The sequence below is a fragment of the Argiope bruennichi genome, chromosome X2 (genome assembly GCF_947563725.1).
Source record: "Argiope bruennichi chromosome X2, qqArgBrue1.1, whole genome shotgun sequence".
Taxonomy (NCBI): Eukaryota; Metazoa; Arthropoda; class Arachnida; order Araneae; family Araneidae; genus Argiope; species Argiope bruennichi.
In genome coordinates, this window is record NC_079163.1 from 35,330,191 (window position 1) to 35,607,529 (window position 277,339).

At 28.5% G+C, this 277,339-nt stretch overlaps 2 protein-coding genes across 3 annotated transcripts; one reads left to right on the forward strand and one right to left on the reverse strand.

Annotated features, from left to right (window-relative positions):
* Window positions 1-5,812: 5,812 nt before the first annotated feature.
* Window positions 5,813-13,596, forward strand: LOC129959632 (UPF0488 protein CG14286-like). Its single transcript, XM_056072505.1, has 4 exons — window positions 5,813-5,957; window positions 11,209-11,311; window positions 11,406-11,540; window positions 11,799-13,596. Exons 1-4 carry the CDS (start codon window positions 5,943-5,945, stop codon window positions 11,951-11,953), a joined length of 408 nt encoding a protein of 135 aa, XP_055928480.1. The 5' UTR covers window positions 5,813-5,942; the 3' UTR covers window positions 11,954-13,596.
* A 1,651-nt stretch (window positions 13,597-15,247) lies between these two features.
* LOC129960917 (diacylglycerol lipase-alpha-like) lies at window positions 15,248-206,141 on the reverse strand. Of its 2 annotated transcripts, XM_056074648.1 has the most exons (18): window positions 205,946-206,141; window positions 135,899-136,110; window positions 131,942-132,043; window positions 116,841-117,042; window positions 111,201-111,285; window positions 96,716-96,850; window positions 94,750-94,827; window positions 93,923-94,047; window positions 72,943-73,090; window positions 70,598-70,681; window positions 69,536-69,613; window positions 61,522-61,602; window positions 29,917-30,059; window positions 26,799-26,940; window positions 19,966-20,168; window positions 19,409-19,432; window positions 17,719-17,851; window positions 15,248-16,697 (listed from the first exon to the last, which is right to left on the reverse strand). In XM_056074648.1, the coding sequence occupies exons 1-18, from the start codon at window positions 206,038-206,040 to the stop codon at window positions 15,501-15,503; spliced, it is 3,267 nt and encodes a 1,088-aa protein (XP_055930623.1). In that variant the 5' UTR covers window positions 206,041-206,141; the 3' UTR covers window positions 15,248-15,500. The 2 variants fall into 2 exon arrangements, with proteins under 2 accessions (XP_055930623.1, XP_055930624.1); XM_056074649.1 differs by lacking the exon at window positions 19,409-19,432.
* Window positions 206,142-277,339: the final 71,198 nt, after the last annotated feature.

Consider the following 277,339-nt stretch of genomic DNA (forward strand, 5'->3'; position numbering starts at 1 on the left):
CAATCCAGTTTCTAACTTCAGAATTCCAGACAGAAAAGAAAAGAGAAAGAAGATGGACAGGTATAAAAAGTTAATGCCTCGCGATGAAAGATAATCTGGAAATATTGCCGAAATCAAGCAAGACCCATGTTTCAAGACAAATAATTTTCAACTGCAAAAAAAAGTCCAACAAATTCCTTTTCAGAAACCGGTAGCATTATTCAAGGTGGAATTAAACAACATATAGATAATTGTTTATCCTAGATTAAGGAATACACGTCATGAACTATAGAATGGATTTTTATGATTCAACATGGACGGTTATCAATACTTCTGCCCTTGTCTAATGGATAAAGAATTTTATTCAACTCGATAAATGGTGGAAAGAAGTTTAATGGTCTGGTTAGCAGGTAGATATGGAGGGATAACACGTCTGGTCTTTGTTAATAGTACACAGAAGCATAAAAACTATACTCAAAAGCTAAATTCTTGGATTTTTCCTTATGGCTCTGAATTAGAAGGCGAATAGTAGCTCTTTCAACAAGATGAAGCCGCAATTTACACCGCCATTGGAGATGAAATGATTCATTGCAAATAATGTACGGTGTTACCATGACCAGCTAAAAGCTTCTATTTTATCATAATAGAAAATATCTGGACAATTCTTGTTCGTCAAGTATATGCTGGCTTGTTCGTCAAGTAAAACATTTGAATTCACCAATGAATTTCGAGAAGTATTAGAAAGCTCATGAAATAATTTTCCCATACAGAAATTCAGTATTTGTACAATTCACTACCAAATAGAATATTTGAAGTCCTAAAAGCTAATAGGAAGAGGATGGTGATTAGCTTGAACCCCAACAGATGGCTCATTGAAAGGACTTAAAGCTAAACTCTTGTTTTTTCCTTAGAGACTTTATTATTCTTCGGTGTTTTGATGTAAGAAATTGCATGCGGTATACGCGCTTGATAATGTGAAATATCAGGGCCGTATGACCAAAATCTAGTCTGTATATTTTATATCTCTTGTAACTAATCTTTCGTATGTCCAAGTCAACGAATCGTAGTCCTAAATAAATACTGAGATTTGAAGAGGTGAGTCAAACATTTATAATATTCATTGATTTTCATTTGATTGACTCGTCATAGCTTTATTCAGGATTTTGCTTCTACTTCGTTTATATATTTAATTCCTATTATTATTTTTTAAAGAATTCCAAATGGTCAAAACTGTTTTTGTTGCTATTAATATTTTATTTTTGAATATCAGTTATTTGATATTTTCTTGTTAAATAATCTGTAAAATGTTGTCCTTAAAAATTATATCAGCAAATATATGATTTCTAATTTTCCTTTAAAAAATCTAGCGTCCTTATACTTCTTTTAGCAGTATACGTTTTGAGGATTGTGATTAATGTTACATCGTTAATAAACTGCTACTATCAAATACTTTAATTCAAGGAGTAACATGAATACTGCCCTTCACGTGACCGCCTTTTTTATAGTGCTTGACATAGATCTCATTAAAATGCATAAAACAAAAAGTATTTTTAGAATGATATTGTTTTAAAGGGCGATAAAAATAGATCTGATAAATTTCATTCATCACATTTTATTTATTTCTTTTAAACAGAATGTAAAATATCAAATTTTGAAAGTTTCAAAGAGCAAATTAAAAAATTACATCGAAAAAAATCAAATTTCAAAAAAATTGCCCAATCTTTTCGGTTGTATTAAAAAAATCTGCATGAATAGAATACCAATATACACAAAATTTTTACCAAATACTTTGTCGATAGGATCTGGGAATCTGGTTTTTATCTGGTACTCAGAACGTTCACCACCAAAAAGATTTTTGGCTTAACAAAGTTGATGCTCTTTAAATATATCACTTATAGTTTCTTGCCATTATCTCCGTCAATCCCGCACGATGGATTTTCCTCTTGCATATCCGGCATTATCGATAAACATACATGGTCCAGTCACATTAATGTGACCACCTGTCAAAATCCAGAATAACCACCTTTCGCAGAGCTGACAGCTGCGAGACAATGCTGGATAAGAGTCAATTAGGTTCCTGAAGGTGTTCACTAGGATATTGAGCCATGCCAACTCCAGTGCTGTGACCAGTTGCGCTAGGTTACGCAGGTGAGGATCCATGGTGCGAACAGCCCTATGGAGGTCGTCCCACAGATTCTCGATTGGGTTCAAGTCCGGGGAGTCATGGCCAAGCGAGTACGGTAAACTCATCCTGGTGTTCTTCGAACCATTCACGTAGACTGCGATCTTTATGACACGTCGCATTGTCCTGGCGATAGATGCCATAATCTTGAGAAAAAATAATTCGCATATAGGAGTGAACATGGTCCGCAAGGATAGATGCATACTTTTGTTGATCCATCGTGCCTTTCACAATGAGGAGTGCACCCAGAGAATACAACGAAAACATTCTCCAGACAATAATGCGGCCTCCTCCAGCTTGGACCCTTCCGGCAATTGTTACTTTCAACTGTATAAACTGTATAAGCCAACGTACATCTGTCCGATGGAGCATGAAACATGATTCATCGGAAAAAGCCACTGTCTCCATTCAGTGGAAATCCAGTCTTGGTACTGGCGTGCAAATTCCAGCCTTCGTCGCCGATGAACAGCAGTCAGCGTAGGTTCATTAACCAGGCGTCTGCTGCTGAAGTGTCTTTGTGTAAACACTCTTGATAGTCCCTTGGTTCATCTGGGCTGTCAGTTATTCAACAGTTGCATGTCTATTCACCCGAACGCATCTCCGCAGCCTTCGTTCACCTCTGCCATCTATGGCCCGTGGTGCACCACATTTGCCAGGTCGCTGAATCTGGATAGTGTCATTTTATAATGCACGGTATACTTTTACCACGGCGGCCCGCGAACAGTTCACAAAATTAGCCATTTCGGAAGTCCTTCCACCCTTCTCCCGAAAGCCAAAGATCATGCCCTTTGGGATTTTGGATAAATCTCACCGTGTTTGCATGACTGCAAGAACAGAAATGTTTTCCGAATGCCTACAACACATTTATATATCCACGAAATTTGATGACAGTATGTGTCTTCTGCGATTTGTTATTTAACGTTGACGTAAGAAGAAGGTGGTGGTCACATTAACATGACTGTATGACTGGACTGTGTATAAGGAGATAATGGAAGCTAAAGGCATGAAATGACTTATCTTACGGTTACGATATCTTCGCGATTTTGCACGGTATTCAGAATATCGATCAACATTATGGACATATCGTAGCAATATCTTGTGCTTATAGGATCGTCATCAGTTTTCTTGTTTCTTCCATACATAGAGCCAAACGAATTCCGTGGTGGCCTGGTGTTAAGGTCTCAGTTTATGAGCCAGAGGTGATATGAATACATAAATTCATTTCTCGTCTTAGAATAAAGTAATTAACTATTAACCCGTTTGAGTATCCTAAACCACTGAAAACGCAGTAACTTAATGACAGAAAAATTGCTTCTGCTTTAAAAGAAACAAAAAGGGTTTTGTCCCTGATGACAATAATTTGAAACATTTTCCTTTTAACTGATACTTCATAATATACGTAAAAGCATTCAAATTTTAGCAAACAAATATTTTAACAGAATACAGATCTCATTAAATTAAGTTAAAAGAAATGCATTTCCTTTTAAAAATAAACTTCCATTAGCAAATTTGTTTCCAAAAAAGAAGAGAATTTAGTTAACGTAATATTTATTGTTTACGATTTATCTACATTTCCATATCACAAATGTACTGATGTCGTGTTATCAAAATCCTATGTCTGATGTTTCACATTTTGCTAAGCAATTGTAACAAACAATTAATTCCTCTTCGATAAACCAAACTTAATATCTCCTCAATCATATGTTTCTATAAAAATTTATAAAATTAAATTGAATTTGAAATGTTGAAATTCTGTGGTAGAAATAAAATTCATTCGATCATTTTCAGAGAAACTTATAATAATAAAGGAAGGTACGTATTCCTTTTGATACGGCATAGGAGTAGCCTTTGGGCATAGAACTATTAAAATGATTATATTTTGCAGAATTACAAAATAAACTCCGAAGAGGTTTTTTTTTTTAGATTAAACAAATAATTAAAATTGTGATATCTCTCAGCGAACAAACTATTGAGCCACAGCAACTTTTACATTATCTTAAAACTAATAATAAAGAATCTTCTTTCAGGTATATAGCTTTTTTTTTTTATGCAGGACTTTCCTTTCAGGTTGGTACATGCTTCAAATATAGTTTTGAAATAAAATTATTTTTTTAAGGCTTTTTATTGTGGAACAGAAACGTACCTGCGTTTTATTGCTACATAAAAGTATTTATCTTTCTTTGCTTATAATAATGTATTTTCCATTGTTAAAAATATAGAAAAATGCAAACTGCTTTCTCCAAATCAGATTTTTAATTCTGATTCAAATTTGTTTTATTCATATGTTGTAAATGATAAGCATTTGAACTGTCTATTTCTATAAAAAATAATATATATAATAAGTTAATTATAGCATCAAAATATTTTTGCATATTGAAAGAAAACCATTATAAAAGAATAATTCTATACAGAAAAAGGAAATATTTCGAATAGTACAACGGAACTACCATTTTTAGCATAATTTCATCTGATTATTTTTCTTTGAATGAATATTAATTCCTTTGATAATATGAGTACGAAATTTCAGTTAAACTTGTTGAGAATATTTTAGCAATGATTCTTATCGATTATATCACAATTATTTAAAAAAATAAGGAAAATTATCATTCACGAATATTCACAATCATATAAATGAATTTTTCAGTTATTTCTTATTTTAAATAAAATCAAAACATTAACCAACTGTTCTTAACTGCTTTATATAAAATTCGATAGTATCTTAAACTGCAAATTTGTTTTAATCATATTCAAACTATAAAGGTTTTTCTTGATTTTTTTTTAAGCTCACATAAACTAGATGTTCAATTAAAGGAACCAAATCCATTTAGAAACTATTTCGAGAGGAAGTTCAAAAGCAATCTAACTCTTGCTCAAAGAACTTTAAAAGAAAGCTAAAACTTAAAAGAAAAGTTTCTTAAGAGAAAGTTAAAACAAAGCAAATATATCAACCGTGGTTTTCTTTTAAATTTTTCTAATAAGCTCTTTTCTCTCTCTCTTTTTCTCTCTTTCTTCTAATAAGCACGAAAAGCTACGGAAATAAAAACATTAAAATTATTGTTTTCAAAGCAAATTTGTGTCATAACGATTGAAAAAAAGGTCAAATGCCTTCTTCAAACAAAGTACTGAATATCTGGATATCACCGTTTATAAAACATTATTCTCAAATTCACTTTATACGCCGAAAATCGAAAACGCTCAAAATAAACAAAATCGAAAATTTGTCCTTTTTGTCGAGTAAAAGCAAAGAATGTATATTAAAAACCTTTAACGAAAATTAATCCTTTCCTTGCTATATTAAAATCCCGAACATCGACCCGACATGGCATTTCATTGTGGAAGAAACTATCGAAAATGAGTACGTTGAACAAAATGTTCAGCAGATAAATAAATTCACCTTCCAACCTGGAAATAATGGTGGCAATGAGTTTTTTTTTTTTTAACTTTAGGTAAATAGCATATTTTGCATTAGAAAATAACTTAAAAGACATCCAAAAATACTCATTTTTAAATAGTTTATTTTCGAAAGAAGAATAACCATTCGTTAGAGCTTTTGTCATTAATTAGAATTAATATACAGAAGGCTCGGCGATCAACATTTCCGGCATGTTTTACACTGTAACTCTCGCCGGCAGCATGCTTTGTCAAGAAATAAACAAACGTGCATGTTAGTAAGTGTTAATTGTAAGTAAAAAAACAAAACAAAAAAGATCTTATTCTACCTCTGTATTTGTTTGTAATCATAGTAAGTCTGTCAAAAAAGCCTTTTGTGGAATCGAGGATAATGGAACAAAATACTGTGAGTAAAATGTCATAATTTGTATTTGTTTTAAAAACTTTTCATAAATATTGTTTCACATTTTAAGTTATCAACAAATATGGAGAAATTATATAATTTTTTTTTAAATATGTATAATGTTTTACTAAATTAATGCTACAATTTTAGAATAAATATAAATTAAATTAATGACCGATAAACATGAAACTCCATGGAAAATTATGCGTAAACCGAGCATTGGCAAATGCTGTCTTAAAATTGTTTGATTGATATAATTATAGATTATAGCATTATTTGCATCATTTCAATTCTTGGTTGTATGTTCTTCAGTAAAAGTGAGGGGTGCTTAACTGTAATTGAAATTTCAAATTATATTTGACGTAAATAATTTGAAGGAATAAAATTAGAAATACTCGAATATTTTTATCGTAAAGTATTAGTTCTTTACCAAGTATTTTGGTTAATCTGTAGATCTGAATTGATCACCTACTTAAAATTGAAATGGTATCTGTATTGACATTTTATTATTACTATTTTTTCTGAATAAAAATTTTTATTAAATTTTGCACCTTTTTTTTTCAAGATATAGTTTATTTCGAGTGGTATTTAAAAATAAAATTTAAAATAATAGTAATAATAAAAAACCTCACTTTGTGTGAAATTTGAGAATTATTGTGATTGGAAGGAAAAAAAATCCATGTCATGTTCACAATTTTTCTTTCTAATAAGAAATCTGACTACTACTGGACATTATCTACTCTACATTACTGGAAAGAATGTTTCAAGCTTTCTAGATGAATTAAAAATTTCCTTTAAATTAACTAATTGAAATATTTTGCTTTTTATTGTAGTAGGCAGATGCTATGCTTTTTAGAAAAACTTTTATTAAAGTAAACATTTGTAACTTTTTAAAAATCTTAGCTTTAAAGCACACTTTATCATATTTCAGTTTTTTTCCCCTTTAATTTAATAACTTCATGTTTTAATATGTAATCATTGTATGGTTTTCTTGTTTTTAAATTACATATTCACTGAAATTGGCAATAGAAGTATTTAAATGTGTGTTGTATTTTGGATTTGAAATCTGGTTGAAAAATATTGGATATTCTTATTTAATAAAAAAAAAATAACTGTTAAGTTTAGATGCATTGCTTTTGCACACAGCTTATTCCTTTTACTGTTGTTAAATAAATTTCGTAATTTTGGTTCTTTTAAAAAACTTTTATGTCAATTTAATTTTTTAATGTAATTATTTTAAAATTGAATTGACAGTTTTGAAGTTTGATTTGAAAATCCTAAATAGTTAAAAAGGTGTATTTTTGTTGTAAAGTGATAAGTACCTTGATATATTTGTAAATATATTTAATTGCTATAAATTTTTATATCAGTCCCTATTTGATGAATTTTGTAAACAAAAGGGGGAAAATGAAAATTTTTTAAAACATGTCAATTAAAAATGCTTTAAATAGCTCAAAACCTATTAATTAATTCAAGGAACTTGTTCTGAAGATTTTATGTTCATGCCTGTTTTTATCTTTGTTATCAAGGCAAATCTCTTAATTAATCAACATTTTCAGTGTTTTTTTTATCTTGTTTATTTATCTTGAGTTCTTAATCTTTTGGAAGAAGTAAATAAATCAATATGATATGTAATTTAACAAATTTGCTGGCTATATTATCTAACAATTTAAATTAATGATATATTGAGATTTTAATTTTTTTGTTTTTACTGTAGCATAGATTAAAATAATACTTTCCTCTGTTTTACTATGGTTCTTATTAAAAACAAATATGTACAGAGAAATTTTGAGCTCCAAAACTGTTAAAATTCAGCTTTACTAGATTTTATAACGTGTGATACTGTGATATCTAGTCAATGCGTCGGAAATATTTCTTCTTGCGGAAAATTCAAGACCAAAAGAAAGTGGAAATAGAAGATTTTTAACAATATTGAAAAAATAAATGAATACAAAAAGCAGTTTGTTTGTTTCAAGTTGGATTCTTTTACACTTTTAATTGGGAATTTTTAATAATCATATTTTCAGAGATAGTATCCAGTATAATAAAGGCAATTATTCTTGCTATTCATTCAGTACAGCTTTACAGTTTAATATTCATTAATTTTAATATGTTTTATTGATATACCTTTAAAATTGACCAAGACAAAATCTAAAATGGATTAATGTGTTCTTGTTGTTTTAGAATATCATCTCTGTAATAGAATCACATATATCAATATATATACTGTGCATATATTGATATACAGAGATAATATTTAAAGTAACAAGGAGATGCTGACTCACTTTTTTGTTTCTTTCCACCTGGTCTCTTTTAGCAACATACCAATGATTTAATTGTATAGGAAGTGTTCTTATGATTGCTAAAATTTCAAATAGCTATTTCTCCCAAATAAATCAAATTTCATGTTGTGGTAATAGTTGGGTGTCAATTTAACCCATTAAGATAATGTAGGATCATTTGGGAAATACCTTATTGACATATTTCTGCATACCACATATGCTATACTTTTGTTAAGTTTGTTATTTTATTTATCATGTGGCAGTCTTTTTTTCAATTTTCTGGTGCTGACTTTTACATTTTTTTTAAAACCATTTTTAGGCTCATAGGAGTTTAAAAGGTGTTGAACCTATGTCTAAAGTTCAAAGCCATTTCTATAATATATATAAAATTAGTTATTGTACTATGTAAAAAATGTAATCAATTTAAGGATAAAATGTGTCATTCCATGTAAGTTTAATGGATATTTCATACTGTTGGAATGTCACAAGCAAATTATTTTTCTGGAATATCTTTGTATGGATGAACATCTGTGGGATTATGTTACCCACTTTGTCATTCCAATCACTCTTTCTTCGTTTTGCGAGTCCTTTTAGCTATGTGCTTATGATACTGCATGGAAAATGCTAAGTGGTCTTATATTCATTTTTTCTATAAATTTATCTATACATATCCTATTCCTATATAAATCTATCTATAGGTATCCTATATATATATATATAATGATATTTTAAAATCTAATTTAAACTTAATTAATTTCCAAAGTTTTGTCTTAAATTAGCCCATCTTTTTATTCTAAAATATTCTCTTATTTCCTGATCCCGTTCCACTTTTTCTATTTAATTAATGCAACAAAAGCTCTGTGAAAATGCTTTAGTCAGCGGTTCCCACTCTCCGAGTGAAATATACTGTTAAGCTAAGCACATTTTTTTAAAAATATCCCTATGATTCCTTTACTTATGATTGACAGGTTATGGAAATCGTTATTAAAATCTCACAGTATATATTCACAGGGATAAAACTTTCATCAGCTTTTCCTCATTTTGTTTTGTTCAGTGTTGTGCTCGTCGCTTCTGCTTGTTCATAATTTGTGCCTCCCGGGATGAAATAAAGTGAACTTAAAAAATTCAAAGTCTCTTCACTGTCTTCAAAACTGCCTTCTGCTTCAAAATTATGTTTATATATATAATAATAATAATAATAGTATGTTCGTAATAAATATACATTCTAAAAGATCTATGATCAAGATCTTGTTGAAGAACAACTTCAAAGAAATATTCTCAGCAATAAGCACTATAGCATATGATAATTAAATTGAAAGGAGAATCTAGTTAGAAGTTTGTTGATATATTTTTTAATTATTGTAAAATTTAGACATGCATTTAGTAGATGCCAGTTAGTTAAGCCAGTAGAATAAAATGTAATAGATTTTTAAAAAATATTCAAAATTAATTCCTTTTAAGCCTGAGATATTTGTTTTCTTATGCAGTTCTGTGAATAAAATCATATATATGCTGTTTACAAAACTGTGAAACAGCAAAAAGGTTGAAAAAAAAAAAAATCAGTTCTAATAATACATTATTGTTACAGTGATCTAGCTTAGTCATGATGTATTTAATATATTTTTTTCTTTTTGCTTGTGTTTTTGTATATATAAGGAAATTGAATTCATAGTTGCACAATTTTTTAAGAATATTTCAAGAATCATTTATAGGAATTTATCATTTGAATGATTGAAATTTATACATTAGATGAAGGTGACTAATTATGAAAAAAGTTTTGACGTCAAAAGAAACAACCTAAATTTATATTATTTCTTCAATTTTTGCTATTTTGTCTATCAAGTAGCTAACCCTGAAAGGGTTGAATTTTCTTGGATAAACATTAAAAATGTTTTGAATCAATAAAGTAAAATTGAACATTCTCTGCAATACTGTTATGAATGAATATTTTGTATACCATTTTTAACAGCATTTTCATTTGTATGTATTTCACTTCTTTTTTTACTTTTAAAACCCAAACTCATAAATCAGTTCTACCATATGAGTTCTACTAGTTTGACTTGAATACCAAAAAAGTGATGTATTATGAAGATGACATTTGAAATGTTAGAATAAGAGATTATCAATGCATAAACCAATAATTATTATATTATATAGATTTCATATTCTCTACCAGACTTTTAAAGGGGGAAAAATAATTTCCTATAATCATTCTATTGATTAAATTGAAAAATTATTTACTTTGAATACATTTAAAGTTGATAATTATTAGTTAATAAATTGTTGGAATATTAATTGATTTTTAATTGCCATGGAGAAGTAAATCAACCAGGGCTCTTAATATATTATTGGCATCCAGTCATCTTAAATCCATGTTTGATTGTGAATTTTTTCTTCCTATTTTGAATTTTTTAATATTTATTTAAAAAAAATAGTTATGAAAATTACCTTCATTTCAAATGTTCATCTAGACTCTTTTTTTTTTTTTTTTAAATTATATTTAGTGCTTATTTATTTCTAGATTGGGATCATGAAAATTCTTTTTACCTGAAAAGAGATTGTAATCAATAAAAAGTTTTAAATAAATTATTCAGTTTTTATAATATTGGTCTAAAAAAAAGAAATATTGTATTTTTCTCCAGTAATTTATTAATTAATAACTAAAAATGAATCAAATAATTCCACAAAAAATGAAAAGATTACTGCTTTTCAAATAAATGAATCTGAATACCAATTTAAATTCTTTTTTATTTATAGGAAAATTCTTTTGAGGGCTAAGAGAAATTTAAAAAATATAAACATTAATTAATTTGAAGACTTTTTATTTACTGCAGTTATTTTCTATTATAATTCTGCAGAAATGGCAGAGGAATGATTTCTATCAAACACTTATATTAAGTTTTTATTGCACATAATTTCTCTTTTAAATGTTGATTGAAACTATGAAGTTTAACTATAGTTTATTTTTCCAGGAGGAAGCTACAGATAACAACTCTACATTTGAAGATGAACTTTATTGGTGCCAGAGACATCTAGAAGAAAAACTTATTGCTAAAAGAGTGAGTCCTAGAGAAGGTAAATTATTCAAATGCTTCTTCTTGTATAATGTTTGTATAATATCATTTTTATTGTGTAATAATTATCCTCCCCCCTTTTTTTCCCTTCTTAGCCCAGTCAATATTAAAGTCATTAAAGCTTTTAAGTAACCCCAAAACTCCCTTTATTAAAAAGAGACAAGTGATGCGTCTTACCTGTGGAGATTACAGACAAGCAATGCAGAAGCAAGTAAAGGAAATAGAAAATTGTAAGTTTTCAAAAATATAGTTGTTTATGTGGTAGATTTAGAATGCCTATATTAAAATTATGTAGAAATTGAAAATATAGAAATATGATTGGGAGGTGAAATTATATATATATAAATGTATATCTGAATAGATCAGAAGATGAAAGAATATATCTTATAGTAAGAGAAAAAAATGTGGTTTTAAAATTGATCTTAGTTTGCTCACAATGTAATGAAGTAGTATGATATTAAAAGATATGATTTTTTTTTTTATTACAGTAATACATGACTGTGAACTGGATCATGTAGAAAATAACTCTTCTGGTCGTGTTCTTAGAAAAGCAGCAGCTTCAAGTAATGAAACTGAATCTCGTGAACCAGCATTTTTGTTCAATTTTCCACAACCAGAAGGTGGACAAGATATATTTAAATAACTTTTATATGTAATGAATTAAAAGAAAAAATCAAGACCTTGTAGACTGTAATTTTTTGTGTTCATCTTGACTTTGGAATACAAAAATTTCGATTGTAATTATGTTTTCAACATTGACATTAAATCTGACGTTAAATTTTTAATTATTCTTTTTCTTTCTTTTTTCAATTCTCACTGTTCATTTTAATTTCTCAGTTTTTCTGTCTCCCTTTTGTACTTTATGATGATAGAAACAAAAGAAACTTCAATCTTTAATGCTATTTTAAATTTCATTTATTTCTAATCCTTTTATGCTTTATGCCACAACCAATTCCCTTTGTGTTTAATAAATTAAATCTGTACATAGAATATGACAACCTAAATATGATTCTGAGTTGGCTACAATATATTATTTACCACTAAAAAATGGTAAATATTTTAATTTGAATTTTTTCGAAAAATTTGTAATTGCATCTTTGCTTGCTGGAAAATTTTTTTTAATGATATTTTTCAGTTTATACTATCAATATTTGTGAAAAATGTGAACTAAAATGTAAACACTCTAGTTGTGTCTAAATATAGTCTTCTAAAATGTAAGAAAATTGAAAGAACATTAGATATTACATTCCTCTATTGTTCTTTCCCATCCTATACTTTAATGTACAATTAAGTCGTCTCTAATTATTCTGGCCTTTATTAATCTTCATGCAAATGTGCCTTAAACAGATATTTATAAAGATAAATATGAAAATTAATAGATGGATATAAAAGTTTTATATTCAGTTATTAATTTTTGATATAGATCCTTCTAGTTTTGGTACAATGTTATATATTAAACACCTATAACTTGAAACTGAATGCATTATTCTTTCTTCAATAATGGTGTCAAACTGCTTATTAGTGTGATGTATCTTCCAATATATGTTTGATTAATTCATGTTCATTTTATAAAAATTTTATAGTGCTCAGCAATTTTAACAATGTTATATAAGTTGAAATGTGTAAAAATTGCACTAACTAATGTTTATTACAATCTTTTTTACCAAGCAACTGGAGAATCATGTTTTGTTTGCTACTTGTAATAAAAGCGCTTTTCTTCTAGCAAATTGCAAGTATAATATTTCCATCAGTAAATCTACAAAGATCTAATTTTTTAAGATTGCAATTCAATATATAGGACAAGTAAAAAAACAGGATATCTGTCTGATATCAATAAATAAATTCTGAGATGCAAATGATTTGCATCTGAAATAATTAATGATTATCAAATGATGTAAATGATTTGCATCAATATACAAAAACGCCTATTTGTATATATAAAATTTGTGATTAAAAAAAAAGAAACTTTCACTCATTAAAAATATTTATATATGATGTTGTTAACAGCATAGATTTTCTAAAGGTCAATACCAGCTATGTTTTTAACTCACAATTTTCCAGTATTTTATGCTTCAGAGTTTGAAGCCTTCTTTAAAGTTTCCAAGAGCTTAGTTTATGGCATCAAATTAGACAGTTTTATTTAAAATCATATGTTATTACTCCTTTAATGTTGATGAAATAAAATTTCGTTATTGCATAACAAAAGCCTAAAAAATAAAATACACCCAGTAAGATACTTTAATTCTGTTTTTGAGATGAAGCACTTTAGCAATATCCCCCCCCCCCCCCCCCCGAAAAAAAAAACTTCCTAAACAGTAAATAATAATTTCTGAATTTCTGTTGATAATGTTTTTGAGTTGTTTATCAGTAAGAATTCGAATATACTCTTGTAATTAATAATTGCACTGATATTAATTATGGATTCCATTGATGTTAAATTATTATTACATTTATGTCTTGTAAGATTAACGTTACAGATTCTCCATCAGAAAATAAAAAAAAACCAAGAAAGAAAATTCCAAAATTTACCTTTTGAACGTTATAAGATTATCATAGAATACCTTTCGTACCATGCTAATGGTGGCAGTTTTTGAAATATGTTGGTATTTTCTTGTTCCGTTCCTAAGGTTGCATACTTCAATCCAGCAATTGTTTGGCATACTTCCTGTAATCTAAAGGCTGAGTAATACTCACTATTTCTAAAACTACTGGAATGTTTCATTTTTTTCCCATTGCAGTTGTTATATTCGGTATAATTAAAGGTCGGAAATTCGACAGAGAAATATTTGTTTAAATTCGTCGTTACAAAAATTATCTGTGTAATTGGAATCTACACCAATCACGGTAGCAAAAAGTGTATTATTTTATAAACCCAGGTATATATACATCTAAATTAGTAGTCTGCAACCTTCAAAATGATGCGATTTACTGGATAATGCATCCATTTTGAATTTGTTTTACTGTATTATATAAAAAATATAATTTTGTACTGCAACTAAATTTTTAAATGTAATATGTCACTGCTTTTGTATCATAATTCATGTGTGGGATCTTAGATGAAGCTGATTCTCAGATGCAATCATTTGAGGATGAAACTCTAACAATTAATCTTGGTAGTAGTAAGTGTGAATAAAATTTCTAAGATATCGTTATCTGCTTTCTTGAGACCATAGTATGCACTGTGAATTATTTTAATGCTGGTCATTTTTGTATTGCTTGTTTCATCTCAAAATACATTGTAGATTTTTTTTTTATGTATTATAGAAGATGGCAGGTGCTGTTTATGGTCAAAACAGCAGAAAAAAAATGTCTAATAATATTTAGAAATAAATTGTAACAAAATATAGAAAATCATATAGTTGTCTTTCTATTTTTTAACCTTTTAATGGGCCATTTTTTTCTAGTCATATTATTTTAAAATATTTTTAGTCTTGAAATTAGAATAAGGAAAGGGAATCATTTAGCTTATTAGATAAATTTAATTTGGTTAATTAATAATTAAGTAACAAATCAAGACACATCATTTTGTGTAAGATAAAGAACTGAAGCCTCTAAGTTTCTGTCTTTCTAAAAAAATTTGTCAGAACTGATGCCAACCTACATAAATTCATACAAAGATTGATAAATTTGATGGGAAGCATACTTCCCACGGCCCTAGGAAGGGTTAAATTTGATGAGGCCGCAGTATTTAGATATTGAGTGCATTATGTATTATGGATAATAGTAAAGTGAAATGAATTTTCCAAGTGTTTTCAGTATAAAAAAGACATACGAATTCATCACAGAAAAAAATAAGGGTAGTTCTTCATTAGAGAAAAGAATATTATGCAACAGGATTAAATACAATGATATATAAATATCTGTTAATAAGAATTCATTTTTTAATAATTTAACAGTTTTTAAAAACAAGTTTAATATAATGAAAATTGTACATGGAATAGATAATTTCGAAAACTTGGTTTCACAGAAATCAACTTCAAAACTCGTTTTGGAATGACTAGGAATTCAAAAGATTGCATGGCAGTTAGCCATACTAAAGTATATTACATTTGCACTTGAGTGCCAGTGAGGAAAAATTCTTAACTGACATAAATCCTGCACTTTGAATAGTATCACATGGTCGATTGACCTGTCACGTGGAAGAACAGGAAAAACTTGCAAGAAATATGTCATTGAGAAACAATCATTGACTATAAGCTGCTTTCAGTTGGTGGTTCCTTATAGTCACCGCAATTTGATGGTTTTGACACTTCTACATCAATGACAACATTTTTTTGGTGAGATTTTCTTGGTGACGATGTTATTATTGGTTCTTCATGGACAGGTGGCATTTCTTGTGCTTTGGGTGTATCTTTATCTTTGGAAGATTTGTGCACAGTTGGTTGTTCAGATATTTTGAAAAGCTGTACATCTGATATTGAGTGTTCCATTGTAGGTGATGATATGGGACTGTAACTGGCATAACCACATGGAGTATACATATATCCATGACTTCCATATTCCTGTTGGTTACTGTATTCTGGATATGTTGGAACAAAAGATTCACCGGAATTATACATGCTGTCTTCAGATACTTCTCTTGCCATCTTTTGAGTGTCATACAAGTCGAAAGTAACTCGTTTTGGCTCATGGGGAGTGAAAAGCCTTTCAATGGTTTGTTCTGTACTTGTACTTGCGTAAGTACTATCTGCTCCAAATATATTACGTCCTCCATTCATATATTGTACGTTTTCTTTTATACCTTCAATATCTAAACAGAGCCGAGATGGATCCATTAAATGCGAAGAGTGTAAATCTTCTCGCATAGTGTTTATTTCTACAGTTGCTTCAGTAACCACTTTGTAACACATTGGATCATTAATACTGCTGTCTTCAAAATCAGTTCCAGAATCCACTCTCAATGTGTGAGACGAACATGCGCTTAAATCAATGGCCAAAGAGTCTGAATTAGGTCTTTGTACTGCTGGTGACTGTGCAATAGGTTCCATGGTGGGAACACCTCCCCATGAAAGTCTGTTTCCGTTGTTTGCCTTTTGACTACTTCCCTTCGAAGAAATGCTGGAAACATCGGATAAAGTTTCAGGGGAAGCTAATGGAGCCATTCGCATCCAATCCTTCTTCTCCATATCAGATTCTTTGGAACCATTGGATGCTTCTGCGCCGCCTGCGTTGTTATAATCCCAGTTACTATTTGATTGAGGATGTTCATTATGTCCAGTAATCGTTCCCTCGCTTTCTGGCTGAAGATCAGTGAAACTTGTTTCTAAAACTAATCGATGTGGTGGTGTACGTGCTCCTAATTCGGTTGTTTCTATATTAGTAAATTGGCGTCGATCAGCTTCTGAGAATTGTCTCTGTGGCTTTGCCGGCCCAGTATTTATCAACAGCTGGAAATAAAGATGTTTAATGGAAACGTTTTTTTTTTAATAATCAAATCAATAGATGATTTAATTTTATTATCTTTTGGTTCTAGATAACACAAAAAATATTAACTTAGTTACTTTATCTGAAATCCTTGCTATCATTCTTAATTTTAGATTAATAAGCAGTTGTGACCCTGAAATATAACGCTATGCTTTTCAAAATATTTGTTAAATCATCTTGTGATGACATTAACTTGCATTTACAACGAAAAGACAAAACCATTTCTTTTGCACATTTAATGTCAAGTTTTAATAATTGCACTTGAGAAAACTCTTGCTTTATTCTCAATCCTACTGTGAAAGTTTTCATAAAAATAAAATGAACAACTCTATCTTAATCACGGACATTTTAATTAGAAAAATCTATTTATATTGGCTTTTTATTGCACTGATATTGCCAGTTGCATTTCTGCGGCAACTTTGGCTAATCTGGACTTCTCTTAGACAAATAGAACAAGTAACATTATGTATAGCGTCTAGTGAAAATGTAGATTTGAGTACTCTTAAATTGAAACCAATCGTAGTGATATAGAGTGGGCCTAGTACTGGATTGAAAATAAGTCAAACGTATCGTCTTCTTAATGAATATCATTTTATAAAAGAGATATTTCACTACTTTGCTTCAATGTTCAAAAAGCAACAAAATATGAAAATAATCATTTTTACAATGGGCCATTTTAAATTTTTATACGTTTTTATTTTTTATTAGTTGCTGATCTGTTTAATCATTCTTCAAAACGGGCTTTAATGAAAATTTAATTTTTAGACGTGTATTTTAAGAATGATATCAAATATTGGTGCTTGACTCATAAATCTTTGTCGCAATATTAACTAATTTGATACCTCTAAAATTTCAGTATTTCTATTAAGTATGTATATTTTTTTATTAATTTTGCTTTCCAAATGTGAAGCAGTTGCAGATAATATTAAATGTTTTTTTTATTATTATTTAAAAGCGCTAACTATAAATGGTAGATAAACTTACCTTTTCTAAAGCATCGAGAACTTTGTCTGGCATATGATCTTGAACCATTACGGGAGAAATCAAAACTTCATCAAAATCCACATTGTCTGCCCATAGTGCTTGATAAACAGGATCGTGTTTTTTCACGAATTTTCTAATGAGAGAATCAATTTAATTCATTTATATGAATAAAGATTGGAATAATTAGCATTTTAAGTGACGGTGATGTACAATTATACTTTTTTTACAGAAAATTATTGTATAGGTATATTGTATTTGAGGATGAGTAAATTATTTATCTTTTGTTTACTGAAGATAAATTTCTTTAAGTAACTTGAAATAATTTTGATATTACTTATTTGAGAAACATTCACTTTCTTTTAATGCGATTTTTTATGCTTGAAATCGAGATTTCATGAAAATAGACACGTGTTCGTGTATAATGTGCAGATTTTATTTAGATGCTAATTAGTGTGTACTAAACTTTCCAATTTGGTTGAACCTAAATTTCGAAATATAATTCCGGGACTTATAATCGTCTAAATTTTGAATAAAATGCACCTGAAAAGAAAAATAGTGGCTGTGCGTTTTTTTTTTTTTTAAGACTTACTATTTTTAATACCTTCACTGTGAAATGTTGTAAAAACTATTGATTCCTATGAAATGTTATTGCCCAATGATAATTAACTCTTAATTCTTCTGATAAATTTTGATCATGGCAATGGATTTCTTTATGTAAGAGTAGCCAAGGATGCTTGTGTGTTGCATTTTTCTTCAATTAAACTTGTATAGTTGTCTAGAGCCTTATTTTTGTAAAATTGACCTTCTGTAAAACTGACCCTACAAATTCGAGTTATGACTTAGATACTAATTAGATTGAGATACAGCCGAAACCTTTAAATATCGAACTTAAAAGTTCATGAGGAAGAAATTTACGATATATAAAAATACATATTGTGAATTTTTACTCGTTTTCTTATTAAAAACAAGTATGCACAGGTATTTAATTTTAAGACTCAAAAAATAAAATTATCAAATAAATTTGTTTTAAAAATATGTATAAATATTTATGTAATTTGATTATAATATGTTTTTAATTTTTCATTCTGCTCTCAACGTTTCGCACTTAAAACTTTTTCAGTTGGGGACCTTGTTCACTATAAGAAATGAAAACTAAATCGAATTTAAAGTTGAGAATCTCGTTGATAGATGAGAAAGCTATTCGTGAAACAGAATAACTTATGACTCATAGGCAAGTGCTTATTTCTTTTTTTGTAAAAAAATTCTGATTGTCTGAAAATTTCTCTTGCAGTAAGGACCGGCAAAACAGTTTTTTCCTTATAAACGAAATTCATAATCGCTTTCTGACTGTAAAAGGTATGCATGACTTTTATAGGGAATTTTTGTTCGATATATAGAAATTTTATTCGCTATACAGAAATTGCTTTTCACTAAAAATGCGATTCCTGGAGAAAAAAAAAAAAATTCAATATATAGAGATTTTCGAAATATCTGGATTCGATTATATCTCTATTCCAATGTAAACTGAATTTAAAGTGATTTTTTTTTCTTGATGGCTTGCTGTTTGATACCAGAGCCATGGAATATGATTATAGGTTTCGATTATAACATAAATGTATACAAAATATTAGCTAAGTAGAATATCAATTACAATTTATTGAATAATTACTCTTAAAAACTTTCGACTTACCTCCATTTAGTTTCATATTTTTGGCTAGCATTAAAAGAAGGAGAAAGAATAATTTATAGATTATATATTGTAAATTTTATTTGAAAAATATATTTAAAAATATTTTTTAAATATATATGCTTATAAGAGTTTGTTTATAAGAGTTCCATATATTTAAGAGTAATATTCGTGAAAATAAAATTCTATCCAATCTGTACGGATAATTACATATTATATATATATATATATATATATATATATATATATATATATATATATATATATATATAATATATATATAATTTATGTGAATTATCGTCATATTTAAAGTAGACAACCTTTATCAACAATTCACTGGGTTTTATTTAGGTTTAACTCATAAGACTTCCGAATTCGGCTTTGTAATTTTGAATCTGGGAATGCAATCTATTTATAGAATAAAAAAGTTTTAATTTAATTGCAGGTAGCTTTCTAATTTTAATATGCGGTTTTTTCAGGAACTTTCTAATTTCAATATGAATTTGAAAGAGGGTTTTCAATTTAAATTTGAAGAAAGGAGTGAATTCGCGAATACTCACTCTTCTTTCTTCGGGTGGTTTCGAACAATATGTATGATTCTTCCTGGTGGATATAAAGGCTGATGAACAGTCAGAGCTATTGATGAATCACTGGGATGCGTTGTCACGTCTCGAAAGTTGGATTTGTCCCCAAATCCTTCCATGGAATCGAATTTCAGGTCTTCGGGGCAGCAACAGAAAACGCCGCCCATTATAATTTTCCACTGGGATGAAAAAGATTTGATAAAAAATAAAATTACTGAAAAATAATCCTAAAAATTTATCTCTATTTCATGTTACTGTAATTATTTGACGTTCATAAACATATTATCTGTATTTTAAATTATCAAATCAAGGATTTGAAACAAGATATCTTGACACTTGCTTGGAATAAATTTAAAAAATATATTAATGATGCATAAATAATATTATATTAATGATGTAGAAATAATTTGTTAATGATTCAGAAATATTATTATACTAATGATGTAGAAACAATTGAAAAATGGAAGAGCTTTTTTAATTTAAATATGAAGACATAGTTAAAATAATACTATTTAATCCTTATTCTACATCATTAATACAAATGATGTAGAAATAATATTGTATTAATGATGTATATCGGCATTAGTTTTTTTGTAATTTTAGAAAAATAAGTTGAAAATTGATTGAATGGAATTTCATAGGAAATTCGTGCTGAAGTGCAAATGAAAATTATTTTTCGCAATATTAAGAGCATTCATCAAAAATTCCTGTTGCCGGAAATCCTCCCATCATATTGTTTAATCTTTAGCTTATACATTCATGGCTTATTTTACTAGGGAAATTCATATGTATAAAAAATCATAGATAAAAATTTTCTCTTGATAAAGAATTAGAAGGAAAAAAAAAATATTTTTCTTTGATTACAATATTAACTGAAAAAAAAAATCTTGCTTCTGAAATCAGTTTTTAAAAACTATTTAAATTAAATGAATTTAATTCTATTCGCACTTTTTTCAAGATACAATCTAAAGTTTTTGAGAAGTCATTTGTGACTTCTGTGACTCATGTAACTGTGATTTATTGCTTTATAGAAAATATGCAATTAAAATAAATGTTTGGTAACTATGCCATAATGCAATATTTAAAGACATTTGTACAAAAAAAAAAAAAAAAAAAAAAAATACTTACCTATTTTTGTTTAAAAAATACATTTAGCGACTGTACAATTATAATGGACAACTGTATGACTATTGAGTATGGAAGAGTTAGAACACGGTTCTAGTTGGAGCTGTTTGAAGAATTCGTAATTATAAACGCATATATAAAGATTTTTTAAATAAAATTAAAAGCTTTTGTGTTTGTGCTAAATATGTACGAACGGTGTACATTATTCTTCGTTAACTATTATGTAACTAATGTGCAGAAGTATTGACATGTAAAAAAAAAAAAAAAAAAAAAATGCTTTTCAGTGCTTTTTTTTTTTTTTTGATGGTCTCATATGAGATGAAAAATTTTCAAGTTATGTTCCTTATTTGTTGCCTGACCGTGAGGAATAAATTAATTACGAAAGAAACAAATATGATTAAAAAACATCTTCGACATAAATTTTCTCTTGTCCTTTTTTGACACTTGTTGAGCTTTCATGCAAGCACTGATACTAATTATATACTTAAGCATTATTTTTTAGTTGATCACATAAAGAGTCTCAGACAATTATATAAAATTTAATACAAAAAAAATTAAAATACAAAATTTAATGTTCAATAGCCGAGATTTCAAAAACTAACAATGGGAGAAAGCTAATTCAAAGACTATGTCAATATATCATATACAGAAGGACACTGCCAAACCACCAACGCCCTATATATCATCTTTTGGCTTGGAGCCAAACCGAAAAGTCCGAATTTTTTGCATACATTTTCCTTTTCTGACTTTGTATACGAAATCTAAAAAATTTGACATTTTTTTTTGTAAAATAAAGTTAAATAATATCTAAGTTAATTATCAACCCAGAAATATGCAATAGGCAAATAAGTAATTTGTTTTCTATACGTAGCGTAGATTATGTATATAAGCCAATATTTCTCAACCTCTGTAGGATGAAATAACAAAAGTGAAAAGTATATATTGAGAAAAAAATAAATTTTTGATTTTTAAAATAAGAATAATACATTCTGAAATATGATTAAAAAACATCTTCGACATAAATTTTCTCTTGTCCTTTTTTGACACTTGTTGAGCTTTCATGCAAGCACTGATACTAATTATATACTTAAGCATTATTTTTTAGTTGATCACATAAAGAGTCTCAGACAATTATATAAAATTTAATACAAAAAAAATTAAAATACAAAATTTAATGTTCAATAGCCGAGATTTCAAAAACTAACAATGGGAGAAAGCTAATTCAAAGACTATGTCAATATATCATATACAGAAGGACACTGCCAAACCGCCAACGCCCTATATATCATCTTTTGGCTTGGAGCCAAACCGAAAAGTCCGAATTTTTTGCATACATTTTCCTTTTCTGACTTTGTATACGAAATCTAAAAAATTTGACATTTTTTTTTGTAAAATAAAGTTAAATAATATCTAAGTTAATTATCAACCCAGAAATATGCAATAGGCAAATAAGTAATTTGTTTTCTATACGTAGCGTAGATTATGTATATAAGCCAATATTTCTCAACCTCTGTAGGATGAAATAACAAAAGTGAAAAGTATATATCGAGAAAAAAATAAATTTTTGATTTTTAAAATAAGAATAATACATTCTGAAATATGATTAAAAAACATCTTCGACATAAATTTTCTCTTGTCCTTTTTTGACACTTGTTGAGCTTTCATGCAAGCACTGATACTAATTATATACTTAAGCATTATTTTTTAGTTGATCACATAAAGAGTCTCAGACAATTATATAAAATTTAATACAAAAAAAATTAAAATACAAAATTTAATGTTCAATAGCCGAGATTTCAAAAACTAACAATGGGAGAAAGCTAATTCAAAGACTATGTCAATATATCATATACAGAAGGACACTGCCAAACCGCCAACGCCCTATATATCATCTTTTGGCTTGGAGCCAAACCGAAAAGTCCGAATTTTTTGCATACATTTTCCTTTTCTGACTTTGTATACGAAATCTAAAAAATTTGACATTTTTTTTTTGTAAAATAAAGTTAAATAATATCTAAGTTAATTATCAACCCAGAAATATGCAATAGGCAAATAAGTAATTTGTTTTCTATACGTAGCGTAGATTATGTATATAAGCCAATATTTCTCAACCTCTGTAGGATGAAATAACAAAAGTGAAAAGTATATATTGAGAAAAAAATAAATTTTTGATTTTTAAAATAAGAATAATACATTCTGAAATATGATTAAAAAACATCTTCGACATAAATTTTCTCTTGTCCTTTTTTGACACTTGTTGAGCTTTCATGCAAGCACTGATACTAATTATATACTTAAGCATTATTTTTTAGTTGATCACATAAAGAGTCTCAGACAATTATATAAAATTTAATACAAAAAAAATTAAAATACAAAATTTAATGTTCAATAGCCGAGATTTCAAAAACTAACAATGGGAGAAAGCTAATTCAAAGACTATGTCAATATATCATATACAGAAGGACACTGCCAAACCGCCAACGCCCTATATATCATCTTTTGGCTTGGAGCCAAACCGAAAAGTCCGAATTTTTTGCATACATTTTCCTTTTCTGACTTTGTATACGAAATCTAAAAAATTTGACATTTTTTTTTTGTAAAATAAAGTTAAATAATATCTAAGTTAATTATCAACCCAGAAATATGCAATAGGCAAATAAGTAATTTGTTTTCTATACGTAGCGTAGATTATGTATATAAGCCAATATTTCTCAACCTCTGTAGGATGAAATAACAAAAGTGAAAAGTATATATTGAGAAAAAAATAAATTTTTGATTTTTAAAATAAGAATAATACATTCTGTTAATGTAAAACCATTTCTTAAAAATAGTTAAATATTTATTAATAATCACAAAAATGATTGATATTAATTATTTAAAATTTCAAAATTTATTTGAAGGCTATCAATATAATATATAAATCGCTGAAAGGTGTAACATCTATATGAAAAATTGGTTTACTTTTAATTTTTATTTTTTCTTAGTTATTCTTAACATTTAGATATTACTGCTTATAGAAATATTTTTCATATTTTTGAATTTATCGAAACTTCTTAACTATTCATTTAAACTTTGAAAATTCTCAATTTCTAAAGATATTTAATAATTAGTTAATAAGGTATCAAGTCGCATTACAACAAGATGAAAGTAATAACCAGTGCTCAATTTTATAGACCTCTAATTTAAATTGCAATCCCAAATTTTCGATAAACATCAGTTTATACTTTTTAAAATGTCTTTTATAAAGCTTACCGCTTTCATGAATAGTATTTTTTTTTCTTTTATCCGATAACTGAATGAAAAAGAGAGATAGCCATTAGTTTGAATTATAGAAATCTGATTAATATACTAGGTGTTGCTCGGGGAAATACTGTCATGTATAGTACTTTTAACGGGGAAACTACTTTTGTATAAAATGCTGTCATATAAAAAACTCTCTTCAAGGCATATATCTTGAAATAAAAGATAAATTATAAAAATAGTAGTAAAATAAATAGTTTTAGTATTGCCTAGCAAAGAAATACTTGCGAATTTCCTTACTTCAAAATCATCCGTTTTAAATTTTCTAAATAAATATAAATTACATAAAAATGAAATTGGTATAGTTAAAAAGGTAAAAGTTTTAATTTTATAAGTGGTATACTTTTTCTTGGAATAATATCCTCCAAATTTCTGTGGGGAAAAGGCAAAATATTGATTAATTTCTCACAGCCTGAAGCAGCTGCTGTCGTCGAACATCTGTTTCATATGTTAACAAGGGCTTTACTTTTCTTGCCTCTGTTTGAGAGACTGATTTATGCTTGCTTTTATGTATTATTTAATTACTACTTTGAAACAAACGAAGAGCTGGTAAAAAGATATGTAACAGAATAAAACAGAAGTTAAAAAAGTGATAGAGTAATTCAAAATTAACAATTTTAATGCATTGCAGAAATGCATTAAAATGATATAAATGGTAACATTTGAAATTTTAAGATAGTATTAAAATATTTTTATTAAATTATTTGTTCCTAGATTACTACAGCAAAATCTCGGTTAATTAAATATTTAGAGACTGATATTTATCTACTTTAGCACTTAGAAACGTAGACAGTATTCTCTGTCTTTCTTAAAGAATAAGTGTGCAACATTTGGTTGCAAGCGGCCCATTCGTTTAGAGGAAATTTGGACATACATAGCCAAAATGACTGTTATTTATATTAAGACTGAAAATTTTTACCGTAATAGAATTAACATTTTATTAAGAGTATAACTTCCTTGTAGTAGAACGTTCATTTGTTTCGCAGGATCTGTTTGAAATAAGAGATTTTGTACTATGATTTCCCCTATAAGATCGTGCAAATACTTTAACTCTTACTCTACTACATTCTGTATATGTCGAGAGGAATTCTTGAAGATATACTAAAAATATTATTTTGCCGTTATAAGTGTACTTGTTGAGTGGAATTTCTGGAGGAATGTTTCATTTCTGTAGATTATGAGAAATATAATGAAATGCATAATAAAAAAGTTTACTAATCCTCTGCAATATAAAATTTCGCATGCGAGAGTTCAAATTTAGGATAAAAACGAGATAATATGATCAAAAGGAAACATCAGTTCAATCATCAAAAAGTTGTCTGCTGTCATTAATATTTTCAAAGTCGAGTCAGAACGAGATTTTCTTAAATTCCGTTAATGATGCAGAGATGAAATTTGAGAGAAAGGATTATCGAAGGGATGTTATATCAATTATTGATCTGTTCACACATTTCAGTTGTCAACTTTTATTTCTGTCATGCGATGTCTAATTTTAACAAAAATCATCCAGTGACTTCGCGTGCACTGTAACCGTGGCAATTGCTATAGCCTAGAATTTCATAACTCATCGATGCCTTTCAATATAACTTAAATTTTGCTTTTATCTAATTAGTTTGGAATAATTTAATTATTTATCAACGAAAATTATAATTAGATTTTCGACTTGTTGTAGGAAAGTTGTAACAAAGTCTAATCAAACAATTATTAATTAATTTTAATGGATAATTAAACTGTAAATTAATATTTTTTTGTTATTTTTCTTTCCTTGCTCTCATTTATCAAGATTTTCTCAACTAAAGCTGAATTATAAAATCTCTGCGAATTTAAGTTTAAAATAAACACACATGTAGGAATATTACTTTCGTACTGTATTTATGAAAAAAAAAATGCACAGTATATTTTAGTTTATTTTTATTTGTCCTTCATTTACAGTTTACATTCAGATTTGCAGAAAACAATTAAAATCCCGCTTTAATGTGTCTGGGAGGGAAGAAGGTGCTTTATTTTCGGTAGCACCTGCTTCCCTTCACAAACCATGCAGCTGAACGAACGAATGCGCTTTACTACTTACTGTCTGTGTGCAGCTGCTGAAATCGAGACTGAGTTAAAATGTAGCGCTGTTTAAAAAGTTTTCTTTGTCAACAATCATATTTCCTTGCCTTTTCTGAAAAGCTCTAAAAGGATAATTTAGGTAGATTGCTGGTTCAAAATTATTTATAGTAGTGATTACATGGTGGAGAAAATTGGGATGCTGCAGTTTCTCAATATTTTTTCACGAACAATCTCTGCATTTATCAAACATGAGTCCTTAAATTTTATAATTGATACTTTCTTCAATAGAACATAATGATAATGATTTAAATTGAGAGAAACTTCTTTCTTACTTTTGGATCCTGGCTCTTCTTAATAGCATTTATGAGATCTGAGCGCAAAGCTTCCATTTGATGCAATCCAATCCTAGGAACGACATCTTTACCCAACACCACGGATATTATGAATTCTTTTGTGTATTCAACAGCAGGAAGGCTGAAAAAATTGTATCATTCTAATGTAATTCATATATTATAAATTGCTTATGAAACTTTACTAAAAGTCTATATTTTTAAAATGTGAATAATCTGCTAAAATTTTTCGCCCACAATTATGTACGATTTTTTTCTTAATATAATATGCATCATACATTATATTAAAATGCATATTATTTCCATATTAAATATGGAAAGAAATGGACAACGCATATGGAATGAAAATGAACTTGTTGCCAAGAACGAATTTCTAGCAAACTTAGAATTTTGCCTTTCAGGGGAATGTCATCGTAAAAATTGCAAATAAATGATATAAGGTCAAACGAAATTCACTTAACACTTTTAGATCTGCAATGAAATGGTCGGTTGGTTAGTTTTAATGGAACAAGAGCCGAAATCGGTATTTTGTGCAAAAGATGTGGTATATAAAACGCTGCGGTTGAAATCAATTTTTTTTTTCGACATTATAATGTGGCAATGAAATCTAAGTTTTATGCATAAAACTAACAATTCGTCCTTAATAAACCAATTCAACTATTATTCCGTAAAGAACTAGTACACAACAAATATTTTAATTGTAAACGGATCATTTTTTCGTTCGCACTGGGATGGATTAATTCAACTTATTTAGAGAAAAAAAATTTATGAGAAAATTTTTGTGAAATAAAATTTTTAATCGATTTTTTTTTCATTTTTTTATTATCTGCCAATGTTGGAATTCCATACTAAAACTTACATATAAAGAAATTTTAAGAGCTAAGTCGTTCTGAATTTTAAAAAAATATTAAACCGCAAAATATTGGTTTAAAATTATTATTTTTTCTTTAAATAGTTGCCTACAGACATACATGATGAACTAGTTTTTATAGAAGATGAAGCTATATTGCCTTCATAGAAGATTGAACTAGATTTTACAGATATTGCAGAATGCTTCAGCAGTATCTATAATAGTAACAGTAAATCGAATAAAGACTCATTAAATGCTATTAATGCTGTATTGTATAAACACATAAAAATTGATTCACAAATTTAATATAGCTTTAATTTCCTTTATTCAGAAGTCCATCAAGTATATAAAACAATCGCAATGCATTTCCTTATTAATTTAAATATTTATATTTTTAAATTTTACCTGAGCTTTATTATGTGTTACAGAGTGATTTGACAACATCAAGTTTTTAAGTATTAGAAAGCAAACGTCTTAGTTTTGTTGAAGTTTCCAGGTTCTGGAACCTCATATCTGCTTTGAATTAAGAAAATTTTGGGCTTCGCGAATAAAACAATGTTAAAGATGATAATATTTTAGTACCAAATCACTCATCGCAAAAAATTCAGGGAAAAAGTACCCATAATGAAGTATGATTAAAGCTAATCGATAGTAGAATATGTTAAGTCAAAAAGAAATGAGTATAACATTTTAATGCCGTTTACCACTTCGTCCACTAAGGCCTTGACGCCGTCTAGACTAAAGAATGATCCAACGACCAATTTCGGCCACGCCTTATCTTTTTCTTTTTTCGAATTCATAACTGGCTCTTTACTTTTATCTTGTCCATAACTTCAGAGTGATTAGGATTTTTATTTGCCTAAATGGTATGCAGATTCTTTGCAGTGAAATAAATGCTTTCATTTGTGATTCTTGATAAAACTCAATTGATGTTTTATATCTGCTAAGGTAATCACTGTATAAAAATGGTAAATCTTTTAACAAAATTTCATGAATTGAATTTGAATTAAAACTCAAACTAAATTTGAAAATTTTCAGATTTAGCATTTTGAGTAAGATGGGATTTTATGATTCTTAGATGGTGGCTTGATGACTCCATAAAACTCATGTTATTCTTGAATCGTTAAATTTTTTTTCGTTTTGCTGTTTATGACTGTTATTAAAATGAAATTTAATTCCATCAAAAACGATGCAATTAATAACAGTGCTAGGCTTTTTTTTCTCACAATGAAGCATTTCACTCTTCCTAACTCGCGAAATCTTGCGTAAATTTGTTTTTTTTGTTTTTTTTCTCATTAATAATTTTAGTATGATTCTAGTCATATTAAAATTATTAATTTTTCTTTTCTTTCTTTTTTTAGATTGAATTTAAATCTGGAAAAAAAATCATTTACTTTTATTGATATTTAAGATTATTATTAACAAAACTATTAAGTCGTGGACAGATTTTGAGGAGTTTTTAAAGCTAGTTAATCGAATTACTAAAATTTGAAAGTTCATGTATAAGTAACAGTGAATTTAGAATGCAAAAGTCGTTATGCATCTCAAATATCGCAAGTATCGCATTCTTGCCTGAACTGAAAAAAATAAAGAGAATATTTCTAACCCAGAAAGTGCTAAATAAATGAATAGCAGAAAAAATAAATTATACATCAAAGAGTTAAATCAGTTTCATTATTTGAATTCTTCTTTTTTTATATATACGACAACAAAACAATAAAAATATTTCTAGCCGTTGGCGAAAGAAATTTGTTTCTTCTCAAGGTGCTCATAAGTATGCGATGCTTGCCCTCTATAGAGATATGAGATAAAAAAATCCCTTTTCTTTATTAGCCATTTGCATTATCGTATAGATTGTAAGCTGCATATAATAATTAAGTCAAATTCTTTTATAAGCTAATTATCTATTTGCTTTCAGAATTTTGTAAAATAAAATTCTAACATATTCAAAACATTTATTCTGTATCACATTCAAATTCAGTGATTTTAATTCCCCCCCCATCTCTTAGACTGTGCATACAGCTATTAACGTATTACTAAATAAATAATAATAATAAAAAAAACCGGTTCATGAATTTTGACAATATCACATTGTTAAACAAGAGCTGAACAAACGTTTTGCTGGCGAATACAACATTTGTTTAGTCTACTACGGCGCAGGAAGTTAAGGCAGACGAATGTGGCAGATGCTATAAATCGTTTGCTAATCAAGATTTACCAGGAAAGTGAAATTAACGAAAGAATACAAACCTGAGAAGACCACCAGGAGGAGAATAGGCGTAACAAATTAAGTTGGGGTAGTCACTGCGTAACAAAATGGCCAAAATGGACGCTGCTCCGGCCCCGAGGGAATGTCCAACAAGTACAAGGTCATAGTTATGTGTTCCTTTCTCCTGTAAAAGAAAATCAATTACTGTAAATGTAATAATTTGTTTTCTGTCCATTCAAAATTTAGGGTCCCCTTGCCGACGGATAATACGAAGACCTGAGTGCAATTTTTCAGTACAATCTTTGTCTTAGATAATCAAAAAATTATATACCGACCAAATTCCTTTGGATAGAGAGGGGGTGGGGGGGTTAGAAGAAACGAGAAAACATATATTCAACTACTTTTTTTTTTTCTATGGAAGTGGGTCTATGTCAGTCTAATTAATAATTATTTTAAACTTTTATTTGGGGAAAAAAAAGGAAGCCTAATTTGAAAAGATATTCCCAAACTCAAATGGCATTTTTATAGCAATTTCTTATTAGCTCAAGATAAATAGTTTTGATAGTTCTTTAATATCCTCCACATTAATTTTCCAAATAGAAACAAAAATATACATTAACATTAAAAAGCTCTTTTTCACTCTCACTTTTTTTTCAAATTCCAGTAAATGTATAGGTGTAGCTAATTTCTGAAAAATTCATTTATAAATAATATATAGCAGATTTGACTGAGTTTGTAAATTCAAATAATTCCTCAATATTTTACTTTAGGCATGGTAACTTTTAACTGAAAACAATCATAACTTCATACGCATTTATCTTAAATCAAAATATTTTGTTATTCTTTATTTTTGATTATTCTATTTTTTATGTGATTTAAGCGAACAAAACTTAATTTGAAAATCCTCTTTTCCTTTCACTTGCTTTCGAGTTGATACTTTTCATTTACTGATCTTCCTTTAGCTCCCGCAAGGCGAATTTATTATTTCGACAAAACTGCAAAATCAAATTATGAATGTTATTATGTATCTTAGATAAAATTCGTCATATTTTATTAACTGCGTTACGAATCTATTCCATTTAGAAAATGTATTTGATTAAAAAGTTGTTTCATATTATTCAAAGCAATAAATAATTTAATTTCTAGATCCTCATATTTTTCGGCGTGGGAGGATACATTTCCATTACTTTATGCTAATTATATTTATGATTATTATATTATTTGTTGCAAAGAGAGTAAATAGCATGGCGGAGAGAGAGTAAACAGCATGTTTTGAATTTCACTTCATTGATCTGGACTTGCATTTTATTATTACGATTATTTTTGTAGGATTTAATTAACATTTCTCTTTGATATTTTGATAAAATAATTTAGTCAAAATTATTTACTTGAAAAATTTAATGGAATATTTCAAACAAGTTTTTGAAATTATTTTTGATTATTAATATAGAAGAATTTGAAAAGAAAAAAAAAAAAATGTGCTTTATTAGCTAATTCCGCACCCCCAAATTTTATTTTTAGAGAATCGATTTTGCATTGGGACCAATGTTCTAAATAGCCGTATATTAGATTTTAACTGTTAAACATTCTTGAACGAAAGGTTAAAAATTGTGTTCTTTAAAAAAAAAAAAACGATTCATACAGCAAATCTATACGAAATGTAAGCCTTTTATTATTGTTTTTTATTTTCACTTTTATTATTTTGTTAAATCAAACATGGCATTCAACTAATTGGCTATAGCAAGTTTTGGGTTGCATGACTTTTTCCGTACAGTACACTTTCCGCACCGATCATAAAACTGTGAATCAATGGTCTTGTTTACAAGGCGTTTGTCTTACTGATAAGGATCAGTTCTAGAAGAAGTTACATTTTAAACGTTATATAAAAGCGTTAGATTTGGTGAAAGTTAACATGATATTTAACGCATTATCGAATACTTAATGATACGTTCATTAATACAATTTCATGCTGTTTAATACTATCTGAATAATTTCCACTTTGTTTTTTTTTTTTTATGAAAGATGAATTGCTTTTCAATGAATTTAATCAAAAATCTAGGATAAAAATCAATGACGATTTATATTTCTTCTCATATAAATGCTATATCCACTTCAAAATAATAATCATTTCTTCTAGATTTCAGATATAATTGCATTACTTTACATAAATATAACGATTTGCATTAAACGAAGGAGTTTGGGTTTCATTAGTTTTTGCTTTATTTCTTCTTGATTCGTTTAATTCAATAAGTGCGAGCATTGAAATATATGTTATTTAAATATAGGCACTTAAAAAAAGTTGTTTCTTAAGTTTAAAGTACAATTAAATGAGGTTAGTGGTATTGGAATGATTTGTAAAGAGGGGAAAGTTTCAAAAGCAATTCTTGAAATGCCTAAGTAGTAAGAAAAGCTTCCAATTGCGGATGTTAATTTTCCATGTTACATAAGTAAAAACAGTTTCCAGAGTAGAAGCGTCATTACAAATGTAAACTTTTCTGTTTATCATCGTAGATTTAATTTCAATGTTGTTGCATTTTTTAAAAACTCTGTACAGTGATAAAAATAAATTATTTGTTCATTATATAACTTTTCATTTTGTATATGAAATATTGTAAATACACAGTGCCTAAAATAAACAGCTTACTAAAATAGAAGTTTATTAATATTTTGCTAACTGATTATTTGTATCTGCGAAAATTTGTAGGAGATGTTAGCTGAATTCAAATTTAATTTTCTTCTAGATTCACTATTTATTAAACCATAACCCAAATCTAATGCTGAAAAATAAAGCAGAATTAAATAAAAAATCCACGATTTTTACATTAATGTATGTTGTATATATTCTTCAGAAACTTTAATTTTTTTAAAGATCGTTCTTATATGTAAAATAAGTCATTAACTATCGTGATGAATGAAGTTCTGGTAATACACTCTTCAACATCATACTTTTATACTCATCTTTTAATGTAAATTTTTACTGATTAACTATGCTTTTTTTCCATATTTCAAACAAAGTAATTTTCAAATAAAGGGAGTTTAACAAAGAAATTTTTTTCCATCTATTAATAAGAGACTATCATGCCATCATTTTAATACTAATTACAAAATAACCCAATTTCTAACTGGTCATGGTAACTTTAAAAGTTATTTGTACAAATTTAATTTGTTTCCGTCATCTTCCTGCGATTGTGATATTGGTGGGGAGGAAAATGTTGAACATGTGCTCCTACTATGTTCCAAGTTTGTCAAAGAAAGACAGATCCTAAGACTGGCTCTCAAGCATATGAATATAAATTGGCCTACAGAGTTTCACCAACTTATTTCCACTAGAAGTGCTTTTCAAAATTTCTGTAAATTTACTGTTGACATCTGTAATCCTTCATAACTGTTAAATTTTCTTCTTTTTCTTTTTGTTATGTGTTATATACTTACGTCTGTAAGCCCCGTGTGATACTTTGTGGTGCAAGGGGTTTTTATAAATGTTCAATAAAAAAAAAGTAATTATTTCTAATTTCAAAAGAATTCAGGGCCATTTAAAATCTTTTACGGTCACTCAGTTAATGCAAATCTCAAAGACCCTTTTTTCTTCCAAATTTTTTATCGATTTTGATTTAATTTTTACTCAGTAGTTTTAAGGAGCAAATTTTGAAAAACTACAGTTACAAGTCCCTTTCTAAAAAATCCATTTCAATATTCACGTATTAAAAAAGTGCACGGTTGAAATGTAAAATTAAATTTAAGCGAAATATTAAAAAACAAAAGACAATTTATTTTAATACACTCTAAATAATATTTTAAAAGGAGGGAACATGTCTTTTTAACTGAAAAGCTCCAATTTTTTTAGAATTTTAAAATAGCATAATGAATAACTTATAAATTGTGATTGGGAATATTACAATTCTAGAATAAAGTTTCGAAATTAATTTAATGAGTACTTGATTTTGACTTGAATAAATTTAATTGCATGGGCTCTGTCATTAAATGAAGTATAAAGCTAAACTTTCTAAAATTGCTAAGAATTTTCAAGAACTGAGGGGCTTCTTGGCAATTGCCAACTGTACCTATTTAATAATCCTGCCCTTCTCTCCCCCCCCCCTGATAAGAATTATTTAAATAATCTCTTTGGATTGTTGACACTACATCTCCCGTATTGTCGATTCAAATCTCTTGGGAATTAATTATATTTATTACAAATGGCTTTAAATGCACATTTGGATGTGTCCGTTAATTCTTAAGCAATATTTTTCCCGTGAAAACAATATGCATGTTGCAGACATTTTGCTATGGAAAAAATCTATTATCTCACAAACAGCCCATAGTTTGCAGAAGTCCAGCCGAGATCAATATAAGATTTCAAGAGCAATGGATTTAGGACATTCGTTTCTTTATTAAAAGAAATAATGTCAGACTTCTGTTATTGCATTGCAGGAGAAACTCTTGCTGTAGTATTAAAGAAGTTTTTAAAGATATGTTTTATTTTCTCATAATAATATGAGTGAACAATTGCTTTTATTTCTGTAATTTATTTTTAACCATAATACATGAAACCTTGATTAAATCATCAGTATATTTTAGCTATAGGAATTTATAATCGTGTTATTAAAATGAAATGAATAATTTTCTATTAATATATTGTTAAATAAAAAAAATTGCATTATAATACTTTTGTAATAGCTGTAATTTTTTTTTCTCAAAATAGGCTAAAAATTTGGTGATTTTGTATTAAATTTGAAGGTATATTTAACAGAACGTTAATTCTATAATCCACAAAAAATAATTTAAATTATTTCTTAGATCACATTTATTTTTTAAAATTACTGTCAAAGTAGCCTCTCACAAGGAATGTTCAAAATACTTAAAGTATAAAAATATTCCTACCATTGTTTAGCATTAATTTATTATGAAATTCATATATTACTAATATTAAATATCATTTACGCAAAGAATTGCTTCTCATTTTCTCCTAATGAAAAAAAAAAAAAAAAAAACAATTGAAGATAAGGGATACAAAATGAAGTAAAGTAAAATAAACCCATTTTGTAGCGCATGTTGTTACAATTATATGTATTACTTTTAAAATAGAATAATCTTTTATTTAATGTTAATAGTTCATGAAACAGATGGTATATCAGCGACTTTTAATTTACATAATATATACTTGAGAAATAGCCTTACACTGTTTATATTCATTCTGCTTTGCACTTGTCCAATTTTCTGTTTTTCTATCTATATTTTATACACATAATATTTATTTTTTTTTCAATTATATCACAGGTAAAAGCAGCAATATTTTAAAATGAAAGCATTAAAAATGTCCAACATTGCTTCATTCTGAAGTTAAGTATAGTTTAGTTTAGTTATATTAAAGTATCGTTGTAAAGCAACACTAGGGCCATTTCGGGACGGAGCAAGTAATTTTGAACCGCGGTCAGATGACGAGGACGACACCTGAGCTGGCACCACCCTCTCCACGTAACACCAGACCAGCGGGAGGACGTTTGGCATGACGGATTTAACGTGCAACAGACCCCCTTACACGACGGTTCTTCGGTGGAATCGGGTCTTGAACCTGAAACCCTACGGTTCACAAGCCGAGACCTTACCACCAGGATTCTGAAGTTAAATCTCATTCATAAATACAAATAATAATAATAAAAAATTATTACAATCATACCTAATATTGAAATCCATTACTACTAGTAGTAGTACTACTAGCCCACTAGTAGATTCTCCTACTACTTAGGCATACTTGATTACAGGCATACCTAATAAGGAGACTTTAGGAAAAATATACCTAATCTTCTTATTGTGGTCACAACAAGACAAAAGACAAGATGAAATATTCGTAATAACAAGATAAAAGACAAGACCTCTATACAAACCATACGGACGATCGGTTTTCAGTTTCTCTTCAACAGTGAAATATATTGTTGCAAAATACGGTTAAAATATTTCAATAAATTTGTTAAATATAGAAAGAAAAATTATACGGTAAAAAAATTTAGTATCATTAAAAAGATAATTTTTTGAAAATCGCCCCGAAAATCATTTTCCTACCCTCCAAAATATATATTTGCCAAATTTGATAGGCATAAGTCAGACGGTCTGGTTTGTATAGAGCCAGCACATACAAGCTGAAACATACATAAGCTTTTTCTTTTGTTTAAGCATTAAGTTAAAATACCAATATATTTTCCCGCCAAATACTCTTGCCAACAGATGACATGTTTTTAGCAAACCTACACTAATCACTCCCTACCCCCTTTTTTTCAAAGAGCTACGCATCATTTATTCTGGTCACAACAAGACAAGATGAAATATTCGTAATAACAAGATAAAAGACAAGATGAAATATTCGGGCGATCGGTTTTCAGTTTCTCTTCATCAATGAAAAATATTATTGCAAAATACGGTTTAAATATTTCAATAAATTTATTATATATAGAAAAAAAATTATGTGGTAAAAAATTTGGTATCATTAAAGAGATAATTTTTTGAAAATCGCTACGAAAATCACTTTCCTACTCTCCAAAATATATATTTGCCAAATTTGATAGCATAAATCATAAGTCATAAGCCAGCACATACAAGCTGAAACAGACATTAGCTTTTTCTTTTGTTTAAGCATTAACATTAAGTTAAAATACCAATATATTTTCCCACCGAATACTCTTTCCCAACAGATAACATGTTTTTAGCAAACTTAGACTAATCACTCCCTACCCCCTTGTTTTCAAAGAGCTACGCATGATTTATTGGACGTTTATGACTCGTATGGGAAATGTCAGTATGGATCTGTCCCACTACCCAAGTTTTGTTTATTCTGTTTTGGTTTCCTTTAAAGTTAAGTGTTGAATTTTTCTGTATCTAATGTATTGTTTCAACCCTGTTTCTATTTAAATTCTAAGAAACTGAAATATCAACTATTTAATGCAGAAGTGCGGAAAGATCTAAGCAAGAATTTTTGTTTTCATTCCATATGTGTTTAAAAATCCTGGATGTAGAAATATAATCAGTTATATGATTTCATTCAAAGGAGCTATATAAATTTCAAATTTACAAATTTTCATTAGAAATTTTCGTATAATCAACATTTTCGAATTTGAGCCTTAAAACTGGAAGTTTCATAAATCATACCGGCAGTAAGGAGAAGTATTTTTATATATATATATTTTTTTATTTAAGAAATGATAACCATAACAGTTCAGCTCAGTTATATTAACGTCGTTTTTTTAAAGCAACACTGGGGCTATTTTGGAACGGACCTCGTCATTTTGAACCGCTGTCAGATGACGATGACGACACCTGAGCTGGAGCCCTCTCTCCAAACTTCCACGCCACACCAGCAGGAGGACGTTTGGCCCTGACGGATTTAACGTGCACCAGACCCGCTTACACGATGTTTTTCGATGGAATCGGGCTTCGAGTCTGAAACCCTCCCATTCCGAAGCGGAGACCTTACCAACAGGCCACCGCGGCCCAACATAACCACAGCAATCTTTTAGTATGAGTATAAATTTGAATCCCTTATCATTTTAGAAAGCTCATTATGTAGTAAGAAAATTTATTCTTATGCAAAGAAAAAACATAATTATGCTTACATATAAATACGGTGCGCCGGCGACCTGACTTAGGGGTAGCGCGTCTTCCCCACTGATCTGGGAGTTCCGGGTTCGAGTCCTGGTTCGGGCATGGTTGTTCTCTACGCTGTATTCTATCTATGAGGTGTGTGAAAGAGCACCCCCCCCCTGTAAAAAGGGGTTGTGCAAGCGAATGTGTGTGTCATCTTCATATGAGATAGCAGTCAGACTTCTGCCCTAGGGTGCTCAAGGGCCTTTTTCCCTCAAAAGCTACTGCACACTTGGCTTAAATAGCAGACAGTTCGTCAGCGGGCATGTAAAATGTCATAAGTAACATGAATGAAAGTTTATTTTATGCATCTTTTCTCAGTTGTCAAAGAAAGGTGTGACTTTATTTATAGGGCAATAAAAAAACGAAAAGCTCTGTGCTAAAATAAGAGGATTATCGGAATTATTTTTTGAAATCTATGAAATTTTATTGGATGAATTGATTTGTTATCTTTATTTTATTGGAAAATGCTTATCGTATGTTAGAATTGTAAAATATTTTGTTTGACTGCCTAAATACGGATCGAATTTTCTCAATTTATTTGAAACAATTTTTTGAAAACGGTTAAGGCATTGGATTCTGTATTATATAGGATGGTCACTCTAATCGTGGCTCAATAGCCAATTTCGGAACTATTAAAATTAAATATCTAGTCCCAGTTAGAAAAAAATCCTTAAAATAAATAATTATTTTTATGTTGTTATGGTAAATGTACATTACTTATAAAAATAGGAATTCTAAATTTTTATACAGTCACCTGGTTCTGCTTATCATCTATATACTTATAATAAAGCTCAATGTGTGTGTGTGTGTGTGTGTGTGTGTGTGTGTGTGTGTGTATTGGCGCTCTACAGGCCAGACCGTTTGACCTACAGCTACCAAATTTGGTACATGTATACCTTGGAGGTTGGGAATGTGCACCTGGGGTTTCTTTTTTCGAATTTTTAATTAGAATTTTAATTATTAATTAAAAACTAACTTTCCCGCCAAAAAAATCTTCCATTTTCCCCACCGCCAACTTTTCCGCCAAAAAAATCTTCCATTATCCCCAGCGCCAAACGAGAAAGGCTTCAGTTTTTTTTTCTCCCAACAGTAATGAGGCTAGGGTTAAAATTTTTCGGCGGATTATTTCAATCGGTTCTGTTTATTTTCTTAATGTTTGATGCATTTAAAATTAAACATTGTTAATGAATCAATCTTTCAGATTCATTCTGAAGTACTTTTGAATTAAAATAAAACAGAATAAAGGAAATTAAAAATTTCTAATCCGCATAGCGTTACCCCAACTGGCGTAGAAAAAATCACGTATTTGCGTTTCGTAACCGGCGAAGAAAATTCACGCATGCGCATTCTGTTCTGATTGTTACCATGACAACGTTATCAATGGAAGATTTAAATTATTTTTGGGTTAGTTGCATGCTTTTGTAAGTAAATTGTATTTGTTAGTTATATATTTTTTGTATATGCTTATAGTTTTAAGTACATCGTTTTTTAAGTAGTGTTTTTAAAACCTGTTTTCAACCATTTATTTTAAACGATTCCTTTTATTTTCTTAGTGTTTGATGCATTTAAATTTAAACATTGTTAATTAATCGATCTGCTCATAATGAATCTAAGAAAATTTTGTTGACCAACTCTTGAGATATTACATAAATTTAAAAAGATATTCTTTAGTGCCCATAAAGTTTAAACGCTGAGTGACTCTATTTTCAGTAATCAGATTATAAAAAAATGCTTTGTTTCAGTAAAAAATATTATTATATTAATTGAAGATAAATTCTTTCCACTTTAATTTAAAGCATAAATTCTACCGTTTTCAACCGTTTATTTTAAACGATTCGTTTTATTTTCTTAGTGTTTGATGCATTTAAATTTAAACATTGTTAATTAATCGATCTGCTCATAATGAATCTAAGAAAATTTTGTTGACCAACTCTTGAGATATTACATAAATTTAAAAAGATATTCTTTAGTGCCCATAAAGTTTAAACGCTGAGTGACTCTATTTTCAGTAATCAGATTATAAAAAAAATGCTTTGTTTCAGTAAAAAATATTATTATATTAATTGAAGATAAATTCTTTCCACTTTAATTTAAAGCATAAATTCTACGGGTGCTAACAGAAAATGAGAGAGATACATATTACGTTATGACTGAAGGCCTTTATAATATTATGAATGAATTATATGATAATCAAAATTTGAAGTTTTAAAATATTTTGTTGAAGAAGCTATTAAAGTAGAAATTGCATAAAATATTTAATTATTAAAATTTTAACGAACATTAAGATTGGCGAACCGGCTGGTCGCCAAAGGCGGCTAGTATTTAGTAAAATAAACTTGATACACTAATTTTTTAAACAAAGACGTACGATGAATTTTTTCATTTTATGCCATTTTAGACCATTTTAAAGGCTGTCTCATTGAGGCGTTCTGAAGCTTAAAATCTCATTATTTTAGGTTGTTTAAGACCATTTCGAAGGCCACATGGAAGAACTGGCTGCCGTTGAATGGCGGAAGATGACTCATGAGAATAGACAAAATACTATTTCAGCTGCCTTCATTTGTATTAAACAAAAATAAAATAAATTTCATGTTTACAGATGCGGATGTTTTTTTTTAAAGCAAATACAGATGTGATGTTTTTCATTAGATAATGTGATATGGCAGCTAAAATAATCGGTTAACTAGGTTTAGATGATTAGTTTGGTGGCTTCAGAATTCAGTCAATCTCAAAATGGCATGTATCATGAAAGATATTACTTTTGATACATGTAACAAGTATTTTTAATAAAAAGAGCTCACCTGTTTTTTTCTTTCACTGTTATTCGGCATTGACAATTCTACTTTGTATCAGATAATTATATCTACTGCATTTCTAATTATGTTGTTTATGGAGTGGAGTGGAGTGGAGCGGAGCGTTTAGTAAAGTAGAAATGCAAGCTTTAATTACCAACATTACATTTGATTAGATTATTATACCAGAGCCGTTTTTTTTTTTCAAGCTCCAATGAGCCATAAAAAAAGAAAAGTAGAGAACAAATTGAATTTATTACCAGATGTTGTGTATATTCATGGTTACTTTTAGACGCAATCACTGTGAAAATTTAATTATTTGGATTATCGATGAATCAGGTTTTTTATTCTCTTTTCGAAAACCATTGTCACCTGTGATGCGAGATGGGCTTTAACTTTCTTTTTTCACTTGATACTAACATTATTGCTTGATTCTTATTCGTCCATTTCATATAATAATGAAAACTTTACTTTAAAATTTTACCAGTATATATATATATCTGTTATCACACAAAAGTAGGAAAGAAATACCTATTTAGGAATTAAAAAAAAATGAAATTTTGAGCTTAGATGTTATAACTGATTTTAATTTGAGTTTTAAAATTTTAATTTAAAAGCAATAAAGCAGTCAAAATGTTGTTTTAATTTAACCCTTTCTAGGGTTGTGGGAAGCTTCCCACCAAATTTATCAATCTTTGTATGAAATTATGTAGTTTGGCATCAGTTCTGACAAATTTTTTTAGAAAGACAGAAACTTAAATGCTTCAGTTCTTTATCTCACACAAAATGATGTGTCTTGATTTGTTACTTAATTATTAATTAACCAAATTAATTAATTAATGAAATTTAATTTATCTAATAAGCTAAATGAATCCCTTTTCTTATTCTAATTTCAAGCCTAAAAATATTTTAACATAATATGACTAGAAAAAAATGGCCCTTTAAAGGGTTAAGAGACAAAGAATAATCGGCAACGAAAAAGGCCAATCGAAAACTTTAAATGGATGTTGTCTTAAAAGATCTTTATTTTGCTGACGAAGGAAACGATTCTTAAGTTAATTAAGAAGCAATTTCCAACAATTTCATCAAAATTTTAGCTAAATGACCTTATCATGCTTTAAGTAGTGCAGTATTATGTACTAGAGTAATTTTCTTTGAAACACCTTCGATTGCGTGACATCCATTAGTTGACCTAGGTACTTCCGATTGCGTGATAATGGAAATGCATAGAATATAAGAACTAGTACATGTTTCTGAGAAAGTATTTTATATGATACAACATTTTCTTTAACCTTAGCCACATGAAAATTGGGGTAACAAAAGAAGGCCTTTCTACTTAACTCTAAGTAGAAAAGCCTTTTATCTCGATTCATGATTTTGTAATTCTTACCTGCGCATAGTAATGGTAATATTTTGACAATGATTCATAACAAAAATGAAAGTAATATTATGTACATTAATGAGAAAAAAAATAGTTTTTTAAAACATGCTTACAATGGTATATTAAAAAGCAGAATTTATTATTTATTAAATAAAATATTCTACATAAACAAAATCTGCAACACCGTAAGGAACTGATATACATTCCCTAAGAAAAGTGGAATTTCAATAAAATTTATAATATATTTTAAATTTTAATTAATATTTTGAATTTTTTCTTAATGATATTTGTTGTAGCTTAATTGCTTCGTCGTATTGTTTTCAATATTTTTTTTTTCTATATTTATTCTTTAACAACTGTCGTAATTTATTATTACAATAATTACGGAACTGTATGATAAATTGTTTTCAGATTGAATGCTGAAAGGCACATCTCTTGTACAATCAAGATCAAATTACAGCCAGTTTGGGCCTTAAAATAGTGTATTACTATCAAGAACATACACTTGTACGAATTTTCAGCTATGTAATATATCACAGGGTAAAAATTCAATTACAAAAGAAGTCAAGAGACAGAAAAAAAAGAGTGTAAAAATGAGAGGTCTTAACCATGATATGTACAAAATTTCTAATCACATTTGAAGAGAAAATTAAGATTTATAGATATATAAAAAGGTGAATAACCGAAAATATTTTATAAATGAAATTCCGTTTAAAATGTTTTTTCTAAATGTGATTGTATTCACTTTTGGCTTGTGAAACTTTACAAATAAAAACATGAGATTTATAAAAAAAATTCACAACAAAACTGAAGAGACAAAATTATATTCATACAATACTTATTTATATATGAAAAAGTCATTTTAATCAAATAACAGAGCTATAAGTGACTCACCGTCCTGGCTTTTAGTTTAAATCGTTTGTAGAAAATTTGCAATAAATTTTCGAATTTTTTTTTAAACGATCCTACATTAAGGTCCACATTTAGCAACATTTTCTACATCAATCTTATCTACATCTACATTTTCTACATCATCTTATCAATGTTCATATTTTCAAATCAAAATATTGTTAAAACTTAAATGATTCTATTTTTGGAGATGTGCAATATATTAAACGATTACGCATGCTTTTGTAGCATTTATTGTTTAAGATAATATTTTGTAGGTAATAATATTCTGAAATCACCAGACTTTTTATTCTTATAAAAATCAAATAATTTATTTAACAATGTACATTGAGAATTTCTTTAGCTTCTGATTTTCTAGGATTATCTATAATTGTGATATTTTGAATAATTGAATTCATATTTAGTATTTTTATTCCTTAAAATTCTAAAAATTAGTTAGTTAGTTTCAGAACAATTACCAAAACTCGAAGCATTTACTAAGTAAAATTTTAAAATTTCAAAATAAATTTTAGATTTTTTAAAGAGTATGAAATTGTATTTATATTTTAATTGTTTATTTATATTTAAAATAATTAACTCTAACCGCAATTTTGAAAATTATATAAGTTATGTGTGACGTAACGAGGCCTTAGGAACTGCGTGGAGCAGTTTTGCCTGTTAGATTATGTCCATAAATTTTGTAATTTTATAAATTATTCAAGTTATTTGTGATATTACAAAACCGTGACGCCGAACTGTCTTTTTGGATGCTTATAAGATCCAAGACCCTATCCAATCAAAATTAACCCTTTCTAGGGCCTTGGGAAATATGCTTCCCACCAAATTTATCAATCTTTGTATGAATTTATGTAGGTAGGCATAAGTTCTGGCAAAAGTTTTATGTAGGTAGGCATAAGTTTTTTTAGAAAGACTGAAACTTAGATGCTTTAGTTCTTTATTTTACACAAAATGATGCGTCTTGATTGGATACTTACAAATTAAATTAAATTTATCTAATAAGCTAAATGAATCCCTTTTCTTATTCTAATTTCAAGCCTAAAAATATTTTAACATAATATGATTAGAAAAAAATGGCCCTTTAAAGGGTTAAACTATACATGTTTGCTCAGTGCATGGAAGATTCACTAGTGAAGTTGAAACAACACCACGTTTGGAGGAGTGAAAATCTTGAAACTGGGATGTCGGCTCAAGTGACCACAGTTCAAAGTTACAATATCAGCACCAAAGCGATCCTCGTATGATCGTTCATAGGAGCGTTCATTTTTTAAAATAAATTGTGGCACAATTTCATTGATTGATTAATAATTCTAGATTAAGAATATATATTCTGTTTATTTTTTGAACAATCTAACAGATACAAAGTTTGATAAAAAAAAAAAAATGTAAGTTACTCAGTTTATTTTAGTCGGGAAAAAAGCCATTTCTTTTTATCCTCAATTTTTTTTATGAATGAGCGCGAATATACATTAAGATGGAAAACAAGATTACCGTAAAAGCATTGTTATGTCTTGGAAATATTAAATGCCAGTCAGAGATAAAAATCAATAATTTAAAGAATCGATTCAGCGCAATTTTTATTCCAACCTGTCTGAACAGAAAAGAACACGCTTGGTTTAAAATGGTGGAGTGACTGACTTAAAGCAAAAGATGATTAACTGTATTATAAGTTTTATGTTTTTAGATAGATTTTAAAACCAAATCCATCATGTATCATCAATTATGTAGGTTGCCGAAGTGCCATTTTGGATGATTATAAGCTTTGAATCATTACTTTCCAATAGAATCCTGTTTATTTCATCTTTGTGTTTTAAAGTTTAGTTTAGCTATATTAACGTCCTGTTTTAAAGCAACATTAGGGCTATTTTGGGATGAACCTTGTAAATTTGAACCGCGGTCAGATGACGAGGATGACACCTGAGCTGACAGCCCCCTCTACAAACTTCCACACCTCACCAGCGGGAGGACGTTTGGTCCAAACGGATTTAGCGTGAACCAGACCCGCTAACGACGGTTCTTCGGTGGGATTGGGCCTCTATCTTGAAACCCTCCGGTTCCGAAGCCGAGACCTTACTACCAGGCCACCACGGCCCTTATATTTTAAAGAATTCCTATTATGATTTATCGAGACAAAATTTGTCGCTTCTTCCTATACTTAAAAGAGAAAGTGATATACACGTTACAGAATTCATTTGGGAGATTCTAATGAATCTTCATTTTTTAAATATCCTTGAGTCTTATATATATATATATATATATATATATATATATATATATATATATTTTGGCATGCGAACACAATTCTTAAAAAAAGCAATTTAATATATATATGAAATTCGGTATATGGTTTCTTCAACGAAATCTTAGACCTAGATTTAGGATTAAGTCCATCAAAAGGCTGATGCTAGAATATATAATGTTGACACTCCAATTGAACATCTAATTCTGATTAGGTCAGAATTAGATGTTCAAATCGGTGAAGTCCAATCGGTGATGTCCAATTCGGCGGTTAGATTCTTAATCTAATTAGGTCCAATCTCAGACATAAAACTATGACACCACGTTCGTTTCATGCGAAAACTATCGGACAAATGCCGATGGCACACTTTGGTATCACTCGAATTTTTATTTATTTTATGATTTAATTTAATTTAATTTTAATTATTTACTGTTAATTATTATTTATATTATGAGAATGATAATTATAGCCCTCCGAAAACCTTGAAAAATTCCCAGCGATAAAAGTCTTGTCGGTGCCAAATAAAAGAATGGCAACACTATGCAAATGGCACAGTATTAACAGGTCAAACAGAAGAAGTATTATTCCAAAATCAATTTTCAGTCCTGTTCTCTATCAACGAAGTTAAATTTAAAGTGTACTTACTATACTGTTAACGTAGAAGAATGGTAATTGATTGATTTGCGAAAGCATTGATACAATCCCTAAATTTTGAAAATTGAATTGGCTCAAGATGCTTCCACCTCATACACATGGTGTTGTAATCTTTAAACTAGAATACATTTTTCAGTCAGCAGTTACTTTGCGAGCTGAGCAAACTTATAATCTTCTTATCAAAGTGATTTTTCTCCAAGCTTCTGTTATGGGATTCAATTAATTATGCTTTCAGAACTGGAAATCTACCCAAAAGAGAGGATAAACTTTTATTTTTCTGAACAGCTTTATGTCTTCTAGTGTTGTTGTTGCATGATAATATAAAATGATATCTTGGAGCAAAGTGGTATAGTTGACTCTGGAACATAGACACAGGTCTTTATTGCGCCCATTTCTAATTATGATTTTCTTCTTTTCCTTATAGGTTGTGTTTATATATAATAATTTTCTAATCAAATTTAAATATTAATTTATTTCCTAATTTTTATCTTAATTTAACCCATATTAAGTTCATTCTAAAATGTTCTCTTATTTCCTGATCCAATTCCACTTTTTATTTAATTACATTTAACACATGCTCTAGAAAACTGTAAATTCAGCAGGTTCTCACGCTCCGAATGAAGAGATAAAAATCCTTAATGTTTACCACATTCTTTTAACGATACCAAATTTTTCCTGTCCTAAAAGTACACGGGCCTATCAAAATCTCATTATAAAATTCCTATCAAATTATAAATATCCTCTCAAGAAATTCCTATCAAAATCTCATTATAAAAATCACTCAAGGGAAAATTTCGGTCTCTTTTGCTTTTCTGCTTTTGTCTCGCGATGTAGACTGACGTATTTCTTACCACTTATTCTTGTACATAAATTATGTCTCCTGGGATGGAATAAATCAAAGTTTTAAAATTTCAAAACTTTCTTCTATTTGGCCACGCATCTACCTAAATATGTTTTTCAGTTTGAAATATTTATAAATCACTAGCTTCAACTGCTGAGAATGTTTTAAAAACAGGAAAATCAGATATAACACCATTTACATGTTATATTGAGTTTTATTCTACTCCACACAGGTCTCGCAGAATAATGTTTGATATTTCATCTTTTGGAAACATATGGATTCAATAAATTCAACAATAGTATTGAACAGTACACCTGAACAATCAAGAGCTCTTCACAAATTTTGACTTCAGAGAAGAAAAGGAGATGGGAGCGGGAAATATCGAGTAAAAGAGCGGAAGAAACATTTGAAAAATAAGAAGCAGCGAGTTAAAAATATAAAAGCAGCAATAAATGTGTTAAAATATTTTGAACAGCTTCCGAAACGAACCAATAAAAAAGTGAGGGAAAAGGAGAACGTCACAAATAGACACAGATTCGAGATGATGTTCGAGCGAATTTGTGACTAAATATTAGTTGGAATTTTATTTTGTAAAAGAAAGGCCAATCATTTTAACGCAATCTAATCGCTTTTGTGCTTGAGGTTTTTGCTTATCCTACACTTGATTGTATGCCCTGAATATATAGTGCTCTGTTCTACATGGTAGTTTACTGCTATGAGGAAAGTCATCTACGGAACATTATTCTAGAAAATGTACAAGGTCTAAATAAGGTGTAATAATCATTTAGAGTATTGAATGATTTTCTTAAAACATCTTCCATACAGAGGCGTTCCTACATAAAATGGCACTCAAGGAATTAATAACCAGTGCACACTCTTTCGTTTTTATAAGCTGCAATGCACACTCTTTCGTTTTTATAAGCTGCAATGCACACTCTTTCGTTTTTATAAGCTGCAATGCACACTCTTTCGTTTTTATAAGCTGCAATGCACATAATCCTCCATTCTGTGAAGTTTTATGCGGATGATGCTAAGACTGAAATCGCAATGAAACTTAAATAATTTATAAAGCATTTTTGAATTAATATAATTTACATGTTGTAAACTAGCCGACTTCAACGACCAGCTGATCCAACTTTAATTTAGCTATTGAACTTATTTAATTTCTGGTAGACCGAAAGTATTTATTGCTAAAAACAATGAAGAAATAAATATGAAAAGTGTGAAAAATAAAGCATGCACAAAAATGTGTTACTATTGGAACTAATGTTTGACACACAAATAAAATGAAAATTTTCTGGATGTTTTCAAGTTCATGATTCAGGGTCTTACAGTTAACTGCTAAAAAGCTTAAGCAGAAGGACTGTTTAAAATATATACAATTTAAAATTATTTTTTGTTTTGATTTAACTTGTCTTTTATTTAAGCTGTAGTAACTCACATTATTTAACTCATTATAAAGTAGATATTTAAGCGAATTATACTAAATAATTGAATAGAAAATTAACAACTGTAGGTGCTTTTACCCTCAATCAAAACAATCATCTCATGAAATGTACTAAATGTATCTAATAAATAATTTTAAAAATATAACAATTATCTAAATAATTTTGCTACGTAATACATAAATTAAAACATGCTCATAATAATAATAATAAAAAAAAAACTGTAACAAGAGAAAAATAAAACAGTAGTATTCATAAAAAAGTGTTAAAATATCTAAAAAGATTAAATTTTTCGTGAAAAAAAGACATTTGAAACATGTAATTTCTCTAGCCGTTAAAGTTATACATGTGTCTAATGTTTACTGCAATAATTGCATATATTAGATGACTAGAAGTTGTATATGTAATCTAGTTATATTGCAAAAATAAATAATATAAAATTACATCTTCATGACCTTTAACTCTTAAAATAAGGAGAAATGCTAATTAAGTAATTAAATCTAGAGTTAAAAATATCTACAGCTTTTGAAAACGTGAAACTTTTCTGCATAATTTATGCCTATTTAATAAATATGACATGTCAAATCCAGTAGGGGAGTTTTAACTAAGCAGCTGCCTAAGGACTCTGGGTTGATGGAAGGGGCGCAGAAAAATATTTTTCAAAATGTTATTAGCTTGGTTGTCATATAAATTTATAAAAAATGCAAATTCCATGAATTTTACAATATTAGTTCTGAAACTGTGTTCACAATGAATTATCAAAATCTTAAATTGCCGTATATTAAATTACTTGTTTATAATTTGTTGGAATATTAATTAGTAATTGCGTCTATGTTAGTTATGTCACATGGCAGGTTCTACAAAATAATTTTTTATGTCATATTTGTTTAAATTTCATTATTTCTTTAGAATATATCATCATAATGAGATGCTTTTATTCGCGTGTAAGAAAATCTAATATTAAAATCATTTTCAATATTTCAAGAATGCCATTTTTTATATGATTTGCATCTTATAAAAATGTGTATTTCTACGAAATTTCTAAAATAAAAATAATAAATTTAATCATTAGCATATTGATCAAGTTAAAAATGTGAAGCTAAATTAATTAGTGATCAAAAAAGAAGCTTCATAATATGATCTGCCTAAGGCAGCAAAATACCGAAACCCAGTAATAATCGAATCTAATCCTGAAAAAATTTACTTAAAAAATTTACTTAATGTAGAGGAACAGAAATTCTAATATTGATAATCTATGAATTCATTTACTACATTTTTATAGCTAAAGTGTAAAGTGAAATTCTCGATTCAAGAATGTATCTGAAATGTAATGATATTTTTAAACAAAAGAAAAACAATCGATTTTAAGATATGATGAAACAATGAAGCATGTTTGACTTAAATTTCAACAATAAAAACTACTGCTGCAAATTTTCTTAATAAATGCTATTAAAATTATTAAACACTCTGAAATATTACAACAATTATATATTATTGCAATTGCAGCCGAATTTGTATCCTTAAAAAGATAATTTTAGGAATTTTATCATGATGTAATAAATATTTTTGAAAGTTATTAATAAAGCAAGCCGAAATTACGCTTACTTTTAATTAATTCATGCTTTAATTAATTACAGGGCTTTGAGGTGCATGTTTGCATTTTCAAAAGTATATTTGTAACAAATTCAGCAACTTATGAAAATCAAAAGGTCTGCCATGCAATTTACTAACGAAAAGAAAGACAATAGATTGCACACGTTCAGTTTTTGTATTCGTATATATAAATGCATTGAATGATTACTTTAAATACGAACTGCTAAAAAGTATCAAAGATATATCGCAAAAATGTTAAAAAAGAAAAACTAATCTCACGAAGTCGTTTTGACTCTTTATTAAATTTGACACATTATTTCTTTAAATTTTCTGGTTCAAGGATTTAAATAATAAATTTGAAGAGTTGTTTTTGTGTAAATTTTGATACATTGGAGAAACATAAAATAAATGATCATGCTATTAAGGCCGCACTTACAAATCTCAAGGTCAAATATTTAATATTTTTTTCCATTCTTCTCATTTTTACTTTCCCATTGTAGAAGAGCCCTGCGACAACCATAAGATCTTTACTGAAACTTCCTTTGAACCAGGTTTGTACAATTTTTCTCTCCGTTTTTGGCAGTAAATAGACCTATTTTTATTGCAGTCATTTAGGTTAACCCATCCTTCATCAAGTGTTAAATAATTTTCAGACAAACTGTGCTCAACATAGTACAAACTGTATTGCATTAAGCCACAAGCCTCGGCAAAAGCTAGTAAACCTCATGTTTTTCAGGGTTTTTTTAAAGTTTAATGTTAGTTTATCATTTTTCTCATTATTACTGCAGATAATTTTTCTAATTATTGCTGCAGATCGTTTTTTCCTTTTCGATTAATAACGCTGCTTATTTTGAACAGAAATTTAAATACCATGCGTTTCGCAATGTTTTTGAATTATGGAATTGGAATATTTCTCTTCTGAAAATGCAAAAACATTCTTCAATCCATATCATGGTTACATGACACGTGTTGAAAAACATTCTTCAATTCATAACATGTTTAATGACACGTGTTGAAAAACATTCTTCAATCCATTACATGTTTAATGACACGTGTTGAAAAACATTCTTCAATCCATAACATGTTTACATGTTACGACACGTGCTGAACTGCGACTTCACTCGTCATATTTTTTATTTGCTTTTGATCATCAAGTCTCTTTAACATAAAACTGTTTGTTATGTTATTTTAAGAAACCTATCCTGAAATGGGTTCTTATTTGTAAAAAAAGCTTCTACAGATATGTTTTCCCACACTTGTTTTCGATCATTCTTCAGGATTTTGGTAAGTAAGAGTAAGAGAGTAAAAAAAGAAAAAGACAATTTTTTCTGAAATGTAACTGAGCTCTCTCAAAATGAACCAAAGTGATCGACTATTTATACTGATAGAAAAGCGCCGAAAATTTGGATATTAGTTCATAAAAAAATCAATCCATAATTTTTTTACATGCCGTGTTGAAATTCTACTCAAATTGTCATGTTTTTACTTGTCTGCTACTAAATCTAAAAGTAGCAGCCGATATTTCTAATTTCAAATAATTAGCTATTCACAGAAATTTATGTTGCAAAACATTTGTTTAAAAAAATCTTTATGTGCAGTTTTCCTTAAAAGGAGTAATTACCCTCTATAACTTTCCTTTTCTAAAAACATCTGAAGGTGGTTAATATTTTCCTCAATCCCATTAAGAATCAAATCTTTGAAAGACCCTTAAGTAACTTTTCATTTCAAAGTTAGGGCTTTTGATCAACGAGTCTCTTAAACATAAAACTGTTTGTTATTTTATTTTGCGAAACTTCTCTTGAATTGGGCTCTAATGTTAATTTGTAAAAACAATTCTACCGATATGTTTTCTCACACTTAAATGGAATATCAGAATTCTGGTAAAGAAGAATTAAAAAGAAAAATGCATTTTTTCTCTGAAATGTAACTGAACTCTCTGAAATGTTTAGTTATATTAACGTCCCGTTCTGAAGCAACACTAGGGCTATTTCGGGACGGACCTCGTAATTTTGAACCCTCGGTCAGATGACGAGGACGACACCTGAGCTGGCACCCCCCTCTCCTCACCACACCACGCCACGCCAGCAGGAGGACGTTTGGTCAGGACGGATTTAACGTGCAACAGACCCCCTTACACGACGGTTCTTCGGGGGAATCGGGTCACGAACCTGAAACCCTCCGTTTCCGAAGCCGAGACCTTACCACCAGGCCACCGCGGCCTCGAACTCTCTGAAATGAGCCAAAATGATTGACTATTCATTCTGATAAAGAAGCTCCGCAAATTTTGAAATTAGCTCGTTATAAATCAATCCACAACTTGTTAACATGCCACTTGTTGAAATTCTACTTAACTCGCCATATATTTATGTCTCTACTAAATTTAAAATTACCCTCAATAATATCTTTCCCTTTCTAAAAACATCTGAAGACGGTTTAGTATTTTTCTCACTTCTGAAAATTTCTTCAACATAAAACTGTCAGTTCTTTTATTTTGAGAAACCTAATTTGAAATGGTTTCTAAATTTAAAAAAAAAAATGATTCTATTGATGTGTTTTCCCATATTTGATTATTATAATTCTTGAGGGTTCTGATAAACAAGAATTAAAAAGAAAAACGCACTTTTCTCTGAAATGTAATTGAATCTTAAAATGTACCAAAATGATTGACTATTCATAATGAAAGAAAAGCTCCTTAAATTTGGAAATAAATTCATAATAAATCCCCAAAATCGAAAAAGAAAGCAAAATATATTTGACTGTGGCGGAAGCTGTTGATCTTTTAAATTATCTTTAACCTTATTGACAAAAGTAACATGTTTTAAGAGGTCTTTGAATTTCGCAAATACGAGACGAAAATAATACTTGTATTTGAAACTTGAAATAGGACAAATAGAAATCAGAATGTTAAAACCAAAACTAAAGATTTAAAGGAAATGAATGGGAAAAATTTTAAAATTATACAATTTTTACGAAATAACATTTGTTTCAATTTGAACAATGAATTTAATATTTTAGTTATTGAAAATGTTATTTTCTATTTAAACCGACTTTATGAATCACTTTTCTATTGCTTATCCTGGACCACCGTTGAAATATGCAAGTCTTTATTGTCTGCATGATAATACAGTAAAACCTAAAATGCCTCTACGCTTATGTTCCTTGAAGGTGAAAAAGTGATGGATTGCTGTACTTCAGCTACGCTTTATCTCAAAAATAAGGCATTAATTAGCAATTTTTAATTTCTGTACTGTCTTTCAAATGCAATAATCTACGGTTGATGTTTCAAAGCAACATCATTTTGATTTCTTAGCAACAACTTAAGAGCATTTAAGTAGAATTTATTAAGAAATGCATAATTTTTTTAATGTATTACAGCGCAATATTTTATCGATAAGAAATAATTAATATTTAAACATGTTATTTTTGGAAGGTGAAAATAGATAGATTTTTTATAAATATTTTAAAATGGGAAATAGATTAAGAAACAGAAAAGCGTTCCTCATTCTCATTCAAGTAATTTGAAAATATCACTTATCTCCACTCATTGGTGTACTAAAGACTTTGTACACGGAAAGATAATTCGATGCGTAATTATTCACTTAATACATGGACTTGTTTATTACACCATAAAGTAAATACATGCAACTGTTTTAAGTTGATTTTACCTGAAGAATGAATCTACATCTTTTTAACATTCTGTAGGTATACTTAACAATTAAAATTAAAAAAAATTAATAAATAAAATGTCAAAATGATGCACCGTTTTGAATGGTGAGTGAGAGTACCATCTGAATGCAAAGGGTTAAGTTTAGTTTTCAAAAAATCTCTCAATTCTAGTTACTGACTAGTATGCAATATTTTAATAAATAGAAATCTAAAAATTTTTTGTCACAACTGACATAGGAATACGACTATTTACTAGCCCGTGAGAGCAGGAAAAATATCTGATGGTTCAGCATCTGTTCCACTAGTAAGTAAAAAGCTACAATATAACAATTAGAGATCTCAAAGATAAGCGCAGGAAAAAAATCTGCTGGTTCAGAATCTGTACCACTGGTAAGTGAAAAGCTACAATACAACGATTAGAGATCTCAACGATAATTGCAAGAAAATAATCTGCTGGTTCATCTTCTGTACCAGTAAGTGAAAAGCTACAATACAACGATTAGAGATCTCAAAGATAAGCACAGGAAAAAAATCTGCCGGTTCAGCATCTGTACCACTAGTAAGTGAAAAGCTACAATACAACGATTAGAGATCTCAAAGATAAGCACACGAAAAAAATTTGCTGGTTCAGCATCTGTACCACTGGTAAGTGAAAAGCTACAATACAACGATTAGAGATCTCAAAGATAAGCACAGGAAAAAAATCTGCCGGCTCAGCATCTGTACCACTAGTAAGTAAAAAGCTACAATATAACAATTAGAGATCTCAAAGATAAGCGCAGGAAAAAAATCTGCTGGTTCAGAATCTGTACCACTGGTAAGTGAAAAGCTACAATACAACGATTAGAGATCTCAACGATAATTGCAAGAAAATAATCTGCTGGTTCATCTTCTGTACCAGTAAGTGAAAAGCTACAATACAACGATTAGAGATCTCAAAGATAAGCACAGGAAAAAAATCTGCCGGTTCAGCATCTGTACCACTAGTAAGTGAAAAGCTACAATACAACGATTAGAGATCTCAAAGATAAGCACACGAAAAAAATTTGCTGGTTCAGCATCTGTACCACTGGTAAGTGAAAAGCTACAATACAACGATTAGAGATCTCAAAGATAAGCACAGGAAAAAAATCTGCCGGCTCAGCATCTGTACCACTAGTAAGTAAAAAGCTACAATATAACAATTAGAGATCTCAAAGATAAGCGCAGGAAAAAAATCTGCTGGTTCAGAATCTGTACCACTGGTAAGTGAAAAGCTACAATACAACGATTAGAGATCTCAACGATAATTGCAAGAAAATAATCTGCTGGTTCATCTTCTGTACCAGTAAGTGAAAAGCTACAATACAACGATTAGAGATCTCAAAGATAAGCACAGGAAAAAAATCTGCCGGTTCAGCATCTGTACCACTAGTAAGTGAAAAGCTACAATACAACGATTAGAGATCTCAAAGATAAGCACACGAAAAAAATTTGCTGGTTCAGCATCTGTACCACTGGTAAGTGAAAAGCTACAATACAACGATTAGAGATCTCAAAGATAAGCACAGGAAAAAAATCTGCCGGCTCAGCATCTGTACCACTAGTAAGTAAAAAGCTACAATATAACAATTAGAGATCTCAAAGATAAGCGCAGGAAAAAAATCTGCTGGTTCAGAATCTGTACCACTGGTAAGTGAAAAGCTACAATACAACGATTAGAGATCTCAAAGATAATTGCAAGAAAAAAATCTGCTGGTTCAGCTTCTGTACCACTAGTAAGTGAAAAGCTACAATACAACGATTTGAGATCTCAAAGATAAGCACAGGAAAAAAAATCTGCCGGTTCAGCATCTGTACCACTAGTAAGTGAAAAGCTACAATACAACGATTTGAGATCTCAAAGATAAGCACAGGAAAAAAAATCTGCCGGTTCAGCATCTGTACCACTAGTAAGTGAAAAGCTACAATACAACGATTAGAGATCTCAAAGATAAGCGATAATAATGAAGCTTTAAAGATTGAGTGAAACAACTATTATAATAGTCCATAAGCAGACGAAAAAAAAAAGATCAATAGGATTCAAGATCTAAAAGGAAAAGTGCTAAAATCTAGTCCTCAAAGGATTTATAATGCATTTATTTTCTATCATTTGGTGCTAAGAAACAAGGCCAACAAGAATGTGAACATACTTAAGGTTATAAAGAAACCACAGGGTCGAAATTTTTAAGGCAACAAGAAATGAATGATTTATCTATTAACATTCGTGCAAAAATACTGAATACAATAGAGCTTTGAGTAACGAGGTTTTCGGTTCATCAAACTCAACAACGAATAACAACATTTGACATATGCCTTTGATACACTTCTATAAATACCACAATGTAATTGCTTATGGAGCAGAATATGTTTTGCATGAAATTTACTGTGATATGTTATGGTTCATATTCGCCCGCACAGTTATAACTTATTTGAGTCAGTTATGAAATTGAAAGTAATACAAAGAATAGAAAAGACTTATTTGTGAAAAAAATGTACATAACATATTATGTTGTTGACCAAATAATTTTTTTTTGTTGACCATATACAACATTTAATTATAGTCTTACAAATTTTAAAGGTTAAAAACGCATGCCTCTTAAATTTAATACAAATAAATTAAAACTTTAATATTCCTTATAAACAGAGAAATGAGTTTCCTGCATCATTTATGAAGGAAATAAAGCTTCATATTTAAATATCAAATGGGAAGATTATAGATGATAATTTTATTTATTTCAAGAAATTAGAATGTAAATTCTTGTTGTCTCTATATTTCTTTATTACAATGATTGATATTTTCCACATACAAGGTCAGTGGATAAATTATACATACATTTATGCTTTATCAAGGCAATCATTATATATTCTCTGACATCACTAACATTATTATGTTGGTATTCACTCTTGATAAAAGTCGCATGTAAGAAAGTATATTAAGAATAATCTGGCTAGCATTTTGTTTTAACTTTTTCTAAGGCCAAAAATGGTATACTTGCTACCATATTAATACATTTTTAAATGTTAATCATAAATTAATTTACTAAATCTGATTAAAGAGGCTATTTATTTATAATTTTAAATATTGTAAACAATATTAATATGTACTTTGATTACATAATATGATTTTAAATTAATTAACAGTCAGTTATCATTATTTTGTAGTGATGTACCTACACTTCATACTGAAAAAAAAGTTCCGATTTATAAAAATATGTAATCTGATATATCAAATTCTTTGAATTTTGCCTTCAAATTGAACAGTGTCGGATTTTGCTGACCTCCACCTGCATAATATTTGCTACTTTTTATATCTATGGAGGGTAGCGGTGGTTTACTGGCAAAACCTCTGCAGAGTTGGAGTCCCCGATGTCCGAAACCCGATTCTACAAAAGACCCGTCGCATATGCGGTCTCGATACACACAAAATTCGACGTCACAAATAACCTCTCTCCCTGCAAATGTGGTGTGGAAGTTTGAAGAAGGGGCGTCAGCTCAGGCACTCTCTCCGTTTTCCGACCGAAGTTCAACACTACGAGTTCCATCTCACCATACCCTTAGTATTACTTCCAAACGCGACGTTTATATGACTAAACTTTTATACTTATGAAGAAAATTGTACAAAACAATAACAATTCTGCCAAAGATTTAAAATGTCAATTCTTCTTTCAAATTTAGTTCTAAGAATTAAAATTCTTTCGCATATTTTTGATACGATTCAGTTCCTCTTAAACTTGATTAGTTCTTTTACATGCCAAAAACTGCGCCAAAATTTCATTTTTAACTACTTTTTCCAAGAGAATATGTTTATATTTGAATATAAGAAATGTCGTTAATTTCGAAATGATAATTTTTATGAGGTTTTAGACATATTTTATTTAACTTTTGTGTATGATGCCTCTTAATGTCTAATACTTATTGCGTTTTAATGTTTAGTAGATGCATCTTCTAGTTCACTTTGTTTATTTCGCTATAATGTCACATTAAACCTTTGTTTTTTGAGCTTTGAAAGAGAACCATTTGTTGCTATGAAAGTCGATTTTGAAAATTGTACGGAATGTCTTTTCAAAAATTCTTAAACAAAATTAAATACATCACATTTTTAGAAATTTTTTTGTTAAAATAGTTCCCCACAATAAGTTAAAATCTGTACCGCAAGTAAGAAGAACAGCTTATTGAATTACGCCTCCATTATCCGTACTCTCGTCACAGGCAAAATAGAAAACGTATCGAATATATGTAGAAGATTTCCTTTTAATCTGATAAAAGGATAACAGCTTATTGATAAATAACCCCCCAGATCAATTATTTCATCTTTAAAGGTACTTCAGAACAAATATATTACTTTAAAAACTCTTCTCTTTAAAGTAACAAACAATATTGTGATTTTAATTAGTCATTTCTCGCTGAAATCGCCTTTGGCAAAAGATTTTGAGTGTATATTTAAATTCTGATAAAACGTAAGTATATACCGTCGCTTTACTTTCCTCAATCTCTCATTTTCTGTGATCTTATTATTACTTTGTATATATTTTGATTTATGATGCTCCTAAAGATGCTTTATGGCACACTAATAGGATTATTTCTTACTAAGAAGATTACTTTACTCTTTACTTAACCCCAAAAATATCTTCATCTTCCCTTTCTTTGGAAATATCAATGTTTTGTTACTTTTTTTGTTTAGCTTTACTACGAGCTGATTTCAGTTAATTTGTGCTGAATATAAGAGTCTAAAAAAAATAATTCATACCTAGCTTTTTATTCTACGTTCTTGTAAGAAAAATTAGGTGTTGTTGCGAGTATTTCGAAAAAAGTGGGACAGTGCGTCTTTAGACCTTTGACCAGAAGCTATTGAAAATAATTCCTTTAAGGTGTATGTACACACTTGAAACTTCGAAAATCGTTCAAAATATCGAATATTTTTTTATTGCTTAATAGTGTTGTCTGATCCTTTAGCTTTCAAACGATACCAAGAAGTTGTCAATATTCGAAATGTTTCTCGAGTTATAATTATTTTTCTTGGGGAGCTTTCATTAAAAACTCTAGTTACGGTGTTTTTAAAACTCATTTTATGAAGAATGTTATTTTTCCACTTTGTTGCTTCATTCAAACAATCATAACTCAACAAGAAGTGAACCAAATACAGTTATTTATATATCAAAATAATCTGTATGAAATAGCGGATGTTTTGTGTTTCAATCAAAGTTATATTTATAGAAATAAATTTTTTATAGCTATTTGAAAGTTAAAATTACAGAAAAAATCTCGTTTTTTCTATTCATTGTTGATGAAAAAATTGTTTAAAAAAAAACTATACATTTTTATAACTTGATTGAGGCAGACAACATGAAGACTAATATTAGGAATAATTTACAACTAGAATTATGTGTCTGTGCAAATTAGAATTTAAGATATCATGTTTCAAAAAATAGGCTAATTAGCTCATTAAATATTAATTAATTAATTAATAATTTGTGTAATATGGATTTTTCTCACTGAAATGAGTTTAAACATATATTAATGAACTACTATGAAAAAATTGGACTTTTAAAGTTAAAATTTAAAAAAAAATCTTCATGTGTGTACTTACACCTTAAATGAGTAAGCGCATGTAGGGAAAGATTGCAGTGAATCTGTAAAATCTGACAAGATTCTACAGATTCTACAGATCTGTAAAATCTGACAACTTCGCTTCATTTCTTTGCGATATTCTCATTTTCCATATATTTCATTTTCGGTAGACTATTAATACTCTACATTTAGTTATGTGTATTTTGATTTGTTGCTCCTAATGATGTTTTATGGTACACTATAATAAGATTATTAGCAGATTATTTTACATTTTGTTTCAAAGTAAAGAAATTTAATTACTCCTTTTCTCCGAAATACTGATGTTCGTAAACAATTTTTTTTTAACCTTACTATCAACTAATTTCCACAAAAACATACTGAATACAAGGGTCTTAAAAAAACACTTAAACTCCCATATTTATTAATATCTAAATTGAGAATGAATTGATATTGTTACGAATACCTTGAAAAATGTGGAGATTGTATGTTTTTTCAAACCCCTTGTTGAAAGCTACAGCAAAAAATTCCGTGAATTGGATGGATGCTGTTGATAGATGGAAATGGGGCGTAGATTTACTACAGCTAGTAAGTTGCCATTTACGAATGCTGTAGTTCATCATTAATATCCGAGCGTAATTAGAATTTTTAAGAAGTACTGAAATTGTTATTAAAAAATTTGTAACAAATTGGTTATGTTTACTGAGCTGCAAAAATCCTCATTACGGGATCCCTGTGAACGGTGGGCCGAGAATTTCATACCTTTGCTTCAAAGATTTTAAGTAGAAATTCTAAATGTTTGGCTTCATAATTTTCAATGTCTTTTATTTAATTTTTTCTGATCAAAGCTATTATTTTTGTTACCATTGTTATCTGTTTATTTTGATATCTAAAATTTAAGAAAATCAGTGATTTTGATAAATTTTAAATAATTCAAATTTTTCATAATTTTTTGCAACTTGAATTTGCTTATTTGAATAAAGAAGACTTCCATCCATTCTTATAAAAAAAAAAAGGATTATTTTCACAACGGTTAAAACACATAATTTAATGAAAGAGCTCTGATCTCTTCATTCTGGATGAATTTTTCTATTTCCTCTTACAGCCATTTCAATTAAATAGTTTAATACTTATTATCTCCTTAGGTCGCATTGAATTTCAAATGAAAGTGTCACATGCGTCGAGATCTCGGCTTCGAAGCAGCCGTGGTGTCCTGGTAGTAATGTCTCGGCTTCGGAACTGGCGTGTTTCAAGTTCGAGACCCGATTCCACCGAAAAACCATCGTGTAAGCAGGTCTGGTGCACGTTGGACCGTCCGGGGCAAACGTCCTCCCGCTAGTGTGGTGTGGTGTGGAAAGGGGGTGCCGGTTCAGGTGTCGTCCTCATCATCTGACCGAGGTTCAAGATGACGAGGTCCGTCCCAAAATAGCCCTAGTGTTGCTTTAAAACGGGACGTTAATATAACTAAACTAAACTCGGCTTCGAAAACGATTCCAATTAATTCCGATGAATAAGATACGATTCCAATGAAAGTCTACCATGTACATAGGCTTGGTGTACGTTCATTAAAATTAATAGGAGTCGATTGTTTTCCTTTGTGTGACGAAAATAATTAAAAAGGGGCATGACAAGTTTAAATCGCAAAATTCGTGTCAAAATTATCTTCGTGCCGCTTCAAAGCGGAACGTTATTCTAGAAAAGCTAAATAATCATTTTATATTTATCTACGTTTGAATTAAAAGCTCGTTCGTTAGTTTTAAAAACTAATGCATTCTTTTCTTATGTCAATCTTTGTGTAAAAATTCATTGCCTGACACTTTCATTTTTTTATTTAGTGAAAATTGTGTTGTTGTAAGTCTGCCTATAAGTCAATGCGTCTGAAATCAGTCATGCAAATAATCAAATATTTTAGGAAAAAAAAATCTTTTTTTTTACGTCCTGAGAAATTTACCAGTGGATCGAATAAATTAATGAATGAGCAAGCAATTAATTAACAATTAGTTACTGAAACATATTAAAGTCTTTATAACACCTGGGTGAACATTTTTTACTTCTTGTTTAACCTTTTAGTTATTTTCTCTACTGCTTAATTAAATGAGTTTCTGTTCGGGAAATGTATTGTCATTTCGATTCAACTAAGTCTCCACCGAATACTTGAGATGTTTATGGATTATCTTTCATTTTACTTCATATGCGTATGGATTATCTGTCATTTTTGTATCATATCATAACGTCTGTAAATGAATTAATGTTGGTTTATAAGTTTAAAATTACGATAATTCCATTCACGAACTACACTCGGGAATAACAGTTAAGGATTATTAATAATATATATTTTTAGGGTTAAAAAATGTAAATCTCGAATATTTTTGACATCATGTTTGAATCTTGATAAAAACATACATTCAAAACGTCAACGAAAAGCAAATTAAAACCATTATACTAATAAGTAATTTGAACTGTCATATTAAGCTAAAAAATTCAAAAATATGAACCTAAAAAACTGATTCTGTTAACCTATAAATTACTCTAAAATTTTTATATTTGTTATAATGACTGTAAGTTTTTTTTAATATATATTTTGAATAGTTGATCGAACTTCATCCAGTTTTGTATTTTGAATCCATCAACTCACCAGCAGTTTATTCAACTTCATCCAACTGATTCTTTCATCCATTTACTCTACCACAGCAAAGGTTATCGCAGAATAAATTAAATTTGAGCCAAAATCAGTCAATTTAAACATAAAAAAAATGTCTGGGTTGATAGACGTTGAAACAGAAATTGGTATTTCACTTCTCATAATCACGTCGGCCAAAAGGGCGGGGCTATTATTTATTCCTCCTAACGTTACAGACAGCAGTGGATGATTATATTAGAGATCATAATAGCATATTAGATATAAACTTACAGGGCTGTGGTTGAAGGCCTGAGTGAGGACTCCTTCCTCATTCAGTTTTTGGCGGATGTATTCAGCTGCTTGAATCATCCCCTAAAAGAAAAATTAAAAGCAATTTATTAAAAAAGTGCAAATATGTAAAATGGAATATTAAAACGATACTGTAGAATTATTTTCCTTAAATAAGTATTCAATAGAGAATTATTATGATAAAATGCTTGAAAACCTCTCTGTGGTTGCTGATATCTTATTTGTATTTTACTACCTGTTTTTAAGTATTGAAATAAAGAATATCCTCAAAATGTATTCAGACACCGAATAACTATTGCATAAAAATTAATAGCTTGCCCCAAACTTCTATAACTTAACTTCATTTAAGTAATTGTAAAAAATGTTTCAAGTATCGAAAATTCTTGAAATGTTGGTTATTATTGCCTTGGATTATGGAATTGCAGTCTTCATAAAGCACATCCATTGTCCTTTGGGTGCATTTATTTTCAATGTATGTTCCCAATTCTACTGAATGTTCCCAATTCTACTGAATGTCCCCAATTCTACAATAGTAGAATTGGGAACATACATTGGTATCGAACTGTAATTATTATGTTTATTCAGGATGATATTATGTGATAGCTAGGGAAGTTCACCCTCAGACATCAGAATTTTTTCTAGATGGGTAGTGATGACACAATATTTTTACGGAAAGTTCCATTCTGTTGAAAATATCATTTTTTATTCGCAAACATATCCTAAATTTTCAAAGTATAATGACCCAGTCAATCCATACACTGACAATCTGCTCTATACAGTTAATACCCGATATTTTCTAATGGCATTTCATTACCAAACATAAATTAGTAGTTACCGAGTAGCAGTTATTATAACAATCATCGTAGAGATTTTGTTACAATTGTAAATATTACAATTGTAAAAAATATGAGAAATCATCGTATTAATTAATATAAACTATGAAAAAACTCTATTTAAATTTATTAATTCGAATTACGAAACTCTGACGATTGTTATTAACTTTTTGTGTAAAAGTTTTCAAAACGTGAGAACATTTTTGAAACATCCTGTTTCTATTTACGTCTTCATACTTTTCTGTTTACGTAGAAAAATATCCGAATTCATTTCAAGGCTTTATCTTAATAACTCTTTTTCAGTTTCTCATTAGATATACTTTAGATGTATACATCGCTTTAAAAAAATTGATAGTTGATGGCAATTCCACCCTTTGGCATTCAATTGTTGACACTTTTATCCTTATGTATTAATATCTAATTCTGACGCCGTTTAAACACCACAATTAATTTAGTTTAACCACCAGAATGATTGAATATATGAGGGGAAGGCTTTTTGTAGACTTCCATGGGAAACTAGCCCACATACACGTTTCATTTGAAGGAAAATCAGGAATACTTCCAGTACTCAGTGCGATTTTTCTTAAATAATTTTCTTCAAAACCACACATGGGTCTATCGGTTTTCAAATAGTGTTACGGATACCCTACTTCTCTTACTTTCAAGATGTTTGATTTATCTATCCATTTTTCATACTTCGGGGAAGGCTAGAGCAAAATTCAGTGGTAAAATATTCTTTTTTGTAAGTAAATTTGGGATTTTGAAAAACTGGATTCGAAAGTTTTCTATTGAAATTAATGAACTTCAATGCATTATTAATATTATATTATTTTTCTTACAATCGCTTGTTTACCCAATATATGAAGTTTTATACATTTCATATTTTCTTTATTTTTAACAGGAATAGGCAACTACTGAATATTTTTGCCTCTAACGAAATTCTTAACTGAATTAGAAAATATTTCAAGTTTGGCTTGTCCATAGCATACACCGATTCCCTTGATTTCTGATTCATTCAGGCTTCCACATAACTGATCTAAATTGTCTCTTCCTCCCATCATTTAAATCAAAATAGATTAAAATAAAACAGAAAGAATTTTTTCCGAAATCACCTATTTTCTAATTATTGCTAGATTTGACTTAGATTATCTTTAGTTGAAAAATTACAGAATATTTGTCTTACTTGAATTTAATGTTAGGATTGTTACAACGGCTAGAAAGCCAATGTGACATTTTGAAATTTATGAAACAATTTCATATATTATTCAGTTTTTCTCAAGTAAAAGAAAGCCGAGACATATTAATCAATTTGTACAAAAATGTTTTTTAAATCGTACCATGTTATTTCTAGTTTATCTTTGAAAATTAAAGTGAAGACATATTAATCAGTCAACATTGAAAAAATTTTCATATCTGTCTTCGAAAATTAACGTAAGGTTTAAACATATTAATGAATAATATGCTTACTCGTTATTCTCACTTGTGGTAAATTTTATCACATTCTATTTATCTCTGATTACATCTAGATAAGAGATCTAGATGTAATCTTATCTGATTACATCTAGAGCTCTGTGAATTCTGTTGCTTCTCTATGAATTCATCAACTTTAGATTAAACCATCATTTAGAGAACTTCAATTAATTAATTAATTATTCATGATTATTTATTAAAGATTCTTATAGTATTAATTATTTTGTGTATATGTGTCATATTTAATGATTGATATATAATATTTGTACTTTACTTAAGAAAGAAAGAACATGCGTTTTAAATTGAAATAATTTTTTTAATTAGCAAATGGTAAAAAATTATATTAAAAATTTTTGGGTATGTACATCTATATATATAAAATGCTAATGTACGTGGAAACGAAATCGATTTTATTATTTATTGCCGAATAGGTAAATATAAATATATCACTATACAAATGTTTCAGATTACTTCTTTGAATTCTATTGCATTTAATTCAATGTTTCGCAAAATAATGGAGAGGTAAATTATTATAAGTAAATTATGGAGAAGTAATACCGTGTCCCCAAAACTCCATTCGGTCAAAGGAAACAAGATGTAAAAGAAATAATTGTCACACAGAAAGTTTAATTGACCGCAAAAAATAGGCTTACCCGTCGCCAGATAAAGAATGACGTATGGAAATTCTTGAACGAATACTTCAAAAACTATTATTTCACAAAAATGATGTTTGCATTATCTAAAAACTCAAAAAATTTACTTTTTAATGATATCAATTTCATTTTTGTACAATTCTTTTCTTTATTTTTAATAAATTTAAAAAAAATTAAGTTAATATAAAATCTAACAAAATTTTTAATGTCGGAATTAAATTCAAATTCATTCATCAAAATATTTAATCGAGTGTTTTTGCCAGTGTTAAAATTCGGATTAAAAAATTTCTTTCTTTGCATTAATTCTGAAATAGACTGTTTACTTTCGATTTTATTTCCTAGTACATGCATTTTTAATTTAATCCTTTAGACAATATATAACATACTGATTAAATTAAATTTGTTTTTCTATCGTACCAAATAACTCCATGCGCATCAAACTGTTAGAATAATTGTAATGATTAAAGATGCATAAACATGGAGTGGGATTTCGTTGTACCAAATAACAATGTGACATTTTTTTTAAAATAATGTACTTCATATTAATCATTAAAGAGTTTAAAAAGTAAATAATCTGGATGAACAATAGGGTCGCTAAAAGATTGCTTAAGAAGATACGTATAATATATTTACGTGTTCTTCGAATTTTTTAAATTTTTAGAAATTTATTTAAATTATTACGTATTAATCTGTGTACGAAATTATATTTACAATATCCATGTAAAGCATTTGGAGTTATAAACTTCTTAGAAGAGCCAATGAAAACACGTTGCTTATGAGCAACCGTGTCAAAGGGTTAAGCCAAGAGATTCTAAAATATTATGTTGGTATATAATTAACATTAAAGCATTAAAATGGAATGCAATTTGCATTAAAATATTACACTGAAGTGTATTTAGTATTAAAATATTGCATACGAAGGTAATTAGCATTAAAATATTAAATAAAAATATAATTAGCATTAAAAAAGAACTATAATATAATATATTGACATAGAAATTATATTTCCTGAATAAATATAATATAAGAACAGTTTTAAAAATCTTTCATAAATATACTAAATGGTATGATTTTTTATTTGAATTTCCTCATACATTTTGGGTTTTTATTTATAATTCTTCATTATAAATATCATGGAATCTATAAAGTAATTTTTTTTCTCAAACTCACCATAAAATCGTGCAATAAGTTTGAAATCAAACATTAATTAAATCAATCAATTAACTGATAACTAAGCCGTGAAAAATTGAAGTAGAACATTGTGGTCGAGAACACACAAGTGCGTATAATTTCAAAACTCTTCCACATCAGGAAAGGAAAAAGAATGCAAATTACCCTCTTTACAAGGAGCGAAGCAAGTCAAATTGAAAAAAAAAAATGTGGCCGATTAAAATATATGTTAAGTTCCTACTTTCAGGAAATTTTTAAAATAACTGAGTATTAATAAATTTGTTTGTTGAGTAATTCTTATTTATACAGACGAGATAAGTGTTTTTGAACAATCATACTGCACTAATAATCGCTTTTAGTGTAGAGCTTTCTGAACTGCATTCCTTGGAGCTTTGATAAACTGTTGGCTGAGTTTCGGCTTAAGAATAGGAGGGTAGCTCGAGACCCAATTCTATCAAAAAGCCATCATATACCCATAAAAGCTGTTGGAGTTAAAACAGTCTCTCTTTGGTTTTGAATGAAAGGACAGCACGATAAGTAGGAGCCAGTTGTAAAGTCGTCCACATCATCTGACAACAGCTCAAAATTTTGAGATCCGTTCTCAAGTAGTTTTCTTGCGATTTCAAAAGGTGATGTTAATTTAAATATACAAATGGTGCTATTAAATTCAGGGTTATGAGCAGAAATCGCAACAACAACAACAACAACAACAAAAAAAAAAAAAAAAAAAAAAACACGAGAAATATTTCGTCCTAAATTATTTTCGACGAATTATTCCAATAAATTTGTTTGAACTTGTCCAAATTAAAGCATTTCCTTCCTTTTGACCGTAGGACATGATTAATTTCTCATAAAGAAAGGTTGCTTTGTACTTAAATGATGTTTAAAATTCAATTTGTATTATCGATCATTTATTCTAAACAGGGGTTGCGGAGCAAGCAGTTTTTGGGGCCCCTGAGCATAAGATGATGTTTTGAACTTATAAATTTCGATTCTTAAGATATAAAGTTTTAAATTAATTTCGCAAATTTTAATTCATAATAACTATTTTTATTAACAATAATTTCGTTTTATGATTAATCTGATATTTTATTTTAATTGCCTAATTGTTTAGCTTATTAATCTTTATTAATATCTAATAAACTTTGAAATCGGTTGATGAATTTTTGAAATTTATATCTTTAATTCACATATGCAAATGTCTTTATTAAATAATACCGAAAAACTTATCATCCATTTTATAAAAGAAAGGCTTTTTACTTACAAAATTATTTTGATTATAATTTTAAAATAAATAAATATTATATTCATCGACTTAAGTAAGATATAGATAATAACTCATTTGAGTCTAAGTTCTGAAATAGGTAAAGTAATATTACTAAAAACAAGAACTGAAAGATTTAAATTTCTTGTATTTAAAGTGTATTTTCCTTTCCTTTTCTTTTTTTCATTGTTCTTCATAATATGACACAATCTATTATAAATTATATTATTTCTCCCTTTTTAACCGTTTAGAAATTTTAGGGACATTAAATTGCGCACACAAGCGTTTAGAAAAAGAAATCCATAAATTTCTTTAAAATAAACCCAAAATTGAAAGCAAATTCTGGTTATTTTGAAATATGCTTAGATTATTACTAAAAAGAAAGTGAAACTAAAAAGTTCAACCATTCATGTTAAACTAATACATTTTCAGATATCTAAAACATTGCTTTTAAAATGTATCCCAAAGAACCATTTGAAAGGTATATGATAAAAGTAATAGAATTTTATTATGTACAGATATAAATTTGAAACCTACGACTATTTCGGATAATAAATAGTATGATACTGTAATGCATATATAGAATAATTAGAATAATTTATTAGTTGTAATCAATACAAAAATTGCTTTTCTGTTTTTAAAACACTCTGTCGAAACTCACTCTAAATAATAATGTTCTAATGCACATTCTAACTAATGCACAATGCTTCGATGAAAAATTATTACAAGTGTTTATAAACTTATAAATAAAATAAGAAATCGAAATAATTTTCCCCTGAATTTTTCATTAAAAATACTTTAATTATTTTAGATATGTCAATGCTATTTAATTGTTGTTGTTCCAAATAAATTAAAGTCATTCTATTTAATCTGTCTTCTGTCATTTCATATCTTCAGTAATATTTTATTTTTCAAGACAGAACATTATATATGTGCTGATGAGTCTACTATAGGGAGAATCAACATTTTTTAAAAAATTATTTCATCATTAACACTTCTAATTTCTATAAAGTGTTGATGATGACATATTCGAGATTGTTGACATATTGTTGACAGATTGTTGACATTGAATATGGTGACTTATTCCAGACTTTATACATTTCAATTAGGTTACTGAATTTTTCTTTGTAGCCTTTCACAAACTATAAGAACTGGCTTAATTTGTGTTAAAATTGTAGCAACTACATCATTTTGATGAATAGATTTTTGTTTATCAAGACAAGTGTCTTTTTCTGCTCTGCATTTATTAAAATAAAAAAAAATATTATGAATATTTCTAAATTATGCTTTGTTTATTCTAGAATGTTTTCCAATTAAATTGTCACATATAACATTAAAAGTATAATAAACGAATTTTTCATGAAAGAAATATGATTTTTCAATAAAAATTATTTTTAGTGGATGACTGATGAATAAGATCCTAACATTTAACGGTTTTATGGAAAATCTTATCCTTCTAAATTTAAATTGTTTATCCTAAAAATAAAGAAATTTTACTTAGTTTTCAAAATGAAAGCAGAGTAATTATTATTTTGCAATCTATTTAATAAAACAGTGAATATGAAGCTGAATTTGTGTATACGTCTGTATTTAAACCTTTTAAGACATTTGTTAAGCCATTTTGTTATTTGTTCTATTTTTTTCTTGAGCTATTTGCTCTATTTTTTTTCCTTGAGCTATTTGTTCTTTTTTTTTCTTTGAGCTATTTGTTCAATTTTTTTTCTGTGAATACTGTGCAAATATAGAAAAGTAATTCCATGAAATATTTTCGATCAAATATCATCCAATCTATAATTATATATTAAACCAAACTTACCTTATTGTTTCTATATGGCAGTGGATGAAAAAATCGTTTTCCGATGATTATGAAAAGTATAACAATATTAGGAATTACATTGAGGGAACCTGAAAATCTATTCAACAGACATCGAGTGCCATGCCGACTTCAAATTTCTGCATTGCAGTCTTCTTCACAGAAAAATAATTCCCTTCATTTTTTCTTTAAAAAATGAAATAAATGAAGGGAAGGAACCAAACGAAACGCAGTAGAAATAATCCCCATTGAAGGAAAACGCAGAGAGAAATAATCAGATCAATAAATAATTTTAAAAATAGAGAAATTCAGGAAATTTATTAGATATAAAATGATACAAAATAATTTTAAAAGGATAATATTAAATTAACAGCATCTTTTAAGCCAAAAAATTAATAAGAATTGCCACTGAAGGGGGAAAAATCAAGTAAAATCATTTACATAAAGCATCGACTTCTGGTATTTTTGTTTTCGCTTGAGTCTGCGTTGCTGTTATTGAAGAGATTCATTTGCCAGATGAAATCGAATGCGTGAGCAATCTTAAACAAATAAAAAAGGCGAAATAAAAAAAGACTTCATTTCTTGACTTCCTTGCAGCTCGTGGCCCAATTCTAAATAAAAATGATTTAGAAGAAAATTTGCATGCCAGAATTGTCAGTTTTTATTTCATAAACCTTGATGGATTTAAGAATAATCAACGCCTTCTCCTTTTACGATTAAAAACAAAAAAAAGAATATACAAAATAAATTATAATATGAAAAATTAAAAGTGATGGCCACAGTTTTTTCTTACCTTATGGCCTAGCCAATCGTCGTGTCTAGGCTCTGTAGGAAGCTGATCTGCTTCTGCATTTAAATCGGTGACGACATCCTACAGAGGAAAAGTTTATTAGAATCACTTTTGATGATTCATCACAAATGTTGAAACTGATTTACTGCCTGAATTTGTATCGATTAACGGGATAATATGGTCACGATGACTATCAACTATCACTAGCCGAGGAACAATAAAATCGTGATGGTTTTCTACTACTATTGATAATAAACTGGCGTGGAGTTTCAAAAGTTCCTCTAATGGTATGAAGAGAGAGTGATGTCTCATCTCAAGTGTTAGCAACATCTGAGCAAAGTTTAATACTAAAAAGTATGTCTCAAGTTAACTCTCGTGATTCTTCAAAATAAGTCGTTGATATAAGTATGTGCAAAATATAAGTATATGTCAATGTGTATGTTTATCACTTTAACTTAGAAATTCGACATTTAAACAATTATATCCTATTGAATAAAATACTATGGGTAACGGCTGTGGTTTATTATACTTTCCCTAACAAAAGGTTTCATTTTCTTCTATTATGTTTTTGAAAAGGTCAGCTGTTGAAGCAGCTGGCGAACAGTGAAAAAAAAACACCTTCAAACTTTTTTTTTTTTTTTTTTTTTTTAATTTTGCAATCGTTTCTTCGCTTATTGTAATTTTTTTTATTGTTAATTCTATTGTATGGTTCGCATATTTTATTGTTAGTTGGATTATTTTCTCGCCTTATTTGACAAAATATATTTCTGAAATATCGTTATTATCTTCTTATAAATCTTTTTTTTTTGGAGTTAGAGGTGTGCAATATTTTGAGCTTTAGTAACCTGAGTTTTATTTTGACAAACGGAAAAAAACACGCACATAGAACTTTTAAATATATCTTTAGAATTTCCGGCTAGCTTTTAAAACGCTGTAAAATCTTAGTATCGACAGCTCATAAATCCAATTCTTTACATAAACGAATTGATTCCCAATTCAGTTGGAAAGTATGGTTTAAAAATGCAATAAAAAAAAAACAAATCAAGTATTTATTAAAAAACGTACCTGCAAGGAAAGTGTTCCTCTTATTGAGATCACAACTGTACGTTTTTCATGATCAAGAGCAACAAAAAATGGTGTTTCTCCAATCTAGAAAGAAATAAAATAATGATGACACAAGATGAATATTGGAGGAACAATAAGTGAATAATTTCTCTACTGCAAAAATAGATATATAATATATATATATAGGATGACTAGCATACTCCTTTAAATTTAAAACGGTGTCCCGTATAGCCAGGGAAATAACGAGTACCTATAATGAAGTGACTATGCTGAATTTTTTAGTCATGTTACAGCCACCTGGCTGCGAAATAAGGAAGTTGCAAAAAATAACTCAAAAATAATGTTTAAATATAAAAATATTATTGCCATATTAAAAGCACAGGAAAAAAATTTCATGGAGTTATCTGTAAAATTGCTGATATGTGCGAGTAAAATTATGAACTTTTTGTAACTTGCAAAATTGTTGATTTTAAAATAAAATTATTGATAAAATTTAAATAATTATAATCTGTGTTTACCTTTTTCGCATTTTAAATTTCATTTCGTCGTTGCTTAACTCGAAAAACATGTTAATACCGAAGAATATATTTTCCATTTTTAGGACGAATCTTTTTTTCAGGTCATGGAAAGATCACAATTTTCATCGCAAACATCTCCGGTAGTTTTTCAGATTACTCCATGAAGCTTTTTCCTTTGTTTTTATTATGGTACAGTCTACATTTCTCCAACTGGAGTTTTTGATCGATATCTTTTATCTTTTTTTTTAAACTTTCTTATTTCGCTGCTAGGTGCGCTGTAATATGTCCCATTAAATTCAGCAGTCACTTTACTAGAGGTACACGTTATTTCTTGGCTATACGAGACGCCATCTTGTATTTAAAGTGCATAAAAGGACTTTATCGATCACCTTGTTTAACCCTAAGAGACATTTTTCTCCCTTCTAAGCAAATAATAACCGCTCTCTGAAGTAGCATTAATCTAGCCTGAACTTCGAGATCAAAAGGCCCGAATGTTTGTGAATGGGGGGATGCAGGTTCAATATACGATTCTAGAACTGTAAATGAGCCTGAGTTGGTGTCTGTGCCCAACGTGCTCCTACGTTGGAAGATACTGGCTCAAGTGCAATTATCGGCATTTGGCCTTTATTCAAAGTAATTTTCAAATAGCCTAAAAACGGGATATTTCGATGAAAGCAAGACAAAAACTGGTGGAATTGGTTGCTAAATGTACGAAGACTTAATACTTGTTACAAAGCAAACGCGCATTCACGCACAATCGAAATTTGGAGATTGATGCTTTGACACATATATGAGATGTCCTCAGCATCTGACCACTTCCCAAAATTACATCTTTTCGCGATAGCCACTTTGCATTTGTTATGTTAGTCTAAGAAATCAAATCGCATAATCTAAACATATTTAAATAATTTAGAAATTATTCGAATGAGATTAGAAATAATATTTTGATTTCCTGATTTCTTTTACGATTAATCCACTTTTGTTAAGAATAACATATAATTCAGATACATTCTTCTGAATTCGGTCGTTGAATTTAAAGGATTAAAGTGCATACCAGTAAATATCTATATGATTTTCATAAATGACTAGAAGGTGTGTCCGATGGCTGTATCTGCTTAACAATATTTGAGATACGATTCTCACAGATTAATTAATAAAAGTTTTTACAAAATCTCATGCAAATCGGCAGAATTCTTAAGAAATAAAAAATCTTATTTATAATACATTTTAGGCGTAAATATATAGTAACATTAAAAGCTTTGCTTCCTTGCATTTTTCACAGACACTCAAGTTAAAAGTAATCAGAAAATTAGATTGAAAGAAACAGTGACTCACTAACAGAAAGAATGTAATGCCTAGTACAAAATAAACTCAATGCTAAAAGAAAATATTAGCAATAGCATCCAATGAATCAGGATAAATATAAAATTTTAAAAACTGCAGACTTTGAGTCATTGACCTTTGCTACAATCCAGCATTAATATGTAAATAAACATATTTTATTTACATTTAAGTTTATGATCCCATACATAATTGTTATTCATGCTTACGTTTCTTCACCTTTAGATAAATCAATTCAATCTAAACCTTGAAAAAATAACTCTTGAGTTGCTCGACTCAAAAAGAGGAATTAGGATTTGAGCATCCCATAATGACGTAGACCAAACGATATATTTTTTACTCCACCCAGCGTTACAGACGGTGTAGGATTATTCTATTACGGATTTTTACTCAAATGTTAAACGCGTTCCATCATTTTTTAAAGTTTATACATAAATGAGGATTAAATTGTAGATAATGTTTATTTTTTCATTGACTTTTACTCACCTCCACATGGTATGTTACGAAGATAATCTCCATGTTATATTCTCGACAGAGTCGACGAAGGGCTGCATAATTGCAAAAACAACAGTTATCGTCAACCACAGTCGCAGAGTCATATCTCTTTTTCTCTTCCGTCGAAAAGCAATAGCACCTAAAGAGAAAAAATCCAAGAGAGAAAAAGTTCAATCAGAAAAAACTGCTCCTATTACTTGGATCAAATATCAAGGACAATGGTTTGTCATAGTCCTTTGACTTTAGACTTTTCATGTAGAGGTCACTACTAAAGGTTAAAGGAATGATTTTTTTGGAAAATAATCGATTTGAAAGTTCCGAAATATGAGCATACAAGCGTTTACAAGAGAAAGCTTGAAATAATATTTTATATATTTTTTAGATTTTCTATAACCTAGTATCAAGCGTCCAGCATCAAAATATGCCGTTTCTATGCCCACATAATCAACCCCAGTGTAAGAAAATGCCCAATTATTATAAAAACCTTCCGTGAGTAATTTTTAACCGATATAATATCATTTCTAAACACACACAAAAAAACATTTTTTTTTGTTATTTTAATTTTTAACTAAAATTTTCTATTTCTTCTTTGATTGATAATTCAATATTTTATGCAAATAATATGGAAAAATATTAATTTCAATACAATGCGCTTACAAAAGTCAGTAACGTATCAAAATAAGTTTTGTACAAAACATTTTGGAATGATATCAAATGCAGAAATTATGACTTAACAGTGAAACTTGATTAATTTAAACGTTTAAATTTGAATTAGTCGGTAAGTCATATTTTTCTTTGGGCTCTTGAAGCGTTTTGAATTGTTCTGCTTCTTTTGAACTTTTATTGTACAACTGTCGAATTCAGAAAGCTGTAGGTGTGCTATCTCCTTATTTACGCATTTGCTCAAATTATTTATTTAAATTATAATTTCTATTACTTTAATTATTAAAATAATTTTCATTTGTTGTATATTATTTACTAAAATTGTCAAAACTTAAAAATAAACTTTTATACTGCTGTCATTTGTTTAAAAAATTTTGTTGCATAAAAGCTGTGCTTAGTTTTTCACTCATTTTTTTAATTCAAATTTTTTGGATAAATTAAAACTTATTGTATCTCAAATTAGATTCAAATTAGCTGCAGTCAGATGCAGTAAAAAGATGCAAAATTCAAGCCAATGAGACATTAACATAAATATCGAAAAATGTTATTTTAATACAAATTATTTAAAATTCCGAAATTCTTTGGAAAGTTGTAGCAGAAAAAGCCATTTGGAAAGATAAACCCTGAATAAAAAAAGGTTGCGAAAAGCTTTATTAATAAATAAATGAATATAGTTGTAAATGAAATAACATCAATATCAATAATAAATGGAAACATAAATTCTAAGAATGAAAAACATTCGCAAAAATAAGGTTTGTGCAACTTTTTAAAAAAGAGTTATTGTCTCAATTATGCCTTTTATATGAATCCTGATTCATATGCAAATCTTCAAATAGGAAATAGAAAATATCTTTCATTAAATAAATTCTATTAAACTTTGCTAACAAAGTTAATCTTCATGCTTCTATTTCCATCTTGGTTAAATTCTTATCGTTTATCTCTAAGTAAAAATCAGCTGCTTGAAAATAAATTTCAAATTTACAAAGCCAAGTTGAAATTAAATTATAAATGTGAATGTAAACTATGCGACAAAAAAATTAAATTACATAAACAAAGTTATTCTTTATACAGCTGTTTTAATCTTCGTTCAATTCCTATGTTTCATCTGAAGATAAATTAAAATTTCAAAGTTAAAATTAGCTGCGCGAAAACAAACTTCAAATTTACAAAGCCAAGTTGAAATTAAACGGTAATTCCAGTTCATCTCTATTTTAAGAATGAATTAACAGATTTCTGTTAAAATTTACATAATGCAAATTACATTAATTATTAAACTTTCATTCAAACGTCTATTTACTGTTATATCCGAATCTGTATAGCTCTCTTTTAGGCACGTTGGCTTTCAAGCAATGTCTCGATTTCATTACTAGAGGGTTCCGAGTGCTCAGTTTCATTAGAGATCTATCATGCAGGAGATACTTCTTCCCTTTCTTCAAACACCCTCTTTCTGATGATATGGAAGTCTGCCTCTCATTCTTCCCCTCTGACCATTATATGGTGCATCTTAAATAACCCCGCATAGCTTCAAATGGGACATAATTTAACAAGTAAAATTGTTCAGGCGCTTCGTACAAGTTTAACCAATCGTGAATAACTTGAAATTTAACATATATTAATTGCGACTAATTTACAAGTAGCTAAATGACAATGTGATCATTTTACACAGAGGATAAATGCAAATGTCCACTTGGGAGAATAGTGATCCCCTGCAACGAGTTAATCTTAAATGACACACCGACACTGCAATAAGCTATTCTGAACCCCCCCCCCACACACACTTAAGAATTCAGTGTTCGAAATATGTAGATTTCTACTATCAAGGAAATAAATTTACTTATTTTAAAAATGCTGGATGCTATCATAGTAATATATTGATTTTATAATTGAAAACTAATGCTCAAAATTTACACCGATACTTAAAATTATATATAACCAAAGAATTTCGGCAAAATTTCGGGCAAAACAGTAAAGCAACTACTTTACAGTTTTGCCCGAACGCCGTCCAAGTGCTTGGAAGCGGAATTTCCCTAATTTGCCCGAGTGGCATTCGGGCAACTTATTTTTCTATTCCAATCTATTGATTTACCCATATTTTTCTCTTCCCCGTGATCTGGTTGTCCTGGGTTGGAATCCAGGTTCGGGCATGGCTGTTCTTCATCTGTGTTCTATCTGTGAGGTGTGTGAATATGCCCCCCTGTAAGAAAGGGGTTGTGCAAGCGAACGTGTGAGTTTCATCTTCATATGAGCTAGAAGTCATACTTCTGCCCTCGGGTGCTCAGGGGTCTTTACCCTCAGATGTTGCACCCCCTTTCCGTGGTAACGCAGACACGACATCATCATCATCACCCGTATTTTTCATATTTTTAATGTTTCTAATGGCCGACTCTGGTGATTCTGTTAAGATAGTACAGTAAATTAGTTTCAAAACCAGGTTTTATTTATTCATTTTTTACATGGAAAAAAGGCTCGAATTTTGCTTTTACTACCTCGATGTATCTCAGGCGACCAATACTATCTCCATTTAATCTGGAATTAAAATTATACATGTGAGGTATATATACTCACATGTGAGACATAGGCATATATACATACTAAATAAAAAATAATCTGAATGAAAGACAATTTTTTTGAAGGGATTGTTCCTATCGACAAGAAAGTGAGACTGATAATGCAATATTATTTACGTTTCTTCAAAAGAAACATTTTAGAAAACGAGTGAGAAAAAAAATATGACATTTTTGTTCTTATTGTGAAGTTGAGACCATGACTGTCACCCTGTTTTAAATTTATCTCACAAAAGCTGAATTTTTAAAGAATGTTGAATATCAGTAAAATGAAAAAATATATTTTCTTTTCTAGCACCCATTTTTGTAAATAGTCTTTTCTGTTTGTCAATTTCTGTTTCTGTTATACAGTCGATTTGAAACGATAATTGTTTAAAAATAAAAGACTTATTTTTCGACACCAGAAAGCAGAAAAAAAGAACTTAAAGTAAGTGATGCAGTAAGTCATCTTATGTCTTAGAATGCCTTACTGTAAGACATAGTAAATATTACTGGTTAAGAGACATAGTAAATACCTCTCTTAATCAGTTAACTGTTTTTAACGAGTACACTCGTCATGGAAAAAGTACAACATTTTGCGTTATGACGAGTCTATTCGTCAGGAATAATAAGCAATTTAGATACGCATTTTCCTAAGAGGTCGGAACAGTTAACTGATATTTTAACAAATAAAAATATATTATTTTATTTACAATTTAGATACGCATTTTACGATGAGGTCGAAATAGTTAACTGGTTAAGCTTTTTTTTCCCTACCTATGCAATAACTCAAATTTTAAGATAAAATTTAACAGCAGGAAAATAAATATTAGAGCTTATTTTCTCTAAAATATCTCCATCATATGTAATATCGTCTAAATTTCTCTATTTATAGTATATATATGTATATATTCTTTCGAGCTGTCATTGAAAATTTACGAAACTGATTTATCGGCTTCGTACATCGAATTTCAGATCAGGTGGTGGATTCTTCCCGGTGTTCGATTCCTTTTCTCCCATAAAAAATTCGGGGTCTTGAGATTGCAAGAAACGTATTTGTTTTCCTCACAAATTTATTCCTCGGGCACCCATCGGTAGAAAGGCGCGGATTACTTGACAGACATTAATAATTCAGGCAGCGTTCTTTTGATTCGGATACGACGTTAAACTTAAGTTCTTTTTTTTGGATTTAGGCTCTACTATACGTGACTTGTTACGTATATTTGTAAAAAATTTAAACTTCGTATTATGTAGAATTACAGAATGCGAAGTACATGTGTACAGATTTGTACAGTACAGTACATTTGTACACGTGAACAGATTTTCATTTAGATTTCAACAATATTTGTCAAATGTAAAATAATAAAAGTGTTTATAATATTAAAATAGAGTTTTCCATTTTTATAAAAAAAATTGCATTTTGATGCAAATGTTCCAACCATCCTCATGTATAAGTGTGTGCAAGCTTTCAAATATTTTTATTCATTTAAAAGCCATTTTATCGATACTATTAATTATACCTCGTAGGTTCAAAATTCATTGAAAATCATTCATCGTATTAAAATATTTATTTCAGGTTTAATATAAAATAAAATTTACACTAACTATATAACTATAAAAATAACTGTTTGCGAACACAATAACTCCTAAACGTATTAAACTAGAGGGATCAAAATTCGTATGTGGTATGTACATCAAACTAGTAAATTTTTGTCCATTTTTGAACAAAAACCGTTCTTTGGAATTTGCCTGACTATTCTATCCGAACACAATTGAATACTATAAATAAAAAATCCAGAGAATTAAATAGAAAAAAGCACTTAATATAGAGTTTTAGCAACCAAATATAGATAGATATGTATCGAATTTTGAACCAAATCCATCAAAGAGTTGACTGTCTGTCGGTCTGCACATTCATATGCATGTAAATGCGATAAAATAAAATCGGTGGGATTTAGATTAATGAAATTTTGTATGTGATCTTGTTGCTAGAAATGTAATTATTTTTCGAAATTTGGTCGTCCAAAATGTGTACAAAAGTATATACAAAAAGTATACGTCCAAAATGCATAGAAAAGTGTATACAAAAAGTATATGTCTAAAATGTATCGAAAAGTGTATACAAAAAGTATGCGTCTAAATTGTATACAAAAAAGGTGCCCAAAATGTATACTCTGTTTTCTTCCTATACTATGAAGCACGAAACGCTCATATAGAGGATTAGGAAAATAAAAATGTCAGACTCCGGGAGTTCAAGACTTTGCCCAAGGTCTACATTTCTTATGTGATGGAAGGGGGGGATAACACCTTTGTTAGAGATTATGCGAGAAAATTTCGAGGAGATCACGTTTCCTTGCTTTAGTTTCATTTTTAATTTGTTAAAAAAATGACTTCTTAAATTGTGAGGGAAAGGAAACTATCTCACGATCTTGCTATTTTAGAATCTTCGACATTTCTTTCTGATTTTAAAAAGCTCATCAATTTTTCCCTTATACTTATTTTGTTAAGCTTCTTTGTCGTTATTAGAATCTAGAGATTTAAGGCTTTTCATCACTGAGGAAGAAGAGGCATGAATTCGAGGAAGAAGATTCTACGTCTGTTCTGCTAACTATCATTATTCAAAAGTTGATAGATACGTGGGATTTATCAACTTTGCTTACTGAGAAAAAGCTGTCTGTTTCCCATTTATTCTATACATTTAAATGTAGGCCCATTTCCCTGAAAATTCTACGCCTATACATAGGAGCCAATAATAATTTTGTTTTTTATTCATTTATTTATTTTTGAAAGCTGATACGAAATGAAATTTCAATTATACCTAAAATAAATTGTTTTGAACTAGAACTAATTAGACTTTAGCCGGCAGCTTCATGTGTAACTTAGATGGATCGCTTTTATCCAAATATATCATATTCGCCTTTAATTATGAATCATGAATTAAGTATTGGTTGGATATTTTAAAACAAGTAAGATTAGAACCAATAACACTATTGATTAAGATTCCTTTTCTTATTTGCCAACAGTGAATTCGTATAACTATTTTTCTCGAGTAAAAAGTGCTTGCGAATCAAAAAGTAATTAATTCCAGTTCGAAACATTTTATTTTGAGTATAACTGAAATTTCATTTCCTATCAGTTTTCAAAAATAAATAAATGAATAAAAAATGAAATTTTTATTGGCTTTTGTTAAAAATTCCATTAAAACTGTTTACAGCAAAAAGATTTTTCTCGCTTATTCGGTTTAATTCATATTTAATAGCCCTGGAGTGCTCCAAATATGGATTAAACTTTGCGCTGGAAAATGGAACCGATTAATTTTCAAGATAAAAACGGAATTATGCAGTCATATTTTCTTCTGTAATTAAATTTCAAATTTTGAAATGGACTGATATAATGCATTTTTAAAATTCAAGATATGGATAGAAAATCTATTATGAAATAAAATTCTAAAGAGGAATGATGATATCGAATTGCATAAACAATACAAAATATTAATTTTGAAATTGAAAGATTTTTATTTTGATTAGCTTTGAATTTTTTAAGAGTATTCAAGTTGCATCGAAATTTAATTTAAAAATAGAAAGCGAGATAGCATTTAATTCTTTCAACTTTTCTTTGGTCGGCGGAATTAATTAAATTGAATTGAATTGCGTCATTATATGTTTTTGCGAAATTCGAGAACTGCTTTTTTTCATTTCGAAAAACTATTTTTTTTATAAATTTCATTACTGACAGTTTCATTATTCATATCTTATAAAATAATATAAATAGTTGCGAAACATTCTGTCGAAATTGGAAACATATTTATCAGGAAAGCAATGTCTTTATTGTGTTTTTGAGCATAAAATATTAAATTTTAAATCATGGAAACGGTTGTAGTTCATAAGAGTGGAAACTTATTCTTTTATTACAAGGTACTATTTTTAACAAAATTTCTGAAACGTTTGAGTTGTATATATTGAATTAATATTCCGAAACTTGCAATTATGAATCTTGATAAAAAAATCGAAATCGTGATTTTATAATTTCAAATCGTAATAATAATTAGAAATCGTGATATTATAATTAATTATCATGATAATGATTACTAATTTTGATTTTATAATTACGAATCGTGATGAGATAAATATTTAGGTCGTATTTCTGCTGTTTAAGTACATCACCTATCTGACATCAGAGCGGTTCAGTCATATATATATAAAGTGAATTTATCTCTCTTGCAGGCAGGAATTTCATCGTATTAAAATATTTATTTCAGGTTTAATATAAAATAAAATTTACGCAAAAATAACTATATAACTATAAAAATAACTGTTTGTGAACACAATAACTCCTAAACGTATTAAACTAGAGGAATGAAAATTGGTATGTGGTATGTACATCAAACTACATTTTTGAACAAAAACCGTTTTTTGGAATTTGCCTGACTATTCTATCAAAACACAATTGAATCCGATAAATACAAAATCCAGAGAGTTAAATAGGAAAACATACTTAATATAGAGTTTTAGCAACCAAAATATAGATATGTATCGAATTTTCAACCAAATCCATCAAAGAGTTGACTGTCTGTCGGTCTGCACATTCATATGCATGTAAATGCGATAACCTAAAATAGGTGGGATTTAATGAAATTTTGTATGTGATCTTGTTGTTAGAAATATAATTATTTTTCGAAATTTGGTCTTCCAAAATGTATACAAAAGTGTATATAAAAAGTGTACGCCAAAAATGTATAGAAAAGTGTATACAAAAATTATACGTCCAAAATGTATACAAAAAAGGAGCCCAAAACGTATACGCAGTTTTCTTCCTATTATACGAAGCACGAAACGCTCATGCTCAGAGGACTAGGAAAATAAAAATGCCAGACTCGGGGAGTTCAAGACTTGGCCCAAGGTCTACATTTCTTATGTGGTGGGAGGGGGGGGGGATAACACCTTTGTTAGAGATTATGCTAGAAAATTTCGAGGAGATCACGTTTCCTTGCTTTAGTTTCATTTTTAATTTGTTAAAAAAATGACTTCTTAAGTTGTGAGGGAAAGGAAACTATCTCACGATCTTGCTATTTTAGAATCTTCGACCATTCTTTCTGATTTTAAAAAGCTCGTGAATTTTCCATTTATACCTATTTTTATTAAGCTTCTTTGTCGTTATTAGAATCTAGAGATTTTAGGCATGGCATGACTGAGGGAGAAGAGGCATGAATCGGGGGAAGAAGGTTCTACGTCTGTTCTGCTAACTATCATTATTCAAAAGTTGATAGATACGTGCGATTTATCAACTTTGCTTACTAAGAAAAAGCTATCTGTTTCCCAGGTTTTCTATACACTTAAATGTAGGCCTATTTCCCCTGAAAATTCTACTCCTATACATAGGAGCTAAAAATAATTTTGTTTTTTATTCATTTATTTATTTTTGAAAACTGATACGAAATGAAATTTCAATTATACCTAAAATAAATTGTTTTGAACTAGAACTAATTAGACTTTAGTCGGCATCTTCATGTGTAACTCAGATGGATCGCTTTTATCAAAACATATCACATTCGCCTTTTATTATGAGTCATGAATTAAGGAAATGGTTGGATATTTTAAACCAAGGATGATTAGAACCAATAACGCTATTGATTAAAATTCCTTCTTTTATTTTCCGACACTGAATTTGTATAACTATTTTTCTCGATAAAAAAGTGCTTGTGAATCAAAAAGTAATTAGTTCTCGTTCGAAACATTTTATTTTGAGTATAACTGAAATTTCATTTCCTATCAATTTTCAAAAATAAATAAATGAATAAAAAATGAAATTATTATTGGCTTTTGTTAAAAATTCCATTAAAACTGCTTACAGCAAAAAGATTTTTCTCGCTTATTCGATTTAATTCATATTTAATAGCCCTGGAGTGCTCCAAATATGGATTAAACTTAGCCCTGGAAAATGGAACCGATTAATTTTCAAGATAAAAACGGAATAATGCAGTCATATTTTTCTTTGTAATTAAATTTCAAATTTCGAAATGGACTGATATAATGCATTTTTAAAATTCAAGATATGGATAGAAAATATATTATGAAATAAAATTCTGAAGAGGAATGATGATATTGAATTGAATAAACAATAATAATAGATTAAATTTGAAATCGAAAGATTTTTTATTTTGGTTAGCTTTGAATTTTTTAAGGGTATTCAAGTTACATCGAATTTATTTACTTCATCGAAATTTAATTGAAAAATAGGAAGCGAGATGGCATTTAATTCTTTCAGCTTTTCTTTGGTTGGCGGAATTAATTAAATTGAATTGCTTCATTATATGTTTTTGCAAAATTCGAGAATTGCTGTTTCTCATTTCGAAAAACTATTTTTTTTATAAATTTCATTACTGACAATTTCATTATTCATAACTTATACATTTGTAAAAAATAATATAAATAGTTGCGAAACATTCCTTCGAAATTGGAAACATATTTATCAGGAAAGCGATGTCTTTATTGTGTGTTTTTAATTTTAAGATATTAAATTTTAAATCATGGAAACGGTTGTAGTTCATAAGAGTGGAAACGTATTTTTTTATTTCAATGTACTATTTCTAACAAAATTTCTGAAACGTTTCAGTTTTATATATAGAATTAATTTTCCGAAACTGGTAATTACGAATCGTGATAATAAATAGAAATCGTGATTTTATAATTACGAATCGTGATAATAATTAGAAATCGTGATTTTATAATTAAGAATCATGATAATAATTACTAATCGTGATGAGATAAAAATTTAGGTCGTATTTCTGCTGTTTAAGTACCTCACCTAACTGACATCAGAGCGGTTCAATCAGGTTTATATAAAGTGAATTTATCTGTCTTGCATGCAGGAATTTCATGAGAATAGAAACCCGAACACATGACCAACTACGCTAAGTCTCTAATTCACTGTCTTCAAAATTTATAATAAGTTTATAATAATAATTTATAATAATTAATTATTATAATCTAATGTATAAAAATGAATTTTTATTTGTTCGTATTTTATGCGATGACGTACTGTTCATCCGATTGCTATAAAACTTTGCCAATTTATTGCTTTCACTTGCGCGATGATTATGGGCATAGTACAATTATTAGCATTTATTTTGAACAAAATAAAAAATTTTAACAAATTGTGCAATTGCCAATTTTTTTTTCCTTTTCTTGAATAAATAGTCATTTACACAATATATTATTATTCAGTGTGCAATATTTTGACTGCGTCGAACCGCACATATTATTCAGAGATTATCTCACAAATACAATTATTACTATCGATTCATCAAAGTAATATATATATAATGGAAATTTTCCAGTACAAATAGTCAATTTTCAATTCACGAGTCGGACAGTGAAGAAATTTATTTGTTTTTGCTGAAGACGGAAAAACAAAAAAAAATATTGTCTATCCTAAAGCACTTGAATAATAAAGTTAAAAAAAATAGTAATAAATATTATTTATAATTCTCCTTTATATATCACTAAGTGTCAATAAATGTCGACAAGAAAATAAATATATTCTTTCTACCATTTCTAATTACACAAGATAGCTATTTCAAACTTTAAACGATATTTCCAAAATTATTTCTTCTACTGGAGCAATGAGTCGGGTACCAGCTAGTAATTTATTAAAACATGTTATGATGATTGCTGAACTCATTTTTAACAGATTAGAAAGGTTGACCGCAATTCAATAGGTGATAATTATATCACCTATTGAATAATTTGTATCATTTTAATTAGTCAATTTGATTAATTTTAAATATTAATTAAAAGCAAATCAATTTAAACAAAAGATTTTAATTTGTATGATTAAAATTATATCAATTAAATTTTAACGTCTTTATTTTTCCAGACTTTTTCAATCTGATGAAATATTTACTAATTAAAGAGCTTCATTTTACAGTTACTTGAATTCTCTAGCAAAAAATAATTCACTTTTTGTTTGACTTGTTGAACGGCATTTTTTTTTTTTTTTTTTTTTGTTGGCTGAAGCGCATCAACTGCCATTAAAATAATTAAATTTAAGATCTGTAACTTTCATCTCGTCCAGCATTTTTTTGGCGTATTTAAAGATATCTCCTCTGTTTAAGGGGCAAAACAGCATGTTAAACAGTAGAGAAATAAATTTCATTTGAAAATGTTTGCGGAAGTGTCTCGGCAAGTCAAACTCTAGTTCGTGTTTATTTTACTCTATTTTTAAAATGATAGAGTAGGGATTAAAGGATTAAAAGTATTTTCTTGCCTGTTGAGCTATGGACATCACAAAGATAAGGTCTAATATTCATAACAGAGCTCATTTCTAATATTAATAAATACAATTTATTAAAAATTAACTCAAAAATTATATTTAAAAATATATATTGCAATCTTTATTCTTTCAGGTATTAAAGGCTGCGTTGTTAATAAAAGAGAGAATTAAAAAAAAAACGGTTTTAATTTAAAAAGAATAACATATTAATTCGCTAATTACTGAAGAATTTTGCTGTTAAAGAATTCCTATTAATCATTGCTATATGTTAATAAATATGAAATAAATTGTTATTTTAACAGATTTTAAATGAAATAATTTGCAAACAAAACTTTACAATAACATGAAAAATTCCGAGATTAATTCGAAATTCAATATTGAAATCATTACGAAATAATTTCTTTCCTTTTTCTATTTTCAAAAATTTGGGAGAGAAAAAAAAGAATCGTTTGTAAAATAAATGTTTACGTTTAATATTTAACGAATATTTATCTTTTATTATTATTTAATTTAATTCTGTTGAAAATATCTCTAGTTTTTTTTCCCCTGAAAATTACATTAATTTATGTGGAAAAGAAAAATTCAGTAAAATGTTAACATCATTTCAGTAACATTTTAAATAATTTCATTTGCTGACATAACTTACGAATTAACAAATAACTATTTACACTGCATTCGATTAATGTTATAAAAACATGGTATATAGTCCCAGTGATAGATTATAATAGCGTGAATAAGAAAAAAGTTACCAAGTAACCAAATAAATATTATTTAACGTAATAATCTTAACCATATTTACTGTAAACGAATGATAGAGAAATTTAATATTGTTTGATTTTTGTTGTGTTGTTTGATCTCTAGTGTTTACAGAATTGTGAATAAAATATTAATATTTCACGAGATGATATATTTAACTATAACGCAATATTTGAAAATATATGGAATGGTGGTTTTAATCCTAATTAGGTTATAATATTTAACCTCATGCATGAGCTCATAATAAGCGGGAAGTGTAACATCTTTTATTGGTTAAAGTGACTTGAATCTATTTACCCGACGTTGCTACCTGACGTCGACCTTCTATCGGAGTAGATGTTAGATATCTAATTTAGCTTTAGTATAATGCGATAGGTTGTTTCCTAGTACTTCGCGTAAAGAAAAACTTCCAATAACCAATCCGATTGCATTGAGCCATTCTTTGATAATGCACACATCAGTCTACCAATTTTTGAATTATGTTAAATGACAGCTCATCCAGAGCATAGAACCTATAAGTTTCTTCACCAGATTCCGGTTTTTAAACTGTAATATATAGTACCTAATTAGACCATTGATTAACGAGATTATCTTTCTGGTAGTTAGCAGTCACCTTACCGTTTCTGTTTGATTAATTACGAATTTTATAAATACAAAGTAGAAGGCGGTTTCATTTATTATTTTTGAAAATAAATTTGTAATGAATTTTTTTAAGCAACGAAGGATGAAATTCTTAATGAATCGCGTACACGGAGAAAGTCAGCAAATTGAAAATATTGCACAGGGGTCATAAGATCTTAATGTTGATTAATATATTTTGTATGAGTTTCGTATTGCATGTCATTAATTTCTGTATGTGGAATTTTATCACTCGAAATTATAGAAATTTTGCAAATTCATTTTCTGTATATTTATTGGGGCCGATTTATTTTCTGAGAGCATCAAAATAATTCTTATCAGTCATTTTTGTGACAATTGGTTTCATGGAATTCATTTATCCAGGTTTTCTATAGTTTTTAAATGAAACTTGATTTCATTCTTTTCCTTATCTGTATTTGCAGAAACCAAATAGGAAAATTTATTTTATGCTCATTCTGAAATTTAATACCACAAATATTTAGAAGAGGCGTAGATTAATTTCATAGCATTTAAGTAATTTTCTTAGTTTTAATTACTGCAGTATTAAGACAGTAATTAAAACCATGACAAGTACTAACATATTTAAAATTAATTTTGAAAATGTATTTCAATTATAGAAAACACTATGAGAAAAATAAAATTGCCCGACTGAGGAGTTAAATGTTTCAATTTTAAAGTAACTCAAAAGTTTTTTTTTCAATAATAAGCTTTAAAATACTTTTTAAACTCTTTAGTGTTTCAATAAATTTTTAATTAAAAACCCAATTAAAATCTTGGAAAAGTCCTTTAACCTAATAACCAAGAAGTAACTACGAACCAAATTTGGTAAATCTAGGTTCGATAGCCCACAACGTAAAGCGTCTTAACCCATTCATTGCCATCGAAATTTATAAACACTTAATTTTACAACATTTTCCTACGACATATCACGTAAACGGCAGTGAATGGGTTAACCAATTTTAACATCAGGCAATTTACAGATAATAATCGTCATATAAACATTATCATGTTAAAAAAATTTGCAAAATCGGAAGTTCTAATTTACGCATTCTAAGAGTATGTAATTGTTGGAATCATCCTATTACAAGAAAAGAAACGAACTAACAATCTCTGCCAATCTCTAATTTAACAATTCTGATAACTGAACAAGATTGCATGAATGCCTGGTACAAACACATTAATGATATCGATGACGATAAAAGCAATAACATTTGTTTGCACAACTATACTAAATATGAATAGTGTCTGGTGCGACTTATTTTACACGCAAAATGCAGTAATTGCTTTTTTGTGCTAATAAAAACTAAAAGGGGCGTAGCTCAGATGGTACAGAACTGGCTTAACACGGGAGAGGGTGACGGGATCGATACCCGGCGCCTTGAATCTATGTTTTGATTTTATGATTCCTAGTTAAAAAGAAGTCAGTAAATAGGCGATTTCAATAGGTTTTTCAAAATAAATTCTAAAATCTCAGGAAATAACCTTAGATAAAGGACTCTTTTAAACTGGAAAAAATAAAGTTATTATTAAAAATTAATAGTTTTGCTGATTTTAAGTCAGGCCTCAAACTGAATGAATCGCAGAAATACATTTTTGAAAACTCATTTTTTTAAAATCACTTTTATCCGCGTAATAAAATGTACTATCTCTTATTAAAACTCTTTTCTACTTTTGATGTTTTATTTAAATATCTTTGTTGCAAAGATAATAGAGTGTTTCAATTTAATAGGTGCCGCCACTCGAGCGAAGTGAAAGTAACCGATTAAATCATAATTTTCAAAATATTAAAATAATATATTTAAAATCAAAAACACAAGTTACTAATTTTCAGAACTCTTTCACATCAAGATGATATGATGTGTCATTCACACGTGGGCAATTAATTTTCTAAAATGTTACTGAGATGAATAGTTTTGTGAGAAATCGGTTATTATTAATTATTATAAATAAAAAACGATGAACCCTTAAAAACAGTTACTGTACTTCTTTATATTCATTTTTAGACGAGCATTATTGAGTTGACTGGAGATGGAATAGTTTATGGAGAGTAAATCTGTAATAACTTCATCTGTTGAATTATCATTTCAATATTAGATAATTTTTTTGACAAAATTATAATGCAAGGAATTTATAACAAGTGCAGAGTATTTAATGCATTAAAAATGCAAAAAAAAAACCAAACTAACAACTTAATCTATCGTTTGAAATTAAAAAATTTAGTCCTTATGGATAAATAACTTAATACCTTTTTTTTTTCTCAAAAAAAAAAAAAAAAAAAGAAAAGAAAATTGTAATCTTTTGATAAATATTTTTTGAAGCAGTTCTAATTACTGAGCTAACGAGCTCCAACTACTCATAATTATCGTTTCGAAATTTGAAATTTTATCCACTGTTGAAAAACACTTAAACCATTTTAAAAATAAAGAGTTTTAATTATTAAAGAAGTTTCAGTTCATTTGTTATATTTTTTAACAAATTCCCGTGGCAAATACCGGGAATTTCGGAAATAACAGCCGAAATTTAATATACCTGTTTATGATGTAGGCGATTGGAATTTAAAAATTAAAATGAAAAAAAAACGCCTATGTAACGTTAGAACTTATTTAATGCTTAATGATTTGCATACAGTAATCCTCGGAATTCTGCTAGTGTATAAAATTTAATAAAATCAGTACTATTTCAGAGAAGCATAAGTAATTTGTGAATTTCCTTCAATAAAATGTAAAATTTAGTAATATAATACCTATTAGAATAAAAAAGTTTTTTTTTTATAAATCCTATATAGAATAAGCTCTGCGAAAAACTTATTTTACTGAAAAACATTTTTTTATTAAATGTGATAATTAAAAACTCATGCCTGCTTTTCTTAGAATAAAATAATTAAACTAATATCATTCCTTACCTTCCTAGTTCAAAAAAATTCTAATGCTCACGCTATCATATTACTGTGACCAGTCATTAATTTTATAAATTGAGTGATTTTTGCAATTTGTGAATAAATTGCAGTACACTTGTAAAAAGTTTAATAGATTTTTTTAAATAAAAAATGGAATAAAATGGAGAACTCATGTAAACAGTTTAATGCACCTATTGAAAAAAGTAACTTTATATGTTATTTATTTTATATTATTATGGAAAAAACAATCTTATTTACTGAGATTCAAGCATCAACTTTTGAAAATTGATTGCAACTGGATACGCCATTTCGCTAACAGTTGTGAATTTCGTTGATTCTCCATAAAGGAATTAAAATGGAGACATTTATAAACATGATCGCACCACATTTGAGGAAACTGCCCTTCTAAATTAACTTTAAAAGGATTGCTGCAGAAAGTTAATGTCAAACTTAAAATCAGATTTTAAATTTAACTGATTATAAGCCGTTAAATTAACATAATTTCAATCTGCCATCCATTTATGGAATCATATATTTTCAGTTAAATGGAAGATTATTTTTGATGACGGGCCATTTGCTGTTCATAAATTGTTAAAGTAAGTTAATAGTATTAAAGCACTGAAATAAAGTTTATCCAGTGTTTGAATTTATGTTTTCACCTTTCACGTGTGCTGAGCGTTCTAGAATAAAGCTTTTCTATTTCATCTCACTACTTGGAATGATATAATATTTTGCAAATGATAATTACTATGATTTTTTTATGCGTTTTGAAAGGAATTGAGAAATCTTGGTTAGAAATGTTATATTATTAATGGAAATTGAAGTAGAACTACTTCAATATAAATCTAAAGCTTGAATGTATTCAAGCTTTAGATTTATGAGGATCTTAAAACCGATTTATTTAATAAGGATTTCGCTCTCATAAATATCTCAGCTGTGGTGGCTTGACGGTAAGGTCTCTATTTTGGTGTCAAAGGGCCCCAAGTTCGTGACCCGAGTCTATCGAAAAACCAACTTGCAAGCGGGCCTGGTGTACATTAAATTCTTCAGGACAAAAAGTCCTCTAGTTAGTGTGGGGCAGAAATTTGAAGAGGAGGGTGCCAGCTCAGGTATTCTCCTCGTCATCTGATCAGAGTTTAAAATTATGGTGTCAGTCTCAAAATAGTACCATGTGTTGCTTCTAAACAAAGTTTCATAAATCTATTTATTGAACTAACTATTTTTCTAATTGTTTGATTTCTTGTCTTTTTTCTGTTGCGTGCAGAAATAAAAAAACTAAATTTATATGCCAACCGTCATTTAGCTGCAAAATTAAGGATATATATTTATGACAGGTTAAAATGTAAGCCGTTTTCATTCAATAATATTCTATTGTAAGCAGAAATAAATAAAAATAAATGCAGGCGTACTGCTTACATAAAAATAATATTTAATAAGATATAAGTTTTGATTTCAAATAAAAACACGATAAAATACATTAAGCATAACACATACTTCTTCGATTCTTCAATTTTTAGCAATTATTTTTTTAATTTCATGAACCAGTTCGACGTTTATTACTATTTTGCATTTTTTAATACTAATGAATAAGTTGTAATATCTAGAACTGATTTAATCGCAAGTTTTATAAAATTTAACATATTTTAAATTAAAAAAACATTTTAAGTTTTCACAGAACGTTTTGAAAATATATTTATTAATAAGCATTGAAGGAGTAATGTACTTTTGTAAAAATGAGTTGAAAACGAAAAGTTTACATTGCAAGCCAATTCGGCAACTTCACTAACACAGTTTTCATCGATTATAACTTCATTTAAATATTGCATTTACAATTATGTTAAGCGAGTGAATTTACAAATAATTCATATACAGTGCATTCGGACTAACTCAGCAATCCAATTCATTTCCATCCATGTGTTAGAAAATTTAATTTGCATCCAAAGGGCAAATCGTTCGTAGTTCAAATGGTAAAAGTTGTATTTAAATGGTTATAGTCGATTGCAGTTATCCTTTTTTATATAGCATTCACAGTTATATCATTAATTGCTGATAAGAGTTTGATTCTGGGTTGTAAAATAAATGAGCTTTTTTAAATTAAAAGTATAACCAATACGAGATTTTACTTTACTGCACACACTTTTTTGTATGAAGTATGACTATTGCAAATCTGGTGCAAGCTTTTCCTGTAAAAAATGTTAATTTTTTTAACACTATTCTTTTATCAAAAAAATTCATCCACCAACAATCATCCAACCACCATCCATTTGATTCTTGTATTTTATGAATGTTTTATTTCTGTGTAATACTCATTTTTATAACATTATTCCCTTTCCAAGCAAATTCAATCACCACCCACATTTCATTCTTGTATTTTTTTAAAATCTGTTTTCATATATAATGTTCACTTTTATGGCACTATTCCTTTTTCAAATAAATTCAACCACCTCCAATCACCAACTATTTCATCCTAGTATTTGTATAGTATGATATAGTGAGCATGATCCTTGTATTTGTTTAGTGTGAATCAGTGAGCATGATCGTTTATGTTTTAAAATTAAATGGTTAAAGAACATAAATTTCCCACTCAGAAATGAGCTAATATCCCACTAAATCTAATATAAACGTAATGCTGTTGCCGTAATGATAGAATAATGTTTTATGGCCACGTGTTTCAGAGACGGTTTTTAAGTAATTATTATTGTATTTTTCTTGAAATAATATAAATAGACTACGTATAAATTTAAAAAAGTATTTCTTTGTTTTAAAGTTCACTTTCGAAAATTACAATTTGAGTGTAATTGAAAATGAATAAAGTATTTTGTCTTTTGAATGTGATTTTCACATATGAACAGGGATTTTTGTTGAATACATACATTATTCATAGATTAAAAAAATGATATGCAAATTTAGTTTTTTTTAAAAAAATTATTGTATTGTTTTACGCATTTATGAAAAATACATATCAGTAAAATATAAAAAAATAATGGAAAATTTTGCTGATTGAATTAAATTTATTAAATGATCTTTGCACCATTAGATACTGATGTTTGAGAACAAGTTATATTAGTACTTCAGAAGTAAGGTATGGATATATAATAAAAAACGCTACTATTTTATAATACTATTTTCTTTTGAATTAAAAAAAATAATAAAGAAGACAAATATGTCTGATTCATCCTTACTGAAAAAAATTGTTAAAAGGTGCTTTTTAAGCTAATAGTTTCGATTCCCTAGTTAACACATAATCTGAAGTACATATCTGGAAACACCAATAGTAATATTCACCCTTCATTCAATTTACGTTTTTAAACCAACAGGCATATCTTCTCGTATATAAGTTACCATTTCTCATGCATAAAAATCGCATGGAATTCAAGTGAAAGATCTTTTGGCTTTGGAAACGCAACTGAAAATTAAAAAGTCATGAGCTTTTCGACATAAATAACAATAACTAAGATATCACTAAAGGTATTTATAAAAAATATTGATTATTAAAAACACTATTTGGTTTCTGTTTAATTTATCTATGATTTTCTAATTTTTTTTCCCAGCGCTCACTTTGCCTTAGTATCTATCTGATTTTAAGAGGAAATACTTCTTCCTTAAGTAATAAAGAGTGATATGAATCATATCAGTGATTCTATAATCTAAATAGAAATGACGTAACAGGTTATTTGGCAGTTGTAATAGATACATATGACGTGAATGGTGGGTTTTTTTTTTACATACAATGTAGTCACATTTGAGATACCACCACCTAACGTAGGTAACTGGAATAATTTGAATGATACTCGTCTAGGCATCAATATTCAAATCGAAGTCCCAGGAGCATTAATAACTACTACATCACCCCTCCTTCTGGAGGAGCGTCCGTTATCGAAAGAGAAGTACTCGATCCCAAATCATTTCTACATCTCCAAAAGAAGCGAGAAACCGCTTATTTATTCTGTGTTCATCATTCGGAACTCAGCTATGCACTAAATCGGTAAGAAGTGGAAGAAAAATTTGTTCTAATAGTTTTATGTGGCATTTTTTTTTCTGATCAAGGAAGAAAAAGCAATTATTAATATTTATATGATTAAAATTATGTATAAAATATTAGCATAATGATTAGACGAGTTTTATAAAAAAACTATATTTTTCAAAGAATAATTTAGACTTATAATCAGTAAATAGACTAAATTATATTTTACATTTTCTATTCTAATTTTTGAATTTTGCAGTATGTTACATAATTTTACTATGCATAACACAATGCATACGTATTAGCATGATGCACGTAGTAAAGTTTTCATGAAATGTATATATGTGTTTATATATTAGTTTTTATTATTTTTATGCTAAAATAGAGACTAAGAATTAATATTTTTCAATATATTCTTTGAATTTCTGAATCATATTACGTAATTTTAATACAAAATGAAATTCTTTTGACTGCATTTATCTGAGCATTAGCATATATACAACATATATTTACATAATGCATTTAAAACATATCTAATGAAAGCCTTAATGTTTATTTATATAAATTAAAAAAGTTATTTAATAATAATAATAATTAAAATTTTATTTATATAAGTTTAAAAAGTTATTTAATTATAACAGTAATTAAAAGTTTATAATAATTAACTTTTTATACTTATATAAATAAAGTTTTTAATAAGTATTAAAAGTTATTTAGTTAATTAATGGTTTTAAAAAGTAATTCAATTAAAAGTTTTGGGTATTAATTTAATTTAATATCCAAAATTTTATTAGATATCTCTTCCAAAATGAATCGACATAGTTTTAATTAGATCATTATGAAAATAGGAACATTTGTTTTTCCAAATTTCTGTTTCAATTTTTTTTTTTTTTTTTTTTTTGCTAAAGAGTCAGCTTAATGGAAATTTCTTCTGAAATTTCAATCTTAAATTACTACAATTTTGTCATTTTTACATATCAGAATTAATAATCATAATCCACATGAAAAATCCATTAAGTCATTGAAAAAATCATACTAAAATCACATATTCATATACAAAACAATAAGTATTTATATAAAAACTGCATGAAATAGGCTTACCTTATGAAAAGAATTTTCGCAAATTTGTCTGCTCATATCAGAAAGAAATGCTTACCTGTATTCATTTTAGAACTCCAGTCTAGCATTTAAAATAGTACACATGATTAAAAACTTAAAATTTTTAAAATGAGATCATACCTTAAGTAAGGGCAAAGTTGGCAGCAAGCTGTTTTGCTTTGAACCATCATAAACATAGGCCAACCGTAGATAGCCAATGCGTAGTGGAAATAGTGAGTTATGGTCAAAATTTCATCCGCAACAGCCTGTAAAAAAGTAAAAAATTATGTGAATAAATAGCTGGTATTAATATAAAATGCAATTAATAATTAAAATAGATGACAGTTTTAAACTGAATAAGCAATAAAAATGAAATCATTTCAAAGTTTATTGTAAACATTGTACTACTTCTCAAAATAAATAATTTTGATAAAAAAAATTTTTTAACATACATTTTTTACAGTATTAAAAAGTGATTTCTTGTATGAATTTTCTGCTTTACATTCATTAATTCATATTTATTCTAAACAATGAGTAATCATAGGGAATACTGGAAAAACATCTGCTTTGCTTATTCATAATATTGAAAAAAACATTTGTTAATGCTTTTAATGAACATCTTTCATATTTATAATTACGTTTGTAAGGATTGTAACTGATTTTTCTCTAAATTTTTAAAGCTTTGCAATTTTAAAATTTTGTACTGTAGAAAGTTCTGGGAGACGATATAATATTTCAATATTTAAAAAATTAATTATCAGTTAGGAGATTAATTTTATCTAAATTTTGATTACATAACAGAAGATTGGCTTGGCAATGAATTAAGAAATACGTTATTCCATAATCATTATAATAATAAATAATGAAATATATTGAAAATGAGAAGTAGAGCATGGTTTATAATAGAATGAAAACATTTTGCTTCTTTTATGTATTTTAGTACTAGAAATCATAACTAGAATACTTACAGGATGAGTAATATCAAGAAACTTTGTAGCTGGAGTGATTGGAACACCAGAAAGAAACTGATAAGTGTCATCATCAGCCTGGAAGTACACAAACAGAAAGAGGGTTAATCTTACTTACTGACACGAAATATTAAATAAAATCAATTTATTCACTTCATTGATATGCAATTTTGATTTGAGGTAAATCCTATCACTTTTCAGGTTTCAAGAACCCTCATGTATACGAAACGAATTATGGGATACTTCTACAAATACTTTTCTGGTAATTTAATTTAAAACATCAGAAAGAAACTGATTACATATCAATGAGAAACTGATAAGTCTCATCATCAGCCTGGAAGTACACAAACAGAAAGAGGTTAACCGTACTGACGCGAAATATTAAAGCAAATCAATTTATTCATCTCATTGATATGTAATTCTGATTTGAGGTAAATTGTATCACTTTTCATATTTGAAAAACCCTCATGTATACGAAACGAATTATGGGATACTTCTACAAATACTTTTCTGGTAATTTAATTTAAAACTAATACGGGATGACCAAGAGACCCCCCAAAAAATAAATTCTATTATTTGCCGAGATTCAAGAAACCTCATGCAGGCGAAAGGGATTATGGATTACTTATACAAATACTTTATTGCTACTTTGATTATAAACTAGTTCCGAATTATTTAGAGACCCGCATTAAATTTCAAAATCAAAGCATTAAGCATCCCGCAAATCAAAGCGTCCCGCATTAATTTTCAAAATTAAAGTGAACTTCTTTTTAAATTCTTGAATTTAATAACCAGATGAATCAGAACTATTTGATCACCAGATGATTCTACAATTGGTGGAATGTTACGTTAAAAAAAAGCTCTACTTATAATTAAAGTAAATATTTTTTAAAAAATTAATAGTTCTTTAAGCTGGCATACTATAAGTAAATTGCATTGGCGAAAAAATTTTTATTCATAATATTCAACACTCAGATGAACTTAGAGCAACAAATTCGGCGTATAATTACTTCTTGGGTAATAGATGCCCATTGAAAAATGGTTCTTCTAAATTTTAATTACATTTTTAATTAATAAAAAATTAATCGAAATTTCAGCATTTAATTCAGTAACTGTGGAGCATATTATTGCACAAAAATCGTTTTTACTTCACTTAAAAATAAAAAAAAAAATTCAGAAAAACCAGTTTTATTTAGAATTTTAATAAACACAAAATGAACTCATTTTAACACATTTTGTAACAATGTTTTTAAAATTTTTAATGAAGCTGAAACTAATTCTATCGTTTTATTAGAGTATTTTTACCTATTGTTATTCTTATAAAAAATATTTTTTTTTGGAAATTAATTCCAAAGTAGAATATACATTTTTTTTATTAACATCGTGAGGTTTTTAAGTTAGCATTCTTTCTGAAAATACATTTATGAAAATCGTTATTCATAGAATGCGCCGACAGATGCAATCAACCCAGATGAATAAAGCCTTGATAAGTTGTTTCTGATTAATAGTTTGAAATTAGTTTTAGATAAGTTTTTAAGATTATAAAATATGTATCCGCAAATATAATTTGTAAAATATTTGATCTTTTTTATTTGTTAAGAAAAACTACAAAAATGCAATGTGTGGTTAAATTAAAGTTCAAAATTCCTGCAGCTTCTAGTTGATCATGATATTTAAAAATTATCTTCGAAATTGAAATAAATTTTTGCTAAGAGAAATCATCAAATTTAACTCAAAAATATTATTCAAACATTTCAAGTCACCTTTTTTTTGCATCGACATTATTTACGCTTTCATATTCTTGTAAATTAAAACTAACTTGTGACTAATATTGAAGTAGTCACAAGTTTATTCATCCTGGTACATTCAAACATTAGTTTGTTCACTTTTTTTTTTTTTTTTTTACTTTCATTGGTTTTTGTTTCAATGTGATAAAATCACTTTGCAGGAATGTAATCTTGCATACCTTGTCAACTGTTTGCTGCCTTTCAAGTCTTTGCAATTTTCGGAGGAGTACAAGACCGGCCACTACATCCGAAGGAACCACGTCCAGATCTCGAAAGAAGTCCGATAAGAGCTTGGCAATATCCGCAAAATTATTCTGGAAAGAAAAAATATCAACATTTATTTTTTATTCCTGAGATCATGAAGAAAGAGATTATTAGAATAATGAAATATTAAACCCAGTTTGAAATGATAATTTTTAAATACTTATTTCAAATTATATTGCCCTTGTCCTGTAATAATAGTAGCAGATGATGTTACGTTGTAATTGTGAAACTGTCGATCAAAATCAATGCTTCATGACATTTTTTGTTTTAACACATCTTTTAATTTTAGGTTAACCTAATTATCATGGATTATATTTTTTTATTTCATTTGTTAATCGAAATCAAAAGTTTTATTTCTTTTGAATATTTATCTAATATAAAAGTAAAATGAAAAAAAGAATTAGAGTTTTCGTTGAAGGATTGCCATTGTTCAGTTTCTGATACAACAACATCATAATACCCCCCCCCCCCCCAAGTTTCAGAAAGGCGCAATTATATTAGCTGTAAAACAATATAAGTGTATCAGTAAGATTTTTCAAACGTATTTTCGAATATAATGATTAATGCGATTTTTATACTAATGTTGATTTTTTTTGAAGAAACAAAGCTGTGGATGAAAATGAAAAGATTACGGAGAAAAACTTGAAAACTTAGATATATTCCTCTTAGAAAAATAGGCACCATAAGATCAGCAAATCAAGGCTCAGAAATTTCCGAATTTTGAAAAAAGAAAGACCCATAAAACGAGTTTTAAGTATTATCAAACTATTTTTTACAGAAAAGAATAAGAAGGCAAAAGGTAGGTAACCAAGAGATCATACCTACAAAGTTTAATCAGTAATCTCCCTACAACTTTTTCGTACACTCTCTAATAAAATTGTCAAAGCAGAGAACGCCCTGCGTGGCAATAATTACCAAATATTAACTTTTGGCTTGAATTTAGTATTTTTACTGAATGTATTACATTATCCTTGGCAAGTTTTTTAGTGATTAATCCATAACATGCTTTAATAGTATCCAAAAATAGAATTTTTGTTTTAAACACTTTTTACTCTACCGATAAGAAATAAAATGTGTCACAAAATCCCATACCAAATGTGATATATTTAAATCATTACGTTTTCGAATTATCGTATTTACATGTTTCTGAAAGTACATACCGATAGACAGTCAACCTGTAGTTGCATTTGGCTCAGAATTTGAGAGGTGTCTGTAATATAGATGTTAAATTTGTGTACCGAATTTTATCTATCTAGCTCTCTTCGTTTTGTAATTATCATGTTAACTTATAGTCGAGCAGCCGGACTTCCTCTGAACAGATTGTACACAAAATTTGACAGAAATTTGAAAATTTGGTGTTAAGGCCGCATACCAAATTTCAATCGGTTAGCTCAATTTTTTTTTTAGTTATTTTTGTCACAGAAAGACAGACGGACATTTTCTAAAAATGTGTTTTTCTGACTTAGGGGGGAAGGTCTAAAACATGGAGATTCGTCAAAATCTCGAGTTCGAATTTTTTTGACGGTTACTATACTTTATACTAGGTATATTATTTAAAAAGAAATAAATTATTGAAAAGTCCAGAAAATATCTAAAATATAGAAATTATATTTTTAATTTAATAATTTATTGCTTTTATTTATTACTATTTTATCTTATTATTATTTTAAAACCTTTTTTAATTTTATTCAAATATTTTTACCATATTTATAAAACTTGTTCGATTTTTATAAAAACTCACATTTAATGAAAGCCTGTTAGAGAATTAATCCTAATGTACTGTTTTAATACATTTCGAATTAATTCATTCAAATGTCATTTTGGAATGCTCCCTGGAGCAAAGCATTAAAAATGTTTCACTGTAACAATATTATTTTTCTGAAATAAATGCGGTTTATTTATTAAAATGAATATGAAGAATAAAATTCAATTCCATTCTTTAAAATTTACATAGAATAATAATGCCCGCCTGGTATTTAAATATATATTTATTTTCCCGATTTCCAGGAAATATCAATAACTAAATTAAAATATTTTGCGAGAAAGAAATACAAAGTATTGATATTTTGAGAAGTTTTTTTTTCGGTTAAAAATATGTATTCTAGTTTCCTGGAAAAGTATTGAACTTTAAACTATTTCGAAACTTTAATAATCTACAAAATCGATGGTTACCAGTGATATTTCTTTTTCTTAAAAAAAAAATCGGTAATAAAACTAACAAAATAGGAAACTTTTATATTAAAATGCAAACTAGAGAGAATTTCGTACGTCAGTCAGAAATAAATAACATTGGATTATAATTATCCTGCAAAACAACAAAACCAATCGGAAGATGAAAAGTTTTCAATTAAATCCCTTGCCTCCAGCTAAGTACAAATTGAATACAAATGACTCCGAACTGTTTTGACAATCGTTGTGATAGCTTTTTGCGAAGGTAGCAATTTTCTTCTTGCCGAAAGATATTGGACTTATTTGGAAGCGTTACTTCTAAGAAGAGATTAAAAATAGCTCCCAGTTTCGAAATGATTCATCTCCCATGGTAGTATATAAATAGTCTTAGCAAACGTTGTGTAATACAGGTAAGTATATTTATTCCTCTGGCTAACCAAGTCCTTTTCTCTATTTTTATCTACAGTTATGAGTTAATTCTGTAAGTGATTAAATGTATATAAGTAAAGAACTTATAAGAACCATTTTGGCAGCTTCTTATCAAAAAGACTCTTAATCCTCAGCTCTTAAGCTTCAACTAAGTATCATCTCTTAAGCTTTATCCTTATAGTTTCCAATAAAAATAACTAATAATTGATAATATTATAAAAAAAGAAAGTGTTGATGTTAACATGTTACTTTTCACATTAATTCTCTCTATCGCACAGGGAAAAGGAAGTACTGAAATGTAATTTTCCTTCACAGAAATTGTTTAAACCATTTTTAAAAGACTTATAATCTGATAAATTCATACTGTGATGTCACGATTTCACAGAATTTTAAGATGCGAGATCAAGTGACAAAAAAGAATTCTATTTAAAAAATACGTCTAATTTTTAATCAACAGGTTCATTAATTTTAATAAATTTCTGGATAGCAGATAAATTGAAGAATCTCTTATCGTGAGTCAAGCCAAAATTAATAAATCAGATTGCCTGTCAAAATAAAAGGAAGAATAGATAGTGAATTTATCAAAAAAGAATCTTTCCATTCGATTTTTTTTATGAGGATTAATTTGAAATCAACTCCAAAACTGCAACTTTCTTGTTTTTGATTTTCAATTAAAATAAAAGGATCTGCATGCCTTCGCCAGACATTAAAAATAAAAAAAAGAAGCTGCATAAAGTTTGGGCGTTTTATTAAAAAAAAACTTTTTTCTACTCTGAATCGACTATTTATAATCTAACGCCGTGCCATTTTAAAGAGAGTAAAATAGCATTTTATTCTTGGTATTTTTTTATATATATACGGTCCACACTCGGTAACAAATACTATATATATTCACTAACTAAAATAGTGTAAAATAGTCATCGGAATACAGCACATTTATAAGTTTATACTATCAAATTTTACCTGATTAGGGAAATTAATAGACAAATTCTACAAGAAAATGCGCAAACGACTTTTAATTTGTTATTTTTTGCCCTTTTTGTTAAATCTGCATACCCATTTTTTTTTCTCAACAAAAATTAAGTGAAGTTCTTTCATTAGCGAGTGAATGCCGAAGAAAGATTTGCTGATGTAATATTTTCTTTACTCTAAACAGAATAAGTTTTAATGAATAAACCCTTATTGTTTGAAATTTACCTCCCTTAATTAAATAAACAATGGTTGGGATCTTGCAGTTTAAATTTCCAGTTATTTATTGTTTATTTATTTTATCTCTTTATCTATTCATTTATATCATGAAGGGAGTCATAAAATCTATTAAAAAGATTTCACAGATTTATTGCAGCTTTTTTTACAGCGTTTGAACTGGGCATTACAAAAAGAAAGAAAATAAAAATGTGGCATTGCTTATATAAATAGAGAATTCATTAAAAACTAAAATGCACAAACTGGCAATTCTTTCAAATTTTAAAACGGCAATTTTAATTTTTTTGAGAGGTATACAATTAATGGAACAATAACTTCAATGGAAAAATTAATCTCACGAGACCCAAAATATGACCAAACTTATCATGCCTACGATTTTTCGGACGGAATATTGTTATAATGTAAATTAGCCGATACGAAAATTTTAATTCTAATTTCTCTGAATTCTCGTGAATTCTCTATTTACTTAGTGTTAAAATATAAGCTTTAATTTAGTTGATATGAAGTCAATTCGTAAAATAATATCAAATTATTTTTAATTGGCACTGTTTGTTTGAAATTTCCATATCTTTATGAATGCAGAAGTAAGATAATATTTGAAGCCCTTAATTCACCGGAGAATTTTACTTACTTTATTCAATCAAAAAGCAGTAAAAAAATTTCTCAACTTTTTAAAAACTTTTATTGCGCGAGTAGTGAATTGCATTGTTTATTTAAAAGTTTTACTTTACAATTGTTGTGTTCAAGGTGTTGTATACTATTTATTTAATAAAATTGCTTATTTATTGAAATTGGTATCTTTATACTTATTAGAGTTTTTATAATAAATATTATAAGTTTATTTCCCAAAATTAACTACTGTTTACTTAATAAATATGTAGGAATTTTTAAATATTGAAAATTAAAGTTTACACTTCAATGCCTTTAGCTTTTTTCGACTCGCGTAAGCCCACTCATCGAAAGATTTAAAGTGTTTTAAAAGTCAGTGTAAAAAAAAAAATACAAAAGTTTGCAAGTATAAATACAACGGAAATGCACAAATAAAACTACCGTGACAAAATTTATAAATATATTTCAGTATTTAAAAGACTGCCTTTAATTTAAAAATTATCGTTTTCTGTTGGTGCATTCATTTTTATTTCCTTTTACCTTAACCCTTTAAAGGGCCATTTTTTTTTCTAGTCATATTATGTTAAAATATTTTTAGGCTTGAAATTAGAATAAGAAAAGGGATTCATTCAGCTTATTAGATAAATTTAATTTGATTAATTAATTAATTTCGTTAATTAATAATTAAGTATGAAATCAAGACACATCATTTTGTGTAAAATAAAGAACTAAAGCATCTAAGTTTCTGTCTTTCTAAAAAAAATTTGACCGAACTTATGCCATCGTACATAAATTCATACAAAGATTGATAAATTTGGTGGGAATCATACTTCCCACGTCCCTAGAAAGGGTTAATTCGAATTTTTGATCAATTGAATTTTTTACTGTACTTGTATTAACTTCGGATTATGCTAGTTTCATTGTATTTAAACATTCAAGGCAAAATACCTTGAATAATAATAATAATATATTCATTATATAATAAATGCATTGTGAAAAGCTCCCATTCAATGGTAATTAGAGTAAGAAAAAAATAGAAATATGATTTTTTTTTAAAAATTGCTTATTGATGAGTTTACTTACAGGAAGAAGTAAATTGAATGACATCAATTTTTAAAATTAATAACTCATAAAATTGTAAATTCCCACTTTAAAAAAAAATAGTTTTAAAGCTAGATACTACCAGTTGCTCCCTAACTACGAAATTTTAATCAAAGAATTTTTTCCCCCAAAAAGTTAAATTTAAGTAATAAAATAAGAAATAAAAAAATTAAGTAATAAAAAAAAGGAATAAAATTCTAATTTGCTATAAAAATATCGTTTGGATTTTATTCCTATTCGAAAAAATTAATTATAACTTAAATACTTTTAGAAGACCCAATTTAAAATAAAACGAGGGAAAGGGTTTAAATTTAGTTAGTGTATACTTTTGTAAATTAATTTGAAAATAATAATCCTTAGTATTCGGCAAATGAAAATAAATGTTGGCGATTTAATGGAAGAATCAGGAATTTTAAATAAAATGGTTTTATAAAAGACGAAAACTATTCAATTCTTGTAATTTTATGATGCTTGAATTTTCTACATAATTTTTCACTCAATAATACAAATTAACAACGGTAGGTGTTTTGAAATAAAGAACATAAGCGTTGGTTTCAATATTTAATTAATTTATAACTTGCAATGTAAACAACTAAACTTCCAGGAAATAAAATTTCACAACATTTAATATACTGATCTTCAAATCACCAAATAAAATCTTAAATAGCCGCTTAAATTTTGAAAGTGAAACCTAACACCACCTAAAGGAATAAGATTTTTTCTTTTGCTTCTTTTCTCAGAAATACTGATTAAAATGCCAATTTTCTTGAAGTTTTTCGATAAAGCCGAATACATTCTTTCCGTTTCTTTGCTTTCAACAGAAATTCCGTTTTATTTTCTTTTTAATGGAAATGATTCAGGGTGGAGATATTAGCAAACATTTAATGATTTCCTTTTCAGCAAAGCGAAATATGATCTTTACGAAATGGCTCAAGGATTGGAATTTCTTTTAAAAATAAGAGCTTTTCTTATAAAATAATTCGTCTGGCAGACCTGGAATGTTATTGAGGCAGAAACTTTATTCGAAAGTTGGATTTCAGTGTGAATTCTTTTTTTGAAAGAAAAAGTTAGTGCCTGGAAATATGAGCTATATCGTCACTTCTGCGATTAAATTCGTGTTTTCGTGAAGTTTTGGATTTCGGCGTTTATAGACTTATTGACGAAACGTTTTACCAAGATGCGCAATTTAATATGAATCTGCTTTTCTTTTTGAGCTGCACCAAAAGACTCTTGCTACTGGATTTTTTTTCCTAGTTAATTAGAGAATTTTAATATGTAAAATCGTAAGAATCGTTTTTGAAAACATTTGCAATTATTTTATTCCTTTTTGCTAGGCTGTATAATGAAAAATGGATTAAATGCAATCATTCGTTAATGTGGCGCATTGAAATCAGCTAGTTCTACAATTTAATTTTGCAATGAGTGGGAGCATACATTACACCTTATTATTATCGTACTTAATATCAAAAAGTTTGCTAAATTATAAATGTTTTTTAGAAAATAAAACCATTTTCTGAACATTATAAGAATATAAATATTCTTAACCTTCATATGATACAGTTATTGTACTATAAAACAATATGCCTGTCCAGCCATGGAAATAACATATGTTTTGCCTAATTACCCTAATAAATTACTTGGATATTTTTTCTTCCCACTTCAGTGGATTATCTGAAGTGAAAGAATTACACTTATTTTTAGTGAGGAAAAACAACAATAAATAACCCACGGGTTTTTGTTTGGTTTTAGTTATATTAACGTCCCATTTGAAGCAACACTAGGGCTATTTTGGGACGGATCTCGTAATTTTGAACCGCAGTCAGATGACGAGGACGATACCTGAGGTGGCACCCCCCTCTCCACACCACACCACACCAGCGGGAGGACGTTTGGTCATGACGGATTTAACGTGCAACAGACCCTCTTACATGACGGTTCTTCGGTGGAATCGGGTCACGAACCTGAAACCCTCCAGTTCCGAAGCCAAGACCTTACCACCAGGCCACCGCGGCCCAAACGCACGGGCAGGCGAAACAGATAAACTATTTTCCATTTTAAGGGAGAAAAGCACTTCCTTTACTAGAGTTCCTGTTTCAAAATGTTCATTGCAAGGACATATATAGTAAGCCTTTTCCCACATGTCCATGTTTCTTCTTTTAAAATTTGTTTTTGCTGTTGCGATTGTGTGTATATAATTGTAATTAAGGATTTTTAATTACACAAACATATATACGATTATGCCCACCGATGACATGAGAAATATTCTTTATTTTTTTTACTGCGCCAGCTTCTAGATAACTATAAATCAATAACCACAATCTTCGCATATGTTGTTCATATTTTTTTATAGATATAAATGATCCATTCAAGTACACTAAAATTAGTATTTTATCTTTCCTTATACGACAGCTCCACATGGCATGCATTTGCTGCACTAATACTTGTATTCGTTGTTGCAGGTAAGGTATATGAATACTTTCAAAACTGTCAGTTGTTTGCTTGTAAATGGAGGCTTACACGTTAACAGTTTTGTTCCATATTTTCTCAAATAAAGGCCTATGTTTCAGCAAAATAGAAAGAAACAACAAATAATAATGCAACGGGAAAAGAAAGAAAAAAGTGTATAAGTAGGCCCTGTAAAAGGAAATGTTTGTGTAAGTGTCGGACTGTCATTACTTGATTGACAATTACTAAAGCCATTGAACATTATTGGAGCTACTAAATGCTCCACAAATATAAGGGCACAAAGTGTGAATATACACCTTAAGACCATTATATTAGTACTAGTTTAATTAATAAAAAATTATGCGGCATTGAGTTTTTTCCTCCATAACTTAAGAAAATATTATATAAATTTAATTTTTATACCATTTAAATTCTAAAATTTTTCTAGCTAATATACTAATTTAATTGCAACTTTTCCCCAGAATTATATGAATTAAAAAAATTTTGCACAATTTTCAGCAATACATTTTGTTATTAAAATGAAATTCAAAATCAATTTTCTTTGCTTCGCTAAATATCAATCATACGATTTTCTACCATTCTTGAAAGCTAAGCAAGGAATAAGCAGGTTTGTTAATTTCCTGCTCAGTTTACATGAGAAATCAACAAGGGAAAACTGAAATACCTCAAAAGACAACCAGCAATTTGAAACGAATTATATTTTTACTGGAATTTATGCTTTTATTACTGGAATTTCTATTTTTAACGGTATATTAAATAGAAAAGATGTAGAGCTATTAAAATAACAAGAATTTAATGTCTTCCATTTTGATGTTTAAAAAAGGCTTAATTGAAAAAAAAAATAAGAAAGTTATGTTGAAAAAAAATTGAATATTTTATACCAAGTTTCTTGAACAAAGAAATAAGCTGTATTTCTATATGATCGTTTAATACTGGAGTTGAACTGATAAATAACATGAAACTTTTAAATTCTTCGCATTATGAAGTATTATACCAAATTCACATTATAAAGCATTATAGCATTATCATATTAAATTTGAACCAAAAATATTCATTGCATATTAATTAATGAGATTTCCATAAAATTTTACGAAAATTTAAAATTTGTGAAAATAGCAGTTAAAGTTACACAAGAAGCATTAAAATGTACATTATGCAATTACAAAAGTGAATGTAGTTTCCAGATGAAGAACGTAAAAACAAATGCCTAACGGCTTTATAAAGAGAACTAATCAGAAATTAAGAAAAAATACCAGGAATAAAAAAATCAGAAATAAAATCAGAAATTAAGAAAAAATATCAGAAATAAAAAAAATCAGAAATTAAGAAAAAATATCAGAAATAAAAAAACATATTCGACATTTCCGCCAAAATTCGTCTTTTCATTGTAGTCCGCTAAAATGAATATTTCTTTGTTGTTAAGAATCATTTTCGTGACATTAAAAAAAAAAGGATTTTTTCTCTATTTCAGCTTTCATCTACCTCGAATCGCTGAAGGAGAATAATTTCTCATTTGCATTCCAAGTACCAGGAGATTCAGATCAGGAGAAAGAGAGAGCCACTGAATCTAAAACTGTTCATTTTCTATCCTTTCTTAAAGAAGACTGTGAAAAACAGAGAAATGCCGAGTAAATGTTGATGACGGGGCCTGTCACTCGCAACTTTATAGAGGATCAGTTGGAGAAGAATAGGATAGTGTATCTGTTGGCACCTTTTTTTTTATCCGTCTTTAAAGGCGACGGCTATTTTAAAAGAAGCGTTCCTCTTACACAATGCATTACAAACAGTCGAATGCACTCTTTCAAATGGATGAAAAATGGATATTTCACGTTCTTGCCCGTTTTTTTTCCTTCCTTGTCCTCAATTCGAAAAATCAATATCTTTTTGCAAAGCTTTAAAACAATTTAGATTTTGTTTCCTAATCATGTAAAGAATTGAATACAATCAAATAAGCAATCTTCTTATTTTTGTTCTTATCTTTTGTATGCTTAAGAAATTGTGCTAGGGAACTTCTATTCATTTATTGTAGATCTTAGGAGGGAAGTGTGGTAAATAAAAAAGTTTAATCTGTCAAAGAGGAAATAGCAATGTGTGTATCAGTTTCTGCAGTGGAAGAAAATAAAGTTTGTTATTTATTAAACTAGTTTTCGAGACTAAATACAAAACGCTCTTGCACAATAAACAGCATTATGTATTTTGACTCGTAATATAAAGATAAGTATTGAAGACTTTTTTACCACTTTCCGTTGACCAATTAGACAAATACAAACATACAAATCTTATACAATACATACATACATGTTTCATACAAATCATAATTTCAGAGTCGCCTTCTAAATTTAATTTAACTATCTCTTTTGAGTCATATTGTTTGTTTACGCACACATGGACAAGCTAATAGACATTTAGTCTACGCATTTACTCGAATAGAATGCACATATCTATAATTTTATTGTAAAGATCCTATGTTCAAGTTTTGAATTTATGTTTTCCATTTGTCACATTCGAATCTACAACTGAACGGAAATGACAGGTAATCAAACTTTAGAGTGATTTGGTCGAATATTCGATATAAATATTTAATTTTAATACCAAAACATACAGGATTTCTTCTATTGATTACAGTAAAATAAAGTAGCTTTGTAATGTCGTAAATGAATTACTTCATTTCGTAGTCGATTTGTTTGCCATGTTAAGATTGCAATAATTGATGGCTAAAAAACTGGTGGTAGTATTGGTGGTTGTCTGTGGTTGAGGTGGTTGTGAAACTTCAAGAAGCGTCAAATAGCCACAAAGAAAAATAAGCACAAATATTTTTAAGTTCTAATTGAAATCAGTGTATCTAATTATTTTATTATTTTTTAAAGATCATCATTTGTTTCACAGAACTTCTTAATTTTTGAATAAAATTTATTTTATTATTCGATATAGATATGTATATAATATTGTTCGATATAGATATGCATATAATATGAAAACAAGATACCGGATTTCTTCTATTAATTACAGTAAAATAAAGTAGCTTGGCCATGTCTTAACTGAGTTATTTCATTTCGAAGGCGATTTGTTTTCCAAATTAAGCTCCCAATAATGGATGGATAAAAAATTGGTAGTAGTGGTGGTGGTTGTGTGGGGTTAGGGAGGGGATAATGCCAAAAGAAGCGCCAAACAGTCACAAAGAGAAACAGGGACAAATACTTTTAAGTGCTAAATGAAATCAGTGCATCTAATTGTTTTATTACTTTTTAAAGATCATCATTTGTTTCATAAAACTTTGGGATTTTTAAATAATATTGTTTCCAGTCTTAAATAAAACACTGATACTGCCGCTTAATAGTTTTAAGAATGCTCAATGCAATATTTATGCGAATATTCAGAATAATTTTTAAATTTTTTTCTACGCCTCTTAAATATATGTAGCACACTTTCATTCGACCAGAAAGAAAAACCAGATTCAATCCGTTGTTATGCAGACAATTCACAAACTATAAAAGACGCTCCACTTTTTGGTCTTTTAGAATAACGTCACAGGTTATTTGTGTAGATCACAAAAACAAGAAGACTAGTCTGTTGCGTTTTATTTTTAGTTAAAGAAGATTCCTTTTCTTTATGCAGACTTCAGCATTTACGTTGATGTTGGTTTTTTTGACACCTTTATGATTTTTTTTTATAGAATACTTCCCAAAAATAAGGGCAAATATATTTGAATTTAGCTGGGTCTCACCAAAGGATATATTTTAAATGGTGATTTTTTTTTTTAATTTTTTTTTTAACGCGTCCGATAAACAGTTTCAAGAAGGCTTCGGAATGTTTTCCTTGTATATGTGTATAATCATGTTGGATGCAGATTAAATGTGTTCACAATCATGGATTATTTATTCCATCAATTATTCTTCTGTCAAAGTTTTGTATACATTTATGATAGAAGGAAAAAAGATTTATGTCTTAAAAATAGTTGTTTTTAACTATTATTTTTTGCTAGGGTAAATTTTATTTAGTTTTTACAATTTTTTTTTATTCTTAGACTTATTAAGAGGGTTTCGAAATTCAATATCGTAATTTCGTAAATAAAAATTAAAATTTCGTAAATCAAATTAGTAAATTTGACTAACGAAATTTTAATCACTTTTAAGTTTAATGAATGCAGCAAAATCTTAAAAAAGGTACAAAGTATCCTTCTCCGCCTGTTGGTATATCAGAAACTGTAAAAACTTGGTGTACATTTAATGATCAGGTTAGATTTGGTTTCTTGGTTTAAAGACATAAAAGTCTGGTTTGACCAATGCTACTCCAAATATGTAGGGAATAAAAACTAAATAAAAAAAAAATCCTAGTATTAAAAGCGATACCATGTTTATATGCTCGCAAAGGATCAAACTGATGGACGATTAGTTTGATTGGATTTGGTTCCAAATTTGATAATATCTACACTTCAAATGTCAAAACGGTGTATCAAATTTTATGCATCTAATTCATTTCGTTTTGTAGTTATTGCATAAACTTATATTCTGACATCCGTACACACAGATTTTCTTTGAATGAATTTCTTTGAAAATTGGGCATAAATAATCAAATTTTATATAATGATAATATACAAAATTTCATCAGCTTAGCTTAAAGCATTTACGAGTTATCAAATTCACAGACAGATCAACAAACCGAACATTATTCCTTTTTTTTTTTTTTTTTTTTTTTTTTTTTTGATTTTGGGAAGTCTGAAGCGTGGAGATTCCTCGAAATTTCGAATTTTTTGACGATTGCGGTACTTTCTCTTCGTATAAAAAAGAAAAAAAATTAAAATCGAAAAAGAATCCTACAAATGATATTAAATTAATTAGAGTCATTTGATTTTTAGCTAACTAAAGTCTTCAACATTAATATGAAAATATTCTGTGTATGAAGGAATGATTAGGACAGGGAGTACTAAAAATAAAATGAAAAACCAAAGGAAAAAGGGAAGCAATCAGGATTGGGAACTTTTCCTAGGGGGAAAATAAACTTCCTTTATAATGTCACAATTATTTAATATTAGTATAAAAATGTTATAAGTGAAAAATATTTCACCGTAAAAGGAATCTGGCTTTCAACTTTTAAATCGTTACAAAATTGATATATTGATATTTAAATTTTACAGTGTCACTCGATGTTTACGTTGATACCACAAAAACATTTATGTTACAATATACTGCGAATAGTAATGATGCAAGATGTCTTTGTTACAATATTTAACAAAGGGCATGGTAACCTTTAAAGTAAATAATATGAAAACGAGAGGGATTTCGCGAAATGACAGATGGAACGGCTGTCAATCATTTCAAAAACTCAGCATGAAAAGGGTTGGATTTTGTGTCAACAGCTGCCAACAAAGCTGTCTCTTTAGACAGGTGTTAAAGAATAGGGCATATATCTGTCTTTATTTTTAAATGCTACCCTACCTTTTTGGAAACGATGATTGAAATCTTTAGAATAGTTTTTTTTATAGGCTTACAAAAGTAATTTGAAATAAGCATTGCAGACATGCTATCTCCCATTATCGTATAGTTCATTTTTTTCTCCAAATGAACATGTGCTCGCTTTCAATTTCATAAATGCAGATTTGTTTTGATAGCATATGTAATTACAGTAATTAAATGAAAGGAATAAAACTTCTTTGGCACTCTAGTTGTAATTTTTTTTTCTTTTTTTGTCTCGTGCTCTGATTTCAACAACATTTAGTAACAGGTAAAAATTAAAATAAATCTCCACGAATGCAAATTTAAATAACGGGAGGCAATTGTAATGGTTTGCAATGAAATGACAGTAACATGATTTCTCTAGCAGGTTTTGCAATGTCTGTCTGATTTAATCATAAATAACCTAACTGTTAATTCAGAGCATTTACGACAAGAATCAAGTACAGTTTTTTTCTCAATTTGCTATTGAATTTGGTTTATTGAAAATCTATAGTAACGCTGTTGAAATGCAAATTAATGATGGTATACCATTCATTTTCTTTTAATATTTTAAATTTGAATTTTTTTCGAAGTTTTTAAGAACTTTTAATTCATATCAACATAGAATTACGGAATTTTATACGTAACGTGCAAAAATTGATTGGGATTTTCTATAACAGGAAATTTCTAGGAGTTTATAAGTTGTTTATTTCTATGCAAGTTCTGTTATGCGTCGAAGGCTTTTTTTTTACTGATTTTGATTAATCAAAGCACTTATATTATGAAACTTTATGAAATATTTTGAGGATTGACCTACTTGTGAATTTGAATAAGTAACGAAGGCAAAATCTGTGGTTATATATCACTTTTATTTAACTTGATTTCTTTCATGTTTGAAAAGAATGCAAATTTTGAAATCGATTTTTAAACACTTTCTGATTCGTTATAGAGATCTAGAAAAGTAGAAAAAGTATTAAATTGAAATTACCCTTTGTTGATCGGAATGTCCAATGCAGCAAAACAGCAGGCGGCATCTTCTATTCCAGCTGTCTTGGTACTCTCTCATAGCTTTCCTGCAATGAAAAATAAACATAATTTTGCAATGCTTATTATAGGTGCCAAAGCACATTTTCTCTTTTTATTACAAATTTTATAATGAAGAGATAAATTGTTTAATATTCACTATTTATTAATATTCAGATGTTAAACAATCTGTTAAATATTTTTTTCATTTGTACATTTGCTTTTCTACTGGCGTGGATTGTTTTGTCAAGATTAAATTATAAATAGTTTAACATTTACTTAGTTTAGAGTATTTTGGCAAAAACTATTTTTCTATTGAAAAGTTTTATTATTAACGCATGTAAAAATATTAATGCATATTCACAAACAATAATGCATTATTGTTTGTATGAATAATGCATTAAAAAATAAAAAAAAAAAGAATAACACGAAAATCTGTCCAAACATTTCCTGTCAACATTTTTCTATTTTAAACGACAAATAAAGACGAATTTATAATTATTGAAAATAATAATCCTAATTTCAAGCATTTTATGCTCATTATTATTATAAGATAAAATATATCAGTATATGTACATGTATTTACGTTGATGAAATAAAATTTAAGTATAGTTAAGATTTGGCTATATTACTTTACTATCCGCCTTTGGGGACCGTTTGAGCTGTCTAGAATATTGACTGAGTTTAATATCTTAAGCATAAATTGATTAAATTAAATTTTCAGTGATTCTTTGAAAAAAAAACTCGAAGTGTTGAATCTGGATTGACATTAAAATCATATTTTATAAAAGCCTTACACTTATTCTCCTTATTGTGTATATGAACCTTTCTGAGAAAGTTAAATCACCTGACACCATAGTTAAATAAACGAGTCATTTATCGTTTAACTGCGCTTTGTTTTTCGCAGAATTATAACTTCACTTTATTATTCCTCATGTAGGCTGCGAACATAAAAAGCAGGATTGTTCTTTTTTAGCATTTTTCAGGATCGCAGGATCGCTCTTTTTTAGCAAATTTATTTTAGCAGGAATTTATTTAGTAAGGCCGTTCTTTTTTAGCAATGAATTTTTAGTATTCAATAATCAATTCCGTCAGTTTAGCAATTGACGAACTGACAATGTCCAAACAAATAAGAGCATTAGTTAACCAGCAGGAATTGTCTCCAAGAAACGTTTTCGCATATTTTCTAACTAAGCCGCTATTCTTCTTTCAGCATGAAAATTGTGGATCTTGAATAAAGTCATGAATGTCATAAATTCTCAGATTTTTATTTTAGAGCACATGAGTGTTATGTATTTCATGGTATAGTGAAGTATATTGAATATGCATTTCAGAAGCATTTTTACTGACCTACTGAAACCAAACTTTGGCATAGAGCTAACATTTTAGCAACAAAATCGTTTGCCAAATTTCATTCACCTAAGTTGTTGAGCTTTTGAGTTATCGCGTTTGCATTCTTGCAAATGAACCGACAGACAGACGATAAAATTCTAGATAAAATTCTGAATCGAATTTTATCTCTCTAGCCTTTTAAGTTTTGTAGGTATTTTCATTTGTTCCGAGATTATATATTATATATATATATATATACACACATGCCTACTGTGTATAGATTTCGTTTACAGTTTGATAGGAATCAGAAAATTTGGTGGAAAGGCAACATGACGAATTTCATTTGTCTAGCTCAAAGCATTTTTGAGTTATCATGCTCACCGACAGACATAATTTCAAAAATACGTTTTTCAGATTCAGGAAGGTTCGAAATGGAGGTTCGCTAAAATCTCGAGTTTGAATTTCTTGACGATTACAATATTTCAGTTCGTGTACAGGAAAGTAAGGAGGGGATTCAAATGAAAAAAAAATATTTAAAATATTTATTGTTGTATTGTAATATTTATTGTCTAAAAATTTACGAGAAAGATCAATTGCGGTGGATATTTATGCAAAAAGGGAACTGTGTAAAAGATCTGGATGCAGTAGGTACGAATACGAATTCAGCAAAGTCAACGTATTTGCATTGTATTTATATGCTGCAAAAAATTACGTCATTCATAACACGCATTTCCCAGATTTAGTCCCTAGTGATTAATTACTCCTAGCTAACAAATGAAATACTTCTATTTTTACTAAGGATAGAAATCATCAATGATTTCCGTTTGACAATTCCCAAGTTTTTCTGTCTCTTTGCAAATTATAATTGGGCAGATTATTTCTACTAGATTTGCATCTAAATTAATATACTTATAACAGAATTTCGGAAAGAAACATTTTTAATTTATTAAAAAAAATTCTTCACAAATTTTATGACTTTGATTAATCACTAAAATTGTTGAAAATTTTGATCGAAACACCATATATTAAATATACAAATTCATATTAAGTACACATTTGGTTCTTAAAATACATATCTTTACTGTAGAACAATGTAATAATTAGATTGCTTTACTTAATAGATATAAGCTTTGTACTGATTTAGGTAGCAACGCAAAATAACTAAAAAATGAATTTAAAATAAAAATCTTTAAAAAGGATTTTTTTATTTTTATACTTAAGAAGAACAATCTTCAACATTAATTTGAAAACTTCCATTTTGGAATTAAAAACCAAATTTAACAAAATGATTTTTTTCGAATTATATTCTCGGAATTCAAGCACCATAAAAACCATACAATTTCCTTCTTTCGCGGAAGCTAGAAGATGTTTAAAAAAATAATAATAATAATAATAATAATGGATGCGATGAAAACTCAAGAAGCCAAAAGACTAATCTTCCAATTTTGGAATAAATCTAATGGTTTTTGTAAATATGAAGAGTTTAAGTGTTTTTTTAGAAATATGTTTTATTATCAAAGGTCAGTTTGAATTCTTAGAGAATAATGATAAAATATCGGTTTAAAACAATTCTGAAGACTCAATGGTTTTCGCATGATGTAGTTTAGAAAAGATACTGTGCTTTACTTTTTATTTCTCTTGGTGGATTATTTTTACGTCGTTTTTTACCCAATAAAGCTTTTTTTAAGCAAGAATAACAAGATGGCTTTAATATATAATTAGGATTTCGTAAATTCCTCAGAATGAACGATACTGATATGTTTTCTTGAAATTGTATTTGAGCAGAAATTTTCTTAAGTATTAATGTTTTTTGCACAATACAGTTTAGAAAGCAATATTTGTATTATTATTTTTAATACACTTTCTTGAAAAATATAATAGGAGAGAATTATCATATAATTATGAATTTGTAGATTATTTAATGTAAAAATGCAATTATTTGCATTGTTGAAAATGCAAAAAATTTATATATAATGTATATATGTAAGAATTTTAATTTCCTCGCATTCAAAAAATAATTATTTTCTAATCACTCGAACTCCAGTCTTCACTTAAAATTCTGAGTTGCGAACCCTCTTATTTTCCCTCTGTAATCTCCACGTACTGCAAACCAAAAGTGTTTTTTCTATAAAATTCCATTCTAAAGCTATATATGCTCAAAATTATTTTTTCATGCCTTTTTTTCATTGTTTTTCTACCTTTCTATTTGGTTCACGGTATTGCCTGGTCATGGCAAACAAAATCTTACAAAAAAAATCTTGATATTAGATAAAAATTAAATTATTTCCATAACAGTAAGAAGAATAAGTTGAATTGTTTAAAGAACTCCAAGCCTGATTCTTCTTAAACCAAAACATGTTTGACATATTTATATTTTACAAATTAATATTAAACTGAGAAGCTGTTGTTATCGGTTCTTAAATCAATGCCAAAAATCGACCTTCGTAATTATTGTCTTTAAGTTCCTTATTCAAGCATATCCTTCCATAAGTGAGGAACATAAATTAACTTTTACATCTAAAAATTGTTTAATCCCAACATTGTTGATTTTCTAAGTATTAGAAATAACTTAATCTTGATGAGGAATCCGCAATCAGAAAGGGAGATAAATAACTTTTTTAATTAATAAATAGAATATTCTTTCCTTCCCCAGTCAATAAATCTTATGATTATTAATTAAGGCTTCTTCAGAAATACCTGACAGAGGTTACTCATGAGATCTTTCCCTGAGAGAGCTTAGTAAATGAGGAAATGAGGTTGTATAAATAAATTTCTGGCAGAGTTTCGAATGCAGAATAAATTTATGCTTACTCTATTTATAGATGAAAGTGTTAATTAAAATATCTTCATAGTCTTACGCTCTTAGATAAGCTCTTTCCTGAATCTATAAACAATAACGGGGCACAAGGTCATAAAATTCTAGATTAATGTTCTTTTTGGGGTTTTGTAATTAATTTTCCGAAGAGAGCATTTGAAAGCTGCACAAGAAAATCGGTCATCTACTCCATGTCAGTGCATCCGTTACTGTAAATATCGTGGATACAATAGTTTAATTTTTGAACTTAGTGGTATAATGAGTAATCATTGAAATATTTCTCACAAGTAATGATCTTTCAGCATGAAGTGAATATCTTATTTGTCATCAGAATTCCTGCCGAATTGTTGTCTAATCGGAAAATTTGGAATATATTTAAAAATTAAAAGGAATTTGTAAAAACTGAATATTTATCTAACGAAGAAACCTACTGGTTATATATTAATGCGAGATTCCTTTGTTTAGATTGCATGTAAAGTTGCCTGCATTTAAGATACAATTTTTATTCTCGGAAGTTTTCTTTCCTATCACCAACTAATTATTTTAGTAGAAAAGTATTGAAATATATATTACAAAGGGCATATTGAGCCCATTCCGGTTACCGAACATTGACAGAAGGCAAAATCCTGTCTAGAAGCTAAGTATTTGTTTTTCATCCAATTCTACCGTTAATCCTTTGCATTCGAATGTCTTCTGTCAGTCACCATTCAAGACTGTGCATCATTTTAACATTTCATTTATTTATTTTTTAAAAATTTTTATTATTAAAAATAATTGCAGAATGTTAAAAAGATGTAGTTCATTTTTCAGGGAAAGTCAACTTTAAAAAGTTGCATGTATTTATTTTTTGATGTAATAAACAGGCCCATGTATTAAGTGAATTATCATGCATCGAATTATCTTTCCGAGTACTAAATGTAAATTTGATTATGCGCGTTTACAACTACTGAGATGTAAGTATGAAGGTCATTATTTACAATGATTAAAATTAAAACTACCTTGTGAGCATTCAAGAATGAGACTATGGTTAAATGACAAATTAATTCAAATGTGTGAAGAAATTAAGAGTTTTAAAAATAATAATTGAAACGTGCTTGACAAATTGAATGGGATTTCTTTCTGAAATGCTTATAAAGACAGAGTTGTAAGTGACCAGATATTTATTTATTGAAAAAGGAGTCATAATTTTTCTGCCATTATATCAGATTCTATGGCTTCATCTGTGACTTGGAGGGCCATTAAAATTTGCCCTAAACTGCATGTCACAAGTGGCTGCTGATGGTTTCTTGGAAAGTCAGAAAATTGTAAATGTATTAGCAGCATAGCGGATAAGATCTGAGACGTCGCCACAATGCTGTTTATTTTAACGCCATACTAGCTTGAACTTGGAAAGCTTAGAGATAAGCATACCTTATCTTGTAATAAAAAATTCTGATTAAATGTCAAAAAATATCTCACCTGTGTCTCCAGTTCCTGTGACTTGTTCCAGACCTTCTAACTCTCGGTTTTTCAAATTTCTTATGTCCACGTTCAATTTCCTTCTGCTTCATGCTCATTTGGTACTGCTTCATTTTTACCCAGGATCGTCCAGCTGCATCGAAAGTGCACCAGGTGGTAATCAAGACGCTTATAAGCACGCACCAGTTGCATATGACGATGCCTGAAAAAAAGAAAAAACAATTGGTCGAACAATGTTTTCAAGAGACGACACGCAGCTGATTCAAGCTAAACTGATTCGCAGACGTTTTTTTTATATTTCCTGATGTGTTAGAGTTTTTTTTACACATTTTTTTTTACCGATAGCAATATGCTATTTTATTATTTTCAGAACTTAACTATTTGGTAATCTATTAATTAAATTAAATTAAAATTACCGGTAGCTAACTTGAGAAAAATTTGAATACAAGATTCTATAATTATAATAATTACACATAAAATAAAGACAAAAACTAGTAAACAATTTTAAAATCTCTATTTTTACCAGATTTATAAAAATATTTTTAAAATACGTTTTTATTCAAGTTGCACAAATTCTACATTATTGCTTAAGACAAATACAAATATTTTAATATGCCTAATCACAGAAATGAAACAATTTCTAATCAATTGGTTGAAAAATTCTTTTTGTGTAGTGTCTGTAAAATTTAACAAAATATTTGTAAATTAGTAACTGATTTTTAATAATAATAAAAAAAAAATCTGGAAGTATAATGTTAAATTCAGAAACTTTTATAGCATGCATTTTCAAACTTTCAACAGTACACAGTAAACAGCATACTAAGTTTTAAGAGAAGTGAAATCATAAGAATTTTAAAGGCAAAGCTGTGTAAATAAATAATTTCTGTTATATTATGATGATTAGTCTATCATTAGGAATAGTTTTCACAAGAAATTTTATAATTAGGAGATCAAAAAATGCACACCATTTACTGAACATCTCTTATTTTAATTTAGATTATAAAAAATGATAGTTTGTCCAATGTATTATTTAATATAGAAATTGGAGAAAAAGAAGGGAGACTTATAAATGTTTGAAGATATTTCCATTAATTTTCGTGAGAATGACGTGAAACAGAAAATTTTCAAATTTATCTTTGTACTCTTCTTTAATGAATATTTGTCTCTAAAAATACAACTAACATCAGAAAAAATAATTTCTATGTAAAAGTTATTTAATATAAAACTTTAATTATAAGAAGATTTTTCCTTCTACCGCTAAGCAAAGTAACTCCAAATCAATAATTTTAAAGTGACATTTAATGAAAATAATTTTATTCAAGATTATAGATAAAATTAAATATTTAAAATTATGCAAATTTTAACTTTAATCTTATTATTAGTATTATTTGATTCCCGAACTGCAAAGATCTAGGCAAAGATTCAGAAAAATTTCATTAATATAATGAAATTAAAATAAATGAATTTGTAATCAATATATCTTTTCAAATACGTTTATACCATGCTCTTGAATTTAATATCAGTGCACATCTAATATGAAAAATTCCTAATTACGATCGAAATATGAACTAACAATCTCAAGCTGAATTTAATTGAAAAAATATTTTGGTAATAAAAAATATTTTATAAGAAATTTCCCACGAGTTTGTGGTCTGCATTTATAAATAATTGCAATGCTAATTAAGTAAATTAAATTAACTAAATAAAAACAAGCATTATTTGAAATGGAAAGTAATTTCCTTTGAAGTGGGATTTTACCGTATCCCATTTTTTAAGAGAATTTTAAATTCGCTAATTGCATCCCAGACGTCGAAGTTTTGCTTTTTATGTGAGGAGTCTTAACAATTTCATTTAATTGCTTCCATTTTTAGCTTTTTCCTTGAAATAAAACACTACTTTCATCAAAATCATACTTTTTGTAAACAAAGTTGGCGCTGTGAGGCTTTACACAAAATAAAACACTCTTCCCTTCTAAGTTCTTGGAACCGAAATGTTTGTTTATTGCCACGAGCTATTTGGGGAGTTATTACAAAAAAGGCTACTTGATCAGAAACTTTTTGGCGGCCAGTTACAAACAAGACTACTTGATTATAAACTTCTTTGTTTCGTTAATCTTTAATGGTCTATTAAAATGTATACCACATTTTCAATTCCCTTTTAACAAAGTAAGCCGCATTCATATCAAAAGTTGTTTAGTCAAATAGAATTACCACAGCTCTTTCTGTACAAAGATGTTATTAATGTACAATGAATTTGTTTGGAGTGAAAGCAGAAAATGGTAAGGGGGGGAGGACATTAAAGTCAAACCAAAGCTCTAGTACGCACGAATATTATCCTGCATTACCACTCCACTCCGTAGCTTCTAATTGGTATTTCATCCCATGTTTACTTAATGGGGTCGTCGGGTCAGATTCTTCAGTGGGAGTTCTAATACCACCTGCTCCAATATTTCCTTGCCCTTTTGTTCTACGCGGGACCCGTATTTTTATAATAGATCAAAGAGGACACAACTTCAAAGGAACAGGGGATGTTGTTGCGATGATTATTTTGCGCGTCTCTTCTTCTTGAACTTGATAATTATTGTAATTAAGCTGATACCGATTCTTTGTAAATGTCAGATGTTTTCGGAAAAAGTCTTTTTTTATCAAGGGAATAAACACTCATGCATCTTGAATTTTATATTATAGTGGTCTATTTTTGTGGAATTTTACTAAATGGTGAAAAATTGGATCCTTTTCATTAAAAATTCTTTTTAGAAAACCTGTAATGTGACAAACAATTTTAGATTCATTAGCGATTTTTGCTCTCAGGGAAATTTTCATGGAGGTATTAACTCTTTAACAAACACAGTACCTTTCCTACATTTTTTTTAAAATTTTGAGTATTTTTGAAAATATTTTGTTGGTATAGTAACATAACAATCGAATAAAATTCACTGAAAAAGAAATCATTTTTATCCGCTTCTTTAGCTAAAATTTAGCTTTTTTTAATTACCTTTTAAAGACCTCTTATAACTTTTTAAAATATGAATATTTTTTGCTTCAAACTGCATTTGTGCATTCATTTAATTATTGTGATGCGATTCTTTAGTTAAATAATGTGCATGGATTTTTAATATGCATCAAATTAAAGTTAATGTAACATTTTTACTGTTATTTAAAACGAATATGACGTCTCATTTTATATTTTTTTTATAAAGATATAAATATATGAAAGCTTATTGCATGCTCAGTTTTATCAAATACATAATGATAAAGAAGGGCAAAAAATAATTGAAAATTTTATCCTAAACAAGAAAATGATCCATGATATTTTTGAAACGTGATTGTGGAATAAAATCCTAATATGAAGGCAAAAATTTTGAAAACTTTCTTGTGAATGCATTAGTTTTTTCACAAATAAAAGAAATAAATAGCTTCTGAAATATTAAAAGGTACAATTTCGAAATTTGTGCATAATGTGTAGAAGAATAAGAGAATCAAAACAAGCTAATAAATAAAAAATAAAAAAATTGATATTTTAAACATTTTTTGGGTAAAGTGTACCCTTAATTTTAAACTATCTAGCAAACCGTATAATAAAGGTCAACATTTTACTAAATTATTGTTTACATTAAATCAAAACTCAAATATTCAAAAATACAAATGACAATTTCTACCATGATAAAGCAGATAGTTGACCTATTTGCGTACGAAAAAGAATAAGGGGAAATATTAACTTTCTTTATTAAACTATGGAAATAAAAGGGGGAAAATGACTAGCTCCAAAACGAGTTAATTTATCAGGCATGTAAATACAAATAAGAATGTGAAGAGTAGTAAATCAAATATAAACCACTTTTGTCTGTTTTCGGAATTTAAGAATAGAAAGCCGAATTTCTCAGAAGTTAAGTTTCATTTTAAAGCAGTATGCACTTGAAAATCAGTTTTGAAAAGTCTTTCTTTATTGAAAGAATTTTTCTCAATGCAGCAACATAATTGCCGAGTGCTCCAGCAGATAGAAATAAGAAGAAAAAAAAGGTGACAAAATGTCTTCAATAAGCTACCTGTCATGCAAAAAAAGGACGCTGAATTAATGCAGAATTACTGAAATAGAATTTGACTGAAAATGGCTTAAATGATCTTCTACGGATGTGAATTTAAGTCCCAAGAACTATCTGAAATATTATTTAAATTTAGAAAAAAGAGAATAAATATACTGCGAAGATTTGTACTCGAGTTTTCCGCTCATATCATAGTATGGTTAAGAAATATCCTGTAAATTAGATTATCCTGTACAGATTAGAATGATTTATAATAATCAATACATCCATAATAAATTTAATATTTTAAAAGAGGGGGCTGTTTATCTAGAATATGAAATGCGTAGAAATTTTTTTAATAAATAGAAGTTCTGTTTGATTTTATCTGTTTATAAAGATCAATATTTAATTACAATTTTTCAGTCCTTTTGCGTTGTACCATGACTGTATCCGAAATGCCTTGATTTTGTGGAATAAAAAAGGATAGCATCGTATTTTGCAATTTTTAGTATACACGAAATAGAAAATTAAATTTCTTTTGAGGAATATAGGGGATTTTATATAAAAGAATATTCACTAATGCAGCATGATTTGAATTAAATCCATTTGTCCACCGAAATTAAAGGACATATTATAGACAACCTACGTAAATAATTAACAGGAATCAATGCAAGATAACATATTTCATTGCCAATTCATTTATAGTGCAATTCCTAAAAGACAGTAATCCAGATGCATTGCATTTTTTTTTCTCGTATATAAATTAGACTAAGTACTGCAACAGTCAAAAAATTCTAACTCGAGAGTTTGACTAATCCCCACGTTTTAGACCTCCCCGAGACAGAAAAACATTTTTGTCACTGTGTCTGTCTGTCTGCTTGTGAACACGACAACTCAAAAACACTTTGAGTTAGACGGTTGAATTTGGTGTATGGAATTACTACCAAAGTTGTAGATTTTTATAATATTTTGAAAAAAAATTAATTCACAGAAAAACTGTCTGTCTGGTTGTTCGATTATAAGTGAACTCAATAACTACAAAACGCAAGGAACTAAGAAGGTTTAAATAGGTGTACAGGTTTTGTATCTAAAATATGTAGATACTTTTCAAATTTTGAACTAAACTCATAAAACTGTTTACCATATATCAGTTGTATTTTTCGTATGCATGTTAACGTAATGATTTAAATCAATGGAAATCGGTATGTGATCTGGTGACAACATCTGTAGTTTTGATTCAAATTTTGATGTCAATCGGCAGGCAAAAATGCGATAAAAATACATATTCTTGCGATAAATTCAATAAACAACTGAGATCTATATTTCGTAACTATCGTTCCCCAATGCCTTGCAAGGAATTCGAGACCTTATACAAGGTTCGTAATTTTATGCTAGGAAAGGGTATTAGATATTTATGGTGACTAAGCTAGAAAGACCGCTTCCGCTAGTCCTTTTTTTAATAATTATTTCCAATACTCCTCTTATGTGTGGAGTGGTATCATATCATAAAAGATGCATTTACCTTTTGTACATTATTTAAATTCCGTGTATGCCTGCATTCAGTTATCAAACCACTAGTGTCTGGCTTTTTAATAAATTTTTCTTTAAATGCATGCCACTTTGACGCATTTTGTTCAAAGTTTGATACACAATTGCAAATGGATTTAAAATTAACATGACTGCATTCATTTGTAGAAATAATTAAAAAATTGATTTTTTTTTTTTCGTGTCCAGGAAAAATTTAAAATTTGGAGATTTATCAAAATCTCTAATTCAATTTTTTTTAACGATTACAATGCTCTCTCATCGTATAAGATAAATTATCTTTAATTTCTCTTTTTATTTTTTATTATTAAGACAGGTATGAAATGGTCTCATTTTGCACTTATCTCACCATTCAATAATGGACCGATATACAAACTGATCGATTCTAACTAAAGAGATTTCAGCAAAGAATCGTGCATGAAATTACTGATAAACCGATCACAACTGCCTGCATGCAATTACTGATTATTGAAGAAAACTGCTTATTTTCAGTATCCCGAATGCCTACTGAAAATGCAAAGGAACAGATTAATGAATGCAGATTCAATATTATCTGCTTTATCGGGTCCATTTTGGGAGGCATGACTATCATGAAAATTGTACTCTCATAATAACCATTCATTTCAATAAATAGTAAGTAGAGACTACATCAAAATCCATTATTGTAAGATTTACTCAATCATTTTTAGATCTGACCCTTGAGAATTACGTCACGATTTATTTTCTGTTATTTTGATTCTGTATTTATTCCGATATGTGGAATGATTACCAAAAAAGTAATTTCCATTTCCAATAATCTTTCGTCAAATCAATGCATTTGAATACTCAGCAAAATCGCGTGCAGCCGTATTGTTGAGTAATTTAAATCGAAATGCCGAACTTAATCATCGAGTAAAAGGAGGTAAATAAACTTAAAAGGTTTACTTAATTTTCATATTGCATGCAAAGAAATATTAATTTTAAACTGGCAATTTATTAGAAACTATATATTCGAAACCACTATACACAGAGCCTTTTAAACAGAAGCCAATGAAAGACTATGGGCAACTTGTATTAAAGTCTGGCTACTTTAAGATAAATTTTTACACTTTTTCGTATACGAAGTATAAAGAAAGAAAGAAAATCTTCAAAAAAATTTGAACTCGAGATTTTGATAAATCTCCACGTTTTCAAATCTAGAGTTCAAAAAACATATCTTGGTTAATATGTCTGTCTATGAACGCAATAACTCAAGGAGGAAATTTGAATGAAATCCAGAATGAACTTGAATGAAATATTTTAAAACAGGAAACTCATTTTTCATCAATCAAAACTGGCTGAGTAATGAAGCTTTGAATTTCAGCCTTTTAGATCAATAAATGGAGATAAATCTCAAGAAAATGGAGCATCTTGATTGGATTACTGTCATTGAGGCAGCCACTGAAGTTATCTAAACCAGTCTAAAATAGCGATATTCAGATTTTCATAATTCGATCTGTTTTGTTCTCAGAAGAGTAGAACATTTCTGTTTAAAATATTAGCGTGCCAAGAATATTTATTACATATAATTAACGAGACTGGGAACTGTATAGAAATAAAAATTCATTATTTCTTTTCAGAATAAATTTATTGACTCAAAGAATGTAGAATACTTCTTGTATCCTTTAAAGCACTTTTCCAATTAAAAACACTGCACCTATCTTCAACAATTCAAAAATTCGTTATTGGACCCTGTATATCAGCATAAATACTCAACAGCATTCTTGTTTAGGGCTACAAATATCAAATGCATAAAATTTTGCTAAAAATTTACAAATTACAATTTTATTTGCATGCATGCATATGCATTTGGCTCAATAATATCGACAGAGCGACTGCTAGCTTTGGTTGCTAATAAAAGTAACTGAGTTGCATTTTAAGAAATTTAACCAGTTAATGTAACTAGCAAAGCGTTATAAGTATGTAATTAGAGTTTGGATGGCAAAGGGCTGTTAAATAACAATACGGGCTATCTTACATGAAAATATTTCTTTTTATCTTTTTTTCTTTCCTATAATACGACATTTTCACTGAGCTCAATTTGGCCTTTCCACTTATGTAGAATAATTGAGATTCAAATATATTTACAAACCAACACTGCTGCATCAAAGTAACACATTAGACGGTATTTGTGTATTAACCTCATACCAGCGAATAATCGTTAAATGTGTTATACTAATTGGCTGTGTTCGCTAATGACATGCAGTTAAGTCATATCACTGACTTTCCGACCCTCCCGAAGGCACACGGATAAAGAAAACTGAATGACCAGGACCGCCGCAACAGAAACACTGGCGGGAACTGTGGTTGAATCCTAAGGGACATCACCGGCCACGGTACAATCCTTCCCGAAGAAAGTACGTCCCGTCATCGATGGGAGGAGCCAGATTCGCCACATTTTTATGTACCCTCCAGGGTGGCGAGATCCAACCACCATACCAGAAACATCTCATCCTCTTTCCGAGGTGCCCACCCGGGGGTTATGACATACGGTTAAGATAAACTTTGTTAATAGCATGCAGTTAACGCACAAGTACAATTAGCCTTACAGAACAGAAATTTTAATTTATTACTTATTTACAGCAATTAATTTACAAAACCAAAAATTATGTGGTGTCTTAAATACCTCAAGCGAGCAATGTGTTCTTATTGTAATAGAGCATGAAATTTACAAAACAGAATATGTTGTAAATTTCGGCGCATCGACTAAAGGTTAAGGAAATAAAATTTTCAGAATTCTTAAATACAATAATAACATGAAGTAAAAATTAACAAAAGATGAATGAATTTGATACTTTGATTCCAAAGTATTCATCGCCTTGTTTATTTCAAGCTTTCTTGTGGCTAAAATGCTGTTTTTGTCTAATATTTTAACATTCTTTGTATTAAAATCTATCACTTAAAAAGAACAACATTTGCGTTTTTTTAAACCGCTGAATGGAAACAGGAAAACTAACAAAGGGAGATTAGCTTTCCACTTTATTCACCTTATTCCAACTTTCCGCGAAAGAATTCAGAAAAGAAGTTTTGAAAAACTCTATAATGAAAAATAATAGAAATAGTGGAAAACAGATTCAAATTCCTTATCCCTTTTCATACGCTCTTTGTTAAAAAAATTCAGAAAGTCTAAAAGGAATTTTTGATTTAATTTCCTCGAGGGATTGGAAGAGAAATGACTTTGGGTATAAGAAATGGTGAAAAACTACAATAGCATCTTTAAATGCTTGTTTCATTTTGTAACAGCGTTATTTTTCCGATTTAATGCATTTAGAGAAAATATTTTCAATGTTTTATCGTTGCTTAACAAGAAACCTATAATAAAAGACGTGAATTCATTTTAAAACTAAAGAAAAGAAAAAGACTTTATTTGTAAAACGTATTCTTTCTTTTGATCAAATTTTCTTTTTCACCATTCACCCAACTCAAGTTCTTCGAGTTTATGCCATTTTCTCTAGTCCAAACTTAGAAGTTCAATTTAAAAAAATCAAGAATTCTGTAATTCATTTCAAAATGTATCAAAACATACAAAACTATACTCCATATTATATATATATTGAATAATATAATCATATTAATTAATAATCCTAATAATTAAATATGCCATTTGCACATTTTATCTTTGATTTGAAGTCTAATTTACAAAATAGAATTGACCACCACTCTCCAAAATGTCTTTTGCCGTATTTGTCAAACAGTAATGATTATTTCCATTAATTTTCGTATTTTCGGGGGGGGGTCTATATTTTTCACTGTTGTATGAACAGCCTTGCATGATACTTTCTTACCTGTAAACAAAATTTCTCTAAAAATGATAAAACAAAATCAAACACGGCTTCGAAATTTATCATTTCCAAGTAAGAAACGAGACAACTGACCTTTTCTAATTAAAGTAGCTACAACCTATAATTCCAACCAATTTAACTACCCAAGAGAAATACGACCATTCTTGTTTCAAACTAAAATTGTAATTATTGAGGTTTGATTGAAAAAGTGGTTATTATTTTGAATCCTCTTAAAATTTTTACGAGAATTTTTTCCATGTTTGATTTTACACTTTCAAATTTAATATTCCACGGAACACACAATTTTTTTAGGTAACATTGTCAGTAAAAATAATAACTTTAGTTTACTTAGTAAACTTTACTTCTCCCTGGGGCACTAGCTATTTTTTTAAAAAAAGAATATTTATTCTATAGCTTTATTTATAACTAAATGCTGTAATTATTACTTTTGCAATTTTGCCATTTTTAACAATCTTGTGAATATATACTTTTCTTTCCTAAACAAAACATTTTTTTAGAAATATAAAAGAAAGTCTACACGTAATGAGCGGAATCGGAACGGGTGTTTTAAAATCAATGACGATACTTCATTAAAATCCTGTTCTACATTGCGATGTCCTAGGGTATAATGTATTATTTGGGCCAATGCACCATAATGCGCTTTACCACAATAATGCTAATTCACACTCCTATAGAGACAGACAACGGTAATAAATCTTTAAAAATGAAATTGATGCCGTCAAATAATTTACTTATCATAATGTAATTTTTATATACTTTTATATAGTCTATATACTTTTTCTTAATCGTAGCAATACATGGGATAATAGCACCGGTCTTCCTGAACTGCTCTCCTGATTTTTGATGAACATTTACAATATATCAGTTGGCCTCTCACATATTAACACTTTAATGGATGCAAGCCTACGCAATAAAATGTCGCCAGACGCGGTAATATTTTTGAAGAAATTATTTAAAAAGGTTCATGAAAATTCACGAAATAATTCAACATGTGCGAACATACACATAAATAATCCCAACAATAGCAACACATTTAATACAACAAATTTAATATTTTTCTTTTGAGTGATAATTTTAAAAACATGCAATAAAATAATGATTACCTAAAATCAAAAACTTAGCGATAAAATACCCATCTAACAAGAATATCCATATTTGTTTACGTTCAATCGTCACCCAGAGAGCACGGTACCACGGTAATCTTCGGCGATAACATCACACACGTTGTGTGAGCGGACACTAACAGTGATTCCGGTTATCACACACGTTGTGTGAGCAGCCATTGAAGTGCTAAGGGCAGAGGATGCCATTTGTGTCAAGGTAAAACTATTCAAATGTACATATCCCTTGTACGAATTGAAATAGGTTTGAAAACTCTCACAAAATTTTTATATACATATTACATTTGATAATTTTATATCCGCTCAAAATGTGCCAATTTTTTTCGTCATAAAAATTATGAAATGTATATTTACATAAAACTTACTTTAATAAGTAATTTGAAATCAAATAATATATTATAATTGCACTGCACTATTTTCTTAATTTTCATAGAACATAAGAGATGACTTAATTTAAAAGAATCCATTTTTAATTTTAACTCTTATTGAGAGATATATCGCTTCAAATATTACTCAAATATCTATATACTTCAATCGATAACTGAAGTTATCAGCTCTGAAAGACATTCCCAGCTATACACTTAAACTTTAACGTTCCTTTAACATCCAGAAACTAATTAGATGCTACCTCCAGCAATGTCAATCCAGAAATCGCGTTTCAATTATTGCTTCTATAAAGAATGATGCTTTTACAGAGTTGCATATAAATAACAACTCACTTCGTTGCTAAAGTATTTTGACTTATTTTCAAGCGTTATATGTAAACAGCAATTAACCTTTAAAGCTCCTTTGACGTCTAAAAACTAATTAGATGCTTATAACGCTCTGTTGGACGCATCGCAGGTAAAATTCCTTAAAAAATCGTGCAATTACTTTACTTAGCAGCCCAAATTAGTTGTTGCGATCTCAGTAAAACGCTTCTCTATAGAGTTAGAATGATAATAAAAAAAAAAAATGCAAAACATGGATTTTAAGCCTAAAGTATGCGTGCTGTCTTATATCCCCGTAGCTGCTGTAGTTGAATGCTAAAAGTTAAATGAATAAAGCATTCACAGCTTACGCATGACTGTATCTAAGCTAAATGTTTAGTTTCGAACCCACTTTAGGGCATTTAGAGACATATCTTGTAATTCTAACCCCCGTTCACGTGATGAGAACGAATGTCGGGTCTCTTTGCCCTCTATCTGCAACCCACTAAGAAATCTGATGTACACAAGATAGACATTCGTGAAGTCATATTCATAAACGTTCGAACCACTGTCTATTCAATCATTCGGATAAATTTTTGCCATAGAACCATGATCACTCACTTCACTTTGCTTTGCCATAGAACCATGAAAAACATGAAAAAATGAGTTTTGGACAATTATCCTTTTGAACTTATGTCATATGTATAGTTTTTTTCCTTCATTGTTTGTGTACTACCAGAAAAGTATATTACGGATATCCATACCAAAAATTATATTGCCTTGAAAACCTCTTAGCTCGCTGAAAATGGATTTGTTATCTCACAACAGAGCTATCCAGTCCCAGACGTTAAAAATGCGTTTACCATGACTTCGTATAAATGGACTATGGATGAATGCCATGTTAACATGAAAGGTAAGTTTTTTTTTCTATATTGTTTAAGATGATGATGACAGATTCTGCTTTAGAAATGTATATTCTTTTAATTCTATTAAAGGCTCATAGGTTATTTAAATGTCTATGTCTATGCAATGCCTATAACTAATAATAATCATCCATGACGGAATTAAATTTAACACCTAAATTTCAAAATACGATAATTCAATGCATTAGTGGCTAATCAGTTTGCAGAGTTTAAATATTCGTTTGTGATAATGAATGTGATTTATGTAAGAAAAACATGGCCATTCCTTCTTTCTAGAAAAATAAAATTGGCTGCACGGGATGGTTTTTATACATCTCTAAAAGGCTTAGAAAATGCAGTTTTTATTGACGAAATAATGGATGAAATTAAATATTTTAATATATTAGGATTAAATTTATATCAAAATTTTAAATTAGAATAAAATGACAAATTTCAGCATAATAACAATTGAAAGAGTGCAGCTAAAAATATTAAGATATGTTGATTGAATTATTTTAAAATGCAGTTATATATATGACAAAGCAATTTTTGAAACTCAATTTCAATGAAAATTTTAGCTTTAATTGAAAGATAGAGATTTTTCTTTTTCTAATCGTAGTTTTAAAAAGTAGGTTTAGTGAGGATAATAGGAATATTTAACGAAATAGCATAAATACCTGTTTATTTCAGGGATCACTACATATAAGTCGTTCAACATACAAACGAAATAGTAACGAAATACAAATTTTATTTTGTTTTCTTTAACAAAATAACAGCTTGTATAATCATTTCTGTGATTTGAGAATTTGTGAATTTGACGTTAAAGTGTGCATCAGAATTAAAATATTCTCAATTCCGTTTTCTTGTCCCTAATACTTTTATAAATGTGCATTTCCTTTTTTTTCTGTAGAAATTTAAATTGAAACAGAATTAAATGCTATTTTTCTTTAATAAGAGAGTGTATTTGAGTACTTTCAATTTTGTAAAATGTGTGTAGTCAAATATTTAATGTTTTTATATGAAAGAAATTCAAATTTTCATGTTTCTTATAGTTAAATTTAACTGTATAATAGTAATTAAAAGTTATGAGCTGTAAGGAAATTTTTAAATGCTAATTAATTAACCGCAAAAAATCAATGAAATAGTTTTCAGGCATATATCTATTGAATAAAGATTCAAAATCCGAACTTAATTGAATTGTATTCTCAAGACTGAATTAAATAGGCATAATCTACTTTTACCGAAATATATAAAGAAACGTGTAAAAAAATAAAAAAATAAAATAATATCTCATTGAAGTAAATTACACTTTTATTTTACTTTGCATTTTAAAGAAAGTATAATTTAACAACTATAAAATCTTAATATTCGTTATTTGCATCTATTCTGCTATAGAAAGCAGTACCTGCAAACATTTCACACTATCGGATTCACCGTAGTATGGAGATAAGAAGTTGCCCGTATAAGTAGACAGGATTTCATTTCCATTTTGGGCAATAATGGTGTGGGGTCGAGTTTCTCAACACCAATGAGTCGTACAGTTGTTATTTTGTGTCCATCTCATTGTCCGATTAAATGTCGCAGGGGCTGGTCATTCAGCTCAATCCAACGCTGTGGCATGGTGTAGGTGGCTCACTTACGATTAAACATAAATGCATTCTTTAGACTTAAGCTAATCTAGCTTAAATGATTTCAGCTGAGATAGCTGATAATTTTACGATAAAGTTAAAACTATTAATATAATATAGAATCGATGGAGTATGAGGTTAGATTTCTCTACCATTACTTTAATTTTTTTCAATAAATTATGTTTAAGGTTGCGTAAAATAATTTTTAAGAAAACCGGATCGTAAAGAACTTTTTGAAGTCCAAAAGGATCACCAGTTTGGAAGGAATCTGTAGATCGAGCAACACAATGGATAGCTGGCGAGTATCCAAAATCAGTCGCAAAAGAAAGTCTCAATGACATATCGAATTATTTTGGATAAAAAAAAAGTCAAAAAGCTGATGTTTATGACACCATTTTTGACGCAGTGTAGCTAAAACTAGGTCTTCCTCCTTACACCACAACACATGTAAACCAATTGTAAAACCGTTTATTTTCTAAAACTGTTCGATTAGGTGCTCAATATTTATTCTGTTAACATTTCGATCAGTGACTGAAATCTTGCCTGTCTGGAGAATGTCTCCATTATTATTTGCCACTTTTGCATTAATAGTGCAATCGTGATGTCAATGTTTCCGCCAGCATTGTTTGTTAACATTTCATGCGCCATTTATACTTTATCACCAGAATTTAACCACTTAACTGTTCCGACCTCTTCAGAAAATGCGTATCTAAATTGTCTCGCAAAAATTTAGCGATGACGAGTTACTTGTCAAACACAGAGTATGTGTAGTATGAAATGATGCTGTAATGAAATGATTTTTATATTCTTTTCAATAATAACATTTATTTATTTTTTTAAAACTAACGTACATTTTTTGCATATAAACGAAAACAAACAAAATAAATGGATGTCTAATAGAGCACAGCGATACATTTAAAAAACATTTCATATTATATGCGGGGTTTTTTTATAATAATTATTAATAATTTTTTATTTGTTCCTTTGATTTCAACTTGGTCTCAAAATATTTTAAACATCTTGAAATTTACGAATATGTTTGAGTTTTTACTAAAATTGTAATTCAAACTGCAAATTGATTCTACTTATTACTCCCGACGAATAAACTCGTCATAATGTTATACATTTTCCATGACGAGTAATACTCGTCAAAAAGAGTTATCTGGTTATTACTGCAATAAAATGTTTCTTACTTTAATAATTTATAACATAAGTATCTTCAATAGTAAAAGCGCTTAGTAACAATTTTCTATATATTTATATTCATGAACTTGTGGTACTTTTTAGCATGTCTTAGCTTTTTAACGTTTAGAATAAAAGTCAATTAGCGGCCACAAACAGAGAAAGTAACCATTAGCATGGAATTCAACTTACCTAATATGGCTCTCTTAGCTAACCCAACGGGGCATGTATTGTAATGTTTCACTAACCAAACTACTCCAACAACCAGCCAGGCGAATTCCACAACCAGTATACCTACAGAAAGAGAGAATATTTCCATTGTTAAGAGAGAAAAAAATTTAACGCAAACAGAGAAAAGAGAATGAAAATAGCTTCGTTTCGTTTGTTCTTGAATCGATTTGAATGGAATTTGTTTGATCCTTAGACTCGTCTGCTATGTGTCTCAAATTAGAATTGGTAATCCCTAAGATTAAACGCTTCTTTTTTATCTGTGTCTTAGTCTTCAATTTCTTTTATTAGATTCCCAAACTATGTTTTTTTTGTACACACAATTAAACTTTTTTTGTGCGATCCTTTTCTATGCAATTTTTTATGAAGTTTGAATGCCAATGGTATTGACATTCTAACACCGTTGTAATGTTTTCTATCTGTGTACATTAATGCGAAGTATGGTATATAATGTATGTACATATTGCGTCAACTAATTCCTATATTCCAAAGTGAAATAATTAATATATTCCAAAAATAAATCAATTCTAACATCTTCCAGTGATTACGATGAGTAATATTGAATTATGCACATTTTGAAAATTTCTCCTAATAATATAAAATGAGAAATTAAATAGTTAAACATATTTCCAGGAATAATTTAATTATTTTATTTCATTTGGAGAGCACTTTCTGATTAGTTCGTGAATCTTCGACAGATTTTCTAAGCAAGACTTTTTTAATGCTGTCCCTCTGCGCTGCATAAATTCTTTAATACGTTGTAAAGAATTATTTGTTAAAACTATTTATTAAGTTTCTGAATGTTTGTTGTCCGATTTCTTTTATTCGGTCCTTATCTTCCGCACAAAAGTAGGTTTGATTGTATTATTTTTTTCATTATGTTTCAAAAATATCCATTTTTCTTTTTCTTTTAATATGCAAACCGTTCTCACTAATTGGCTATTACACAATTGTTGTCCAAGTGCCTAAGAAAATCCGTATAAGGCAGTTATTACATATGCAAACAAAACTTAAAACTTTCGTCCTCTTTTTTGAGATAATAGCCTTTTTTGTCATATATTCCATTTTGTTTCTATTCAAGAAAAGTTATGTTTCCCCTTTCCTCTTTGTTTACAAATAATCGGTGCAATTATTTTGAAAAATCTTGCAACAAAATATGGATTTTAAAAAGATGTTGCTATTGTTTTCATGTATTTCTATACAACTAAAAACTGAGTTAGAAAGTTCTTTCCACATTTATAAACTCGGGGTAGGAGACTACATGCAGCTGGCGAGTCCTAAACATAGAAAAAATAGCGGTTTTCTTTGATAGCTTTATAGCGAAATAACCTGAAAATTTTTGCTACCGAAAGTAAGTTATCTTTGTTTTATGATTCGATAAAGTTAGGACGGTTTTCGAAAAAGATGAAATGTCTGCAACGATATAGTTAAGGCAAAGAGTAAAATCCGAAATCACTTTCCCAATGTTCTGGGTGAAATCGAAATGTAATTATGGGCACATTTCTTGGTTTTTACTCGACTGTTTATAGATTTCTCCATAAAACTGGTTCTCCATGTATTGTTTGAAAGAAATTGTTCCGATTTTTTTCAAGAGAAAGATAGATTTATTTCATATCTTCAATCGATTTTCTAACATGAACCTATATAACAAAAGTAAGAATGGATTTTGCAGTCAGAATAAAGCCACTAATTCTATTAAGATATTACCATATTATAACCTAATTGAAAGCGTAGTTTGATTGTTTTAAATAAATATCCTAGTTAAATAGAAATCCATTTATGAATAACGGCTCAAGTTTGAACTTTTCTGATCAATAAAACTCCATTAAAGCTTTAATAGCGCAACCTCGATAAATTTTTATAAACTTTTTTTAAAAACTCATTTTTTGTTTGTAACGATGTTAGTAACGATTCAGTTTATTCACTTTTTCATGGGCAAGGGTTCTAATACGCTTGTGTGCTCTCAGTGACAATACATTATTTAAATTTTTTAAAGGTATGTGACTACGTTTGGGATAGATATTTTGAAAAAGCTCGAAAATATTATGTTTTTGAGTATTTGCTTCAAAAAAAAAAAAAAGATTGAAACCAAAATATGAAGGATAAGTGTTCCCAATTTTAAAACGATTTTTAAAATTTTTTTCCCAATTTTAAAACGGTTTTTTTTAATTGGGGAAAAAGGGCTTTTTGTGGCTATAAAAAAGATATAAAGCAAATATCTTCTAGTTTAGATGTTTATCAAAGAATTCGCTTAATATTTTGCAGATAGCTTAATAAATATATTATGTAGTTTTTGAACCAAGAAATAAGCTATGTTTCTGCGCATTTTTTAAATATTGGGGTGCAAATGATAAATAACACGATAGTTTCAATTTTTTTTCACATTGTGAAGCACTAAAGCAACTATAAAATATTTCTAAATGAATAGATTACTTATTCTCTAGTTCAGGAACTGCAGAACACGTTGAGAAATTATTAAACTAATTTGAACAAGAATACGCGTTAGATTTTAATTTATGACTTTTTTCGTAAGAAATTCTATCAAATATTAGAATTTGAGGAAATAGCCTCTAAAAATGTAAAATGGCATTAAATTGTATGTAAATGCAAATATAAAAATCTTTAACTTCTCAAAAAATAGACTTAGAAACCGAATTTTAACAATTTTTAAGAAACCTGTTCAAGCGTTAAGAATCTTAAATTTTAAAATCATAATTTCTTGGAAACATAAACGCCTACCTTAAATACTCAATTATAAACTAAAATTTAATTTCAAGATTCCATAGTATTTATAATAATAATTTTATAAATTGAAATTAATTGCTGAGAGTTAAAACAAAAAAAATTATACTTTTTAACACGTGAATTCTTGTTCTTAAAAACTATTTATTTGCATTTTCTACATAAGATTGTCTGCAATTAATCAACCGTATTTAACCCTTTAAAGGGCCAATTTTTTCTGCTCATGGTATATTAAAATATTTTTAGGATTGTGTTTGCCTTAAGAAAAGGGATTCATTTAGCTTATTAGATAAATTTAATTTATTAATTATTTTTGTTAATTAATAATTAAGTAAAAATCAAAGCACGCCATTTTCTGTGAGATAAGGAGCTGAAGCATCCAAGCTTCTGTCTTATTGAAAAATTTGTGAGAACATTTGCTAACCTACATAATCCCATAGAAAGATTGATGAATCTGGTGGGAAGCATACTTCCCACGGCCCTAGAAAGGGTTAAATTAAGACCTTTCAAGGAATATGCATTAGAAGCGAGAGGGATTTTCATGGTTACATCGTCATTACTTTATGGATTAGCTGATACATTATACTGCACATGACTAGAGGATTAACGTGCTGATGCGATCATCTCTTGACATGCGCCCGTCATCTTAGCATCAGCTTTAAATATCACTCCGGTCAAAATGAACGATAATCCGATGAAAAGGTTAACTATGGTAAGCTTCTAATTGCTAATGGATTGCTAATTGCTAATGCATCTAAACAATTATAATAAAGTTATTTATACCTCTTCCAACCTGAAAGCAGTAAACAATTTTGTTAATGGAAATACTCCTTAATCCTTTGAAATCTCAGTTATAATGTGCTGTGCAAAGTGTTTGCAAGAAAATGTGAATATTGAAAAGCGAACCATTTAGTTCCAAGTAATTCATTTTATCTAGATTAATTATTTGATTTGGATTGATTTAATTTCGAATCATTCATTTGTTATTCATGTCTTGATCATGTTGCCATGTAGGAACATGTAAATGTCAGCCCAAACTGAGAGCAGAAACTCAAATAAAACTGATAATGTGATTGGGGTGATGATGCTTAGTGATGCGATTTGGCACCTCCAGACAAAAGAAATCGCCAATATGAAATGAAACTATTAAAAAGTGGTAAAACCCGAAGCAAAACTTACCAAGTCGAACATAGAGGAGATACTGCATGGATGTTCTGGGAGCGGTAATGAGGATAGTTCCTCTCATACTGACCCAGGAGATGAAAGCTTCGACTACTACACATCCTGATAAAATTACCATATAGCCCAAAACGTGTTCGTAAAGATCTACAACACATGGGGAATCGTCGTTGAAATCGACAACGGACAGGACCACAGCCAGAACAATGAGCCTGAAATGAAAGACCAAAAATATTTATTGCATAAAGTTATAAAGTGAACAACGAATTATTATTAGGAAAAACTCAAAAATTATATTTGTAACAGATTGGGAAAAATAGGTTCAGCTCGAACAGTTTCAGTTAATCACATCGAGATCTCATTTTGAAGCTATTGGAGAGCTATTAAATTATGGGACGTACCTTATAATTTTGAAGAGACACCTTAGGTGGTATCTTAATATTCAAATTTCCATGCCACATCAGCAGAAAGATGTTTTGCCAATATGAATGAAATATCCATCTGGATAAAGCGCGCCGCGCACACGCCGAATCTTCTTTGTAATCAGATGGTGATTCATGATCCTGATCCCGTATCCATGATCTTATTATCAGATCACCACGGCCTTTCCTAGCCACAAATAGCGCATGCTCGTTAAAAATGAAAAAAAATAAAAAAATAGTCGGAGCAATAAATATTCAGTGCAAATGGAATAAGGGGTTCAAGATGAAATTTTAAAGAAATTTATTAATGTAGCACGTGATAAATGAAAAAAAAAACTTTTTTTAGAATAGAGATATTTGCATAATTGCAAATAAGAGAAAAATAAAATTTGAGAACTAAATTTTATGACATTTCTGTAATTTTCTAATCCTTGATATAGTATAGTCGATCTTATCCTCAATTTGATAGGTAATCCATTCGGATTGTACTTTTCCCCGGAAAAAATACAAAACAGCAAATTTATTGTCTTAAGTTGTTGAATTCAAAATTGATATCTAAATTTGCATTGGGAGATACTGCCTGAGATGTATTTTATCAGTCAAAATTCGGAGAAAGAGGAATTCTTTTCCAAAAGAATTGTTCTACAATTTCAAATGATGCCATAATAGTCGATTTTCAAAACAAAATGATGAAAATTAAAATTAGCCATTCGCCCCAATCAACAAATCGGAATTTATTTTCTGACGACTCATACGCTCGCAAGCCCTACTTTTTCATACTTTTTTAATCCGAAAATGTAAGATTTTTCTTTCTCTAATTTAACTTTCAACATTTTTTTTTTTTTTGAAAATCGGCCATTATGGTCGAATTTGATATTGTAGAAAAATTATTTTAAAATATAATTATTTTTCTTTCTTTCCTATTCCGGTTGATAAAATATTTATAGATCTTTTTGATCACCTTGTATTTTGTTTTACCAAGTCAAATTTTTCAAAAAGTAACGCAGATATTAATCTGAGAGTTTTACAGTTATTCCTTTTTTTATATCCTACATACTTAATCGAAGTTTCAAAATTTCTCTGAAATAAAAAATGACAAAATATTTTCCAAATTTACACTTATTTTAAGTTCATTCCTTATTTAATTAATTTATCATTACAATTTATAGGACTTTATAACATCTAGAATTTCTTAGTTTACACTTTTTCTCTAAAGCTAATAGTTTTTTTTAACGCAAAAAGAAGGAGTTTAAACTTCCATTCCTTTATCCGGTTATTTAGAATTGGATGATTGGCTTAACAACGTAAGCCAATAAAATTGATATGTAGTTTTTCCACATTTCGCTATTTTTCATGAAAATTCTACTGGATTAACAATCAAGTATTGAATTTGAATAGGAAAAGGTTTCTTATACATTCATTCAAATTTAAAACATGTCTAAAAACAATGAAGAGAGTATAGTATTTACTACTCTTGGACTTAATATTTAGAACCACATTTATAGAACATATTTATAAAAAAATATTTTTAAAAAGGCGAAGTTCGGTTTGAGATTATATTTACATCTAAGCAAATATATCGGCAATACTTTTAGCTCATTCTGTATATGCAAATCGACTCTTTTGTTTGTATAAATTTAGTATTAGAATGTAAATCGTATGGTAAAAGAAAAAAAAACTTTAAAAATATAAAGCTGAACCGTTGTTTTACTGCAACTAAAAGTTTATTTAATATCTCTGATATCATTGATATCCGATTTTGTAAATATTTGAATTATTAATAAATTGAATCCGTTCCGAATTTGAATGTCTTTCCCAATCAGTGTTAACGATTCATCGAAGCTGGTTTTTGACATAATAATTTATATAATGTATATTAAAACTATTTCAGGCTCTCGTGTAGCTAATTATTCCCTTCAAAAAGATGTAGATATTCAAAAAACAGTCCTAATAGAAATTTAGATTCTGTGTGATGAGACAGTTTCTGAACGACATGTTCAAATCAATTGATGCGCAAAATTTATTCCAGAATATTTAAAACTGAGTATAAACGCTACAAGAAGGTTCCAACTCAATAGCAACTAGAATCAATAAACAATACATTTCCTCTCCATTTCAAATATTAATATCTTGTATCAAAACTCTTGTCAGTTCCTTCCTAAACAACTTTCCTCAAAGTTGTTACGGGGAATGGAGAATAAATCCGAGCTTCTGGACGTAAGAAAAATCATTGCTGTCATTTTGAATATTTATGGAAGCGTTTAAAGTCCTGAAGAAAATGCGCCGGTAATAAATATTGCAACATCATCAACAGAAATGTCGAGGTGCTACTAATGCAGTGTATTTCATTGAAGCTTATCAGATCTCTAAATATGACGTGTCGTCCTTTTCGTAATGGCACAGATGAAAATGTCGAGAGAGATTTCTGATGAAATATTTCATTCGAGCGAGTTCGCAAAGCGACCTCACTTCTTATTTATTTTAGCTGAACTCCTGCATATATTCAGGAAACAAGGTTAATTTTTATGCAGTTGTTTCTGTTTAGTGGGAATGGCGTTAGTATGCTCATGCGGGGAAATGAAAGGCTCTGTAGAATAACAGAGGCGCTCTAGGGTAAAACGTCCAATCGAGTTTTATTTTCTGCGATATAAAGTGTACCAGAAGGTCAAAGTTCAAAAAAAAAAAAATTAACCTCGAGATATGAATATATTCCTAAACGTATTAGACTTTCAGACTCCGGAAAAAATCATTTTTATTAGGTTTATCTGTGTACACAGCAAATAGCTTAGCGAATTAATTTGGTATGTCGTCTTTATACCAAAATTGTAGATTTCCATCCGATTTTGGAAATTTGTCACCATACTTTGTCGCACATTACACACTTTACACCCATCCATGGATAATCCATGTACACCCATCCATGTCAATACTATAATTTAAAAATTAAAGAGCCTCGTTAGATTAAATTTGATATATGCTTTTAAAAGCTAAACTGTAGATTTATATAAAATTTTAGACAAAGGCCTTTTAATTTAAATCAAAACCCAAACAATTTGTGAGTTATTATAATGAATAAAAGAGACATCGACTATAATACTAACAAAGCATTTTTGGCGATAATAATACATAGAATTCTGTCGAATTTAGCATGATTTTTTTTTTCTGTTAGACTAGATTACTCTGAAACAATTAAAAAGACATCTTGAAATTTTTGTTGAGAATAGAAATTCTGCTTCTGATGATATTTTAATTATACAAAAAAAGTAGAAAAAGGTATTAAAATGGAAAAGTAAAAATTAATAACAACTCGTTAAATTCGTTCCAGGAAAAAAAAACTGCAAAAGTTTTAAATGGACAGAAATGTGTCAAAAATGTGATCTTTATGAGCTGCATCCAACAATCGTTTTTAATGAGTTGAAATAAAATTTCGCGCTACCAAATACAAGAAATACAAATGTATTTTCCATTCTTAAAATTAAATTTGTGCTAAAAATAAAAAAGCTTTCTTTTCCTGTTATTATAAGGAAAGAGAGCGGTTCTAATAAATTTGAAGCAAATTAGCAAATAATCAGAAATTTAAATTTGGAGTTTCACTTGTATTTGAGCTTGATAATTCAAACTCTAAGCATCCAGATGCCTTAATTTCAATAATTAATCATTACATATAAAAATATAATCTTTAATTTTGAACTGGATTCGTTAAGGGATTTACTGTCTGTTTGACTGTCCGTATACATGTGAACATGTATGTGTGGTAACTCAAAAAGTCATCGACAATATGAATGAAATTTGGAATTTTTTTCATAAAGACGAAAGTGTAAAACTGCATCAAATTTTAAAGCTAATGGTGAATTGGAAAAGTTTTCAAATTTATTAAGTTTCTTCAGTGTATTATGTACGCTTTAATTATTATAACGCGTGTATATATTATATAACAGTGTATTATAACAGTAATTATATAACATAACGCGCTTTAAGGTGTTAGCATATGTGTAAGTCCAGAAGAAAATACTCTATCTAATAGTTTTCTTACAAAATATCTTCTATTTATTTGTAGGTTTCGAACTGTTTCATAAGCATTTTTAATAAAATACATAATTGTGTTTAAAAACAATCATACTTTTTAGAAGATTTTTTTTTCCATGATATAATTTTTTTTTTCTAACGAAACTAAATATTTTCCAGAAAATAACCACAAACAATATTTTAAGAATGTATCAATAGAAATCCGAAGTATAAATTTATTCTATTTTTGACTGTTAAGATGGCCGTATGTTGCGAAGATCACAAAAAATATGATCGCAAAAACTTAAATAATAAATTTCGGAAGATTTTGATCGAATGCCGGAGGGAAAAATGCTTATTAATTAGTTTCAAAAGGGGCAAGGGGTTATCGTTTTAATTGCACTGTACCTCCTAATAGCGAAACTGCAAAGCATTAATTAATCTTTCCAGGATTCCTTTCAGCATATCATCATGTATTAAGTTACAAAGCAGATAATTACGTAAGTTAATCAAATCGTGTAGTCGTTGAGTATTTGGAGTACAGTATTGAATTATCTAATGTACATGATATCTGAATCTGTGATATCCGTAAATTCGGATCCACATTTCGAATTAACTACTAGGAGAATTTCAATCGATCTATTTTAGCAAGTGATCACTTTACAGTTTCAAGGCAGTAGAGGCTTACATAGCTGATGATATCTTTACACAGAAGTTGAGAGAACATAGAGGTACCTTGATTTTCAAAGAAAAAAAACTAATCTGGAATTTGTTTTGTGAAAAAATGAATAATTTTGTCTTGAATTCATAATCTGAGCACACCTTCAAAATGACTCTGACCTCTAAAAGATTTTTTTTTTCGTTCTTGAAGACTTCATTACAACACCTGAAAAATATTTTCGGTCAGAATGAATCTACTCGATTCATAATTAAAAAGAACATATTTAGAAACTGTAACAGTTTTCAAAAATTTTCCTTCGAGCCGTGTATAAAACTGCAAGGGAGAAATCCTCTCCAAAAAATATTATGGTTCAGAATTTTGAGATATATTTCAAACATCTTAAAATCTTTTAAGAAGCGAATAACATTGAGTATCAATAATGTATTTGTGAAGAATAATAGCAGAATTAAAGAATAAATGCAGATTTTAAAAACATAATGTACTAAACTGCATATTTTTATATATAAATTATTTTCCACTATTTCAGTCTATTTTATTATTTAATTCAAATATTATGGAATTCTAAACTAATTTTTTCTCTCAAACTTACAACCAGATGGCGCCTTCCGTATAAAATTCAAATTTAATTAAGTTAATTGATTAACTGACAATGAAGTTGTGGAAATATTAAAATATTATATTATGGCAACACGCAAATGTCACTTTTTTAAGCACTAGTACATTATGAAACGAGTGAAAAATAAACTGCAAAATTCCGTCTTTATAAACATTTATTCAAGTTTAAGTGAGTAAAACCGTCTCAGTACATTAGAAAGTAGCAATAACGTTCAAAACAATAATGGCTGATTTCAAGTCCATTTATGTTCACAACTTTATGTTCCACTTATAACTGATGCCTGTTTCTTCCGTCACTCACTCTTTAACCTCTGGTGCACGACGTGGGGTGTGACAAACCCCAGTTGTTGAATCAGCGCGACGGTATTTCTTGCGCGTGTCATGTCGGGCATCGATGTTTACAATCAGTACCGGAAGTTGAAGCATTTCCAGCTCTTTCAACAGAGAAAAAAAGAATAATTTCGAAACAGCTTCATATGTTGAGATATTCTTTAGAAATTCTAGATTGTTTTAAATAGCCAAATGTTACAAAGTTGATCTCTGAATTATTGGGAATTTATAAATTGACGTAAGTTTTGAGTGTTGATTATCCCTGAAAGCTCTATAGCTTCATCTCAGTTCAAACATTATAGAATGCAATGATTTGCTTACGGCAAAAAAGTTGCAGCTTAAAATAAATGATTAAAGTATTTGAAATAATAAAAACAACAAGTGTTAAACGAAACAGACCTAAATAAATCAAATATCCCACAGTTATTTATAATCATAAATAGTTAAGCTTCGGAAATAATATAGAAGTTCAGTTAAGATTTTCGGTCGTGTATTCTCAAATTTCACTCTTTCCTCGTCATTTTGAGTTTAACCCTTTAAAGGGCCATTTTTTCTAGTCATATTATGTTAAAATATTTTTAGGCTTGAAATTAGAATAAGAAAAGGGATTCATTTAGCTTATTAGATAAATTTAATTTAATTAATTAATTTGGTTAATTAAGTGACAAACCAAGACGCATCATTTTGTGTGAGATAAAGAACTGAAGCATCTAAGTTTCTGTCTTTCTAAAAAAATGTGTCAGAACTTATGCCAACCTACATAATTTCATACAAAGATTGATAAATCAATTCTCTCTCCCAAGGATAGGATTCTTCACTATTTATAACACTTTGGAAAACAATATTAAAATTCAGTAATATTTAAATGAAAACAACCTATAGTTATTTTAGTTTCTTATTTTCCAAACAGCGAACCTTCAAATGCTTTTAAAGTTTAAAAACTATACCTAATTTCATTTTAAACAAATATTTGTAGACAATTTTAGTGTCTTACGAATTTGAGATTTATTTCAATTATTGTACAAATATGTACCTCCTGTTCTCAAATCTATTGTCTTAACTATATTGAATTGAAAGTATTGAAATGCATTGTAATATATTCTAAGCTGAATCTTGGCCCGTACTGAAATAAAAGAAAGGAACGCTCTAATTAAATATTATTCAAAGAATTCAGTATTTGAGTTTCTCTTTAAAATCCAATACAGAAAGACTGATCTTACAAAAAAAATCATTCTTCGTATAATTGACTCACGTATTCGATATATTTTTTTTCATTCCGAATGTCGATGATTGCTTGTAGGTTTCTTTCGATTGAAGAGTTCATTAAGTTTCTGCTTTGCTAAAAAGAAATTGAAGAACTGAAAATAGATATTTTTTTCTAGAAAATCTCAAAAGAAATTTTTTTTCTACCAGAAAAAAAAAAAGATATTTTTTTTCTTTCTTTTTTTTCAGTAATTGTGTCAGTGTAAAACGAAGCTGTTCTTAAAGCGAGACGTCAACAGATTGACATGAGACTGAGAGGATCAAAATAGCTTAGCAGAGAGAATTATTCTGGGCAAGAACAGATAACGGGGAAAAATGAACTTTTCTCCTTCCGGCTTAGGGCAAACAGCCTTGAAAATAATATTTTCCTTAATTCTAAATAGGACATGGAAAGAATAAAAAATCTTTCTTTGAAAAGAAATGATGAATTGCGTCTGTTTATTGGTTCTGAACGACTTTTCATGGAACTTCTCAATAAAACCACACAAATATTTCCCGTGCTATTATCCGAGGTAAAATATTCATAATCATATGATTTCACGCTTTGATTATAAGGAATCGGAAATAAATGTACTACAGGGTTTTTTTCAGGTGTTTTCAAAAGGTCCGAATTTTCCTAAAACTGTGATGTGAAATTCTTTATTCAGAAAAATCTAATCAGTTTCGTTATAGAATCATTCTAATTGTTTCTATCTAACCTTAATAAGTAATATATAAAGAATAAGGACTCAATATATGAAAAAAACTTAAAAATTTAATCTATTTTGATATAGAATCCATCTAATTATTTCTGTCTTTAATAAGTGATATACAAAGAATAAGGATTCAATATATGAAATAAATTTACTTTTCATTGATATAATCACACTTTTGCATATACAATATTTAATATTTATTTGTGAAAAAGGATATGATTACTATAACATTCAAATTTATAAGCCACAATATCATGCATTCAACTCTGTATGATAATTTTATTTCTGTAAAAATTTCCATAATTTAATTAAAAATAGCCTTAAGTTTTTAGATAACTGCTTAAGGTATTTAACAAATACTTTATTGAACATGTGATAAAATTTGCAGCTGGAAATTTTTAGAATAAGTTACATACGTGTCTACATAACAATACCAATCTTATATGGCATGGTGCACATAAATCCAGAGAGGTTAAATCCCCACCCGTTGGTGTGGTGTGGAAATTCGGAAAAACTGAGAGACTTGTACCTTTCTTGTCTCCCCACTGTTTAAAATTACGAGCTCAATCTTAAAATAATATGCAACTTTAAAACAAGGCATTAATCAAATAAAAACTATTTAAATTTCAAGCTGATTAGTTTTGAAAATAAAATAAATTGGCTAGTTGCAAAATGAGCTCTATAATAATACAGTATCTCTTACAGAAGGGTGAACATCAAATGGAAATTTGTTTTTCATTATCAATAAAACAGTATTAAAGAGAGTAAATAATATTAGTTTCTCAATTCTAAAGTTTGAAATAAATGCATCTGATATAATTAAATACGTATGGTGTAGAAAGACTACCAAGTTAAAGCATTATTCTTTTCATTAGCATTTTTATTTTGAATACACAAAAGGAAAATTTTCGAAAATGAGAATAATATGTCTAAACATATTATTTATTTAATTCAGGCAATCTCACGCTTGAGAAATTTGAAAATGGAATATTTGAACCACAAATAATATTTCATTTTAAAATTCCAAGAAAGCTCAAGTGAAATGTATCGATTTTTCTTTTTAACTTTATATGCGAGCTCGAAAAATTAATACTCCGAAACTATTTGCACTTTCGACCGTGGTAGGTGCGAGAAAAGAAAGTGCCTCGTTCTATTCCTTGCTTCTTTATTTAGGCACTTTTACGCATAAATGCGTTATAAAAATACAAAGTTTTCATTTTTATTTATCCTAATTTTCTGTTTTCAGTAATGCTTTAAATGCATCTTTAAACCTAAAGAAGATATCGAGTGTACTTTCAAGATCAAAGGAACGTACTTTTCAACTCACTAGAATAGATTTTTGACTAATGTTGGCCTTGACTAATGTTGACTAACAGCTTTAACCAGTTAACCGTTTCAACCTATTCGGAAAGTGCATATCTAAATTGTATCGCACAAATTTAGCAAGGACGAGTATACTCTTCAAACACAGAGTATGTGTAATATAAAACTATGCTGTAATGATATGACTTTTATTTTTTTATTTCAATAATCACATTTATTTATTTACTTAAAATAACATACATTTTTTTTTCATTTGAACCATAAAAAATGCCGCCTCTTGAAAACATGTAAAAAATATACGAAAGGTTAAATTAAAAGGTAAAAGGTTAAAACAATTTATAGTTGCTTAATTGCTTCTGAGATGACTAATACAACACAGTCACACATTTAAAAAACAATTCATATTATATGCGGGCTCTTTTGATGATAATTATTAACGATCTTTTAACTGTTCCTTTTATTTCGACTTGGCCTTTAAATATTTTAAACATCTTGAAATTTACGAATATGTTTGAATATAAACAAATTTAGTTTGAATATAAATAATTTACTAAAATTGTAATTCAAACTTCAAATTGTCACCACTTATTACTCCTGACGAATACACTCGTCATAACGCAAAATGTTGTGGTTTTTTCCATGACGAATATACTCGTCAAAAACAATTAATCGGTTAAGATAGACAGAAACGTTATTTCTTCATTTCACTACGGCCCCTATTCAATCTTATTGAAATCCTGCTAGAAGTCAATCTTGCGTTAACTAAATCCTAACCGCAGTTGAGTTTTTCATTGTCGTTCGGAGGAGTTTTGTGGTGTGCTGCGACTATCATCTTCGCAAAGAGAGCGTCAAAAGCACCTAGCCGAGCAATTCCGGAATTTCCTTTTCATCCCAAAGAGGAATTTTCCCGATTCAATGCATCCAATTGTGGCTTTTGCTCTGCTTTCTGAGAAAGGCCTATTGGTAGGAAAGCACTCATGGGCTCTGTCTGGCTGAAGAGACTCTTCAAGAGACTCTTCATGGAAATGGAGTTTCTTGACAATCTGGAAGGAAATCTGAATCTCTATTGGCTGGGTGTTTTAACCTCTAGCTCCTACTATTTAGAGGACATATCTTATTCGAAACTTTTATTGTTATTTTAATTCACATATAAAAAAGAGATATTTTAAAGTTAATTATTATTTCCTATTAATCTTATTAAACGATAGACTCTTCAAAGGTTTCACATATGGAAATGGAGTTTCTTCCCATTCTGGTTGGAAATCTGAATCTCTATTGGTTGGGTGTTTTAACCCATGGACCTACGAATAGTTCCTCTTATTTAGTGGACATATCTAATTCGGCACTTTTCTTTTAATTTTAATATATATATATAATATGATATTTTTTTAAGTTATTTTTTATTAATCTTATAACTTTAAACGAGCAATTCTTATATAATTATACATGGGTTTTGCTTTTTCAATTTATATATATATAGATGCCTTTCTTGGAAAACACGCGATTTTACTTTAAAAAAATCATTTTTTATAACTTATTATTGGAATAGGTATATTCAACTTCCGCTTCAAAGTGTGAACAGTGCGGTATAGTGGTCAGGTGAATGATGCTTGTGTTGCGGTCGTCGGTTCGATTAGCGCTTTTTGCTTTATTTTTTTTAACTTATATATATTCATAATTAATATTTTTGCTTCTTAAGTTAATTTTTGGTGCCTTTGCAGAAAAAAATGCGATTTTACACACTCAAAAACCGGTTTTTTTTTTTAAATAACTTACTATTAGAGCCTTTTTTTATCTGCTTTCATGCTGACAATGTCATATCGCGCCATCTAGGACTCGATTTCAACATGGTAAAACTGAGTGTAAGCTCAAAAATATAAACAGTGATAGATAAACTGTAAAGAATACTATAATATAGCAGATGGTTTCGAAAAAAAAAATTAAACTAAGTGCATTCATGATTTTTTTTATTTAAATAGCCAGTTAGTGTGAAAGTAAGTTTGAAAAATATCCATATGTAATCAGTATGTGATTCGTATCTAAATATTTTCCCCGGAAAAACAATTAAAAAAATATCTGCCGAGCGAAACTCGGTTTCCCAGATATTTATAGATTTAAGCGTCAAATTTTGTAATTTGATGCCCGGTTAGACGCAAAATTGGAAAAAAAATTATATAGTTGTATAATTAAGCTTATAAAATGTTATGTAGATTATATCACACGTATCTTCTTGATGGTCTGGTAATGCTTGAGACTCGCATGTTCGACACTCGATTTTACTTAAGGTTCACCGTGTATACGGTAGTAGTCGAAGTTTAATTATTCCACGACTTGAAGTAGTCTAACAGGTGTCCTTCCATTCTTGGAGATCGGAAACGTACAATTTGAAACGTTAACTCAGATGTCGCTCTTGTCATCTGACCGGGGATTCAAAACTACGAAATTCGTCCCAAAATAGCCCTAATGTTTCTTCGAAATGGGATGCTACTAGACATATACGAATCCAGGTCATGCGAAATAAAAAAAATGTAGAACAGAAAAAAAAAATTCTTAATTCCATACATAGTACATGTGATTATATTTTTATCATTTAGCTAGTAAAGTTATATTAACATCTAGTTTTTGAAGAGATGGAAATATGATTTTGGGACGGATCTCTTCATTCTAAACTGCTGTCAGGTGACACGGACGACAAGAAGGACAGACATCATCTCCCAAACTTTCGCACCACCGCATGCCCGAGATTCATCGCCAAAGATCGCACAAGATTCAGCAAAAATACTAGATGCACGCGAAAGATTGGTATTTTATAACTTTTGTTCACCAAAGTCATGCAATTAAAAAATAAGCACCGGTTTTCTTTACTATATTATGAAGCACTCTCTCATGTATGGGACTGAGAAAATAAAAATCTAAATACTCTAAGTATTCACGGTCTTGCTCAAAATTCACAATTTTAGGCGGGGAAAGGAAGATAATTTTATTAGAGAATATGCGAGAAAATTTTGGATAGACCATTTTTGTTGGTCTAATTAGGCGATCATCATCTGAAGAACATCTAAGAATGTGTGCTAAATCATGAAAAACCGTCTTTTTCCCCCGAAAATCGAATGACAAAGTTGATGAAAACCTCAGACTTTTACGAAAACAAGGATACTTTTTCTAATAATAGTGGATAGAATTTCTGTGAACTAATCAAAATTAGATCGCCAAACAAGGCGATACTTCCAGTAATTTATATGGGAATCACGCAAGGCAATTAAATTTGAGCTGGACGTCGATTAAGTAGTAGGTCAATCACACGTCTTCGTTTTATATGGAGATCATAATTCTTTCCGTTTTATAGAGTTGATCCTTTGAGGGATGTTTAGTTTTCTAAAAGAGTTTTTAAAGTGCATCATTGATAGATAATCTATGAATGCAGTGACCTGAACTGCAGTTTGGAAAGACAATAAATAAATTTGTTCAAACTGTTGAAAAGTTGTTCAAATTAGATGTGTGGCATTAACTGCAAAGGGAAATGTGTTATTTGGTGAAATGGCTTATTATGTATTTTTTTTTTTTCAATTCCTACTATTAGTTCACACTCTCCCTATATATATTTATGTCTTGTTCAAATTTTCAATCGTTAATAAAATACTTTTTATTCATTAACTCAAGTTAAAATGTAATTTTTAAACTTGTAGTGGATGGAACTTGATGTTAATACACTTTTTTTCAAATATTAATTCATTAATTATTAAATTTAATTAATTTTTAATACTTTAAATAGCGTTTTAGAAGTTTGTAATGAAAATTGAAATCAACAGGCAGTAGCTCAATCGGAAAAATGCAAGCATTTCAGTATTTTCCACGTTAAGGTGAAGAATGCGAGTTGAATTCTTGCGAAAGCAGGAATTGACTTAATTTTTTTTATATTACTGGTTTTCATAAAGTGTTTCAACTAAAAAAATTTGGTTGACAAATAATTTAAAAGTATATACCTTAACTGTGATCAAATTCTAGAGAAAAAGTATATGATAATGGAAAATAAATATATGAAATTTAATTTAAAATAAATTTCTGACAATTATGTCAGCAATAGAACGTATTCAGCAAATTATTGTTTTTCAGAATGCTGCAGACATTCTTTTAATACTATCAAATAAATCTATGTTTCCCCAATTTCCCTAGAGCCCCAATGTCTTGATGAATAAACTCGGCTTCGGGATTGTAGGATCATGGGTGCGAGATCGGATTTACTTGAACATCTTCTCGTTTTCATATATATAAACTTATAAGTTTGGGCTTGTTTAAACGTGTCCAAAAACGAGTACTTGAACATGCTGAACGAAACAAGTTAGTTAGTTTCTATAAATAATATGTAAGTTTGGAGGTGAGTTGTCGACCTGCCCATCAGAATCGAATTCAAAATTATGAGCTGTGTTTCCAAAAACAAACTCTGCCCTAACTTCAAAACAGATCTAAGTATATTAGCTCGGGCCGCGGTGGCCTGGTGGTGAGGTCTTGGCTTAGGAACAGGAGGGCTTCAGGCTCGAGACTCGATTGCACCAAAGTACCGTCGTGTAATCGGGTCTGGTACAAGTTAAATCTTTTGGTTCCAAACGTCCTCCTGCTGGTGAGGTGTGACAGTTTAGAAAGAGGGTGCCATCTCAGGTGTCGTCTTTGTCATCTGACTGCGGTTCAAAATTCCGAGGTCCCTCCTCAAATATCCTTAGTGTTTCTTTAAAACGGGTCGTTAATATAACTAAAACTAAACTATTAGATGAATTTATCTCTTTTTTTTATCTACTGTTAGCACTTTAATTTCAAGTTACTTACGAATTACTTATACAAGAATAATTAGACAAAAACAAATATAATTTCAAGGAAGGTATCGAGTATTATGAAATTAGATTGCTCTTCGAAATTCTTACAATTTAAACTGAAACAATTACTTTGAATGAATTTCTTATTTGCATAATTGTCCAGAAAATTAATTTTATTTCTAAAATTCATGCACTAAAACTAAAAAAAAAATATTTTTGGCCTCCTACTGAATACGTTGATGATGAGAATATCGAAATTGAATAATTATTCGAAGTTTTAATGATTTACAATAAGACAAGCAACTATTTTGAAGGCATTGCTTATTTGTATAAAGCCCCAAAATTAATTTTATTTCTACAATTTCATGTACTAAAATTAAAGAATATTTTAGATGTGGGTATGCTATTGAATATGCTAATGATAAAGTATTGAAAATATTATAAAGCAAGATATACTCATAAAATAGCTATTCCGCTTCTATGTTTGTGTAAGTAAAGTTCATTATTGTAGGGTTGAAGTCATTAATGTACATATTTTTAAGCTTCAAAACCTTCCTTAGCAATTAGGTAAATGTCTAGTTTCTAAATATACATTAATAAAAAGTCACCAGTGTATTTCCTGTTTTTCGAAACGCTCAAATTTGAACATAATGATCTGTTGATGATTTGCATATATAGTGGAACTTGCAATAAAAAAGAACAACGATATGGTGAATAAAGTTATCGTGGATTTTAATTAGGTGAAGCTATAATAAAATCAATAATTTAATGAAAGGGTACTTCTTCAAGAGAGACACAACTATTTTTTTACAAAAATTATTAACTGCAAAATTTTTACAAAGGATATGAGGATCATGAATTTTAATGAATGAAATGTAAGATTCTGCAATGTTTGTGAAGATAATTTTATGAAGGTGATTAAAAAGGAATTTTGAAAGGTGAATAAAAAGGAATTATGAAAAAATGAATAAAGGATAATCTTTTGCAAGGATTTAGTTATCGGATGGATCATCGCTCTTTGTGAGGTTCAGTAGGCTACTGCGAAATACAAATATATTTGTGGATAACAAATGCAGTATCTTAAAAGACATCAACAATGAACTTAAATAAAGTTACAATATTTATCCTAAAAGGAATTATTTATATCACAATGAAAACCCAGTGGAATTATTTTATATCACAATGAAAACCCAGTGGAATTATTTTATATCACAATGCAAAAATGTAGGAATATAATATTGAATGCATAACACAAGCAAAACAGCATTGCTAGAAATGGAAATAAACATCACCCATTTGTTAAAAATGTACATTTTTCAGAAAAAAATAAATAAATAATAAAAAATGTTATTTATTATTATAAAATAAATAATAATAAAATCTCCTTTTTTGTTTTCTTTCTCAAGAATAAAAGCCCGTTTCAAAACTTCAATCAGTTTATTATCAAATGAGGCCTATATTTTGTTAACACATACAAGTTAAAGCATGCTCCTGTAGATATTGTCTATTAAATTCGAATGCCTTTATCCCAAGCATGTGGGAGTGTAATTCAGATGCATCTATAGAAATAATTTATCTATATTTCCGTTGATAAATTTTTCTTCAGAAGCTCTAATGAGATTATTTATAACATGTAGGATAAAAAGAACAGGATTAAGGTTTTCAATTATTTATGTTCCTGTCAGTTACACAATAGGTAAAATCTTCTCAAAACTTAGTTCTGAAACAGATGAAGGTATAAATAAGTATATTGTATAAATATTCTGAGACTATATATATCCATTCTCTCTTCTATTATAAAAAATGTTAACATATTAGCTTATATATTGAACTGATATATCTGTATTTTACACCTATCGTCAAAACCATTGTTTATTTAAAAAAGATTTGTTTCACCTTTTAAAGGCCATTCAAACGCCCACAACTTGAAAGACGTCATAGTAAGTTTATCATTCAGGTTCACATGTGTGTAAGCCTACATATATAGGTTACAACACGCTATTGTAGATATTGCCTATGAGATTTAAACCTTTTTTTTTTCCTTCAAGTACATGCGAGAGAAATTCTGAGGCATAATTTATTTATATTTTGACATATTTTTGTTGTGAGATCTTCCTTCTAAAGCGTCTAGTGACTATTTACAGCATGTAGGCTAAAAATAACAAGATTAAGGTTTTCAATTATTTATGTTCCTATAAGTTGCAGAATAGGTAAAGTCTTCTGAAAACTTAGTTATAAAACAGATCAAAGCACAAACGAAGTGTTATGTGAATGCTCTGATATATTATATACCGGCTCTTTCTTCTGTTATAAAAAAATGTTGAAATATCTGTTTATATTGCCTTGATCCTTCCGGTTTTTATGCCTATTGTTCAAACCATTGTTTATTTTTTTAAAACCTTTTGTATCATCTTTCAAAGGCCATTCAAACGCCCACAACTTGAAAGACGTCATAGTAAGTTCATCAAATTTGGATACATGCAAGTAAATATACATCCTCTTAGGAATACTAGCCTTCATAGCAATGTATATTTGTATTCTGATGAGATACTGTTGAGACAAGAGTAAACAATTCAAAAGGGGTAAAGGGATTGGAGAAACGTTGAAAAGCCGTCTCCAAGATTTGCAAGCGATATATAAATCCTTTATAGTACGATTCATAATCCGAACGAAAAGACCCATAGAAGTTCAAAAGAGATGATGTTATAGATAACATTTCATAATTATTAAGAAAAACTATTTCAAGCGCCAAATTGGCTTTATTTTATCGCAGGGCAAAGAATTTTGATGAAAATTTTTCACCTAGATTATAATAATCATTTATTACTAATTTTGGATTGCTGAACACGAATATGACAAAGAAACCATAAAGTTGGTTCATATTCCTGAAGTATTTTTAACGTAATGCTTTTAATGTAACAAACGGGTATACTATTTCATTTATGTTACAGGACCGCTTGGTTTACCACTTGGGGATTTTCTCAGAATCGTCAATATCAATGTAAATGGACCAATTTCGATGGTATTTTCCTCATTTCGGTTAAGTCCCGATAAAAATGGTCATCATGCTCATCACTAGCCTGGCTCTAGTTTTCAAGACAGAAGTCGAAATGCCACTACAGGAATTGGTAACAACAACTACCTGTTGTTGTTGTCTTTTTGTACGTGGACAACTAGTGGCAGATTTCCAATTTAATAGGAAAAAAAACTACTTAGGATAGATGAACTTTGAAAAGGGCAGCAGACAGATCGATTTAAAAATATTATTAATGCAAATTGTAAAATAAATTATTAATGTAATGAATATGCAAGAAATATTTTTTATTATAAAGTATTAGGAATATAGTGTATGCAAGCATTTAATTATTAAAATCGTTAATTAAAGTAATTCCTTTTTATAATATGTTTAAATATTAATTAATCACTAATAGGGTACGTTACATTCTACTTTACTGTTTCTGTTAAATAGTAATTTTTAATATTATGCTCTTTCGAAATTTATAACGTCTTTAAAATCTTTCATAATAATGCTTGTATTCCTAAGTAAGGAATAATTTAATTTAGGATTAATTTTCAAGAATATTTTTTTTTATTTATTTAAGTTACTTTTCAATGATATGCAAATTAAAAATACAAGAATAAGAGCATATTTATTTCACAAAGTTAATCCAAAAGCTACCAAATATGCAATATTGAAATGCAAAAGCGGCCAAAAATAATAAATCATTGACATGTTGATTAAGTTAGAAATATAATTAAATCTGAAACTAAATGGAATACTCATTAAAAAACGGAGATTCGTAATATACATTGCCTAAGATCACAAATGCCTAAATATGAGTCGAGAGACAGCATCCCAGACTTTATTTCGCTTCACATTGGCTAAGCAAATTGTTGCCAATAGGGGAAAAAGCATTCCATCCCAAGCTTTTTTTTATTCATCTTATTGGATCGCATTATCAAAATTTGAATTTTTAAATAGCCTTACAGATCTTTGGACCTAATGAAAGTTTCCTTTTTTTATTTCCCTGAATGCGGCGAATTTTTTATTTATTTACTTAATGACTTTTCCCACTCTTGTCGATGGTTTTCATAAAAAAATTTTAAGAGATTTTATATTTGCAAAGAAGGTATCAGAACATTATTATTATTTTTTTTTTCACTTTACTAATCGCAGAATTGTACATTTTTCACTCTCCAATGTCATTTATTTTCTTGTATAGCCAATATTTTAGAATAAAGTTTTTGGTATACACTCCTAATGATATAACAAGCAGCTATAGTGATGGCTTTAGATTTTATATATATAAATATTGTAAAAGCTATCATTATAGTATAGCTATAGTGAGAGCTTTTTTATAGACCTATAAAAAAGCTATCACTATCAAATCACAACAAAAATTCCAAGAAATGTTTTAATTTTCATATGCTTCTTTCACAATGACAGAATAGATGGGCATCGGTTTCCAATATCCAAACAATACTACATAAAGACTTGTTTTAGATGAATTTTTGAATAGTAGCTGGTGTAAAGGGTTATATTCTATTTTGAGAACATTTATTAAGTCATTGATATTAAGACTTAGCTAAAAGATTTAATCAATAGTAGTTATAAAATTTATCATAAACCAATATCCTGAGAAATACATTTCCTTATCTTTCTTTTTCGTTTATTTCAGATTTACGCAACCTATATCTACATATTTCATAAATGTTCAATATATGAGACAAACATCTTAAAACCTTTATTTTTTATATATAAATTTTTCTTAGTAATTTACAAATTATTTAAATTGGAAAGTATATTATACAAAATTACTTAATATTCATTTGCTTCAATTTCATTTTTACATATATTTCAAGGAAACTAACGGAACCAAATACCTCCCTATCTCTTAAACAATAGTCAATTGCAAATTTTTAGAACAATTTTGTGTTCAGTCCCCCTAAATTATAAAAAAAATGATTATTTTCATGCATCAGAAAATTTATGGGCTGCTTAAATTATTATGTCTTTGAGTCTAAGATATCTATCCAGTTGAAAATATTTTACGGATATTTTAGAAATTCAAGGCAACATGAAGCGAAAATTTGTCTTTTTTATGTATTAGATTTTCAAATTTGTTTATACATTTTATGTTGATTAAAATAATTTTCAAATGTTTGCTTATAAATCTGTGATTTATTAACACAGTTTGCTTTTGGGTAAAATTTATTATACCTAGAAGAAATTATAATTTTTCAGAAGTATTCCCCTCTTTTTCCTGACACAAGTGATAAGATTCTGGTCGTTTTTTTTTAAAATAAGTGTATACTAATAAATATACTATAATGATAGATGATCTTGATAATAAATTACATTTATCAGGATTCCAAATTACAGGATAAGCAGCTATATAAATCTATACTTTTAAACAAAATAAATAATTAAAAAGACTTGAAGTGTTCAACTTTATTTCATTGACAACTTTATTTCCACTGCACGCAAAGGAATTTTTATTTATGTAGGCTTATGCTATTTTAGTAAAAATATTGGCTTAGAAAAATGTTAGAAATAAGAAAATAATTCAAAATTAAAAATCTTAGATTAATATTAAAGAAGCTTTTTAAAGACGCTTAGAAAATGCAGCCTATTTTGCCGTATAGAGAAAAAAAAAGAAACGTTCTCCAGAACCTTTCTGCTTAAAGTTTACTAAGCTCTAGTTAGATTATTAAGTTAAGTTGGATTAGCTAGCATTAGAACTGTAGAATGGACTCTTGGCTACCGTCCAAAAACAGTTTCGAAGGAAAGGCCCTTCGGGCGTAGCAACCCCTGTTCGGTAAATATGCCATAGAGACAATTTTCTAGCTTCACTGTTTAAAGGGAAAAGGATAAAAACATAATACATTTTTTATGTAATACATACACTCGGGAGAAGTGGACACATTTCGAATACCGTAACTTTTGCTATATCTATCTTTTTTTCGCGAAATGAAAAAGATGAGATGGCTTAATGGTAGAATCTGAATTTTATATTAGGAAAAGAGAAGCCTTATTTCCTTCGCAGATTCACCATGTGTATTGGGAAGGTGTACGTTAACTCTTTGCACTCAGAAAAGTAATTCGATGCATAATAATTCACTTAATACAAGGATTTGTTTATTGTTCCAAAAATAAACATATATATAATTGTTTTAAGTTGAATTTCCCCGAAAAATTAATCTACGTCTTTTTACCGTTCTGTATTCTGTAGGCATTTTTAACATTGAAAAATAAATAAATAAAACGTCAAAATGATGCACCATCTTGAATGGTGAGTAAGAGGCATTATTCGAGTGCAAAGAGTTAAATCTATAGAAACTCAACCGTCTTTGCAGGGGTATGGTATGGAATTCTTGAGATTGTAGATGTAACTCAGGTGGTTATGTCGCCATCGAAAACGATAGAGAACTTGAAGGATTTTCTTGTATAATTCGAGAATAATACGCTAATTGCATAATATTAATAATATTGAATTTGGAAATTTAGAAGTGTTTTTTACTGTACATAAGGGCAACGTGTTCAAATGGTAGAGAATACAGAAAGTTGAAATATCAAATTATAAATGGCCTGTAAAATCATATTTTGTGCCTTATTCATATTTCAATGAAATACTGCTTTCCCAAAACTGACACTTTCTTTTGAAAGTGCCAGTAGAAAGAGCGTGGCGGAATTACGATAAAGTTTCGACATCGAGACAGGAGGTTTCTTGTTTCGAAACACACATTCTCCAAAGATCTGCCGGATACGCAGACAAGATAAACTCTATATCTGACGCCGAAACGTGATTTTCATTAAACGAGACGTGATTTTCATTAAAGTCACATTTTGAAGGAGCCCGCTGGCTATTTTTCGCAGATGGGCCTAGGCCAATTCACCAAAATTTATTTTGGTGGATAGATATTGCCCCATCTGTGAAAAATAGCCAGCGGGCTCCTTCAAAATGTGACTTTAATGAAAATCATTTCCTTAAATATTTCTATTTAATATTGTGAAGCTTACAGTTTGTTGATAATCCTTCTTTTACTGTGCTGCTATTTAAAAATTAATTATTTTATCTTAGCTTTTGCAAAAAAGGTTTCTTGCAAAGTCACTTTCTTCTCATTTCAGAAATGCAAGTTCGCAATAAATGAGTAAAAAGGAACGATGCGTTTTTTCTAAAGAAAGGCTTGCCTGTAACCGAAGGGATTGAACATTGGTATCTCGTCTGTGAAAATGGATCGGTTTTCATAACCTATTGTGTAAACTACCATTATTTGATACTTTTTTTTTCTTTTTTCCTTTTCTATTAACATTTCAGTTGAAATATAAGTTTATTTTAAAATAATTTTATTTTAAGTCGAAAGAAATAGCGTATATAAGATTTAAATAAGAAGATTTTGAATAAGATGTTATTAGGAAATCAAATGCTATAGGCTATTTATCACAGAAATAATAATCAGCATTTGAACTAATCGAAAATTTACAATATGATTCAAGTTTATCAGCAGAGATATTATGTGAAAAAATAGATAATTGCATAATTTTATCATTTTCCCCCCTTAAATAGGAAGAGGTGCGTTTGCAAAATTTACAGAATCGATCATTAAAATATAAATGTTAATGTTTTGCTTTGTATTCTCCAATATCGGGTATTAATATATATTACAAGATTGAACTATTTGTATCGAGTAAATCAACGGGCTTTTATATATCTATTATGTGTCTTAAAATCCCTAGATGTCTGAGTTTTCCCATGTTTCAAATATATATATATATATCTTCAACTATTTGAAAATACCTAAATTATTATTTTTTTTAATTATTGGAAAATAATTCATATTTCCATTTATAACTTATTTATATCCGTGCTTAAGCAAATCGTGCAAATCATTTCTCAGAAAATTACACGCTCAATAAAACACCTGTAATAATCTTTATTTTCGTCAAATGTTCAATAAGTGTCTACCCCATCTAAATAAATTTGCAGAATAGCTGTTCTTTGCCATTAAGGGATAAAGTGGAGAAAAGGAATAAGATTTTATTAAAATATGTAAATGAAATGAAGAAACAGCATTCGAAAGTAATGCGGAGAAAAATGCGAACTTTTTCCTTTCTCTATCTGTAAAACTGTTTACCGAGCTTTATAACATACTTTGCTGGAATGCCAACTTTACCATTTCATACTCCCTCGATATAAAGCTAATTTCTGGCAGATTTTGTTAATAAAAATCCACGTGCTTCAATTAATTTTCTTTTTGAGCTTCTAATGAATAAGGGTAATATAAAAATCTCTATATTCTAAATAACATATGGTGTTAAATAAATACATTTTTTTATGTAATAAATTGTCTATTTTTTTTTTTTTTATCTTTCTTAAGGGCTGTGGGTATGGCATTTATTTTTAGACTGTACTTTAAAAGGGGTTACTTATCTTTTATTTTGGGCTGTATTAGTTGTGCGTAGTTCATTGATGCTGCAAAACCTTATCACATATCGGATTCCATGTAATCTGTAAGTATTCTTAACAAATTTGATAAAATGAATCTCGTCTAATACTCAGCTGCCAACCAAGCGTATGAAGGGGTGAGAGATGAGAATTATATTTTTTTGACACATTGCTTTACCATAGTAATAGTTTCGAGCATATGTTGTTTTCATTTTAAGGTTTCTCTCTAACTTGATACTGATTCATTTTTGATGTGGAGATGAAATTACTAGCAATATCCTTTTGTATTCATATATACATAATAAATTAGACATTTTTTGTGTTTTCCAATTTTTTTTTAATTTTTTGCAGAATTTATGCAACTTATGAAAATTACCCATTTAAGAATTTAACAAAAACATAACTCTTGCTCTAAAATTATTTATTCGTTTTTAATTCAGTTATTTTATAGCGTACAGTCAAGTAAAGCCCTTGAAATGTTTTTATAATATAATCTATCTAAATTAATTGTAAATAAGAATTTTTCCAAAACGGTAATTCAATAGAAAATTAATAGTTTTAAAATCAATACTGAGATCCAATATTTAACAAATGTGTTGACATGAAAAGATAAGTTTGAGAATTTTGATTCATGGTAATTACTAATCTGTTACCATCAGTAAGAGGGAAATGAGATATTTAAGAAAACGTCAGTAGCATACTATAATACTAAATATAATATATAGGAACCTATAATTTTATAGGATGCTTGGGGTACTGAGCTGCCAACATAATGGGGCTTTCGTGGAATTACTCTTTTTAATGATATATCGCACTTTCAAATGCAGAAGCAAATTCATAAATTTTCAATATGCACTTGGTTTTAAATTGTTGGTATTTTTAGCTTTTAAAATTCTGTAGGTTTAACCCATTGAATCTACTTTTTACATCTTCAAAAATAAAAATAAATTTTGCGTTTGCATAGGTAAAATTATTAATACTTCTTCCACTCAAAATTTTGTTATTAAATTCTTCCTGTTAAATGAGTAAAAATCAGCCAATATTCATAATAAAAAGAGAAAGAGCTTGGGAATAATTCGTAATTTATACTAATATTCCTTGTTTTTATTAAACTAATATAATTGAAGGTCAACCTCAAATAGTTCAAATAAATAAATAATATTTGTACAATTTCAATAAATTTTCAAATGAATAATTTGCTAATTTATTGAAATTCAAATTATCAAATGAGCATTTCAATGATAATTTAGTAGGTTTTTAGCTTTAACAATATATATATATATATATATATATATATATCTATATATATATATATATATATATACAGAATGACAGTAAATGTCTGTTAAGTTATTATTTCAAATCAACTATATAACATCGATTTAATGTTCTTTCTTTTTTCTCGAAGTCTCATAATATTAGATATCTTTATGCTTTTTTAAACTGTCAATGCTTTGGCTAAATGTTCACTGGTCATAAATAAATAATCGCTTATTTATATATTCAGAAAATGTTTCCTTCTATTTTTTAAAACGTTTTCCCTGCACCTTATATTTGCTTCAGAGCTCTAAAGCTTAGTAAATTAGCAAATTCAATCGCTGCATTCATTTTAAATCCTCTAATGGAATGGTGTTTACAGAAACTAAGATGTTATGCAAAGAGAAAACTGTCAAACCTATTTATATTTTATTTGAGATACTTAACCTTTCTAATGTAACCTTTCTAATAATATTACTCGAATTAATGAAAATATATGTATATATAACTTGAGTATATTTATGTAACGAAAGAGGGGATATGAATTTTCGATCTTTAATCTTCTTGACTCATGTTCAATTATATTTAAACATACTAATCCCATAAACGCTATATATGAGGTTACCTTAGTGTAAATTATGTAAATTAAATGGATGAGATAATATAACAACATAATATACATAGTATCTTGTAATCAAAGGATTTAAAATAAGATATTTAAAAATAGATTTTTGTGGTATTTTAAGCTTATATATTTGAAGATTTGTATGTAATATTCTTACAAAATTCAGACTTTTTATTTAAAAATATTTTACAGTGTAACCAAATATGTTATAAAAAAAAGGCATTGGAAAACGTCTCCTCATATTGTCTCTTCATATTTCTAGATCTGTATCAAAGAGATAAGATTAAAAATAAATTAGCTATTTGCATGTCATTTAAATTTTTTTTTTTTACTTATATCGAAAATAGTTCTCGCAACCATGCGTTTTAAAGAAAAATTTAATTTTGAAAACGCTCCACGCCATTCTAATTACTATGCTCTTGTGATCCAAGGCTGTATCGGGGAGACAACCGCTGCAGGGACTGCATGACGTCACCGAAACAGGGGAAGGAGCATAGAACGTGACTAGGTACCTTCCGTTATCAAACCATAGGGGGAGGACTAGCATCCTAAGGGGCTGAGGGGTCTCCCCTCTCTCCTCAGGGTCCTTTAGTCTTTTTTTTTCTATGCTGAGAGAGAGGTTGGGGAGGTGTTTTCGAAAGAGGACATAATTCGTGAGTTGTCGAACTGCTTGGCGTTGGGGTACATGAAAGAAGCGTAACCCCTTTTGAGCTTTTATATAAGCATTTTCATGCTCACTTCGATGATCGAAGTGGCGTGATTAAGAACTGAAGAGCACTAGTTTTACTGGTGGTTGTACATCATTTTTCAATCATCGACTGATTGCTAATAGAAAGTTTCCAGAGTAATCATACTTATTTAGAAAATTCAGGGTTCTGTAGATGTAGCATTGAGTCCGTTGTCTAGGAACTATTTCATATTTGCAATTCATTCATAAAAAATATTTTCTTTTCTTTCGCCAGTGCTTTTGTCCCTCAAATGTTAAACAAGGATTTTCTTCTTTCCTTTGGATTAAATGTATTGAACTAAGTGTTTTTTTTTCGTGCATTTTTACAAGTGTAAAACGTCGTTTTTGTTTAATTCCTCTACTTGGCGTTCTTTGTAATCAATACTTGTATTCTATTTTGAATTCCTTACATTGTGCAATTTTTAAATATTTTGTATCATTGTCTGTTTTTTTTTTTAATTATTAAGTCACATAAAACAATGTTTTCTTCTTTTTTTTCTGTTTTCTTTTCATATTTCATTTACCACTCAATATTTTTTATTTATTCTTATAGATCATATATTTTAGTAGTGTATTCTCTTTTTAGTCGGTTAGTAACGTTATGTTCCCTGTTTTAATTTTATTTCTAAATGCTGTTACTTAGCTTGAAATGCTTAATGTTTGGAAAGGTTTACATTTTGTAATCTATTATTCAGTCACTTTTTAATGCGTTTCAATCGTGAAAGTTTCTACAATTATTTATTATGGAGGACTATACCATATTTTAATAATTTTAAAGCTCTTAATTTTCAATTAATATGTTAATTTAAATAAACATTGATGCCATATAGGTGGCACCATCTAGCATTTAATACGAGAAATGATATTTATTAGATTCCATAAACTATTTAAAACCATGAATCATGATAGTCACATTTTTTTGTGTGACAAAACTTAAAAGATTTTTTATGGATGTTTGTGTATGCCATAAGAAATTTGATATAATACGGTAAGTGATGGTGAATGAAAGAGAAGCGATGAAATAATCAATAGATTCTTCTAAACACGCTCACCAAGCAATAATTTAAATTTTGTGGTGGAACCGTTATTTGCAGGTAAATGAAAGATATGTTTGGAACAGAGTGCATATCACCTAGTCCATATTATAAATGATGAACGGATTTTAAAAATGGATATATGAGCAGAGCCAAATTGTTACGAAACATGTCAATTACACCTAGTAATTGGTGTAAAAATATCTCGCCATCGAGAATTTGCATTTAGAATTATAAATTTAGTTTCATACACGTTCAGATGTAAATGTCGATTTCACCTAAATTTTCTCCAGTAAAAATTTGATTATTGTGTGTTGAGCTTGTTTGAAGGAATACATGGTTTGCCTTTCTTGTTTTGTCGCATTAGCTTTGCTCAGCTATAAAACTTTGTCAACCGTTTTATAATGAATTTTTGCTGGCGTACCAGAGAAATCTCAAAGTTCAGTCAAAGGGATAATATTGCTATGCATTCACTTTCCTTTTTTGGAGGGGGACATGTAACTGGATTATTGAGATACATGAGATATTGAAATATATGGAGCATTGAGTCTTTTGTTGCATCTGCTTCCCTCTACTACAAAACTTTGTCAACCGTTTTATATCAATTTTCTCCAGCTCTACTAGAGAAATCACAAAGTTCAGTCAAGGGGGGATTATATTACTATATATTCACTTTCATTTTTTTTGGGTGGGGGGACATGTAACTTCATCGTATAATTTAATTAAATAAATTAAATTATTTTGAACTATGTGTTTGGCTCTTTATGTCTCTTGAATATTAAAGAGATTCTGTTTATTCTAATTAGTGCTTATATTAAGAGCATCATTTTTTACATTCACCTCATTTTATTTAAAAACAAAATAAATTATGCTTTTTTTTATTATGAAATGGAAGAATTATCCATTAAAAACTCTTCAAATGTCGTGTGTTTTAAATATTATATTCACATTAAATTATGAATTACGAATTTGAATCTTTATGTCTCTTTTATATCAAAGAGATTATGTTTAGCATAATTAGTGTTTATATTAAGAGCACCATTTTTTTTTTCATTCACCTCTTTTCGTTTAAAAACAAAATAAACTGTTTTTTTTGTTTTTGTTTTTTACTAGGAAACGGAAGAAATATTCACTTAAAACTCTTTAAATGTCGTATGTTTTGTATATTGTACTCAATTTTGTACTTATAAGCTTGATATGTAACTATTCATATACTTAAAAGTTGTATTACTTATGGGAAGTTAAAAAAAAAAATTTCTAATTAATCAACTTGTCACATTCATTTTATATATAAAGCAAAAATAAATCTCTTTCGTTGAAATAACCATGAAAATCTCTGATAACGGAATTTAAAAAAAAATAATCATATGAGATCCCTTTTCCTTATGAAACCTTTCCTCCAAATTGAAACATTTAATTTGTATTTTTTACACAAAATAAATGAATTTTTTTGTGACGGATATTAAGATTGTATTTAACTGCTGAAAGAATAAAAGATGAAAATAAACTTACGAAAACTTTCCGAACTGTTCCGACGAATTTTAATATTCACTTTGCTCCATTTTCAATTGCTTTCAATATGATCGTTTTTCTGTAATTAAAGTGTAACCATGAAACCGCGAAGCTATTTATCTTGAAGAGCTCTCGTATGTATGCGTGTTCTGGTTAAATATTTTCTAGAATAATATCCATAAAACTCTTATTTTCGTACTGAGACTCAAAAGTAGAATGACTGTAGTGATAACAGATTAGAAATGTTATTTCAAAGAATCGAATTCGTTGAAATCTGGAAAACACTGGCGCCTTTCAATGACTAAAGACGCACGCTTTTAGTGGGTCAATTGGATTTTAACTTTTTAAAATCGGTCATTCCTCCCACTTCAAGAGAATTTCTTCCATTGTGATGATTGGCTTCAATGAAAGTGAAAAGCAAATTTTCCCTTCAAACGAGCCTCAATCCATTCTGAAAGTCAAATAAGTTGCAGTGATAGTGATTATTATTTCCATTCTGAATCATTCAATTTATTCAATTGAATGTAAATAAACAAGTTTTCATTTTGAGATATTTCGGGATATGTAGCAAAACCAAAATGGATTTCTCGCTCTATGTGCATTTGCATTTGAATTTAATGCATTTGCATTTAATCATTTTCCCCTACTACAAAAGAATCATGAGTGTTATTCCCCTAAATTTTCTCGTTTTCTTCTATAATATAGCGAGTTTTGCATATTGTTTCGTCTTATTGTGAGAGACTTTCAGAAAAATACATCTTAATTTGAAGGATTTTATTTAAAATTTGATACAGATATAATAAAGACTGCATACATAATATTTCATTGTTTTGTTTGTTTTTGTGCTATTGTTCTCACATGCACATTGACAGGTAAAAGGTTTTTGTCCAAAATGTGATCTTGTATATAGTTAGTTCTATGACAAATAAATGCAGCAACAGAATAACATGTTAACTTAGGCAATGTTTTTAAATTTTCACGAAATGTAATCTTTACTAATATGTTATTTTTTATTTTGAAGATAATGCATATTTTATTTTTATAAATGAATAGTAATTTTACTACATAAAAATATGAGTATTCTGGCATTTGCAAATAAGGATAAGAATTTCACCTTTCTGATTGGAAATTATTTTAAATCCCGAAACGGTAGCTGGTTTTATTAATTTTTCAATATTCAAATCGAAATATTTTTATTCCGTATTCTTTCTTGTCTATCGATACAAAGTATTTTTAGCCTAAAATAATACTTTTAGAATTTACATTATGTGAACGTGAGAAAATATGAAAGAAGTCTGAAACTGTTTCTCAGGAATTTAGTAATATCGTAAAGTACATTCCGGAATTAATTTAAACATCTGTCACGATTTAATTGTAGCATACTTGAGGGAATATAACCCTCAAGCGATTTGACTTGAAGAAATCAGTGAAGCACTTCAAAAATGAGACGCATTTTTAGAAGCTAAAAAATAAAGATTTAAAATGAAGCAAAACTACTTGAGTGTTTGTGTTTTTAGAATACCTCTAAGAAAGGTTTCACTCAGTTGATCTGCTTACGTAAGAAAGGTTCTTAGGTAAGCACTTCATCTCTATGCAACTTTCGTCTTTAAAAACAGAATATTTTTAGCCATTAATAATTGGGGAAGAGATGAATTATTAATTGGCGCTAGCGAAAGATAGAAGCGCCAATATGGCAGAATTTAGTTCTTACAGTATTCATCACCCACTATTTGAATATTTCATCAACATCGAAAGGATAATGGTCTGTTGATAATGGATTTGAGCTCTAGTCACCTAGTCCTGATGGGTTGCTCTGGTAAAGATTCTTTAGTTCCTGTCTCAAGGTTTAAGAGCTTAAAATGCATTAAAAACTCGTGTAGCTTGAGATTTTTTTTAACGATAAAAGAGTGAAAAATAATGTCTTTCTTTTTACTTGAGGAAAATTATAAGGACATGCAAAACGGGCAAAGTAGCTTCGTTGGGACAAGAAATTTTCCTGTGAACAGGACACGAATTGATTATGAGAATCTTAGATAAAAGAGGAGAAAATAATGTGAGTCATATTTAGATGGTTAAGAAATTTTAGGAATGGATTTTTTTTTTTATAGTTCATAAAGTATCTAAGAATATAATATTAAATTCTGGTTATTGCTAAATCTCTGGAGCTAGCAGAAAAGTTAATCCTTCGCTTAAGGATTAAATAAGTCATGATTACCGATTTGAAACTGTGTCGTTTTACGAACGAAAATACTTTATAAAATTTGAGTATCAGGCTAAATTTAAATTGCATCTAATAAGCCATCTTTTTAATACTTAATATATTTCTTTTATTTGAATATCTAACAATGTATCCTTGCACAATAAATTACAAAAATATATATTTCTACGAAGTTATGAATAAAATAAATTGACCACTCTCAAGAAAACTTATCAGAATTGCAGGTAGTGTAATTCAAGAATAATGTTTAATCTTCAAATTTAAAAAAAAAAATATTTGTCAATAATAGTAGAGTGAAGCCATTGTAAATTTGCAACTGAAAACAGAATGCTTCAGTACTGTTTAAAATGTCTGTTCATTATATTATTGTTTACTTAACTGGAATGCCATTTTGTGCTACAACTCAATTAACAGACGGTAGTTCTACATTATGCATATAAAGTGAAAATACATTAAATTACATATTACAAAGAAAAATCACAATGACCAAAAATAATGCTCTTTGTCAGTTTCATACATCTTCCTTTGTATTCAATTTCACTGAAATTCAGAAGATGGTGTCTTTTACCATTAATCACAGTCCGACCTCATTTTTTTCCATTCCACCAAGTACCAACAATAACAACCACTGGTGCTCAATCATCGACAGCAATCGACGAAAGAACAGTAGGCCAGTGCCTGGGCTGTCCAGTAATTATTGCCTATCCTGACAGAAATATAAAACTTGTCTTAATTTATAGACACAGAAAAGCATTTATCACTGATGGTGCCATGTTACCTAACGCCCAGTGCAAGATAGCGACTCGTTCAAGTTGATGGCGGTAGTAGCACCCACCAGAAAAGAAGCATCATCTTGCTGTTGTGTGATACATTGTTTTGGACTATGGTCTAAAGAATGACGCTAATCTATATTTACGATTAGCTTAACTGAGAAGCCTCGCTGCAATTTATATAATGTCCGGAGAGAATTGAGCTTCATTCTCTCAAGTGTCTTAGTAAAGGTTTTCCTGATATTTGATGACTAGAAATGGATCGGAGTTGTAGCTCAAACTGAATGGATCAGTATGGGAAAATATGAATCTTAAAAAAAAATGTTATAAAGAAGAACACGGTTCAAATGTTTTATATTGTGCAATAATTTGAAATGGTGCACATAGTATATGAGATAGATTTTCAAAGGAAACAACAATTGCATATGCAATGGTAATCCTGAAGAAAAGTTTAAAAGTTTTATCCGATGGGTTAGTGAAAAAAATCTCGCTAAATAAGCAAGAGTGTATATCTCCGTTTTTCAGCTTTTGCAAAAGAAAAAAAAAATCTGAATTTTTATCAACAATAACGAATATTTTTCATCGTTTATCATGGGAAAAGTTCTTCCTGTTATAAAATATGGAGTATTCGCATAAGTGGAGGTGTTTGCTATATGGCAAAGCATAAAATAGACTTAAATTATGCGATAAAACGAATGGTCTTTACCTGAAAACAATATGATTGAAAATTAAATAAAATGTAAAAACTTCTAAACGATAGTAAACGCGTTTCTTAAAATATGTCATATTTAAGGTTTGAGTAATAATTGGATGAACAATTGAAAGGCTCTGTTTCTTTTTACTTTTGAAAATTTAAACTATTTTTCAAACTATTAATAATACAAATCAGTTGAGTCAAGTAAATAATTTGCCGGTTAACAAAGATAATTTTACTGTATTAGTGACTCATAATTACTGTTCATTTTCGGATTTGGAAACCTTCTGCACTTTTGCGCATGCGTCAGACGTTTATTTAGTCAAAAAAAAAGTGGGTGAGAGGAAAGATGAAAGGAGGAGATGTTTACACTTAGCAATAGGGTGAATTCGGATTATTCACTGAAGGAGGCGTAATAACTACTCATCTTTCAGTGTGCCACCCCTTAGCGAAGTGCAATCATCGAAAGGAACTAGTCTCAAGATCCTAAAATGAACAGTACATAAATATGCACTGATTCTTTATACGAATATGAAACTATAACCAACTTTGTACATGGAGATATAACAAGTCTAGTAAGACTTGACATTTAAGAAATAAAAATAAAAATTTTATGTTTATATAAAAAGATAATTCTAACTTACATAAGTATTTCAAATATGCAAGAAAAGAAAGCTTAAAGAATAATCTAATGGTAGCAGTTTATCAGATATTTACAATTAAAACTTTTTCTCCTTTTCGCGATCATATTGTCTGACATAGTTGGTATCAAACAGCTGTATATAAAATAAACTATAACCAATTTTAATGATACTATGATATCACATAATGGAATTGATTTGTAATTTTCTTTAACCTCAAAAACTTCGTCGTTTATTCTTATCGAAACTTAATAATCGATTATCGATAAGGAAGAAGCACATGTTAGAAATCAATGTTTTTTCTATATCAGCAATTGTGGATTCAATTATCAGGCAGTTAGCTATACAGTCTAGACAAAAAAAGTTCATTTGTGGCTTAATCTATAAAAAGGGGAAAAAATTAATTTCTTTCCATTTCATATTCAAAAAATATTTTTTGTCACTTATGAAATATTTCTTAATGCTTTTATCCCCAGGTTTTTCGAAACAAAGCAAGAGCCAATTTAATACTCGAGCAATGAATTATATTTCCAGGAAATTAAGATTTCATTTTCCTAATGCCGGAAGCTGAAATTTCGGTTTTGAATAAAGATTTGCGACAACTCTCTTGAAAAGAGAAGATCTAGAAAAGAAATGATAGAAGAAAACTTTTTTAAGTTGATTTATTATTTGAAAAACAGAGCTAAAAAATGGGGCCTTAGGGATTTCACAGGTCTGACCGGAGATTCACATAAGTATCTTATTTAATTATGTCCCCGAATGTATAAATTAACTCTAATTGTTAGAATAAAGCGTTTTATACAAATACCATCTTTTTTTCATTGAAGGATATGAGTATGGTCTTTGTTACCATTGAGATTTCATCTCTCATAAATCAGAAAATCCTTAAGCCACTTTAATGGTTTTCTGATCCTTAAAAAGCATGAAATTTTATCGTTCGATTTTGTGGTTCTAAATGATAAAAAAAAAATGAAGCTCTGTATTAATTTCCATGTAAACTGTCGTTATCGATCAATTATTCTCTCTGCATGCATTGGCGGATATTCTTGATAATGGATACAGAAAATTTCAGAGATTTTATATGTTGAATTCAACTTTCCGTTAAAACTTCATTTTTATCAAATCGAAAGAAAGTTATATTTTATAGAAAGCAATTCAAAGCTCTAATTGATCTCTCGAATCTTAAATATTCATCTCAAAATAATGATGAGAGATATTTTTCATATCAATAACGAACATATTTAAAATTAAATTTACAAAATTTGAAGTCTCCATTATTCAATATTTTTCTTCCAATTTCCATGAAATATGGCCACCTTGGCCAAAGAGTAAGGACTCAACATTTGAATCGGAGAGTTTTAAAATTCAATAAAGATCCCAATATATGTGGAATTCGTTTTCACATAAAAAGAAATTTCAGAAGAATAAAGTAAAACATAAATACTAATAAAAGTTTATTAAAATATTTCAGAATCACTTCAATTTGCAATTTCTTATAAATTTAAAGATAGCAAAATTTAATATTAATTGATTCAATGAGAATAACGCAGTATACATTTAAGTTAAGTATATAAAACTTAATGTTAACAATTAAGCCATTTCTTACACGAAGTAATTTTCCGTAAAAAAATTAATAAAAAAAGAGCATGACTTGTTTTCTCTAAAAATTCAAACCTTTTAATTTGTTTGAAAAAAAGCCCATTCCAGCCAATTTTGATTTAAAATACATTTATAATTGCAAATCTATCAATAAGAAAAAAATGTGCACTTTTGAAAATAATACGATTTTATTATTACACGATACTGAATTGTCAGAACATTTCTAGCAGATTTTTTTCTCATTAACATTAAAGATAATGATAGAGCATTAAAGATAATAATCTTGTTTTAGGGAACATAAAATTTAACCGATAAAACAAAGTGCAAGGTTAGTTTATCAATTGTATTTATTCAGAACTTAAGAAAAAAACTGTGCACTTTTGAAATTAATACATTTTTATTATTATATGCCATTGAATTGTTGCCAGAAAAATTCAAACAGATTTTTATTCTATTAACATTAAACACAATTAAAAATAAAATAATATTAAAAATAAAAGACAATCTTGTTTTAGAGAACATAAAATTTAACCAAATAAAACATATACGATGTTAGTTTCTCAATTGTATTTATTCCCACGTTTTAGTATTATTTCCCCCTTTATTATTCATTTTGTATAATAATGATTATTTTTGCGTTTTTATGCCCATGTATGCAAATAATTTTATTGGAATTGTGACTTTTATGCTTATTTTAAGAAGACACAACTTTATATTTTTCTTTTTATATGTTATTTTTATCGTGCCTGCTTTTCTCAACATGAGTTGTTCCATTTGATTCAGAAGTCACGACTTAGAAAAGTATTTCATTTTCTTTTTCTTTTCTAATTTTCATTTCAATCGTTTTCTCCCCATTTTTCTTTCAATAAAGAAGATATACTACCTGTATTGTCAGTATTTTGATGCTCAGAAATCGGAATAAGATTTTAAAAAATATGCCAAAATTGGGGCATTTATATTTTTTTCATATTTCACAATGAGAGCATTTTCGAAATTAAAGTATGTAATCAATTTGCAGGAAACGGGCATTTTCATAAAGGCACTACATCCCTTTCCAAATTGCGTGTTTTAGCGTACATAATTGATGAGCGACAATGTTTACAAAAAGATCTCGTATGACATTATCTGACAGCTGTTCATTCATAAAATTTAATGCCTATGATTAAGTTACGATGCTAAACGAAAAGATTTCAACTTGAAAACGAAACTTGGAGAGCAAAATATAATAATCTCTGAAAATTATAATCGGCTTTTTAAATAAGTTTGTAAATTCACATTTTCATCAAATCCACAGTTCCCTTTCAATTTTTTAATTCATTCGAATTTTTTAAATTTGAAACTTAAACTCGTAAATATTCCTTCGGAAGATGCTGGAATTTATTTTTTATGTTTGAAAATTAAACTAGTAAATATTCCTTCGGAAGATACTTGAATTTATTTTTTATGTTTGAAAATTAAACTACTAAATATTCTTTCGGAAGATACTGGAATTTATTTTTTATGTTTGAAAATTAAACTAGTAAATATTCCTTCGGAAAATACTGGTATTTACTTTTTATGTTTGAAAATTAAGCTAGTAAATATTCCTTCGGTATATACTGGAATGTTATTTGCGTGATTATCTGGTTGTTTCGAATAATTTATTGGATGGATATCGGTTTCGGAATTGGGAAGGGGACGTGTGGTTCGTATTGAATTTCAAAAATCTATTTTGTATATTAATCTCACGCACCATCCATCGGATATCTTTATGTTGATGTGATATTTTAATTGCGTGCTCAAATATCGTCAAGGTTCAGAATTATATACTAACATTGAGTAACTTCAAAACGGGAATTTGAAATTTCGATCACATTTGAGAAAGGCATCACATGTACCATCTGGAGTGCTCTCCTTTTGAACCTCATTCTGAATTTCATCTATGAAAGTCTTTGAACTTTTGAGTTATCGCGTCACATACTAGCAAACGAACAAGCCAACAGGCGATCAATTCTTTGTCAGATTGGGTTCAAAATTTGATGCACATTTACAGTTTTATTGATATATCTTCATTCTTATGTTCATAGAATAATTCTACATTTTTAAGGTATTCGTGCGTTTATGAATATAAACGATGGAACAAGCAGGCTTAACTTAGACGGATTTCGTTCAAAATTTAATAATATATAAATTTGATAAAAGGAATACATTTGGAATTTAATCCAATGTCTATGGTCATTAATCTCCTATTTGCGATTAAAACGCAAGTACCGTCGGTGTTCTGTAATAGGGGTAGCGCATCTTCCCCGTGATCTGCGCGTCCCGGGCTCGAATCCCAGTTCGGGCATGGCTTTTCTTCATCTATCTGTGAGGTGTGTGAATATGCCCCCCCTGTAAAAAGGGGTTGTGCAAGCGAATGTGTGAGTTTCATCTTCATATGAGCTAGAAGTCAGACTTCTGTCCTTGGGTGCTCAGGGGCCTTTACCCTCAGAAGCTACTACACCCCCCTTCCGTGGTAACGCAAGTACCCGAAAAAACGAATGTCGATTTTGGATGGATTTTTTTCCAACCGATTGGAAACCAAAATTTGGTGTAGAGCTATAATTATCACAAACGAAATATTATTTATTCTAGTTCTTTTTTTTAAAGTTATTGCATTAATATGTATGCGAAAGTACAGGCCCTCAGACGATTTTGTTCAAAATTTGATAAGGATTTATAGTTTAGATACTAAATATATGTACCAAATTTTATTTATCTAGCTCTTTACGTTTTGTAATCACTTGCACAAGCAGTCTTTTCCTTAAGGAAAAGAAGTCTACAAATTTCGTGTAAAGTTCAAATATAAATTCCACCCGTTTTTTATTTATAGTGTTTACAGACAGACAGACAGACAGACATAATTCCAAAAATGGGCTTTCTTTAACTCAGGGAAGTTTAAAGCGGAGGGATTCTTGAAAATCTCGAGTTCAAAATTTTTGACGATTATAAAATTATACTTTGTACATTACGATACTTGAAGTAAAAAAAATTAAATTTAAATTTATATTAAAATTATTTATTTTATACTATTCTTTTTCTCGTGCTATTCCATTCCGAAGATTTTCATATGAATATTTGAAATTAGAATATTTAGAATATGAAATTATTCAGAATACGGAATGTGAAAGAATATAAGTAAATTGTGTTCTCCATAAAATCTCTTCTTTTAAAGCTCTGTTAGTATATAAAACTCAGGAGGAATATCGAATTTATCCAGCAAAACTTATCTACTGTGAAAATTAATGTATAAAGTATATTTCATTGTGAGGGAAAAAAAGAGAAAATACTTGTTTCAGAAAGCTTTTAAAATAAATATATCTTCACCAAACCTACCTTCCTTTTTCACTTTTCGTTATAATTAACCGCGAATTATTTAGCATGAGATCTTTAACCTACTATTACCTTTTATAAACTAGACATTATATTATCGTTTTCTTCAAAGATTAAACCTTTAATTGCTTTTACTTTGCAGAAATGCATAGAACGCGTAGAAAGTTTTTCTCTACTATTATATGATAAAAATCCTCCATTTATTCTTCATATGAACTGAAATATTGCACCTTACTCTTCATTTCCTTTTGATTTCTCTACAGTCTACAGATTTTCAATATGGTATTTAAAAACTTCTTTTTTTTTTAATTTGGTCTCCACTATTGTATTCGTTATGATCAGCAGAACTGCATTCAACAATTTCCCTGGCCAAGAGATTAACAACGTGTTCTTTTTTTTTTGTCTTTTTTTTTAACTTCGTTTTTTTCTTCCGGATGAGATGAGGGTGCACACATTTTTTTGCACGGGATTGAAAAAAAAAAAAGAAAGAAAGCTTAATCATTGGAAAGCTTGGATGGCTGAAAAAGAAAAGGATGAAAAATCCTTTCGCCAAACATGAACATTCTTTTACGACAAAGGCAAAGGAATACCAAACTATTTTTCAAATACCGAAGTGTTTATTAAGTGTCCCTTTTTTATTAACCTTCGATTAGAAAGTTTGAGAAGAGTCATAATGATGACTCCATATTTGTGGTTATTATATCGAGACTCAAAATAAAAAATGCCGCATGTTTTATATGATCAACGCTATGACACGTGACCTTTAACACTTCGGGTGACGATACACAGGGTGATCAATAAAGCCTTTTCAAGTCCTTTAAAAAAGGCATCCTTTTTTAAAGGACTTGACCCTTTTATAAAGACGTCTCGTATAGCCAGAGAAGCAACGTGTACTTATAGTAAAGTGACTATGTTTAAGTTATAGAGACATGTTACAGAGTCGCTAGCAACAAAATAAGGAAATTACAAAAAATAATTTAAAAAAAATAAAGAAGATAAGCTAAAAATTACAATTAGAAAAATGCACATTATACCATAATAAAGACACAGGAAAATATTTCACGGAGTTGTCTGTAAATTTGGAGGAAATATTTGCAATTATATTCATGAACTTTTCGTGACTTGAAAACGACTCGCCTAAAATTAATAAAATATATTCTCCGATATTTCTATAGAGCTTTTCTGAGTTAAACAACGAAGAAAGAAAACAAAAATAACAAAAAAATCTAAAACACGCACTCGAAGGAGGGAAATTTGAGAATACATTTTTTTTTAATTTTAGGACGAACACTTTTTTAAAATTTTAGTTGCAAATATCTTCTCCACTTTTACAGATAACTCCATAAAATGTTTCCTGTTTTTGTGAAATAGCGTATACATTTTTCTGTAGTAGGAGTAAATCTTAATTAAAAATTAAACACGGTTTTTACGTTTATCAGCATTTTTGTAAATACTATTAGGTAAAAATGAATTTTATACCATTTTTAAATTTTAAAAATATTTATTTAATAATGTATCTGTTGTGTAATTTTTCTGAATTTGATAATTTAAAATTTTACTTGCATTCATTTCAGCGATATATTTCATCGTTACAGTGAAGTTCAAACCATTGTCATAGTTATAAAACTAAGAATGAGCACATGTGGAAAAGAGATTTTATTTCCCATCACTACTTGGGATACATTTAGACAAATGTGACATGAAGGCTATGTTTAATATATCTTTTCCCTTAAAAGTTTCTTTATATGTAAGGTTTTGTGTTTTATTATTTTCTCAATGAATCCAAACGCTATCAAATATGTCTGTGATGCAGTTATGCTAAATTATAGCTAATATTGACGAAATAAAAATCTTAACTTCGTGAAAATTATAATTTATAATTTATGAAAGATATAGTACTAGTAAATATGTACGAAAATCGCTATACAGTAATACAAGATATAAAAATCTTGACTTCGTTAAAATTATAATTTATGAAAGGAATAGTACTAGTAAATATGTACGAAAATCGCTATACAGTACTACAAGATATAAAAATCGTTAAAATTATAATTTATGAAAGGAATAGTACTAGTAAATATGTACGAAAATCGCTATACAGTACTACAAGATATAAAAATCGTTAAAATTATAATTTATAATTTATGAAAGGAATAGTACTAGTAAATATGTACGAAAATCGCTATACAGTACTACAAGATATAAAAATCGTTAAAATTATAATTTATAATTTATGAAAGGAATAGTACTAGTAAATATGTACGAAAATCGCTATACAGTACTACAAGATATAAAAATCGTTAAAATTATAATTAATAATTTATTCAAGGAATAGTGCTGGTAAATATTAAGAAAATCACTATACAATGTTTTATTGCTAATATGCAATTAATCATTCTGACAAAGTATCCTCAACATGATAATTATCTAATTAATGAAAAAAGGGATTGGCTCTAAAAAAGAGAAAATGTATGAGAATAATAAATTTTCTGTTACATGTCATCAAATTGAGCTTGATAAACACATAACATTTGAACACATGGCAATAAGAAAAACAGCATGATATTTGAACAATCTAGAAGTGTGTTTTAGCAAGTAATGCATGTTGAAAATACCAAATGAACTTCAAATCTTAGAAGAAACTTTTTTTTTTCAAAAAATATAAAAAGCTACTTAACAATTTAACTTTAAATATAATGTCCTGAAGGCGATTTGTTATTTCATCGACTTAAAGCAAAATAAATCAACTAAGACATGCAAAATTTTAAGATATAATTAAGACGACATTTTAAAATAGTTGATTTTATAAACTCTCCTTACATGAGCACAGAAACCTGAATAGCAGAGATCAATAACAATATTTTTCGAATCTTCTTGGATATGTTAGCAAACCTCATAAAATTATTTATTTGATCGCCGTACATTATAATCAGCTAAATATATCGCATGAGTGCAATATTTTCCTTTAAGCAAATCACTAAGTGCTTCAAATGCATGCACGCTGACGAACTTAATTACAAATCGCTCCGAAGAATGAACCTCCGCTAAATACATCCTTCCGTAACGGATGTAACAATAATGGAGTAACAACATTCTTCGTACATCAGATGGATACCTCCAACAGTTAATTGATTTCAGGTAAGATAGGAGACAAGGAACCTTGTTACTATAATGATGGATAATACTTGGGAGAAAATACTTTAGACGTGCACACACACATACAAAAGAGCAATTCAAACACATTTGTTTGTTATGTCAAAGGAAAGGGAGTTGTATTTATACCCACCATTGAGAATCCCACCGTTGCCAAGTCCTATTTATAAGAGGAGATTTCATAAACTTAGGGAGTTTTTCGGTTTATATACCATTACGAAATAAGGCACCACTCGCAAAGTTGCTTCTCAAGTGATTTGTTTTGAATCCATTCGATTCGGTTAACGACCAAAGAAACTTCAAGAGCGTGCACAGAAGTGCTCCTAGTCTGGGAGATTTATTCGTTACGATGACATTTGTTTTAAAAAGATTCAGCTGTTGATGTCGTATTCAGTGAATGTTGTCTCAGAGAATGATGCAAGGAATTTTACGAGTCTGTCATTTCACAGCAGAATGCACCTTGTGAACGATTGAATGCAAGTGGTATGTTAGTTATATGTGAATACTTGCTTTAATTTTCTCTTCTTTTCGACGTCTGGGAAAATGTTATCTTTTCCGTACATGAAGTAAAGATAAAATATTGGTATCATCAAAATATTCGATCTCGAGATTGTGAGAATTTTTTACATTTAAGGTAGTTCGATTTAGTTGTATCGACATCCCGTTTCAAGGCAGAATAAAGGTTGTATGGATATGGGCTCTTAATCTTTATCAGTTATCAGAGGACGAGAACAACACCTGAGCAGGCACCCATCTCCAAATTCATGCCCCGCACTATCGGAAAAACGTTTGACAATCGAAATCAGATTTAACTTGAATCATATACACAGCAGTTTTTCCATAGAATCTGATATCGAATTTGAAACCCTTTATTCCCGATGCAGACAAGTTATCACCAAGTAATGCTTCCCAGTTTGCATTTCGGACCACACTGGTCCTGAAAAACGGTTTTTGGAACTATGAATGCCCATCTGTCTGTGAAGATGAAAATTCAAATAACGAGCTAGAAAGATTAAATTTGCCATAAGTGTCTTCGTCTGAGTTAAGATATTTTACAAATTTTGATTGAAATTCGTGAGATATCTTTATCTGTCGATTTGTCAGACACGATGACTCAAAAATGCAAGGAGCTGGCTGGATGAAATTTGGCATATAGTCTAACCACCAATATATTATAATAATTTTAATAATAAAAATATAATTTAATAACATAATAATTATAAAATAAATAAGTACAAATTATTAAGTATCATACTTGGAAGAAAATATGAAAAAAATTGAATATCAGAGATATTACTTATATTTTATGCTTCTTTAATTTAAAAATATATATATTCTAGATCAATAAACATGTTAATCCTTTCTTTTTTATTTGGAATTTCAAAAGTAGTAAATCTGATAATATACAAAATATTGTTTTTGGTAGCGAAAAAACACAAGATTCTAGAATTAGATTTGAAAACTCTCAAATTCTGTCAATTGAAGTGTCTATCCAAATACATATTGGATTTACTGTCTATAGATAAATCTACTGAAATATCTGTAAACACAAATCTCAAAAACCTTCTCAGTCAGCTAGATAAATGAAATTTAGTACATTACTAAAATTTATAGATTAATATTAAATTTTGAATCTAACTAATCAAGAGGGAAAGGCTCAACATGTATACTTTAGATCACTTATCACACGATGAAGAAAAACACAAAATATGCCAAATTCTGGAAGAATATTAGAAAGACAGAGAGAATATTCCACTGATTTAAATATCGGATTTAAAGTTACCGAAAGGAATACTATATGACATAATTCATATCAAATAAATCGTAAACGAAAAGAACTGGCTACCCAAAAGCTGAAAAGAATTGAAACGCAGACAGTTATCTCCGAATTCATTCCAATAAATGTCAAATCTAAGTGAAAGCGTCTTCAAAGATTAGCTTGAAGTTTGTAAAAAGGAGACGTTATAGTGAAAAAGACAACTTTAAACCCATCAAATTTGTTGTAGTTGACTGAAACAATTTTGGAAATGTTGTCACTGTTGGAAAATTGACATCGCTTTGGTCCATTTTTGTTTTGTTTTTCTAAAAATAAAATTCGCTTATGATTTCCTGTAGCTGTTCCATATGCCAATCTTCATTTTGTTTTCTCGTCCGAGCCAGCTGGCAGAAAGTCCAGTAAAAAAGAAAAGAGAGAAAAGAAAAGTCTGATAAAAAAATATATAAATCCTCATGAATTCAATTCTTATCACATATTTAAATGGGCGTAGCAATATAACAAACTACATTAATTATAAGTTTCAAAAAATATGATTAAGGTTATATTAAACTCCAGGATAAACGATTGCAACTGATAATTGCAATGAAATCAGGGTTTAAAAAAATCTTCAACTAACCTTTAAGGATTATCAAAAGTTAAAAAATGCTTTCGATTAAATGTTTTCTGTTAAAACTCGCTTTAAATTTAAACAATTTTTAAAATTCCCAAATGAAAGGACGTGAATTAAAAAAAAAATCAATTTTATGCATTCAATGCAGACTATGGAGTTTAAACAAATCGGTAAGTATATGGGCTGTATTAAATAAAATCTGTTAAATAAATAATTTGAAAGAGTAATAAATTAAACCCGTTAAATTAATAATATAATTTGAAAGAGTAATAAATTAAACCCTTTAAATTAATAATATAATTTGAAAGAGTAATAAATTAAACCCTTTAAATTAATAATATAATTTGAAAGAATAATAAATTGAACCCATTAAATTAATAATATAATTTCAGAGTAATAAATTAAACCCATTAAATTAATAATATAATTTCAGAGTAATAAATTAAACCCATTAAATTAATAATATAATTTCAGAGTAATAAATTAAACCCATTAAATTAATAATATAATTTCAGAGTAATAAATTAAACCCGTTAAATTAATAATATAATTTGAAAGAGTAATAAAATAAACACGTTAAATTAATAATATAATTTGAAAGAGTAATAAAATAAACACGTTAAATTAATAATATAATTTGAAAGAGTAGTAAAATAAACACGTTAAATTAATAATATAATTTGAAAGAGTAGTAAAATAAACACGTTAAATTAATAATATAATTTGAAAGATAATAATCTAATTAATCTCTAAATAATGAAACCCAAAGTTATAAATCAGTTCCATATTTTAAGAAATATATTTATTTAATCTCTAATTAAAGTAAATTGAGCATTAAGTAAAATATTTGAAATGATTAAAAAAATTATTTAAAAGTAACTACTATTTGTTTATCAGAAAAAAAAACTATTCTATGAATATATTCGGAATTAAAATTGCCAATTTTTCTAATTTTTATAAATTAAGAAAAAAAAACGATATCTTTAATATATTTCCTTAATTATTATAAAAATTCTTAATTTTATAAACGAAGAAAAAGCTGAAATCCTTAATATATGTTCCTTAGTAATTATAAAAAAATCCTTAATATATCCTTAATATTTTTAAATAATGATTATTTAGAGAAAATTTTATCAATGCATTTGAAAAGACAACTAAACTAAGCTTTATAGTTCGTTCGTTATAAAATTACAAATACATAATTGCCAAATAAAACCTAGAATTCCACATCAAAATGCTAAATTATTCCGCAACTTTAAATTCGCATGCATTAAATAGCTTAATACCGTATCGCTTATGAATGTCGATTTCGAAGTTTAGAAAATTTACCGCAATTTAAATGCTCCGAAAAGAATTGTCTCGATCCTAACCGCAGTCGATAATTGAGGAAGCACACAATCTTTCCTCTATCCCCCCCTCGAATATTTACACACTGCAGAGATTTGATTATCGAGACAGACAAATCCAACACCTTATTAATATTCACAAGTCCCGAATTGTTGTCTTAGCCGAACTTTTAATTTCATAAACGATCTTCAGACTCTCAAACACCTCAAATTAAGCTCTTGCGTTTCACCGCGGGGAAGTAATTGTCAAGAAGAGTTCCACCAATTCTTTGCTTTGTTGACACATAACCAATACCAATTAGACGACAACTGTATGCCGCCGGCTGGAGAGCATAGAAGGCATGAATAGAACACCGCAGGCGGTTTTTTGAACGGCGGAATTAGACCTCTACAATACACCTATCCTTAAGTTCCGTTTGCCGATCAATAACATTCCGAGCATTGCAAAGGCTTCGGTTTAAATTCTGAGAAAGAAATGAACTTGTTCTGATGCCTTCTTCAAGAAAATAACTAAGAACAAAGTAGTCCGAGTTCACATTTAATTTATACTAACTGGGCCATTTTGCCCACTCTCCGATCTGTGGTTTTCTTTCAGTCAATCCTTTTAGTGAATGATGCTAATACTAAAACTCCAAGTCATGATGTGGTAAATGCTACAGAATTTCGTTATTTTCTATCATTAGTCTATATTACCACACTGTTTATAATTAAAGTCCTTAATATTCTCTGATTTTTTCAATAAAATCTAAGACTTCATATTATAACTGTAAGATACCCAATCAATCAATCATGCTTCATTTTTCTCTTGCATAGTGAATTCTAAGATTTATAGAACCTAAATACAGTTGTGTGGATTTAAAGACAAAATTTCAGTAGGATAAGTGATGCACAAAATATCTACGGTTTCTTCATTTCTTCATATTTATATTCGAAGATTTTCCAAGATTAATAATGCAAGGAAACTATATTAATATCCAAACCAAAATCAGAAAATGTATTCCAAGATCTGAATTCAGTATTACTTATTTAATTGGATTTAATTTCATCATACCTGTCGCCATTTCTGAGAAAGTAAGAATACATAATATGCTTTTTTAACTGGCATTTTCGTTTAATCAAGACATTATTAATTACCGTGTAGTACGGAAGTTAGGGGAAGGAATTCTTGATGAGGAACTATCCCAGTTGTCTCAGAATGGTTTCAAGTTCCGAAGTCCCCCCGCAAATAATTTTTGATTTGCTTCGAATCAAAACATAAATACAACAAAACCAAACTTTACTAAACATTTTTTTTTTATTAACTAAGTGATGTATGCTCTTATAATTTCGCAACTAATCAAAATAGAGACAAACTTAAATCAATCTAAGTTGATTAAAAATTCTAATTTTATCAATAAAACTAACGTTGGAAAATGTATGAGACCTGAATTTAAGTATAATCATCGGAAATCTAACTGCAGCTGGAATCTGTTAAGAACAAAAAAAGTGAAGTTTCGTCGTCTAAGATTTTCTTTTAAAACAGAACCTGTAATTTCATTTTATTTTCGAAATGAAATCGGAATTTTTTAGAATATCTACTATATAAAAATGTAAGAAATGCGTCATTAAAATACAGATTAGCTTGTTTGGTTGTGTTAACATCCACTAGATTTGAAAAGGTTCGCTCTGAATTGAAATTGACAGGTTGATTGAATGTTGGACGGTATAGCATTTAATTACAGAAAAACTTGATATGAAGCTATAGGATATGATTTTCGAATAGAAATATCCTCTTAAAAAATAATAAAGAGCATGAAAGTTATTTTTAAGAATTCCAAATTATTTTTATGCAAGTAACAGGCTGTATTATCAACAACACTTGGTAATTCAAATTTCATGGGTATAATAGAATTACTAGTTGAGAGCATACATTCAACAAGTAGTTGAGTTTCTAAGTTCATCTAACACGTTTAGAAAGCTAGAAATGTATTTATATTAAAACAGCTATGTTTGAATCCATCTAGTAAAGAGTTTTTACAATTTCAATACATATGACTGAAAGCTTGTCATGGTTTAATAAGTTTTGTTAACTTGTCTGTTCATATTTTTTCAAACACATTTTATGAAGAAGCAGAGGAAAAAGAAAGTTTTATTATTAAAATTCGAATGAATAAAATGTGAATTTAAAATTCACATATTATCAATAAGGAAAATAAAGTTGCTTCAATGCCCGATTCATCCGAAATCCATATATGTAGGATTCCTTGAACTTACGGAATACAAAACTTACACTCGTATAACAATTTTACAAGTGTCAAGAATAAAGCTACAGGTATGCACACCTGTAGAATAATTATGCCTAGATGAATTCAAAGTGTTCATTTCGATATATTTATTTCTTGTTTCAAAGATTAAGGGCCGTAAGTCGGATGAATATGACGGCATGGGGGATGGTGATCCCTCTTCAAAATTTTGCGCCGCGATAGCGCACGAGCATTTGACCTCGGCGGATTTGGTGGGCACCAAGGCCGCTTACGCGATGGTTCATCGGTAAAGCGAGTTCATCACGGCGGTTCACCGGCTCATGAAGCCGAATCTTCGCCACCAGGTTATAGCGGTTCGCATTCAAACAGAATACGCTTTAGGGGCTATACAGAATATTAAAAAGGTATTTTAATGTTATTAGAGAAATGTACGATATTGATTTCACAAGATATAATTAAATATTATTATTTAATAAGATTAAAAATGTCTTAAATCGAAATTATAACATAAAAAGCATGTTATTTTACATTTGATACAAAGATAATGGAAACCTTCATTTTCAGAAAGACATTTATTCCTTTATTTAAAATTTTATTGAAAGAGCAGTAGAAGAAAAATTGTGTTATACTAAAACTATTGTACAAGAATTTCAAATGCAAATGCATGTATTAAATTTGAGTTCATATGGCATCTTTTTTGGATAGTATATTTTTCAAACATAATAATTGCATTGTTTAAGAGACTATTGTACGAAGATACATATATTATTATAAGTTATACGTTCATTACTTTAAGACAGAAACAGAGTATCTGATACTTTCATTACTTTAAGGTAAAAACAGAGTATTTCATACGTTCATTACTATAAGGTAAAAACAGAGTATTTCATACGTTCATTACTATAAAGTAGAAACAGAGTATTTCATACGCTCATTACTATAAAGTAGAAACAGCGTATTTGAATTACTACAAAATGCTAGGGGAAAATAGATATCTAGTAATAACATGAATTTAAAGTAAACTAAAATCTTATAGCACAATATTGTATCGCATTTAAAATGGATTACTTTTATGAGGTTATTTCAAAATATTTTTCACTCTGTCTGGAGCCTTTTTTGTTTCTCGAGGGGAAATGTTTATCCAGTTTTTGTACAGATTTGGAGTTTAATACTTTCATTAGAAATAACAGACATACATGAGAAGCATTCACCTCTAATACGTAATCTTTATATCATTTTTTCAAACTAAATGGTTAAAAAATGGTAAAATTAATAATTTTTTAAGCTGAGATTATGGAATCAATTCACGTGGCACCAACTCCCTGATAAATGTAATTGCGCGTGTCAACTAGCATCTAACAATACGTTGTTTAATACCGTATTATGAAGTTAAACACTATTTAATTACTAGCAGAATATGAAATGGATTCCAAAATTAAATAAGCGAGGCTCTCTTAAAGTGTACAGTGTGAGTAGATTTAGATTACATTCGTATTTTTATTTACAACTGGTGTTTTTTACTTAACCCTTTGTAATTTTATTTGGAGCAACGACAGACAGTGTGATAAGTTCTCAGGTTCGAAACCGAATTCAATAGAAGATTTGCAATAAATGTAAAATCAATGAATCAACAGTCACTCACTGGTATGGTGGGAATGATGGGAAGGAGGGTGTTATCTAAGCAGTTGCTCATGTTATCTGACAGAAGGTGAAAATAAAAATATGATTAATTGGGAAATAACCCTTGTATTTCTTCATAAGGAAACATTAATCACAATAAATTAAAACTCAACTAAAACTTGCACTTTCATTAATAATTACATGCATATTTTAACATCTAAATTACTAAACATTAATGCTAGAATGTTTTTGATAATTATTAACCCGACAGCTCTAGTTTCGTGAGTACGAAATAATTGCTAAGCCCAGGGCTGAAATTCATTCGAAAACCACATGAATGCTTGAAAATCTAAACTACGAGTTATCTAACAATTAAATTTTACCAGAATGAATTCTATAACGGTTCTATTCGAAGCCTATCTTGAATTGAAAATTTACCTTTGACGCAATATTTGAAAACCCGCAGCATTCTTCTGGCCATTTATATGCAGAATTTCAAATATAATACAATGCTTCTGGCAGATCTGGACAAAGTAATTGAACGTTATTTGAACTTTGATATTTACGGAGTGGAGATAAGTTCTATTTGAAAGGAGATTCTTGATGCCGAAAGTCGAAGAATGAGAGAAACTTCTGTCATACAAGAATGTATTACCTTTTGTGCAGCTTGAAGACAAGTTTTCAAATAATATTAAATGCCTCCGAGAGATGGAATCAAAATTTTTGATGTGAAAATTTTTAGGTAAAATTATGAATTTTTCTGCTTTAGAGTTTTGTTTATTCCAAGATGATATCTGGATTATTACTAAATCAGAAGATTTTTTTTTAATCATATCGGATATTTTACTCTTTTATCATAAATAGAGCATCTATTTAATGGTTTGTTCATTCAGTGAACAAATTTAGTAAATAATCTAATGAGTCATTTCTTGAAAGTTTCACTTAAATGACTTATTTGTTACGGTTAATGACTGTGTTCGGGAAGAGTTTTTGTAAAATGTAATAAAATACTTATAAGTTTGAATTCTTGCAAACAGTTGGTTGAGAAAGCACTTACGGAGCAAAATATATCTTTTAAAAGAACAAATTATTTTTAAACTTGGAAAAATACTTTTTTTGGGGGGGGCTAAAAAGTGATATAAATTAAATATTTCTAATTTGGAACTTTATCAAATGATTTGATCAAAATTTGGCAGATACAAAATACGTTAATGAGTTCTTGAATTAAGAAAAAAGTTGCATTTTTATGCCAAAATTTGAATTCTAGAATTCTACTTATAAATAACATAATATATTTTGATAATGTGTAATTGTAACATTATTGGTGTGCATTAAAACAATTGTAGGATGTTTTTAAATAAATTGAATGCTTATTCTTTTGTTCAGAAACTGCAGAACATATTGTTGAATAATTTTCATAAAATTTAGTATAATTTAAAAAATATACGCTTAATTAATTTTTTTTTCGTAAGAAGAATTTACCAAATTTTAGAATTGAAGAGTACAGCATTTATCAATGTAAAACAGCATGAAAAAGTAAATTACGCAAATATAAAAATGATTGCAATTTCCCAAAAAATGAACGCAGGAACAAAATTCAAAAAACTTTACAATAAAAAATGTTACTCAAAGACTGTTTAAGTGATAATCTTCTTTTTACTAAAAACATCAATAAAAATTTTGCATTTGAAGTTTGCTGTGAAAGGAAATAAAATTCATTCTAAACGATGTGGTAAAAATTTAATTAATATCTAATCATTTAAACAATGATGTATTTACTGAGTCCTAATGCGAAACCTGTGCGCTATTTTCTCATTATGGAATTATATTTCTAAACGCAAATTATGTTATTAGAAATATCTGGAATGAATTACAGTATCATTCAAAATTACATTTGTAAATCCAAAAAAATCGGTTATCATTAAAAAAAATTCAGCATATATGTGAATCATCTTGGATAATCTGTAATTTTCGATATTTTTCATTCACTTTCTTTTTTAATAGAGAATAATTTAATAATTACCAAAAAAATCGGTTATTATTAAAAAAAATTCATCATATATCTGAATCATCTTGGATGATCTGTAATTTTCGATATTTTTCATTCACTTTCTTTTTTAATAGAGAATAATTTTATCGGTGCCTTTTTTCAATGAAAATTCTATCGGGACTCCAATATTAAAAGATTAATAAATAATTAAAGCATTGTTTAAATATGAATAATAAGGTATTTAATTTAAAGCGATGAATCTGTAGAAATCCATGCTTAATTTTAAGTTATCGAGTTTCTTAATTATTTAATTAAAAATATTTCACCCAGAAATATTATTCTTGATGTTTTTCGACCCATTATTTAGAAGCTTCTGAAAAAACTATGTTTGATCCTGAAAGCTAAACCTCTGAAAGGGCTACTTTTTTTGGACGATGATATTTTCTATTTAGATATATAAAAAAAATATTTGGTTTGCTTCTGAAATAGGAAAATTTAGAGATAACGAATAATTCAAATAAAAAAAAGTAAGGAATGCCAGGCATGATTTAGACGATCAAATAACGTATTCTTCTGATCGTCTTGATGGATTTCCACTTATGGAATGGTAAAAATATAATTTTACTTTCCAGAGGTATTTGCCAAACAACAAATAGTGAAAGGTTATTGTTGGGATAAAGCGAGCGCACTATTTTTCTCGCGTAGGAATATCTGTGTGATTACGCTTTTGGCTCATACCGGCGCATTCCTCCCACGAACTGTACAGCCACCAGACATGATGCTGTGTGCATAATTGTCAATACCTGTGTTCGTTTCTTTTCGTTTTCTATGTCTAATAAATGTGTTGTTTTCAAGAACCATGCTGAGATTTATTGAAAAGTAACAACAGTTATTACTTCTGATAAATAAGGAAATTGCTTATGATATATCTTCATTGCAATGATTTACCCCTAATTGAAAGCACATTATCTTGAAAGTACATTATTAAGAACTCTTATTTACTACGTTTCCATAGAATCAAGTGATATTCCAACTGCGTTCCTATTCTTGACTCCCCCTCCCCCATATTTACGAATACCAACCATGCCAATCGTGACATGAACCTCGTTTCATATGTTTTCCGAGTATTATCGAGTCTCCTCCCCTCTCTTCCCCTCCTAAAAGAATTTTTCTAGCAAGCTTGTATCAATTATCAGTAGAAAGAGTTTAGGTGAAATACGGACGAAACATTCATAGTTCTTTGGGAAAAACACAGTGGAAATAACTTCGTGAATTAATTTCCCCTGTTGCTGGATCCCTGATTCTTTTTTAAGGCATTGTGTGTACTTTGAGGGGTGGGTGGATGCAAACATTTTTGACAACTACGAATGGTACGTAGGCGTATTTGACGTACGAATTCAGAAGTACGAATCTATCTATACCTCTGAGACACATGTCAAGTGTACCGCATGTACGTAATTTTGATATTTATGTGCACATCTTACAAACAAAAAAGGAATGGCATCAAAGCATAGCATCAAACAGCATATAGTTAGAAAATACATTATAAATATGAGCAGTTACATTTGTCATGTGAGTGTGACATCGCGGGAATTAGCTACACGTGAAATGTATGATAAATATTGTAAGTAGCGGTATATTAGTCATCTATTAATTTATTGTGCTCTTTTAAGGGATTATAGGATTTTTAACAAGTTCGCTGCCATGATTCACGCCTGTCATTTGCGCTATCTATTTAATTAAATGACCTCTTCTTTGCCATCTCTTATTAGTATTAGTGGAAAAGGATTAATTTAATTAGGTAGTAGATGTGAGTCACAGGTGCATCAGGTGGTAATCAAAGTGTGATAGTACTTAATAACAAATATTTAAAGATTTTGACAAACTTTTTTCGCTGTTATATGAAAAGTGTTCCTTCCTATAAAATGTGAATTTCAATGTCAGTGTTATAATTTTGAGCATTTCAAATGTATTTAGAGAGTAAATCAAATTTGTTAAATTGTCATAAACGGATTTCGTTCGCTAGCAATAATTTTTAAAAACTAAATAAACTCATACAAATGTTGGTTAAATTCTTCCCCGAACAGCTTCGGGACAGCTTGAAACTCATAAAATATGATAAATATCAAAATACATTTAGCTTGCATTTTAAGTTGTTGAGATATGATAATGCTTTTTCCTTAAAAGTAATAAAGAAGATAACAAACTATATCCCATAATAATTTGATTTTTTTATTTGTTTTTGTTCATTTTTAATGTATAAACATACCTGGAAAATTTCATAGTGATGCAATGCTCAAGCGAAATCTATATTCGAGAACTTGTATAAAATTCGCTTATATTATATATTTACATTTGCAGTGCTTAAATTATTATACTGACTTTAAAATTTACATTTAGAAAGGAATTCTTTTTTAGCCCATTTTAATCTATCCAGATTATTTCTTTAAGCATTTGTTACATCATAAAATATCACACTCTATATATTTTCGAGTTACTTAGTTAACTGTTTAAGACCTATAGCTCCTTCAGTTGGTTCATAAGAATAAAATACAAATCATAAAAATAAAATTTGTATGTTGGGTTATTCGAAAATAAACTCGTCTTTCTTTCAGTCAATAAATTAGGAAAATGGAATAGCAAAATTGTGCCAACGAAATTTAAAAGCTTTTATCTTCCTCCACTGTGACCGTAACCATTTCCAATAATCAATAGTATGGTTGAATATGTTAGGGAAAACCAATAAGCCAAAAGACACCAAAAGCTATAAAGGCCTTTTCCATGTGATTAATTACGCTAACAATGCTGTGTCTCTTATAATCAAGATTATTAATCTGATTTCATCCAATGCATCGATGAATTCCTTAACACGCGATGAAACAAGTTTCGGTTCTGGAGGAGCTCGAGTACTTGTTGAAGAAACAATATTACCTACCTTAACCCTCTCTCGCAAAGATAATGGATTTAGTTGTTTCGATTCGGAGGTAAATTAATTTCTCCTTTTCCTCCTTTAAATGCATACACCCTGTCTTTTTTTCTCAAGCATTGACAGATAGATTTGAGATAGCAGGAAAAAACATGATGATGTTAATTAATTGCATTTGTCAGTTAATGATTGTGGTATAAATGGATGATTCCAGAATTAACATTCTGACATATTAAATGTTCTAGAATTCATAGAAGTAATTGAATAATTATCATAGGTGTTAGTAATAAGGTAGACGCTTTTTTTAAGGTAAAAAATTCACGGAGTGATCAGACAATTAAATCACCCGGAATTGTCCTCCTCTCGACTCTGTAATATATGTCGAATGTATGTCTTGTGTCTAGCTTCGTCGTTAGTTAAGTAAGCTGTATATTAATTTTTGAGCTTTTTTTTTCCTTGGACTGATGAAGACCAAAATTTTATATAGATCTATAAAGCTGGCATTAAGTACACATACAAAAACTCAGGTCTATTCCTCGTTGTATTTTTAAGGTAGGTAACTGCATTAAAAAAAATCAATTTGTTTTTTTTTTTTTTTTTAGATTTTTTTTTCTTTTTTTGCGTTGAAAGTTATTTTTTTTTATTTATTTAATCTTTTTAATGCTTGAACAGGTTTTTTTTTTTTTTTTTTTTTTAATAAAACTTTTAGAATTTTGTTTTCTAAGTCTATTTTTTGAGAAGTTGCAGTGATTTTTATATTTACATTTGCATACGTTTTAATGTTCTTTTTATATCTTTAGATGCTTTTTTCTCAAATTTTAATTTTTGATAGAATTTTCTTACGAAAAACTTCATAAATTAAATTCGAATGAATAATTTTTGTTCAAATGTGGAATAATGACTTCTCAAATGTCCTTCAGCTTCTGAACTAGATAATAAATAATCTATTTATTTAAAAATATTTTATAATTACTTTAAAGCTTTACAATGTCAAACAAATTAAAAATTTCGTATTATTTATCAGTCGAACCCCAGTATTAAAAGAATGGATAGAAATACATCTTATTTTTTGTTCAGGAACTATACAATATATTTCTTAAGCTATGTGCAAAATTTTTATCAAATCATTTGATGAATTTCATAAACAAGAATATACCTTTTTATACCAATTTTTAGCCCCTCCCCCCAAAGTCATTTTTTCCAATTTTGAAAATATTTTTGCCACTTAACTAGGATCTTTTGGTTTCAAAGATATTTTTTCGATATTTTTTTATGTAAATATTCAAAAATATAACTATTTTCGAACGTTTTTCAAAAAATTCTTCCGGAACGTAATCACATATCTTATCACTCTCACATATTCACAAATAAACATACCAATAAAAAGCCACCCTGCGATGGATTTCATCCAAAATTGGAAATACACCTACTATTTTGGTGATAAACCATACACTAAATTTTATTCATATAATTTGTTGCATTTGCCTCACGTCTAACTCTACGCCTACTTTTGACGGATTTTTTTCCCAACTTTGATAGAGATCTGCAATTTCGAATATTAACAAACTTAGCAGGTTTCATTGATAAGATTCGCGGCATTTTTTCAGTTTCTACATTCACATGTAGGCAGAGATACATAATTAAACTGTTTTTTGGAATGAGGAAGATCTAAATCTTGAAAACCATAGATAATTTTTGAAGATCGTAATACTCTCTCTCTCTCTCTCTTTTTTTTTTTTTTTTACTTCTCGCACAATAGAGTTAGATGCTGGAATGTTCGTTTCGTATAAATCTAATGGCATGCCTTCTGTAGATTAATATGTGCGCTAATTTACCTTTTGTTGCTACTAACATACTTTCTTTGGCAAGATACCTTCAATTCAAAACTGAATTAACTCTATCAGATATCGTTTTGCTTTTTTATTGCCTAATTGGTGGACGCTTTCAATTATCTTTATGATTCAATTAAAAATCAACTTGAGACGCCTTTGTATATAATATTTTATATAGAATTACATCCTTCTTTGAATGATTTAATTTCAACTTATAAAGTGTACGAATTATCTGAAGAAAAAAAGTTTTTAATATTTCATATAAGTAATATATGAAAAACTACATCGAAAATAAATTTAATATAAACTAATTATAAACTTCTTGATTTTATAATTATTGATGAAATTCTATCCGAATTTTTAACGTTTTGAATTCTGCTCACAAAAATTCATGTATCACTATATTTTGTTAAACAACAAACCGAGAGTAAGATTATTTTTTAAATTTCTTTTTTTTTTCCATTTCTTTTAATTTTAATAATTAATAATAATTTTCATTTTGTATGGCTAATTCACTACTCAAGAAAGATAAACGTTCATACCATTGAATATATGTTGTCTATAATTTTGCTAAACAACAGAATTACAAATACTCCAGTAAAATATTTTAGTGTTTTCACATATGCTGTCACATTCGACGTTTTGATAAATATTAATTAATATGTTTACACTACAAAACTTCAGAAAATATCGATCAAAAAATACTGTACTCTTCGGAATATCTTATCGATTTAGATATCACTAAATATATTTTTCACAGATCAATTTGACGCTTCCACTTAGTTTGAAATGAATCTTTCGAAAACAGTTTTCAGACGCGGAAATGAATAGAGAAAAACAGGCCATCATTTTTACTCGCTGGGACCATTCTCTAAGGATCATTTTTCATCTTCCTGCGATACATCACAGAGATGTTTCCGACGTCGAATTTTCAGTTTTTAAGAATACACTACATGCATATTTTTGAATCTAAAATTCTACATCTGGAAAACAACCATCTTTCATTCTCAATGAGAAAGACTCGCATTGCGTGAGTTGTTCCCAAAGACAACAGGATGTCCAAAAAAATGTGTGTTCTGTTTGTTTTTTTAATTTAAAAAAGAAATCCATCAAGAAGAAGAATCCGTACTCAGGTGGGAAAAGAAAGATGCTGGGGACAGTCCAAACAGACATTTCATGATACAGGTCACGCAAAGGGGATACCTTCGAATCAAAATCTGCATTCCTTAGCGTGTTTTCTTCTTAAAGAAAAATAAATGGAATACTCTCACGCACTTGTATTGGAAGAGATTTGCTTCCTATTACTCTTATCTCGCTCTTGCTGTTGATAACAGCAAAATAGAAAAAATTTCACAACTAGCACGCAGAGATTTCCGGAAAAACAAAGAGAAGAATGGTTTCATTTCCTTAATAATAAAAAAAATATGCTTCTTATAATATTTTCCAAAATGCTCTCGTTCTATATAGATTTCCGATCTTTTGGAATTAATGTCCTTCTACTAACCAACTGACAAATTTCCTGGATTTTTTTCTACACATATTCACACTTTCAACAATATGGTATAGCTCACAAAGTTTGGACGTCTTTCCATTAACCTATTTGATCCACTTTTGATCCAAATCTAACGTTTTGTTCAAAAATTGCATACTGAAATTTGTGCCCAACTAGGTGCGTTTTTAAACAATTTTGTTTAATCGGACTTGTTTCATGTTTCGAAAGATGGAATTATGTAATCAGTTCGTCACCTGCTTCTTTATGATCAAAAGATTTGAAATTTTATATACTTGTGTGTTCCCATGCGATTGGACTGTTTTAATATACTCAATGTTTAACTATCAGCTAATTATTAATTTCATTATATTTCTATTATATACTACAGCCACTATCTGATAGTGAGTTTTACAGATAATTCAAATATAGATTGAAAATTAGGAAATAATTAAAATAAAAAAAAATTCTTCCGTTAAAGTATGTTTTTAAAAACGTTTTTTAAAAAAATTTATTATGATGCATTTGAGAATAAGCTTAACAACAAAGATTCAGCCTGTTGATGTATTATACCAAAATTTCATATCAGTCTTGAATCCTCGTGATGAAATTAAAAGCCAAACTCCAGTAATCTAGTTAGAGAAATTTTTGAGTTCGTGAAGGTAGACAAAAAGATAAACTTTTCTTCTGCACATTTCACACAAAATTTGAAAAATATTTTGTACAATTATATTATATGTAGGCGAGAAAGTTGAAATAGAGAGATACAACTTTCAGCGATGAACTTTGGATGCCTTATTTTTCTATGTTTAGACTTTTTTAAAAATGTTTTCAGTAAATTTAGAGATTGTAAATAAGGAAAGAATAGTTAAAATAATATCAAAACTAGCTATTTATCACTATTAACAAAACAAATATTCAAAAACTTAATTTTAAAATATAATTTAATATTATAAACGAGAAACATGATAAAAAGAAATCTTGACTCTATTTTAAAGTATTTATGTTGAAAAATATGGACGTTTGATCGGAAAGAAAAACATCTTTAATATCTGGCAGTTAAATGCATATAAAGGATAGAAAATTCATTAATTGATAAATTGACATTATCACGATTATTTGGAGCAATTTTGATTATAAAAACTAAAATAAATTTCCCGATACATTTCTTGTAATTTATTCATTTTGTTCTTTTAAATGCAAATCATACATTCCAGTTACTACCAATCAACTCTAATCCTTCGGATTACACATGCAAACTCATTTAATTCTAGATTGATAACTATTTAAGTGCCATTTTAAGAACTTTTCGTTGCTATTTCTCTCTTTGCGTGTCAATAACGTTTCCTGTACAATCCAGATTTGTTAAATCCTGTCAAATGCTTCCCTTATTTCCGGTCGGTAATTAAAATAAACGAGAGTTTTCAGATGTTAAAGTAGTTAATGAACCAAAGCATCATTTCGAAAGTTCCTTTTCAAACACAAAAATAAAATCGGTTATCGGATCGTTTCTAGGAAAAATGGAGCATCCGCACAAACTGTTGTAGGAAAAGAACTCGATTGTTTGAATGGAATGACAGGAAAAAATTCGGAAAATGTGTCTTTTTTACCGTGCATTGTAACCGAGGAAAACTGTTGACATGAAACATAACACCAACTATGCAGGCAAGGAAAATCAATTTAGATTTAAAGCGAGAAATTCTTTCATCTAACCTTCATTTTGATACATAAAAGGAGCAACTTATTTCCTCCTTCCCTTGAAAAAGAGTAGGAAATAACCAAGTGGAATTATTTAAGACATATTTTACCTCTTAAGGAAGTGAAGTTGCTTTTTTTATAGATCATAAAAATATGAGAGAGGTTTCACTTTACGAAATTTACTTTTATATGAAAGAATGAAAAGTGGCCCTCTATAAAGAAATAATTTGCTAAATTTTATGAAACTTGAAAATCGAATTTTACCTATTCACTCAAATATTTCCTTAAAGAAATATAGCTTTCAAAATATATCAATAAGCTGAACAATTTAAATTAAATAAGTTCAGCGTTTCTGCGAAATTATTTTTTCATCTTTTTTTTTTTTTTAAGAATTTTATAGAACAGCAATAAAGTCCATAAAAATTCCATATTCACGAAAAAAGAATATCATTAATTTAAATATTAGTTTTTTGGGATAATCAATTAATTTATTAAATCGTGAGAATTCTTAAATGGGAGAGCCGTATAAATGGTGATAACGATAGAACATTCACATATTAAGTCGAAAGCAGATTATCTTGCCTTTCGTGAGTATTTTCTGTACTTGAATCGTTTTTTTGACTAATACTCAATTAAAAGCGTTCAGCTGACAAGTAGTTTTAAATTAGACCTCCGTTATGTTACAAGCAATCGATTATTTCAAAACACTCAAAAAGCAGTATGTTTTCTTATATTTCGTATTGATTATTCCATATAATGTTTATAGTGATAAATTAATTATAACACGTTTAACATGCAAAAATGGAAGTAATTAACATAGGAAACAACATTGAAGCTTATAAAATGTACTGAATCACATTTTCATTTTCAAGATCTCAAGAATCTGCCTAAGTTTTCTCAAAATCGAATGTTCACTTTAAGGAATTTTAAAAAATGCATCCTATTTAATTACCACTTCGGTATTTTAATGCAAATTTTTCTTTAGTATCATCTTTTTAGATCGGAAGTTGCAAACAAATTGTTCGTAATAATCCCATTTTTCTTATTGTGTAATCGTGACAAAAGGAACATTGATTAGATCATACTTTTGCAAACGATAATATCCTTTTAAAATCTTTTTTTTTTTTTTTTTTTTTTTTTTTTTTACTATTGAAACCGGAATCTTTTGAAATCTACGCTTTTCTTTTTATTAAATAATCGTGAACTGAATATTCTTATTGGTAAATACCATCAGGAATATGGTTAGTAATTTGGTACTTTTAAGCACTGAAAATGCTCTCAAAGAAATTTTATATAAAAGTATTAAGATTATTCATCTAATATAATGCATAAACTTTATTTTTTTTTACATTTAATACAGTTTTTTATTCATTTTAATATAAGTTTGTAGCAGTCAATGTATATCGATATCATTGATGCTTTACTTAGTATAAATTTGTGGAAATAGGTCAAATAACTATCAGATTTCGTTTGCAGAGGGAGTTTACTCAGACAAGTACTGTTTACACTGCTATTGAATTTGGATTGGAATATTTCATCTATTTGAGTATAAACTCTTTTTTTGGTCAAGCTTATCGAAATTTCTGTTTGCAGTAGCTTTGTCGGAGCATTAGAATGGACAACAAACATATATCTTACTCGGAGTGGATTATTAAATAGATATAAAGCAAAAAAAAATGATTTTCTTTCTTAACCTAGAAATTCCTTACATTTTACAAAATTAAAAATAAGTTAACCTAAGTAATTTACACATCTTGGTACACTTGTTAAATAAAGTTATCGTGTATTTTTATATAAATGCTTGATTTAATTTACATCTTTATAACTCTTTCAAGCGATTCTTTTGACTTAAAACAGGGTTTAAGAATATAAACAAATAAAGAAATTCACTTAAAAAGTATGAGGTTCTACGTACAAAGTAATGGTGGCACAAAGAATATCAACTAAATGGCGGAATTGTATTGATGGAACATACATATACATAATTAGAATAGAAAAAATTGAAAGAAAAAAAGTACGTTTCATTTCAACAGCCCAAATATGCAATACTTAATCTAAACTAACATGTATTAAAATTTTTTTATTGAAATCTGTATTTAAATTTTGCAAATTTTTGAAACCATATATCAAACATGGATCAAACTCATCCTACGAGGCATCGTCATTTGGTGCTCATAGAATAAATCTCGCCTATTATACCACAAAAATTATTTTAAAAAATACAATGATAATAATACTATAATAAAATAAATACCATAATAATAATAATATAAATATAATAATAGATACTTAAAGATGCGGAACATAACAGAAGCATATAGTTTCCTAATTGAATTCCTGTTACACTGTAAAATGTGGTATCAAAGCATAAAGATGAAAAATGAAAAAAATTGAATAATTAAAATACATTGGCAGACAATTAGTATTTCATCATTCAAATCAAAGTTTCAAATCATCGATAACTGATAAGCCAAATATCGCTTATTACACCCCCAAAAAAGGAGATAATAAATAGTTAAATATAGTTTAAATGTAACAATTCCAAATATATTAGTATTAATAATGATAAAGAATTCATGTTCTGTAACAGAAATGTGGTTTTTAAATAAACTACCATAGCGCAGTAAAATATATCATGTCATAAACACCTGAAAATGAGTAGTTAAATAAAATGCAATAAATTATAAATATTTCCGGCATTAAATTTTAATATTTGGCTATGAATACAAAATATTTTGAACATAAAAATTTAGATATCACCATCGACCGCTGATATATTCACCCCTTTTCACGAAGAAAACGCCTCTCAACTTTCTACTAAATATCACTTCACCAACAACTCGCAGCGACACTTCACTTCGTTGCAAGTATTTCGTCCGTGCAAGCTATCGAACGCAACGGGGTATTGGAAAGTTTTTTTCGAACCCCTAATCGTTGAATAATTATCTCGGCCTTTCACGTGGGGCTGCCATTAACTCCCGGCCCTTTTCTATTATAGGCTTTGCAAAAGAGGCAGCAGGTGAATGTCGAAATACTTGAGAGCTCTATTAGAACTGCATGATTCATACCGCACACGAGAAATGACAACAGACTGGATTGGATTCGATGCATGAATATTGCATGATTAAATACCATTTAGTGATCCATAGTATAGCGTCTTGTACTTAAGTCACGAAGTTGGTTAATGAGACGGACGTGATTCCAGCTTGTACCATAAAGCAGAGTGCATTAGATGTAGATTATAAATTAATTGCAACAGGATATTATTCTCAATGTACTTCGCTAAATATAAATTCTTTTGATTTGATATGAAAAGGTATAAAAGAAGTTTTTAAAAGAAAGTTTCACAATTTTTGAATATTATTCAGCAAATTTGATAGTAACTTTATTACCAAATTCTTTTGTTTCATGAAACATTTTCAATAAGATTCTTGAATTTTTGGTAGGAAATATATAAAATGTCACAAAAGATTATAAAACTTCAAATTGTTCGTGTCCATTAAAATATTGCCTGAAACTTTTTTTTAATTTTTTAAGCAGTAGCAGTAACTTTTATATAGTGGTAATTTTTTATTAATTTTTTTTCAATCTGTGTATTTACAACAAAAGAAAAAAAATCTCAGATTTGTATCAATATGATTAAGAATATATTGAGTATGAAGCAATTTAAAATGGAAAAATTATGATTACAATATTTTTATGGCTACCATAGAGTCGATAAATGAAATAAGATAGCTAGCGAACGAATGATGATATCAAAAAAATATACGATCATTGCAAGCAATCTATTAATTAAAAAATATTAATAAATAAAATTTACAATTTCTCTCATTTTTGTCCTTCATTTTAACTTTGAACATAATAAAATGAATAGATTTGTCAATATAAGTGATGTTTGCCGTGCCAGTTGGATTAAATATGTGGTTCGCAATTTTAACACAATCGGGCACTTTTTCCTAGATATATATCTATCTCATTTTGGATTGATAAAGTATGAGTTAGATCGTAATTTTTTAGAGCAAAACTTATTTAAAATATACACTTAAACAAAATTTAAAACAACTTCTTAAACTCTGAATTTGGTCACTAAAACAAGACCAACTTAACTCCACTATTTAATAGTACATCACAAGTAACAAGTTAATCAGGCAAATTATAAATCAGGACTAAAACACACTAAATCAATACTATACTTCTAGTTAAATTTTAAAAAAATCTGAAATTAGTAAAAAAAATAATTTTATTTCACGTCAGTCTTTCACATTCTATAAAAAACTTTACTTTGAAACTGATATGGCAGAAACGTCATACCATAAAAAAATCGTTTGGCCCTAAAGCATTTCTTTCAATATTAGAAAAAAAATGATAGAATTTTATGAAAAACAAATTACTTGTTCTTGATTTTTACCAGTGTGTTTATTTGACTATTTTTAAGATTTGATATTTTATTTATAAGGATTTTTAGATAATTTTCTAAATAGTGAGAACATAAATTTTTGAAATCTACTGTCTCTCCATTGAAATGGATTTGATTTGTCTGAATTTTCATTTCATAACTTTTTTTTTCTTGCTTTGGAAATTTTCCGCAAATTTCGCTGCTACATATGAAAAATTTAGAAGCGACTGCGATTGTAATTTCAACACTTTATGCTAAACGGATATTCTTTTACCGTTCTTTTATATTAAAAGAATGAATTTATTTTTTATTTTTTTATTTTCCTATGCAAAACAGTTTCCGACTCAGACACAGCAAAATGTATTCTCAATAATCTTTATTAAAATTTCCATATCTGGTTTTTATTAAGAGATTATTCAATGCTTTAGTAATAACACACGTTTCTTTAAAAATATCATGAATAAGGGCCATCAGTTACTTTAGACTATTAAAAATAGAAAATATTAATTTAAATACGATTCACCATTGCTCCATATGTGCTGTTACTCCTAACACATGTTTTGCGGTTTATATTAAGATGAATGCTGGGGAAAAACTATTTTTCGTCATCAATAGCCAGAAAAAAACCCATCATTAGCTCTTTCGACCACTGGTCAGTAACATCAATATATAAAAGAATAGCCTTTTCTTTTATTAGATATTTCAGTTAACATTGATTTGTTGGTGGCGGAGGATTGTCTGCCGCCAACATTGGGGGAATGAGAAGTGAATATACCTGCGTGTTACAATTACCTTTTTCCCCGCTTTCTTTGAAGCTTTGAAATGAAAGTTAAAAAAAGTTCGTTACCATTCAACCACACCGCCATGTTACCAACATTGGATTCGAGGGATTTTTTTAGATATTTTGTATTTTGGAGAAAATTTATGTCTGTAATATTTTGAACATTTCAAATGGACAAAGATTGAGTAAATTTTCAATTTTTACTTTAGTTTTTTTGTATTATATACCGATTGCAAAAAAGTCGTAATTCATCGTGCCGTCTGGGACAATGAGATGATCAAAAAGATCAAAATACGAGTCTACAGTTTCTTTGAAATAACTCTTAGGAACTGAGTTTTTTTAGAAAGATTGTGTATTAATAATGCATACAACATTGTGTCTTTATATGGCAAACATTTAAATAATTATTTTAGAATTTTAGAAAAATCGGCAGATTTTTTTTTACTTAAAATTAAACTAAACTAAATTAACTTAACTAAAATTGTCTTAAAATGCAATAAATAATTTCATGCAATAATTAATTATAGAATCATTCGAAAGTGTACAAGAAAATAAATTCGATAAGTACTATGAACTTTTCTATATATTATATTATTTTTCTGCAAATAATAAAAGCAACAAGATCATCTACAGGTAAAAATGTCTAGGAATTAATTCAAGTGAACTGAAACTCCGAAATATTTCGTTGAGACTAAATGAAAAAAAAAGTGAACACTCCCTATTTATTATTTTTGACTATTTCAAATTATGTCTAGTTTCAGTAACATGAAAGAAAAAAAAACTCAACTATTGAAAAAACTCAGAATGAAGCATTCAGCAACGTGTCATAAAATCCATTCAACGAAGTTTTGGGGAAATAAGGAAATCGAAAACACTTCACAGATATGAATGATAAGAGCAATCAATCTGATTTAAATTAAAATAGTAATGAATGCTCTTTCAGTTTCCATGGAAAAACTAAAAACAGATCGAAAAGAGGAGCTTCGAGCTTCGCATTTATTTAAAAAAAAGTACATTTATCAGAAATTTATTATCTGAAATCATTCTTTTATCAAAAGTGAAAAAAATATTTAAATACAACAACCTTTGATATAAAATTCATTTTTATATGTTATTTTTAATTCCTCACATAATTTTAGGGCCAACACATTTGCTAAAACCAATTTGCTTATATTTTATTAAATCTATAATTTATTTCACATTTAAAAAATTTTCAGTTGATGACACAAATCCATTTTTATAATTTATTCAGTTTTTCTATTTTTTTAAGGAAATTAGAATGCATAAATTGTCAATTAATACAATTATGAATAAATTGATGCTATTAAAAATTTTAAACCATTACTATGAATAGGTTTTAATACCAACTACCATTCTAATCTTTTAAATTTAAATGAATTGAAAAAAAAACAATAAAATTCTATTCGTTTGTATAGTTAAATAAAATCAAAAATTTTAAAATAAACTTTTGGATGGATTTTTTTTACAAATAATTATTTGCATTCTTATTTAAGTAATAACAAATTATTACACACATACTTTAACTTTCATTCTATCTTTTCTAGCCATAACAAATATGAATTAAATTTCAATCCTCATATTTGAGATGCACTCCCCCTCCTATGGGATAGGTACAGTGGTAAGAAATAGTACCATAGACAAACATTTATAATGCAAAGGATTTACACTTTGAAACTACACATAATTCGTATTATTACATTAAACCAATACTGGAGATTTTATTTGATATATCCATTAATTTACTGGGATTCATTTCACAGTGAAAAAGCACCTTGTAACAGAAGTTGATTATGTTTGCTATAGCTCTACGTACTATTGTAAAAACTACCTGCTTCTGAATACATCTTTCACATTTATTTAGTTTTCTCACAAAAACTATTTTTTTAATTCCATTAAATAAGAGGGAACAGTAAGGGAATCGAATATTTAACTCTAAATTGCTATAGAATGAAAAACCCGAAATAAATATAATCAAAAGCAGAAAAAGAATCAATTTTTGCCCCTTAAAAAATACATCCCTGAAGAAATCAGGTTTCAATTGAAAATTGACTTCAAGAGATTTAAAGTTAGAGATTAGCAACAAGAATAACTCCTTCACTGGCGTAAACTGAAAATTTATTTCTGGAGATTCAAAACCGGAGATTAGGTGACAAGAATAACTCCTTCAATAACCTTCCACCTTCTAAACTCACAAACTCTTCGAATCTGAGAATTCCGGATTTAACTTCAATCAAAGTACACGAAACCCTTGCAATGCATGACAGTCACTTTCAAGAAAATCGAGAAGGAAGCGATCACGGAGCAATCTCTGCACAACGGAAGTGTGTGAGAAGAGTACAATTTAAAAGAAAATTGGGAAGTCAGCAAAGTGTAATTTAAGAGAAAACTATAAAGTTTGATTGGTTCTGCATCTATTTAAAGAAAACGAAACCTAACTATTCTGAATAGTGAAAACCCACAGTTGGATAGGAGCATTATTTTTAGTTAGATTTTATTTTTCTACGTTGAGAAAAAGAAAGCCCCAGTAAAATAATGGAATATTTATAATGACTTGGCGATTACTTTAAATTCTCAAGATATTAACTTTGTAAATTTGTTTAAGTTGATTAATTTTATTGTTGTGTAAATTTGTTTAAGTTGACTGTAAATTGATAAAGTAAATTTAAGTTGATTTTAATTTGATGAAGTAAATTTGTTTGAGTTGACTGTAAATTGATGAAGTAAATTTGTTTAAGTTGATTTGTAAAGATATTTCTAGAAAAGGCGAATGTCCCAACTTGAAAAATATAATCAATTTTGTCATAAGATTCGTTAATTCACGATTAATGATGAATTCATTTTGAAGATATATTCTATTTTCTTAACTGGGAAAATAAAGATATAAAGTAATGAAAAGGTATTTATAGTAGAAGCATCTTATTAAACTTTTGGTAATTCTTCATCCAGCGAAGCACAACGTTTTACAAGTAGAAATAATATATAGCTAATAACACACAACAAACTTTCTTATCATCGGAATACAAACTGAGTCAAATTATTATTAAATTCATTCTTTAAATGATAAGTTTAATAGCTCAAAATGTATATGACTTCATGAAAGCTATGTTCAGATTAAAGCCAGACAGTCCTAAGTCCTCGGATGCAGGAGCGACTAAGTCCTCGGATACAGGAGCGTCGCCAACCCAAAGCCTCGTTCCATCAAAATTCCGCCGTGTATGAGATCTTGATCTACGGACTATCTGTCTTCATGGATCCCACACCTTACATTAGTTTGGAAGGTAGACTGAGAATCACGTACTAATGCAGTTTTTTTTTTTTTTTTTCAAATATACGTCTCAAAATATTATAATCTATACTTTTTTCTTAATATATATCTTCAGATTGGGACAGTAGTCTAAGAAAACTAAACTACTTTCAAGATTACTTATTACAAAGAATTTGCAGCTGCTGATATATTGATAACAATTTTTCATTTTCTGTTGTTATAAACGAGGAACAAAAAATATCAGTATTTCAAAAATATATCAATCAAATAAATAAAACATTTAACAATAAAAATTATAAATAATCAAGCTATTTTCAGTTAATTAAATCCCATAAGTCTTTCAAGTTTATGCAATTTCCTCAAAATCATTGTCGCATCTTTACGGCAGGGCAAAATAGATACATTTTATGATTTTTTTTTATTTCTGATACATATATTTAACTTACAGATTTGAGAAAAGGCATTATGTATTATTATATAAAGATCGATTTTAAATTTTAAAAAAAACTGATTTGAATCATAAAGGGACACATATATAGAAGGAGAATGCTGGAATCGAACCTCCTGCGATGTAATATGATGATTTTCTCCTATACTAAACCTAAGATCGGGTTGGTGGAGTAATAGAGCCTGGAGTTCGAAACCGGCTGCGAATTTGAGGCCTTCCGGCAAAAATATGTTTTGTTCCGAGTCTGGTGCACGTATGCATCTTCGAATTTACCACCCTATCAATGTTGCATGAATGAATGAAAACAGGATACCAGCTTAAACAACATCCATGCCATCTCACTATAATTTTTAACTGTATTTCTTTAGGGATGGATATTATAAAGTTCTTTAAAGCAGAGAGCTTAGCTATAATAAATTATCCGAAGTTGAACACAGATAGCCATCAAAAGGTTTTTAAAACATGTTTCTGATTCCACGATTAACTAAATAATATCAGTTGTTTAATTAAAAGTGTTCAAAACTTGGAAAGATGAGGAAAATATCATTAGGTATACAAAGATTTAGAAATTTGTCCTTCCTTTTCGTAGAATAGTTCTTCGCATTTTCTACTGAACTTTTTATTTTCTGTATTAAAACTGATCTACTTTTATATCATCGATAAAGTATCTAATAATCATTCTCCAGAGAAGTAAATTGCATCGAATTTTTTTGAAAAATAGGATTTACCGAAGTCATTTAGTATTTAATTTTTTCCCTTTAAGTTTGGTCTTGTATATGAATGAGCATATTTTTTTTATCATTAATATTTTTTTCACTTCATAAGCTTAGTTCATGCATTAACTAATATGAATTTCTTACTTAGAGAATCTTAGATGCACTAACAAAAAATATTTGGAAAAATGTCAATAATTAAAAATCATTCTTTTTTAAAGCTTTAAGTATTTAAAAAATATCTTTTCCTTGTTGAAAAAGACTGTTAAAACATCATCTCTTGCAAAAACCTTTTAAAGGTACTGTTTCGAAAATGCAGCATGAGAACTATTTTTTCATAGAAATTTTTTCTATATTCTTTCAAAAAATATAAAATTCAGATCAATTATTTGAACCAAAACTGATTCGGTTCAATCCTTATCCCCCAATCAGTTAACGAAATTATTTTCTTATTCGAAGATAATCGAATTTGTTAAATATAGTAAGGGTTTTTTTTTCCAATTAACACTTTTATCCTCTATTATTTTAACATTATTTCGAAAAAAAACAATCAATTATTTAAGTGTAGCTATGTGCAACATGATTTGCAAATGTTGCTCGGCAACCACACTGCAGGTAATTGGTGAAGATCTGGGATCAATCACGGAGGCACTGAGATGCCCGAATGCTCGCATCTTCTCCGGGATGACTCGAGCGAGAAGAGCGCCAGTATTTCTCCTTGGATGATTGGGAGTACATACTGACAGTTAAACGAATAAGAGAAACTAAATAAATGATCATCTTAATTTATGCTTAGTAACATGAATTTCGATTAAAAAACATTATTAATTTTGACTAAAATGCGCACTTTAATCATTTTTATAAAGATGGCATTGAAATGTGAAAAGCAGGAAATATGACGGTAATGAGAGATCAAGATTATTTCCTAATTCAAAAGCAATTGAATTTATAAAATATAGTTAAGATTTTTTTTTTCACTTGCAACTCAAACTTTTATCCTCTATTATTTTACGTTGTTTCGAAAAAACAAGCAATTACCTAAGTGCAGCTATATGCAACATGATTTGAAAATGCTGCCCCGGTAACTACACTGCAGGTAATTGGTGAAGCTCCTGGATCAATCGCTGAGGCAATGAGAAGCCCGAATGTTCGCATCTTCTCCGGGACGACTTGATCGAAAAGAGCGCCAGCATTTCTCCTTGCATGATTATGGGTGCATTGCAACGATTAAACAAATTGGGAAACTAAATAATCATTTTAATTTAAGTTTAGCAACATAAAATTTGACTATGAAGCACTCCGACGAATTTTAGCTAAAATTAAAATAATATTCTCATGCATTTCTATAAAGATAGCATTGAATGCGGAACTCGAGAAGAAAATCTACTTATCTATTCCGCTTTTTTTTTCTGTATAAAATGAAAGATCCTCTATAATTAGAAAAAGCATTATTTCCTCAAGGTCAAGCTGCATTCAAATTCAAATCAGTTACTTTACACTCAGAGGCAATATCTGGAAGAGGAAATTTACACGGAAGCCTTGTTAATGAAATTCTCAATTTTGTAATAACTTTTATCTTTCAGAATAATGAATACAAAAACTGAATTGAATAAATCTGTGAATCAAATGAACAGAATATATTTGTGACTTTTATACTGCAAAAATTTTATATAAGTAATAACTATACAATATTTCATATTAAAACTTGGATAGTATAAAACATATATATATGTAAAAGTACACAAGACATTGGAATGCAATAATAAAATACTCATTTGAAAATTTATGTTACAAAACACTTTTTTATATTGTAGTTTATTGATTCTTAAAAGTTTCCCTTAAAAAATTTTTCATAAAAATTCATTTAAGTGAGATTAACAGTTTAATTTCTGAAGATTATAATTATAAAAAATACTTGCTTTCATTTTTGGAGTGAAAGGTATTGCTCTTCATTTTTAATTCAAAGAATAATTATGATTAATCTTTTTCATTTCTAAATTCCTTTCTATAGGAAATAAATTTAAAGCACGAGAAAAGCTATATAAAGTATTATAAACTAATTACACTAACAAATATAATCATAATATTAAAACACACTGCAACCTCCAAAATTTTTCTCATCAATACGTCCTTTTTAATTTTTTTCACTATCAAAAACTTTGCAGCAAGAAAACTTTCGAATGCCCCCTTCAGAAAATTCCGACTTTAAACTTCTGCATTTGAAAATAAGATGTATAGGCTTTATATTATTTTCTCAATCTGTAATTTTAATAGAATTTAATCAGCCTTGCAGAGAAAGCAATGGTTCACTCTTCATATAGAAATAATTTAAGGTTGCATTGCATTTGAGGTGCCCGCACGGGGAGTACCGATTTTAAATTCGATTGACAGTTCTTTGAAAGAACTCAAGTCTCTCATTTTTAAACTGCTATGCAACTATCAAGTGAGTAATTCTCTATGCACTCTCTCCCCCATCTAAAATGAAAGTTGAGAGATGCGTTTTGGAGATCAAAAGATAATTGGGGCACTCAGTGGCATTTTGGAAGGGATGCCTTCCCTCGTGTATGCGGTCCGAAAGGAACACTTTGCAAACACCCAAACTCAGGGAGGAGCGAACCGTAATCAATAGAGAAATGTGACAGGATGATCAAAAGAACCGGAAGAGCGAATGCCTACACTAGGATCAAAAAGAAGATAAGGGGGAACAAAATCTCTGCTTACCATGCGGTGTGCAGCAGTAGAAGAATGACGGCTGGGACAACAAAGTCGTCTGACCCCACCGACCATCTTCTCTTGAAAACGACGATGCCCGGCATTGCTGGTCAGTTCAAGGGGGTCGTCGTTGCATAGGGACCCCCTTCTTTACTCTCGCTACTGAAGCTTACTGCGGCGGGATCGTCAGCGCAAACCAGAACTTGGAATGAGCTTTCCCGCTAAAGCCTCGGGGTTACCACCTTATATTCCCTCCAAGCGCGCCACTGACATTTAGGAAGGCGCCAACCGCGCCTGTGCTACAAACTCAGCCAATAGAAATGCGTTTTCTTTTACTTTGAGGGAATCGATATTGGCTCCGCGAGAGGGGATTTTCGAAACCCATGCGCACTCGGTCCGCTATGAAAATATTATTTATATTTATTTTATTAGGAACTTGTCTATTCGGAGGACGGTTTGGAGCAAGTTTTAAGACAGTGGAAGGTGCAGCAGTTTCCCCCTCTTCGCACGGGTCGTCGGGAAACATAACCAGCTTCCGAAGTAATTAAAATTATTGTTTTAAATCGTATTTGTCGGCTAATAATATCTGTTGTGAATTATTTTAGTGCCGTTTCTGAGCAATGGAATATTAAATATTTTTCCGTGTCAGGGAAAAATTGCTTTAAAAATTAATAGCAATTTATTCAATTTAAAATTTTATCGTCTATTGAATTTTCTTAATTTCCTTATATAAATGTTTAATTACTAAAAAAGCTGTTATTGCGGAAGTTATTTGAATCGTAAATATATAAAATACGATTAAAAAGCTTTTTTTTTTAAATTTTCAAAACGAATTATATTGATGAAAAATATTATTTATATTATGTCATAAATATATATGAAATTTATTGATGAATATATTATGAGTAAATATATTTAGAAAATTATTTATGTTACCAATAATATATTAATATATTTTCTACGCGACAATATATTTATGAAAATAATATTTATTATTTTTAGGAGTTTGTCTATTTGAACGATGGTTTTTTTCCGCGGTTTCCCCTTTAAGTCCGAACTTTGGGAATATTGAATCAATGACAAATATAATTAAAATTATTGTTTTTAAATTATGTGCATTTACTAATAATATTTATTCGTTGTTTTAATGTTGTTTTTTAACAGCTGAATATCAAATATTGTTTTATATAAGGAAATGCTGTCATAAAAGATTTAATAGCAATTTATTCAATTTAAAATTTCATCCTCTCTCCCATTTTTTCAAATTGCGTATGTTAAAGTTTGATTCGAAAAAATAAAAAAAGGCTTTTATTGACGTCATTTGAATTATAAATCTATAAAATAAGATTAAAAAGCTTTATCTAAATTTTTCTGAACAAATCATATTGATGAAAATATTATTTATATTTACTTTATTAGGAGCGTGTGTATCCTAAGGACGGTTTGCAGCAAGTTTTAAGAGACTGGAGATGCAGCAGTTTCCCCGTTTCGCCCGGGCTGAGCGAAAATAGAACCAGCGGCAGAGGTGAATACAATTATTGTTTTAAATAATGCGCATTGGCTATTAATATTTAATGAGTGTCAACAATGCGTTTTTGCTAATAATAATTTTGCATGCCATTTTTCAATAGTTGAATATCAAATATTTTTCTCTGTGTAGAAATAACTGCTTATAAAGTAAATAGTAGTTTATTTAATTTAAATGTTAATCCTCAGTCTCATTTTTACTAATTGCATATGAAAAAAATTGTTTATTTAATTTAAATGTTTATTCTTAATTTAATTTTTACTAATTGCATACGAAAAAAATTGTTTATTCGATTTAAATGCTTATCCTCAATCACATTTTTACTAATTTCGTATATAAAAATTTGCTTATTCAATTTAAATGTTTATCCTCAGTCTCATTTTTACTAATTGTATATGAAAGGATTTTGTTATTTAATTTAAATTATACTCAGTCTCACTTTTCACTAATTGCAATTTTAAAAATTGTTTAATTGACTTAAATGTGTATCCTCATATTTACTAATTGCATATGTTAAAATGTATTTATTCATTTTAAATGTTTAGCCTCTGTCTCTTTTTTACTAATTGCGTATGTAAAAATTTATTCATTCAATTTAAATGTTTATTCTCAGTTTCATTTTTACTAATCGCATATATGAAATTTGTTTATTCAATTTAAATGTTTATCATTAGTCACCTTTCTACTAATTGTGTATGTAAAAATTTATTTATTCAATTTGAATGTTTATCCTCAGTGTCATTTTTATTAATCGCATATGTAAAAATTTGATTATTCAATTTAAATTTTATCTTCAGTATCATTTTTACTAACTGCGTATGCAAAAATTTATTTATTCAATTTGAATGTTTAACCTCAGTCTCATTTTTATTAATTGCATATGTAAAAATTTGTTTATTTAATTTAAATTTTATCCTCAGTATCATTTTTACTAATTAAATATGTAAAAAAAATTTTTCAAAAAAATTAAAGTTTTTATTGCAAAAATTACTTAGGTCATAAGAGTATCAAATAATGTTAAAGTACTTTATTTAAGATATTCAAAACGAAATATATTTTTAGTATGCGAAAGCTTTTTAATAATAAAAAAAATTCCCCAAATATTTTTTATATTATATATTATCTATTTTGTGCATTACTTATTAATAAATACTTATTTTAAAAATTAGGTATTAAAAATGTAGTTAATGTATGAGACTTCATAAAACTTTTTATTAATTATTTATTGTAAATCAAAGATCTGGAACAACGCACAAGAGCTTTAATGTTTATCCGTAAATCGAAAAACATTTTGAATAAACAAAAATGTAAAATTTTTTGAAGAATTTTTATGAATAGAAAGTATTTGAACTATATGTGAGATATTTTGTGTCTGATAATTGAATTGCTGTTAATGGCTATATATTTTAAGTTTTCATCCTTATTGAGAAATAAAATTGATTATGTAATTCCATAATTTAATTGAACTATTTTTGAATTAATTATTTTTAGGTGAATAGAAAAGGTATAATGTAAATTTTTTTAATTAAAATATAATTAACCGTTTATGGGCAAATATTTTGTAATGATGCATTGAAATATTTTTGGGATTTAGATTCATTTATGAAAACAAAATCAGTACCTTATTACATGATTAATTAAAAATTAATTAATAAACCAAGATACGTCATTACGGTTTGAGAAAAAAAAAAAAAAAAAAGGGGGAACATCAAGGTTTTTGTTTTATCGAAAAATTTGGTGCGCACAAAGGCCAGCCATCTTTTCAGAATTAGATGTTGAAACATTTCCTATGTCAAATAATAATATAAATGATAATTTATGGATAATTAATTTAATTTAAACCAAATTATCCAGTCAAAGTTTTTATTTTTATCTTTATGGTTTCTGACATTACGAAGACATAGATAGTGAAATTTTTACCATGGACAACCAAAGACTAGAACTTGGTAGTAAGTATAATTCAACCGGTCTAAAAACAAGGATAATTATTTGTTTTATAACATCAAATTATTCAAAATTTTGATTAAATTATAAATATAATTAAATTCATTATAATTATAATTCTAACTAAAAATTTCATGAAAATATTATTTTCTTTAAATTAATTGTTCATAATTTTAATTTGAGTTACATATTTTGTACACGATTTGTAATTATACATAATTTTGATTAAATTATAAATTTAATTAAATGAATTATAAAATAAATTTAATTAGAATTTTAATCAAACTATGATTTTATTTAAATTAATTATGCATGATTTCAATTCAGATGTACTGAAAATTCTTTAAATTTTAATTCCAAGACAAAAAAATTTCTCTCTAATTTCATTATTTTTTCCTTTTAAAAAATTCATTGTTTAAAAAACAAAAAAATAATTTTTAAAAACTTTGATTTTATTTTTATGTCGTCACAGAAACCTCGAAAAATTTTCCAATTTTGCAAATATTTTTAAATTAGATGGAATTTGTTATGATAATCTTAAGTCCATTATGCTTTCCTGATTTCAGCAAAGGCAATTATTCAAGGTTAGGTCAAGGAAATTCAGCGAAGTTTAAGAATGAATATATATATATATATATAATATTGGTGTCGGAATGTTTCATGGACAAGTATAAATATAAGATCTCTTCTAATCAGAGACCATTCCCTTACAGATTAGATTACTTAAAAACAACTAGTATCATGGGAAATATTTTTATCAAAGCAAATTTTAACATATAATGTATCTTGCGTTATTTTTTTCGCTACTATTAAACACCATTAACCGAAAACAAGGTTTTTTTTAATAAGATATTACCAAGCTCTGAATTTTGAACAGCGTTATCTCCCATGCTGCACCTTTAAAAAATAAATAAATTAGAAAAATAGAATTAAAAAAAAATGTTGACTGAAACATCTTATGGTGATTAGCACTTGCAAAGATCTTTCTTAAATACTTTTAATCTCTAAAAGCTTGAAGTTCTAGCTCAATGAATTGCTACTTGGTGGAATTTTATTAATTTTATTTCCCCGAAATATAATTTTAAAGAATTAATTGACTCCCAAAGCCGAAAAAAATAAATTAAATATATCGGTGAAATCTCAAACGGCATCCATGCTAGTATTAAAAGTTAGCCAAGAAGAAATATTTTTCATTTTAAATCCTTTATTGTATTTATTAATATTTTGGAATTTTTATAGCTCTAGAATCGCATTCTGAGAAGTATTTTTATTTCAACATAAATAGCGATCATATTTTAAAAGGATAAATTTTCAGAAGAGCTCTTTTCCAAAGGAAATTCGTTGAAAAAAATTAAATAAATTTATTCCCCTAAAAAAGAGTATATCTTCTTTTTTTAAATATAAAAATCTAAAACATATTGAACTTGACTATTAAGAAAGCCTTACTGATTCGAGCTCTGAAATATTAAAATACTCTGAAATATTAAATATTAAATTACTCTGAAACCTTACTGATTCGAGCTCTGAATAACACCAAATTAAAGATGAAATTCATTTTATATAAAACCACAAATAGTTCTGAATAATGGGTTAGAAAACGTTTTTTAGAATACAATGGGAAATGCATTATTCAAAACGTATTACATCATATTTGTCTCAAATCTCAAACCTTTTAGCATTTTCACGCATGATTGTTTTATACCATTACAAAAACTTGGATCATTCGTAGAATCTCTAGAAAATGCAAAGAGATGGATGTTCTTATAAATCGTATAATGCCCTCTATTTTCAGGTATAATGTTTCCTATTCCTATAAACAAGTTTTTAGAAAGGGGAAAAAAACAGTGATTTTTTTAATCGATGAAGGGCTTTGAAATTAGCAAAAAAGTGTCAAAAATATGAACTTTTATATCTAGGTTTCATTTCCACAATTTGTTTTTAATGTGTCTAAAATACAATGAAGTAAAATGAATGTAAATTAAAATAAATATTCATTTGTTCCAGAGAATTAAATAAAATTTGTCCTCAAAGCAATGTTGTTATCAGATGTAAATGTTTTTAAAATGCACTTAGTGTTTTAATTTTTTAAAAATATATAAAATCCACAATAAAGATTCCTGTTATAGATTAAAAAATAACTGGGTATGTATATTATATTTCGGGTTGTTTAGATTGTTGAAAGTAATTTTTAGTCTAAAAAATACAAGATTTCTATAAAAATTCAGTGCGTGTGCTCATAAAAAATTAACTTTTAAGTGGAATTATAAATTAATTTTCAATTTTGATTCTAATGTATTTTTATATGATAACAAGAAAAAATAAAATTAAAAATGACTTCACTTGAATATTTGAAAAATTTAAACATTGCAGGTTTTATTTTTTTAATAATATATCTTAAAGAGATTTTAAAGATAATTGACGTATATATATATTCTAATTTATACGTCTAAAAAATTTCATACTTTTAAAAATATATTTAAAAAATATTTGCAAACTCAAAATTTAAAAAAAATACCTAATAGAAAGCTTGCTTCTCCCTCAGAAAAGCATATCTTGGCTCTTAAATTAATTATCCTATGAATTAGATTTAAAAAAAAGATCGATGGATAAGTTGATTTATAATTTGGAATTAAAATCTGAATTAGATATTTACAAATAGTTATTATTCTTTTTACTCGAATTTAACTTCAAAAATCTGATCGATGGATATCTCAATTTTTAATGCACGCATCCAGTAACCACAAATGAAAAGCGTGTCCTCATTAGAAATATATTGTAGAATTTATAATTCTCAGAAAAGCGAAGAAGCAAACCCTTCGGAAAAACAAATTTTGACTCTTAAATTAACTTTCCTATAATTCAATTTGATAGATTATCAAAGATGTCATTTGATAGATTATCAAAGATGTCATTTGATAGATTATCAAAGACGCCATTTGATAGATTATTAGGATATTAAATTTTAAAAAAGATCTTACAATAAGTTAATTTATATTATGGAATTAAAATCTAAATTACAGACTCACAAAAAGCTTTTTTTTATTCGAGCTTAAAAATTCTGACCGATAGGAATCTCGATTTTTAGTAAAATAAAAATATTATAGAATTAATTTTCTAGCTCAAAAAAAGCAAAGAAGCAAAGCCTTCAGAAAAGCAAATCTTGGCTCTTAGATTAATTATCCTATGAATTAGAGTTTAAAAAATATCTGTCGATAAGTTAATTTATAATCTGGTATTAAAATTTAAATTGTACATTTACAAACAGTTTTTTTTTTTTTTTTTTTGCTGGAGTTGAGTTTCAAAAATCTGACCGATGGGTATCTCGATTTTTAATTCACGCATCCAGTGACCACATATAAATATCGGGTTCTTATTCAAAGAAAATATTATAGAATTTATTATTCTAACTCAAATAATTCTCTCTTTCTTCTGTGTACTTGTCAAGTATCTACTTTCTTGTATAATGATTACTTGACCTAGTATAATTAAGGCCATCGAGGAAATGTCCGATATACCATTTGACTTCTTCATTTTAATTCGAGATTAACTTACAAAATTCGATGTTTGGTTGCTGTGATTAAATCTTTGAAATGAATTTTACTCGAATTGCCTCAAACACATTTGGAATCGGTGAATGTTACCTTCAATAAAATGCATTTTCTGTCTTTTATAGCTTGTACTTGAAATTGTATACTAATGCATATTCCTTTTAATGAATATGCATATCCTTTATGAAAATTTTACTTCATGGCATTATTTCTCGTCATTATGCCTTTCCGTGTAAATTTTTTAATTATTACTAATGTAAATAATTATATAATTAATTAATATATATTAATTCATTATTAATATTATTTAATATAAATAATTTAATTGTTTAATTAAATTTTAATGTAAATGATCTGCCTGTTTTTCTATAAATTGAGATGACCCGCTAGTGAAGGATCAAAAGAATTCTAAAAAGAGGAGTTGTTACACTCCTTTTCGAATTAAAAATATTGAGGGCGCTGCATTACTGTAATTCTAAATTTTTAATGATTTAAATATCAGACATGTTTAAATGCGCATTTAATACTTGATAATCAATTTGCTGGATATCACAAATAGATTGATCGATTAAATTGCAATTTAAAAGCATATCCAGCAATTCATTTAAATAGCTAATTAATTTGGAGAGAGAAAAAATCAAAATACTTTTTTACTGCGTGAATTAACCAAAAATGTTTTGAAACCTTCGATGTTTATACATTGGATTCTTTGTTGTCACTGTATATTTTTTACAAAGTTTTAGGTAAATATTTGACAGCTATTTGAATAGCTTAGAATATTTGACAGCTATTAACTAATGTTAAAGAAATGTTATTTTTTCCAAATTTAAATTTCTTATTCTAAATGTAAATTTAAATATATTCATGGGTAGAGATACCTAAAGTAAGAGCTGTTGATAATGTGCTTTTCTTCAAGCAGTAGTTTATTTTATTTCTTAAGGCAATAAGCTATCTTTATTTGATTATTTTTCTAAAAAAGAGACTTGCGAGAAAAATTCCACTATTCAAACGTATACTATTAGTATATAAAATATCATTAACTTTTATGTATTTCTAGGTATATATTAATAATTAAAACAAATGGTTTTCCTTTTTATTTCCTCCTGAATTATTGAATATGAGATATTTTTCGTAAAATATGTTATCCAGTTATTTTGTGACAATTATCGAATTACTAAAAGCCCACTGATAATTTTTTTTTAAATATAGATAGAAGTAGAAAATTTGAACTTCTTACATAGATTAAAAAATTGGAAAAAACCTCTATACTTATAATTTTCTAAAAATCTTCGATTATTTTTAGTTTTCAACAATTCAAAAATTAATTTGACTCTGTGTTGCTAAAAAAATTTTTTTTTGTTAAAATGAATGTTTTTTATTTGTCGTTTACACTTTTCTTAATCATGTTATATAATTGCATTAAAAACAAAAGTTTAAAATTACTCACAAGATCATTTAAAATCTAATGGAACTTAATAATTAAAAATTAATAATTAGATCGTTTAACAAAGCTATCGTTTATAATTTTTATTTTATAATATGGCGCAGTTTGTTTTACTTTGAATAATCAAAATCTCTGTGTGTGTGTGTTGTGACTTATGGCACTTTACAAGCCCGCTGACAGTTATCTGTCAGCGTTTTAAGCTGAGTGAGCGTCTTTTATTTTTTAAATAGTGCCAACTAGTGCCAAGAGTACGACTTAGCTACTCACACGTCACAACTTTTTTTACGGGACGGGCTTTCATTCATGCAACTACAGATCTTAATTTAGACCTGAATCAGAGACTAATCAACTCTGAAACAATACCCCCCAATAGTATTACTCTCAACATGGAGGACTTTGTGACCACAACAGATTTCTTACATGCGCCAGCCACCACACTCATGGAGAGATTTCGACCGGCGGGGTTCGAACTCGCAACCCAAGGGATGTGAATCCAACGCCCTACTAACCAGGATATCCCGGCCCCAATCAAAATCTAATATCCTTTACGCTCTTTTTCATGCTCAGATTTCAAATAATATTTTTTTTTACGCGTCAGAATGAGAATTCAAAAAGGCTTGAGCTAGAGAGATAAGATTGGTAAAAAAAATTAACATCAAATTTTTAGATTTCCATCAAATTTTAAATAAAATACCCTCAAAGAAACTTTTCCAGTCTGTCCGAGTGCAAGGAAACTACAAAAATGATAAGACTAGATAAAAAAAATTGATACACAATTTTAGCATCCTGAGTGAAGATCCGTATCTGAGTCCAATTCATCTATAGTTTGACCGTTTAGATAAATGAAATTTATTATGTGATCTCGTTTCCGTAATTACAGCTTTGTGTCAAATTTTGATTTCCTTCTATATTTAGAAAGGCACCGCAAATGCTTACTTGAGTTCCCCCACTATCTTATTATCTTACGAAGCACAAAACGCTAATGTACGAGAATGAAAATTAAAATCTAAGGACTAGTGGAGTTCACAGTTTTGCCAAATATCCCTTGTTTTTAAACGGGAAGGAAGAGAGATGACTTTATTAGGAAAGAATGCGAGAAAATTTCTGGGAGACCAATCGTGCTGGTTCTAAGAAAAAATAATTTTTCCAACTTCTTTTAAAACTTCTTAATTTGTAGAAATTTGCCATCTGAATATTCTAATGTAAATCACTTGATTAGTTATTTAAAGATATTTTCAATTTCAATTTAATTACCTACTCTGTAATTGAATTATATAAATAAATAATTTTTATTAACAAATCAAAACTGAAGGTTTTGGAATTTTAAGTTTGACCCTGATCGAATTCATTTCCATACTGATCTCTTGGCCAAGATTAGCAAAAAGTCAGAGTTACCTGAATTTACTAGACATTGTCTCTAGAAACAATTCATAGCATTCCATCTTCGGCTCTGAAAATGTACACTGATGGCAGTAAAGGAGATGGTGGTGTTTCTGGTAGTGGCGTGAGCATTGAGACTCCTGAAGGAACTACTGATATTTTGTTTAGAAATCCTGTCAACTGTTCTGTATTCAGGTCCGAACTTATTGAAATCTATAAGGAACTTCAATATATCGACGCGTCCTTTGAAATTGTCTTCGAAGACATTTGGATTTTAACGGATCGCGCCTCTATACAGCACCTTTCTCATTGGACATTATTGCTAGACTCTCCGCTGAACACTCTATACACTTTCAATGGGTCCCCTCACATGATGGTTTTAAATGGTAATGAGAAAACGGATAACTTAGCTAAGACTGCCTCAACTGAGATGCAACACTAACTTATTCTGAAATCTCCTCTATCAAAAAGATGGAGTCGAGTGCACTTTAGAGAGTCTCACCTGCTCACCCTTGGTACTTTGGTAAGAATCCTGGTTGGTGTCACCGCTTGAATATTTCTGGAAAAAGCAAACGGCTCTCTTTCGTTTTTTGAGTGGTTACACCAAATCCCTCACCTCCCAACAGGGACTGAGAATCTTTGCTGAATGTCCTTGGTGCAAGGCAAATCAAGCCTCCCCCAATCACATTCCTAAATGTTGAAATTTTACGATTTTTGAGATTTTAATGGATCCGCTATTGTTTTTGGACTTCTTAGAGATCTTTGGTTTCATGTAGGTGGTATAGCGCAGCTATAACACCTGGGATTAGAAAAAACAACAAACTGAAGGTTCCTGAATTGATACATAAAGCCAATTGATTTTAATTGGATTTTATAAAATGTGGGAATAAATCTAAAGCTATGCTAAATCAAATAAGACTCAGAACTGATGAAACAAATATTTCAAAGCGATAAATGAATTAAAACAATAAAATATGAATTAACATAAGCATGCGATATTCTTAATTTATATTGTCTTAATTTGTTTATTTCAAACTTTATTATTATCGAAATTGGAAATAAGAATTTATTTTTTAAGTATGTTCATATCTTGAATATTAATTTTGAAATAAAAATTTTTATTCCATGAAACGTATATTTTGTATTTTTAATTTTATCACAAATTTTTCTCTAAACATTCGAGTTTTCAAACAACATAATGTTGATATAAGTTTATGGGAAATATCAAATGCTTCGATGAATTAAAATTGAAAAGAGTAAATAGCATTTTTGGTATTAATAAAGTTATAAATACATTACCATCTTTCTTATCTTAAGGGTATTTCTGATTTTTTTATATTAAGAATGTATTGTAAAATTTTATATTTAAGAAGATGTATTATCCCGAATAATATTTAATACATTTAATTCTTACTCGTGCAATTTAATTCAATATTTAAGTATAGAATCTACATAGAAAAATATTTTCAAGTTAAAAAAAAACGGAAAAAAAAGGATCTTAAAATGCTTCCTAAATGTATCAAAAAACTTATTTTCTATTCAAGGAATTTTATTATTGAATAGAATCAAAGAAAGACAGAAAAAGAACTGAGATGAACTCAAATTCCTGGAATTTTATTAGTTTAAAAACAACTGTGTAATAAAATATTCTCATGTAAATAAGAAAAAATGAATTCTTATTATTAAGGACAGAGAGAAGTGAAAAGTTAGGCCTCTCTATATTTTTTGATTGAACTAAATTCTTTCAAAATCAAAGCTGTAAACAAAGAAAGTCAATATAATGAGCTAAATGAATCCTATCCAAACAATTTCAGAATTTTTTTCAGCCCTCTACCACAGTAAATGAAGGCTGCTTTGAGAAACACAATACTAGTTCTTTCTAGGAAAATATGTGGACTAATTTCTTCCTAGAAAAAAGGGTTCTACGTTTTTACATTAAGTTCTTCATTTTAAAACATTAAAAATTTACCTACAGAGATTTTGAGAAGAATTCATGGCATTTTGTAATGGGTTATTTACAAAGACTTTCTTTATTTTTCTGATTTTGAGAACCTATCTAAGAAGAAACTTCACAATTTAATTGAATTAGGAACACTTGGCTTAGTTTCTGAAATATATATATTTTTTATTTTATACTTTAAATTTTGAAATGTACTTTAATTTTCAAAAAAAACTAACAACTAATGAAAAATAATGCAAATTTTGAAATACTTTTTTTATGCTTGGATAAATTTATATTATGAAAATATAAGCTATTTTTAAGAGAATGTTTGCTTGCTCGAGCCATATAAATTCAGTCAACATTTTTATATATATTATTTTTTAGCGGTATTTGAAGTTATTTATTGTTTTCAGAAAATGCATTTTTGGGATATTTTCTGGTGTATCAGATAAGAAATAAATAGTTTAATGTTTTGCAAACTTCATCGACCGAGATAATTGCTACATGTTTATTAAAGCAGAAATGAATTTCTTTGCTCTTTTGCACAACATACAAATTTAGATATTATAGAAAAAAATCTAGAAAAATAATGAAAAATGCCTACAAAAAATTTAAATATTTAAGTATAAGAAGATTCTATTTTTTCAGTTTTCCTCCATTTTTAATTATTTTGAAGCTATTGAACCGAGAATAAATAGACAATTTTATGTATGGTAAAATACTGAAATTCTAAAATAATGTTTTGATGCTTACATTTCAAAAATATTTTTTTCTTTTCTTGTAAATATAAAAATCCTTACAGCTCTGTGAGTTAAACACAAAATACTCTGCTTTAGTAACCCGCAAGATATTTAATAAAGTATACCATTAAATCTAAATAAGATTTCGGACGCAATCTTTGTTTTAAATATCACAGTATAAAATATAAAAAAATATTGCCATTTGGGAAATATTATTGAGAAGTATTTAAATATTACAGTATAAAATATAAAAAAAATTTGCCATTTGGGAATTATTATTGGGAAGTATTTAAATATTACAGTATAAAATATTTAAAAAATATTGCCATTTGGGAAGTATTATGAATAAATTATTATTATTAGGGGCATAGTTATAGTTTATAAATCGTACAAAAGGCTCACATACTGGTGAATAAAATTTGTTTGTTTGTTTGCCAGATAAAAATTTAAAAAAAGTATTTGGAAAGGAAATTTTGTAAAGGTTTATAGTTAAAATCAATTCCAATTAATTTTTCTTCTAATTTAATAAAAATACAAAATACTCAGACACATTAAGTTGAATTGAGCACTCGAAAATTGGAATTTCAAATTGAAATCAGAAATAAACATTTTTTTAAACCATGAATTTTTTCTAATAATTTCCTCTTTTTCTGTTTTCAAACAACTGCATGATTTTAATTCAGCATTCAATCTTGAAAATTAATAAAGAAATTTCTTAAATAATGAATATTTATATTGCTTTTTTTTAACAAGTTACCCTTTCAAAAATTGTATGACATATTACAAATACTTCAGATAAAGAAAGCATAAACTTTCCCATTCCTGAAATGCATGGTCACCAGGGGTTAAAGAAGTCATAGTCACCGGTAGATAATGAAGCACTACATAAAATGCTTCTGAAAATAGCCTTAGACCCATATTGAAAAAAAATCAGGATGAACAGTTAAAAGAATGTGAATGATAATTTATACCCAACAAGAAGCCAGAGACCCCGGTAAACAACTTTGTGCCATTTGTTTTTATACCGTCATAGATTAAAAGTCTGTCTCAAATTGTTGAACAATATAATATAAACGTTCATCTTTCCTCTTGCTTTCTTTGCCTAATTTTATGGCATTGTAATTTGTCCTAATAACGAATGTCTATTCAAGTATTTTTGTCCAATCCATTGATGTTGATCCCAAAAATGTTAACAGTTTCTTGCTGATTTCAAGGTTCTGCTTCATTAAAAATTAATAAAATTTCGCATATGATTTGAATACAATTCCTCATTAAAATAATTTATGATGAGGAAAATTTGCAGTGAGTATTTAAAACAGTTTTAAATATTGAACTGGTTAGAAATACAAAGCACTGGTACACTGGTATAGCTACTTATTTCTAAGAAAGAAATTGAACTTTTAGATGAAAGCTAACTTTTATATCTTCTGTTAAATAAAAATTTATTGAGGCATAAAATTTTATTTTTGATGTTTACACCTAAGTTTCTGAGATATTATTGATTGCCCTGACGATTATTGCTACAATGCGCAAACTTCGATTTACTTTGGCATGAATTGTGTATATTCAAACCATATTTCCTATTTCTTAAGTGAATGTCAAATAATTTTGACAGGCAGGATGTTTGCGTTTTTTTATAGTTGCATCCTTCATTAATTTTCAACCCTTTCATTATGTAGTTTAAATAACTAAATGCCACTAAATTGCAAAGTTTACTTCAATTTAAAAAAAAATGTGCAACTGTTTCTTGATAGTTTACAATTACTTTAATAATATTACTACACTGCGCAAACTTCGATTTAATTTGGTATGAATTGTGTATATTCAAACCATATTTCCTATTTCTTAAGTGAATGTCAAATAATTTTTACAAGCAGGATGTTTACTTTTTTTACAGTTGCATCCTTCATTAATTTTTCAACCATTTCATTATGTCGTTTAAATAACTAAATACCACTAAATTGCAAATTTTACTTCAATTTTAAAAAAATGTGCAACTGTTTCTTGATAGTTTACAATTACTTTAATAATATTACTACACTGCGCAAACTTCGATTTACTTTGGTATGAATTGTGTATATTCAAACCATATTTCCTATTTCTTAAGTGAATGTCAAATAATTTTTACAAGCAGGATGTTTACTTTTTTTACAGTTGCATCCTTCATTAATTTTTCAACCCTTTCATTATGTCGTTTAAATAACTAAATACCACTAAATTGCAAATTTTAGTTCAATTTTTAAAAAATGTGCAACTGTTTCTTGATAGTTTACAATTACTTTAATAATATTACTACACTGCGTAAACTTCGATTTACTTTGGTATGAATTGTGCATATTCAAACCATATTTCCTATTTCTCAAGTGAATGTCAAATAATTTTGACAGGCAGGATGTTTGCGTTTTTTTATAGTTGCATCCTTCGTTAATTTTCAACCCTTTCATCATGTAGTTTAAATAACTAAATACCACTAAATTGCAAATTTTACTTCAATTTTAAAAAAAAATGTGCAACTGTTTCTTGATAGTTTACAATTACTTTAATAATATTACTACACTGCGCAAACTTCGATTTACTTTGGTATGAATTGTGTATATTCAAACCATATTTCCTATTTCTCAAGTGAATGTCAAATAATTTTGACAGGCAGGATGTTTGCGTTTTTTTATAGTTGCATCCTTCGTTAATTTTCAACCCTTTCATCATGTAGTTTAAATAACTAAATACCACTTCAATAAAAAAAAAATTGAAGTGGTATTTAGCTATTTAATTTTACTTCAATTAAAAAAATAGTGCAACTGTTTCTTGATGATTTACAATAACTCTAATAATAATAATAACAGATTCAAAATCAGTGAAATTCTTTTCTCATATTCCATGACAAATAACTAATCTATTGGGGTAAAATGCAAACAAAAGACAAGGAAATTGATTATCTATCGAAAATTTAATCATAAATTTTCTTACACAATTTAGCTGCATTTATATGTTTATTCCTAAATTAAACAATGTAATTTATCTTCGTTTGGTAGATTTTAACTCAACACAGATTAAGGAATAATCATGTAAAAGAAAAGAGAATTCTTTTTTTTTAATTTCTTAGTTAAAAAAAATGTATAATATTCCCTACGTAAAATTTTGAAATTTTATTTTTCAAAATGTTAAAATATTAACTCACATTTAGTAAGATATCAAAATATCTACGATATGTATCGTTTCACTCTTAATCTTTTGTCATACCTATTATATAACAGTTATTCGAAAATAATTCTTTTTCAAAATTCTTTTGTTATTCCACCGAAGAAATTCAAAAACTATTATATATCCAAGCTTTTAGGAAATCTTTCATAACCCACAAATAAAACAGTTTCTTTCATATTAAAACAAACGTTTTACTGAAGAAAATCTATTTATGGAACTTTATTGAAATAGCGGAATATACGGAAAATCACGAGACATACGATCTGATCAAAAGTATCCAAAAACTTTTGGATTTATGCGGTTTATTTTCCCGAATTTCTCGGAAATCCCGGATGAAATACCATTGAACTTCGATCATGTAAAAAATATGCCTGCACTTGTATTTTTCTTTAAAAATTCAGCTACAAGAGCATTCAAGGGACCGGCAAGAAATTGATGAAAAACAAAATCATATGGTTTCATCCCATTTCACAGAAATTCTATAACGAGTTGCATTTTCTATCAATAGTTTTATTTGCTTTTCTTAGTGTTTGGATGCATTTTCGTACATATGGAAAGGGATAAAAGTTTTTTTTAAGAATCCCAATTTCTTTCGTACATTATTTGCTTATAAATTGCAAAATTTTCATTTGCGGGAAATTCCGGCCCCTTCAGAAACTATGGCAAAAGTATTATATTAAAAATCGAAATAAATATTTTGAACACTAGGGGAAATATTTGTATTTGTAGCAAATTATTTTTAACTATGCGTGTTCTCAACATAGTATTATTTCATCAACTTACATAAAAATTCCTGTTACCCGTTTTTTTAAAGATAATATCTGTATAGCGGGTTGAATTACATTTGCTCTTGAAATCAGGAAAGATGATTAGGGTTTTCTATAAATCTGATCTTTTGATATGCTATGATCTCTAGAATTTGATTTTCGAATTGTTATATTATCGAGTTGTTATATTAATTATGCATTCAATAAGGATAGATGATTAGGGTTTTCTATAAATCTGATCTTTTGATATGTTCTGATCTCTAGATTTTGATTTTCGAGTTGTTATATTATCGAGTTGTTATATTATCGAGTTGTTATATTAATTATGCATTCAATGAGGATAGATGATCAGGGTTTTCTATAAATCTGATCTTTTGATATGTTCTGATCTCTAGATTTTGATTTTCGAGTTGTTATATTATCGAGTTGTTATATTAATTATGCATTCAATGAGGATAGATGATCAGGTTTTCTAAAAATCTGATCTTTTGATATGTTCTGATCTCTAGATTTTGATTTTCGAGTTGTTATATTATCGAGTTGTTATATTAATTATGCATTCAATAAGGATAGATGATCAGGGTTTTCTATAAATCTGATCTTTTGATATGTTCTGATCTCTAGATTTTGATTTTCGGGTTGTTATATTAAGTTGTAGGAATGGTGGAATTATGTTGAATAAGTCATCATATATATAAATTGAATGCATAATTTAAAGTGCAATAAATTACAAATCATTAGTAATACTAAATTTTAGTACTTTATTCTCTTAATGTGCACAAACATTGTCACATTTTTTGTAAGTTTTGTAAAATTTCATTAAAAAACTATATTTTGTTTATGAAAAACACGAAACAATTTTTTTAATTATATTTTCCAGAACGTATGTCCAATTTTATGAAAATGCTTGTAATCATTGCGAATAGCAAATAAAACCATTGATGAAAATTGCAACTCATTATTGACTTTCTGTAAAACAGAGTAAACCCAAAAGTCATTTTCTTCTTCAACATTTTTTGTTGCTCCCCTAATTGCTTTCGTATTTGAATCTTAATATTAAAATGTGAGTTTGAGTATATTTCTACATCGTCGTAGTTCACGAACAGTTCGTTCAAACTTTCTGTAGAAATTCGAAAAAAAAAATGTGTAAATTTGAAAGTGTTTGGATGCACTGATTAACTTCAATATAATATATTCAAAAAATAATCAGTTAAAAATAAATGTCTCATTGAAATGCTAATTTATAGTGAAAGGATCTGATAATTCTTTTATCTATACTTATATAAAGCTCAATGTGTGTGTGTGTGTGTGTGTGTGTGTGTGTGTCTGTGTGTGTGTGTGTGTGTGTGTGTGTGTGTGTGTGTGTGTGTGTGTGTGTGTGTGTGTTGGCCCTCTACAGGCCAGACCATTTGACCTACAGCTACCAAATTTAGTACATGTATACCTTGGAGGTCGGGAATGTGCACCTGGGGTCCCTTTATTTGAATTTTTAATTAAAATTAATTATTAATTAAAAACTAACTTTCCAGCCAAAAAATCTTTTCATTTTTCCCACCGCCAAATGAGAAAAGCTTCAGTTTTTTTTCCCACACTAATGAGGCTAGCGTTAACATTTTTCGGCCGATTATTTCAAACGATTCTGTTTATTTTCTTAATGTTTGACGCATTTAAAATTAAACATTATTAATTAATCGATTTTTCAGATTCATTCTGAAGTACTTTTGAATTAAAATAAAATAGAATAAAGGAAATTAAAAAAATTCTAATCTGCATAGCGTTACCCCAACTGGCGTAGAAAAATTCATGCATTTGCGTTACCTTAACTGGCGTTGAAAATTCATGCATGCTCACTGTATTCTGATTGTTGACAACGGATTCAACGGATTTTCAACGGATTCGGACTTGATTTAAATTATTTTTAGGTTAATTGTGTGCTTTTGTAATTAAATTGTATTTATGTTAGTTATATAATTTTTTGTATATGCTTATAGTTTTAAGTATATCGTTTTTTAAGTAGTTTATTTTAACCTGTTTTTGACCGATTATTTTAAACGATTCTGTTTATTTTGTTAATGTTTGATGCCTTTAAAATTAAACATTGTTAATTAATCGATATGCTCATGATGAATCTGAGAAAATTGTGTTGACAAATTCTTGAGATATTACATAAATTAAGATATATATTCTTTAGTGCCCATAAAGTTTAAACACTCAGTGACTCTGTTTTCAGAAATCATATTATAAAAAAAATACTTTGTTTCAGTAAAAAATATTATTATATTAATTGCAGATTCATCCTTTCTACTTTAATTTAAAGCATAAATTCTACGGGAGCTAACAGAAACTTAGAGAGATACATATTACGTTATGGCTGTAGGCCTTTATAATATTATGAGTGAATTATATGTCTATCAAAATTTGAAGTTTTAAAATATTTTTATGAAGAAGTTATTAAAATAGGAATTGCATAAAATATTTAATTATTAAAATTTTAACGAACATTAAGATTGGCGAACCGGCTGGTCTCCAAAGGCGGCTACTTTATAAATAAGATTAATTATTTCCGAATTTTAAAGGAATAGATTTTCTTTTATAAATTATTTTATTAATTTCCAATAATTATTTTCACTATAACTTGTTGAATTCATTTATGTAGTGCTACAGAAATTGTTTACACGTTTTAAGAACAATTTTGGGGCAGTTTAGTAAATGTTTGATATGTAAAGACTGTAAATTTAAATGTTTGGTCTGATAGCCTTTTGGGGGAAAGGGAATATAAGTCTGCATTATTATTTCTATAATAAAAGGACTCTCCGAAAAATTTCTAAAGTTAGTGATTTGTATTCATTTTCTACATTCCAAAATCCATCATTCGTGATTAATTTGAACTTAGAAAGAGCTATTTTCAATACACCAAAGGTTCAATAGTCCATAAGTGAAACGTCATGGAACTTTGATGGAATAATTCTTATATATGCAACACTTTTATCGTTCTTCATTTTTTCGAGTATTGCAGTATTACTTTTCAAAGTATAACTTGTAACTTTTTCTTGATGAAGTTTCGATCTTTGAAAGTCATTGGGATAAAGAAATGGAATTTCTCCTATAAATATTGAACGTACCATTTTCTCTTGATAATACGTTGAATTGATTTCAACATTTTTTCCTCGTTCTTTTTATTTTAATATCCCAATTGTAGAACCCTCCTACCACCATTAACACCATTATTGAATCTTCCTTTATATTGATGCAACCAGGTTTGTGCAATTTTTTTTTTCTTTTCGTTTAGTATAACAAATATATCTATTTTTATTGCAGTCATTTAGGTAAACCTACGCTTCGTCAAGAATCACAATATATTTCCATTTATGTCCAGTTAAAGTATTTTTATAAGTATAAGAGTTACTAGTATAAGAGTTTTTAAAGAGTACGGCTCTATGTTGAGCCACATGCATCGGCAAAAGCTGGCGAACACCATGTTTTTTTAGTTTTTGCTAAGTTATAAATATTAGCTTCTTATTTTATTTATTGTTGCTGCAGATATATTTATAGATTTTTGAAATTCATTTCTGCGTCAGCGTATCTTCTCCTAGTTACCGATGGCTTCGCTTTAGAAATATTTCAAACATTAGTAACTTTTTCGAGAATTCGTTGCCATCTTTTTTGCCTGTAGAAGCAATGACTGATATCTTTTCTCTTTTCGATTTATATTGTAGCTCATTTTGCATTTAGAAATTTTAATATCATGCGTTTCACAACGTTTTTATATTATGAAATGGGAATATTTCACTTCGAAAAACGAAAAAAAAAAGAAAAAAAACATTTTTCAATCCCGGGCTTTTTCATATGCGACTTTTTGAAAAAAAAATTATGTAGCAAACGATATTTCTCATTTCAAATAATAAGCCGTTGCTAGAAATTTTTATTCCAAAGCATTTGCGTTTTAAAAAAATTCTGAATCGAAAAATGTATAAATACCTTCTATATATTTTTATTTATTACTGCTAACAAGTAAAGTATATCTTATCTTTTTGTTTTGTTTTGTTATTTTACTAAAAGTTCTGTGCAATCATTAGATTTTATTGTAATGTAACATATAAATTATAAATATGTAAATAAAGTTTAGGTTTAAATTTTTATGTAATAATCTATCATTTTTAGAAGGATTAAAAACAGATTCAGTCTTATAACCGTCAAAATTATCGTGAATATTTGTTTCAATATAGGGCTGCAATATTTAATCAAGATAAAATTTCATTAGCACAACAGCAAGAAACAACAATAAAAGCATATGTTTCATGGCTCCGTATTCTGTTCTATGGCGCCGTACAAATTCATCGCTCTTCTCTCTCTACTTGAAAAAATTCAAATTCATTTGAAACTGAAATTACATGGGAAAATGAGTTTGAAGAAATATTTGTATAACAGTGTTTAAAACTAATTTGAATTTCAAAAATCAGCAGATCTTTTAGCTTCAAAAAATAAAACGAATTAAAAATCCTTTTGAAATTATCAACCAAAATTGAGTGAATTTTCATCATGTGCATATACAAATATTTACTGAAAAAGAAATATTGATTAATAATACTAAAAATATTGAAATTCATCTTAAAAGACAATTCAAATAATAAAAATATCTTTAGTCTGTTAAAATTTGTGATGTTAATTACAGCATTATTATTGTTTCGTCTTATAATTATGCACCCTCAAAATCTCCATAGGTAAGCAAGCATGTAAGCAGATGTTATAAGCAATCCTGCTGCTCATTTTATAACGGCTGGAAAAGCTGAAATGAATATACAATCAGCAGCCACACGAATAGAAATAAACAATATGAAAATAAGAAAATATTTTAGTTTCAGATTAGTATGAGGTACTTTTAACTTATAAAAAGAGCAGAAATTTTGAAAAATACAGGAAACACTGAATTTCAAAAATCCTCAAATCCTTTAGCTCCAAAAAAATAAAATGAATTAAAATCTCTTTTGGAAAGTTCAATCGAAAATTGAGTAAATTTTCATCATGTGCATAAACAAATATTTATTGAAAAAGAAATACTTCTGCGAAACATTGATTAATAATAGTAAAAATATTGAAATTTATCTTAAAAGACAATTCAAACAATAAAAATATTTTCAGTCTGTTAAAAATCTTGGCGTCAATTTTATTCACACCATTATTATTGCTTCGTGTTATTAAAATTATGCGCCCTCAAAATCATCATGTGTAAACAAACATGTAAGCAGATGTTATAAGCAATCCTGCTGCTCATTTCATAACACCTGGAAAAGCTGAGATGAACTTAACCCTTTAAAAGGCCATTTTTTTTCTAGTCCTATTATGTTAAAATATTTTTAGGCTTGAAATTAGAATAAGAAAAGGGATTCATTTAGCTTATTAGATAAATGTAATTTGATTAATTAATTAATTTGGTTATTTAATGATTAAGTAACAAATCAAGACACATCATTTTGTGTAAGATAAAGAACTGAAGCATCTAAGTTTCTGTCTTTGTCAAAAAATTTGCCTGAACTTATGCCAACCTACATCATTTCATACAAATATTGATAAATTTGGTGTGATGCATGCTTCCCATGGCCCTAGAAAGGGTTAATATACAATCAGCAACCACATGAATGGGAATAAACAATAATAAAATAACAAGAAAATGTTTTAGTTTCAGAATAATAAGAGGTCCTTTTAACTTATAAATACAGCAAAATTTTGGGAAATATAGGAAACAAATATTTTACTCTAGTCATTCAAAGAAGTCATGCTTTCTGTTATAAAGATAAATTATTAGTTTATTCGACTTAAAGTGTGACACTGAAAGCAGAATCAAAGGCTTCATAGAAAGACAAGAATTGTATAGAAAGAGTGAAACAATTCTATTTGCGCTCAGCATACAAAGTGTTTTATATTGAACCAATATGTTTCTGGTTGACAGAACATACACAAGCAAAATTTTGGGAAATATAGGAAACAAATATTTTACTCTAGTCATTCAAAGAAGTCATGCTTTCTGTTATAAAGATAAATTATTAGTTTATTCGACTTAAAGTGTGACACTGAAAGCAGAATCAAAGGCTTCATAGAAAGACAAGAATTGTATAGAAAGAGTGAAACAATTCTATTTGCGCTCAGCATACAAAGTGTTTTATATTGAACCAATATGTTTCTGGTTGACAGAACATACACAAGCGAACACATACGAAGTGTAATCACACTGTAAATGTTTTGGCTAAATCAAACAAAGGCTATTGATTTTAGATGTTCTTTTTTTCTTTCTTCACAAGCCACAGCTTGTTTGTAGAGATTTCTTTAATTCTGAATCGCATCCGGGATTTCTTTTTTTCAAAGAAATTATAATCGTATCAGCAATACATATACGATGATGCTCTGCTATTTTTTCCAACATATATGGTCAGATTTTTTTAATTACTGATGGAAATTAATACTCAGAGAATTTTGCTCGTATACTTGGAATATTGATTTGATGTTCTAAATATCAGATGGCTCAATAAAATAAGAATCTAAATAAAGTATCCAATCGGCCATTCTATGCTAATATGTCCACTAAGCGGCTTCAGCGTTAGTTAAAACCTTTACTAAAAATATAATGTCATCAGAAGATAGCTAAATAGGCGCTACGGAAATGTCGTGTTGAACTGTCCCAATAAACATTCTTGTAGATGAGGGAATCTGCGTTTCTGCTCCAAATCTGTCATTCTTATTTTGAAATAATACATTAAACCTTTTTCTTGATGTTTATGAAATGAAGAAATATAATGTGCCATTGAACATGATAAAAGTTTTAATTCTCTCCAATCTTGAATTTTCCCAAAATATTTAGGGTTATTTTTTTTAAAACACAAGGGAACCACATAAACATAGGTGTAGAGAAATAAGATCATAAGTTTTTGTATAACCTTCATTCTGTTATTCTCTTAAGTTTCCGGATTCTTTCTTTTCTTTCTTTCTTGCTTTCTTTCTTCTTTTTCTTGTTAAAATTCTCGCTCAATCCTACCTCCTTTGTTTTTGGCGACATTTTAAAACTTTAAACCGTTTGAGTTTTGACCAAAATTCGTTTTTTAAGAATTATTTTTTCTACATTCGAATTAATTCAAATAGAAATAAATAATTCTCTTCTTAAGAAAAATTGTGTCTCTTTTTATAATTTTTTTGGCTTAATTGAAGTAAGAGTTAAAATTGATTTCTTGAGAAAAATAGAAAAATGGCTGATTTACTTTCCCTGTCTATACTACCTTTGAAAAACAGCATTATGCAAAATTTTAAACTTGGAAAGGAAAATCAAAAGTAAAGACATAAATTCTTTCAAAAACTTAAAAGCTAGAGATAATAGCACTAATAAACTCATGTTTTTTTTTTTTTTTTTTAAATTTTTTTTCAAATTAATATAATAATAATAATTTTAGTTTCAAATAAGAATAGCTTTATATCCCTCAGATAACTTACATGTTATTTGCTTCAAACTGAGTTTATAGAAAATATTTCAATGACAATTAGCTGAATTCAACGAAAAATGAACTTTAGGAACGTTATCCCTTTAGATGTGAAGGTTTTATTCTATTCAAGATATTACTACGCTTGTTTCAGTTTGATGATTTTATTCCATCAATACAAAAAAAAAAAAAAAAAAAGAATCTTTTTCAAGGAAAAATGAAAAGCAAAATAAAAATAATTTCTCCTCACCTTTTTTCAAAAAATTTAAAGATAATTAATTACTTAAGTGTCTTGATCTTTTTTGTATTCTAATTAAAAACAATTTCATTAAATTTTCTCCAAGCCATCTTTTTTTTTTCTTGATTTTATTCCAGTGAGATATGTCTGATATATCATCTCTTCCAGAAAAACATGTTTTCCTTAGCCGTGATTCTTACACGTGATTTCTTAGCAGAGGTCACTTCATCAAAACGATTCTTATATAAACATGTGGACCCGAGAAAACTGCTAGGTTCCCAAACAGATTGGGGAGAATGTCTTTTCCAGTTTTGTCTTGATCTAGCATGTGCGAGACATACGAGTTTCAAAACATAAATCAGGGTACCATAAACCCCTCTGAATCTCCAGTCCAAATTTGCTGAGAACTCATATCCCTAGTTTTTGATAGATCACACAACCCAACGGTCTAATCTCTTGGAATAACCAAAAGATCTTGTAAACAGTGATCTTTGGAGCTTTGCTCCAGTCAAAGATAATATTTTTCCCCGTACCTTCCGCTGCAGTCATATAGAGAGATTGAACGATGCCTTCGCCCTTTTTCTATCCCTATTTCAAAACACATCGGGTAGTGACGTGTTTTTCACTGTGGGAGTTTGAGCAGACAGAACGCAGGGTATACTTAATTCTCTTGAGCTGAAACAACTCTGTATATTTGTATCCCAGAATATCCCCCCAACCCCAGATATTGGTCAGCGGGAGACACATATTTATCTTCATTTGATTTCCGTTTGGTGTATTTCTCTTATTTTGAAAGAGAATCTACTGTGAAGAAATGAATGCTACATGGCGCAGTCCTGAATTTGCAATTCGATATTCTCAACAAAGCTATTACAAAATTGTTTATGAAAAATTTAAGGCTTATTCTTATCTTGCGATGAAATGAAGATAAATGATCTTTTTACGTAAAGTTTACCATTAGATATATTTATAATGTAATTGTACGTTTATTAATATTTTCGTGTTTAATAAATATTTTCATTGAACTGGCACTTGTGCCATAAAACCAGTAAAAAAAAAAACATATATACCTGAATATTCCCCAGGAAATGTCTCAGTGATTTGCATTCTCTATCACTTTAGATAAAGTTTTTTTCATTTAAGTATAATAACTTACAAATTAATTTATTTGATGTGAAACACATAACATAAATATAACTTTTTTTTTTATTTTTGTTTATTTATCTGTTTACTGAGCATCCCAGGCCACTTTTCATCAATTTGCAAAAAAAGTATTCATCTTGCTCTAAAGACTGAAAATTTTATTTCAAATATTCAGCTTATAATCATAGATTTACAATTATACCCTCATAGATTTACCATTCATATTCCAAGCAATCATCGACAAACCATCGAAATTCCTTAAATCATAATAACCGCAAAGGAGGTACCCCCAGCCATATCATAGCTTCCAGGGAGATATGAATGATCATCATCGTCACGACAACATTCTGATGGAAGCTATGGTTCAGTCCTGATGGCTATCACTGACAACGGCACAACCACTACCTCCATATGTCGTATGGAGGTAGTCCTCATCCCACACCATTATTTTACCCACCAGAGAGAAGGTATTATAAAGCAATATTCTTACTGTGAACTGATATTTCACAGCTAAGCATTTTATGAATAGCTACACTTTTTTATCTTTACGTAATTTATTCATAAGAATTCTGTGTTGATACGCATAAGGCTCAGTAACAATGACCAAATCAAGCCAAAATGAATTTTAAAGAAGCAATTAAGTATTAATTATTCTAACTAGGATTTTTAAAAGTAAACTCATAAATGATAATCTTGCCAGTCTATCAGAAGAAGAATGAAATGAATAAATAACTAAACAGCCTTACATTCCTGTAATTAAAATTGTGCACTTTTTTTTGCTTGCAAAATGTGTTTTTCAACTTATATCTATATTTTTCTAAAAATAAGAATAAAACTGAGAAATATATTTTAAATCACAATGCTTTCCTGAAAGAAATGCATGCGAAGGAAAATTCTAAAACAATACTTGTATTTGAGTTAATAATTTTATTAATAATTATGTATAAATTTATACCCAAATTTTGTAACATATAAATGATAAAAAAATGGGATTGTATGTTTACTTAATTCATGGTTCCCTCTTTTTATAAAAAGAAAAAAAACTTAACCTTCAATCTAAGATCCTAGGTGGGAAATTAAGTATCTATTATACAGTAAAAAAAACGATGATGAATGAAAATCCATGTAGGTAATCCTTGAATTTCACCTTTTTTTGCGACATTTTCTATATTATAAATTTTCGCTTTTTAAATAACAAACAAACAAAACTTTTAAAGCTGTATTTTTTAAAAACAGTTTGAATTCGATAAATATCTGTTGTGTATGCACCAGCATTTAAGTAGTTAAAAGAAATTTCTAAAAAGCGAGTTTTTGTGGATTTATTAAAACCTTATTAAAAATAGTTTGAAAAAGGATGGAAAACTAAAATTTTAAACACAAAATAATTATCAATTGATACATTTAAAATAAATTACTAATAAAATCTTCCAGTAGATTTCTTTAATAAAAGTCTTTTGATGAAAAAAAAATTTTCTTGTTTAAGCATAAAATGTAATGCATTTTTTATAATTTTCAATTCAACTCAAACCAATTCCAATCTTTATTTTTTTTTTTTTTTGCTCATGTAAACTATGATTAAAGAATAATCAGAATTAGTATGAATCTCTTTAATTTTGTCTGAGGAAAATACAGTGAAAGTTATGTCTAAAATGCACATCAAAAAGAGAAATATTTCTTTAAAGAAACTATTTTCTCATTTAATAAATGTTTGTGATAAAATAATTTTCAAGATTGCATTATTTCTCCAACGGAAACTTTTGAGATAGTTCGAATCCGTAACATGAATCAAGCATTCGTAAATCTGGTACATAATAAAGTATTGAAACTATAATTTCGCAGACAAAATAAACAAATTTATGAAACTGCTGCGAACTTATTTTGTGGAAACACTATCAAATTCAAAAAGAGAAGATAAATTTTTCAACATTTTTAACTCAATAAAGCATTTCTTCCCTCTATGATTACCTTTCACTTACAACACTAAACAAGATTCGTGACAGGAGAGAATTATCATTAGAATATCATTTTATAATGCAACATAAATAGACGTTTGATCATACTTCTGTTTCTCTGTGTGATGAGTAGCGACTGATATAAGTGGCCGTGAAACACCTGCGATTCACGGCTTATTTGCTGACACTATCGATCTTAACACCAGCTGCTGCTGGATTGTCGGCGTTATATTTATCCTCTGGTAACACTAGAAACATTAGAAGCAACATGCCGTGTCGATGAAGTGCAGCTTTTTTTTTATCTAAAAAAAAACAATTATGTCACAGGAATTAATTTGAAGGTTGCTTGCTCACAGACCTTTTTAAGTTATAAGACAAGTATTACTCTTCTATTTTCAATTAATTTTAATGAAAAGAATAAAGGCTTTCTTTTTGAAAAATTGTTAAAAAGTTCCAGAGGTAATAAAATAAATATGGGGTCTGAAATCCAACCTTTTTACTGCTTAGTTTTGTTTCCAAACTATGTAATTAAAATTTGTGAGCATAAAAATGTACCGAAACACACAGCAAACTTAGTTAATATAAAAATGTAGTTTTAATAAGATTGAAATAAAAAAAAAAGACGGACTCAATGCTTTATAATGAAATGATGCAAGGCTTCATACATTTTCTGCAATTTTTAGATTATTGAGATACATTTGGAAACAAATAACTTTGTAATGTATTTCTTTAAACTATTTACTTAAATTATGATATGAAAATATTAAGATACGGTAAAATTCTTTCGTAAACGTTTGTTTATTAAATTACGAAATTATAGCGTATTCGCTACAATAAATATCTTAAATCTTACAATTCTGTCAAAAGAATGCATAAAACGTTATCAATGATTGCAATAAAATTGACGAAAAATGTATTTTTTTACTGTCAAGCTCTATAGTTAATATTGAAATATATCGTTTCTTTCGATATGTTCATATCAAAAGAGAGCAATTTTTTAAGTTTTATTGTTGAATATATTTCATCTTTATAGAATTTTTATAGTTAAATAGAATTTTTTTATACCATTTCTGCAAAAATTTTTAAATTTTTAAAATATCAAGTGACTTTTTATAATAGTATTTAATGAAAGTTAATGTAGTCAATGAAAAAGTATTAAGAAATCGTGTTTAAATATTAATATGAATTTTATTCTAGAATAAAATAATCTACCAGCTTAATCAAAAATCACAAAATTTCAAAAAGGAAAAATAAGTTTTTTGAAACTGCTTTTGAAGTGGTTTAAATTTATCATATGATGTTTCATATGATGCACACTACTTCTTGAGATATAGGTGATTATGCATTTTAAACAAATTTAATTATTTAACTATTAGGTAATAGTTGAATAATTGTAATTCAACTGAAAAGCTTTCCAGATTATCTTAATCTTTTAAAGTATCACATATTTTCATTGTTTGACTTTATGCTTATTTTAAACACTTCAGTAAGCGGCATTTGCATGTATGAGTTAAGAAAACCACACCTCAAAAATATACAAATTCGTTAATCTTCTCATAAATCTTTTGAAAATACAGAGATTTTAAATATCTTTAAATGTTTTGAAAAATGTAGTCATTTGAATTATATCATAAATATATGAAAAGTGCAATAATTTTAAGCATATAGTAAAGACTAGTAAAATGCAATAATTTTAAATATGAAAACATTTAATAAATAAGTAATTTTAAAAATATCGGAAAAGTTTGCAAAAAATAGACATTTCAGTTAATTCAGTAAATATTTGGAAATACAGAAGAACAATAATACAAACTGAAAGGGTAATTTAGTCAATTCCATAAACAGAAATACAGGTGTTATATAAAACTTAAAAAAAGTAAATAAAAAAAAGATACCATAATAGAAAAAACAACAATTTTAATTCATGATATGAAATTTAATTGATGTAATTTATAGGAAACCGTAAATACTACATGATTCTGTTTATCGATTGAGCCAATTCGATAAACAGAAATACAGGTGCTATATAAAACTTAAAAAAGTAAATGAAGAAAAGATACCATACATAGAAAAAACAACAATTTTAATTCATGATATGAAATTTAATTGATATAATTTAAAGGAAATTGCAAATACAGCACGATTTGCTTAAAAAAGCTACAATTTAAATTAAAAATTGAATTTCAATGCATATATACATATTTATAAAAATTACATATAAATAATACTATATGTATGTACCCCACGTTATTAAAACATATGGAAAAGCTTGAATTACTTTGAAGAATTAACTTAAACAATTAGAGTAGATGGATATTATTTTGTAAATTATTCTAGTAGATTATACGATGATCTGTAAACGGTAAAGCATTTAATAACTCTGCTTTAAATACCTGTTCTTAGAATTCTACTTAGCTGTCTTTAACCGAAGCGGGATTTTAAATCATCCCAGGAGGTCTACCTTTCTATCAAATATTATTTTGCAAATTATTCTTGTAAATTCTCCTATGATTTGTAAACACTAAATCCTTTACTCTAATCCTGACTCTTTTAATTCCACTTCTTAAAATTCTGTTTAATTGTCTTTCAGCTTCAAGATAATGATTCTTCAGAAATTTATAAAATGTTGAAGTATTTTCCGGCGATTAAAATAGCATTTAGGTGTGCGTAGGCGGAAGAATGATAAGCGCATGTTTTCTCAAAGCATTTTCTCAAGAGAAAAGTGCTTTTTTCTGTTCTGGGCTTTTAAAAAATGAATTAAAAAATTGTTTTGTGGTTTGTTTTTTTTTACTTCTGATAGCTGCATAAATTTATTAATTCTAAAATATAATTAATTTTATGAAAAAGTATTGAAAATTTCTTATTGAGATTAAAAATACTTAAAACATGTAAGATCACGGAACAAAAATCAGATTTCATATCATATTCTACAAAGATTCAAATAATCAAATTATTATTCTCATGTTGTTGTTTGAAATTATTGTTCTCATGTTGATTTATTTCAAATGATTTTTCTCATGTTGATTTGTTTCAAATGATTGTTCTCATGTTGATTTGTTTCAAATGATTTTTCTTATGTTGATTTGTTTCAAATGATTGTTCTCATGTTAATTTTTTTCAAATGATTTTTCTCATGTTGATTTGTTTCAAATGATTGTTCTCATGTTGATTTGTTTCAAATGATTTTTATGTGCATTGCCGAATGTTGCTTTTTCCCTATGCAGAAAGGAAAGCGGAGTGTTTTTTTTTTTTTTTTTTTTTTTCTCCCAGAAGATTTACTTAAACTTTTTGTAATGCTTTAGATGATATCGTCAAAATATTTTTTGAGTTTAACCATTTTTTTTTTTTTTTTACTTTTGTATTTTTCAACATTTAATAGTAAAAACTTTAAAGAGTGTTTCGTGTATATTAAAATAACTTAACTGTTTAAAATCTTTAATTTACACATTTTAAATGACTAAGTGATTTTTTTACTGAATTACAAAAGCTTATTCGAGGAAATTATATGAGGCAAATATTCAGTAACCTAAAGAATTTCAAAAAGTGCTTCATCATAAGAATAGTTCGGCGGATTTTTCATATAGGATTTTCAAAGAACAAAGTAATCACATCACATTGATGAAATCTTGCAAAGCATTAAGAAAGTTTTCGCGAAAAACTTAATTACAGGGAAAATTTATACTACTGAAACACGCCAAATTAATAAAATTCGTGTAGAATATATCTTTAACATTTGGTATCTTTTATATCTGATATCTTCAAAGACTTTAGGCTTTGAAGGGATCAGATAAACATTTAAAAAATGAAGTATGATCAAAATGGACCAAAGTAGATTTGATTTTCTTCAGCAGATAGAATATATTTTTAACTTCATCATATTGAAATGAAATAGGAAATATTTAGCTAATGAAATATTGCGAGATATTTCATGGATAAACAATTTCTCAAATTTTTTGTAGACTGTTAAAAGTACCCCTGCCTAACGAATTCCATTTGTGCAAAAAAAAAAAAAAAAAAAAAAAAAATGCCTGTAATTAGGATGATATAGTTTTTCAATAAATGTAATAATAAAGAATCATATTGTATGATTTTATTTTCTTAATTTTCAACTTCTATAGCTGTTATTATAAGGAATTATATTGTTTGTTTTAACTATTAATTACACTATTCATCGCAAAATAAAAAAATATCTGATCATGTTTATATGTAAATTTACCTCTACTTTGTTTTAATAGTAAGTTACTGTCAATATTTTCTTTATTATAATATGAAAATTTGAAGACTATTTAAACTCAAAAATTGGCAGCTCTTATTTAAAAAGGAAATTAAGGAAAGTAAAATAAAAAATGCCGTAGCATGGAATTGTTCACAATGAAAGTAAAAATTTTTTGGAGCAAAATGCTATTATTTGGAGCAACATATTTGGTACTTCCGTCGTTCAAACTTTTTAAACATATAAACAGTTTCCATTTTTCGATCCAATTGTATTCAATTCAATTCAATTCAAAAAATACATTTCGAATCTTGATCAAAGCAGTTCTACCATTTTTGTTCTTGAAGTCGTTTCCATAGAAATGTCCTTTCAGCAGCTAGCTGTTAAGTTGTTAGATGTTATTGTAAGATTATTTTTTCCTGAAACTGCGATACTCCTGAAAATTTTCCTACTTAGTTATACTTGAAATTTTTATTTCTTTTTGTTGAAATAAACTTAAGGAAAAATAACTTTTTTAATAATTATAAAAACTAATTTGTTGACTAATTATAAAAGCGAATTCTTTAAATAATTGTAAAACTTTGTATTTTAGTTAGGTAGTAGATGAAAATTGTGAGATACTTCTATTTATAATATCTATTTATAAATATTTAAAAAAGATGTATATTTTCCCGTTTTAGTTGTATCATCAAGAAGAACAAATACTTGAGCTATAATTGAAAAATCTTACGTCATAATCTTTGTTGTAAAATTCACTAATCCTTATTTATATGAGAAAGAAAATATTTTTACATTTCTGTAATCGAAATGTAAAAATATTCTCTTTTCTTTCTTTTTTTTTTTCTTTTACCTCTATTAAGAACCCCCGGGGGGCACCTTGAAATGAGGATGAGATTCTTCCGTTATGATGGTTAGATCTCGCCACCCTGGAGGATACACAAAAAGGTGGGAGATTTGGCTCCTCCCATCGATGACGGGACGTACTTCCTTCGGTAAGGGTTGTACCGTGGCCGGTGATGGCCCTTAGCACTCAACCACAGTTCCCGCCAGTGTTGCTGTTGCGGTGGTCCGGTTCATTCAGTATTATTTATCCGTGTGCCTTCGGGCGGGTCGGAGAGACAGTGATATAACTTTACCTCTACCAAGAGGCACGGCGAAAAACTTTGTTTTTTATAAAAGTTTAAATAATACAATATTGGATGTTGAATTATTCAAAATTTCTATGCAATTTTCTAGTGCAATTCACTCTTTTCTTCTTTAATTAAAATGTTCTTTAAACATGCTAATTTATAGAAGTTCGTGAAAATTGCATCAGAATTTTTTTTTTTTAAATTATAAGAACAATAGACTGTAAATATTTTTATAAAGAATCGAATCAGGAATTATCATGAAACAAAAATTTCAATGCATTTTAATGTATCGAATGTATGTGTGTAGATTTTAAGATTAAAAACTTAAAAAGCTTGGCTCATTAATTCTTTGATTTCGCAATGTATTTGAATGCTACTTCTAAGTTATCTGCTAGTGAAAAAGGTAGAATTATCATCCAAAAATTTAAACTTTACTATTAACCACAATCTCTAAGCGATTAATTTATCTAAAATTATTGGAGTTTGTAAAAGAAAGCACATTGTAAACGAAAAGTTTATCAATTAACTTATCGCTATGCATTTATCGTTCCCTACGCACTTAATTTATCTTAAATCTGTGGAGTTAGTGAGGGAGTATCCATTTTATGATATACATTTTATGGACATACAAGTGATACATTATTATAATATACATTTCATAGTAACCAAAAAATATATCATATTTTATAAATCTTCCACATATAAATCTAGGTATGCATAATAAATATGCACTTATCAATTATATTGTATCTATTACTCGCCATACAATTAATTTATCTAAATTCAGTGTAATTGGAAATCAAGAAATACAGATTTCATGCTCATAAATGCTATACATTAATTAATTATCTACATTTTATTGTTAACGAATAGTATATCATTTATTATAAACCTTCCATTAGTAAACCTATGAATGAATGATAACTATTCGCCTATTATTCATTTATCATTCCCCGTGCATTTAATTTATCTAAAAATAATAGAATTACAGAGGGAAGACTCTTAATTTATGGAAATTGCATCTTATTTTATGTATGGATGATTATTATGTCTTAATCGCTCGCTATGTACTGACCATTCACTATACATTTACTATTCACTATGCACTTATCATTCACTAAGCACTTAATTACGGAAATAATATCATATTTTATAAATCATCTTTTCGTAATCTATGCACGAATAATCACTATGTACCTATCATTCACGATGTTCTTATCTAACATCAATTGAATAAACATAGATATGTACGTTTTATGGGCATACAAGTAATACATTATTTTATGATATATATTTCGTGTATAACGAAAAGTATAGCAATTTTTTTAGAACTTCCACTTATAATTCTATGTGTGAATAATCAATATGCACTTATCGATTACTATGCACTTATCAATTATAGTGTATTTATCATTCATATTCAATTTATCTAAATTCAGCAGAATTAGAGAGGGATATAGATTTTATGGACATGGGAATATAGATCTTTGTTTTGTTAAGTCATCTGGGAATCTAAGTGGGATTTTCTTGCTTCATTTTCATGTCTACATTTGGAAATTTCATGTTTTCATATGTTTCTAAATATGTTTTATATTTTTATGGCATAGAAGTATTTTAATAGGTATAAAAGAATTTTTTTGTGAAGAAATCTTTTAGTAGATTAATTAGTTTATCATTAATAGAAAAACTTTTTTTAATAGAAAAACTTTCTTAATAGAAAAACTTTTTCAAAGTAGCCGTGCGAAAAGTGTAGTTAATCAAATGGGAATAGCACATAGCAAAATATACATTTCGATATAACACATATTTAAAGATGGAAATAAATTAATCAGAAGTTTTTAAATTCCCTATCGCAATTTCAAATTTTTATAAATATTTTTCAAGCAATGTAAAAAAAAAATTAAGAAAATTTATTAAATATGTATTAAAATAATTTTTAAATGAAATAAAAACTTTCTTAAAATATTTTAAGATTTTTTTACTCTAAGTATATTTCACTTTTTAATCTTTAATTGATAATTCATTATGTTAATATAATAGATCTCGAAATCAATTTTTCATAAATTCACTAATAGTTGGCACCGCATGTATAGAATTAAAAATTAACAAAAATAATCGAACAACTCTCATTTAAGTTCTGAAAATATTGAAATAATAGACTGTCGCCATACTTACACGTGTGTCAAAATTTCAAAACACTAGGGCACGCAGAAGCGAGGGGGGGGGAGATAAAACTTCAACTTGACAAAGATGCAGCAAGTCAACTTAATTAGAAATGCATGAAAAGATTTCATTTTGAATACATCCAAAATACTTTACTTAATGCTACCGCTATTGTGGCATCGATAATATTTAAAAGCATTCTAAATAATTAACTTAATGCTACAATGTTTTCTCTGGACTAGTAGCACTTATTAGCTAATGCAGCTTTAACGTTACGACGCTGTGTCAAATATTTGCCAAGGGTAATTTCCTCTCTTCCCGTGCTTTTGCAGGATAGTATATAATGATAAGATCAGACGTTAAGTGTTTGCGAACGTGCTGTCTTACTTCACGCAATAACGTCCGTTCATTTGTTTTTATAGAAGTCAGATTTATTGCTAAAATACAGCTGTCAACCGAGCACCTAATTCCCATCCCCTGTGTTCTAATTCCGGAAAGCCCTTCAAAAATCTACTTTCCTTATAACCCAGCCCATCTGTCATTGCGGTGGGAAGTTGTAGACAAAATGAATCAGCGTGCGTGGGGATTTTCTAATTAACGCACGGGTTTTAATTAAAAGTTAAGAATAACATTTCGGAAAACGCAAATTACCTCTTCCTTCCCTTCTCCATCCCCAAACCAAAAACACGGCCTAAAGCATCTTTTCGCCGCATCCGATAATTAACGCGAACAACAAAACGAGAACAATGAATGCGAAAAGATGTTTCCCTCGCCGTCTATTACTGGCACTTGATCCAAGATTTCCGCGCTGGACCTCTTGGCAACAAAGTTCGTTTATTTAAAGCGTAAAGTTGCCAAGTATGGTAGCCTCTTCTTCCAGCTGGTGTGCGTGAGATGGGATCCGTACTTAGAGTTTTTAACGGAGCAGTCACGAGAAGAGCGAAAGCGGAGAGTGTACTGTACGATAGAGAGAGCAAGGCTGCCAAAATCGATAAAAAGTGACACGGAACAACATTCACATACAGAGAGTGGGAGGGAAAAAAGCAGGGTTGAGCTATGCTTTCCAGTGTGAAGTCATTATCTGTATACAATCAATTGTTATATAATAAACCAAGAACAGATATTTGATTGACATCCTAATTTGTTTGAGATCATGTTTTATCACGAAAATTGTCCTTTGGGATAGTTATGAAGTCCTCGCTGATTTATTTTTTTAAAAAATGAAATCGCAATTTTTAGTGAAGAAGTTGGCATATGATAGCATTTCTGTACAGCAAGTGGAAGGGGAATAAATAAATTAAGATGTACAGTATGAAGTCAATGTACATAAATATTCAATTTCTATAAGACGAATTAAGTATATGAAGTTGGCATATGACATCATTTCTGTGTAGTAAGTGGAAGGGGAATAAATAAAATAAGATGTACAGTATGAAGTCAATGTACATAAATAGTCAATTGCTATAAGACTAATTAAACATATGAAGTTGGCATATGACATCATTTCTGTGTAGTAAGTGTAAGGGGAATAAATAAAATAAGATGTACAGTATGAAGTCAATGTACATAAATATTCAATTGATATAAGACGAATTAAGCATATGAAGTTAGCATATGACATCATTTCTGTGTAGTAAGTGTAAGGGGAATAAATAAAATAAGATGTACAGTATGAAGTTAATGTACATAAATAGTCAATTGCTATAAGAACGAATTAGGATGTGATATTTGATTGAAGACATTATGCATTATGGAATGCATTATCCTATCAAAAGAAATATTTAAAAAAATCATTTAAGATGATAATGAATTCTTCATTTGTTTTAACTCAAATTTAACTAAATTTAATTTGGAGTTCTTATCAATTATAATCAAAGTTCGCATACAACAACAATCGCATTATTTTGTTTGGGGAGAAATATGTTATATATAGAAGTAAATGCTGCTTTTTCAAAAGTATGCTTTATCCCGAATAACTAGAAAAAAATGTCATTTTGGTTAACTATACATACAATTGTTATATAATAAACCAATCTGATTGACATCCTGATTTTTGAAGAGTATGCTTTATTCCAAATAGCATAATCCCGAATATCCCAAATGGCATAAAAATTGTCATTTGGGAAAATTATGAAGTCCTCACTGATTTTTTAAAGTGGAATTGCAATTTTTAGTGCAGAAATTGAAAAAGGAATGAATAAAATAAGATTATAGTATGAAGTCAATGTACATACATATTCAATTGCTATAAGACGAATTTGGATGTGACATTTGGTTGAAGACATTATGCATTAGGGAATGTATTATCCTATCAAAAGTAATATTTCAAAAATCATTTGGGATGTTGGTGAATTCTTCATTTGTTTTAACTCAAAATCAACTAAATGCAATTTTATCAATTATATTCAAAGTTTACATACAGTAACATTCGCGTTATTTTGTTTAGGGAGAAATATTTTATATATGGAAGTAGACTGATTTTTCAAAGGTATTTATCCCGAAAAACTAGCATAAAAATTATCATTTGGGATAGTTATGAAGTCCTCACTGATTTTTTTAAAGTGGAATTGCAATTTTTATTGATGATATAGGCATGTGACAGCAATTCAGTGCAGAAATTGAAAAAGGAATGAATTAAATAAGATGTATAGTATGAAGTCAATGTGCACAAATATTCAATTGCTATAAGATGAATTTGGATGTGACATTTGGTTGAAGACATTATGCATTAGGGAATGTATTATCCTATCAAAAGTAATATTTCAAAAATCATTTGGGATGTTGGTGAATTCTTCATTTGTTTTAACTCAAAATCAACTAAATACAATTTTATCAATTATATTCAAAGTTTACATACAGTAACATTCGCGTTATTTTGTTTAGGGAGAAATATTTTATATATGGAAGTAGACTCTGATTTTTCAAAGGTATTTATCCCGAAAAACTAGCATAAAAATTATCATTTGGGATAGTTATGAAGTCCTCACTGATTTTTTTAAAGTGGAATTGCAATTTTTATTGATGATATAGGCATGTGACAGAATTCAGTGCAGAAATTGAAAAATGAATGAATAAAATAAGATGTATAGTATGAAGTCAATGTGCAAAAATATTCAATTGCTATAAGATGAATTTAGATGTGACATTTGGTTGAAGACATTATGCATTAGGGAATGTATTATCCTATCAAAAGTAATATTTCAAAAATCATTTGGGATGATGGTGAATTCTTCATCTGTTTTAACTCAAAATCAACTCAATGCAATTTTATCAATTATATTCAAAGTTTACATACAGTAACATTCGCGTTATTTTGTTTAGGGAGAAATATTTTATATATGGAAGTAGACTCTGATTTTTCAAAGGCATTTATCCCGAAAAACTAGCATAAAAATTATCATTTGGGATAATTATGAAGTCCTCACTGATTAATTACAAAAAAAAGAGAGGAATAGCAATTTTTTGTGATGCAGTTGGCATGTGACAGCATTTCCGTGCAGAAAGTGGAAGAGGCATAAATAAAATAAGATGTACAGTATGAAGTCAATATACATAAATATTCAATTGCTATAAAACGTATTAGGATGCGATATTTGATTGACGACATTATGTATTCGCAAATTCATTATCCTGCCAAAAGTAATATTTAAAAAATTACTTGGGATGGTAATAAATTTTTCATTTGTTTTTACGAAAAATTAAATATATTTTGAGTTTTTATCAGTTAAAATCAGGATTTACATACAATGGCATTCGCATCATAAAATTTATGAAGAAAAATATGTACAGTAATATATTTAAGTAATGTACAGCCCTGAGTTAAATTATCCTCTTTAATCATTCCGTTGTTATAGAATAAGTCAGACTCATATTTATTCGGTGTCATCATTTCTGAAACTCATACATTGTTTGTTTGTTTGTTTCTTATGGCACTTGCCACTGACAAGCCCGCTGTTACGAAGACAGCGATTTAAGCCTGAGGGGGACGTCTCTTATTTTTTATAGCAGCGCCAACTAGGGCCAAGATTACGACTTTGCCACTCACGCATCATTCATTCGCTTGCACAACCCCTTTTTACAGGAGGGCACATTCACACATCTCACAGATAGAACAACAGAAGAACAACCATGCCCAAACCGGGACTCGAACCCGGGACGCCCAGATCACACATTATTTTGTGGAAACTAAATATTATTGACCATTCTCCGGTTCATTAAAACTATCCATAATGATAAAAAATTGTAACAAAATTGTCAGTTGACAAGAAAAAGATTACAGAGAAAAGACGATTAATACATGTATTCCAATGCAATGTCATCGTACATAACCATTTCTTGCAAGATAACCAGATTTTGCCCTTTGAAATTCATGCATTATATTAGAAAAACCAGCCTAAAACAATGTTCTCATTTAGAATTGTAAAAAACATTTCAATTCGATTTTTTTTAAAAAACGTCTGAACTGGTAAATTTTTGAAACGGGATTTTCAGAACAATACTTATTTTATTGATTCAAAAACTCAGTCCATTTAATTTTTCAACAAAAAAGATGAATCTTTTTCTCAAGAAAAAAATTTGTTTTTAAATTTTTTAATGACTTTACAATTTGCCTTATTTATGTGCTGAACGAATTCTAGTATTTCAAACTAACATTTCTTTTGACATTTTATTTCTTAATTATGAATGTCAATTTTTTCATTATAAAATATAATTGAGCAGCAGTAAAAGTGATGTGAAATGATAAAAAAAAATATTTACAGATATTTCCGCTTTTTTAAAGGATGATCAGTTATTCATAATTAGCCTAAGTTCATTTTTCATAAAATAATGATGTCAACTATTGACATTATAACAATAACGAAGTACTTGAAAAGAACACATCACGTTGCCAGTTTTAATATGTGTGCTATATGTGTGTTCATTAACACGACACTTAATTGGCGCTTCTTCTCAGAAGAATAGATTTACTTGAGCACTTTAAGAATGTTTTTATTCTCATATTAGCAGCATTATGCCGTAATTGCCCGGAGTGAAATTCTCATGTTCTTAACTAATTAAAAACTTAATGTTTAATTAATCGCCGCAAAATCTTCTTAATACTTCAGAATTTGTGAGTAAAATTTTAATTAGGCATCGTGAAGGAAAAGGTAAGAATGTATCTAAGACTAATTAGCGCACGACGGAGTCCCAAAGAATCCATAGAAATGATCTTATTACATAATTAAAATTTTAATGTAAAAGTTTATTTCAGGTATTACATTGTATGACACAAAAGTTTTCTGTCATTTGTAATCTGTTTTTAAGGAATATAGAAATCTTTTAAAACTATAAAATATATTGAATAAAAATATTTTTTTAAAAACAGAAAGTATTAAAAAATAATGGCTAAATAGTCCGATGCCACGCTGCTTCTTACCAACAAAATATCTAATCACTATTGTAATAATTTTATTTTTGACACATTTATTTATTAAATATTGAAAGTTAATAAAAATTGAAGGAAAACTGCACTGAAAATAAAATTAAAGTTATTGACGAGGTAAAATTGTGAATCTTAGATGTTATGACAGCATTTTTTTGGTTAATTTGCTCCAAAGTTACTGTGGAAAAAAAGCAAATTTCGATTAATTTCCAATTAATTGAATATTTAATCCTCCATCACACGCACGGGGTGTTTCTGACCCCCACCCTTTCTCTTTTGAAGAAATTTTAGGAATGTATAAAAGTTTACACCTATTACTTCCTATACATTTATAGGAAGGCTAGTAGAAGAAAATTAGAACAACATAAAACAATGAAACAATGTATCTTATTTTATACAGGAGGTGCGTAGTCAAATTGACCACTGTGCAAACTTTAAGATTGTTTTAATGTTATGGTTATGACAATGAGAAGCACAGATTCAGAGGTCTTTTTGCAAGTCTTTCTACTGATTGACATAATGATGATTGTTCAGATTCATCAAATTGGAATGAAATTCTGGAAAGTGATCATGTTACAAAATTGGAACAAAACGGAGATTCTGAATACTCTAGAAAATCTGATCGAGTCCTTTCCTGCACATGAAAAAAGTAGCAAATCCTTATATAAAATGCATTCTTTTATAATATGAATAAATTGTCTTGAAATTTATGTTAACTATTTTATTCTGAATGAGGAATAATATAAATATTTTTTGAGCATGTATATAAAAATGAAAGACGAAAGTTATGAAGTTGTATGTTTAAGCTCCTTTAATCCAAAACATTTCAAAGTAAACTATATGTAAAATATAGATCTTTTTATTTTTATTTTCTCAACATTTTTATACAGGAAAAAACTACTTACACTAAAAATAATAAGTTTTATATGAATGGAATAGGAAAAAAGGAAATTAATGCTGAAAGAGTACGGAAAAAATGAGGCTAAGTTCAGTTTTGGTTTTTCTTATTAAAAATGGCATTTTTATCTTAAATAAAAACATATTAGTAAGAAAAACTTTTAGAGATGATTTTGAGTTTTGATAAAAATGAGTTTTATTTATATTAATATTAGTGTAAAAATTAGGGTAAAACTAACACCAATTTCATGATGCTTTGGTTTCAGAATTAATGCTGATATGCTGTATGTATTTCTTAAATAAAAACATATTTGTACGAAAAACTTTTATGTACTCTGATCGTATTTTATTTTTCATACAAATAGTGAACAAAATAAGGGGTAAGCTCTTGACAGTTTTGGGTAAAAATGACCCCGCTTGTGTGCTAATGTTCAAAAAATGGGTGCATGCGCTGAAGTGTTAATTAGTTGTTGCTCTTTGGAAATTTGACAATATTCTTTCGCTTGTCTGAAATAATAAATGTGCAAAGTTTTGTGAAATTCAGCCCTGTAGTTTAGAAGGACATGTAGAACATACACATACATGCGCATGCATACATTACATACATACATTGCCACAATTAGTTTTATTTATATTAATATTAGTGTAAAAACTAGGGTAAAACTAACACCAATTTTATGATGATTCGGTTTCAGAATTCATGCTGACATGCTGTATGAATTATTTAATTGTCTTGTGAATTATTATGTGGGTCTTAGAGCGTTGTAATTGCAAGTGATAAGTTTTCATGATATAGGACTGTATCAATTTATAAAAAGTTTCATATATATTATAATTAGTAACTTATAAAATTAAAACTAGATAACATGTAAATAAAACACTCCAAAAAAATTCCATTGTGTCGATATAAAATTGAATATAAAATCCAGTTTTCAAGCGCTTTTAATGAAAGTTTAACAGAATTTAATAGTTCTCCGTGAATATAGAAATGTATGAAAGTATTACATTAAAGAAGATGGGAAATTGGAAACAGAATACCGTTTTAAAAACTGCGTGCAAAGCATGATATAAAAATAAGTCTACTAAAATTTAATTCTTATAGAGAATTATTATAATTATTATAATTATAATTCTTATAGAAAAAATAAGAATTAAAGCTTAAAAAGCATAAGGAATATGTGAATAATCGTATTAAAAATTTTCCTTGCAAATTGATCTGGGCAGAAGACGATAAAGGACCGTGATTCAGAAGAATTTTACAAAATACGATCCATAAAAAACCAAAATACAAAAAGTTTGATTGAAGGAAAACAGGAAAAATATTTTACCTGCATTAATTAAATTTCATGTTTGTATGTAAAAAGAGGAAGTTTTCGGCGGTAATATAGGAGCAAATGCAATTAAAAGCTTTCTACAACCAAGCACAATAGACCCAATAGGTAGTTCACTTAGTATATAGTCCAATCTTATTAAAATGATTCAACTAAAAATTTGCAATTCTCTTTTCATGAAAACCGAAGAAATTGAGAGATGTGCCCATTTAATATGTGAAAAAAGTTTTAATTGAAATATCTAGATGTCTAGTATTTTACTTAATTGTAATACATTTTTAGCTATATATAAAATATTTTATTTCATCTAAATCATAAAAATGAACTATTGTAAACTAACATTAGAATTCTGTTCATCATTTAATTATTTACTATTGCAAAAGATTAAAATTTCTCAGTTTTCTTCTATGATAGAGCAAAAGCAGGATATTCAAGACTAATTTATGAGCTAAAAATTCAAGATAAATTCCAAATTCTTTTCTTCCAAACAGAATAAAGTAATAAATCATATGCAGTACTATGAAAAGTATTTTGAAAATCAGAAATATGCATAATATGGCGAATATGATTAGTAAAATGTATATGGAAGCTCAACAATAAGCTAACGAAAGTAATACGGCGATAACCAATACAAAATTCTTGAAGAATTGCGTTTCAAAACGATTATTAATTAAAATGAACGACTTAAATACTATTTTCTGAAAAAACCACATAAAGTTCATTTAACTCTCACTTGATTTTACATCGTTGGTAAGTTTATAATGTAAATGAATAAAATGCTGCTATTACATTTATTTTCATTGCAATTAGTACAAGCTTTCAAATAATTCCCGATATAATTTACAAGTTAACCCTTTCTAGGGCCGTGTGAAGCATGCTTCCCACCAAATTTATCAATCTTTGTATGAAATTATGTAGGTTGGCATAAGTTCTGACAAATTTTTTTAGTAAGTCAGAAACTTAGATGCTTCAGTTCTTTATCTCAGACAAAATGATGGGTCTTGATTTGTTACTTAATTATTAATTAATCAAATTAATTAATCAATCAAATTAAATTTATCTAATAAGCTAAATGAATCTCTTTTCTTATTCTAATTTCAAGCCTAAAAATATTTTAACATAATATGACTAGAAAAAAATGGCCCTTTAAAGGGTTAATTAATATCAAAAGCTATTTGAAAAAAAATTTTACTGTAAGAAAGATATATCAAAAACTCTTCAAAAATTTAAGATCTAGAGCAGAAAAAAAAAATTAAAATACATTTTAGAATACAAATCAATACTGAATTATTTTCAGGTGAATTTTATCTTTAAAAATTGGAACACAAATCCACAATAGAAAGTATTAAAACTGTGGATGGCACTCGTAATCTACTTACAGATTGTACGAATAATCTCAGCCCGGAGCTCTCAAATTCAAAATATTTACAGAAATATAAATCCTCGATTTTTTTTCCACATGAAACACAATTTTTTAGCTTAATTTTTACTAGCCTTCCAACTGCAGAAACTTTTTCATTGTTATGTAGATATGACATGTGCAAATAGGAACATATACCTTCAAAAATAAGCAGATTGTTATTTACCTTTAAAGTCATAATAATAAGCGGTGAGCGCAGTAACCAAGAGAAAGCACGAAATTCAGTAAATAATGGGCTTATTTCCTACTGATGTAAGTCGCGATATACAATGCTGGAGGGTTAAACAACAAAAATTATTATTTTTTAAAAAAAACCTAAAACAATAAATTTTAGAAGCATCGAAACAATTTGTGATTTTTTCAGATTCTAATATATATTTATGTTGCGGCTTGCAATACATGTTTGATGCACACAGCTGAAAGCACATAATAAAGGATTTGAATAGTTAAAGTCAGAAAGCATTTGGACGAAATGCTAAGAATTGCTAGTAAGCATTATTCATTGCTGGGTATTGACATAATTGGCACTAAAGTATTGTTGGTTGAATTGGACAGACTTGGAGATCGTGTATCCAACCAAAAAGACGAATAGGAGTTATAAGATTTTCCAGGTCTTGGGCCCAGAGGCTCAATTTGCATTGGGTTCGTTATTTTTTCGACAACCCTACCACGAAAAATCCCCCCGCCCAATCTTAGCAGAAAAACAAATTCACCAACTCTGGCATTACATGAAGCTGCCTCTTCCCTTTCAAATAGCACCCGAACAAGTCAGAAAGGGTTTGGGGCTTGCACTCCTTGACAAGGGAAATCCCGCTTCCCCCCACATAAGATGAGAACCGCGCTTTGCTCACAAAGCCACAAGCGGGTTCCGTTAGGAGGAGAAAGAACAAAGCATTTTTTTTTTAACAAAAATTCTTTTGGACAGGTTTTTCAACCGAAACGTACATTCTTGTTACATGAAGGTAATCTCAATGCAGGAAACAAATATATATGAAATGAAACAACTATCACCATTTTGTGGTGGGCGAAAAGCAGTTTTGATCCGTCCATGGTATTTTGTTTTTTTCCAAGTGAAAAATTCAATACTATTGACTGGAAATAAAGTCGAATCGATTATTTAAAGTCAAAGGCTCCCTTTGGGGGCAGAAAGCATTTTACAGTAATTGAAGATAGCATTTCGTAGAAGAAAATATTTATTTATATCTTCCAATCATATTTTATTTAAATAAAAAATAATTTGAAATAGGACTATTAAAAATATTTTTGAAACCTTAAATCTACTCATTCGAGAGCAATTATGCAAAAATATTTCAGATATTTGACTTCCATTAAATGAATTTATTATTAGAAATTCTATTTTGATCTTACTTCACATTTTCTCCAGTTCTCGATTATGGGTTTATTCGAGGTAAAACTATCAAACGGTAAGATCATGAAAACGTTAACATTAATGATGTTAATTTTTCAGACTAAAGTCCCTCTTTTTAAGTGCAAGAATTTTTATTGGAAGTGCTTCTCGTAATTTTGGGACGTGATCGAATGGCCAGAACTTTTAAGAGCTCACTTGGCAAATAAAAATTAAAAATAAATTGCTACAATATCAAATTTGTAGCAATTTATTAAGAAAATAAATAATAAAGAATGGCTAAATATGCTCACAAATTCTAGATTAATGATTTGGATCAAAAATAATTGTTTCAGATTATCGAATGTTTTTCTTAAAAATGTAAAATAGAATAATCCAAGTAAATTCTGTTCTGCTAGCAAGGAAAGGAGAAAAAATCAAATATTATTGAATTTCTTTACACTTAAAATTTTAAATAAGCATCCTGAGTTCTAGTAATATCACTTTGATCTTCATATTTTTAATAAAAATATGGCAAAGTTTTTGCATCATATTATTTCTTTTCACAGTCAAACATAATAATAACAATCACATGAGGAGGAGTATCAGGAGTTTTTTTTATTTAATTATTTCGTTGTTAATGAACAGCTTAGAAGTAACAAAATACATTTTACTTATCATTATAAGCACTGACATTTGTTCTTTGATTGCGAATAGTGAGCTCTGAAGAAAGAAACAAAAATTGCTTTTGCCTAGCATACAGTAATTCAGTAATTTCTTAATAATTTTAATTCTTCCAAAAAATAGAATATTTCATACTTTTCTCTGTCTTATTATCACATTTATCAATTAATTTTGCAAACAATTGCCAGCGTATTTCTCATTCATTTCTTACATACGACTTCGATACTCGGCAAAAAGTCTTTAAAGAGAAATCGATTGCGTGTTTGTCTTCGGCTTACTCGATACACTAACTCCCTCTTGTGGTGAAGAATTACACTATTACGCTCTACTGTCCTGATTTACATTGTCTCGCTTCTATAACTTTCTTGCTGATGATGAAGATATAGCGATAATTTGTTTTTCTATACAATACGATGCATTTTAAGTGTGGTAAAATGTACAGAGCAAATTTCTACTTGCGTTAAAAATTCTGTTAAGAAAGTTATCAGAAGAAAAATGCCGGAAACGCTTACGGTATTTCGGCATTAAGTGAAGTGAGATAAATAGTTTCTAAAAGTTCTCAGATATTTGCAATGAGAAGAAAAGTTATGAAACATTATCTAAGGCTTTCTTAACACGCGATTAAAGCAAATTTGTTTTGATTTTAAACTTTGCCAGCAACGATTAAATAAAACTTCTATTATTTTTCTAAGAGAAGCCAAAATAAAAGGGAATTTGGAAGATATAGTCGTTAATTATATGTGAGCAGATACCATAATTACCTTTTACCGAGACAGTGTAAATTATGATAGGAATTTAATCCACAAATTGTACAGACACATTGTTAAGTCCATGAAATCATCTTAAATATTGCATTAAGCATTTGTACTACCAATTCCTTACATGTTCCTTAAATAATTTTCTCTATCGAGTTAAAATGTCGTTGAAAAGATTTAACTCTTAGAATATAAGGTTATGGAGTCAAGATGCAGATAAAATTAAATTACTGTGTGAATTGATATTATAATTATACAAATTAAAATATCATATAAAAATTATATTTATTTATAATATATATATATTAGTATTTTTTTATTTTAATTTATCAAGTGGAAGCATTAAACTCCGATGCAATTTGAACTGAAACATCTTATTCCGTAACCTTTAAGTGTTTTCTTACTTTCACGGATTAATTACCTTTTACAGTACACTTTTCCAATTTATGCATGCATATTTATAATTTATTTATTTTCTTCAAAATGATATATTTTATTCACTAATTTTTGAGAAATGTAGCAGAATTGATTTTTAAACAAATGCTATAAAATAAATGATGATTGCATTTATTTTAAGAAAGATTGTAATACTCTCATTAGATTACAAAACCTGAAAGTACATTTTTTTAATGATTTTGAAGAAGATTAATCAGTTTTTGACACATAATTGTTGTGCTTCAAATGTTCTGTGTCATTTCTGCTGTTTGTCGCCATCTTTTACATCTTTATTTCGATTATAATAATTTTATTTGTAAAATGAATATATTTAATTTTTCACATCCTTTCACTTCCTCCCAAGCTATATTGAATTCATTATGTATTCAATATATATATATATATGAATACATAAATATAAAAAATAATCATTGTCCTTTACAACACCACGAGAAATCATGTCTGATGCATCCGCCGACCTCGTAATTTTGCAGCGCGGTCAGATGACGAGGGTGGTACCTGAGTTGGCACCCCCTCTCCAAACTTCCCCACCACACCAGCGGAAGGACGTTTGACCCCAACGGATTTAACGTGCTCCAGAGAAAAAGCGGAAGCAGAAGCGTCAATCTACATCGCGATACAAGAGCAAAAAAGACAGAAATTTTTCCCTTCAATGATTTTACTATGAGATTTGATGTGGATTTCTTTTACACGTTTCGATTTAAGTGAGGGAATCTTAGGTATCTTTAAAAGAGTGTTGTAAGTATTAAGGATTTTTATTCCTTTGCTCGGAGCTTGAGAATATGCTTAAATCTCCAGTTTTCTAGAGGGTGTTTTAAAAATTAATCAATAAAAAGTGGATTAGGAAATAAAAGAACATTTTAGAATGAAGTTAATATGGACTAATTTAAAATAAAAATTAGGAAATCAATTAAGATTTAATTTAGATTAAAAATGTCATTACACACACACACACACACACACACACACACACACACACACACATATATATATATATATATATATATATATATATATATATATATATACTTATAATAAAGCTCAATGTGTGTGTGTGTGTGTGTGTGTGTGTGTGTTGGCGCTCTACAGGCCAGGTTATTTGACATACAGCTACCAAATTTGGTACATGTATACCTTGGAGGTTGGGAATGTGCACCTGGGGTTTCTTTTTTCGAATTTTTAATTAGAATTTTAATTATTAATTAAAAACTAACTTTCCCGCCAAAAAATCTTCCATTTTCCCCATCGCCAACTTTTCCGCCAAAAAAATCTTCCATTATCCCAAGCGCCAAACGAGAAAGGCTTCAGTTTTTTTTTCTCCCAACAGTAATGAGGCTAGGGTTAAAATTTTTCGGCGGATTATTTCAATCGGTTCTGTTTATTTTCTTAATGTTTGATGCATTTAAAATTAAACATTGTTAATGAATCGATCTTTCAGATTCATTCTGAAGTACTTTTGAATTAAAATAACACAGAATAAAGGAAATTAAAAATTTCTAATCCGCATAGCGTTACCCCAACTGGCGTAGAAAAAATCACGTATTTGCGTTACGTAACTGGCGAAGAAAATCCACGCATGCGCATTCTGTTCTGATGGTTTCCATGACAACCGTTATCAATGGATGATTTAAATTATTTTTGGGTTAGTTGCATGCTTTTGTAAGTAAATTGTATTTATGTTAGTTATATATTTTTTGTATATGCTTATAGTTTTAAGTACATCGTTTTTTAAGTAGTTTTTTTAAAACCTGTTTTCAACCGTTTATTTTAAACGATTCGTTTTATTTTCTTAGTGTTTGATGCATTTAAATTTAAACATTGTTAATTAATCGATCTGCTCATAATGAATCTAAGAAAATTTTGTTGACCAACTCTTGAGATATTACATAAATTAAAAAAGATATTCTTTAGTGCCCATAAAGTTTAAACGCTGAGTGACTCTATTTTTAGTAATCAGATTATAAAAAAATGCTTTGTTTCAGTAAAAAATATTATTATATTAATTGAAGATAAATTCTTTCCACTTTAATTTAAAGCATAAATTCTACGGGTGCTAACAGAAAATGTGAGAGATACATATTACGTTATGACTGAAGGCCTTTATAATATTATGAATGAATTATATGATAATCAAAATTTGAAGTTTTAAAATATTTTGAAGAAGCTATTAAAGTAGAAATTGCATAAAATATTTAATTATTAAAATTTTAACGAACATTAAGATTGGCGAACCGGCTGGTCGCCAAAGGCGGCTAGTATATATATATATATATACACACACAATCACAGTGGATTTATATTGATGCAAAAATAATTGGGTTTTTCTCTTACCAATTAAAGCACTAACTTCATTTTCCCACTTTGATAGAATTTCTGGCTCTTATATAAAAAAAGTACTGATCCAAGGGGGATTTCATTGCAACAGTATCATTGTAACTTTTATCATTCAAATAGCTTTTTAAAAGCATAAATTAATGATAATTTGATGGCGCGAATTTCGTCCCTCATGATGGATGCTACATCTCTTCTCAACTGAATTCGAAATAAGCTTTAACGAGTCATTAAAGACGTGCATGATCTACAGTTATCATGGAGAAATGTGATTCCCAAATGATTTGCTAATTCAGGACATTTTCTTTTGATTACTTAATCTAATTTCCCTAGTCTTTAACAGTTCTCGTTAGAAATTGGCGGGAAAGCTTAACGATTCCGAGCTTCGAGGCCTTCTGTGAAAAAAAAAGAAAAAGAAAAGAAAAGTATACATTGGAAGCATCTTAAATTATACAATACCTTCATATTTCTTCTGAATTAAGGGAATAATCTTCCTGTGAAGAATTTCAGCATTAGTCTTTATTTGTGTCGGCTCATCATGATTTTTCCGGTGTTATCTTGGAATTATCATAATATAATCAATCCATATTATGATAAACTATCCTTATTGCATTGCTATTTATCATTCGTTTTAAAAATTGATCATTTTCAATATGTTTGGAGCGTGAACTGCTGATATAATATACTCTGTTTGTAGAATTTTTTTTAATTTATTGTGGAACTTAAATATCGAGCATTTTATAACTCCCTGTTTAAAAAAATAAATGCTAATAATTGAAAAATGAATCATGAGCATTTTTCTGATCTTGTGTACTGAAATATGATGACCAAATCAGTCAGGCAATCAATCACATGATCAGCATGAACTTGGCAGGCCGAAATTTTGGCCAACTTTTAGGAAAAAGTAGGACGAAAGAAATTGGGTAAATCATTTCTAACAAATTAATTTTATTAATGACTAGTAACATTAACTCCATATAGGGGAAACATTCTGTAAGGTTCTGTTTCTATTTCTGTAAAGGTTCATTTCTTGACTTCTCTCACTAAATTGGCGATAGAGTAACTATAAATTATTCCGAAATTGAAGGTATTAAATAGTTATGGCAGTTTATATGCAATATTCCATGAAATAGGATATATTCTTATAAAAATAGTAAAGTAGTACTTCGAAGAAGTCGAGAAAATAAGATACAATAAATTCTGAGACATTAAGCAGTCATTTCTTAGTATTACAAATATATCCTCTTTATATATAGTCAAAACATATGTTCCCAATTACCTCATAATCTTCGGGAATATTGGGACTACGCCGGGGTAATTACGATCGTTTGCTATAACTATGACTGGTTAGTTAGTAAATTAATTGGAAATAAAGGAAAATGAAAATGAAACCTCAAGAACATGATCACACATTAGCATATAAATATATTTTCTTTCATATACGATTATATTAAATCGGAGAAAATGACAAGGGCAGCAAAATTCGTTCCCAATTACATTAACTAATCCTATGCCTTTGTGCCTATCGAGATTTCTTCCCTTAGTAAAAATAAAAAAGTAATATAATGAAAATTTTCGTTTTCTTGCTCCATGTTAATTTAAAAAACCATACAAGCAGCTTTAAATGAAATAATTCGCAATTTGCGGCAGAATTAAGTTTAGAATAACAAATAATTTCAATCAAATAAAATAAGATGTATATCTTATACAAACTATTTATGAAAACCAGTTATTTTTGTATCAACTTAGTATATCCAATCTTCATCGAATGTAGCAACAGTTTTCCTTTTTTCAGCAAATAAATATTTCCGATCCAGAAATCTACCTCTAACTCTATATTCATCCACATGTCTAAGAAAACAACGAATAAAACTGCACTTAGGGGCTTTTTTTTTTTTTTTTTTTTTTTTTTAGATTCAATATGCTACTTAGTACTTTAAAAGCAGCTGAAACGTAACAATTTAATGACATAGAATAAGCATATTTGGCTTTAAAACTAAAGATCTTACCATAGAAATATTCGCACAAGTTTCTTTATAAATATATAATTTTTAGATTTTTTTCCGATAGAATGCAAATTTTAAATGTCATTCTATCATTTCTAACAATCTTACTTACTTTACCTTTAAATGTATTGATTCCATGGTAATAAATGTACCGATTCTTCCTATCCTAAAAAAAAATTAAGAGTATTTTTCTTCTCTATTGTTTGTTTATAAACACCATTTTAAAATAAGAAATAAATATCAAATGATAATTTAAAGCATGAGCAAATATTTATTGGAAAAATAAAACTGTTTTAAAACAAACGATTGCTTATGTATTCCAATAAAAGCATTTCAAAGTATGTTTAAACAGTAATTGTTTCCATTGTTTTGCATAACAGTAAAGCATAATGTTTATAACATTAAAACATAAACTGCAGTAATTAAAACGAAAATTTAGGAAATAAGAATTTATATATCTTTTTATTCTATTCTTCTAAAACTTTTAACTCAAATATATTACAATTATATATTTTCAAAAAGACGAACACAGATAGAATCGACCATTAAAGGCAAATATTTTCTGTCGAATAGAAAAACTTAAATCAATTAGAAAATAAATTTTATTGAAAAATATCTGCTTATTATTATATTATATGGATCAAATAAAACAAATTCTTTTGTCGATTTTATTTCATTTCTTCTGCTTTCAAGTTAGCAATCAGAAGGTTTCAGATTTCACAATACGATTCCATCTAAAATCTAGTATGCGAATAAAGACAGCTAGTACGCACTAAGACAATAGGGCATAAGCAGCTTTGACACTGTGTGTGGGTAAATATGAAAAATGAAGAGCTATCTCGTGTCTTTTATTCACCACTTAATGCAAGTCTGTACCGAGGGGATGGAGAGTTCGTCCTCTAAACGGCACAGATGGAGGGGAGGGACGCAAAAATAGATATTAAACAAAAAAAACCCTAGATTTAAGAACCAGATTGGGACGATTTGCTGTGTAAATAAAAAGGAATTTAAGAATAAGCATTATATAGTGGATGAGAGGAACTGTTGCGCGGTCTAGCCAACTTGATTGGTAGTAAATGGAACTCTTTATACTTGAGATAATACTCCTCTCCTCTGCTAGGATGCAGTTAGAAACAAAATCTTCACTGTATCGCAACGAGCTCTCACAACCTCCTGCACCCCACACCCACACCCCGCAAAGAGGAGAGAATATCCCTCTTTGTTGAGAGGGCTTTATTTTTATTCTTTTTTTTTTCACCTGCTTTTTGTTGTTGTAAAACTGATAGAGAAAAGGGAAATATAAGGGAAAAGAGTCTCCGAGCCAATAAAACCATTACAAATGAGCAAAAAATAATCATGTAATTTGACAACAATAAGTAAAATGAGTAAGGGGATACTCACGTCCTGTCTTATATTTATCTGCTTCGGGGCGCTTATTAGATCATGTTTACGAGGAAGAAAGAAGACAGGAGCTTCAATCTAATTGGGAAGACCTTTGGTGTTGGTGTTGTAACTTGTTGTTGTTGTTGCAAATTGTAGGGGAAATTACATTTCTGTTTTTAGTTAACAAAGAAGGTGTGGAAAGAAATTCCTTCACATTTTTTTCGATCTTAAAAAAGGAAGGGAAAAAGAATTTTATTTTGATAAGTACAAATAATTATTTATCTATGTTTATATTATTTTTTCCATATTAAATATTCCCCGCATTCGGTGATCAATTGCTTTTCCATCTTACTAATTGTTCCGATTTAATTATGTCAATTATGTCATCATTAAAATTGTTGATAAATAAAAGCGTTAATTGCTATAAAAGTCTTCAGAAATGAATTAGTTGTGGAGTAAAAGAGAAAAAGTAGAAAGGAATTGTGCCAGTATTTGAGCTAAATTTTGATGCATCATTTTTTAATATTTTGATACATCATTTACTAATCTACATAATAAAATTCATGATTTTGGTCTTTTCGTTCAATTTTTAAAAATGTGTTAGGCAGAATCATTCTCAAAAAATTATGATATTTAACTCATTATTTGGGTTGGGTGTTGCATAATTCAAAATTAAATTATATTTATTATACATTATTGAGTTAATTATAAAAAGAATGTTTATTTTTACTTATAGTAAATAAATGAATAACATAAATATCCGGAAAAGATTATGTTATTCTAAGTGAAGAAATGAGTTTAAGATCATTTACAAAAAGTAAGTCTTTTGAAACAATATAATAAAAATATCTAAAAAGCAAATTTCTTTGAAGTAAGGAAACGAAAAAAGGATAGAACTGAACTAAAGAAAAAACGACAAAACAGCAAAATTTGACTGCATTTTCTTGTAAAAAAGGAGGAATCATTTCACATTAAAAAAAAATATTTTTTATATCCAGCTCTTTAACAGAAGAACATCAAATTTAAATATTTTGAAACAATAAGGTTGGTTCGCATTTCTTACAACAAAGTATTTTTAAAAACTGCATAAATTTCACAAATATATATTTTCGAAATTTACAGAAAACAGCTCAAATACTAAATTATTATCATTTGAAAAATAATTTTTTTGAAATTTCAGTTGATTCAAAAATTAATTTTACGTGATCCTATTTTGAAAATTACTGGCGTAAATCTCAAAATTCTTGCTTAATTTTTAATTATTTAAAATTACGAAGAAACTCTGAGGTGTACGATCTCACTTTTCCTAGTTTGTTTTACTGGCTCATTGATCTGTCCTGTTGAACATCAATGCTGATCACCTATTCGTCATTCTCTTCCATTATAAATAAAACTGCTTTTAATTAATCATAGAAGAAAACGTAAGGTGTACGTACACACTAGAAGATTTTTTTTTTTAATTTTAACTTTAAAAATTCAGTTTCTTTATAGTAGGTCATTAATATATGTTTAAACTCATTTCAATGAGAAAAAACCATATTACATTAACTATTAATTAATTAAATAATATTTAATGAGTTAATTAGCATATTTTTTGAAACATGATATCTTAAATTTTAATTTGTACAATCACACAATTCTAGTTGGAAATTATGCCTAATAATAGTCTTCATCTTGTCTGCCTCAATCAAGTTATAAAAATATATAGTTTTTTTAAACAATTTTTTCATCAACGAGGAATAGAAAAAGCGAGATTTTTTCTGTCATTTTAACTTTTAAAGAGCTATAAAAAATTTATTTCCATAAATATAACTTTGATTGTGGCACAAAACATCCGCTATTTCATACAGATACATAAATAATTGTATTTGGTTAATTTTTTATTGAGTTATGATTGTTTGAATGAAGCAACATAGTGGGAAAATATCATTCTTCATAAAATGAGTTTTAAAAAAATCCGTAACTAGAGTTTTTAATGAGAGCACCTCAAGAAAAATAATTATAACTCGAGAAATATTTCGAACACTGACAGCATCTTGGTATCGTTTGAAAGCTAAAGGATCAGAGAACATTATTAAGCAATAAAAAAATATTCGATATTTTGAACGATTTTTGAAGTTTCAAGTGTATAAATACACCTTAATTAATCATAGAATCATAGAAGTAAAGTATAAAAATAGCACTGGTAATTCGTGTTAAAATTAATTGCATAATAAACCCAATGCAGCAGCGCCAAATTCATAATCTTACTTGGCTTATTTGTAACTAATTTAGAAAAAAAAAATTGTTAATATAAATATAAAGGTGAATTTTATTTCTCTTATATGCAAATCTACAGTTTTTATCCTAACATGTTAAAGTAAGCACATATATATTATTTAAAATAAGAAGGAAGCCACTATCAATTTTCAAATGTTAAACAGAATTTCAGTTAACTGAAAACTATTCAAGATTTTGGAAATTTTCAGTGATATCCTTCACAAATATTGCCTTACCAAAAAAAAAGTTTTAACAACATTTTCAAATTCAAAAAATAATCTTTTTGATAATATCAGTTTAGTTGAGCTATTTTCACACATTTAACAAATATTTAAAGATATTTTTCGTAATTGGCACCAATGCATTTCATTGTTGTAATGAAAATCAAATTCATTTCATTTGTTTTTCTATTGTTCTAGCTGTGGTTAGAAAAATGCGCTTTCTGTAATACATTTATATATAATAGTTCCAAATTAGATTCTCACTTGCCCGTATTATTTATTTCTTACTTTTTCATATACAAAGTATGCAAAGAGACAGTATTGTAATCATTAAAAGATTCGAATTCGAAATTTCGGCTAATATCCATGTTCTACACCACTCCGAAAAACACATGTTTGGAGTTATGTCTGTTCTGTCCGTCTGTTTGTACGTCTGTGAACACGAATAATTCAAAAGTCTTTGAAGCTATACCGATGAAATTCGATATATGGTCTTTACACCAAATTTATAGATTTATATCAAACTTTGAACGAAATCCATTCAGATGAAGTCTGTCTTTCCGGCTGTCCGAATAAATAAAAGTTAACATGATAAATACAAAATAAAATGTAACAACTAAAATAAATTAAATTCGGTTCACAGCTTTAGCATTTAAATCGTAAACCCTTATCAAATTTTGAACTACGTCTGTCAAAAAGTTACCGTTTTTCGGTCCATACTTTGCATATTTGCGTAAATTTGATTACGCAAATATGCAAAGATCTTTCATTTATGATCTCTTCTCCGTAACTTCAGTAACTCCATCTATGTGTGAAAAAGGTTTAACGATCATAAATGCGCATATATAAAAGAAACTGGTGAAGTATAAATTAATAAACAAAACAATTACAACTTATTATGGATTATTTTGTCTTATATATGTTTGAAGTATCAGATTCGTTATCGAAACGATCCTTTAAGCTGAAAGGAAATAATTCTTTAAAATTTCCTTAAAATATTCCATTCGTGATTTCTTTTCAGTAACTCCCTCTATGTGTGGAAATGTTTTAACGATCATAAATGAAGTATAAACAAATAAAAATAATGGAGTAACTAGAGTTATTTCGGAATTTCTATAAAATGTTTTAATTCAGAAAGGTTTCCCAATTATTTTTGAATTTTAATAGAAATGAACATGATAAAATAATATGCAGTTATTAATATTTTTCCGAGGTGAATATATCTGAACTCGACTTCGCTTTGAGGAATAATTTGCGAAGCACTTCCCCAAATCAAAAATGATACTAAATTATCCTTTGATATGACTTTCTTTCTTCGGCTTCATGGCTTAAAAATCGATCTATTGACGTCAATGTAGGAGGGGAATTCACCCAATCCAGGTATTGATAAAAATGTCTCGATTTATTTTTACATCTGTGATTTATTTCCTGGATTAATAAAATATGTAAAAGTTCTGGTAATTTTAGATCCGTAAAATTTGTAGATTTATACTACTCAACCATATATAAGTTAAAAACTTAGTATAGTTAATATTTGCTATTTCGCTCCTTAAATACAAAAACGTTAATGTGTAAATGCATATTCTCACACTGATTGCCCTAATTACGTATTTTAATTATATCCGTAAACATTTCGATAAGATTAGTTAATCTTCCATTTATTTACAAGCAGTATACATAAATATTTTTTGATTAAGTAAATTTGTCATGCTTTCAATATTATCATTTCTACTATTTCTAATGTCAAAATTATTTCTTTGTTTTTGTATATTCTTCTAATTTTATCTTGATAACCAAGGTGATAAACAGTTAATTGAAGATTAATTTAGTTATATTAACGTCTCGCTTTAAAGCAACACTAGGGCTATTTTGGGATGGACCTCGTAATTTTGAACCACGATCAGATGACGAGGACGACACCTGAGATGGCACCACCCTCTCCACACTACCGGGAGGACGTTTAACATGCAACAGGCCCGCTTACACGATGGTTCTTCGGTGGAATCGGGTCTTCAATCTGAAACCCTCCGGTTTCGAAGCCGGGACCTTACCACCAGGCCACCGCGCCTTAGTTAATTGAAAAATTATTACATGAAGAAATACTACAAAAATCTTTAAATTCAAATCTTTTGACAATTTTATAACTTTAGGTAAGCAAACTCTAGCCATTTTTTTTTATTATTAAACGAATTACCTTTTAATGTTCTTCAAGGATAACTTAACTCTAATACCTAAGTCGTGATTTATTCAAAAGAGTTGATTTGACACGCTTGGATTGCCCTTTATACGGCAAAAACACCGTTCAAATAATTCAAATTTATTTGATTTTTTTCTTACTCTCCATCATTGAGTTCGATTCGTGTAATGATTTCGCAAACATACAACAAGCCAAAATATAACAATCTCCGTGCCTTATAAAAATGAGAAATTTATAAACTACTAAAACTGCCTCGAAAATTGATAAATCATTCAAAATACAAAGTGACCACTCTAATCATAGCTCAATATTTAATTTCTGAACCACTTAATATAGTCTTATACTTATAGCTGAAAGAATACTCTGAATGACTTATGAATTTAAATTATATTTTGATTTAATCACTAAACTTTCTGCGGAAAAAATTTACGCTGTCTAAATTTTTATAGTTCACCGATCCTATATATCATATTTAGTAAAGTTTTTACTAACATTTCTACAGTTACACTAATATTTCAACCAAAAAAATTCACATTACTGCAACTAAAAGTAATAGAGTTATGAAATTTTAAAATGTCACTACTTCAGAAGATTTTATACCTTTTCAATGGCATCCTTGAAGGTGATCTGTCAAATCAAAGCGCAGCTATTGCTCGAGGCGACTGTTGGTCAGCTTAAAACGATAAAATTTGAAAATTATTATTCTGACAAATTTGGTAAGAGAAAAGTGGAGATATTTTTTTAAATGTTAGTATATCAATATAATTCTTTACTTTATTTAGAGCATTTTTCCAAATTGACACATGTGCCTATTTCTAACGACTTAAAAATTAACTTCTGGTACAAGATTAGAGTGGACACTTTGTATATTAGCATAAATACATAATTGCATTCATGCTTATTGTCATTAATTTTTTCTCAAATTTTACTAAAATTCTATAAATTATCATTTCGTTCAAAATTATTTTAAGTACATTATCAATTTTTCACTCAAAAAGATCACTCATTTCAAAACATCTTTCGATATATTTTGCGAAACAAGATGAATTAGAAATTTTATCATATCTGAAAATTGAAAAAAAATTCTTATACATACTTTTTCAACAAGTTTTTACAATGTATTTTATTTCGACTTCTTGTTTATTTGCTGATTCTTATGCTCGATACAAATTTTTCAATCGATTTTAAACTAATTAAATAATATACAACTTTCCGACGAGCTATAGACTTAGAATTTTAAACATAGCGCAGAATTGGGTGACAGTGCAATATTAACTCACTTTCTACGTGTTTGGTTCAAATTTTTCCATCGAGGGCAGCTCATTGGAAAATTAATTTAAAATTTATTAAGACTAAAAATCAGAAAATAATTATTTAAATAATAAAAAATTAATATAGCACGTTTTTAAAATGGACTAAAAAGTATAAAATAATTTATTCTGATTGTCCTGAAAATGCGTGAATGCTAATTTTTAAGGTTCACAATCATGCATTTTTACGACTATATGTATGAGGTTATAAATCTGTATGGGGTGAAAAGAAAATACTTTTTAGTTCATATTAAAAAATTAGTACATTAAAATCGTTATTTAAATAAATATTTTCTTTTTTTTATATTATTCAATTCCACTATTCCATTCTATCTTTCTGAATATATAGTTCCGTTTTAATTTTTATTTCACAAATACTAGTGTAAATGTTGTCCGAGCAATTTTCGACTCTATGCAATTGTTTCAAATTTTAATTTTTGTTTATGCATAAAGCTTGTCACACCCTTAAAAACCTAAGGAATCACTCGATACTTCATGAGTTTTTTAGAAAATGGATGGGAATTTTCATTCACCAACCTTTTGTTTCAAAGATACAAATAAGCTCTCGGATGCCTTCATTGGGTTTCCACGATACACTGTTTTGACGGGTGCATTAGATAGTATATTAAAATTCTGGACTACTGTAATAACCATAAAACAATTTCCACCCTGCAAAAATAACCATTTCTTTCATTCTCTAAACTCAAAAATTTGTGACGTATATGTATACCTATTGAATTTATTTGAATTATTAAAAATAACCATTTCCTAACATTCAAATATAAAAATAAGAAATAATGTTTAACCTCTTCATTGTCTGGAGTTCTGGCCTTCCCGCACTTCTCAGGATTTCATTTCTGTAATTTTAACTACCCTGTGTTAAACTGCAGTATCACGTGAAAATCACGGGCTTAAAACAAATGCTTCTTTAGATAGACTTCTCTAAAATCATCTGTTCAAACTTATAAAAGTTCTGACGCTTTTTCATGATCTCTTGAATCTAAGGTGCTGTGGATCACTTTGAATCATTGTGATGAGCATGCGCAACTTAATAACGAATTTTTAAAAAGATGCCGAAATACGTGATTTTTGCTTAGTTCTGAAAAAGAAACTGTGAGTTATCTCCTATTTATTTACCGAGAAAACACTTTATATAAACTTATCACTGAGTGAAAAATTATTACTGTTTGTTACACAGGAGAATTATGCTTGCATCGATATCAACTTAACACGATCCTAAAACAGATCAATATGATCTTAAAACCAATCTTAAAAAAAGGCAAGTTTTATTATGTGATTCATTTTCAGGGGAGAGATAATTTCTTGAATAATTAAACTGATGTATTTCAAGTATATTGCATTAACGCATACAAAAAAGCTACCATTCAATTATTTAGTAGACAAACTTTGAGACTTATTTCTCTACAATTTCAAATGTCTGAGACATGTTTCTTACATTTTTTATATTAATTTATTCTTAGTTTAAAATTACATTAATTTTTATTATGAGGACACGAATGGAATCGAAACAGTAATTCCTCCATTCAATATTAAATATCTATGTATATCTGGCACCGTATATCATAATGTGGCTCTTAGGTCAGAAATAACAAGAAATACGAAAATAAATATTATGGAAACAAAATGAAAAAAAATATATCATTTTTACATTTAATAGTTTGTTCTTTATTCTTGAAAATAATTTTTTTTTATTTTCTTAAATTAACATTGGCACTGTTACTAATTCAAAAGTGCCCTACCTTGATATATGGTAATGACGTACTCTAATTCAAAGGCGGTATTCGAGATTTAATGACACAAGAATTTCAAAGGCGGTGGAGAATTTCTAGTAAAATTGAGATTCTAATTCACTAACATCCGATCTCTTGAGAATAGTTAAATCATTTAAACATTCATGCGGTACCTTCAAGAAGCAGGAACACTGCTCAGAAATCCGAGACAAAACTTATAAGTAGTGAATTTAATCTCACCTATTGCAATGAATTTTTGACTGATTAATAATAACGAATTCAGTTTTTCAGATTAACGATACAAAAAGCCTTTGTACTCAATTATCTCAAAGAAATTTTCATCAGAAAGGAAATTGAAATTATCAAGCATTATATGAAGAAAAGTACCATTTGGCTCAAAAATAGTGCCATTTTTCTATAAGAAATCAGATAATTTTCATTTTAATTTCTTAAAAGGGAGTTCATAACATGCTTTAATAAAAGAACTGAATTAATCGCATGCCTATTAATCATTATCATAAGAAAGCATGTTTTTTTTAATCTTATCTCAACGCATTTTCAACATATATCAATTATGTTCCTCTTGTTAAAATTTAAGTTTTTAGTTAATAGAGCTTTAGAATTTTGACGGCTTGTTTAGTAGAGGTGATTAATTGAAGTCTGTCGCTAATAAGCCTCATTTAGTTAGGGTAAAGAGAGAAGTAGGCGTGTGTTTGCGCTGTATTATTAAAATATACATACTATTGAAATTTCAAATTGAGGATAACAACTTTTTTAATAAAAATCAAAAGTGTCGCTTTATTTTCTATTTTTTTATTCCTTAATAAATTCACCATTAAGGAAAAGACTCGTTTTAAGGAGACGATAAAACACAAGTTAATTTGAGGAAAATGCATATCGCCATTAATGATGTGAAAATTTTGTTGACAGCACTATTATTTCTGATTTTTTTAAAACAATGGTCTCTTTTCAAAAGCAATCTTACAATGATCCCAAAACTATAAAAATATTTCATAAAAATGAACAAATCTTTTGCGATATATGTCTTAATATTCTATAGATCTTTTTTTTATATATTCAACTGTAGATATATTTATTTTTAAGTGCGTTGTAAAAAAATGGATTTTATATATTTCTATAAGGAAGAAGAGAGTGGTATTCATATCATTTTAATATACAGTTTTCTTAGTTTTAAATTAAGGAACTGCTGTATTTATAGCACAATAACTTTTGGCAATACTGGAAAAATGAATATGGAACTCGTAATTATTTTTTGAATACAAAAGGAAATAAAAATGTAAGTAAAACAAAATAGGAAGGTGAAATAAATTCTGATTGTCGATTAAATTATCCCACTTTTATTAACAAAATGTTCTAGGCCATGGTAGCCTGGAACAGAATTGGACAAACACGAAATTGAAACCCAGTTTAACTAATAAATAAATCTCCACGAAATAAGAGCCGAGTGGATGTTATTTTTTTGAAATAGAACAGATGTTCTATTGTGTTGGTGTGGCGTAGAGATTTTTAAACAAAAGGGTACTAACATCAATGGCATCTTCTCCTTCTTGTCATTGTTCAGAACAATGATACATGTCTCTGATAGCTCTAGTATAGTTTCTAAATGGTTGTCTGTGAAATAAATTAAGTTGTTCTGTTTAAAAACAAATTTAATTTGGGAGCAGATTTGAATAGAGTTACATTATATTATTACTTTTTTGTCAGTTAAAATTAATACAATACTAAAAATTAACAACTCTAACATTTTCCCATAAATGCTTGAGTCCACTAAACTTTCCATTTTATCAAAAATAAAAGTATGAACAAACTAGTTCTTGTATAATGTTAGTTCAATAGTTTTAAAATAATTTCTGCTATGATTTTCATGTTATGTAGAATAACAAAAAGACTCAGATATTTGATTTTGATTACGGTTATATATTTTTTATGACCACGAAAGTTATGGTTTGTAATTGAGAAAGAACAATAAATATTATTTCATTAAGAAGTGTTGCATATCTTTCACTCCGATAATGAAAGATATATAGGGGAGAGTGTTTCACTTTAGAGCGATTTTCAATATTAACTTTTTATTGGATTCGTATATAAGTTCACAATTCTATTGAGAATGCTGATCTTAACACTGCTTACTTTTGAATTTATTACATATTTTATAAAACCAAAATTTTTAATAGCAACATTTTAATTACTTTTTTTAAAAACTTACATTGTAGTCAAAAGTACTATATAATGTTGTAGCCTTGACCGCAAGGTGTTTTATTTTTCAGACGCACTTTTTATGAAAAAAAAATTAAAAAACATAAATGAGAAAGTGAATTTTGTTCCCATAAAATAAAAGGATAGCTATTTTTTATTAAATTAGAAGTTTTGTATACGTAATTATAAGTTATTTGCAAGAATTCTTAATTTTAAAAAAGTTCGTTCCTTTTAAAAAGTATTCCTGTTGTTACTATTTAATAAATAAGAAAAATCTTTACTGAACTTGAAAACAAAATATCACTTCTTTCAAAATTCCTTTTTCCTTAACCTTCTTTTCCTTTAAAAAAAGCAGAAGAGCTTCTTTCTATTCTTTTTTTTTTTTGGAGGGGGGGGGGCATTATGGGATTTCTATGCTTGTAAAGCTGGTTTTTGAGGATTGTTGGTGATAATCTTCGATTTAATTTTTGATTCTCCCTTACCTGCACTTATTATTCTCAGAGCCAAAGAACGAGACCTCATATTTTCAAGAGATATCAATGAGGAGTTCAATGATATATATAGACTGACAAGTATTTAAATTAGAATCTATATTATCTATATTATGAACCTATAACGGCTTAATCATGTTTGAGATATGGATGAATCATCAGTATGTCAGTCAGAAATGAAAATAGAATCTCATCATTAGTAAAAATATTCTTATTAAACGGAACAAAACCTATAACCTATAACATTGAAGCCTTTCATGATATTATTTGAAGTCAGATTTAGCAATCCAATTTAACCCCCATCTTATATGGTAACAGATCTGTCTCTATTATTTGGTGTTAATACCCAGTTTTTCATTGCCTGGTTGTAATAAGTTTCAAATAGGCCAAATGCATCCTTGTCAAACGGTTGCATTTGATAACTGTTGTGTGGAAGATAGGTTCCGATAATCTTATCAGTTCTTTATCATCTCAATAACAGGGATTTTTACGTGAGTTTTCAGGTTGTCAAGGAGTAACAGAGCAAGTTTTTCAGGACTTCGTAGGATATAGGCTTAAATTACTCAAGAAAAGTAATCCTGTAAAAATCTGAATCGAAGAGCAGTAGAAAAAAGTAATCTAAAGATTAAAGCATTTACTTACAATTAAGATATTCCGGAAATTATAGACTGAAACATGTTTATAACTCAGAAATATTCTCAATAATCTTTCTTTCAAAAATAATCTCTCAATCCATAGAGAAATGAAAAGAGCTAATTTATTTATGGCTTCCAAAGCCTGTTTATCTTTCCCTCATTATAATGTCGGGAATTAATTGAAATAAAAATGGAATAAATTTGAATGGAAATATTTTACTACTGACCATAAAACCTTGACCTAAATAAAGATAAGACGTACAAATTACCATTTTCCTCACTATCTTAGAAAATGATCTGGAATGATGTATATCTAGTTTTCACTAAATGAGAAATATTGTATCCATGACTTGGTGAAAGAAACAACATATCATGATAGTCAAAGGTACAACATGGGAAGCTTTCACGTTTAAACATCTATAACTCATTTTTGGTTCGGAATGGTGAAATTAGAGTAAGTATAAAATAAGATAATCAGTCTATCTATAATATGCTTACTCTAATGTTATTTTTTAATTATATCAAGAGACAAAATACTATGCTTGTATTTTATTTATTTATTTATTTAGCACTGAAATCAGATAAATATTTTTATTCGTTAAAACAAATTTTTATTCATTTCTTTAAAATAGCAACAAGTTAAATTATGTAATTCATAATTAATCTTTGTGCCAAACACAAAAAATTTCAAAGTTTGTCACCCGTTGTCAGCGCAAACAGAAGTCGTTAAAAGAACAAGACTCTCCTTTACTCTGAAGAAACTCTTTTCATATTGAAACAAAATTTTCAGTGAACGAAAACATAACGAAACTTATGCAGGAAAAAATGAAAATTCCGTGTTTCTAAGACGATAATAATTCTAATATGAAATGCCAAAGAGTCAGGTTTATTAAGGAAAGGAATTTTGAATTTTCTGAATCTTAATGTCAGATTGCACTGTCATGTTTCTCTATAGTTAAAAAAGATGCTTAAAAAGTGAAATTTCTGCTTCACTTTTCTCTTATAGTCATACTTCAGACATAACAATATAAAGGTCATCGCTTAATAATACTGGTATACAAAATATTAAGTATACATTATGAAGACTTGAAAAATACATATATAACGTCATTTAATTTATATATTATTTTTGAAACGCTTTCTAAAACACTATGAAAATGTGAAATGAAATCCATTTCAAAATTTGAGGAGAAAATCCACTCTTTAAAGAGATTAAAAAAATGAATGAAAAAGGGAAGAAATTTGTAGTTCTAGAAATTTTGCAATCGATCGCATATGCGAATCTTTATGGGAAAAAAATATCGCATTTTATTGACTGAGAGTGGCAACTGAGAGTGGAGAGAGCAGGTGTGGAATCGTCTAATAAATATAAAAAATAAACAGACTTCTTCAAAAGTAAAATGTTTATTGAAACGTATAATTCAGCTTTTAGGAATGGGTGAAAATGTACTCGGAAGTCTTTTTATGAAAATAAAGAAAACGTTTAGTATTTTAGAGCTTTGTTCAAATTTATCTATATAAAAAGTTTTATCACACAATTATTTAAACAAATATGGTTGGTAATATATTAATGGAGATTTTCTTATTCTCAAACACTAATTGTATATGTTTTTGTTTGAAATAAAGGATAAATATTTTTCTTTATTTCTACTAAGTATGATAATGCTATAATGAGACTCCAAAATTTTAGAAACGATGAGTTACCTTCATAAAGTTTGTTCTTGTAAAGATTTTTCTGACAAATTAACCAAGAATCACTATCATCATCGTCGTCATCCTGTTAAAATATAAAATAATTTTGATAGTCAAAATTTATGAACTTTAAAAAATATGCAGATGTTAATAGAAAAAATATGATTTCCTTGTTAAATCATTTATTCGAAATTCCAAAAGTGTTCACAATTTCATAATATTATTCTGATATTTCAAGTTTGCATTTGATAATGCAGTAAAAATAAAGTTTTATTTATAAAGTATTTCCAAGAAATTTTTTGCTCAACTTTTAATTATTTTATTATTTCAGGGTAGTGATCTTCTGTCATAATGTATAAAATTGTTTCAAACCAACTATATGAAATGAAAAAAATACACATTAGAAATGCCTTTTGGACATCAAGATATAGTACTCGGAATAAAATGAAAACTTTATCTTAAACATACGATATGAAATTTTCCAATGTTCAGAAATTTCGATTAGTTAAAATTCAGCGCACTCAGACATTATAACAGCGCTTACTTTTACAAACTCAGTATATTTTTATAGAAAAAAAAATTATTTTCATTAAAAAATTCTGTAATTCAATTACAGACATGGGTAACATTTTGTATATGTAGGCGCACGACCGTTGTTTGGATTACACTGTCACTAAGTTTTCTCGTGTTTTTTCAATCCAATTAATTTTTTCGTCATTTTTTTTTCAATTTTTCATTTCAATCGAAGTATTACAAGGCTTCTTAATGATAAAAATACTTCACAGAATTAGTTGGCTTATTTGAAAAGAAAACTTTCCTTTTTATTTTATAATTTTCCTTTAGTTGATGTACAGGTTTTTTCCCCTCAAAATTGATTTGGAAATATATAATTTTTATACCACTTTTCATTCAAGTAAATAATTCAAATAATTTCTCCAAGTGTTTTTTTTTTATTGCAGTATTTTCAGAGAAATCTAATTTACAAGGGTCGTGTACTCGAATATATTGAAATAAAATCAGGCATCATTCAAATTTTTAAGCATTATTCTAATAGCATTCTTAATTAATTAGAAAAATGTGCTTTTTTTTTTTTTTTTTTTTTTTTTACCTACTGTTGTAAAACTACCTTTAATTTTCAATTTTTTTATAGTCGAGATATTAAAACCAACTTTCTTAAAAATAACTCCAAAATTATTTTTTATCTCATTTTGTCAAAATTTACAACTTAAAACTGCATATATAAAGATTAAAATCAATAAAATAAAATATGGTTTTAGAAGTTGGGAATCTGAAAAGACTCCGAGATTCTGCCATGAAGCCATCGCGACCTCTTTTTGTCCTATGAGACTTAATCCATTGATCTTATTATTCCAATTACTTTAAATACTTAAAGATACAAGATATCAATTTACAGATAAGGCTTCTGTTATAAAAGATCTCTTTAAGGAAGAACTGAATGAAAAAAAAAAGAATTTTTTCCAGCAACTTTTATGGTTTCCTTTTGAGAACTCAGTATCTTATTAAGCAATTGTTTGTTCTCTCACTTTCTTTAGATAGGCTATTTCTTGCCAGTAAACAACACAACATTTTAAATCGCTATACAAACTGACAGCTGTTTCGGGCAAAGGGACTTACAGAAAAAGAATATAAAGTTTCCCATACTCAAGAACACATTTCTTTTCATTTTATTATCATTCTGCAATTATTAAAAAAATGAGCAGCTCTTAAGGTTAAGAAATCTAGCATTTATAAACAAGTTATCATGTTTTAATGGTAAATACTTCTAACTATTTACTTTATCTTTTTCTGCCTCCCATTCTGGCCTTAAACTTAGGAGGTTTTCTCTCGGCAAGTTGGAAGGCAAAGGTCGGTTCCTTTACTTTTAAGTTATTATTTTCAAATTCCTTTCAATCCTTAGACAAAACCTCACTGGAAAAATAGTCTTGAAAATCACCTTTTAGCCCCTAACTCCTAAGATATCTCAGTTATCGAAAAACTTTAAATATAAAAGTTGTTCGGCTTAATAAGGCGCTAATTTGGCTAACTGGATTCATTTTTCTATTTTAAATATTAAAAAAATTACAGCGAAATGAAAATTCAGCCCCACCACTGTTTTCACCCCCTTTAAGTTAGATGATCCATTTACAAACTCATCCGAGATTTTTACATTTCTAACATAATCCAAGCCAATTAAAATCTTAAAAAAATTATCTACTTATCCTGTTCACAAAATAACATGAACGATATATATATAAACTTTTAAATGTAAAGTGGTTTGGGGCTCTAGGGACCAAGATCAAAGAAGAACTGGAGAAAATTTTCCCGAAGTCGTGTCATCATGAGAGCCATTGCAATAGGTAGTCTTCCTATAGGAATTTACCAAAAAAAATGAGCATGCTTTCTGAAAAATGTCGTGGCAAACCTCCTAACACGAAAGAATTAAAAAGCTTTTACCTCCATTACAGAAATTTAATCTATAATTTGACTCTTTAGAAAACTTATGAAAAATAACGTTGATCTTTATTAAATGATTGTATAATTATTTTTAAATTATCATATTTAGTTTATCTGTTTATAACAAATATATAATCACATAAATATATATTTAGTATTAATTATACTTACTTGATTCTATTAGAATGAATGTAATACCTTCCTAAGAAAAAGTGAATCGCCTGGTTGGGGATGACTAACACACATAAAAACAAAAAAAAATCTTGCAATAACAGTGAGAAATGTACAGTGACAGTGATACAATAACAGTGAGAAATGTAGGCGCCATTTCAAATAATAAAGCACATACTTTCCATTCCACACAGAGATATTTTCATATTTTTATCTCAATACGAATTCAAGTACACAGAATAGAAATTCATAGAAATGCCTCTTAACCCTTTATATTTTGACAGCAGTTGAAAATATAGCTTCAGTCAAATATGCATAATTTTATGATATGACATTTCTCTTCACAAAATACGCAAGGGCATGAAAAATACAGTTCCGATAGAAACTACTAGATGGTAACTGAAGTTAGAAATTAAATTATTTTGACTATTTATAGAATTAATTAATAAAAACTTCTCTTTCCTGCGGATAATTTGCATCAAATCTTATTTAATAATGTAAAATGCTATTAAATAGTTGTAAATTAATTAAAGGGTTAATTTGGGGATTCCAACCACACGTGGTCGATTAAATCAACCTTGGAATTATCAAAACATCAAAATTAAGTTCTAGTTTAGAATCTTTATTATTAATAAGCAGTAATATGTTGTCCATTTTTCTAAAATAGAGCTATCCGCTTTAGTTCTATCGAATAATATTTTACTTCCTCTATACGAATGAAATAATATTTAAATTTGCATCAAATCTTATTTAATAATGTAAAATGCTAATAAATAGTTGTAAATTAATTAAAGGGTTAATTTGGGGATTCCAACCACACGTGGTCGATTAAATCAACCTTGGAATTATCAAAACATGAAAATTGAGTTCTAGTTTAGAATCTTTATTATTAATAAGCAGGAATATTTTGTCCATCTTTCTAAAATAGAGCTATCCGCTTCAGTTCTATCGAATAATATTTTATTTCCTCTATACGAATGAAATAATATTTAAATTTGCATCAAATCTTATTTAATAATGTAAAATGCTAATAAATAGTTGTAAATTAATTAAAGGGTTAATTTGGGGATTCCAACCACACGTGGTCGATTAAATCAACCTTGGAATTATCAAAACATGAAAATTGAGTTCTAGTTTAGAATCTTTATTATTAATAAGCAGGAATATTTTGTCCATCTTTCTAAAATAGAGCTATCCGCTTCAGTTCTATCGAATAATATTTTACTTCCTCTATACGAATGAAATAATATTTCAATTGCATATCATCGAAAAGATGCCTAATCATTTGTTGAATGAAAGTCTAAGTACAGAAATTTGACAAATAGTAACACTGCTGTTTACAAATTATTGTTCAGCAGAGGACAGGGGCCAATAGGATACATTTTCAATAGGTGCGGAAAAAAAAATATTAGATGAACTAAAAAACAATTGGCCGTTTATCAAAATAGGAAAAAATATATAGTTAAATGTAATTTTGATCGCTTGTTTCTTCAAATTTTTAGAATAACAATGAGTGTTTAATTTTTTTATTAAATACTAGACACCTCTAACAATAAAATTAGGCACCCAGAATACTTCTTTTCATAGCTGTTAAGCTATTATTGTAAAATGCATAATTATTTATTATTTTTTAAAACAGAAATTGATTGAAAAATATGAATTTAATGAAAAGTGAAATTTAATCAAAAATGGTTTATCTGTTTCTAAGTAGCTTTCAAAATGAAACATTTTAAAACCGTTTTATATGTTTAGACATAGGCAAATTTACCAACAAAAAAATTACAGTTTAAAAAAATGTAAACATATACATTCATTAATAAATTGGATAAAAGAACCAACCGATGTTTTTAAACGTAAAACAAAATAACCTGAAAATGAAATCAATCAAGAATTTTTTTAAAAGACAAAATGACGGATGTTTTCAAATTTATGATGCAGAATTTATATATATATATATATAATATTTTAAAATAAGATAACTGAATTCTAAACTACGAAATTAATATGAAACTAATAATAATCAATGAGAAAGAAAAGCGAAAGGTAAATATCAGTTATGATATTATAAACAGTGCCAGTCTGAAACTGGTTTGAAAAATATTTAACTTGACCAAACTTTATAAATGAAATAAAAATCTTTAATATATTAAATAACGCATTTTAAATTAACTGTTTTAAAATAAAACTAAATCTTTTTAAAATAATTTAATTCTTTGAAAATAAATTTTACAAAAAAAAAAAAAAAAAAAAAAAAAAAAAACCGAAAATCGAATTTTTTTAAAAAAGTTAATTATTCTGAAAAGAAAAAAATTTAGTTTGAAGTTGATATGGTAAACATTTCAAAGATAACAGCTTTAACAATGAAAAAAAAAATGAGCGAATTAAACTATTTGATAAAACAATGAAAAATTTTTGGAATTTCCTTGCAACAGTAAAATGTATTGTTGCAAATTATACTTAAAAAAATAAGAAGAAAGGAAAATATATAGCAACTAAATTGGTGTCATTAGAAAGATGCTTCTCATTCACTTTCAGTTAACTTGAAGGATTTCATCTCTGTAAAGAAGAATTTTGCAAATTTTCTGATGTTCTACTAATTTGAAATAATGCATATTTATGTATTCTCAATAATAATGCCCTGTTTTAATATTTTCAGCACTTAATTATCATTTAATGGATTGATTTATTTTGATTCCATACAAGTAGTGCTACATATTGATGAATTTGAGAAAAAAAAATTTTTAATTCAAATCTATAATTATTATCTATAAAAAAACCAAACAGTAGAAAAGAATTGAAATACAAGAATATAGTGAATTAATAAAAATATTTTATTAAATATGCCTCCTTTAATTTTAAATTATCAAGATCTCAGCATAGAAAAACTGATAAATTTGATGGAATATATATATATATATATATATATATATAAAATATAGCCGCTGCAGCTTTGCAAACGAGCTACCACTGCTTGTATATTTGGATATTTTTAAAAATCCTACGATTAAAATATCTTTTATCTCCTATTAATCTGTATAAATAGATATATCTAACATATCTAAATAAAATCTACATTTTTGGAAATAACCAAGTTCAAAATATTTGAAAACGTAGCTCATATTGAAAAAAGCACATGTACAAGATCGAAACAGTTCTTAAAATTTTAACTTACTTATTCG

Coding starts and splice junctions, on each gene's coding strand:
- LOC129959632 (XM_056072505.1), top strand. Junction 11,312..11,405: donor AAGAGTGAGTCCTAGAGAAG/GTAAATTATTCA, acceptor TTCCCTTCTTAG/CCCAGTCAATATTAAAGTCA. Junction 11,541..11,798: donor AGTAAAGGAAATAGAAAATT/GTAAGTTTTCAA, acceptor TTTTTATTACAG/TAATACATGACTGTGAACTG.
- LOC129960917 (XM_056074648.1), bottom strand. CDS start 206,040: ATGCCGGGCATCGTCGTTTTCAAGAGAAGATGGTCGGTGGGGTCAGAC. Junction 136,111..205,945: donor CTACTGCTGCACACCGCATG/GTAAGCAGAGAT, acceptor CTTTCATTTCAG/GCTCATTGTTCTGGCTGTGG. Junction 96,851..111,200: donor GACATTCCGATCAACAAAGG/GTAATTTCAATT, acceptor TTTTCTTTCCAG/AATAATTTTGCGGATATTGC.